We start from the raw sequence: 288358 nt of genomic DNA, 5'->3' as shown, positions 1-288358 counted from the left end.
ATTCTAAACAAACAGAGAGTTTCTAGAGCTTTTTACTTAGGTATGGTAAAACATTCTACAGAATAAATATAGAATTCTAGCTTGTACTATTGCAGCTAATCTATTGGCAATAAAATGCCTCTATAGCTTTCCTTCTCCTTTAAATAAATGTAAAAGCAAGTTACCTGATTGGAATATTCCAGAAGAAGACTATGTGATGACGAATGTTGCTCTATTAGAGTTTTAATCTTCCGTCATTGTTTCAGTGTAATGGAAAAGGGATAATGCTCTATCATTCAGTCTCTGTGCTATTGCTTCCCAAAGAACTTTAACATTAATTGAATGTAGTTGCTGGAATTAACATAGAATAAGCTTCTTTGCCTGGCTAAGCTGTTGCAATCCATTGGTAATCTTGAATCTTATCTGAAGGCTCATCCTTTCAGCTGTGCTTTTAATGCCGCTTCCTAAACTCTGTAACTTTCAGTTAATTTTGCCCTGCGATGTATGAATACCATTTGCATAACTTAGCCACTTCTCTGCAGAAGACCTGAGCACTGGGTTTCTCAAGATATGGTGATAAAGGAACCAGAAATGGTGGTGTTTTCTACTCTGACTGCTTCATACTACTCTTTGTAGCATTTTCATTATATAATAAAGACTAATACCTTTTACTTATACAAATAGGGATACCAGTTTGTAGTCTGAAAAACTATCATGTACAATATTAAGGCCAAAATGTAACTAAAGTGCATAGTTTAAGCCTGTATTAAAAGCTAAATACATTTAAATAAAGGGAACCTAATCCCTCCTGAAAATTAAAGTGCTTTGCTGATTACTTTTGCAAATCACTTACCTTATTTTGCTTTTATAAGTCATTTAGAAAGTATATATGTATATATTGTGGTTATGCACATCAGCTATTCCTAAATGCTGCTTTGCTGGAAGTGCAGTAGTTTAAAGGGATGTAAATCTGTCATAAAACCATCCCACTGCATCTTTCAGAGAGGACCAGAAATCAAGGGGCTACATTTTCAGGATTTGTACCAGGGAGGACTGTTCTGTGGGGTTTCTTTGCTGCAGCTGGGGAGAGGGAAGGAGGTCCACTACATGGGATCTCTAGTTAAACTTTGAATTTTGTTCTATTTTTTACCCCTCCTAAACTACACCACTGTGGGGTTGGTGGGCGCATTTAAGAAGGTTTGCTTTAATTCTTTCTAATATGTGTTTGCTGGGAGTTGAATTCCAGCAACAGCTGGGTTAACCATGGGTAAAAGGGCTTATATAATTTTTATGCATGTTATTTTCGCTAGCGAATTGTCCTCTATGCCTGTTAGTAATTGGAGATGTCCCTGCGGATTGTCTTTTTGCTAGCAACGGCCACTTTGCCCTTAAGTTAATTTGCCTTATGGACTCAGGACTCTCGCTTACATTCGGAAACAGCTGTTTTCCCAGTAGTGTTCAGTAAATATTACATCATGAGTAGGACCCAACTTTTGTTGCAGCCATAGAGATGGATCCTTAAAACATCACTGCGCAATTTTTACATTTTTAATTACTTAGGATCCAGTGGCCCAACTGATGCAACAGGATCCTCTAATAAGAATCCTGTCTGTCTAAATGTAATTCTCCATCTTCTTGGTGTCATACAGTCTTCTCAAAGACATTAAACAATTTTTTTAGCTCTGAACCCCTAATTATTGGTATATCTGCCATTCTGAAGTTTGATTATATTGCAGTTTTGGCAGGAAACACAATAACTTAAAGGAATTGTTTAGTGTAAAAATAAACTGGGTAAATAGATAGGCTGTGCAAAATAAAAAATGTTTCTAATATAGTTAGTTAGGCAAAAATGTAATGTATAAAGGCTGGAGTGACTGGATGTGTAACGTAATAGCCAGAACACTACTTCCTGCTTTTCAGCTCTCTTGGTTTCTTGGTTACCCTGGTTACCAGGCAGTAACCAATCATAGACTTGAGGAGGGGCCACATGGGTCATATCTGTTGCTTTTGAATCTGAGCTGCATGCTGAGGATCAATTGCAAACTCACTGAACAGATATGTACCATGTGGCCCCCTTCAAGTCACTGACTAGCTCAGAGTTATAGAGCTAAAAAGCAGGAAGTAGTGTTCTGGCTATTATGTTACACATCCAGTCACTCCAGCCTTTATACATTACATTTTTGACTAACTAACTATGTTAGAAACATTTTTTTAATTTGCAAAGCCTATCTATTTACACAGTTTTTTTTCACACTGAACTGTTCCTTTAAGTATGTTAGAGAACAAGTATATGGCTATGTAATTCTCTGGAGATTTATCCAGCATGTGGCTAATTTGGAATGCCCAAATTGGTGATTAATTAATTAATTAAATCAGGCACAAAAAGTTAAACTTTAGGGAAGGTTTAAGCCCTTTTTATAGGGGCAGTATACCCCCTTGTTTAACATGAACTGAACAAGGAAAACTATAAAACTGAACTATAAAACTGAAGGCGCTTTTCATTTTGATCATTTTGGTTCTGATCCACAGATAAACTCCATGTATAATGAACTCCTCATCTGTAAACTTGTAGAAACAGACTATATCTGGGGGAATGGAGGGATTAGTTTATACAGAGCTCATTATCCTAAACATTACTGTATATACTGTATTTCCTGTCTCAATGTTTACGGTATATACCTTTTTCAAAACCAGCCTCTTATTCCCAGTGTGACTCCTACACTGATCCATAATGTGACTGAAACACTAATTGAGGAACTAATATTTGAGATGCACTTTAAATAACATTCAATTAAACAATAATATCCTATTGTTCAGAGACTGTAAGTTTTTATAGCAATTTCATCATATCAATAAGTATCCCATTAAGCCCATGTCATCCACCCACGCACACCAAAGTTTGCTGTGTAATTTAAATGACACATTGTTATAATTCTTTTCTTTATTAATACAGTAGCAGGAATGGTGCCTTGTTCTCTGCTTAAGCTCTTCAAGGTAAATTAGAAAAGTTATCTTATCAGGAAGGAAAAATCTAGTTTGAGTAATCTCTAGGTTTTGGACATAGTAATCTGTGCTTGGTCTATTTCAAGTATTGCTGTGATCCATCAAAGTCACTTGATAAAAGCCCTCAGGGGGTATCAGAGAGCAGTCAGGCATACCAATGCTGGAATGGCACCTGCTGTTCTCATATCATTATATGTATAAGGTGCCGTGGCTTTACTGCATGTTGTAGAAACTGAAAATAATTTGCCAGTACACCCATGTGTTGTAAAACCCACTTGTCTAAAATTGTTACTGTGTTTTGGGATGTGCACGCAGTTCATATTAAGAGTTCTTCATGACGACATTGAGTAAAAAACGGAACAAATAATAAACATTCTTGTATCATGATTGTTTGATGATAATGATGCTTAAAGGCACCAAAAAAAAATAAAGGAAACAGGTGGATTCAATTAGATGAGGAGAAAATGAAACAGACTCACGATTGTCTTAATGCATGACCACCTAAACATAGATAGACTATGCTTAGTAATACTGTACTTGATTGTGGATCCTGAATTTTAAAATTAGAAACATGAAGACAAATACTTGGGGTGATCAAACATTAAAACAGACAAAGACAAGAGGTCCTCTGTACTCAACCCATTAGCAACATATATAGAACATTAAGACATTTTGTACATTAAGCTACTAGAAAATGGTCTCCTCGAAACAGGGATTGTTTGTCCATGTAATGCAATATTCAAGCTGCCCAACTACAGTATGTCAAAGTCATCCCTGGCCAATTCTATACACACTTTCATCTGATTCATTAAGAATTCTACTGCTTCATTTTACATCTTACACAAGGATTACATTTTACCTGCAACTTGCTTGCTTTCAAGGTTACAACTCCCAAATTATTACCCTTTTTATTGACCACCACTGGGATCAATTGACTATAACTGGAAAGGGTGGGAGCTACAACACAGAGTTGGCCACTGCTTCTGTATAAACAATAGCAAAGAAGGGAAAGTTGTGCAAATCTTACAGGCAGGGAATGTGTTATGTTTTGGGTAGCCAAGGATGAGTCGAGTATAACAGTGCTTTATTAGCAGGCTTTCATGCAGCCATTACACAACAGTAACTTTCACTTTTAAGCTGTATGAAGTATGCACAGTATAAGTCTGGGCACAGCGGCTTGTTGACGTTTCACAATGTCAGCAGTAGATAATTTTGAAGGCACAGTATTTTGTGAAAGTTTGAAGTCTGCAACATGTAACTTAGTGCGCATCTGTCTGCCATGTAATAATTCAGCTGGAGATGATTGGGTTGTTGCATGGCGCGTTGCTCTGTAGTTATGTATGAACTCTGTTGTAAATACTTTCCAAGATTTCCCAGTAACATTTGCTGTCTGTAGTGCTTCTTTCAGACTTCTGTTGAATCGCTCAATTTCTCCATTTGCTTGTGGGTAATACACTGAAGATTTCCTATGCACAATATTCCTCTCTCTAAGGAAGAATTCAAATTCAGATGAGACAAACTGTGGTCCGTTGTCTGATATTAACTCCTTTGGATTACCTTCTCTGCTGAAGACTGTAGACAGAAATGTTATTACTGTTGCTGATGTTATATGAGAAAAAAATGCAATTTCAGGCCATTTACTTTAATAGTCTATCAAGGTTATAGCAAATCTGCAGTCTATAGGACTATCTGTAAAAGGACCGACAATATCAATAGCAAGTTTTCCCATGCTGAATCAGGAAATGGTACTGGTTTTACATCTGGTCTCAACTTAACTTTGTGTACAAAATTCTTTGCACAGCCCAGTGTTGCTTTGTGGTGAAATTTTAGACACTGGCTGTGTGGCAGGCACTGGTGCTGTAGTAATGAGACCATCAACTAATTGTAGGTTTAATGCAGCAAAGAGATCCCTACCAAGTATAGCAGTACCCTTATTCACAATGTAAAAGTCACATTCTGCAGTATTTGATTCAAATTGTACAGTCACTGGCAAGCAACCAAGCACAGGAATTGGATCCTTTAAGTAACTGACCAGTTTCAGGGCAGGTGCAACAAGCAGATCTTTTGCAAAATATTTCAAGAAAATATCCTTTGGTAGTATAGAAACAGCTGAACCTGTATCAAGCATCAGGTTAATGGAGTGTCCCTTGTCAGCAGAAGCAGTATTGACATTGACAGTGCATATAATTTGTCTGGAATAAATGTACCAGCTTTATTCACACTTAATACTATGACATTTGTAGTAGTGACTTCATGAACATCTTTAGCAGAACTACGGCAGATCTTAGCAAAATGTCCTACTTTTGTGCAGTTACGGCGCCGTACAGCTTTTGCAGGTCATGTAACATGATTTGCAGTGTGTTGTGTTGAACCATAGTGAAAGCAGTATTTTCTATTTGTATTTGCTGCATGGTTTTGCAGTGTAGGCGAATCCCTTTCCTTAGCAATGTATTTTGCCTGTGACTGTGCCAGGTAACAACCAGCTCTCTCAAAGCTGCTACAAATTGTTCTGTTGATTCGCCATTACGTTGTCCACATTGGTGAAATTTATATCTTTCAGCAACTACATTTATGGCACAAAAAAGTTCTTTATAGCAGTAAGAGCAGTTTCATAAGTATCATCAGGTAATGGTAATTCAAACATACGGATCCAAGCATTAAAAGGTATGGTAGGCTCACCAGGGTTTGGAAGAAAAGGTGCAGGCTGCTGCAGAGGTAGAAGAGCCATCTTGTCGTCAATTTGTTGTGTTTTGGGTAGCCGAGGATGAGTAGTGTATAACAGTGCTTTATTAGCAGGCTCTCATGCAGCCATTACACAACAGTAACTTTCACTTTTAAGCTGTATGAAGTATGCACAGTATAAGTCTGGTCACAGTTACATCTACAGGCCTTTTGTATAAACACCACAGGATGCAATGAGGCTGTGACTACAAAATTCATACAGACTAAGACAAGATATTAGGGACAAATAATCCCTGCTTTGTTTAAGGGGGAGGGGATTTTTCAGTACCCCTGCACCCCTAAGCAAATGTAGTGTTGAACACAACTTTCCCTTTTTTGATGTATTATAAGGTGCTCCAATCACTATATATGGTGATAAAACTTTTTAGGACATATTACTGTACCTGGAAATATATTGGAATTTAACATGGGTTCAAATCTGAAGACCAATTTCTTTTTTTTTCTTTTTGGATCTCACCTCCTTGATTATTTATAGCAATTATGAGAGTAAGAAAAAACATTTAATCTGATCTCTTTCATAATAACCCCCTCTGTAAAGGTCTGTCCCTTATCTGTAAACTAAAATCAAAAGCAGCCATTTGTGAAAGCAATGGCCTTGTTTATATAGAGCTCATATACATGAATATATACATATCCTATCTATCTTTAAACTAACACTGGTTATTCCAGGGGTAGAAAGGAAGAACGGTATTATAACAAAATATAACCATAAGCAATATCCCTTAATAACAAACTAAATAAGGAGGCTATGAATATTTCAAATTAAAAGGAAAGGCAGAAAATATTTCAATTTAAACCCTGTTTTTATGGCTCATAATACACAAATGTGCTCTAGAGGAAATTTTTCTTTTTTCGGGAGCTGGAAAAACAAAAAGCCCAGTCTTTTACGAACCATAAAGCCCCACCACGGTCATCCGGTGAGAGGAAGAATATTTTTAAAGAAGTGCATTTATCTGATGTTAGGAATGAATGTAATAGCATTGGCCATACAGCCCCGTGCACATAGAGAAAATAAAATAAGAGAAGCACAAAGATTACATGGTGTTTCACTTCTTCATTGTAAAGCATCTGATTTTTCAAATAGAAACACAGTAGGCTTTATTATTCTCAAGGTAGGGATGTGGCACTGCTGGAATTCTGGATGTAACTGGCCTACAGCAGGCAGTAAGCAGATATTTCGAGCTGTACACATGAAGGGAACTTTATCTAGACATTCCACTCAGATGGTTTGCCGTCAGTCATTTTAAATAGGACATTATCCAAATGTAACAATGTTTTCAGTAACAAGTTTTATTACATACATTGCGCACTATTGCAAGCTATAAGATATGCAATTGCTATTCTAGTGTTGCGTGAGGGGCAAAGGGTTCAAATTGTTTGCAATGGGAATATTTATTCACATTGCAAACAATTTGTCTGTTAGCGACCTATAGTACATTTCCCCATTTATATCTAATGGCACATAGAAATGTCAGGATATCAGGTTGACCCTAGAATGCCTGACATTTATAGCAGCAAAATCCAGTGGCAGAGCCGATGAGGGTCACACTCTCCTACTGGAACGGGCATTTGTAAAGGTTAAGCTTTATGGACTTTTTGGACCTTCAGGCTTTTGCCTCTTTTCGGGGCAGCATCCATCCCCTCCACAGACTGGAGTCCAGATTGTAAGAACTATGGTATTGTTTTCCTTTTATACACTAAAGAATACCCATTAGGCCTATGGGTTAATTGGAAAGCATTACTCCAACAAATCATAGCTTGCACCAATGCTAATTAAATGTAGATTAACACACCTTTACACATACCAAACTTCCCTTTTATAATCCAATGGTGCACCCAGTCCACACAGCTCCCAGAATCACTGTATAAGTATTTTGATGTCAAAAATGAAAAAAAAAATAGGAACTTAGGGTCACACAGGTGAAAAGTTTTCCACCTGAAGAAGGGTTTTCATCCCAATCATTGTGCACTTTCCTCTTCTTCAAATTAAAATGGATATAAACCTTGCACCTTCCTCACCTGTTTGGCCCCAATTCCCTATTTTTGTTTTTTATTTTTGACTATCATAGCTTATGCCAAGCCACACAGTGACTATTGGTGCCATTCTGCTCCATGCGGTCTTAACAAAAAGTTTTGTTCCATCTGTAGTTCTACAATAGATAATGGCATGGAGGTTGAGAGCCACTGATACATTATTCATAATTGTTAAAGTCGACAGTGATGTTGATGGAATACAGCTATAGAACTGAACATACCTGGCCCCTTTAGTCTCAATTACAAGGAAGCCTTCTCCAGCCTACAAGCACCAGTGACAGTTTCATGGCAGGACAGACCCTTGGCTACCAAAGTAAAAACCCACCACAAGAAATGTCAATAGTTGACATATAATATTACTTATATTTATTTTTTATTACTGGTCTTCATGCTGGGAATGTCTAAATGTCTAGCTGTGGTCCTCTTGCTAGAACTAACCTACAACTGCCAGCATGCCTTCGACACCTAAAGGCTTTGTGTTAATCCACATCTGAAAGATCACCTATTGGGGCCCCAAACTTCCTACTTTGCCATGGGCCCCCATCTCTATATCTTTGGCCCTGTTCATTAAATTCATACAGTACATTGCTCAGTTTTGTTCTTTTTTATGCCTACAGTGTTTAGCAAGTGTGAGATTATAGTAGTGTAAATCTCCGACCATCTGGCCTTCCAAATGAATATATTGTCCAGGATTATTGCCAGATGTATTGCAGCTGTAAATTTTATTTCTGGACATAAAAATGCCCTTAGGATTGATGTCTGTTATTTAGAAGAACTAAGTTCCAGTCCAACTACTAATTCAGATGATAAAAAGGACAAGGGCATTTTGTTGATGTGCAAGGTCAATCAAACCTTCAAAACAACGTTATGGGCCGAAAACACTGGAAGTGGTAAAATTATAGCAAATAATAAATTCATATTTTTGTTACAGTGTGGAGTCATTTAATTTCTTTCATTTTTAATTCTTCAACACATATTTCATGTCATTAGAATTGTTATTTAAATGGAGCAACCAAGCGTTTAATTAATTTGAGGAACTAAAAATTATCAAATGGTTTTAATTTGAAAGGCGTATTTCAGTCCATTTCACATCGCGTTTGGAGAAACTAGCAAAGTGTCACTCAATGTAGTCATAAATGGACTGCTGGGAAGGTGAGATTGGCATTGGAGATTTGGATGAGCGTGGTTTAGAGAAAAAAATTATTATTTAATCATAATATGGATTTTCTTAATCATACATGCCATTTCCTATTGGAAAAACTGAATACTGAATTGGATATAATTAATTTCATTTTGGGGAACAGGATATCTAATGGGAACCTGTGGTCCTCCAACAAAGGTTGACCTATAAGTCAAATCTTCACATGCTCCAACTTATGTCTGTGGTGCTGGAACTTGTATTTTAACCACAGCTGAAGCATCACAGGTTGCATATTACAGATGCACACTTACATCGGTCAGCAGCATAAAGGTATTAGGGGAGCCAGGTACAAAAAACAGTGCTAGTCCTAATTTATAGCTGTACTGTAGACCACATAACAGGATTCACTTGTATCTAAAGGTGTGAATTTGCAATCCGCTTCTTCTGTGGTCATTTTGCCATTGTGCTAGAACATCTCTCTGACACCACCAACAGGGTAGGAAATTGAATTTTCCATGGGAGAGCTTATAACTATATTCCACTGCATCGGACATTACCGATGATAAAGTACCAGTGTGCTGGTTGCCAGCTTTCCAGTTTTGAAACTAGGGAGGCACCAAATCCAGGATTCAGCATCCAATTCTGGAGCTCCAGGGTTTAATTCTGGATCACCAGAGTCCAATTCTGGAGCGCCGGCATCCAATTTGGGCGTGCAAGATTACTGAAAACCATGTATCAGGATACTGGTCCCACTACGTAGTAGCACTATGGGCTATATTAAAGGGCACACTTTTGCCTACTTGCCTTGTGATATGACATCTCTTTGACCCCCACCACCAGGAGCCTAGGTTAAAATATGTGTTGTTTGAGGCAACCAATAAATGTCTCTCAGTTAAATAGTTTATAACTATAAATGGCAGTTGGTCTTATTTTGGTCTTAAGTTTTCCTAAATTTTCATTATTCTCTATCCAATACCCATCCCACAGACACAACTGGAGTTCTAGAGCCTGCTTAATATCTTCCAATGGAGGAACTATAGTTAGAGAAACTAGAAGTTATCATTGGAATAACGGCTTAAAGGACACAAATGGAAGAGGGGACCAGAGATTAAACATATTCATTAACTTGATGGCTTAACAGGTCAAATGTACGCCCAGCAGTAGGTCAGTCTCCAAAGAGGAACAATGTGACCCAAAGACATGGGAAACTAATCAACACAATACCAAGAGAGAGGGGTTTAAGTACTAATAGCTTTCTTGATATTCATTCATTAGAGCAAAAGAACACCGACTTCTGTCAGTTCAGACACTTTGTGCACTAGTGCCTTTGTATTCAGTGGCCATAGCAACTAATGAACATGGAAAGATAATGCTATTCACTCGAGTGCATTAACACTTCAACCTTTGCTTATTCTGAAGCAATGGCAGCCCCAGAGATACGCTCACTTACAATGCAATACTCTCTTGAGCCCTTCACATTTCCTAGGTTCCACTGCTTTGTTTTAAATCCCTTGAAACAAGGCGAGATTCTATGAGCTCCAAAACATCTGACTGGCTAATGGGTTCATGCATGTATGCTGTTTGGTAGGTAGTTATTATTACTATTATTATGTCTATAAAGAACCAACCCTCCATTCCAGCATACAATCATTGCAAATGTTCCATAATTTTAAAGCTTTTAGGAGTCAGTTACAACTGCAATGAGCAAAGTGCAATGAACAAAGTCCAATTTCGGATGCAGATCCCAACAATTTTTACCCACAATCCTGCGTATTTCACCCTGTGCCTTTCCAATGGACTCACTGGCAACCATATGGAAGTGCTAGAACTTGTTTGGATGCAGATAGTTTAATTGTATCAACATGTGCTCCCTATTTGGTGCTTTTTAGAGCACTTGCCCCTGTGGGTACACACCCAAATATCACCACTATAATGTAATAGTATGTAAAGTAGTGTATAAATGTAATTGCAAGCAGTTTTTGTTCTTTGTTATTCTCTACACTGCTGGCTTTGAAATGTTGGAGAAACCAGCTGATTCACAGATCGATGAAGAAGAAAGCTAGGTATTGTGTGTAACTGAATTTTGGCTGGAAGGTGCTAACTTCTGCTACATTGTTTCAAGAGTCAGAACCAGGAGTGAAGCAATCATTTTTACATCATTAAAATTACTGAAAATGTTTAGAATTAGAAACTTGCTTAACATTTGTTTCTTTAATTAGTTTCATGTTCAGTTACTGCCTGATATGATCAGAGATATGATTTGTGTTCCCTACGCCAGTCTGACTATTCTCTGTGAGGATCCCGGCAGAGATCGAAGGTACCGTGTGTCAGTGCTGCCCCCTAATGATTCCTAAAGCATGATCTAGATTTAATGATCATGGCAGCTCGTTCAAGGTTGTCTAGACAAGTAGAAATATCCATTGATGTAAAATATCGGGCCGGTTTCTGATCCAGTAATTTCAAAACCTATTACTGCACTTTGCTGCCAAGATTCCTGAATCAAATATATATCACCGGACAGAAGTAAAATCTTTGGCTTTATTTCAAGGGGCTTGAATTGCCTGAAGGCCATAAAAAAATAATATGTGCTATTTTATCCATTATTTTATGTGTGCTTGCTGATGTATGCATGGATTCTCACTTGAGAATTTATCTTGGTTTTGCATAATGAATAGGGCTGCACAAGGCTGAGTAACTTGCCCACCTTTCATAAGATCCTTATTCTTCCCAAATCCCCTATCTACTCCAGAAATCTCAGTCACACATATTCAGTCATACACTACAGTCTTGTCAATAGATTTTTGTGTGCAGTTGTTTCCTGCTTGTGGGACATATACCTCCCATAATAATACTGCTTCACCCAAATCTATGGAGATCCCAGGGCCGGGCCAAGCCAACCGGTTGCCTTAGGCAACCCAACCGACCAGCCCGCTCCCCCAATCGCATGTGCGCGAATGAAACCCAGTTCGCGCCTGCGCACTTGCACATTTGCAGCCGAACGTGAGAGGCAGAGAATGGGAAGGGAAGGGAGGGGAGACTGAAAGAGTGGAGGGGAGAGGAAGGGGAGACTAAAAGAGAGGAGGGAGGGGAGGGGAGAGCGCCACAGGATAGAATACAGGAACTAGTGGTAGTCAAAAGACTCTTTTACAGATACCTGCCAAGTTTCCCCCCCTGTTGTTGGGCCCTAGGCAGGTGCCTCTTCTGCCTACCCTTAGTTCCTGCCCTGGGAGATTCAAATTATAGAAAAAATCTGTATGCAGAAAACGCCAGATCCAAAGCATTCTGTATAATAGGTCCCATACTTGTATTTATATTTATTTATATTAATTTTATTTACATATATATATATATATATATATATATATATATATATATATATATATATATATATATTATTACAGATGCAATCTTCTCTCTGACAACTTTGAGTGAAACTGGAGCCAATTCATAAAAGCACTCACACCCAATAGCAGTTGGGCTCTACCGAAGTGGGCAAAATTTTTTGCATGATTGTTATTGTGGTGGAATCGTAGGAAAAAACTGTACTTTGTGCACTGTGGCTGTACTCTTAAATGACCCCTATAGCTTCCAGTGCTCCAGGTAGATGTGCCTGCCCCTGAAATTCTCTTGAAATTTAACTGGTAAGCTGCTCCGGTAGCCGATAAGAAAAAAGAAAACATTGTGCCAATCAATGATGTTACTATTACCAAGAGCCATTTACCATTGGCCACAGACAAAAACAGCCGCCTTTTGTTGATACTTTGCACCCTGCCCCGCCAACAGCACCTCCATTCTGTTGGGCAAGGATCTGTGCTTCACCCATGAATATAGCACTGCCTGCCGAAGCACCTGCCATTCCCTTCCTGCCCTACCCATTTTAATGGCATAATTGGGATTGTAACTGTTAGCACAATGTCATGAACAAATATCTAAGTTATTGTTCAAATGCCCTGAAAGTTGATGGGTTAAAAGAAAAATTGTGGGTTTTCCGTGAAGCCTTGGATCCTGTTACTCTGTGTTATGTAAATTGTGCCCATATCTATAAAGCATAAGCGTCAAATTCATTTGTTGTCCTTCATATGACTGGAAAATGAAAAAACAAAAAAAATATTTGTTGCCTCTTAATATCTGTGTTGTGTTCAAACATAAATGCGTTTATCGGCGGTTAAAGTGTTCCTTTAGATCTTTAAACTGTATGTTCAATTGTTTGGATGGAACACAGCTGTTTTCCGCTGCCATTATGCCTTCAAAGCTGTTTTCCTATTGCCTGCATATGCAAATGTGATTAGCATTGACTGTGTGAAATTATTCACTGGGGTTTAGAAACTTGTCAGCCAATCAGGACTTTGGCTTCTCCCCCAGATATAAAACATGTCAGAATCCACTATGATATGGAAATGGAACATACAGCTATACGGAATTTTTGCCTCAAATTTGTAATCTGCTGTCAAGCCATTATGCCACGACCATTAGAATGTTTCGCAGCAAATTAAACATACAATATCAATCCTCTTTACAACATTACAAACCATTTCCCCATACTGCTCAATCTGGTTACGAAGCGGCTTAGGCCAAGGAGTATATTTTTGCCGTCTTTGCAACCCCTTGATTATTTCAAAGGAAAATGTAATCTGGAATGAAAGAATATGCTGGGATTGGACTGCGTGTGATGTAAACCAAACAGATAAAGTATGATTACATATTATTAGAATAGCAAAAGTCCTAGAGACCAAAATCTTTTTTTACAGAACATTAAACTGAACTCATTTCATATGCTCAGTTTAACAACAGCCCACAAGGAGCGCATCATTTCAGGGAAGTCAGCAAAACAGATATGTTGATAATCCTGGGTAGGGTTTGTAATCTAGGGGGAAAAATGCAATTTAAGTGAAAAAATGATTCCCTACAGCAGTCACATCTTAATTTTCCAAACAAACATCATGAGTTGCAGAATCACCGAATAAAGAGGGGGAGATGCCTGAATTCTTCATACGACATGGGGGTCATTTACATTGTGCAAGTCAGGGTTAGGGATGTAGCGAACTGCCGATTTGGTGTTCGCGAACGCCGTTCGCGAACACCGGCAAAAAATGCGAACGTTCGCGGACAGTTCGCGAACTTCGAACACCCGCTAAAATCGTTCGATTCGAACGATCAAAGGATTTTAATCATTCGATCGAAGGATTTTCATTCGAATCGAACGATCGACGCCATTCGATCTAATGCTTTTCATTCGATCGAATGCTTACAATCGTTCGAACGAATGGAAATCGTTCGATTTTTAGCGGTCGAAGGAATTCGAATGGTCGAATGGTCGAACGACTTGTATTCGAATCGAAAGCGAACTCAAAATGCGAACGTTCACGAACGTTCGCGAACATTCGGCGGACGCGAACGGTCGAAGTTCGCGCGAACTAGTTCGCAGCAGAACAGTTCGCTACATCCCTAGTCAGGGTGTAAAAGAGCCGCACACCCTGTGGAAAGCAATAAGGACAGGGCTAGTTTGTACCTGCCAATGCTGCAAGTTGGATTTTTTGTATCCAGTGTGAAGTGCAAAACTCCATCAGACTCCAGACAGAAGTGCTCTCTGCATGACCACTAAGGGGACATCTTTGTGTTCCTAAATGCTCTTTCACTTCTGTCAGATTTATTTATAAATGAGCTCTTTGCTGCTGCATTGGCATACACTATTTATGCAATTCATGTTATACCTATTACTGGGTAACCGGATCAATATTATATTAAAGGACAAGGAAAGGCATACTCTTCAAGTGCCTCAGCATCATTTCTACCACCCTAGGCAAAAGCATGTGTGGTACCAGAAATTGTCTGCTGATTTATGTACAAGTTCAGAGGATGCTGGGGCATCACAAGAGTTTGGTGGCATGAGATTAGGGCATTCATGAAAAAAGCCTCAAGGTCAAGTAAGCAATTTGAATCAAACAGAATCAACAACTTGGCAACCCCTCCCACTCATTGTTCCATTCCTTGTCCTTTCAAGTGAAACAATCTAGTTACAAAGCCTCTTAATGTCTAAATGTTATCCATGCTTTACTTTGATGTAAGTCAATGGGCAAAAAGAGATGTCAATCATATTAACAAAGCTAACATTCCCTTTAACTGTTTCATATGAGCAGAGATATACCCCCAAAGGAGAAACAAAGGTTACGAAGGTTATAAAGGTACCAGGTTGTGTCCATACCCAGGTCATTGGGTCACCACAATGTAGTTTCAACCTTTTCTGAATTCTGTTGTAATATTTGAATTGAATCTTAATTTCCATGTGTATAAGTGTATGGTGGGCCACGCATGGCCTGTTGTACAACATATTGATTATTATTGTGTTTTTATTATCTGTAACATTGTCTCATATAAAAAGTGGCATTAATCATTTGTAACCATTTATTTGAGTTTCCCTAAGGGTATTTTCAACTCGCAACACAAATTTATAATTTTACAATTTGATTTTAATTTTAAAGCTATAGATTCCAAGTCATTTACATGGATTAATATGTATCCCTGTGAATTAATGAATTCAAATTCTGGGTATATTTACTGTATATACCAAGCTTTTAATAAATTGCTTGCCTGAGGCTTGTGCATGTTAGTGATGGATGAGGGTGGTCCGCATGTTGGGCAGGCCCCAAGCCTGGTGTAAGGAATAAGTGTGTAAGCCATGGAGGCGCATCTACTGTGCAGATTCCTTTCTTCTTGTAAAAGTTTAGGCAAAAACGGTTTAGCCAAAGTGCATTTATACCATTCCTATGAGCTCTTTTTTGCTTTTGCCCTTCTTGGCTATGGCCATGTATCTGTTCATAGGTGGCATTTCCAGGCCACCTCTGATCACAGACAGTCTACAATGTAAAACACTGAAAGAACAGTAGCCTAAAAGCCTGAGGTGCACCTGCCTCTAAGTAATGACTTGTGCTACTTAAAGACCACAATTGGGATGCTGTCCAACAGTCATTTTATGACAATTTATTGCATTTCACTACATTTTCCCCTTTGCTCCTGCATTCTGGCTGGGCAGGACAATTTTTATAATATGGTGAAGACTGGGGACGTACTTGCGGCACTATTTTTAAAGGCAGCTTGCCCATAAGTGCTCTGCTCCAAAGATCTACTGGGGGGACGAATAGATATTTAGTTTATACCCCTGCTCTGTTGTAACCATTTGGCCAAACCCAGGGAGACATAGCCTGAAGACCCCTTCCCCTACAGGTCTTCTAGACCGGGAGTTGGGGACTACTGAATAATTATCAATCCAATAATATGAATATATGATATTGGTGTATGACTACAAGATATAAAACCCATCTTTCAAAACCAATTTAAAAAGCTCTGATTGGATGCAAAATAAACACCAATTATGACACAATCACAGCAAAATGTAAAAAGATTTTTCTGTCTATGTATATAGCATTTGGTATCAGCATGAGCTCCTGGATACCTGCTCTAAGAGTAACGTATTGCAGAGAAGCTGGGTACATGAGTGGCCGCGACAGGAGATATTTGCATATTTATGAAAAGATTTTCCCTCCTGTTCTGGTAATATCGCTAATGTCACTCTGAACAGCAGTAGGCCCAATTCATTTAAAAAATGAACTCACGTCCATGAATATTTTCTCACAAATGACTTCATCTGCATATTTAAAGTAAGAGCAAATATACTCGTAGAACTCATCATTTTAATTAACCGATGTTAATCGGGTTTTCTACACAAGGAGCATTTTCTGTCATCCTGCCTTCGTTTGCTTTTAAAAGGGAAACTCTACCCAGATAGCATTAAATGTTGCCTAAGGAAAGAAAATATAATTATAAGCAATTTTACAATATGTACTATATATATTTATTAAACATGTCCAATGTTGCCATTAGCTCACTTGGCAAACATCAATAGCACCTACTGGTGGAACCATGAAATGACGATATGTCCATGTATAAATATTTTGGGTTACTACCCTTGATTTCTGCATCAATATTGCATAAAAAATTCTATGCAAGCTTGGACTTAGCATTTTTTTCCTACATGTTCTATGGGAAATATACTCTTTCTTGGTTTTATAGGGCCCATTGGTCTCTTGAAGCAGAGCTAGACTGAGAGGAACTAAGTAGTTGGCCAAAGTTGTTGATCTCAAATGCAATTCTGTATCTGAAATTTCTGCATTTAATTTTTGAGTAATTTTGCTGCAGACCATAAGTGCACTTCACAATACAAATACCAAAGAGAGTTTGAGCGATATAATGACACCACTCATGCCGTTGTCTGGGCGAGTAAGTGAAGAGACCTAATAACATTGTTGAACTGTACACATTACGGAGCAAAGCAAAGTGTAGTGATTGTCTCTTCAGTTCTCCATTTCAAATAATTAGTTGGTTATAATTTGTCTTTCTGTCTTCTGTTTAACCTGTTGTGTAACACATAGTAACATAGTAAGTTAGGTAACACAGTCCCATTCAGGGTATTAGTGTCTTGCATATTTTTATGGCTGCCTACACACCAATACTGCAGCTATACACTTGGTTCGGGAATACATTTTATATGGTAAAGTGCATTATTTGTAATGTAAAAAGTGTAATTTAGAAATATTCTTTTTTTTACCAGTGAGTCACATTCAAATGTAAAAAGAATTGGGGAACAACACAACCATGAAAAAAGTTCCTGGTGGTGCCAAATAAGTACAGTAATTGGTGGTCCCTATGTGAACTGGAGGCTCTGTTTGTCAGTACACCTGGTTTATTAGTCAACAAAACTTGCATCCAAGCCAAAAATGTATTGCTCACAATCCACTGGTTGGGGGCCACTGCTTTAAGGTATGGTGATCTTATGAAATTATGGAAAGATCTGTTATCTGGAAAACCCCAGGTGCCAAGTATTCCAGAAAATAGATTTATATACTAGTATAAGGTGCTTAATATGTAGCTAAAGAAACAAGGAGACAGTGCTGTTACCAGAAGTGTTTTACTTCCTCTAAAGAAAGAGGTATTGGTAGAATTACTGTATATAGGCACCTAATATACAGGAACAGAGTTAAGGTGGCAAAACACAGACCAGCCAGGTACACTCTCTCACCAATTGACCCACAGACCAAATATACGGAGAACATGCAAAGGGCCTTACACAGCCGCCTCTCTATTATGCAAATAACTGCTATTGAAGCAGTGAAGTTAAGAGGAGTTGTGGTTCCTCTTAATTTCCTCATCAGCCAATGCATCATTCACTGGCTCACATGGGGTAATGGCAGAAACGTTTAGACTTGCCCAATTCGCTTAATCCCTAATACATGGATATCAGGATCAGTGGGCCCTCATACTTGCACAGATAAACATACAATCTTATATTATTGGTAGGTGTATTATCACCCTAAGAGGGGACATATTAGCAGTGTTAAGGCCCCATACACGGGCAGATATAAACTGCTGACAGATTAAGTTGGCAGCTTATTTGGCAGTATATGGGGCTCTTCGACGGGCTTCCCCGAACGATATCTGGCCAAAAGTTGTAGATCGGGCGGGTTTAAAAAAACCTGTCAGATCGAAGACCACATCGGTTCGTTGATGTGGCCCTTGATCCGACCTCCTGTATTGTTCATGTTGTGATCCGATTGTTGGGCCCTAAGGTTCAAGATCGGACCAGCCCGATATCGCCAACCTCAAGGTGGGTATATCAAGGAGAGATCTGCTTGTTTGGCTGCGTCGCCAATATATATATATATATATATATATCCGAGTATAAGCCGAGTTTTTGTCGAGTAGCTGAGATTGCAGTCACTTTTAATCATTCCTATACCAACAGTACATTTGGGGAGAGACTGCAATATCCCACAATGCCCTCTGTTGGTTATATGAAAGAATAACAGTGCGCCCTCTGTTGGTTATATGAAAGAATAACAGTGACTGCAATATCACACAGCGCCCTCAGTTGGTTATATGAAAGAATAACAGTGACTGCAATATCACACAGCGCCCTCTGTTGGCTATACGAAAGATTAACAGTGATGGCAATATCAAACAGCACCCTCTGCACATGGTAGTGGGACAGTGGGACAATGCACACAGTAATCCGTTTGGCAATTCTCTGTCACCATCAACTTTGCAAAGACGTCCGGGTCGCTTTGGCATGATGTGCGCTGCTAGGAATCAGGGCTGTAGTTGTGTCTAGGCTTATACTAGAGTCAATAAGTTTTCCCAGTCTTCGTAGGTAAAATTAGGTACCTCGGCTTATACTCGGGTCGGCTTATAATCGAGTATATACGGTATATATATATATACATTCTCCAAAATGCTTGTGCTGAAAAGACCAGGATGAATCGTATTGTAGTGGCAACAACCAGGCAACAGAGATTTCTTTAAAAAAACACATTTACCTTTTCTTAGTTTAATTTTCCTTTTAATTGTGAGAACTCTCCCTGGTGGTCTAGTGGGGGTGTGACGAGCACACAGTCGCACCCATGGCAGGGACGCCTGCAGTGTCCGTCTTTGTCTGCTCCTGATACTGAAAGCCTGACCGTGCTCGCTTCCGGGTGAGCCGCGTGGGTGACGCCATCAAATATTTAAATGCGCAGGTGCCTTTCTTGCATTGCCCATCGTCGGTCTATTTTAATAGTTCCTGGGTGCTATTTCTAGTTTGTTAATCTGTGTTTGACCTTGCCTGACCCTGATTCTTGTCCTGATAACAGCCTGCACTGACTCACCTGTAATTTTACTATTTTTTGTCCTCGCTGTCTTTGTATTATGACTTGACCTGTGACCTTCATTACGCTACTGGCTCTTGATTGTGTACTGCACTGCCCAGCTTTGTATTGATTTGTCCTCTGTTCCAGTTGTACATACCTGTATGGTTCCCTTATTTGCCCAGAGTTCTCTACTTGGTCCTCTCACATTAAGACATGGGGGCATCCAAGTAGCGGAGACCAAACATCACATTAATGTAATATAAATAAAATTGATATTGTTTTGAAAGATTTACCTATTTCTATCTAATTTCAGAATGGTTGTCATTTAAAATTATATTAATCGTTACTGTTCTCCATTTATTCCCTAAAGGAGTAAATTTAGAAGCTCTAAGAATCACCCTATGTGGCATCATATAGAAGTTAAGAAGTTAATAGGAAAGAAGAGAAAGTCTGTGGGGACAGAAGCTGTATTTAATGAAAAATAAACACTATAATAAATGTTGTTAAACAGTAATCCAGCAGGCAAAGAAAGGAAATGAAGGGTGCATAGTAGAGACTTATCCCAAAACATTTTTTAAGTATATTAATAGTAAAAAAAATGCGGGTTGCGAGTGTTGCTTCTTTCAATAATGGCACCAGTATGGTTGTAACAGATACAGAAAAGGCAAATGTGCTTTATCAGTTCTTTTCTTCAGTGGATACAATAGAGGAGTCTGAGTTCACAGGCTCACTTCATAGCTGCACTGATGGCTCAGCTAAATCTAGTTAGTGGCTGACTCAGGATATGATTCATAAAGCCTTAATAGAAATTAATGTAAACAAGGCTTCAGGGCCTGATGGCATACACAGACAGAGCCCTATGGATTGGAGAAAAGCTGATGTCATTCCAATATTTGAAAAGAGTTTACAATCTCAGCCTAGCAATTATAGGCCAGTAAGTTTGACTACTTGGATTTTGCCAAAGCGTTTGTTACCGTGCCCCACAAACGACTGCTTTCCAAACTAAGATCTGTTGGGCTTAATGAAGTCGTTTTTACATTAATAGGAAACTGGTAACAGGATAGGGTACAGAGGTTGGTTGTTAATGGTACATTCTCTGCTTGGAGTAAGGTCGTTAGTGGGGTCCCTAAGGATTCGGTATTGGGTCCACTTTTATTTAACTTGTTCATTAATGACTTAGGGGAGGGTATTGTAAGTAATTTATCAGTGTTTGCAGATGACACAAAACTATCCAGCCCAATAAATTCCATCCAGGATGTGGCATCCTTGCAACATGATCTTGACAAACTGCCAATCTGGGCAGCTAAGTGGCAAATGAGATTCAATGTTGATAAATGTAAAGTCATGCACCGGGGATGTAAAAATATCCAAGCCACTTATACCCTTAATGGGACTGCACTAGGCAAATCCATTATAGAAAAGGACCTTGGAGTCCTTGTAGATAATAAACTTGGCTGTAGCAAGCAATGCAAATAAGGTATTGAGCTGTATTAAAAGGAGCATAGAGTCACGGGGGGGAGATGGACATTCTTCCACTGTATAGAGCACTGGCAAGGCCCCATCTAGAATAGGTCATGCAGTTTTGGTCTCCAGCGCTCAAACAGGACATTATTGAATTACAGAGAAGTACATAGAAGGTCAACTAAGCTGGTAAAAGGTATGGAAAATCTTAGCTATCATGAAAGACTGGCCAAGTTGGGATTCATGTTGGAGAAGAAGAGGCGCTTAAAGTGGACCTGTCACCCAGACACAAAAATCTGTATAATAAAAGTCCTTTTCAAATTAAACATGAAATCCAATTTCTATTTTTTATTAAAGCATTCATAGTTGTTGTAAGCTCATTTAAAAATCTCAGCTGTCAATAAAATATTGTCTGCCACTCCTCTATGCCCTGGGCATAGAGGCGGAGCAGACAATTACTTTCACTTCCGATTCAGCACTTCCTAGATGTCACTACTCTCCACACATTCCCCCGTTCTCTTAACCATTCAATTGTGTAGCCAGGGCATGGGGATGGACATCAGGTCCCCCATTCTGGTGGGCACAAACAAGATTCTGAGATGATACAAGGCTTGAATTAATAACAGTGTGCAGAAAATGGCTGCTGCTGCCTGCTTGCTATAATTTTGAAATCCAAGACTGAAGGAAGCAAGATTCAAATCATTTATATAGTGTTAGTAAAGTTCATTTTGCTTGACTAATGTGATAAAATGGGATTTTGAATCATTTTTTTGGGTGACGGGTCCCCTTTAAGGGGTGATATGATAACTATGTATAAATATATAAGGGGATCATATAATAATCTCTCTAATGCTTTACTTACCAGTAGGTCTTTCCAGGTGTCACACGGTCACCTATTCCGATTAGAAGAAAAAAGATTCCGCTTAAATATTCGAAAGGGGTTTTTTTACAGTGAGAGCTGTGAAGATGTGGAATTCTCTCCCTGAATCAGTTGTACAGGCTGATACATTTAATTAGCTTTAAAAAGGGGTAGGATGGCTTTTTAGCAAATGTGGGAATACAGGGTTATGGAAGATAGCTCATAATACAAGTTGAACCAAGGACTAGTCCGATTTTGGAGTCAGGAAGGATTTTTCCCCCTCTGAGGCAAATTGGAGAGGCTTCAGATGTTTTTTTTCCCCTTTCTCTGGATCAACTAGCAGTTAGGCAGGTTAAAATAAAGTTCAAAGGTTGAACTTGATGGATATGTGTCTTTTTTTCAACCTAACTTACGTAATGTTATTTCAATATGATTTACATACTCTGCCTTGTCTATAGCAATACAGTACATTAACTGCTTCTTAGTCTCAACAAGCCACCTTACTCCTCCTAATGCCCTCCTACAAATCTAAAAATATTATGCATAATAAAATGGATTAGAGGTACTTGTTACTTGTGGTAACCAAATTAACCAATTAAATCAAAGGGTCAAATATTCTGCTCAAAATAGTAAAAATTAACAAAACCCAGGTAGTCTATAGGGAGAGATTTTGAAATATACTTTGTAGAATGTTCCCCCTTTGGTCTCTGAAAAATCTGCTCATTAGAGTTTCTTGGTCACTCTCTGTGGTGGCCCCATAGCAAAATAAACACCTGATATTCCTGGTCTTTTCTCATAAAATGTATTTCTATAGTTTCTGACGTTTTATTGACCTGCCTCCATCTAAAGTCAGAGCTTAGGGTTTTGCAGTGATGGATGTGTCTGCGAACAAGAATGAAAAGAACCAAGCCCTGGAGGTATTCTCAGCAGGTTCATCCGGCAGAGCTTCAATCTGTATCAAGAATGAAAACATTTGTTCCACCAATAACTTTAAAGATATATGTCACACTGTGATGTAGTTAACCCACATCAACCCGGAGAATTGAAATTTCTGCTACACTGGAATCTAATTCCTGATGTTTCCTTTTGCCTTGTCATTGTCCTATAGGTTTGTAAATGTCTCTATATGTTGATGTCTTCTAAGTCCTCCTCAGTCTGGCCCACAAACTCAATTCTGTCATTTCTGGGAATTTTTTAATGGGCTAAAAAGGGTGCTCCAGTGTAGACTAGTTTCCTAATTTGGAGGAGGGATGCTACATGACAAAAACAGGCAGGTTGTCTTTAAGGAGAAGCAAAAAGAAATGCTACACCTTCCTCTACATACAACAGTGCAATTGTCCAGCAGTGCTGTATTCAAATGGGCCTGGTGAGGGGAGGCATGAATAAAGTCCTCTATTTTATATGTAATTCAGACACACAGGCTATGGGGCAGGGCCAGGCCGGCTGGGCACCCAAGGCAACCCAGCCGGCCACCCCTCCCCCCGACGAAGGAGAGAGTGATGGGGGGGAGGAGCACACGACCTAGGGAAGGAGAACACAACATAGGGGAGGAGAATGTGACGTAGGGGAGGGGAGGAGAACACAACGTAGGGGAGGAGAATGCAAGGTTGGGGGGAGAGAATGTGACTGGGGGGAGCGAGGTGACAGGAGGGAGGGGAGAGCGATGAAGGGGTGGGTGACAGAGGGAAGGAATGAGAGTAAGGGGTGCAAACCCGGCTAGGGGTAGGCAGAAGACAATTTTAGAGGTAGCTGCCCAGCGCCCCCCTATCATTGTGCCCTAGGCAGCTGCCTCTCCTGTCGACCCCTAGTTCTGACCCTGCTATTGGGTGGCAGAGGTCACAGACACAGGAAAGCCCAACACTTATTGCTCTACTATACACCATGTGCAATTAGAATTTAAGTGCACTTGCACTTCCCCATATAACATGCATTATATACAGTACCCTGACTGGGTACCCTGCTGTACCTTTATGAGGTACTGTACCACACTACACTAGATAAATCAGCTATAAAGAAGGGGAAATGTTCTGCTTGTATGTATGGTAAATAACCATGCGGTTTGCTCTGCCCAGTGTAACTTGTATGTGGCCTACCATCAAGATAATGCAAGATTCATTTACAAGCCATCTTACCCAGAGCTTGTATCATTGTGCCTCACTGCTAAAATGGAACATACTCAATAAAGTATGGGAACTGCATACAACAATGGGATGGAAGAGCTTCTTTAGAAAATTGACTATGTTTACATAAATTACTCAAGTATGAAAAATGAGCTGTCTTCTCCGAGACAGTCAAAGCTTATTTGTATCATAATCATGCCTTTCATGTGTATGCTGCACCCTCCAACTGCAGATAGCAGGCGTTTTAGCCTTATCTACACGGCACAGCCTCAGGAGTCGTCTTTTTTTCTTTTCCCGGGGAAGGTACAGTAGTCGCTTGTGCATAGAGTTCAGCTTCTGTAAAACAGTGTGGGGGCTTTTTGCTTGCTCCTTAGATTGTAGTTTAGTTGGCTAGTGATTGGACTAATTTGATCGTTTATAGATTCTTCAGAATCTTTGATCCTTAGACCATGAATATTAATATTGGGGGATGACAGAATTCCTAGCAGCAGTACATTGTGCGGCATTGATCTTCTTGGAAAGACTTTTTCATGTTGTGATAGGAAATAAATGGAGCAACAGTACCTGCTGACCTTGCTCAGATTTGCTTAAGTGAGAACAGTGTTAAAACATTAGAATACATCAAAGAGAGGAGGATGTGAGGACACGGATCTGATTTCTAAGTGCCAATATTATTCTGGAAAGATCTCTACGAACCTGAAAATTCACTTAAATGGTCCCCGCTATCTAGCCATGCATGTACTGCATAATTTGGGCTTGAAAGTAGGTCAAATTCAAATGATGGGGAAAGTTAATATTGAAATAATGTTCCCTGGACATTCAATTACTATCCCTTATTTAATAAGCATAGCACCAACCTATTCCACAGTGCTTTACAGATATTATGGGGCATATTTACTTAGGGTCGAATATCGAGGTTTAATTAACCCTCGATATTCGACTGTCGAAGTTAAATCCTTCGACTATATCGAAGTCAAAGGATTTAGCGCTATTTTTTCGATCGAACGATCGAAGGAATAATCGTTCGAGCAAATGATTAAATCCATCGAATCGAACGATTCAAAGAATTTTAATCCATCGATCACAAATTGGCTAGAAAGCCTATGGGGACCTTCCCCATAGGCTAACATTGAGGTTCGTAAGGTTTTAGGTGGCGAAGTAGGGGGTCGAAGTTTTTTTTAAAGAGACAGTACTTCGACTATCGAATGGTCGAATAGTCAAACGATTTTTAGTTGGAATCGTTCGATTCAAAGTCGAAGTCGTAGTCGAAGGTCGAAGTAGCCAATTCGATGGTCGAAGTATCCAAAAAAAAATACTTCAAAATTCGAAGTATTTTTTATTCTATTCCTTCACTTGAGCTAAGTAAATGTGCCCCTATATATCATTTACATCAGTCTTTGCCGTAGTAGCGCCAGTCTAAGTTCCCTATCACGTTCACATACAAGTGGTCAATTTTATTAGGAACCAATTAACCTGAGTGTTTGTCTTTTGGAGTGATGGAAAAAATTAGAGTACCCCTAGGTACCCTCTGCAGACATGGGGAGAACATACAAACTCCTTGAAGATAGTGTCTTGCCTGTAATAAAAACTAGGACCCCAGTGCTGCAGGGGTTTCTAGTCAACCTTCCCTAGCAGTGTAGCTTGTGGGTTTCCCAGTTGTTGGTAAACTCTGTCATATTATAAAAGGTTGATGCATGCTGGGAGCTGTTGCCCATAAACATCATAGATGAGACCAGGATTAGCAATCATTTACTAACCAGACCTTTACATTTATCATTGTAAAAATAGTGATACGTGGCATACCCATAAACAAGTTATACAGATACAGTATAGGATCCCTTATCCGGAAACCCGATATCCAGAAAGCTCCGAATTACAGAATGGCTGACTCCATTTTATCCAAATAATCCAAATTTTTAAAATTTATTCCCTTTTTCTCTGTAATAATAAAACAGTAATTTGTACTTGATCCCAACTAAGATATAATAAATCCTCATTGGAAGCAAAACCAGCCAATTGGGTTTATTTAATGTTTACATGAATTTCTAGTAAACTTAAGGCATGAAGACCCAAATTACGGAAAGATACGTTATCCGGAAAACCCCAGGTCCTGAACATTCTGGATAACAGGTCCCAAACCTGTACATATATTTATGACCCATAGGAGAACTAGTGTCAAGACCGCCGGGAGCGCGAGGAGTCGCGTCCGCTCCCGGCGGCGAAGAATCCAAAATGGCGGCACCCAGGCAACCCACGTTGGTTCCGACGCCGGCGTTGTGACGCCAGCATGGCGCGACGGTCGCAGGCGCGCTGACGCTGGCGCAAGGGCGCCAAATTCAAAGATAAAAGGACGCCTGAGGCGCCAAGATGGCGCCCGAAAATAGGATCCTGTTCCCTAAGAGATTCCTGGGTTCCCTTGCTGTTTTCCCTGCTATTTCTGCCTGATTCCTTGGAGTGACCCCTTGCCTGGACCTGGACTTCGCTGTTACTCTGCCTGCCATTGACCCCTTGCCTTGCCCTGGACTTTGTTTGTATTCCGCCTGCCTTCTGACCTGTGCTTGGACTTTGATTATTCTCTTGCCTAACCCCTGGATACCACGACCCTGATCCCTCCTGAGGGGCTTCCTCCTAGATCCGGACTACTCCCCAGAGGGGGCTCCCGGCTCCCTGACATTATTTTCGGGCCATGGATCCTTCAGAGGAAGCCACACCTGATGTCCGACGAGCACTCCGCGGACTGGCATCCCGCATGGAGGACTACGAAAACCAGCAGGTTCGCATTGGGCAGGCACTCGATATCCTGCTTGCTTGAGTGCCTTCTGCGCCCTCCGCTGCTCCACCTACTGGAGATCCCCCCATGGCGGCAGCCTCTATGAACGCAAGCTACCCGACAGGTGAGCCTCGCATTCCACCTCCCCTTCGCTTTAGTGGGGATCCACAAGCCTGCAGGGGATTTGCCACACAGTGCCAAATTCAATTTGAGTTCCAACCCACACAGTTTCCAAGTGAGCGTTCCAAGGTGGGGTATGTGATGTCTCGATTGGAAGGCAAGCCACTGGAGTGGGCAACGTCTCTTTGGGAGAAGAATTACCCGGTGACTTATGATGTTAAAGACTTTCTCCAAGCTTTTCGCATAGTCTTTGATGCTCCAGGTCGGGTTACGAACGCCCCTGCCCGTCTCTTGCAGCTCCGGCAGGGAAGCCGCAGTGTCAATGAGTACGCTATAGACTTCCGAACACTGATGGCGGAGACTTCCTGGTGTGATGACGCTTACAAGGCCGTATACTACCAAGGCCTATCCATCCGCATCAAAGATTATCTCGTCTCCAGAGAGACTCCTGACACCCTGGAAGGACTGATCGCTCTATCTATTAAGGTGGACACCCGCCTCAGAGAACACCAGGTGGAGAGAGAGCGCAGCAGACGATTTTCTCCCATTTTGGCCCCTCGCTTTCAAAGGCCGATTCTGCAAGCACCCGCTGTCCCTGTGACTCATGTGTCCACGTCTCCCCTGGAGGAACCTATGCAAGTAGGAAAAGCTCGCCTCTCCGAGCAGGAAAGACTCCGAAGACGTATGGCAGGGCTCTGTTTGTACTGTGGTGGACATTCACATTTTGCCAACGCCTGTCCTGCCAAAGCCAAGAGTTTTGTACCCCGAGGTATGTCTCAGGTTTCTCATGTAGGGGGCATTGCTCGAGGGCCTCAGGAGAAGTATCAAGAAAATTCACGCAGACTTCTCCTTCCTTTGCAGATTCACCTGGCAAGTAAATCTATCTTCGAAAGGGCCTTCCTCGACTCCGGAGCGGATGGCAATTTCATGGACGCCTTCTTTGCCGAACGCATGAAGATTCCTCTGCTTCCATTGTCTTCACCCCTGCGAATTACCGCCATAGATGACAAACCCCTGGAGTTTGAATTCGTCACTATGTTCACGGCGGAACTATCTGTATAAGTTGGGGCGCTGCATCAAGAAAAACTTTCATTCTTCATCATCCCCTGTCCTTCTACTCCAGTAATATTGGGTCTTCCATGGTTACGTCTGCATAACCCACCATAGACTGGTCCACTGGGCAGATCTCTCGTTGGAGTTTATTTTGCCTGCAACATTGCCTTCCGCCAAAACCCCTCGAGAAGGTGAATGTCTCCACTGCGGAACTAAAGACTTTGCCCTCCACTTACAAGGGATTTTCCGATGTGTTTTGTAAAAAGTCTGCAGAGTTCCTTCCCCCACATCGCTCCTATGACTGTCCGGTTGAACTCCTGCCAGGAGCCATGCCCCCCAGAGGGCGCATTTACCCTCTCTCTCCTGCAGAGACTACCGCTATGAAGGAGTACATCCAAGAAAATCTCCAGCGGGGGTTTATCCGCCCTTCTATTCTACCTCTCCTGCAGGGGCTGGGTTCTTCTTCGTGGAGAAGAAGGACGGAGGCCTTCGGCCTTGTATAGACTATCGGGGCCTGAATAAGATCACCGTGAAAAACAGGTACCCCCTGCCCCTGATTGCCGAGCTCTTTGACCAGCTGAAAGGGGCAAAGATTTTCTCCAAGTTGGATCTCCGGGGGGCCTACAACCTCATTCGCATCCGGGAGGGTGACGAATGGAAGACGGCATTCAACACTCGGGATGGGCACTATGAATATCTTGTTATGCCCTTCGGCCTATGCAATGCTCCTGCCGTCTTCCAGGAGTTTGTTAATGATGTGTTCCGAGATCTCCTAGGAAGGTTCGTAGTCGTATACTTGGACGACATCCTGATCTTCTCCAAGGACCTTGAAAGTCATCGCTCCCAGGTGAAGGAGGTACTCTCTCGTCTGAGGAAGAACTCTCTCTTAGCCAAGTTGGAGAAGTGTGTTTTCGAGGTATCCAAGATCCCCTTCCTAGGGTACATTATCTCTCCAGAGGGATTTGAGATGGACCCCGTGAAAGTGTCGGCCATCCAGGAGTGGCCTCTCCCACTGAGTACCAAGGCAATCCAGAGATTCATCGGATTTGCTAATTATTATCGACAGTTCATCCGGGGGTTCTCTTCCCGCATTGCACCTATCCTGGCCCTCATCCGGAAAGGGGGTAAACCCAGCCTGTGGCCTCCATCTGCCATAGAAGCCTTTCAGTCTTTGAAAGAGGCCTTCACGTCCGCTCCTGTTCTCCGACATCCCAATCCTGCACTACCCTTCTGCATCGAGGTTGATGCTTCAGAAGTCGGAGCCGGAGCTATCCTTTCTCAGAGACACTCCACTGATGGAAAATTGCACCCCTGTGCGTATTTCTCCAAGAAGTTCTCATCCGCAGAGCAGAACTATGATGTCGGAAATCGAGAACTTTTGGCAGTCAAGCTTGCCCTTGAAGAATGGCGTCACCTCCTGGAGGGCTCTGAAATTCCTGTCCAGATTTACACAGATCACAAGAATCTGGAGTTTATACAGTCCCTCAAGAGGCTAAATCCCAGACAAGCCAGGTGGGGCCCTTTTCTTTTCTCGATTTAATTTTGTTTTGACTTATCGCCCAGGTTCCAAGAATCTGAAGGCCGACGCCTTGTCTCGTAGCTTCACTCCGGTGGACCGTGACCCTGAGAGGCAGGAACCAATCATTCCACCAGTCAAGATCATTGCCTCTCTGTATCCCCAATTTGCCGACCAGATCCTGGCTGGGCAGTCCTCGGCTCCTCAAGATACTCCGATTGGCATGGCCTTCGTCCCTCCAGAACTTCGCCTGGCCATCCTGCAACAAACCCACTGCTCCAGGCAAGCTGGACATCCTGGTCCGGCCAAGACCCTTGAACTCTTGAGGCGCCTAGTCTGGTGGCCTGATATCCGCAAGGATGTAAAGGACTTTGTGGCTGCTTGTAATGTCTGTGCCACTTCTAAGCCTAGCCATTCCCGCCCCAGCGGGTTGTTACAGCCTTTGCCGGTTCCCTCTCGTCCGTGGACGCACCTCTCTATGGACTTTATTGTCGAACTTCCTCCCTCCGGTGGGAATACTGTGATCTGGGTTGTCATTGACCGCTTCAGCAAAATGGCCCATTTCATCCCTTTGAAGAAGTTACCCTCTGCCGTGGAATTATCCCAACTCTTTATTAAGTACATCTTCCGCCTGCATGGTTTCCCGGTGGAGATCGTCTCCGACAGAGGCACCCAGTTTACCGCCAAGTTCTGGCGTTCCCTATGTAAAGACTTGGGAATAACACTTCAATTTTCGTCTGCCTACCACCCGCAGACGAATGGGGCAGCTGAACGTGTGAACCAAGCCTTAGAACAGTTCCTGAGGAACCACGTGTCTCTTTGCCAGGACGATTGGTCTGACCTCCTCCCGTGGGCGGAGTTTGCTCATAATAATGCATGTCATTCCTCCACAGGAAGGTCTCCATTTATGGTGGTGTATGGACAGCACCCTCAAGCCTTTCCTCAGGACTTCGTGTTGTCGGACGTCCCGGCTGCAGATGATCTGGCAGCTCATATGCTTTTTGGGCCGCAACCAAGTCTAATCTGGAGAAGAGTGCTCTAGTCCACAAGACTTTCGCGGATCGCCGTAGAAGGCCCTCTCCTCCCTACAAGGTGGGTGATAGTGTCTGGCTCTCTTCCAGGAATATTCGCTTGAAGGTGCCATCTCCCAAGTTGGGTCCGAAGTTCCTGGGTCCGTTCCCCATCTTGGAGATTATTAACCCTGTAGCCATCAGACTTCAACTCCCACCAGAGATGAGAATCCCCAACGTGTTCCACGTCTCCCTGTTGAAGCCCACCGTCTCCAACCGTTTCTCTGGTGTCCAATCTCCTCCTCCTGCCGTCTCTGTGGAGGGTCAACAAGAATTCGAGGTGGAGAGAATTCTTGATTCCAGAATCTCCAGAGGGTCCCTTCAATACCTCATCCATTGGAAGGGCTTTGGCCCCGAAGAATGCTCTTGGGAGGGACACCGTGATGTGCATGCTCCTCGTTTGGTAAGAGACTTCCACTCCAAGTTTCCCCAGAAACCAAGTCCCGGTGGTCCTGAGGCCCCCCGTGAGGGGGGGGTACTGTCAAGACCGCCGGGAGCGCGAGGAGTCGCGTCCGCTCCCGGCGGCGAAGAATCCAAAATGGCGGCGCCCAGGCAACCCACGTGGGTTCCGACGCTGGCGTTGTGACGCCAGCATGGCGCGACGGACGCAGGCGTGCTGACGCTGGCGCAAGGGCGCCAAATTCAAAGATAAAAGGACGCCTGAGGCGCCAAGATGGCGCCCGAAAATAGGATCCTGTTCCCTAAGAGATTCCTGGGTTCCCTTGCTGTTTTCCCTGCTATTTCTGCCTGATTCCTTGGAGTGACCCCTTGCCTGGACCTGGACTTCGCTGTTACTCTGCCTGCCATTGACCCCTTGCCTTGCCCTGGACTTTGTTTGTATTCCGCCTGCCTTCTGACCTGTGCTTGGACTTTGATTATTCTCTTGCCTAACCCCTGGATACCACGACCCTGATCCCTCCTGAGGAGCTTCCTCCTAGATCCGGACTACTCCCCAGAGGGGGCTCCCGGCTCCCTGACAACTAGTCAGATACCAGGCAATGTTTGCAAACATCTGGCAGCCATCTTTGCTGTAATTATCTTATCAGACAGCTGTAGGTTACTATAAGATAATTAAAAGTTGGTATTTCTGGATTCCTCAAGTTAACATCTAGGTTACGTCTATGGGTTGATACATAACCCCCCTGTTTGATAATGCATACTACTGAATTGAATAAAAATATTAGCCTGGTGTCATAACTAGAGGCTACTGAGCCTCACGTATTAATGGGTGCCATCAATAAGGTGCTCTATTATAGATGAAGACCGGCGATCCGGAACCTGACACCCACAAGCACCGCTGCACTTACTCTTAGGTAGGGTTTTCTTAATTGGGGGTGAGTTCTCCTTTAAGGCAGTTTATTTACACACAGGGGTGACATTTCAGGATACAAAACATGTTACAGGGCATAAATAAAAAATAACAAAGTGGTATAAAGGTGATACCTTTATTGACTAACTAAGATAATCATAGCAAGTTTTCAGAACATTTTAGTTCCTTTTTCAAGCGGCACTACACTAGGCACTACCTTCACATTTTTCACGTTTCCTCACTAAACTGAGTCCCTTGTGGACTACCAGTAAGTAAATGCTTGTATTGGGGTTGCCCCTGTACACACAATACTTCATATTGGGGGCTTGCTTAGCCTCCGGGCTTTCTCAGTTTCTCACTCAGACAGACTCAGTCACTTGGTCACTGGCTCCCTCTGTTCCTTGCATTGGCAGGCAGCACACTCAGCCCCTCTGGTTCCTCACACAGGCAGGTATCCTTCCTACAGCTCCGAGAAACTGTCCTAATAGTCTCAATAGAATTAATACTTTTCCACAGGACAGCCTTCCTATGGAAAGTGAGCTCTGATACGTGAGCTGAACTAATGAATCAGAGTACCTGGCTTGCCTATTCCTTCCAGCTTCCTGTCTACCAAAGTCTTTAAACAGAGAAACCCTTCTCTGTTTATTAACATCCTTCCTGGCACTTACCTCTCCTACTGGGGAGAAAGTAAAGGATAAACATACCTTTTTAATAATTTCTTTGATCACTTTACCACACATAGTATATACTGGAATTGCTTATTAGTCAGGACTCCAGCTGAGCCCCCACAGCAGTTACTAGATCTCTTTTGCTACACCTCTATTTATGCAGTAATGAGTAGCCAGCATAGACTGAAACAACAAAAATAAGGTCAGAAAGTGATACAGAAATAAATATATATATTGGTTTTTTTTTGTGACAATAAATTTTATAGTACAATTATTTTAGTTCCCATAGCTGAGAAGTGAGATCCAAGACACAAGAGAAAGTTTAGTATTTGGTGTAATTACACCGTGGAATTGTATCAGCAGATGGTGCTGGAATCATTATAGTTAATGGGGAAACCACTGAAATTCATCCTGGAGAAAGTTTGGCTGCCTTTGGGTCTTGTACAATTGTGCACAGAGCCTGCTGAGAAACAGCACAAATGGCTAAAAAAAAAAGACAACTAAAGGAAAGATCTGTTGGGAAATATTTTTATTGAGCCACAGGCCATAGTCCATTTGATTCAGTCGTGGGGTTGGATGGGGTTAGTTGAGAAAGTTTTATTATTCTCCATTCCAGCAACTTTAGAACTTTAAGCTGTCATCAATACTCATGCAAGACTGGACTCTTTCTCTACCCAATCCCAAATTGGACAGTGTAGAGATATTGCTGATATTTGCCCACAGGCCTGCCAATGGTCCCATTATATCAGCAATATCTATACACTACACAGGACTCCTATCAGGGGCCTGGCCCAAGCGGTGGACCCAGATCAGGTCTGGACTGAGAATCAAAATAAGCCCTGACATTTCATGTACCCAAACAGCACCCACCAGCCCAATAAATAGTGACACTTCTATGGCAATATACAGCAGCCCCTCTGTTATTTGCCAGAACCCACAGATAGCCAGTCTGGGCCTGACCGAGATGCAAATAGATGCATATCTTTCAATGCACAACCAGAAAAGGACCGGCCATAGTACAGAATTAGTAGGCGTTTGGAGAGGATGGGGGGAATGGTTAAACTTGACCTATTAGCTCTTCTGACTGCCCAAGATGCAAAGCCCCCACTGCCAATTTTTTTGCATACTATGCGAATGCCTTGATGTACACAGATTATGGAAAATTGTTATGAACTTCATTGCCACAAAACTGGCACTCCCACAAGTACTCAACCTAGCTACATGTCTATTGAGCCAACTTGACTCCCTGGTGCCAGAGTACATACCAGACACCTAATGACACTATTCCTGTTCTATGCTAAAAAGATGGTGACCCTGCACTGGATGGGCCCATTGCCACCATCTCAACAGATGTATTGCTCTAATCAACTGTACAAGCTCACCTACTTGGCCAGAGGACGCCCAAACAAGTTTGACAACATATGGAGTCCATGGCTCAAATTACCAGCCACCTGCAGCTTCCCCCTACTTTCCCCTCTTCCTCTCCTTCTCTTCCTTTCTCACTTATTTTTACTAATTGTAAAAGTCCAATTTAAATCAAACTATGAAGAAGAAAGTGGGACCCCATTCTTAATATTGTGGGGGATTGCTGTCTCCTGTGATAGATAGTTGGCCCACAAGTACAAAGCAAAAAAAAAATCACTTTGCACAGTAGTAAAACAATAGTTCATACCAGACAGTTGCATTTTACACATGGTAAACATGGAATTAGATGTTTGCTTAACAAGGAAGCAAAGCGTGCAGGCGGCAATGGTCTCTGTCCTTACTACCTGCCCTATGGTAGGCTGCATTGCCAAGCAAGTTGATACTGATGCCCAAGGCATAGATGTCTGATTGTCTACCCAATTCTCCAACAATACAGCAACAGCAGCCATTTCCTTGGGCTGAAGTGCTCCATAGAAGAGAGCAAAAGGGGTGGTTCACCTTCAAGTTAACTTTTCATATATTATATAATGGCCAGTTCTAAGCAACTGGTCTAATTATTTTCCTTCTTCTGACTCTTTCCATCTTTCAAATGGGGGTCACTGACTCCATTTAAAAACAAGTGCTCTGTAAGGCTACAAATGTATTGTTATTGCTACTTTTTATGACTCCTCTTCTATTCAGTCCCCCTCGTATTCATATTCTAGTCTCACTTTCAAATCAATGCATGGTTGCTAGGGTAATGTGGACCCTCGCAACCAGATTGCTGAAATTGCAACCTGTAGAGCTGCTGAATAAAAAGCTAAATAACTCAAAAACCACAAATAATAAAAATGAGAGCCAATTGCAAATTGTCTCAGAATACCCCCCTCTAAATCATACTAAAAGTTAATTTAAAGGTGAACAATCCCTTTAATTCTCTTGCACTTCCATCCAAGGAGATACGTAAAATTACCCAAAATGTGTTTGTGTGTAGTTTGAGGTTCCTTAACTTTCAGGGTTCAACAACCCACACAGAGCAAACATTTATTGCGCAGATAATATTCTTCATTCTATATATAGTTTGTCTTGACGAAACATGGCAGATACAAGTTCAAGTGAATAGGTTCCTAATCAGGCATCAGAGAGAAAAGTGCTGCTATAATAAACCAAAGGTCCAATAGGGCTGGCAGCAAATTGATACTTCTGCCGTCTCTCTGAATGGATAATCTAAATATTCAGCACTTAGACAGTGTCCGGTAGGTACAGCAATCAAATTAATTGTCTAAATGAATAGGTTCATTAAGACTCCTTCCCTCTTATTAATTATCCTATTCAAATTCAATTTTACAGATACAGTAGATGTTCTTTTAGAGAGATTAAAATGTTCAAAAACAAATAAACTTCCAGGGATACTGGTATACTATGAATGAAGGATGATGATGATGATTTCCCTCCAACGGAATATTTAGCAGCAGAACATTTCAGGCCAGCGAGCAGGTACCTCCACATTCTATTTCAATGGTTCATGTTCCGATAAAAGACTCTGTGGTCTTAAATCTATGTGAACCTGCAGTGTTCTTATAAAATCACTGGCTGTGGATGTGCAGTATTGTGAGCTCAGAGTGCCATTCCCAAATTGTAACATATAATTAAAGGAGGGAATCCTTCTCCATGTGCAGAAATGTCATTTCAAGTGTTAGAATCTTGAGAATTAAAAAAGAGAAAGAAAAAAACCTTCTTATTATCTATCTGACATTCTGTTCTCATTTCTTTTGCCCCTTAGGAACTAATGAACTTTCCGTGGCTTTTGCAGTTTAGTTGTTGGTATCTTCATGATTTAAATGGTTGTGCAGCCTAGCAGATCTTTGGCTGAACCTCCTTCATATTAAAGAATACTTCTGACCAATTCCCTGTTACCCAGGGTTTAGAATTCATTTGGGTATCTACAAAATATTCCATGAACTTAATAGCTTTTTATGTAAAGTTAAAGGTAATACAATAAACACTCACAATAAAGGCCTCATATGTCTTCTGGTACTCCAAACGTCATGTTGTTCCAGCACTCACAGGAAATCAATGTGACTTCCAGTTCCCCTAATAATGGTTGATCCTTAAATCAAGTTAAAGTACAGTATGGAGGTCTCTGCTGGTGTAGTACAGAATGCACTACCAGCATGCTCTAAAAGGTTGTCTCTGTTGGGCCCTCCAACCATTCGCAACCAGTGTCCTTGAGTCTATTGCTTTCTCTTTCCACCTCCTGGCCTGTTCTGGTGGGATTTCAAGCTCAAGTCTCTGTCTGTTGGCTCCGAGGCTGCCTTGCATCTTCCTGCAGCCCTAGGATTGGCGTTAACCAACAGCAACCATTCTGTCATCATTTGGGTTTATTGGCTTGGCATAATGATCCCAATCATAAAGTGAAGATCACAAGAAACTAAATGAAATCTTTTGGCACATAAAACGGGCATGGGAGAAATTGAAAGGGTGGTAAGGAAGGGGAATAATGGAAAAGAGAGCAAGAGTAACAAGGGTTGACAAGGGGGTGAATAAAAAAGATTTAGAAGTAGGGGTAGTAAATGAAGGGACATTGAAGAAAAATAAGGCACTCACTTGTGCTCCCTGAAATGCTTTTAAATGACATGTAAATTAGGCAATATGCAAGCGATAGTTCAACTATATTTCACCCCACTTCCGTCAAGCACAGGCAACATAGTGTTTATTGGGGGGCAGCTGATCTCTGGGCTCTGATTTTGCACCAAAGAGACCCGAGAGAGTACTTCTATGTGCAAAGCTGAGCACAAAGAGCAAAACACATGGTGGATTGGGCCTGTGTTTTCTACTTACAATGAATCAATTCAGTGATTTTGGCTCAACTAAAGTCACGGAAATGGCAATGTTTAGTAACAACACAACAACACTGGGAAGTGCATCAAATGTACAGATTGTTGTGAGATAAATCTCTGCCCATTACCTTTGTTTTGCATGGCCTTTTTAAGCTGAATGATTGGATTTCTTCTTGGTTCCGAAAGTTCCACTGTTAACAAGGACTCCTGGGCATTCAGCCTGCTTTTTGACAGCATCTGTAAATCAAATTCACCTTCAAGACACATATTTTTCTCCCAGACCTTTATCTAAGGAAAAATCCAAGTATGCCGTTAACTCATTTTGATTTAGTATCAAAGACAAAAGGAAAAACATTGCTTCTTCTCTTTTCTCACAGACTGTGGATTAATTCTCTAGTCCCACTTTCTGCTGACCTCTGATTGGGCAGGATAACAAGACCTGTATGAGCTCGAGCAGGTTCCAATCAGATTTCACTGAGTCATACTGTACCTGCTACATTTATAAAACCCAATGTACGTGGTAGGACATTGGAAGCAAATGTTCTCAATGTAAAATGTATTTATTCATGTTCCCTTTGCAATACGTGGTCTCAGAGCAATGTATCTAATGTACAGACCTATGCACTTACCACAAGGCACTACTTAAGGCACAACTAAGGTTGTCTCTCTTCGGTACCTCTCACTTCCCTGATTATCTCTTATATTCCATCCACCAGCCTTTACATGTACTGTTCTACAGTAAGAGACTGCTATACTATATGCACATGCAAGGATTAGCACAACTCATGCAACCATAAAACGTACATTGAACTTTTTGAGCAAATGAATGTTTCCAAATTACACATATTTCAGATATTAGTACAAATTTTAGAGCAGTATGAGGGGAGAAGGAGCAAGCACTGTTGTGCCAAGTCCAGTGCATGGTTTTTTTTTAAATTCTTTATTTATACAATTTCATAAGAAAAAGGAAGGGAGGGGGATACAGAAAGAATGAAGGGTAGCATCAAAATAAAGACATTTACATAGCATTTTTAGCTTCCTGTAATTTCTAACTATGTCTTTAGCTCAAATGCTTAATTAGATGAGAGAGCTCTTTATATGGTTCCTACCCACTTTAAAGATTCTTATGCTGTTGTCAGGTATTGCTGGGAGTCGAGCCGGGGACCTTTGGGTTTCTGGCTCGATACCCTAACCATTTGGCCAGGTGAGCAGCCTGTAGGGTTACTCACTGTGTGTAACCTGGCCTCTGCAGTCCCAGCCCAGCTGCCGCCTGATTGGCCTCTCCAGCCCCAGCTCAGCTGCTGCCTATCTTAATCAACCAATCAGGGCTGCCTCTTCCCTATTTAAGGGCAGCTCTCTGACCACTCCTTGCCAGAGCATTGCATGGTTTTCTAGTACTGTGGCATCGCCCCTAACTAGGTTTCTAGCTCATGCCCCTTCTCCCTTGTTAGTCTGCCTTGTCTTGTCCTGCTTACCTTTCCTATCTTGTACCTTTCTAGCCTCGACCTTGTTCCAACCCTACCTTGTACTCCTCTCTTGCTATCCAGCTTCCAGCTCTCTAGCTATCCTGCTTCCAGTCCCTTCTTGCTATCCTGCTCCAGTCTCCCTCTCTTGCTATCCTGCTCCAGTCTCCCTCTCTTGCTATCCTCCAGTCTCCCTCTCTTGCTATCCTGCTCCAGTCCCTCTCTTGCTATCCTGCTCCAGTCTCCCTCTCTTGCTATCCTGCTCCAGTCTCCCTCTCTTGCTATCCTGCTCCAGTCTCCCTCTCTTGCTATCCTGCTCCAGTCTCCCTCTCTTGCTATCTTGCTCCAGCCCTCTCTTGCTCCAGTCTCCCTCTCTTGCTATCTTGCTCCAGCCCTCTCTTGCTCCAGTCCTCTCTTGCTATCTTGCTCCAGTCCTGTCTTGCTATCCGCTCCTGTCTCCCTCTGCACTCTATCCCCCAGTTTGATCTACGCCCGCACCGTCCTGTCCCATCCAAGCCGTTCCACTCCTGCCACGTCCAGACCTTTCCTGTTGAGTCGTCGCCCTCTTCCTGTCTTGTCCAGTCCTGATCATCGTCCTATCCGTCCTGTTCCAGTCTGACTCTTCGCCCTCATCTACCTGTTCCTGCTTCCCTTCAAGTTTCCCCTTGGCACATACAGCCCCTGCCTCAAGGACTCGCCCTTTCCCTTCTGACTCTACAGCGCCCCCTACCTAATCCTTGACAGAATGCTCTGGCCAAAAGAGTCTGCAAGGGCTGTTCCTGTGCCTTCTGACCGGATTCCCAAAAGACTGAATATTCTATTTTGAACCGCAGATACTGTGATGGCTCCCCAAGTAAAATTCCTATCTTTCTAGAGGAAGTCCTGCTCCTTTCAGAGAAAAAACACTTTCTAAGTGCTCCTCCAGTCGAGCAAGTTTCGGAAATCATTTTCTTCCTGCTAGAAGGTGAAGCTCGTTACTGGGCCGAGAACTTACTGTGCAGTAAATCCCCTATAATCTACGATACTGCTCAGTTTCTGTTGGCATTCCTAGATAAATTTGCCTCAGTTCCAGGGCCGGCTATCCCTCCGCAGTCTGCTCCAGTTCCAGGGCCGGCTATCCCTCCGCAGTCTGCTCCAGTTCCAGGGCCGGCTATCCCTCCGCAGTCTGCTCCAGTTCCGGGGCCGGCTATCCCTCCGCAGTCTGCTCCAGTTCCAGGGCCGGCTATCCCTCCGCAGTCTGCTCCAGTTCCAGGGCCGGCTATCCCTCTGCAGTCTGCTTCGGTTCCGGCTGCCACCCCTCAGCAACTGCTTCCCTGCAGCCTCGCTGCCCACAGCTCCAGAGGGGCCTACCCAGCAGCATCGGCTGCCCACAGCTCCAAGAGGGGCCTCCCAGCAGCAATCGGCTGCCCCAGCTCCAGAGGGCCTACCCAGCAGCATCGGCTGCCCACAGCTCCAGAGGGGCCTACCCAGCAGCATCGGCTGCCCAAGCTCCAGAGGGGCCTACCCAGCAGCATCGGCTGCCCACAGCTCCAGAGGGGCCTACCCAGCAGCATCGGCTGCCACAGCTCCAGAGGGGCCTACCCAGCAGCATCGGCTGGCCACAGCTCCAGAGGGGCCTACCCAGCAGCATCGGCTGGCCACAGCTCCAGAGGGGCCTACCCAGCAGGCATCGGCTGGCCACAGCTCCAGAGGGGCCTACCCAGCAGCATCGGCTGGCCACAGGCTCCAGAGGGGCCTACCCAGCAGCATCGGCTGGCCACAGCTCCAGAGGGGCCTACCCAGCAGCATCGGCTGGCCACAGCTCCAGAGGGGCCTACCAGCAGCATCGGCTGGCCACAGCTCCAGAGGGGCCTACCCAGCAGCATCGGCTGGCCCCAGCCCCAGCTCCAGAGGGGCCTACCCAGCAGCATCGGCTGGCCACAGCTCCAGAGGGGCCTACCCAGCAGCAATCGGCTGGCCACAGCTCCAGAGGGGCCTACCCAGCAAGCATCGGCTGGCCACAGCTCCAAAGGGTCTACCCAGCAGCATCGGCTACCTACAGTTCCAGTGGGGCCTTCCCTGCAACCGCCATTGCCTTCAGCTCCAGAGCCGGTTCCCCAGCAGCCTCCGCTGCCCATGGCTTCAGCTAGGCTTCCCCGGCGACTGGCTCCCCACTGGCTGCCTCCTGCACTTGTGCCGGCTCAACAGCAGCTGCCTCCTGTACCCATGCCTTGTCCTGTGCCCCCAGAAGTGGGGCTTCTGCCTGATCCTGTGCCCCCAGAAGTGGGGCTTCTGCCTGATCCTGTGCCCCCAGAAGTGGGGCTTCTGCCTGATCCTGTGCCCCAGAAGTGGGGCTTCTGCCTGATCCTGTGCCCCCAGAAGTGGGGCTTCTGCCTGATCCTGTGCTCCCAGAAGTGGGGCTTCTGCCTGATCCTGTGCTCCCAGAAGTGGGGCTTCTGCCTGATCCTGTGCTCCCAGAAGTGGGGCTTCTGCCTGATCCTGTGCTCCCAGAAGTGGGGCTTCTGCCTGATCCTGTGCTCCCAGAAGTGGGGCATCTGCCTGATCCTGTGCTCCCAGAAGTGGGGCTTCTGCCTGATCCTGTGCTCCCAGAAGTGGGGCTTCTGTCTGATCCTGTGCTCCCAGAAGTGGGGCTTCTGTCTGATCCTGTGCTCCCAGAAGTGGGGCTTCTGCCTTATCCTGTGCTCCCAGAAGTGGGGCTTCTGCCTGATCCTGTGCCCCGAGATGGGGGGCTTCTGCCTTGTCCTGTGCCCTCAGAGGTGGGGCTTCTGCAGTGTCTTAACACAGTGACTGTACCAACCCTTAAAATAACATTCAAAACCCAGGCACTCATGTGGAGGGCACCCGCGAGGGTGGAGTTGCCTATACTGTTGCCAAGTCCCAGGGCACCCGCATGGGTGGCTCTGCCAAACACCTGGGCACCCGCCAGGGTGGCTCTTCTGAGTCCCAGAGCACCCGCCAGGGTGGCTCTTCTGAGTCCCAGAGCACCCGCCAGGGTGGCTCTTCTGAGTATCAGAGCACCCGCCAGGGTGGCTCAACTGAGTATCAGAGCACCCGCCAGGGTGGCTCTACCGAGTCCCAGAGCACCCGCCAGGGTGGCTCTTCCGAGTCCCAGAGCACCCACCAGGGTGGCTCTACCAAGTATCAGAGCACCCGTGAGGGTGGCTCCTCCAGGTCCCAGAGCACCCGCCAGGGTGGCTCTACCTAGTATCAGAGCACCCGTGAGGTTGGTTCTACCAAGTATCAGAGCACCCGTGAGGGTGGCTCTTCCAGGTCCCAGAGCACCCGCCAGGGTGGCTCTTCCGAGTCCCAGAGCACCCGCCAGGGTGGCTCTTCCGAGTCCCAGAGCACCCGCCAGGGTGGCTCTTCCGAGTCCCAGGGCACCCGCCAGGGTGGCTCTTCCGAGTCCCAGGGCACCCGCCAGGGTGGCTCTGCCGAGCATCAGGGCACCCGCCAGGGTGGCTCTGCCAAGTTCCAGGGTGGCTAATACAATAGCATTACCTTCTAGTTGGGCACCCATGTGGTTAGTTCTGCCCATAGCATTGCCAGTTCCCCAGGTGCACGAAAATGTTGGTCACTGTGGCGCCTGGGAGTCGCCTTGTGAGGGGGGGGATACTGTCAGGTATTGCTGGGAGTCGAGCCGGGGACCTTTGGGTTTCTGGCTCGATACCCTAACCATTTGGCCAGGTGAGCAGCCTGTAGGGTTACTCACTGTGTGTAACCTGGCCTCTGCAGTCCCAGCCCAGCTGCCGCCTGATTGGCCTCTCCAGCCCCAGCTCAGCTGCTGCCTATCTTAATCAACCAATCAGGGCTGCCTCTTCCCTATTTAAGGGCAGCTTTCTGACCACTCCTTGCCAGAGCATTGCATGGTTTTCTAGTACTGCGGCATCGCCCCTAACTAGGTTTCTAGCTCTTGCCCCTTCTCCCTTGTTAGTCTGCCTTGTCTTGTCCTGCTTACCTTTCCTATCTTGTACCTTTCTAGCCTCGACCTTGTTCCAACCCTACCTTGTACTCCTCTCTTGCTATCCAGCTTCCAGCTCTCTAGCTATCCTGCTTCCAGTCCCTTCTTGCTATCCTGCTCCAGTCTCCCTCTCTTTCTATCCTGCTCCAGTCTCCCTCTCTTTCTATCCTGCTCCAGTCTCCCTCTCTTGCTATCCTGCTCCAGTCTCCCTCTCTTGCTATCCTGCTCCAGTCTCCCTCTCTTGCTATCCTGCTCCAGTCTCCCTCTCTTGCTATCCTGCTCCAGTCTCCCTCTCTTGCTATCCTGCTCCAGTCTTCTCTTGCTATCCTGCTCCAGTCTTCTCTTGCTATCCTGCTCCAGTCTTCTCTTGCTATCCGCTCCTGTCTTCTCTTGCTATCCGCTCCTGTCTTCTCTTGCTATCCGCTCCTGTCTCCCTCTGCACTCTATCCCCCAGTTTGATCTACGCCCGCACCGTCCTGTCCCATCCAAGCCGTTCCACTCCTGCCACGACCAGACCTTTCCTGTTGAGTCGTCGCCCTCTTCTTCCTGTCTTGTCCAGTCCTGATCATCGTCCTATCCGTCCTGTTCCAGTCTGACTCTTCGCCCTCATCTACCTGTTCCTGCTTCCCTTCAAGTTTCCCCTTGGCACATACAGCCCCTGCCTCAAGGACTCGCCCTTTCCCTTCTGACTCTACAGCGCCCCCTACCTAATCCTTGACAGCTGTCAATCAATTTTTACAAGGGGTTTGAAGGTTTCCTTCTAGAGCTAAGGTTTGTGCCCGTTGATTCACTTTATATCTTGAACCATTTTAGATATTTTAGTTATCCAGGGTGACCATGTTCGCCAATATTTTTCACTTGTATTATGTATAATTGCTGTAATCTCTTCCATTTTCCTAATTTCTTCTAGATGACAGATCCATTCCAGGCATTTTGGTGGTGAGGTATCTTTCCATTTTTTTAGCGATCATGTCTTTTGCTGTTTGTATCATGTGTAAAAGTAAACTATTTTTATATTTTTTTTTTTTTAGAATGTTGGTCGTAGCGGAGTATGAACTTTGATAAGAAATTTACAGCTTATTTTTTCTCTCGTCATTTTTTCCATAATCAATATTATTTCTTCCCAAAATATTTTCAGCTCACTGCAAATGTGACAATATGTACCTTCTTGTGTACTACATCTCCAGCACATATTTTGAGCATTAGGAAACATTTGCTTCAGTCTAGATGGAGTATAATACCATCTTAATATTAATTTATACACAAATTCCTGTAACTTGGATGCAGTAAATGATTTATGTGTTGAAGTATATATTTATTTCATTTGGTCCTGATGAAGCTATATGTTCAATTCCTTTTCCCAATGAAATCGGTTTGAGTTTGCGGTTGTATTTAACAAGTTTTTGATATACAGTAGGGAGAGCTTTTACCAATTTAGTGTGTGTAGCAATAACATATTCCCACCATGTGTATTTCCTTTTTATTTTATCAATTTGAGCTGTAGTTATGAAATTATGAATTTGAGTTCCATGTATCACGTGGGTGGAAGCCCCATCTTGTTTGTATCCTTGAAAGAGGTATTACTTTAGTTTGTTTTACAAAATCCTTTATAAGTGTTGTTCTGTTATGGTATAAACCCCCACCTTTCAAACATTTTTCTTCTTGACTTGGCGGAAAATCCATATTAAACATTAGAGGTTGCAAGGGGAACGGTGAGCTTGCTAAGTTATAGTTCTTGAAGTTTTTATGCCAAACACTAAGGGTTGCTGCAATTGTAGGATGTTGCAATATACTGTTTGGAATATTCATTTTATTTGCCTAAATCAGGTTTCACTTGCTTCTTGCCCTGGTGCAGAGTAAAAATGCAATGTTGACTTGTGGCTGCTCAACTCTACAAGTTGTGCAACATGCGGAGCACAGCACTCTGCAGAGCAAGGGACCCTGTATTTAAACCCCTCATTCAGAAAATATAGAGCTCCTGATGACTCTTAGGTGATACTTCTGGCACAAGTAAAATACCACTCGAGTAAACGGCATGTAGGGTGATGTCAATGGGTTGCTCATGGGTCAGCAGCTGAACTTTCACTCCATTTATACAGGGGAACAAGGTGTGTTGCAATAAGGACATCACTCTCACCTTCTGCACACCCCAACCACATAACATTACCCCTAACCATGCCCCTTATTCTTCCCCTGCAAGGGATATAGATTCAGAGGACATGTCATGATGTATAGCTGCCGTATTTACATGCAATCTGAGCAGCACCTACAGAATATCCTGAATATAAATGGAAATCTTTACTATCAGCCTAACACTGCCATCTGCTGGACACCTTAGTTTGTTTTTTTTCACGTTTGTAATCAAATAATGACACAATATATACTGTATAAGGTGAATCAACTAAATCAATTTACAAAGAATGAAGGGGAAAATACAACCACACCCACACTAACAAAAGGACACTAGAGGTCTCATTATCAAACTTGACCAGCCTGGAGCACAGTTTTTAAAGCATCCCAATACTTTGTGCTAACTCCTTACAGCAGCTCACTTGAATAAAAAATCATTATAGTCAGTGGTGGATTACCATAAGCAACATCATCCTCCAGGCCAGCTTCTTAAAGAGTGTTCTTTATCTCTTCTTACATTCCAGAACAGCTACACATATCTCTTTCAAAGCATACAACATTGTATATTTTGAGAGGGATACTCAGCAGTTTTAAAACATCAGTTGTTGGAGCTGTATATATAAGATCTTTACTCAAAATTTAGTAGGTATCAGGGCAACATAGCAGTCACTCTGACAAGGACTGGTCTCTATGGGTGGCTACTAGGACCATTAGGGCAGAGACACACGTGCAGATTTGGGGAAGTCGTCTGTCGATAAATCTCCTCTTCTTTGGGTCGACTAATCTCCCTGAACCGCCTTACTTGCTTTCCCGCTAGCTAGAATGAGAATTGCCGGCGGGATGGCACTCAGAGCGATTAGTTTTCTGAAGTCACCCGAAGTTTCCTTGTGAGGCAACTTTGGAAAATGAAGTGAGCGGGAAGGCAGTTCGGGGAGATTAATTGTCCTGAAGAAGAGGAGATTTGTCACCGGGCGGCTAATCTCCCCGAATCTAGACTTTTGGACCAGGATATATATGACAGCCGCCCAGCTTGGTCCCATCTTTCCACAGCTCGGGGCTCCTCTGCCCACCTAGATACTATGTTGTGGCTGTTGAGACCGTCCTCCTTCCTGGTTTCTATGACGGGGATTACCCATTTACTCCCTCTAGGACTTCTTCCCACTAAGACTTGCACATAGCCATTTAAGCTGGCAGGCCACAGGGACTGGGCATGCAAATGGTGCCTATTCTGCTGGCTGCCACTGTACTGCTGTGTGTTCATCTCTCTCCTTGTTCTATTGGGCCCCTGCATTTCATGGCACAGTCTGTCCCCAAGCATTTCATAATACATTGTGGTCTCATGCATTTCATAACACTGTGCCCCCCCATGCAATTTATGTGACAGCCACCAAGCCCCACATAGACTTTATCATCAGTGTTCTTCAGGTCTCTCTTCTCCAGGTGGCTGCAAGTGTTATTTATTTAATATGGTGACATCACAGTCTCATCTTCTGGCTCTCGGAGTCCTTGACTAGTGACTGCATTGTTGCTTGAAGTGGTCTTTGCCTGAATTATCTGTGGAATAGGAATGACTAATTTTTCCTGTTCTCTGTAGTAGTTGTGCAATAGCTAATGATTAACTGGACCAGAAATCAAAGTGAGCATCTACCCTATAAATATAAGGGGCAGTATTCATAAAGTACCTTTCTCATTAACTATAGACATTTTCTGTGCATCTGTGTCGGCAACCATAAAGCAATTTGTCCCGCAAAGCAAAATAGTTGTGCTTCACTGATGTGTTGCATCTACTAAACTGCTTCTATACAGGAATTAGCCAACACAATCCACTTTTGCGCTTCATTAAATTGCCTAATTCCTGCAAAAAGATGAATATTCCAATAAGCAGAAAATGTCCTAAATGAGGCAGCAAATAGAACAACTAGCATTAAAGAAAGAAACTAATAAAAAACCCATACATACCATCTCTATGGAGATCATATATGTTGCCTATTGTAATGATATTCTGTGTATTTACACATGGACATTCATACCCATGGGGAACATGCAGAACATGTTTGTTCCTAATATGGTTTGGTGTCATTAATATGCTGGTTTGGTCTAACTTGTATGGGAGAACATAGGCAGTCATATATATGTATATATATTATTAAAGCCATTGGTTACAGGGGTCAATCCTTAGTGTAAAGGGTCTACTGGTGATCTTCTCAAGAACTTCCAAGCCCTAGAGTAGATTAGCAAAGGAAATGTATCTGGAATGGTGATTACAGTTTTAATGTCAATCACACATGGAATAAGTGATCACACAGTATATCTCAATATCTCAACAGTATGGATGCCGGCTCTTTATCTAATTTAATTCCACTGGTTGCAATAAGGAGCAAGTTAGTGTAGACAATGAGGTATATCTGAAGACATTTATGGCAAAAGATATAATTGCCAATGCATGTGACACTGAATTACACCCCTTTTACCTTGTATATTTTCCCACACGTGGATCCAATTCAATCATGAGATCATCATGCCTATTTTGTGATGCCACCATTCCATGATGACAAAGAATACAACCATGCCCTCTAATGTACATGATCTTTCCCCACTGTAAACAATGTGCGTATCATGCCTAAATATATGATTTGATTATTAGCCAGGCCTAACATAATAGGTGAATCCAGTGTTTGTTTAATATGAAGGTAATCAGCTCAATAAGAATCATTGGCTTGTGGGTTTGGTAAGTAATTATGGATGTGAGATAATGCATTATATGTAGGTGTATTATATGTAATATTTAGACAGATTCAGGGGGTTACATTACACTGTTCACAAAACCCACAGCAACCAATCAGGAATGGGCTTTTAAAGTCTAAGTCAGGTATGAACAACCTTCAGCTGCCATAGAGTTCTTCTTCTTCTGACTCTTTCCAGCTTTTAGACATCTGAAAACAAATGCTCTGTAAGGTTACAAATGTATGGTTATTGCTACTTTTTATTACTCATCTTTCTGTTTGGGCCCTCTCCTATTTATATTCCAGTCTCTTATGCAAATCAGTGCATGGGTAATTTAGACTAAATTGCTAAAATTGCAAACTGGAGAGCAGTTGAATAAAGAGCTAAATAATTCAAATACCACAAGTAATAAAAAATAAAAACCAATTGTGAAGTTTTTCAGAATATCACGCTCTACATCATACTAAAAGTTAACTCAAAGATGAACAACCCCAGCCTGGTGTGCAAAGGGGCTTGTATTCCCTAGACTAACTAATCTGCCTCCACCACAATCACACTAAGGTTGTTGTTAAAAATAACCTTCCCATCTTTTGTTGTACTACAGCCAGGGCTTTTTAGGTCACAGATAATCTGATCCCTGAGATCAGCAGGGGCATTTCTCTTAAAGTCACACGTCTCAGTCAGAAAGTCCAACAGAAGTTCCCCATCTCTGTCCCCCTCGATGAAACATTCCGTGATGTCCATATCCGACTGCAGTTCGTGGCTCTGAAACCGGGCGCCCATTGAACTTAGCATCTCTGCGATATCTCCTGCCGTAATGTACAGGCAGAGGTCGTTCAGAGGCAGCCGTTGGCCATATTTCTTCCATAGAGTGGCCCACCCACTGTTACCTACAGGGAAATATATATAACAGTCATTAGAAAAGATTAAGGGTATGTTATCATATTCCTTATTTCTAACGTACAGACAAAAGTGATATTAAAGTCCTTGTACCAGTGGCATAAGTGACCCCACAGCAACATCATTTTAGGGCCATATACCTTTGGAATAAGACATTTGTCATATACATATATTTGAAGTGCATATCAGTCAGTGCACCAATGGGTCCCTATACCTTTTAGGCAATTGCAGGGCCTTCTTTTTATGCCCCTGCCTTGAGTTAAGTGGTGCAATGGTGGGGGGTAAAAATGCTATGATGAAAGCATTCGTGCCAAGCTGCTGTACTGTTTACAACCAGTTTGTTGTGCATGGGTACCAATGTTTTAGTGTCTGCTACTAGTGACTGTAGGAAAAGAAGACTGTACATAATACCTGCCTTTAACCTCCCAGTAGGTCAAGATTCACTTTGCACTATGACACCAATTGCTAATTTTTCTCTTTAAATAGTGTGCACATTGAAGATACATTAAAGAACATCCTGCGTGGCACCATATTGACAGAGGGACAATTTGAACACAATATACAAACAAAAAGATCTGTTTGTATCATTGCTCTCACCTCAGCGTTTTTGCACTTGGTCTTTTGACCAGTGTAAGTAAATGAAGCCCCATGCCTGTTATTTTACTGTTACACAAAGGTAGAAGTTTTTAATAAGGAGAGATTTAGGTATAACAGTGCCACCGTCTGCTTGATATCAGCATTATCATCTTGCCTTTATCTGTCCGTTGTCAAGTACGGTTCAGAATCTTTAGGGTTCAAAATTGGTGTGATATTCATACAACTTCTAATAATTGTGGATTCGGTACATCCCTAAAAATATAGATAATCATTTTAATAATGCTCTGTAGCTGTTTTTCTTACCCGATACAAGAATGATCAGTAGCTTCCCACTGGGTGCCAAGCAGCTTTTAAAGAATTTTAATGTTCCCAAGACATCCTTTACATAATATAACATCTGGAATGATACAGAGAATCCATTCATCCCTGTGACATCTTGATAAATAATCCATACAAACCTGTCTAGAGTCAAAGCTGTGTAACACGGAGTATCACTCATATATTGTAAGGGATAATGTACCCCCCTATTGTAAATTATAAGGATATTAGAAGTCACTGAGGGGTTTATGTGACCATATAAAGGCACAAGGCTGCACACTGAGTTATATAGGAAACTCTGAATATCACTCATGTATTATAAGGGATAATGTACCACCTACTATAAATTATAAGGATATTAGAAGTCACTGAGGATCTCTTTGACCATTGAAAAGCACAAGGCTGCAGGCTGAGTTATACAGGGAACTCTGAGTATCACTCATGTATTATAAGGGATAATGTACCCCCTACTGTAAATTATAAGGATATTAGAAGTCACTGAGGAGTTCTGTGACCATATAAAAGCACAAGGCGGCAGGCTGAGTTATACAGGGACTCTGAATATCACTCATATATTATAAGGGATAATGTACCTCCTGCTGTAAATTATAAGGATATTTGAAGATACTGAGGAGTTCTGAGACCATATAAAAGTAAGAGGTAGGAGGCCGAGTGATTTTATATGTCATGGAACTCCAAGGTGATATTTAATATTTCAAATTGCTTATAATATGGCATAGGGCTGATGCTGCACTTCTCACAGCCAACTGTGCTATGCCTCTTACCATACAATCTCACATTTAACCCACACCATGCTCACCCCCCATCTCTTGGCCTGGGCTGAGAACACAATACTATGGCCTGGGCTGAGAACACAATACTATGGGCTTCAGGGTACTTTCTGTACAAAAGCAAAGTTTGCCAGGGAAATCTGAAAGTAAGGTAGGATGAAATATGGGGCCTATAATTTCAGATCTATAGTGCTAATGACTGTAGAACATGATACAGCAGCCCTCTTTCATAATATGTTGAGCAAATGAGAGCCCCTTTCCTTCTATATCAGCATATATATTACCTGTATCATGTGAATGAAATCAAACTTTCTCATCTGCTTATCTTCATTGACTTGGCTCTCAAATTCACTGGAGGTCTGGCGATGCCAGGAGAAGGTGACATTTTCCAGATTTGGGGCTTTTGCCACACGCTCTAAAGAAAATTGCACATTAATGAATGACACCGGCATTGCTTCACATTAAGATTGTTCCAAGTAAAGTCCACTGATAAGAGAAACATTTACAGAGCAATAAAACCCTTGGTGCTGTCCCTGCTGGAATGATTATCTGGTGGTGTAAATAGGAGGTTGGTTAGAGCCTATTCTTGCAACATAGGAACATTCTTTTCTGTTTGCCTGACTTGAACTGATCATATAAAGTGCCCTTTGTGCATGGGGTTGGGCAGTCATCCAGCTGGAGGTAGAGTCCTCTGGAATCCAATGCTGATATACCAGTATTGGGTCAGTATCTCTAGGATAGTCTATGAATTGTGATGGGAACAATTAGAATACTAAAGGGGTTCTTCACCTTTGAGAAAACTTTTAAGGGCACATTTACTAAAGTGTGAAGTTTCTCTTCATCTAACTTCTCCTTACTTCACCAGGTGTATTTTCACAACACATCTTAAGTTCACTTTTTCAAGAGAAATGTGGTGAAAGTAGTAGTAGAAAGAGTAGTAGTAGTAGCATGGAAAGGGCAATATAGATTGTGCTTTAAAAGTGGTTGCTCTATCTTTATAATGGGAGTTTGCCAGCCTGAACCCGGTGAACTACACTTTGGCGGAAAGGGTACAGTTCACAATTTGATAAATTAACAGATTTTTGGTGTGAAACTTCTCTAGCGCTGAGCTTTTTCGCTAGCAAATTGTCCTCCTTGCCTTTTAGTGAACTAGTGATGTCCCTGCAAATTATCATTCTGGCGAGTTTTCGCTAAAAAAAGCCACTTCGCCCTCTAGTAAATGTTCCCCTTAGTATTATGTAGAGAGTGATATTCTGAGACAATTTGCATTTTCACTTTTTATTATTTCTGATTTTTGAGTTATTTTGCTTTTTATTTCGCAGAAAATTAGAAAAATGAATAAGGTTAAACAATAAAAGGCACTACTTGCCCAGGTGCAGTAACCTATAGCAACCAGTCAGCAGGTAGCATTAACTGGTCACCTGTTCACATATTGGTTGCTATGGGTTACTGTACCTGGGCAAACTTTGTGCCTTTTCTTACAATTGGGGGTGTGTAAGGTGTGACATATGCAGTGCTTTGGAGAAAAACATTGCATGCAACTTACAGCAGCTGAATAAAATGTAAAATGCCCCAGCCAGTACAGGTATGGGATCACTTTATCCAGAAAGCTCAAAATTATGGGATGGCCATCTCCCAAATATTCCAGATTTCCTTTTTCTCTGTAATAATAAAACAGTACCTTGTGCTTGATCCCAACTAAGATATAATTGATACTTATTGGAAGCAAAACCAGCCTACTGGATTTAATGTTTGCATATTTCTCTAATAGATTCAAGGTATGAAGATCCAAACTACAGAAAGATCTGTTATCCGGAAAACCCCAGTCCCCTGACATTTTGTTTAACAGGTCCCATACCTGTACCACATTCTGCGTTTTGGAGCTAAAGATGGTGCTTGGTACCTACCCTTGTAGCCAAAGATTTGCTCAGCGCTTGGTTCCACAATCTGGTTGTTAATGGGGACCCCTGGCCATCGAGCCTGTATCTTGGCAATCATCTGCAGGTCAATCTCACCTGACAGGAACATATTTACATAAATGATCGGTTCTGATTTACTAAAGTAGGTGCTAAACTGTGCCTTTCCAGTTACCCACAGCAACCAGAATTCGTTTTTACTTTCATGCTTCTGTGTTGCAGTAAGCAATTGCACTGGTACAGTATAGTACATTATTAACAGTGTGTCTTGAAAGGGAAACTATACATGAACTACTCATATAGTTGGGCTTGCAGAAAAGGTGCATAAACACTAGCTGAACTTCCAAAAATATATGTTATTTCACACTGACATACCTCATTCTACAGGAAACCATGATAGTCTGTGCCTGTGCTGCTGGGACCACTTTCCCACCCCCTTAGGCTCACAGTGTAATACAACCCCTCTCTTTCCTTGTTCCATTGTGAAGTAATGGACTCAGGGACTTAAAGACCCTCTTCTTTTCATTGTGGGTGATGCACAGATTCTGTGAAAAGCAGAGCGATTACAAGTTCCAGAATCCAATCTCTCAGTTAAAGAACCACTGACTTAAAGTATGTATGCAATATATCTGCGCTCTGTGGCTCAGGTTTTTGTGCCCCCTAATCACAAGGACGTACAGCTTCCCCAAATGTAGAGAACTAACCTGATCCACTTCCAACGCCTAGGACATCAATCACCGGCTTGTCATTCCCTATACTGTAACACAGGGATAAAATACAGAGAAACCAATTTTATTATAAACAATCTTTTTACTAAGAAAAAGTTGTGTTTTCTGAGCCAAAGGCTTGGGGTTTCTGTGGCATCAAGTTGCACCACTTCCACTAAAGCTCACTCTTTTGCACCCCCTTGCTCTCCAAAAAAGGCACTTCAACTTTAATTATAGATGCGAGAGAACTCTCCAATCAGAATCCTTTCTACTAGTGCTGTGCATGCCATTGTTATCTAGCATAGGTTGCAGGTTTCAATCAAAAGAGAAAATGGCAGCAGGCACTCACAGATCCCACAAACAGGCTTGTAAAAGAACTGAGAACTTACAGCCTGTTAATAAGTGCCTACTGGCACGAAACGTGTATGTTATCTACTTTGTGGCCTAAATAAAGGTCTCAGTTATTTTACAAGCCTGTTTGCGGGATCTGTGGGTGCCTGCTGTTTTCTCTTTTGGTTGGATACCTCCACCTTGAGCTGTAGATCTGGGGAATGAGCACCCAGGCCCCACATATTACTGGTGTGATACTAACCTTTCTAGGTTTTTACATTGGGATCTTCTCTATAAGTATAGGTTTTACGTTTACTGTGTAATGTGTTTGCTTTGTGTTTGCAGTGTTTTTATAATCTTAATCTATTGTTGCAGTTGCCATTATGCACTGATAATAAAATGGAGACATAGTCAAGATGCTGGAGCCACAGTCCAAAAATATGTGGTGGTGCATACATTATGCATCCACTAATTGGTTGTGCAAGATATGGACCCCCTCTCTCCCCCCTGCACCAACTCTAAATGTAAGGGCAGAGACACACGGGCAGATTCGGGGCGATTAATCCCCGAACTGCCTTCCCGCTGGCTAGAATGAAAATCGCCAGCAGGATGGCACTCGGAGTGCTTTGTTTTCTGAAGTCACCCAAAGATTCCTCGTGAGGCAACTTCAGAAAATTAAGTGCTCTGAGTGCCATCCCCCCGGCGAACTGACCGTGTGTCCCTAAAAAGGTGGTCTATTAAGGGCCAGAGCTGAGATTGCAAGGACACAGGGGAGACAGAATGGGGATTTTGGCCCACAAGTGTAAGGGTCTTAGTAGGCCCCCCTCTGGCTGTGGGCCCCTCTCCGGCCACAGTGTCTGTTCCCCACTGGTTATGTCACTGCTTCCGTGTAGTAAACCACAGTAGCCAATAAGAATGCTGCTTTTATTACTCCTATTACTTCCAGGTTCAGAGGCAAATTCTAATTGGCTACTTTGGGTTACATACATATTTTTTCGTTCTAACTAAAATACTGCAACTTTAATTTAAAATGTATTTCCTTTAAAATGTTACACAGCCATGTTATGTTCAGCTCATTTTCACCCCTTTCAACATCTTACATGATTTCCAAACACACAGCATGGCAGCATAGAATTTAGTGCAGTCTACAATCAACATCTGAATTATCTGCAAACTAACCATGCAAGGTATGGATTTACAATGCGAAGCAGCCCCAGCCGAAGGGGATTTGTTTCCCTCTTACCTTGAGATGATGTTGGGCAGCTTGGACTCAATAAAGTGCTGCATGCACTGGTGCTCTGTCGAGTTTTGCAGGAACAGCCGGAACGATTCCACATATCTGCTGTGGTCAGAAAGCAAAGATCTCAGCTTGGAATCCATTTCTTTTCTTCTCATTCAAATGCTGCAAAGCTGCTTTTTTCGTGCTCAGCAGGTTTTCTACCCAGAGAGGATCTTCACTGCTCAGTTGGATTCTTTCATTGCTGCAATAAAGGGAGAAGGAAAGACAAGCTTATCTGCAATCTCTGCCTCTATATTTTCTGTGTATTGTCTGTATCAGCAATAATACACCCACCATCTTGGGCAGGAAATTAAGAAAAATGCTGAAGACGTCTCCCTGCAAAACATTTGATATTCTGTTTTCATCCCACATGCAGACATACACACACATAGAGACAAACACAGGCACCCAGACTAATAGACAGACAGACACATTCACAGATAGCACAGACAGACAGACAGACAGACAGACACAGAGTGATAAACACTGAGCGAACCGCATGTGCTGCACTAGAACACATACAAGGCCCTGATTGGAGGATCTCTATGCATGTTAAATAGACACATCTGTTGCAAAGTGTTCTGAACCAGTGCAAGAGGGACCGAGGGAGCAGTTAGGGGGGGACAGACATTTAAAATAAATATATTGGGAAATGCTTTTATATATAGTCCCTTAGGCAGTAAAGAAGGAGGCTATAACTCCCACTACATTTATACAAATAAGAGGAAGCCGCTGTGTTACCCTTTAAATAAGGTGAGTAACAAGTGAGTTATGCTGCTTAGAACTCGCGGTTGCTCTGTGCAACTCCCCATGTCCTTTCCTTTTTGCAGTTGTTTTCATGTTCTCGCTTCTCCTTTTTTTGTAACCAAAGGCCCCTGTTGCTTATTTCCCCATTGCTGGGCTGCTGCCCACTCCCCCTTGCCTTTAGATTCGTGACATTATCAGCCACAGGACATTTTTAAGAAAAAGCAAAGTTCAGAGTCTGTTTGTGGGAGGGAGGCAGCTGGGAGGGGTGGCTGCTCGAGTGTTCTAGTGGAACTATAGCTATAGAAGAGGCAACAGGGATCTCTGTCCCTGTATAGGTAGGTTCTATAGGAATTGACATGGAGACTGGATGTACTCACTGTGGGAGGATCAGCTGTTGAAGCAAAGCTATATTCAGACAGATCTGTTCAATGTGCAGCCTCAGTCACCCCCTCCCTGCCTTTGTACTCACAGTGTATCCAGGAGCTGTGGCATTCCTCTAGCTGCATTGCCTCCCCCCTGGCACAGCCTCAGTATGTGCCACTCCTTTCAATTTGCTCTTCCTGTTTGCCTCTAACTCTTGCAATTTTGGAAATAATTTGCCATTTGTTTACCCGGAGTGTAGTGTTTTCCACATGACTTGGCTCAGTTGCATTATGGATAATTAAATGATACACTCCCTACTCCAAAAATTGTCAGCACAGTTGTGTCTGATGCATTAAAAGAAGTGTGCATGTGCAAGACATGGGACGCAATGACACTGAAAATGAGTGCAGATTGCATAGTTATACAAGATTTTGTGTGCTGAATTTGGTCCCTTTACATATATTAAACGGAGATAAACACCGCTAATATTATGCACTAAAACACCTTTATATTTAAGCCTGTGCTAAATGATGCAGATTTCTGTAGCAGGCTCTTTCAAAAATGCACTATTAAACCGCTCACCCAAAATGGATGGTTGCATAGTTACCAACAGTCTCCATTAAAATGGCACCTGCACGTGGCACAACCTGGAGGTAGGAACCCTGGGAATACTGACTGTGGTCATAAATAAGCCTTTTTTCTACTGGGATAAGATGGCATACTGCCAAAACTATTACACAAAAAGTGCCAATTTACTAAAGATTGCACAAGGGTAAATAAGTGAAAAGCAATGTTTTAAATGCAATTCTCAATTTTAATCATTTTGCCAATTTCAATTCAAATTTCTGCATATGGAAACAGAGCTGCTGTGTCGCTTGTCATTGCCAGCAGCTTTTTGCAGCTTCACTTACCTTTTCTTTGCCAAAGACCACGGCTACTGGGATCCTATTATTACACCCAGACTACACTGAATTTCACCCTGACTATACACATTGCCCCATCCCTTCTGGGGTATAAATACTGGTGACTTCTAAAAAAATCAAGATCTAAGGGTAGTAAGTGTCTCACTTACTGCAACAGTAAGGGCTTTTATACTTTATCAGTTACAGAATCCCTTCCATTATCCAGATGCTACGGAATGTCTTTCAACTGTCAGGGAATGCTGGGAATTGTAGTCTGATGACACAGAGAACAGGATAATAAAAATGTTATGACAGTAGGCTTGTGAAATTGTGCTTGTAGGCTTTATAAACAAATAAATATTGTATATAGGCTGACGGGGTGCTTCTCAAGATAAATGAGTTTGGATAAACAATGGATGTACCTGCTCTCGTCTGTCTATGAATATTGTGTTCGCATGCGCAGCACGTTCACTTCAGAGGAAACCAAACAATGAATTTCTTGTGAGACTGTTAGAGACAATTAGTTATAGTGAAAATGTTCACAGCAAACACAAAACATTGCAGCCTTGCGGTTATTAATTGCACAAACCTAATTACAGTGGGAGAGGGATTCATTTGCAAATACCTATTATTCTGTGCATACGATTGTGTTCGACATTGTGCTGCACTCATCATGCTGCAGCAGGGAAACAGTATGGCAGCTTCCATCCATATGCATTTTCATTTAGAACCGTATCACATTTTTTTTAAAGTTCCCCTTGTTTTTTTTTTAGTTGTTTTATTTTTCACTTTCATGTTTACCCTCCAGAGTGGCCTGTAGAGGGTTTGCAAATAGAATCTCTGGGCCCTGCACACAATGGGGTCCACAAAGGAGTGGGGAAATTAGTTATATTAGTGCAAGGTAAAGACAATAGAACAAGATGGAGAAAACAAGGCAAGATGTTGGCAGACAGTAAAGCAAGATGAAGACAGTAGCACAAGACAGGAACAGTAGGACATAATCGACACAAAAGGAAAAGATGGCGGGCGTTTATAAAAATGTAGACTGTAGGACAGAAGACATGGAGACCACAGGACTAGATTGAGATAGTAAGAAGAGTTGGTGTTGGTAGAGTAAAACAAAAAAAAACAATATAACATGATGAAGAATAAAGGACACAGTAGGATATGATGTAGACAGTAAGATGGTGGTAATAGAGCAATATGGAGAATGTAGGACATGATGGGGGACAGTAGGACAAGATAAAGAGAGTAGTACAAGATGGCACAAGTAGCACAAGATGGAGACAGTAGGGCATGATGGAGGAAGTAGGGCATGATGGAGACAGTAGGACATGACAGAGATAGTAGATGTAGATATAAAGAGTAGGAAAGGATGGTGGTGGTAAAGCAAGATGGAGACAGTAGGAAATGGGACGTTAGCACATGATGATAGTAGGAAAAGATGGCATTGTTAGAACACCTCCCCAGGCGAGCATCACACTGGCATCATGTCATCATGTCTCTACCAGTGTGATGTTGACGGCGTGCGTGATAATGTTGATGGCGTATGTAGTGTCATTCTGCACACTCCATGTTTATAACGTGCCAAAGGTTTCAGTTGTCGATAGAGATGGAAGGATAACAGGCTGGCACTAAAGATAATTAAGACGGACAACATGGTGCTAGTAGAGAAAGATGGAGGCAGAAGGACATGATAGAGACAGGAGGACATGAGGGAGACCGTAGTTTAATAATGTTTCAGTAAAAGAAGATGAAGACAGTAGAATACAATGGAAATAGTTTTGCCAACCTGCAGCCCTCCAGCTATGTACAGTAAAACTCCCAGCAAGCACTGACAGCCAAAGGCCTTTCTGTTTATCACTCATTCCAATCAGGATATGGCTAGATGGAATAAATACTTCCCTCTGGGCACCATGTTTGAATGATCACATGTCTCTGGCAGCAGTACAGCTTGTGCTCTCCGATATATATTCTATTATATAACAATAACAATACTGGACAAGGACTAAGGCATTACCTGTGGAGCAGAAGATGCCTCCCAGCAGTATATTTGTGGATTTGTCCCCGTCCAGCACAGAACTTTGCGGGAGAGAAATATCCCAAAAATAAACACGCCACATTAAGCCTTTATTGTGCTTCAGTACATTGTTAGGTGCTGCCATCTGCTGTTGCTTAACATTAACCCAAATCACACCAATGCTCAGTGTTAGTTAGGGTATGCCTTCTAGTATTTACTGTATATACTGTACATAGACAGAGGGACCCAGCTTCTCCCTGTCAGCTTTTCCATATGCAACAACATTTGAATAAAACCATCCCTTTAATTAAATCAACTGCTCGAGGCTGTGCAACATGGGACAGACTGCAGAGTGGCTTTCCCAGCACTGAATTTTTGCCTGGGGAGAAACTGCCACATGTGACATTATGGAGAACCACATGCGATTCAGTGTATTTTATTTAAACACAACATGTTTCGGACAGACATGTCCTTCATCAGGTGTTAGTTACATTGTGAGTTCACCCAAACTTTTTATTAACCCTATACACCAACAAGTTCGTCAGCTCATCCAATTTAGCCAGACGAACATAATTACATAAAAGCATTGCCCAGCAGAATACTGCCACCTTGTGGCCTACCCCAAATCTCTTAGACGAATGCGTGACGATGTACTAAAAATTGATAGAGCTTCCCTTTTACAAGGAAATATAAAACCACATGATACTACTAAAAATGAGCGTATACCCTTTGTTTCCACTTTTGGTCCCAATAGTAAAGAATTTCAGAAAATTGTACACAGATATTGGCCAATGTTGTAGACAGATCCAATTTTAAACAGATATTGCAAAGAAAGGCCTATTTTTTCTTACAAGCGAGGACGTAATTTGGCTGATGAATTGGTTAAATCTGATATAACATACATCCAGAATAATACTAGATTTATTGGTCCACCTAAGATGGGAACCTTTCCTTGCTTATTCCTCTATAATTAAGGGAGCATATGTGATACATCCTTTAAAAGGAAACAGGTTACCGATTAAGCATTATTGTACATGTAATTCTGAACATGTGGTATATGGCCTGAAATGCCCATGTGGGAAGATGTACGTTGGTCAAACGAAAAAAAAGTACACATAAGGATAGGTGAACACAAGCGATCAATTTCAAATTATGACCCTTTGAATATTAAAACTCATACCCCCGTAGGTAAACATTTTTTTGAACACAAACACAATAGTGCGAGTTTAAGATGGCTAGTGTTGGAAGAAATTAAATTGCCTTTACGGGGTGGAGATAGAAAGAGGATGCTTCTTCAGTGTGAGGCTAAATGGATTGATATTTTGAACACATTAGAACCATGGGGGATAAATGATGCATTTAGTTTTAAATGTTTTCTATAATCTTTTATACTTTGTTCTTTTTTAGATTGAAATCTTTACTTACAGAAAAACTATTGACATGAAATTGGATCGAATATAACTTAAGGGTAGGACTTTGAAACTATTTTACTTTTATTAATTTATGACTATACTACTTGAGACGTTGCTTTTTTCATATGTATGATCAGTGATACTCTTTTCATATGATACTTTTTGTACTATTTATTGTATCTGTTTCATATAATAAAGTTTGTACTATTTATTGTAACTATTTATGTGAATTTTGTTCTCACTGATACATTGTATATTATTGGTGCAATTTCCTTATGCCCTATTGGGGTAGGCCACAAGGTGGCAGTATTCTGCTGGGCAATGCTTTTATGTAATTATGTTCGTCTGGCTAAATTGGATGAGCTGACGAACTTGTTGGTGTATAGGGTTAATAAATAGTTTGGGTGAACTCACAATGTAACTAGCACCTGATGAAGGACATGTCTGTCGGAAACATGTTGTGTTTAAATAAAATACACTGAATCGCATGTGGTTCTCCAGAGTGAACTTTACTTTTACCTTGGATATATTGTGGCTCGGACGGTGCCACTGACTCTGTTGTATAGAACCCTGATACATTTGGAGTGAGGGACCACCCGACAATCAAGACGATCACATGTGACATTAGCTTTAGGACATGTGTATAAGAAGCTACATATCATACCTTTTACCACCTGCCAACAAACTAATCAGATAGGTGGTGTAAATCTAAAACCAGGTTCAGCAGCCCCGAAAGAAACCATGAGGAATCAAATACAAGTATGGGATCTGTTTTCTGAAAACCTGTTATCCAGAAAGATCTGTTACAGGAAGGCCATCTGCCATAGACTCTGTTTTAAGCAAATAATTAAAATTTAAAAAGATTATTTCCTTTTTCTCTGTAATAATAAAACAGTAGCTTGTACTTGATCCCAACTAACATATAATTAATCTTTACTGGAGGCACAACCAACCTATTGGATTTGAATAATGTTTCAATGTTTTTTTAGTAGACTTAAGGTATGGAGATCCCTTATCCAGAAAACCCTAGGTCCCGAGCATTCTGGATAACAGGTCCCATTCCTGTATCTAACCTAGAGGTTAAAATTTAGCAACAGCTGGAGAGCCCACATTTCATAGTGTTTCATGTAAGAGCATGTAAACACGTGTCCTTATTCTGCCCCATAAACCTATCTTCATCCTCATCAGGGCATCACATCTAAAGGATCATTTGTGTTGTCTCTAGGCTATATCTAACATAGTAAGGTTAAAAAAGACACTGGTCCATCAAGTTCAACCTTTTAAGTCTATATAAAACCTGCCTAACTGCCAGTTGATCCAGAGGAAGGCAAAAACCACATTTGAAGCCTCTCCAAATTGCACCAGGCCAGGGTTCAAATTTCCAGAGGCAAGCGCATGCGCAGTTGAATGAAATAGCCAACTTTTTAGTTAAAGTTCGGCTTTTTGGTCTACTGCACATGCACAGCCGCGTGAAGGAAAGAGGAAGACGGAAATGGATTGCTCCGTGGTGCTCACTGGTATAACTCCGGGCCGGTGCAGTTTTCTGCTGATAGGAGCACCGGCCCCGGGATTCAGGTAAGTCAATACAATCACTTGGGGTGCCTAACATTTGGCACCCCAAGTGCACAAAGCCTTTCCTTCTCCTTTAAGCGTCTCCAACATGAATCCCAACTTGGCCAGTCTTTCATCATAGCTAAGATTTTCCATACCTTTTACCAGCTTAGTTGCTCTTCTCTGGACCCTCTCTAAGAATAGTTTTACACAGTTTAATACTACTAGGCAGACTTCATCTCAGCAGCTTTTTGAAGGCACAGAACCTTCAGCAACTGATTGCACTATGTATGTGCTCTTCCTGAATACAGTAATTCCTTAAGTTGCTAACGTTCAGCTGAGCCAAAAGCCTGCTATTAGCAATATAAAAATGCAAGTATCTCAGAAACCACCCAGTGGCAGAACTACTGGGGGAGCAGGGGTTGCAAATGTACCAGGGTCCGCACCCCCTGCAAGCCCGCAGGCAGTTTGCATGAGCGACAACAAGCCAGAAAAAATGCTTCCGGGGGGCAGTGGGCTGGCCTGCAACCGGGCCTGCCTTCCCATAAGTTACGTGAAACCACCAAAAATAGCCAGTTTTTTCAACAAGCGGAAACTGGGCTGGTTGCAACCCTTTTAGAGAAGCACCATGAGTGAGTTTGTATTGTGTATGTATTTTTGAGGTTTAGATCCCATTTAAGATTATGAGACCAAAACAATGTGCTTGAAATTTGAAACACTGTATTCACTGTATTCGGCTGCATTCATCAAAGAGCCAGATAATAAAATTACTAATACATAGAGCCCAACATTTTGGAAGTAAAAAGAGGGACAATTTTTTTTTTTCAAACGTAGCGCAGCGATATTTTTTGACTAAGCCCCTTTCTGTGGCCACACCCTCTAATTACCTTGTTCATTTTACAAAATTTGGCAGGTTATGAAAGCTTGAAAATATTTCTCCTTATCTAAACAGTTTTTTGTGTCTCAAAATTGTTACAAAGTATCTTATTTGTACCTGCTAGTTGTTCTGTGCTCTCTGCTAAAAGCCAATTAAGTTAGAAACGTTGTTTCTTTTTTCTGGCTGTTCAGTGCAGAGAAAATAGGGACGTTCCAGTACAAATGAGGGACTGCAGCTTGAGTTGTCAAAAGAGGGACTGTCCCTCCAAAAAAGGGACAGTTGGGAGGTATGCTAATATATATATAGCTCCTCCCTCTGTTATGTGAGGTTTGACCACTGAGTCACCCTGACCCTAATCTAATAAAAAAACATTGTAAGCTCTTCCCATATAAACTTCATGATTTAATGCTGTGTGCTGACTTCTGTTTTGGGGAGGCCTCATCTGCTTAAAACGTCATTCAAATCTGCTATTGTAGTACAGAGGCCATACAGTATACCCCCAGCTAAGCTTGCCTATTAATATTGGCATCAACAATAATTTTTACTGGCCAGGCCAGAAAAATGCTGGGCTGGTGGCAACCCTTATAAATCCTAGCAATACTTGTACTACAGTGTAAAGGAGAATCCCTATATTTCCCAGAGGTGTAATAGTTTCCAGACCAGCACTCCCTTTAGTGAAAAAAATATAATTTTTATTGTTGCATAGTATCAATATCCAATGTTTCGGTCCCCATGTGCTTCACAACAAGCCAATCCGTGCTCAGGTGTCCAATCCTCCATTGATTGATTAATTGGTTCTAAAAACCTCAGGTTAAATAACATTATTATTCATGTGAATTTTTTTTTTTTAAAAAGGCATATCAATATCATGTGACATACATATCCAAAATATTGTACTTTATTAATGTATAAATATCCAATAAAATTTTTCTGTTTAAATGTCTCTGTGTTTGTGCCCGAATGAATAATCACATAAAAGTATAAAAATGTAAAACCTTAATATCTCCACAAGGTGTCACCAGTGCGTTCTAAAAAAGTTCATGTTACAGTGTCCATAATATCCATTTGTTATAAATCCTAAAAGGAAACAGAGAAACAATTTTGTAACTGTTAAAAACATTACTGTAACAACCACATAAGTACTATAGGAATCATTCTTATATCCGCTTAAAGTTGTCATTTTTTAGTGTTCAGACTGACTGAAGAGATTTTTATTGTTTTTCATTATTATGTCAAAAAACAGCTCAAGTTGACTTGTCCATTCATGCCATTAGGGATCATACAATTTAACTCATAAATCCAAAATGCTTCTCTCTTCAATAGCATCTTTTCCGTATCACCACCCCTGGGATGCGCTCTAATGCATTCTATTGGCAAACATCTGAAGGAGGAGGCATCATGCCTAGCCTCGGCCCAATGTTTCACAACAGGCTGCTGGACAATGTCTTGCTTTCCCTCACTTACTGTCCTTTCAGGGTCTAATGCTGCCCTGATACTTGACCGCTGCGTGCCAATTCTCTCCTTCAGTTGCCTTACTGTCTTACCACAACAGAGCAATCCACAGGGGCACTTTATAATGTAAACTACCATTGTAGTTTCACAATTCATCCGCTGTCTGACATTATATTTCTTACCGTGAATGGGTGCGTGAAGTGGGTACCCAAAATCAGTGTCCCACACATCACACATCCTTTACATCTATACACACCCGGATGTATTGAGATCACTGATCCACTACTTTTTTTGTCATATTTGTCCCTCAGATCAGAGGGACTCAGCTCTTCCTTCAAATTCATAGCACGTGAATAGCTAAAACTTGGGCTTTTTGCTCACCTTTCCTTTCAGTTGCTCATCGGTATGTACAACATCCCAATACTTGAGTATTATATTCTTCACCTCCCTACTCTTTACACCAAATTGACTAACACAGTAAATCTCATCATCTTGTTGGCTCTACAATTTTATCCATCTCCTTTAGCAGCTGCCCTCGGTTCAAACTCTCTGCCCATTCTAATGTTGCATCAACCAATTGTCTCGGGTAGCCCCGTAAAATAAATTTTTTTTTGGAGATCTCACTATCAATTCTGGCTACCCGCAACATTTGTGATTTGGGCATTGAGTTTAGGAGATGCCTAGGATGGTGACTGTTATAATGTAATATGGTGTTCCTATCTGTAGATTTGGTATATATACAGGTTTGTAGCCTTTTTCCCCATTTTTGTACACTGTCACATCCAAGAAATTTTCTTCACTGTAATTCATCTTAAGTTTTATCGGACTATCTAATTGGTTCAAATAATCAATGAACTCCACCAGCACCCCAATGGGCCCCAACCATATAAAGAAAATATCATCAATATAGCACCTATATTCGTAAAAATATGCTTTGTTTTTCACTAAAGGGAGTGCTGGTCTGGAAACTACTGGTGTATACAAGATTACCGTGTACCCCTCCTTCTATTTGAATCGGTCTTGGAGTGCAGATACTCATTGGAAAGTTATATATATATATATATATATATATATATATATATATATATATATATATATATATATATATATATATATATATATATATATATATATATATATATATATATATATATCTGCAAATAGCATGCATGTTCTCCCTATGGGACAATGCCAATGCTCTGTATGTATGTATGTATAGATTCAAGCTCCACCAATACAGGGAATAGGGAAAATATGTCAGCGCTATAGAAATAAAGCATAATAATAACACTAGAAGAAGATATTATTGGGAACATTTTGTAGTTTGTAGTCATGGCCACTGGGTGGCACTATAAGCATAAATATAAAGCACTTGAGCATCCATTTGATATGACATAATATACAAATTATTTTCTATATATTCTAATGCACAGCTTATTTTATTTTTAAAGGCGTTGAAGATGGATGGATGCTGTCTTGCTTTTTTTAGTGCAAATAATACCAAATATATTTGTTGTTCTACAAAATAAATCACGCACTTGCTGTATTTTTTGTACTCTTCCATATTCCATTCTAAATCCTACCCAGCAAGTGTGAGATTCAAGATATCTAAGCAGCAGTCCTGCCCTGCTTTATGGCTGAGATTCTAACTATCTGTATCAAGCTTCATCACAGGTTAAATCATGCCCAGTTATTTCAGGAATGGATTTTCAAAGTAACCCTACATGATAACACATTTCTCAAGCTCTCCATAGCCAGTGGTTGACTTAATGCACAACATTTGTTTAATGAGATTCTTTTCTCCTCCGCTTCTAGTCTTTGTTCATGAGATCAGGGCAGGGGGTATTCATTTAGCACTGAACCCTTGAAGGGGTGGTTCACTTTCACATTAACTTCCGGTATGTTACAGAGACGCTGATTCTAAGCAACTTTTGAATTGGCCTTCATTTTTTCTTTTTTTTAATATAATTTCTGAATTATTTGGCTTCTTCTGACTATTTCCAGCTTTCAGATGGGGGTCACTGACCCCATCTAAAAAACAAATGCTCCATACCTCCCAACTGTCCCTTTTACGGAGGGACAGTCCCTCTTTTGACAGCTCAACCTGCAGTCCCTCATTTATACTGGAAAGTCCCTATTTTCTCTGCACCGAACAGCCAGAAAAAGAAACAAAGTTTCTCACTTAATTGGCAGTTAATTGGAGTGCACAGAACTGCTGCAAATAACAGAACAGGTGCAAATAAGATACTTTGTAACAATTTTGAGACACAAAAAAAACAGTTTATATAAGGAGAAATATTTTCATAACCTGCCAAATTTAGTAAAATGAAAATGGAAATTAGGGGGTGTGGCCACCAAAAGGGGCGTGGTCAAAAATGTCGCTGCACTACGTGCTTAAAAAAATGTTGGCCCTTTTTTTACTTCCAAAATGTTGGGAGGTATAAATGCTCTGTAAGGCTACAAATGTATTGCTATTGGTACATTTAACTACTCATCTTTCTATTCAGGCATTTCCTATTCATATTCTAGTCTTTTATTCAAGTCAATGCATGGTTGCCAGGGTCATTTTTACCTGAGCAACCAGATTGCTGAAACTGCAAACTAGAGAGCAGCTGAATAAAAACCTAAATAACTGAAAAACCACAAATCATAAAAAATAAAAACCAATTAAAAATTGCCTTAGAATATCACTCTCTGCATCATACTAAAAGTTAATTTAAAAGTGAACAACCCCTTTCAATGTCATTTGGTGAGATTTAATTGCACTACCTATTACAGTAACCAGTGAGCAGCCTGTTGGGACAGGTGACAGCTGCTGCTTGCTCTTAGGTGAACTGGTATTGCAGGGAGACACGACATGATATATCTCAGTTCATGCGATTGTCATTGGAAGCATTACACACACTATTTTTAATACTGAACCCTTACACAGCACTGTTTCCACCCTCCTGATGTGTGATTGCAGGGAAATATCAGAGAACCCAAACTGCTCAGTAAATCCGCTTATGTTACATAACAGCTTCAATATTTCCCGCTGCTTTCCTAGCTCAGTCTTGCTTGAAGGAAACAAAAACCACCTGTACCACACTTCGTTCAACAGCAGCACAATAAAAATGATCTGTGCAAAAATATTCTAAGCAAAAATAGATAGTAGTTTTGTTTTTATGTTAAAGGAACAGTAGCCTAAAAAAAATTTGTGTTTTAAAGTAATAAAAATGTCTTCAGAAACACTACTATAGTTTATATAAATAGGCTGCTGTGTAGCCATGGGGGCAGCCATTCAAAGGAGAAAAGGCTTAGGTTACACAGCAGATAGCAGATAAGCTATAATGGTGTTATCTGTTATCCACTATTTAACCTGTGCCATAGCCTTTTTCAATTTCCACCATTGCTACACAGCAGCTTGTTTAGATGAACTATAGTAATGTTTTTGAAGCAAATACACCAGTTTTACCAGCTCAGGGTAACATAAAATTATATTTCCATTACTTCAAAACACTTTAATTTGTTGGTGTTCCTTTAACAACCTCCCATTCCCCCTGTAATCAGAATAATTTGTTCCAACTGCTCTTTATAAACAAAGCCTTTCCTTCTCCCTATGTCAGTCTTTCATATAAGTAGGAGTTCAATATACAAAGGGCTTAAGTTGATGGAAAGTTGATGAATTACCTTTTCTTTCTCCCAGAGTTACTCAGAACCACATGGTGGAACTACTGTACTTCCATTTACAGCTATTGTTTAGTGCAGAGAATGTACCATTGAAAAAGCACCATCTGTACAAGATTCTTTAGGGTCAGGGCACACAGGCAGATTAGTTTCTTATCCATGTACAGATACCAGAACTACGACCAACTTTCCTTACTGTAGAAAACAGAAGTGTATGCAAAACTGTATCAAAAGCTTTGGAAAAATGTCAGTAGATTCCACATCCCGCAAACCCACTGTCCAGATTCCTAGTTATTTCATCATAAAAAGCAATTTAATTTGATCTGTTCTTCATAAGGACATACTCATAATGCCATTCTCCAGAACATAATCTTGATTGTGATCCCTTAACAAACTTTCAAATAACTTGTATACCAAAGATGATGAGATCATAATCCCTTTTTAAATCCTGGAATTACAATATCTTTCCTCCAATCCATAGGCACCACATAAGTGATGAAAGTGAGTCTGAAAATATCACAAAATATTGGCCTGGCTAAAACTGAACTAAGCTAAAGAAACTGATGTTCTTTTTTTCTTGTTTAGAGTTCTGTATAACCATGTTAGTATATTATATTTAAACAGAGTTATACTATTAAGCTGCATCTTTTTAGTAATGATTTATTTAAAGGAGAACAAAAGCCTAAATAAAGAAGTAAGCTAGAAATGTTGTACATTATGTTTTGGGCTTCTGTACCAACCACAGAGAATATCTGTGCCTCCTAATATGCCCCAATAGTTCCACGTCTTCTTTTCAGCTGTCAGTAACCTGAGTTTAGGGACAAATCACAATATACTGTTAATTGAGAATATAAATGTCACAATTTAAGGCTGATTAGAATTTACTACAGATAATTACTGCAGGGACCAGAATTGAATTATCAGCCTTGCATCACAAGCTTATATTACAGGGTTTAGTTCTCCTTTAAGAGCCTTTTGGGATTAGTTTTGGCTTGTGAAGCAGTCAGTTACTAACTTTCTAATGTTTCATTGCTGCACGTGTACTTATAGGGTGGGCCGGCCTTATATTTCCGTATAAATATATTGAGAACAGTAATGAGTCAATATTATTTTGTAACTACAAACCTTATGTCACAATCTATACACTCAAGAACTAATATTTGGGCGCTAACCTTCCTGAATTTGAGAGTCTTTGTTGCCCCAGTGGGTATTTGCATTTAAACATTCATTTAGTTATTATAAAGATCACTATTACTCAGGTATTCTAGCACTTGTATATTTGTACAAGCGGCTTCAGAGCTGGGTCAAGTTGTTGCTATGGGTGACTTCAATTATCCAGACATTGACTGGGGTAATGGGGTTGCTAAGACAGAAAAAGCTAGTAGGTTTGTAAATATGCTGAATGACCACTTTTTATTCCAGCTCGTTCAAGAACCTACTAGGAATAACTCTCTTTTGGACCATGTAGTAACTAATAATACTGAACTCATCTCTAACATTTGTGTGGGTGAGCATTTAGGGAATAGTGATCATAACATGGTCTCCTTTGAGATTCTGTTGCAGAAGCAATTCTATAAGGGAGTAACTAAAACACTTTCAGACTGTGACAGTATGAGGGCATCTCTGCAACATATTAAGTGGGAAATGCTTTTCACAGGGTTAAACACAGAACAAAAATGGGAAGTCTTTTAAAATGCTGCTTAATAAATATACTTGTCAGTATATTCCACTTGTAAGCAAGGAACGTCATTGCAAAGCAAAACCTTTTTGGTTCAATAGAAGTGTTGGTGTTGAGGTGGGTAAGAAAAGATGTGCTTTTAAGGCTTTCAAGTTAGCTGGTACAGCCGAAACATTTATAAGGTACAAGGAGGCCAATAAATCATGCAAAGAGGCTATAATGCAAGCTAAAATTGATATAGAAATGGATATTGCAGCAAGCAAAAAATCCAAAATTATTTTTTAAATATGTTAATAGTAAAAAACTGAAGCAGGAAGAGGGGGGTCAGCTGGTTGATGAAAACAAAATAAAAGCGCAGATTCTGAACTCATATTTTTCATCTGTCTACACAAATGAGGAACCAGTTAATGGTTTCCTTCGTAATAGTCCCAATTCTAGTAATACAACTAATGATGCATGGTTCACACATGAGGAAATTCAAAAGAGACTAGAACATGTTAAGATTAACAAAGGTCCGGGGGCCAGATGGTATTCATCCCAGGGTAATTAGCGAGTTTAGCTCTGTGATTGGCAAACCTCTTTACTTAATTTTTCAGGATTCATTGAGATCTGACATAGTGCAGAGAGACTGGTGAATTGCTAATCTGGTGCCTCTATTCAAAAAAGAATCCCGTTCTCAGCCTCAAAACTATAGGGGAGTTAGTCTGATGTCAGTGGTAGGAAAGCTTTTCGAAGGGTTAATAAAGGATAAGATACTGGACTTCATAGCAAATCATAATACTATGAGTTTGTGCCAGCATGGTTTTATGCGTAAAAGACTAACTTATTTTCATTTTATGAGAAGGTAAGTAGAGACCTCGATTCTGGGATGGCAGTGGATGTGATTTACTTAGACTTTGCTAAAGCATTTGTTACAGTGCCACACAAAAGGTTACTGGTTAAGGAATGTTGGCCTGGAACATAGTATTTGTACCTGGATAGAGAACTGGCTAAAAGATAGACTACAAAGAGTGGTGCTAAATGAAACATTTTCTAATTGGACCAGTGTTGTTAGTGGAGTACCGCAGGGCTCTGTACTAGGTCCCTTGCTTTTCAACTTGTTTATTAATGACCTGGAGATGGGCATTGAAAGTACTGTTTCTATTTTTGCAGATGATACTAAATTGTGCAGAACTATAGGTTCCATGCAGGATGCTGCCACTTTGTAGAGTGATTTGTCTAAACTGGAAAACTGGGCAGAAAACTGGAAAATGAGGTTCAATGTTGATAAATGCAAGGTTATGCACTTTGGCAAAAATAATATCAATGCAAGTTATACACTAAATGGCAGTGTGTTGGGAGTTTCCTTAAATGAGAAGGATCTAGGGGTTTTTGTAGATAACAAGTTGTCTAAATCTGGGCAGTGTCATTTTGTGGCTACTAAAGCTACTTGCATAAAAAAGGGCATTAACTCAAGGGATGAAAACATAATTATGCTTCTTTATAGGTCCCTGGTAAGGCCTCATCTGGAGTATGTAGTGCAGTTTTGGACTCCAGTCCTTAAGAGGGATATAAATGAGCTGGAGAGAGTGCAGAGAAGTGCAACTAAATTGGTTAGAGGGACGGAAGACTTAAATTATGTGGGTAGACTGTCAAGGTTGGGGTTGTTTTCTCTGGAAAAAAGGCGCTTGCGAGGTGACATGATTACACTTTACAAGTACATTAGAGGACATTATAGACAAATAGCAGGGGACCTTTTTACCCATAAAGTGGATCACCGTACCAGAGGGCACCCCTTCAGACTAGAAGAAAAGAACTTTCATTTGAAGCAATGTAGGGGGTTCTTCACAGTCAGGACAGTGAGGTTGTGGAATGCACTGCCGGGTGATGTTGTGATGGCTGATTCAGTTAATGCCTTTAAGAATGGCTTGGATGATTTTTTGGACAGACATAATATCAAAGGCTATTGTGATACTAAGCTCTATAGTTAGTATAGGTATGGGTATATAGAATTTAATTAAAAGTAGGGAGGGGTTTGTGTATGGATGCTGGGTTTTCATTTGGAGGGGTTGAACTTGATGGACGTTGTCTTTTTCCAACCCAATTTAACTATGTAACTATGTAACTATGCTATACGTTGTGGATCACCAGATCCAGTATGGGATGATGTCTGGTCTGATCTGTGACCAATAATTTCCATTAACGGTCCTTTCAGTACTGTTGCTCCAATCAATATCCAGAAACAAAAACCCCCAATCATTAAGACACACCCCAAATGAGCTGCCTTTTCCATTTGCAAAAGGAGCTGAGCATTTTACTTTTTCATTTACATGAAGGGCTCTATAATATATTCCCAGATATTTTTCCGGTCACTTTACAATCTGTGATAATTGATTTCTCCCTTTGTACTTAGTTTTGAATCTCGCTTAACATAATGGCATAACGCTCCTTTTTTTCAATTTTTTTTTTGTCCCTCTGAAACAGGGTAAAGCATTCTATATTTACTGCCCAGTCGTGTGACTTATTCAGCCATGTTTCAGCAGTTCTAATGGCATCATATTTCTCTTCCACTGCCATTAACTCCAGCTCAGCCAAGTACCAGCTAGACTTCTTGTAGTCATTAACATACAATACTGGTACCAGCTTTATACCCCTTTTGAATATCTCCTAAGAATAAAAGAAAAATACCATTACAGAGTACAGTGTTGGAAGCAGTTCATTGGATTTACAAGGCAAAGACTAGAGGCTAACAACCCCCCCCATTACACAGGTTTGTAAAGAAATTTGTTTGTTTATAAATTAAATGGTACATAGAAGCACTGCACACAATATCAGCACTGAGGAATTTAATAAAGATGAAGGAGAACACAACTCTTTTCTTTAAAAAAACACATTTTATGGTTGAAAGTATATGGTTCAGGCAAAAACAAGTTTCTTAGATATCTTGCATCCTCTGGACTTCTTAAAGGCTAATCTTCAGTCTGTGGCTCTCCAGCTGCTCCAGAATTAAAGATCCCTAGATCTCCTCATAACAAGGGCAGTTTAAGAAATGAAACTTTGAACATCTTGTCCTGGAGGGCCCCCTACAGATGAGATTTAAAGAAACAATCTTCCTCCAAAACAAATACATGCAAACTGCATTTTTCTCTAGGTCCCATATAAAACATGAACTACATTCCACTTTTTTAAATGCATCATCAGCTACTTTATGGACTCTAAGGTTGCTTTGTGGCATACATAATTGTGGCACTGTATATTTGCCCCAGGAGGCACAAATCTACTGTAAGCCCTACATGGCAAGGCTCACTGTGCTTTCAAAATCTGTGCAACATTGAGATCTGGAATCTCACACATCCTAAAGCAATAATTAAAGGCAGATGGACACAACATCAGAAGATAGTAAATGGTGGCACTCAAAGATTCTTGATATTAAGATTTGGGTGTCTGTGGTGTTTTTTCTAGTGAAACCACATGCTGAGGATTCTTTAATTTAAGAACAAAGCTTGTGGAGGTGATAAGACTTGGAGTTGGAGATATTTCAGGTGAATTTGCCTGGGGCAATCAAACCAATTGGAGATGGTGACCTCTGGTGGAATGAGTGTAGAAGATCCAACATCACTGTTTCTATAAATCTTGTGTGACATTGTTATATGGAATCACAAACCTGGTCTCAACGTGAGAAGACAATAGCTGACATTAACAGTTGGGTGGTAAGGTTGTTTCTTGAAGTGTAGCCAGATGCTGAAGTTTCTTTAGGTCACTTTTAATGGAAAAATTGAGGAAAATGCTCAGGTGAATGTGCCTGGAGCAAGGGCTGCCATCGGGGGGGGGGGGGGGAATGTGGGTTGTGGGTGCTGTACTTATTTGACCTGGCAGAGCTGCACACTTTGGCAAGAAGGGTGTAAGCTCAGGTGCCTGCTTCTATTTTTTCTCTAAGATTTAAACTTCAGTGACAAATGAAAGCACAGAAAGCTCTTAGAGGAAAAAGAAGCAAACACCTTAGCTGCCACCCTCCCTGCAGAAGTATGCGGCTCACTAGGCAGGTGTTAGGTTATTGTGCAATTCTTGACAAACGATTACAGTGTGCAATGTTCCCTTTGCAGCACAGTGTATATACCTTTTTTCATTAATTGATGCAAAATCTGCACAAGTTGTTTTTTTAATATTTAGGAACATTGTTTATATTGGAGTCATAAAGCAGTAAAGGCCTTTTTTTATAACTTTTAATTTAAATAATGATATACATGTAAAAGATAGGCTCAACTTCCAAAAATATTATGTAAAACATTACATGATGGCTAATTCAATGAGAAAAAGCCACTTCTCTTATATCATACATTCTAATCAATGACTGCAGTATTTCCATTAGGGTTGCCACCTGCCACGATTTGACCCAGACAATCTAGTTTTTGGGAGGGCTGTCTACCTGCCTGGCTTTCCAAATTAGGAAAACTGGACAGGACTCTATTAGATTGATGTGGCGATCAGCCAATCACTGATAGCCACAACATAACCCCGCCACCCTATAATTGGATACGCCCCCAATGTTTCATATTAAAGATTCGGCTTTATCGTGCACACCATGTAGACATTGGCAGTAGGTTGGAGGTGAAACTAACGCGTTTCGTGCCCTAACTCTCCCGGCACTTCCTCAGAGGTGAAACTAACGCGTTTCGTGCCCTAACTCTGAGAAAGTGCCGGGAGAGTTAGGGCACGAAATGCGTTAGTTTCACCTCCAACCCACTGCCAGTGTCTACATGGTGTGCACGATAAAGCCGCATCTTTAATACGAAGCAAACGTCTCCTGTCAGTATTACGGTCAGCGCCAAACAGTGGGTAATTTCATTGTGCCAGTGTAACTCCGGACTGAAGTGGCCTTATTCCCGTAAGAGCATCGACTGGAAGGGAAGGCGCTACACTGCAGTGAGGGTGAGCTCTGTTATATCTGCATACCTTTTATCTGTGTTCCTATGCCCCCATTGTTACCCGCTCCATCCTTGTGACATCACAACACACCCGGGTTTCCTACAGTCACAAGGTAGTAATCCTAATCCCCATAGAGTGGCCTGAAAAAATACATATTTGTGGGGCATTTCTACCTGACAGCAAGGGGACTTGGCTAATTCAAGTTAGTGCAGCACAGCTGGTCCTCCCCTTAAGACCCAAAAACCCAACAGTGTACAGAAAGCTGTGTAAAAATATGCATGCACCTCATGCCCTCCCTTCAAGTCAGGTGGGCCCAGATAATCCAAATAAATTAGGGACACTGTTTTGATTTTCAACCACTGGTTGGGAGGCAGATAATATGAGGGGGGGGGGCTGTGATTTCTGATGGCAGCCTTGCCTGGGGCAATTATACCCCAGGGAAAATGTTGCATCTGGTGGAAACAGTGTAAAAGATCCAAGATCACCTTGCTTTGAAGTTCTGTGCAACACTGATAATCTCTCATTTCCTAAAGTGTTCTCTTGAAGGAGATGGGATTAATATGAGAATAGTGTAGCTGGTAAAAATGAAGGTGTGTTCACTTTAGCAGTTGTTGGTGTTTCTTGAAGTCAAGCCAGATAATGAACATACTTTAGGTTACTTTTAAGGGAAGCAGTGGAGAAAAAGGTTCAAGGGAATGTGACTAGTGTGATCAAACCACTGGGAGAAGGTGAACTCTAGTGGAAAGAGTGTAGAAGATCCAACTTTGTTTAAAAAATACATTCAGTATTCATGCGGGTATAATTTGTCCCATGATTGAGAAGACAACTGTCCTGCACAAATCTTGAATCTGCAGAATATTTGGGAACTGAATAAAAAAAGGGCTAGGTTTATAAATATAACAAGTAAATTTCATATACAAAAAACATTATCTGAAGCAAAGAAAATGCAGTAACACCTGAAAATCTATTTACAAGGAGTCGCTTGGAGCAGATTATTTCCCAACATTCATATCAAACTAAATTGAAAATCCAGACGCATTTTTCAAATCTTTGTCTCATGGTAACAAAAGTAACAGCGTGATCCATTGATAAGAATCCAGACACATGCCAGGTAAACACCGTAAGGCTCCGACCTATGAAATGTGTGCTGAAAAAGTACAAAAATAATGCATTTATGACCGATTGCATAATGTCTTTATGTAGCATGGAATACTCTGGGAAATGTCTCAGAGGATGTCCTTACATTTCATTATAAGCCAGTCACCTATGTCATAGGCAAAAATTAAAAAAAGAAAGAAAAAACAGAAAAACATAAGGAAAATACAAAAAAAAAGTAAGTCCAGTGACTTCCTTGAAGACATAATCTAGATAATGTATTTTTAGCTCTTTTTCCCATGTTCTTATATCCGATGGAAAATAACATTGGTTTTGCTCTGTCATTGTTACAAATGAGAAGCAGTTAAGGCAGTCGATATCTGCATTTTATTTCTCCCCTTCGAAGAGTTACATGTCATAATCTCTGTCATACGTGAAGGATAAGGGCTTCTGCTGAGGGAAGAGACTTATCTGTTCCTTTGGCTTTTTACTGAAAGACATAAATAATCAAAAGAAAAACCTATTGTTTTCAGCTCTGCAAATCCAACAATCAGCCGGCATGAACATTATTCTGTGTATGACCCCAGCACATCAACATTCAGTTATAACTGGGTTCTTTCTGAGCAGTGGTGAATAAGTCTATGAAGACAATTAAAGGTCCACCAAAAGAACCTCCGATCTTCTTCACATGAAACTTGGGTTGGGTCTACAGGGGAATATAACATTTTGATGAAAATTGTTTCTTACAAATACAGTGATTCTAGATCTACTGTTGGATCCATGGATCAGAATGAAAATTTTATTTTTTGGATGCTTCTCTAAACTTCTGATGTTTCATTTAATTTGTTCTGCGGAGGTTTTCCACCACTAAATCGTTAATTATACTCTAAAATTGAATTATTTAAAAGTGGATTGTTTTGGAATTAACGTGAACTGCGCAAGTGTGCTGTTACAAAAAAATCACTCTTTTGTGTATAATAAAGGACAATTAAAGGGATTGTTCATCCTTTAAATGTACTCTAAGGGGCAAATTTACTAAAGGGCGAAGTGACTAACGCTTGCAAAAATTTGCCAGTGTGACGTCATTTTTGGGACTTCGCCGATTTACTAACGGGCACTGGCGTAACTTCGCTAGTGAAGGAGATAGACTCTAGCGCTACTTCGCACACTAACACTAGGCCAATTTTCGCTCTGGCGAATGGACATAACTACGCAAATTCACGCAGATTTTACTAAACGTTGCCTCTTGCGCCAGACTTGCCTTCGCCACCTCGGACCAGGCGAAGTGCAATAAAGTAGATAGGAGTTCCTCAAAAAAAATGTGAAAATTTTTCTAAGTCCCTAAAAACGCTGGTGACTTTTCCGTTTTTCAGGGTGATAGGCTGCAAAAGTTCGTAATTTTTTTTTTAGGGTACCCGGCTTCCTCCCTACATTTCCTTACATGTGGCACATAAACTATACACTGGGCACATGTGTAGGGCATTATAACTTTTATTAAGATTCCCTGGGCTTGTGTAGTATAATGTATTTGCTGCAACATATACGTCCATTCAACTTTAACTTCCCGCCTTATGAAAAGCCAACGCTAGTGCAACTTCGCTTTGCTTGCTGAATTAATGCTAGCAAAATTTCGCCATCTTTCAGCGCCCTGGACGCAACTTTGCGGTTTGGCGAATTTTCGCCTGGCGAAGTGTGGTTCATAATTGTTAAATTTTCTGTAATTTTGACAAATATTTACAGTAGGAGACTATAGGGGATCATTGCAGGAGCCTTAAGGGGCACAAAGTCACTTCCCTTAGTTCTCATTTTCAAGGCACTTTAAGCAGAAGCATATCTGGCCATAGACATGAGCTCCTTTTTAATTTAACTGCACTGACCATATATTTGATCCTTTTTGCCAAGTAATGGAATAGGAATTTCTCCCCCTCTTCGTCCCTCAGATAAAAGCCTGCTGCCTATTCTCAAGCCATGATATGGGAAATGACAGATAATGTTCCTTCCAGCAGTGAAAGTGGAAACATTACTTTTATATTGAATGTTCTGCTCTTTAAGGTGCACATCCATTCTGGGCTTTATCTGCCATGTAATTACCAGTCTGGGCTGGAATCCCTGTGCCTCGGGCTGGGTGCATGAACTGACCGAACCTCGTGGACTGAGCGCCATTTACGGATGGAAATGGAAGCAAATAGAATATCCTCTATACTTACCAAATTAAATAGGAAATAAGTATGATTAATACGATGATTAGGAAGCTGGCAGCTGATACACCGTATACCCAGAGCCTCACTCTCCCATCTAAAAGGAAAAAGGGTATATATTACACCAACTACAGGGGTATCAAAGTATGAACAGTGAGCGACATCCTTGATATATATTACCCACAACCACCCCAGGCCCCAGAGCACTTGCCTGGATCAAAGGGCTCGATAGACCAGCCACTAAACATCTCCTGGATGGAATTCAGAGGTTTGTTTTTTGCCACAAACGACTTGACGTCGGCTTTTTTGCCCTCCATGCCCGGCACTCTCAGGCAGTAGTCAAGGAGGCCATTAGATCTCATTATCTCTGTGTATCCTTGCTCGCAGCCACAGAGGCCATTCTGAAAGGAAAAGCAGAACCATCAGAAGCTACTGGGGGTCGTTTATAAAGTACGTGTAGCACATATTTATTCACAAGTGGTTGTATTGCCAGTGTTTTTTCCTGAACTGAGATATTGCACTGCTGTGTCTGTGTTTCTGTTTTTTGTGAATTCGCACTGCTCAAATAAATTCACAAATGCCTTGCAAATGAGATGGGTGTTTGCGACTGTGCAAGGTCGTTGTGAGTGAAAATAATGTTGACTAAATTCGCAATTGGCTGAAACTATTTAGCGAATATTTTCTCAGCCACCAAAATTGTGGCAAAACTCAAACGCAGAATGTGTACATAAATGTTCACAATTTGCGATTATACCTTATTTCAACATTCACAGTGTGAAAAATGTGCAATCGCAATTCTGTTTGCCCATTAAAAACACCATTCTTATCCAGCCTTATCAAAATAACCATGCTCTGGGCAAATATTTTCACTATGCGAATCCTTATGTGCTGTGCTTAGTTTATAAACGAGTCCCACTGTTTTTGGGCTGACTGCCAGTACAACACACCGTCATTTGCAGGTGTTGTGATGCCCAGTACTGGCTCATTTAATCACTTGACCTTGCCTTGTAATTAATTATTGCATCAAAACACTATTAGCAATTGAGAGGCTGCAGCAGCGCTGTATTTCAGTACATGTACAGCATCTCTACGTATTATCTTTCACCAGGCCTTTTCAACAAGCTGCTAATGCCTTCACACTCGGGAGTACATACTATACTACATTCTTGGTCCGAGGGACTTTGCAAAAGAGTAACAGGGGCAGTTGCCCTAGAACCCATTTAAAGTCTATAATAATGCACCCTCTTAAATGCAGCCAGGGGTGCAGGACTGGCAGAGGCACCTTGGTAAGTTGGGTGTTCTGCAACTTTTGTACATGGGAAATTGTACAGCAGCCCAACATATTCCATAGCATCCTAATGACTAGTATTTATTAATAGTATAGATTTATAGCAGTGCTGTATGGAAGGGACTGGCTCAAAAAAAGGACCTTATCAAATGGAGAGAAGGACCCCCTGCTATAGTTCCAAGATGATATTTGCCCCCCAGACTACTGGTTTGCAGCTTTCTTCTATCTTTTTTCAGCCTTAACTACTATTTAAATGTACCTCCTGGACTTTGCTTTCTCTTGGAAATGGCTAGTGATGGGTGTAGGGTACTGTCTTGAAGACCCACCAATCACATCTGTTAACCCCTATCAGTGCTAGAGAAATGGCGTGGGAATCCCTGCACCATTCAGATATGGGGTAAAAAAGAGCTGACCTCTAATGCACCTATGAAGACCTTTTGTCAACGGCGCATCACTGTGATTTATGGTATTAGGCAAGGACAGTGGACCTTGCGGCTCGTTCCCAACAGCAGGGCTGACAATGAAATGCAAAGAGATCGGGAGTCAGACGGGCCCCGGAGATGAGTAATTGTATTGTCAGACAGACATTCAGGCTTCATTGGGAGTGAAAGACAAGTATAACAGCAGATCGATCTTGGACTCACTTGGGCTGTCAGCGGCCATGTTCCAGCACTTCTGCCTTACGTTCAGTCGATCACAGAAGGAAGCGCTGTCTGTTCAGATAAAACCCGTATAATAGCAACCATTCCCCCCTGAAGCAAAGATTAACCATTTCTGTTGCTGAAAGCAGTATCTGTCTGGCTGTTTATATTCTCTGCACTGCTGGCTCTGACTCATGAATATGGTGTAACAGAAGCCAGCTGACTGAACCATGCCTGCAGGAGAATTGACTTCTGCTACAAGGGTGAGAACTAAAGGACATGGGTAGACAGCTTTCAGTTCCAATCCTTTAATTAGATGAAGGCGCATGCTTTGTCTGTGATGCAACATACACTGAGCAATGGAAGAATCGACCAATCCACATTTATCTTTACCTGCTTACATACGGAAAATGGTTTTCTACAAGGTGGGTCGCAGTGCCGGACTGCTGCAGGCTGTGACACTATAGAACAACCCCCTAAAACAGCAAACACAAGAACATTTACAAAACTTAGCACTTATAATAACAGTCATAGTTTTCTCTTATACTTTATTATAATATATTAATTCAATAAAACATTGGTAAGGAAATAGCCTATGTGTAATCGAAGCAGACAGGATGTCTCTTGTCTGCCACAGACTCCTTCAGGTCAGATTTAGACCTGCTATCTGCATTCAGGTGCACATAGGTTCCCTCCATCCTTCCCTCTAACAATTCCCAAACTCATACACCTTTCAGATGTGCATGTTAGAGAGCATCATCAGGCCAATAAAGAAAAGCAACATAGATGCAGAACACAACCGGACCCTGGATGCAGGTGTGGCCTTTAGTGCTTTGCAAGTTATGCCTGTGGTTATAGTAAATTGCATCTTGAAGTTTATGCAGTATATCACAGAATATATATGCAATATGCCTCTATGTGTAACTGTCAGTTTAAGGGAAGTGAATGGAAGATTAAACCTATTGATAAAGGCTCCTGTTTCAATGTAAGCAATGGAGTCATACAGATTCCAAAAGGCTGTGCAAGAGCAGCATATTTGGTAATTAGAATGTTAAAAATCATGTTATCAGCAGGGATCCCAGTGCAACCATTATGTCCCTATAATGTTACAAAAACATATTTAACACCTGCTGGTCCCCTACCTGTGACGTTGAGACCATCCGACCGCTGACACCAAACACGTCTCCTGTTGTCCCTCCAGGTGCTGGTTTTCCAAGTGTAAGTGTAGCATTTCCCACCTGCATCCAACAAAATGACTACTTCAGACAATACTGACCAACTGAGTGCATAAGTATAGGTAGGGGAGGGGTACAGGGGTTGCATAAGTACCCAAACCTCAGAATAACGCAAGATCAAATGGATACAAAGCTGCCTTCAGTTGTGTCAGGGCTTGGCACAAAACAAACTTTACATACCCTCATTATTCATATAAATTAGAACTGCCCAAACTTTGTCCTATCAGATGGTGAAACTCTTTGAACCCCAATGACTTTGAGCTGTTAGGAAATGGTAATTAAGCTATATAAAAAAGGCTTCAATGCAAGGGCACTATGGCTGGGGTACTGCAGGGGCTTTTAAGATTTTCAATGAGATTTGTGTCACTGCAGGGGATGCAGGCCACAATGGGGCTGTGCCAATATCTTTGCTCATTGTACTGCAGGGACACTGGAGAACTTAGATATAGTAGTTGGAGGAAGTAACCCACCTATGCACGGGCGTGTCTCTATGACCTGTTCTGGGCAGCTTTCTTGATTTTCCAAAGACTGAATTATGAAAGTCCTAGATCTTGACTGACGGCCAACCGATTCAAAGCCCCTCCCATCGATGCAGGTGAGCTCGCAGGCACTCCATTGTGACCACTCTGTCAGGTGACAGTCTCCTAGGGACCAGTAGAATAACAGAATCAGGCATCATTCATTTGTAACATATTTCCAATAAGTTTCTATTCATAAATCTCACTGTATAAACTAAGCAGGAATCTGTGCAATAATCCATGATTCAAGTATGATGTCACAACTCATTATGGTCACGGGACATTGCTACTCTGCATTCTGGAGCTGCCATATTGTTCCCCTTAGACAGTATAGTAAGGGTATATCTCATTGTGTGCCCAAAACATTTATACATACAGACAAGGGCTGCCATATTGCTTCCCTCAGCAGCATATGAATTTACAGTATAACTTACGGTATGTTGTGTAAATCCAAATGAGTAATTTATAACCAGCAAATTTACCTGGACATGGCACATAACAGGGGGTTTCCATTTGATTCTCTCCTGAAGGCAGGGCACCACAGAGCTTAGCATTCACTCGCTTACTGATACCATACTCTGATGCATCATGGACCATGCAGGTGACATTACGGAACTTCAGTCCTTCCCCGCACTGACCACTCTAAACCAGTGATAATAATTAAAATAAGGAAATATAAACGGGTGAGTTAGTGCAGTATTGTAGCATTCAGGGACAGTCCTAGACAATTTATGTAGCCACCCCCTTGGCCACCCGTTCCTTAATTAACAACATCAAATATAACTGGCGAGGAATCTTTGTTTTAAATTCAATTCATTTTTTTAAAGGGCCAATGTGCATTCATTTGTATTGTGCCTTTGTGCGTGTATTTGTCTACCGAATATATATATATATATATATATATATATATATTTATATATATATATATAAAACAGGTGTATTATTTCAGTTTATTTCTGTTAGTCCTGTTTAGACACTGTCCTAGGCTGGGTCACCATAGCCTTATCCCCTCTCATAGGCCTCTTACTGTATCGAAATCCTACTACAAGGTAACAGAAGAAAAGCAAGCATAGAGGCCTGGTGATATGGTCTAGTATCCCCAGGGGGCATGGACATAGCATGCCTGGTTTATTTCATGAACAACCTCCCCATACCCCTGGGATATCAGGCAATATTCACCGGGTCTCAAGGCTGTGCTCAGAAACAGTCATGATATACTTTAAATACCCAGATGACAGCAACTTCCAAAGTCCAGTTCAAGTTTTGGCAACCCCTTCCCCACAAATGGTCAACCTGTTGCTCTCCTGTTGCTGAAATACAAATCCCAATAACCTGATAGCTTAAAGGGGTTCAAAATTATCAGATGGCCCATATTATTTATGATAGTGCAAGAAGCAGCTAAATCCAAATATTGGAGTTAGCCATGGCTAATAAGGACCCATGACTTGGGTAGGTGACAGTATGATGCCATGTTGGTTGGCTGGTGCAGCCTTTCTTGGCTTTTGGTAGAAATTACATGCTCTGGTGGGTCTTGATTGGCTGCAGCCTGTAGCGGCTAATGTAGGATCATGTTATATTGTTATTGTTACATTCAGCTGCACTGTTATCATACTCTGGATGTGCTCAAGAAGGGCTGGTCATGGGGGCATGATACTTGGGAACTACCTACACCCGTCATAGTACAGGCTGGTTATATCTCCTGTATTGTCATTGGTATTATCATGTCTTTGCTTGATAATAAAATAAACCTGCCTATTATACTATAGTATGAACTCCTATACTATTTATATTTAATGTAAACCGTTGCCCAGACTTTTCCTTCTGAGAAATGTCAATAAGAATCGAACCGTTTGGAAAGTGCCTTAATTCTAAATATATTGAGCTGTAAGTACCTGTTCTCATACACCATATGGATTGGAGACCCCAGAGAACAGGGAGTGCACAAGTAAAATAATTTTGGGGGGTAACTTAAAGCAAAAATCCACTTTGGACAACTTCCACAGCAATAATTATCCACCCTCTATTCCCTGCTGTTACATCCTACTGTATATAAAGAGTATTTTGCTTGTTTGTTTAAAGGGAAGGTAAACAACACTGTATAACCACAGGCTACTGGACTATATCTCCCACCAAGGACAAAGCATAACAACATGGACTGGCATAGATAGGACTTAACAGGACATAGCAAACAAATTAGTTATTTGCTGTCCCTATAACTCTCTATAACTTGTGCTGCCCCTATTTTTCAGTGATTTTATTTTAACCCAAGATGTCTTTTAAAACTGTATGTTAAAGGGGAAGCTTATCCTGCTGAACTAAGAACAATTCAATGGGAACAGCCCCTAAGCAGGCTCATAGCTTGTACAGACAGATACCATAAATATCCACCTGTACTAAGCACAATTCAGAAGGAACAGCACCTTACATTTGCTCCTAGCCTGTACAGGGAGATTCCATAATACTATACCAGCATAGACATCCTACTGTACTAAACACATTTAAGCAGGAACAGTCCCCTACTTTTTCTTATAGCCTGTACAGAGAGATGCCATAGCATTAGAGCAACACAGGTATTCCCCACAGTGGAACTTTTAAGGTTATACTATAATTAATTGCTAATTATAAGGTGCGGCACCTTTGCAGGAAGCGTAGGTGAAATGCCTTGTCGCTCAATGTATCAGTGCACAGAGTGGCATGTTTGTTTTTCTCCCATGTAATTACACTTCTGATTACATTTGGAATTAAGTCAGACTCCCAGTGGGTACTTTGTGCTACTGTAGAAGAAAAGCAGAGCTAATTCAATGATTATGTTTAGAAATCCCTGAAGCTATTAGCACGGTGTGTACAAACATCACCATTATTGCTGGAATCAGCTAAATCAAATCAGGTATGAATACAGGCTGTTAATGTATAATGAATGGAAACATCAAGCCGCAGGGAACAGACTGAAACTATGCAGGGTTATTTAGATGCCAACTTAAAGCATGGCACTTAGGCACAATCTCATCTGTGTTAGTGACTCACAAATCAGCTGTTAAAAAGTACCCTGAACAATCCACTATATAAAGGGGACTAATGACTTTAATAAACTTTCACCAAAACAAATCTTAATTGTATTACTTATTTACTTATTTTCTCTTCTTAAAAAGCACTGTACAGTTATATTTTCCTGCAGAATGGTGCAGAGTAAATACCTATGCTGGCACAACTTTTTTACTAGGAGCAAAGCAGGTTGTTCCTGCTGAATTGCATACAGTAATACATAATACGGAAGCATACCTAACTGACATCATTTTACATACATAGGGGGCTGTTCCTGCTGGGGATTTCTATGTTGTCATAGTTTTATGATATTTCACTCTTCTCAAAGGCTATAAGCAAAAATTCTATATTTAGCTATTTCTGTATTATGACTCAAAAACATGGGTGGAGGGCTGTAGAAAATCATAACGAAGGCTGAGACTATACAGCTTGAGACAATGGCGGTTTAGGAAAGACTGAAACTGCCCAATTCTGCCATGAAGAAGTTATTGGTGCAGGTAGTAGTCCAATAGCTATTTAAGAAGCTCCTTTAGACATACCTCTATCTTGCATTTGGACCACTCATCAAACCTCCACATGTAACAGGGGTGAATGAGGCAGTATTTGTACTGGTTGAGCTGCTTTGGACATGGCCTTCCTTCCCCTTGTGCCTGTAATAGGATGCGTTGGGAGCGAACCATTTTTCCTACAACCATCAGAAAAAATGTGAACCAAAACCAAAAGTCAAGTATCACCCTGCATTATGCCCATAGTTAGGTTCCCTAAACACTAGAGTAGCAAGTTGAAACAGTACTTAGTAATGGGTCATTGTGACTCCTTGCTTTCCCCTATAATGCAAGATTGTGACCCCAATCCTGTCTTCCTTTCAACTGACAGGCATTATGAAGTTACTGGCATCACAAGATGCTCATATTATTCTTGGAACTAAACCCAGATGATTTACAGAACCTCTTCAAGTCATAGGCTTTGAGCACTGTGCATGTCAACTGGTATGAGGGTGAGGATGCCATATGCCATAGCATAGTGCCCCAATACTGAAGAGCTTGTGGCCATTATATGATAGGAAGGTCCTACTGTCTTCAGCTGGCAGTGGGATGCTTATGGTATATGGTTTGGATGAAGCCACATTTCTAGTTTGACTGTCAACTTTTTAAAAATAAACTATAGCAATGTTGTTTCCACTTAGGAACTATTATTGGGGAGGGGTGTGGGTAGTGTAATTATAGTTGCAAAGCTTGCACCCAGTCTTGTAAGCTACAGCAACCAATCAGATGCTTGCTTTTTAATTAACGCCAGTAATTGCTACCTGGTTCCAATGGGTTACTAGACCCAGTGAAAACTCCATGAGCTGGGAAGCAACTGGTTGACAGCAACTGCTCAAAAGCAATGAACAACATAGGTTTGAGATGCCTACAACACAGCAGTCAATGCTCAGCATTGGTTCCTTGCAACCATATAGAATCAGGTTTGATTCCAACCCAGCAAAATTAAATAATTGTGCACTTCTATTACATATATATATACAAACATGCTGGATATTTGTATATGAATTGTCTTATGGTTCAGTCTATGGAGATTTAGATATTTTCAGAAAGCTTGCCTAATTTATAGCTCATGTTACAAAATAAAACCAAGAGATAGCTTACCGCCAATGCCGCATGTATGTGAGCAGTGGGACCAGTCTGACCATTCGGAGAGCTGGCAGTCAATGGCACATTCCACCAGGCAGCGGATACTCATGGGGAAAGGCTTCTCCAAATTAAACTAGATGATAACAAATGAACATTTAAAGGGTTAGTGTTTGGACAATACCAGCTGCAAAGCTGATGGCAGCATTTTGGTACTTCTGGCCCCAGCTCCTATATCTAAATTCAGTATCAAGTGGGCATGCTACTTTACATTACCCACTATAGTTCTGAGACCCATTGACTCCTCTGGACAAGACTAAAGGCTATTTCTGAGGATATCTGCCAAAAAAGCAACACCAGACTATTCTATTTGATAAATAGTTTGTGAAATTGACTTATCAAGAATTAAGCACAAGTAAAAGGCTATACATCACTTATTTACATGTGCATCTACATTATACCTCCTATATCATTTTCATGCAAGGAATGGCTTATATACTTCTTTTCATCCAATGGCACTATAACAGTTCATAGCTGCTAATTCCATCTCAGGGTATGAAGATAAGTATTCTGAGCAGGAATGCGCCAATTAGTGCTGCGTTCCGTCTAATAATGTTAATATCAGACTCAACAGACATTGTGTTCATTAATGAGAATCACAACATGGTCAATGGCAAGTGGAAAAAGACCTTTAAACATCAAGGGTTCATCTTTCCCAGAGAAAACTCTCCATAGTGTGCAGTAGGTGGGCAGAGGCTGCATTTTGCATTTATTCAAGGGTTCTATGAAAGGTCAGCGCCACCTCACTGCTGCTAAGTAACAAAGTAAGCTGGGGATAATTATGCTTGAGGAGAGTGCAGAAGACTAATTAAATCAAAATATATGGAGAAATTATGATAAATACAGAAAAATCAAGATGTGCCATCCTAATGCCTTTGAGCTCTGTGTTATCATTGGTAAGTATAGCAATGCCATTGTCCATGGTTACTGTACCCTGGCACATGATCAGAATAATAAATAATTACATTTCTAAAGGGGTACAAACTACCTTCCAAAGGTACAGTATCTGCTAATTTGGGCCTAAAAGTTACACTCGAGTTATAATGAACACATTTATACATTCATAAAAGGGCACTAAACAATAAACTGCGCTTAGTACAAGGGAATACATATGCTTCCATAGTTTTATAGTATCTCTCTGTACAGACTATAGGCATATATAGGGAATAAATGAACTGTCATACGTCTATCATATCCTTCATACAAACTATAAGCAAAATTAGGGTCAGTTCCTGCTATATTGTGCTTGGTACAGGGCAATGTCTATGTTGGCAGAGTTTATTATATGTCTATGTACAGGCTATGACCAAACTTGGGGGTTGTTCCTGCTGAATTGTGCTTATCACAGGGGGATATCTGTGCTGCCATAGTTTCATGGTGTCTCTCTATAAAGGGTATGAGCAAATATAGGGAATAAATGAAATGTCATTGGTCTATAATATCTTTCATACATGCTATGAGCAATATTAGGGTCAGTTCCTGCTGGAATGTACTACGTAAATGGGAATACCTATGCTGGCAGAGTTGTATGTTATGCTTGTACTGGTTATGAGCAAACTTAGGGACTAAATTGTGCTTAGTACAGGGGAATACCTACGAGGAATAGTTTGCAGGGTTGAGCCAAGCCAACCGGATGCCCTAGGCAACTTGGCCAGCAAACCTTGCTCCCCTCACCATGTGCCGTGACGTTGTGTGGGCAGGGCAGTGGTGGGGATAGTGGCGGACTGGGAGGGGTAAGGAGGGGAGAGCGGCAAAGGGGCGCTAACGTGAACTAGGGGTAGGCAGAAGACCATTTAACAGGTACCTACCCAGTGCCCCCATCATTGCACCCTAGGTAGGTGCCTCTTCTGCCCACCACTATTTCTGGCCCTGTCTCTCTGTAAAGCTTTGACAAATATAGCAAATAAGTAAACTGGCATTAGCAAAATATAAAGAGAAAAATGAAAGTTTAGTGGCCCTTTAATATAGAAGCTTTTGATACAAAGACACATTAGGCAACCCGTTTATTTTTTTCCCTGCATTTGTACCAAGCAGGGAACTAGCGATTGTGACGTCATCCCTCCTCTGCTATTATTGGGACTCTATGAGGCCTGCATTGGGCACTAATCATAGTAATTTGGTTCTGATTCTGCCTTTGGTTATTTCATGTATGTTGTGCCATTTCGGGGGAGAAGACATTCATTTGATGATTTTATACCACTCATTTCCCGGTCCCATTAGAATTTATTGCCTTTACACTTTGCTACTGAAAAGCACTGGCTGGAACAAGCCTGAAAGAACCCATTTTGCCATTACCTGCTCACAAAGGGATGTTTGTACTGATTTCCCATCGCTGCGGATACAATCTAACAGGCGAGTTTTCAGACCTTCGCCGCACGCCGCGTCTCCACTTAGCTGACACGTGCTCCACTCTGCAATGAACCGGTGAACACACTGAGTGAAAGCAGCATGAATATAGAATGAAAGGTTACTAACGGCAACATCCTTAACTACTTCATTGCCCTGGCCCCCAATTAAAATGACATATTCTTTACCAAACCATTCCATTCTGTGGACACAGGCTGCAAAGGTTAGCGGGCAGCAGGGGGGAACCTAATTGTACCCCACAGCCCTAATGAATACAGCACTGCCAAACACAGACAGAGCTGTATTAATGAGATATCTGTGCTCCAAAATGAAGTGCAGAAATCTGCAGCAATGGATTTTGGACAACTTTTTTTCACTTTGAGCCTTGCCTTCCTGTTCGAAAATGAGCCCTATAGTCTGGGAAGATTCTTAAAGCAATACTTTTCAATAAAATATTTCCCCAACTCACCAGGATCAATGGTCCACAAACTTCCTTTGCATTTGATTAGCCAGCATAAACATATAGATGTCAGACAATTCACCAGTAGGAATAATCCCCTCTAGTGCTACATCAGGCTTCTCATTGTTATCTAACACAGTGCTGTCCAACTTCTGTGGTACCGAGGGACGGAATTTTTCTGCAGCCAGTGTTGACCACTCCTTGTTTTTAAGCCACACCTACTGTAAACCACACCAGGACGGGCTGCCAGTTGGACAGCACTGATCTAACATACTAAGATTACTGTACCTGATCCTCCTCAAACTGTGACTCACCAGAAGCAGGAAGCTGGAGATTTAAAGTGGTTCCATTCCTTGGTTAGTGCAAGAAATAACAAAATCTAGATATTTGAAAGGCACAGGCAGATAATGGTCCCACACAGCAGGTAGGTTGGTGCCTGGTACATACCTGTTATATTATAGTGATAATGGAAACAGTTGCTATTGAGGCTACAAGGCTCTTTTTGTGTCCCTTCTGGGCACTTATGGTCATTAACAGGGATCCTTAGTGGGAATCGACTCCTTGCCCTCATAGTGCCGATGTCACACTGCAGAAAACACACAGCCATTTGGTCAGTACAGTTATAAGAATGTATGTCATGAAGGGGGGCCACATGGTACATTTCTGTTCAGTGAGTTTGTAATTGATCCTCAGCATTCAGCTCAGATTCAAAAGCAACAGATATGACCCATATGGCCCCCCCCTCAAGTCTCTGATTGGTTACTGCCTGGTAGCCAGGGTAACCAGTCAGTGTAAACCAAGAGAGCTGAAAAGCAGGAAGTAGAGTTCTGACTGACATGTTATACATCAAATCACTCCAGCCTTTATATATGACATTTTTGGCTAACTAACTATATCAGAAACATTTTTTATTTTGCACAGTCTATCTATTTACCAGTTTTTATTTTTACACTGAACAATTCCTTTAAAGTAAGGGTTGTTCATTTCTGTTCAGCTAATGAGACAACCATGTGGATATGAAGGGATTCAGATAGTGTCAATTACATCTGTGTCCACTTAATTTTTAGTAATTGCCCGGTATAAATGATTACAGGCCTGACGTTTATTATCATTAAGATTACATTGCATTAATAATTCACTATCCTCTGTTGCAATTTTCCTGAAAGACTATTGCGCGCGTTAAGATGAAACTCATTAAAGAGACATCATACCTTGGTAATAATGCTTAGGGTTGGCAGGGAGCACTCATCACCAGTAAATACACAGCAACATGTCACTTATAAATAGTAATAAATAACACCTTGAGGGATGAGGGGACAGAGCCTTTATGAAGGCACCATCATTTTCATACAAATTATAGCTATAAATAATAACATAATAACCATATAATCTGTTGCCATTTAAAATATATAATCCACTAAACCAGTCTTGGCCATAAACCAGCAGGAAGCCATTAAAAAGATAAGGGATCATCCAGGCTATTAATATTTGGGGGGGTGACTGTTTCTGGTATATACTTCATTCCAAACATCATATAATGCACATAAATCATAGGCTGTGGTGTTGTTATATTGCAGTCTGCAGAAGAAATCTGCCACCAGGCAAAGCTGGTTAGAAGCGATACTACAAGTGACAAAGTTATCAATACTGGTGTGCCACTGAAATAACGTAAGTAATGTACTGTACATCTCTCAGATATGGATGTCCCCTCAATTGGAACATTTCTATCACATATTATAGAATTATAGGGTTTTGGTAGTTTACAGGGCCACTATTGGGAAGGTACAAGAGTCATGTCAGGGACCCCAATGCCAGTGGGGTCATAACAGAGGTGATAATCTCATTGTAGAACTGCAAAAGGTTGAATGGGTGGGGTTTGAGTTTAGGCATATTTGTTGGTATGCTTGAGGCAGATCACGGTTGTGGTCAGGTGTGTTCTATTATAGGCTAATAACCCTGGCCCCAAGAGGGGAAGGCCCTGCTAACAAACTATATTGGGCCTTATGATTTCTGATGGCAACTCTGGGAAGGTGCAACAGGATGACCACATGCAACTGAATCATCATGTAGTGAACCATTTATGAAAACCAGACGTTCTTATTGGTGAACACACTCAATAGTGAGCACAAAACGAGAAGTGATGCGGTCTATGTGTGCAAGAAGCATTAATCTGGGATTAACTACTGTCTAGATAGGCAGCAGGACTGCTTAGATAGATATTACCATCATTGACAGGGGTGTACATGCCACTTTATTATAATTTGTTATTATTTGTATGTATTTCCTAGTATGTGCGGATGTATTTGCCAGTGTATGTATTTTCCACTACTGGAAGCACCAAGACAATATTCTAGGTAGTCACCCCAGAATCCCCAAAGAGGGTCTTAGGTTTGACCTAGCTCTAAATGCATAGATAGTATCAGTATTTGCCTTTGTTCTACCCCTGTCATTCTCTCCTAGTTGTTACAGTATGTCACAGAAAATCAATGAAACAATCTAAAAGACCAGTTCTTTTTCTTTATCCGTGGGTAAAACTTTCCTCCTTGTTTTGTCTGCGCATCACAATACCGTAATATCACAACAGTAGCAGGAGACAGACAGCTTCTTCTGTAGTGAGACTTCTGATAACACTCAAGGGGATTGCTGTTAGGGGTTCTGACAGAACATTATAGATACTCTCACACTCACTCACGCTCACAGACACAACAATAATAAGAGCAGCAGTACTAACAGATGTTATGCAGAGAAATGTGACAAGCTGGCTTGGGGAAATAGTTAAAGACACGTCCCGACCGAATGACAGAAATAATGATAAATGCAACATGATAATTCCTATAGCTGTGTTTTATTAACATCTCTTGACTTCTCTTAACATCTCCAGGCAACGCAATTGCTTGGGGGACCCATGTAAAGGCAAAGAAAACAAAGCCAGTCTCATGCAGTGTAATTTAGCTACCGATCCAATTATGGAGTTTGCACTCTAGCCTGAAGCTGTTGTTGGGCTGGCACAGTCTGAAGGCCAATAAGATTGACATTTAAGCACTTGCTGCTTTCTATTCAGTACTATAGTAGGGTAAATTAGCATATGCTATATGGGCAAATGTATGTGGCACTCATTGTAATTGTTTAAGTCACAGCAATTATTGGCATCACAGGATCCACTACATTATTTAATGAAAAGATAATGGATAAGTATGTGCTTCCTACTCTGTACAGAGTCCTCAACCCAACTGATTGATCATGAGCCAGGCCTGATCCCCAACATTAGTGCCCAACCTCATGAATGCTCTTGTGGCAAATCCGAGCAATAATGTGGGTGAAACTTTCCCATATATGTTGAGGGTAAAGGTTGTTTTAGCAGCATAGAGAGAACCTTCATTTATCATTTGGGAATGAGATGTTGCACTTTTGGCCAGATGGAGTAGACTCCTTAAAGGACGCAGTCATCTTACATCAGTTTGTTCCAAACTTGGAGGCTGCCCCGTTTGGGGGTCTTGATACAACAGCAAGAGGGCTCAAAATATTGATGTTTTTCAATATTTGTAACCCTATTATTAGTTAAGAAGTACTTTAAGGGGTGGTTCACATTAACTTTTAGTATGTTACATTCTTCATTTTTCTTTTTTTTTGTAGTTTTGAAATATTTGCCTTCTTCTTCTGACTCTTTCCAGCTTTCAGATGGGGGTCACTGACCCCATCTAAAATTAAATGCTCTGTAAGGCTACACATTTATTGTTATTAGTACATTTTACTATTCGTCATTCTATTCAGGCCCTCTCTTATTCATATTCCTGTCAATGCATGGTTGCTAAAATTTGGACCTGAGCAACCAAATTGCTGAAATTGCAAACTGGAGAGCTGCTAAATAAAAAGCTAAATAACTGAAAAACCACAAATAATAAAACATGAAAACCAATTGCAAATTGTCTCATGATATCACTCTCTACTACATCATACTAAGAGTAAATTCAAAAGTGAACAACTGAAAAGCTGAAATAATTAGTAACCACATGTATTCAAAATCAAATCGACCTGTGCTGTTTTATTGTATTTTGGGGGCAGCAAAGACACTTTTATGAATATACTGGCTGCTGATCGATTTTATAAATACATTGAATTAGATTCTGATATCTACAGTTTTCACTGACAAAGCTTGTGCCCCCCCATTCCCACTAGCAAACATATTGTCTTACAATTTGGTATTTCTTATAAAAACTAAAATTGTATTGGTTCATTACATTTAAGCCCCTCTCTGACACATTTATTCTAAGGTTATTTTATACCTGCTCAGCCTGACATTATTTCACCAAAGGCTTTTTCGCGTCATACAAACCATGAGAGAGTCCTTAGATTCCAATAACGTGCTGACATTAAAAATGGGTCCCAGAAGTTGCAGTGATTTACCTTTAACTGCAGACTGTGACGGGAATTGAATGAAATGGCTTTAGCTCTTAATGCCCATCATCTTTTCATTTAATGAATTATAAATGTAGTCTCTAAATATCACAGCCCAGTTTCCCGAACCTGTTTCTCCTCCTTTTGTAGTTTCACAGGTTGCTTGAGGGTAAAGGGAGGAACAGGCTTGTATTATTGAGCAATTTGCTACAAGTAGATAATGAAAGTTATTACTCTACTGACTCCTTCCCCATGACCTCCATATGGTCAATTTCTTTAGAAGCCGTGTCTATCATGATTCTTGTACCATCTATAATATACTGTATTTCTCTGTGTTACATGTCCAGTAGTAGTTGTCATAGGGGTAGTCAAAACTTGTTTCCAGGAATGATTCATAGATTACAAGCAATTTGATCTGACACTCTGCTTCTGTCCATGTGCTCATACACAATAAAAACTGTATCCATACATATGGCTTAGATGGCGCACTATCACATCATGTCATGCATTTTTCTAACGAAATTCATTTTGTGATGTGCTGTGGTGAGGTGTTCCATGGTACACACTGAGAGCTCTATAGTGTCAATGCAAAGTTAGCCCTTTATAAACTCTTTGACTATAGTAACCTAGGGGAATATCTAGAAAATACCCAAAGGCACACAGGACTAATGCAAGCAAGGAACACCTTGCATGTTTAATGCGGAAGTACAGTGCAACGTTTTGAGGTTGCCGGACCTATACCATTGTGCACAGACATCACTGAACTAATTTAGCCAAGTTCATATTGAACCCAGGGGAATCTGGACCTGTACCCTTTTACAAAACTAAACAAGGAGCAAACTCTGTCTGGGAAACCTGGTAACCATTTTTCTCTCTGTCTTTCTTATCATCCTCTTCTAACATTCCCAAAAAAGTGCCTAAAGTGCCAAAAATTGGCTGTTACCCTTTTTTTCTCACAATGCAATGTTTTCCAACGTGAATGTACTAAATGCAAGTCTGAGCAGAAATCTGCCAACAATTCAGCCCAAAAACTTTTCTCAATCTCACCCCTATGTATACCTTCAGTAAAGGGATTAGGGATACTTAAAATAACATATATTGATAACACATATTGGGGTATATTTATCAAAGAGTGAAGTTAATAGTGAAGTTCCGCCACTAGAGTGAAATTCCGCCACTCTCCAATCATTTCTATGGGATTTTTATAGGCGTATTTATCAAAGGGTGAACTTTCACTTTCACCCATTGATAAATACGCCTTTCAAAATCCCATAGAAATGAATTGAGAGCTGCGGAATTTCACTCTAGTGGCGGAACTTCACTCTTTGTTAAATTTACCCCATAGAGTTATCCCTGTGTTTCATATTAATGCAGAAATATTACCTTTGTGCATTCACTCCAGTGTCCCCAATTAGACATCACACACTCCCCAGGGCAGGGCAGATAACATTCTTGGATTGTTGGAGCTGTGTACGAACCTTGACAGTAGGTATTATTCACAGGAGCTCCTTCTCCATCACTACTCATATTAACACACCTGTAAGACAACAAGAGCAGGAAGTGAGAGTATCCATTTCTGTTATGATGTCTTGCACTGATAAGAATGGACAACATTTTGCTTGTTTCTCTGCAGTTGTACTTAATTCCTCATGCTCTGCTTTTATCCCTGTGAATAAATAGGGAATGATAGAACTAGATATGTGCCTAATATATAGGGACAAAGAGTTGGAAAGCTTATTGGTTGCCATGCAATTTGCTGATAAATACATTCCTACCCTTCTCCCCTTCTCCCCTTGAGGAATAATCTGAATTTGTAATTAATGAATATGTGCTTTTCTAGAGGGTTTTTTCTTTCCCATGTTGAGCCCCCAGAACCCTTAAAGAGTATCGCAGTTCCCTGATTCTGTACTAACAATGAGGAAGAAAACACCAAATTATGGCCAGATGGCTCATTGTCTCCAGCCTTCGTGTTGCCGATATCATTTGCAGAAGATTGCTTTGTCAGAGTCATTAAATTAGATCAAATGTAACACTCACCTCACTTTCTGGATTTGTATTCCATGCCCACAGGCAGCAGATCTCTCCTCAGTGCTGAGCTTGCAGGCAGACCATGGCTCTGCCACCCAAGAATACTGACTGCACTCATTATAGCATGGCACTGCCTCATACACCTGTTAGGAGAGGGAATGGTGGGGGCAGCCATTTAGCAATTTAGATGAGGGCGGTGAACGACACGTGAATAAGTTTTGCATTTGTAAGTAAGAAATCTTTAAGAACAGCTGGACTACAATAGGGATATGAAGTGAGTGTCACACAATCCACCCTACAGTGCAATTTATCAGCCCACTGAGAATGCTGGAAGTTGTAGTTTGATATATATATATATATATATATAACCAACTCTATACTGGTGCACTCCAAAATCTCCACAATGCCTGGGTGCTGGTTATAAATAGATACATATCAAAAGCATTTAAAAAAACGCACTTGCAGGGCTTTTATAGTGCAAACAAATTATCAATTTATTTCAACGTTTCCTGAGGACGGCTTAAGTTGTGAGCCGAAACATTTAAATAAATTGATAATTTGTTTGCATTATAAAAGCCGTGTGAGTGTGTTTTTATGCTTTTGATATGTATCTATATCTATATATATATCTATATATATATATATCTATATATATATATATATATATATATATATATATATATATATATATATATGTGGGTCAGAAGTCTACCAAAGTGGACATGCTCAGGTCTCTACTATATGGTTTATCTCTAAACATTCCTAACATTGCCCAGGTGCAGTAACTCATAGAAACCAATAAGACCAATAAAGGTGGTATCACTTGGAATGCATGCGAATACTGTTGTTCTGCTATTGATCCCAAGACGTTAAACTGCATTACATGACCTGAAATAGCCTGCTCTTTGGGAGATCAGAGTGATACTCTGTTAGAATACAAGATAACTATGTCTAAAGAAATCCATTAGAGCTAGAAGTGCACTTAAAAAATATTACCCATAGAGACAAGAATATAATGAGGTGGCTCTGAAAAATGGATGAATGGGAAGAAGGAAGAATAAAAGGTCACACAGAGGATGGGATAGAAAGCAGAAACCAAACCCCAACTTGTAATTGGTGCTGAATATTGTAATTAGTGTTGTGTATATACCCTTTGCCATGCCTTTGATTGAGTGAGCTATGTATAATGGCTGTTAATTTAAACAGAGAAAGTGTTCTCCTGTTGGCTTTTAATTAAATGTCTCTGTTGATTCATCTTTAAATTCTCACTCTATTCCAACACACCAATGGCTGCTTTCATTTGCAGTGACACCGCAACGGCTGTCAAGGTTAAACCTTAAATTATCAGTTAGCAGGGAGGTCAGGCTACACATTAGGGCAGGAGTGCCCATGCTTTACTAATGCAAGGTCTACTTTTAGTGATGTTGTCCCATGATGATACATCCAAAAAAGCATTGTTAACATTCTGTTTTGTGGAAAATATTATTTAATTATCTATTTACGAGAAAATGTATATTGCTATATTTAACAAGCATCTATTTATTATGTAACCTTACCATAATACATATCTGAATGAAAAGAATGAAATAGGAGGGTGATATAGACAAGCTCTTTGTTGACAGTGTCTTGAGATCTACAGATCACCAGCTAAAGGTCTACTGGTAGATCCTGATGTACCTTTTAGGCTCCCCTGTTTCAGGGGATGCTGTTTAGTATATTTGGAGCATAATTCTTGTTTCCTGTCTTTTTTTATCTTTTGTCATTCTGTGGACTTGTAGGGATTATTTAAATCACAGATGAACCAGTGGAACTTCGGACAGTACAAGCACATGTGCAGAATTCATCAGCATAAGGGCACATTGGGTCTCCCACAAGTACATGAATGGCATTGACCTGATTTATTGCAACCACACTGCATGCCAAGTTTCAACTGACCACCCTACCATCCTGTTGCAGTGCAGATGATTGTACCTGAAAAGTTCTGATTGTGCCCAAACAAATGGATCAATAGAAGATGGCTATATATATATAAAAACTAGTGGTGAGCACAACTTTCCCTTGTTTGTTATAGTTCTACAAGAGCAGTGACCAGCTCCATGTTGTAGCTCCCACCCCCTCCAACTATAGTCAGGTGATCCCACTGGTGTCTAATAAAAGGGCAGCCAAGTTTGGGAGTTTTACTTTGAAAGCAGCTAGTAAGTTGCAGGTAAAACGCATTCGTCCCTTTTATAAAATGTATAATGAAACCATAGAATTCTTAATGAATCAAATGAAAATTGAGCATAGGACTGGCCAGATATGGGATGACTTTGACGTAGTTGGCCAGCTTAAATATATTGCAATATATGGACAAACAATCCCTGTTTTGTTTAAAGGGTAAGGCATTTTTCAGTAGCTGTATGCACAAAATGTCTCTGTTTTAAATATATTGATAATGGGTTGAGTGCAGAGGAATCTTGTATTTGTCTATATGTATTTTGTGGTCACACCCTCATTGCACCCCCGCCTAATGATTTTAAAAACTAGTGGTGAGCACAACTTTCCCTTGTTTGTTATAGTTCTACAAGAGCAGTGACCAGCTCCATGTTGTAGCTCCCACCCCCTCCAACTATAGTCAGGTGATCCCACTGGTGTCTAATAAAAGGGCAGCCAAGTTTGGGAGTTTTACTTTGAAAGCAGCTAGTAAGTTGCAGGTAAAACGCATTCGTCCCTTTTATAAAATGTATAATGAAACCATAGAATTCTTAATGAATCAAATGAAAATTGAGCATAGGACTGGCCAGATATGGGATGACTTTGACGTAGTTGGCCAGCTTAAATATATTGCAATATATGGACAAACAATCCCTGTTTTGTTTAAAGGGTAAGGCATTTTTCAGTAGCTGTATGCACAAAATGTCTCTGTCTTAAATATATTGATAATGGGTTGAGTGCAGAGGAATCTTGTATTTGTCTATATATATATATATATATATATATATATATATATATATATATATATATATATATATATATAGAAAGAAGATCAGCACTCACTGTAGTTTTGGTGAATTCGTGTTGATTTATTTGTCAAAAATCACATCTTATCACATTAGATGTGATTTTTGACAAATAAATCAACACAAATTCACCAAAACTACAGTGAGTGCTGATCTTCTTTCCATATATATGAACCACATTTGGATCGAGCACCACTGGCTTTACCTTTTGGTTTGTGTGCGGGCACTGTGGGACTTTATATATATATATATATATATATATATATATATATATATATATATATATATATATATATATATATATATATATATATATATACAGTATTGTGACTCATATGGTATTCCTGTGCTGCTAGTGGATGACAAAAAAAGGGAATCTGTCAATGCACAATCCACAAGTGCATTATCCATCAGAGCTGTAAAAGCCTCCTTACTGCATAATATCCAGTCTTAAACTGCTATTAACATCCTAGCGCTGTTAAAGCTTCTCATCGGGAACCTAAAGAGACTCTTCATCTCTCCCATGGATAATGAAAAGACAAACACACTCTATATCACTTTCAAAGCCTCCATAACTGAATTGTTTCAAGATCCCCAAAATACAACCGCCAGAGATGGCAGAAAGTATTCATGAGAGAGTTAGGGATAGAGTGCAGATCCTTTGTTCTCTTTGAGTTCCATCATTCCACTTACAGGTAAATAAACCACACGGAACAATTTCATGTTTGTTTGCGAAATTCTCCTCCCAGATTAGATTTCTTATGCTTTGGAGTGGGGTTTTTTTCATGTAAAGCCAAAATGTTTGCAAATGTCTTTCATTTAGTCATGTGGTAGAACGCTGCCACTCCCTATTTCTGGATATTCTATGAGCAAATTGAATATATATAATCCACAAGGGAGGTGCACTCCAGTAAATCATTACTTCATCCAAGGGTGCTGCCTTGTGTGTCATAGATAGGAATCCTAGTAACAGACATACTACTGGACTTCACAATATGGTGAAAAAAACGTTTCAACATTTCGGTTCTGATATATAAAGTTTTGTAGGTAAAATTAATACACTCTAAATAATTTAAAAAACATATTTATTCACATACCATTTGTGTCCAACATTTGGGTTCTCATTAGGACTTTTATCAAGGATACCAAACAGTGATCAATGTGTGACTTAAATACACTTTAACAGGTGAACAAACATGTGTGCTGGGCAAACATGGTAGGACTAGTAGTTTGGAGGTGGCCAAACAAACTGATCTTTGCCTGATTTTGTACAACCGTGCATTGAGCTGATCCTACCTATCACACTGCTCCCTAAGTGGACCTGTCAGTAGAGGGCCACATCAATGTGCCAATATGAAGACATACATACTGACATACATCTCAGTCACAGAGGCAATTTAGAATGTCTTATACATAAGCTGCCAACTGGAGTCTGTAGGAGCCTTGTCAGCTGCCTTTTTCACCCCCCCCCCAAATATAGCCACACGTAAGGTGGCCATACACAGACTGATAAAAGCTGCCAACAAACCAAGTCGTTTGGCCAGTGTATAGGACTCTCCAGGCTTCCACTGCCAATAACTAGCTAAAAATTGGCCAGACAGTGATTAAGCAGGTTAAAAAATCCCATTGGATAGAAGACCGCATTGGTTTATTGATGCTTTCCTCGCACCAACTGCCTGCATTCCCCTCATTGAGATCCAATCATTGGGTCCTAGGGCCACAATCAGATTAGCTTGATATCGCCCACTGAAGGTGGCACATCAGGACAATAACTGCTCATTTGGCGACTTCTCAAACAAGCATACACGTATGGCTACCTTTAGTTTGCCTCTTTTCCAGTCAACCAACACACAGGATATATTGACTAACTAAATTAAATGATTGTTTAAATCAAAAGTCAAATTGGGTATATGTCAGTGCTCTTCTGTAAGATTCATGGATCAATTAAACACTCTAGTTGGACAAATCAACTTTGATCTGGTAGGCTGATCTGTTCAAGCTGCCCCCCAAGGCAGGCCGGGACTGGCAATCTGTGGGCTCTGGCAAATGCCAGAGGGGCTGCCATAAGATGCCATAGAAAGTCACTATTTAGTGGGCTGGTGGGGAGCTGATTGGGCCTCTTTATACTTGGAATGCCAGGGCCTATTTTGAATCCCAGTCCAGACCTGCCTAAGGTGACCAAGGTTGTAAACAGTCAACTTGTCAAACCTAATCTGCTAGTTGCTGGACACCTTTAGTATGTCATGTAATGTCTGGTATTTCAGGGAAATCTGTTCTAACAAATAATTTCTCATAAGACTTCTAGTCTCAATCATTTTCCTTACTTGCCTGACTGATCCTAATCAGAAATGTACAGGAAGAATACTGAAACGAAAGACAAGCTATGATTTCTTATATTAATCAGAAATCCATTTCTAAGCTCTTAGATCATCCACGTGAGTAAGAAAGATACATGAAAGAGTTTCAGTGAGAAGTCTGAGGCTGTCACTTATAAGTGCAAGGATCAATAAGAATTACATGAATGGAGCAAGTCATTTTCCTATAGATGGAGGAACCAAAGGCAACCAGTGTTTCGCCCTTTGGATTTGTTATTTGAGGAAGGGTGTCAGTCAGCATATTATCCTCTGTGTTACTATCTCTCCATTTCACCATTTCTACCTTCTTTACCTACTGTCCCACAGCCACAATCCCTTCCCAGAGGTTATTATGCCACTGCTACTATAGGCACCATCTCTCCCTACTATACCTACTGTCCCACAGCCACAGTCCCTTCCCAGGGGCTATTATCCCACTGGTACTTTAGGCACAATGTCTCCCTACTATACCTGCTATCACACAGCCACAGTCCCTTCCCAGAGACTATTATCCCACTGTTACTATAGGCATCATCTCTCCCTATTATACCTGGTATCCCACAGCCACAGTCCCTTCCCAGAGGCTATTATCCCACTGATCCTTTAGGCAGCATCTCTCCCTACCATACCTGCTATGCCACAGCCACAGTCCCTTCCCAGAGACTATTATCCCCACTGCTACTATAGGCACCATCTCTCCCTACTATACCTGCTATCCCACAGCCACAGTCCCTTCCCAGAGACTATTATCCCCACTGCTACTACAGGCACCATCTCTCCCTACTATACCTGCTATCCCACAGCCACAGTCCCTTCTATCCCCACTGCTATTACAAACTCCATCTCTCCCTACTATACCTGCTATCCCACACTCCCTTCCGAGAGGCTATTATCAGCACTGCTACTATAAACTATCTCTCCCTAATGTACCTGCTATCCCTCAGCCACAGTCCCTTCCCAGAGACTATTATTCCACTGCTACTATAGGCACCATCTCTCCCTATATCTGCTATATCCCAATCCAATTCTGTGCCTAAATGAGCACTGTCTGAAGGACAGAGAGTACAATGCTTCCAGCAGGTCTATAACCTACCTACAGATACCCTGTGGGGTGCTAGTATGTGTAGGGCCCAGGGAAATCAACCTGTCTTGGGTCCTTCTATAGAGAGTTGTTTTTAAACTCCCCTGTTTAACTAAATTTCTACAAATTATATTTCATTAATTATAAGTTTGTATCACATCTATATTCCCTCAAAGGGAAATGAGAATGGAAAGTAATGGTAGTGTTTATTTTTTAAGTATTTATTTTATATTCCCAATCAATTCAGTATTTCTGTTATCTCCACCAATGCATGACTTTCCCATACCCTACAGGTATTCTTAAATCCATTTACTACATCTTTGTGTTGCCTCTCGGGACTCAGGGAAATTAATTGGGGTTGTGGTCCATGTAATTCTGTTCAGCTTCAGTACAGTGATTAGCCCCTATCCATAATAAATGGAATTCCTTTGTCCCTTTCTTCATTTGTTTTTAGATTTCTCTCTTTGCTATTATAGTTAGTGGTGCAAGCCAACAATTACGTGGAGTAATCAGTCATGAGCACATTTAGAGAATACATGAAGGGAAAGTCCATTAGGATCCAACTCCAATTTCTTTAGATGTGACCCTTATTTCTTTCCAGGCGAAAGTGGCAATCTGAGCTTAGTACAAACCCTACTGTATGTAAAACAATGCAAAGTATGGGCAACATGAGTCAGCACCAAAATGACCAAACTGCTTTCCAGCGAGCACAATAGTAAGTAAGGGGTTATTTATGGACACAAGTGCAGTGCAATTTCGGACACACATAGCCATGGCCATGTCTTTTACCTACAATGCAGCATTTCTCCATAATTCCTGAGTAATTAGGAGTTGCATCTGACATGATTGTGCCCAATTCATTAAAATGACTGCATTTTATGCAAATTGGGTGCAAGTTGCATTTAGGATATTCAGAGTTTGGGATGCAACAGTTCTGGAGCATGTTGGTTTGATTCTGATTCACTGGGCAAAAGTCTGTAATTTAATATGGTAACCCTGGAGCTACTGCCAGGTCCAGAGTGGCTGAACTTTCAGAGTTCCACAGTGTCGGTAGGCACCATTCAACCATGTAGAAGGGAAGCAGTGTGTATCTTAATTACCGTATATACTCGAGTATAAGCCGACCCGAGTATAAGCCGAGGTACCTAATTTTACCTACGAAAACTGGGAAAACTTATTGACGCTAGTATAAGCCTAGACACAACTACAGCCCTGTCTCCCAGCAGCGCACATTCTGCCAAAGCGACCCCCCAAGCGATCAACCGGACTTCTTTGCAAAGTTGATGGTGATAGAGAATTGCCAAACGGATTACTGTGTGCATTGTCCCACTGTCCCACTACCATGTGCAGAGGGTGCTGTTTGATATTGTCATCACTGTTATTCTTTCATATAACCAACAGAGGGTGCTGTGTGATATTGCAGTCACTGTTATTCTTTAATATAACCAACAGAGGGCGCACTGTTATTCTTTCATACAACCAACAGATGGCGCTGTGTGATATTGCAGTCACTGTTAATCTTTCATATAACCAACAGAGGGCGCACTGTTATTCTTTCATACAACCAACAGATGGCGCTGTGTGATATTGCAGTCACTGTTATTCTTTCATATAACCAACAGAGGGCGCACTGTTATTTTTTCATACAACAAACAGATGGCGCTGTGTGATATTGCAGTCACTGTTATTCTTTCATATAACCAACAGAGGGCGCACTGTTATTCTTTCATATAACCAACAGAGGGCATTGTGGGATTTTGCAGTCTCTCCCCAAGTGTACTGTTGGTATAGGAATGATTAAAAGTGACTGCAATCTCAGCTACCGCTGACCCGAGTATAAGCCAAGGTAGACTTTTTCAGCACATTTTGGATGCTGAAAAACTCGGCTTATACTCGGGTAAATATGTGCTCGCCATTATTTGCATTAAGGTACTTCTTCCAAACATACTCCTGCACCTCCACATGGAGTAAAATGCAGGAACATTCATAAATGACCCCTATTAGTAACTATGTGGAAGTGCAGGAGTGTGTTTGGATGCAGTACCTGCAGCATGAGCTCTCCATTCCATCCAAAGTGCAGGTGCATTTGTAAATGATCATTGACACACCTGATTATTTACTGTGTTGGCGCTCTAAGATGGACACAATGGAAAGCTTGTATTAACACATTTCAGTGCACCTGTCACCTTAAAGTAGTTTTCCCCACCACAGGAGCAGGCTAACAGAACCTGCACTTTGGTGGCAATACAATTTTTTTTAAATTTACCTTCTAGCGCTAGGCCATGTTGAGTTTCTGATGTAGCCACCTCACAATCGGACGTCACGTACATGCACATAATGGGTAAGTTGCGACACTCGCTCATTATGCTATGAGTGTGTCCAAACATGGCCTCCTACACGTTGAACTCCCTTCTAGCACGTGCAGCTTATTGCTGGTGGGGCGATTTAAAAAAAAAACCAAAATCTATTATTACCACAACCAGGGAGTTGGCTCTATTAGCCCACACCTCTGGTGGGAGAAGCTTTTTAAGATGAAATGGATAGGCTGTGCAAAATAAAAAACGTTTCTAATATAGTTAGTTAGGCAAAAATGTAATGTATAAAGGCTGGAGTGACTGGATGTGTAACATAATAGCCAGAACACTACTTCCTGCTTTTCAGCTCTCTTGGTTTCCACAGACTGGTTACCCTGGTGACCAAGCAGTAACCAATCAGTGTCTTGAGGGGGAGCCACATGGGTCATACCTGTTGCTTTTAAATCTGAGCTGAATGCTGAGGATGCAAACTCATTGAACAGTTAGGTCCCATGTGGCCCCTTTCAAGTCGCTGACTAACTCAGAGTTAGAGAGCTGAAAAGCAGGAAGTTGGATAATTAGAAAACCAGAGAAAATGTCTAATAAATGTATATTGCAAAGGTGATTATAATTATGTATTTATTCATTAGGTAAAGAAATGTGTTTTTTTTGGTTGAGATTCTCTTTAATAGATTTCGAGAAGTTGCATCTATTAACATGAACTAGAAAATTCTTTAAAAATTTGGCACATTTCTTAAGTGTTTGGCCTTTTAACTGAGAACTGATTAAGCAGCAATGCATCCAAAGGTGTGAGTAGTAGTTTCCTAGCTTGTATGTTGTTTAGACATGGAGGTTAGGGGGAGCCAGGAGCCTGAAAGCATGGGAAACCCATATTGCCTGCTTTGCACCAGATTGTTACTCCAGCACAAGGTGCTGAAAATATGTTGATCTACTGAAGGGAGAATGGGACAGGCTGCCTTTGGAAGCTCTTAGGGTACCTCCTTAGGCAATACTCTGTATCGTCTAAGAGCTTCCAAAGGCAGCCTGTCCCATTCTCCCTTCAGTAGACCAACATATTTAACCCTGTAAGAGGTGGGTGCAGTAACCCCTTTATTGATCTCTCCTACAGATGTTTTACACTTCTGATAAATCTGATAAAGTTTCTGTGATTTTCTATCATTTTGCAACAAACCAATCATATCTTAGAAATGAATGAATATGTTTTGCCACATATAAGGGCAGAGTGATGAATTATCATGCAATTCTTAAAATAAAATAAATAGTCGCAATTAAACAATATTGAGTTGTTATATTTTCCCCACTCAAGTCTCTTAACATTTAAGAAGAATCATGAATGGCCTAGCATCATACATGCTGTATTCTGTAATTTTGCTTGTGGAGAATGCGGACACTGGTCTATCTAGTGCTTTTTGCCCAATCTGATAGGAATGTCATCCACCTGGACCAACACCCATGAGCAAAAAAAATAAAATACCAGTTGGTGGGCTCCGGGATAATGAAATTTTTAACATTTTATTAAAACAGTCCTGATTTAATGTATGTCTCTAAATGTAAGGCTACTTCTATTGAACCAGTTGTTCTGCATGTACTGGGTACATAGTTTGCCACAGGAAGAAGTTATTTGCACAAATCTGTCTTCCAGCGAGGGTTTAAATTGAGAATTAAATATCCCATTATTGGTTTTAAAGCAGTGCTATGTGTGCAGCCAATGGCAACAATAAAGGCTTGGGTGGGTGAACGTTTTGCAAGTCATTAACTCAAGCATTTGTTCAGAGAAAACCCTCTAATGACACAGAGCTTTTATCAGAGAGTTTACTGGAATCCAATGGTCTGAGATAGAACACTCAGTTCTAAAATGGGGGAAATAAGGTTCTTTAATATTATGCATCAGGCATAGCTGCTTAATTCCTCCTCTCCTCCTCCTGATGACCGTCTATGCTACATATCCAAAACCAATGCCATTTTTTTATACATATAGATATACTATGGCCGCGGCTTCAACAGAGTCATTGTCAGAAGAACAAATCAGTACATTGAATGAATTACCAACCTGAGCCTTTGTAGAGGTCCGTACAAGCAGTGTGCATGACAAACAAAAAGAAAAGAAAATTATAAATTGCCATTAGTTTACCTTCGAAACAACAAGAGGCACTAACACCTTAGTAGCCATTGATGTCTTAAATCGCATTCTGGAAGATTCACTCAGAAATGATAATGGCACAAACGCTTGTGAGGTGGTTATTATGCTGTGTCTTCCAGAAAAGTGATGAGGAATCAGGTGACTTATACCCTTGGTCTGCACAGACTTATTGATATTTCAGCTATGGAGTTAAAAAAGAATAATTAAAACCTATTTGTTTCCCGGGCTGCATACTCACTTATATCCAAATTGAAGAATACATTTACCATTGAGCAGACTAATTACAATTTTATCTTTCCCAACTGCAGTGCGGCATCATCTCATGTCTTAGAAATGTGCGGTGCTTGTTGTTTCTCAATAAAGTACAATAAATAAATAGAGACATCTAATTAAAAGTTGGCAAAAAAGGCACAATTCCATTAAAGAACTGCACAGGCAAGTTACACAGGTTTGTCCAGCTCAGATCCCTTGGAAGATGGTCAGTGGCCGTATTATCCAAAAGGGAGGTATAACTCTTTAATAGAAGGGTAATGCTATTGCAAGGAGGTGCACCATTCAAGCATTGTTCTATTTCTGTAGCAAAAGTCAGAACTGGTAGCCTAGTGCGAACGTTGCTTATATGGAAATACACTGAATGCTTGCCAAGCCTGAAAACTATTTTCAATTGTGATTGTCTGTAACCCTTTTAGCGTTGGTACTCTTTGATATTGTCGCTCCAAACAGCACTTACTACAAACACTTCAATCTATATTATTTCTGCTATTATACAGGTAATAGGTAGGGTGATTTCATAGTGGGGTAAGGAATAAATAACCTAAGTAACATAAGAAATTGGCTCTGGAAAGGGACTGTGGCTGTGGGATAGCATTTATAGTAGAGAGAGATGTTGCATATAGTAGCGGTGGGGATAATAGTCTTTGGAAAGGGACTGTGATTGTGGGATAGCAGGTATAGTAGGGAGAGATGGTGCCTATAGTAGCAGTGGGATAATAGTCTCTGGGAAGGGACTGTGGCCGTGGGATAGCAGGTATAGTAGGGAGAGATGGTGCCTATAGTAACAGTGGGGATAATAGTCTCTGGGAAGGGACTGTGGAATAACATGTATTGTAGGGACAGATGACGCCTATAGTAGCAGTGAAATAATGGTCTCTGATAAGAGACTGTGGCTGTGGGATAGCAGGTATAGTAGGGAGATATGATGCCTATAGTAGCAGTGGGATCATAGACCCTGAGAAGATACTTTGGCTGTGGGATAACAGGTATAGTAGGGAGATATGGTGCCTATAGTAGTAGTGGGATAATAGCCTCTAGAAGGTGTCAGGGCACGCCTGTGCGCGAGTATATAAAAAGAGGTGTGGCTGGCGGGAGTGGGGCACTAGGAGGTCGCAAATGTTGTCCCAAACTGTGTGCGAAAGTCAACCTGAACCCGCCTACGTGGCCCCACTGGCTTTGGGTCGGCCAGCACTTCACTACTGTAAACCACCTGATGTTGTCGAAGTGATCCAAAGTTAACAGTTAAAATACCATTGTGAACTTTAAAGAGATCTTGAGACATTGCAAAGTCCATCTGACCTTGTCCCATCTTATACTAAAAATAGTAAATTGTCTTCATACACTCTATCATAGGAGTAAAAAAAATCATACATTAATCATACCTCCTGAAATAAAGGTACATTGTTCTTTACTTTAAACTTTAAAAGACTGAAGCAGAGCACTTTAGGTTAATAGGCATGTCATCTTGACACACAGAAAATATGCTGTAATCTTGGTAAACCTTCCACTCTCTGCCTTCTAATTAAACCCTCCTTGCCTCCTGCTCCATTGCTGATGTATGTATATTTAAGCATTATTTAAGGAAATAGGGACAATATTTGCTGGTCGTTGCATATTACATAGAATCTAAAGAAAGCACAAGTAGAAGTCCATTGGAGGTATTACACTCAGCAGTTATTTCCCACATCTGCATTATAAATTCACTGTACATTCCACAAGTTCATAAGAGATAATTTATTGCTTGTAGGAACAGAATATAAAGTAGCTCTTTCAAGATGCATCACAATTACTGTACCAAGTGTTGAAATAAAGAAATTAGAGGTTCCTCGATCCCTTATAATTAGATATAAATGACTACAGAAGTAAATGTCTGATAAGGATTAGAAGAGTATTCATTCGAAAAAAAGATTAAGAAATTAATGTGGTTGAGACCGTTCTTATCATCTTGATGCAGTCATTGAGGATTCTAAAATGCACTAGGGAACAGTAGAAAAAAAAAAGGTACACCTCAGTGCCAATTTCTTTTGTTCATAATAAAAAATGTTATGAAATAATCTTGGATAATCAAGAGTGCAAGTATATATATATACATACAGTAGAACTCCCATGGGGGTGTAAAATGGGGGTTCTAATATATATATATATATATATATATATATATATATATATATATATATTTTATATATATATATATATATATATATATATATATATATATATATATATATATATATATATATATATATATATATATATATATATATATATATAGCAGGATACCGGCACTCTCGAAAAATAAAGTCAAGGGAAAGTTGTGCTCACCACTAATTTTTAAAACCATTAGGTAAGGGTGCAATGCGGCTGTGACCACAAAATACATATAGACAAATATGTCTTAAATATATTGATAATGGGTTGAGTGCAGAGGACTTCTTGTATTTGTCTATTACCGGATTGCTGGTCTAATCTGAACTTTATATGATAACCTTCTGACCTAGCACCCATCACGGAATCTAGATTGAGTTCGGATCCTGTTCGGAATAATATATATATATATATATATATATATATATATATATATATATATATATATATATATATATATATATATATATATTCCCATCATACTGCTATATTTCCAAACATTTTTGAAAAGGTAATATATGTTTATCATAACTCCAGTTAGACTTCCTAGAGTATTAAGGTAAGTAAGCATTTTCTCCTAATCATCCCCAATTTGCCTTCAGGCTAAACTCCTCAGTCTACTATATCTGCCTTTCCCAACCTCCACCAAAGGGACTAGACCCAAAATATACAGTAGGTATTGCTGCCTACCATTTTCCTAAAATGCAACAAATGTTCAATTTAAATGACAAGTAGTAGTAAAACATAAGTTATATGTTCTTAACAGACTTTTTCTACTCCAGGTCTGAAACATCATTAATAAACTGATACATCTGGATGGCCTCATTTACTTAAAAAAAGTGTGTTGTACTCATATTGGTTCTGTTGGATGGCTAGGGCTCATTTGTATTTATTCATGGGCGCCATTTTGTATTTTTTTTTTTGATGTGCTAATCAGGTCTGTCACCATTCACCAGCATTTAGCTAAATCTATTCTCCAACTTCTCCTTACTTAAAGGTGTGTGCTGTCATGCATTACTCCTCTTTAGTTGTCCATATATGGCAGGATTTGGTCAAGTAGTTTGATCAGTTTTTAACCACACTGCCTGAATGATCCTGTTGAAATGGAGATTATTTGTCTAGTTTGAACATTCCATCTGCTGATGCGCCATGTCAGAGGCTACAAGGTGCATCAATAAGTGAAGAGAAAATGCAGTCATGAAAATTTTTTTACAAACATGTAGATTTCTAAATACCTATTTGGCCAATGCTTGAAAGTCTGAATGCTTTGAATGGCATGGCCATACCTCAACGACATAAGACCATGGTTGACTGGTGACTATAACGCAATAGGAGGGGTATTGGTTTCTCCCAATAGTTCCAACAAGCAAAACTGTGATCTTACATGCCATTGTACAGAATATCATCTATCTTTATTGCCCTGGACAAATTGGTTTAACTGAAAGTCAATCTGCACTGATATAAATCTGAATATCTCTACACATTTCTTAGCTGCATTAGGCTAAGGTGAGGATTCCAATGTGCTTTTCATTCTGCTTCTGATTTCTGATAAACGTGGTTAAATGTGTTCTCTAGTTGCATTTATACAGCGACTTGCCATCAATCAGTTATAGAGCAGTGATCATGCGGCACATTGTAGTCTTATTTGTAGAATAATCATGATAAATGGGAGCGCTGCCGATGAAAAATTAGAATTACAAGGGACAGGTTTAATTAAGATGTTCCGTGCTTTAGTAGCTAATTGATCAATATTCCCATAACACAAAATTAATCTGTTGTCGGAGTGACAAAACAAAGCCTGTTTTTGGGATCCAGCTGGGAAATTAATGAGCTCAGTAATATACTACTGTTGTTTGTGGTTCTAGATTTATCCAGGTAAACAGATGCCTCCCCATAAATGCTCTTCCAGGGTGCATCCCTGTTCTTCCTGTTTAAGTCAGAGGAAAGTGATCCATAGTGGGTAGCAAGTATTTTCACTACTACTACAAGTCATCAAATACCCCATATTGCATTCCACAATGAAATGCTGAACACATGCAGCATTTAATCTGTATATGACATGTCAGTGGCATACCATGGGTACAGCACCCTTTAAAAAATTGGGTCTCATGTGGAGTAGAAAGCACAAAAAAACCTCCACACAGGATCACAGTTGTTAACACAAATGTGTAAGGGCCTGACTCCTTTTACAGAAAATGCTTATTGTATTTACCGTTTATCCTGGGGAAAATGCTTTTATGGTCCAAAAGATAGAAGCTTCAATTATTAATCCCACAAGTGCAAGGGCTGGAGTCCTAAGGGGAGTTTTACTGTATCCCTTACGACCCATACACCAAGCACTTGCACCTGTACAGCTTGTCTTTTGCACCTTGAAGTAAATCAGGCTCAAGCACAGTGCAATGCCATAAAGAAGCCCTCTCCTTAACATACAGGGTCCCACTGTGTATTTTGGCGCTCCTTAGATTGTGTGTCTAATTGACTGAAGCTAAAGGGCACCCAAGGGAATGCCCATCCAACTGTGGGCTTTTGCTCCATTCTGGCACAGTTTGTATCCATTTTTTACACTTTGCACCCTACCATGTACTCCATAAACAAGGCTTAGGTGTACAGACCTAAAACTCCAGCACCCACTTACTTAGGCAGTGTGCAGGTCAAGTTACTAATGACATTCTCCTGTACAACCAAACGTTCATGTTATTTTCCACTGAAAATCCTTTTTTGCTCTCCAAATTAAGTTTGGGGAGCTGTTCCCCAGACATCCATTGTTTTTAATAAAAAAAAGTGTCATTGGCAGGATATCTGTTCCTGGGGGGAAGGGTGGGGGGACACCTCTGCCTTTCTGTATAAGGCTGTGTATATGTCTTTAAGCGGTTACAAAATGTTTATTAAAGTCAGATGGAGAAAGGACGAAAGGAAGCAGAGTGTTTCTGTAATGTTATTTGTCCAGATTAAGCAGGGAACCCACAGGGCTTAATCTTGATATGGCCCTAGTCTTGCCTCTAACTCAATCTGTGCCACTTGGCTGTTAATATCATTTGTAAGCAAGAGTCTAATTGTATTTACATCTTAGCACATCTGGTAAATATTAACAAAGTTTCCTCTAATTTGACTGCCGTTGCCTGAAAAAACTTTACATAAGAGTTTACTTGGGCCTCACTTGCGTCACAGTGGGGAAAGTGTATTAATGTAATATTTAGGTAATGCTCCATTATAAACTCATTAGAGTGATGAGACATTTGTCTTAAGCACAAATTAACACGGTATGACTACCAGCCATGAGCCATAACCTCATTTAAAGTTATATGCAGAAGGTTCATACAGAGTTACAGATCCTTACATGAAATTAAAATACATTGCAAAGAGAACAGAATTAGTTAATCCTGCCTTAAAGGGGCAATATTTTGTTTAACATAAACCCATTAAATATGGTATATATTGGTCATATATTCTGCCTTTTTGTTTAATTATAAAATTGTATCTAGCTTTAGTTACTTGTTGTATTAAACATTGATGAGTGAAATTAAAGCCCCCTTATTGGCTCTTCAGAGTAATTATGGGAGGAGAAAAAGCAGTTGATCTAATTACCAGTGTAACTCCTCAGGAATTAGGAGAAGGGAGGGGCTTATCTTTATTACCTGATTCAATGCTAGAAATAAATGGCTCTGTAGGACATGACCATGTAAGAACATCTTTGTAAAAGCTAAGGAAAGACCTGCAACAGAAATATCAATATATATTCTTCCCATAATATTTTCTTTACAAAATTATAAGTGGGTATGGAATTAGTGTCCCATTTTATGGATAAATATAAGAATGTACCAAAACCTGTAATACAAAATTTTTATTATTATTATTCTCATTACAATTTCCCATGCTACGAAGGCTCATTTGGGATTGCTCCTAGGAAAGAGCTATATAACCTGCATGTGGGAATACAAACATGTAATTGAAGTTCTTAAGAAGCATCCCATATCCCTCAGTTTCCACCAGCGTTCATATCCTACTCCTACAAACTTGACTCCACTAGCAGCCATATTCCATTCAAAAGTCAGCATTCCTGTAACATTCTTATACAATAGTGTACTACATAGAGCAGCCATTTAGCAGCTACTAATAGGAATGGTCATTCTAATTACCAAGGTTGAGGGGACTATCATAAGAACAATTCCTCCATCTTGCCAATAATCCAGGTGCAGAAAGTGACACCATCCTGCCGAAAAATCACAATACAAAAAACTTCCTTTTCAAATTCAAGTATTGAGCATGCCCAGAATTTCAAGCTTCTGTATACATTAATCCATTTACAAATGTTTATAGCATTGCAACCTTTTCCCTTTGATCACTTTGGTCTAGCAGCTGAAATATCTAATAGCAGAAGGCTTGAAGGCAATACTCTATGTGTTAAGGAGTTTGCTTACAGGGTTATTTTTATAAAATCTGCTCTGGGCAATTTGTTCCCTTTTTAACAGCTAAATTATTTTGGCAAATAAAGGACGAGTTTTAACTTTTTAAAAAAATTGTGTTTTAGGGAATTGCTGAGAGTAGACACAATCGGGGGAATGTAATAAAGGTCGGTAACGGAAAACTATTCGCAATGTGAAAAGTTATGCCTTTACGCAAACAATTTTTGCTTTGCGCAAATTTAATATAGCTTTTGCGAACATGGAAACTGTTTAGCGACCACTTCCGACAGTGGAAGACTTTGCGGATTTTATAGTTTGCGCCAATGCGCAGTAAATGTGCTAAAACTTGTTATGTTTGCTCCAAAAAACGGCATCTTCAAGCACTTCTTAAGAATGCACAATTAAAATTCGCAATGCAATAACAGTTTAAGGAACAATATTACATTGCGAGATGTGGATTTTTATTCTTATTAGTGCGAATTGTTTTGCTCTTTGACTTTAATTACATTCCCCAAATAGGTGGTCGAAGCCAGTGATTATCAACCAATTAGCATCACCAACCTCTTGGATGTTGCTCTCAGTGGGGACCCCTGACCTAAGCAACAGGACTCACAGCAAGACATTAACAGTCTACTCCCAATGTATGATCATTCTTGAGGTGTTGTCCTATTAAATTGCATGGATATACAATCAAGTGCATTTGTATTCCATAGTCAAGAGGCTTTTATAAAGATGAGCCTTCATTATAAAGGTGCATTAAAAGTGTTGGAAATAGCTTGATATATTTATTAATACTGAATGAAAGACAAAATCCAAATCAGAGATGGCTTAAAGAAAAATATCAATAATATCTATAAGAATAAGCCTGTAGGATGAGAGGAGACAGGTAAATAAATACCTGAATACAACATAAAGGATAAAGAAGAGCAACACTATTATTTATTGCAACATAGCTGAGAAATGGAATGGTGGCACAGTGGTTAGTACTGCGTCCTTGCTGTGCTGGGGTTTTAGTTTCAATTCCAAGGGTGCAAATGTGTCTGCTTACATGACATGGGCATTGTCAATTTCAGGACCCTCCCTCCATTTACCCACAACCCCTCAATAAACACACTTACACATTTCCTTTGTGGATTGAAAAGGCCGCAGCCATTTTATTAACATATAAGTTAACTTGAAATCTCCTAACATTCCTAACCAAATAACCTTCAACAATTAATCAGTGGAATCTCCACGACCCCATTAGCCGCTGAAGGCTGCTCTTGTGGAGATCCACTTGCCAAGCACCTGTCCAAATCCTGAGGCCATTCCTTGTCCTTTCCCTCTCCTTTTACAGTGTCCAGTCACCATCCCCCTAGCCTCAGACCTACCCAACTTCCGCCATACGTGACTCAAACCCTTTTTCCCATTAGCTGCGACTGTAAAAGACCCCGGCCTGTCTTATCCACATCTAGGGCGGGTGGGCGGGGGTTGATTCCTAAAATGGCGCCGACTCTTCTCTGCGCTCCCTGCTTCACGCCTCGTGCTCCTCCCCCTGAACTACATTTCCCACAAACCCTTGCTCCTACCATCCGGGTCCTACTTCCTTGCCCTGTCATGTCCCTGTCCTTCCATTACATTCAGTCCCCACGGGCCTGCTCCCCTGCTTATGGGAAATGAGCCATACAGAGTTGTAAGAGACCACAGGTGGATGCATTTGCAACAGAAGTGCAAGCAGGAAGAACACTGAATCTGTCTCTTTCAATTGTTACATCAGAGGAATAAATCAACAACTACCGAAATGCAAAAATGATGGCAGGGGACAAGTAAGCAGCTTGCTGAAACTGATTCCACTTACACATGAGGAGCGCTGCTTCTGTAAACTCAAATGCCCCAAAGTCTCTTCCCCAGATCCCTTATTTCATTTAATGTCACATTGTTATTCTCCTATGTACGATACACACACATTATTCTCCCTATAGCAATATGCCACGTTAAAATTTACTCCCAAGGGCACCCAGCTCTGAATTCAGACAGCTTCGATTTAGTTTGAAAGTCTTAAAGAGTAATTTACATTCCCAGAAAGGAAACTATTGAAAAAGCAAAAATGAATGCTTCTCTAAACTTAGTGGCTCATGTAGTTATGTGTCTTAAGGCAAGGAGTAAATCAAGGGCAGCAATTAAATTTAAAGAGAAATGTCACTGTAGAAGACATATTTATTGCCTTACAATACAACCATTCGGGCAGCAAACTCTGTAATCATCCGTACGTGTGTAGGTATCAGTCCAATGTTGTTCCCAATCATAAAGTCATTAGCTGCTTGTCATTGTTGAATTTTTGGGAAGATAAAGGTATACCTAGTGCACTGTGTTTAATGTTGCTTTATCCACTGTGCTTGTGAGGTAAGGGTCTCACTCAAAACATTGCCCTGACTGAACAAAGTCTGACAATGTATGTGCAAAACATTTGAATTCCCAAAGATAAATGATATCCAAAATATCTGCCCCTCAGTTATCATCTGAAGGGAAGACATCTACTCTGTAATAGGCAGTAAATATCATCCGCACCAGATGTAAAGAATACAAATTCAATATAGCTACCTAGTTACATTAAGTTGGGTTGAAAACAGACCAAAGTCCATCAAGTTCAGCCCCTTCAAATAATTCCAGCGCACATACAAACACACACTCACTGAAACTATATATAAAAATATCTATATTCATTGTAGATTTTAGTATCACTATAGCCCTGGATATTATGCTTGTCCAATAAATCATCCATTCCTCTCTGAAAGGTGGTAACAGAATCAGCCATCACAACATCATCCGGCAGTGCATTCCACAACCTCACTGTCCTCACTGTGAAGAACCACGCTGCTTCAAATTACAGTGCTTTTCCTCTAGTCTAAAGGGAATTTTATGGAAAAATAGATTTTCCGCTAGTGGTCTATAATGCTATCTAATGTACTTATAAAGAGTTATCATGTCCCCAACCATAAAAATCTACCCTCATAGTTTAAATCTTCCATTAACCAGTTTTTTGCACGTCTCTGCACTCTCTCCAGCTCATTTATATCCTTTTTAAGGACAGGAGCCCAAAACTGCACTGCATACTCCAAATGAGGCCTTACCAGGGACCTATAAAGTGGCATAATTATGTTTTCATCCCTTGAATTAATGCCCTTTTTTATTCAAGACAGAACTTTATTTGTTTTAGTAGCCACAGAATGAGACTGCCTGGAATTGTTTACAACTTGTTATCTATAAAAACCCCTAGATCCTTCTCAGTTAAGGAAACCCCAACATACTGCTATTCAGGGTATAACTTGCATTTATATTATTTCTATCAAAGTGCATAACCTTGCATTTATTAACATTGAACCTCCAGTTTTTCAGTTTGCTGCCCAGTTTTCTAATCTAGTGAAATCCCTCCGCAAAGTGGCAACATCCTGCATTGAACGTATAATTCTGCACAATTTAGTACGATCAGCAAAAATAGAAATTGTACTTTCAATGCCACTTCCAGGTCATTAATAAACAAGATGAAAAGCAAAGGACCAAGTACAGACACTTGCAGTACTCCACTGACAACACTGGTACAATCAGACAATGTTCCATTTATCAGCAACTTCTTTGTTATCTATCCTCCAGCCAGTTCTCTATCCAATTACAAATATTATGATTCAGGCCAATTTAATTTAGCCATTAACTTTCTGTGTGGTACTGTATCAAATGCTTTAGCAAAGTCCAAGTAGATTACATCCACTGCCATTGCAGAGTCAAGGTTCCTGCTCACCTCCTCATAAAAGGCAATTACGTTTGTTTGGCAATTATTACACATAAAACCATGCTGGCTCAAACTCATAGTATTAAAGTCAATATTATAGTAAATATTTAGTCATAGTCAATTATTTTATCCCTTAATACCCGTTCAAAAATCTTTCCTACTACTGATGTCAGACTAACCGGCCTTTAGTTTTTTGGCCTTCAAGTATTGCCTCACTCACCAACTCATAATGAACCCCCTCAATGTGCTACACAATATGGAGCTCAAAGACTATTACCTAATCGTGTGTGTAACCTATTTATCTTGAAGTACAGAATTTGATTATTGAGCACCATCTTACTCATAAACTGTGTAACACACAAAAGAGTGCTTACACCAAAACTAAATCTTAATAAAGAAATAGGCTAGAACTGCAAGCCATAAACTTTTGTAAATTTGTGATTCTAACATAGCTTAATGTTAATTTAACAAAAATAAATTGCAAATACATACATATTATTTTTACCTAAGCTAAGGTGGGCAAAATGATTCTCAAATTTTGGAACATTACTGAATTATTAATGAACTGTTTTGGGAACATGTTAAAAAAGTTCAGCAAACCTAGAACTGAAAAAGAAAAGAAAATGGGTGGTGATATTATTCACACTTTCCCTTACCATCATTAACACTCCAAACGTTTATAAAATGATTACCTCCCTGAATGCATGGTAACAAAGACATACTTCTAGATAGCCCATCTACATAATATTAACAATGTTTCAGATTTAAAAAAAAAAATGCAAATACGTAAAGTGGCTGGTAATTGCAGGTTTCCTTAGCAACTTTCAGTCAATGTAAAATATCTTTAAAAAACATTAGGGGAGAAATACAGAAGGTAATATTATCATACTTTCATATCTTAAAGATGTGGTTGAATAGTTTATATGGAACGAAATGTATATAAAGTGATGTTAAGAACTGAAGAAATTAGATATTATGGCTCCTTTGATCTAGAGTTTATAGAGCCAAAATACTTTATCGGCTTTGAATCCATAGGGATCAATGTCTCCTATCTTCTCTCCAGAATAATACTGGAGCCTTCATCTGTGGTCAAAGCCAACATACAAACTGGACTTCTGTTTTACATTTTTAAGACCCTTCGTTATTGCTTTTCACCTTTTGCTCCCTATTCTCTCAACTGTAGATTTTTTTCAACATTTTAAAGACTAGATACTGAGAGATGGGTTTTTTTTTTCTTTGCATTGCCTACCATTGATGATATTCAAGTAGACATCTCCTATCCAGTTATGTTTTTCTCCCCTATATTGGTGAAAGTATATTGGAATTGAGGCACAGCTGGAGCAGTTGGGTTTACTTTCAACTGACTCAGTTAACTCTGGCACCTGTGCCTAGGGAGAAGCCTGTAAGTACAGGTATCACAAAAGGCATGTACAATAGATGTCTGTGGACCAAGTGGCCATCCACAGGAGATTTTCTGTTCCACCAAAGTTCAAAGACTGATACTACTTATGCTACTATTCTCTGGGGCAGAACTGGATCTAGCTCTCAACTGCTAGTAAACCAACTACTAGACAGAATTTTATGAGAATATCATCTAACCCAGACATCCCATTCCTAGGTAGGATAATGGCGACTTGGCTGATTTTAAAACAAATGAAGTGCTACATTGGGATAGCTAAGACCTACTACCTAGGATGCAATGTAGGTAGGCGGAGGGCAGTTAAAACCAGAACCTGCTTAGTTACAACAAAACACTACCTGAAAAGTATTTTCCTAGTTCAGCACTATATGGATAGGAAGTGTCCTATTTTGAAAGCATTCAAAATGTAATTTAATTCACCATGCACAAAATCTCCAAGTTCTTTAAAAAGACGTTTTTTATTTTGCATGTATAGGAGAGACTTACCCCTTCCTCAGGGCTGGGTCCCCCCTGAAACATCACAAGGAATACCTCACCTGATTCTTAATATCCAGTTTGGGGCAAGGGCGCCCCCCATTGTACGGTTTTTCTTTCAGCCATTTAGACCTTATCTTCACTCCTGTTCCACATGAGGAGCTACAAGGAGACCAGACTGACCAGTCACTTAGCTTGCAATCAAATGGACATGGAATAACACAGGTCTCCTCTATGTAACCTGCAATAGAGTTGAGAAGATACAATTTATAAATGTATCTTTAATTTATTTAGTACCAACATATTATGTAGCATTTTTTAGTATGTTGAAAAGTTCCAAATGGGACTCACCATTTGATTTTCCCTATCGCATTGGTGCAGGCATGCATGAGTCAATTTAATCATGAGCCAATTAACCTGCCTGCAAGACATGCAGACATTGCCAGACCATATACTGTAAACTCAACTCGATCCTGCAAGGGGACCATATAATCATTCTCAAATTACCTTAAAGTGGTGGTTTACATTTAAGTTAACTTTTAGCATGTTATAGTATGGCCATTTCTAAACAATTGGTCTTCATTTTCTCTTTTTTATAGTTTTTGAATTATTTGCCTTCTTCTTCTGGTTCTTTCCAGCTTTCGAATGGGGGGTCACTGATCCCATCTAAAATAAAAATGCTCTGTAAGGCTACAAATGTATTGCTATTGCTACTTTTTAGGACTCATCTTTCTATTTAAGCCCTCTCCTGTTCATATTCTAGTCTCTTATTCAAATCAATGCATGGTTGCTAGGGTAATTTGGACCCTAGCAACCAGATTGCAGAAATTGCAAACTGGAGAGCTGTTGAATGAAAAGTTCAAAACTCAAAAACCAAAAATAATAAAAAAAAATCAAATCAATTGCCAATGTCTTACAATATCACTCTCTACATCATACTAAAAACTTATTTAAAGGTGAACCGCCCCTTTAATGCCTTCTTGATTCTGAAAGAAATTGTATAGAAGTATTGTCTGAACCAGTTACTACACTACAATTTTAACAGGAGTCTAATGCTTTAACCACCATTTGAAACTCAGCCAGCCAAGGGCCAGCTCTACAGTGTGTGGAACACTCAATCATATCTAGGCTGGACAGCTCATTTCCTCCTTGCTCATTCAGGAGGCAGGACTTGACCAGCAGTCTCTAATTTATAATTCATTTACAGTAAACAACACAACCAGGAAAATAAAAACATATACTCAATGATATAGGAAGTCTTGTGAGTTGTAGAACAATAAGATTGCACTTTACTTGCATTGATAGATTTGCCTTCAATACTGGTCTCAATTACGGGGACGCTATCTACAGAAAGACAGTAATAAGATATAAACTGTCCAAACAAAGTCAACTGATATAAAGGGAAGAGGGAAGCATTTCAGAAAATAGAGAATGAGAAGACCTAACAGACATGAAGCTGGTGGGAGGAAATGTAAAAAATACTCTGTTTTAGAAAAGATGATGGATATACATCTATAGAACAGCTTTCCAATGCAGGTGTCAAGGATATATGTAGTGAAGGAAATAATTTATGAACAGTTTTAAAAAATCAGTGTACACATTACTAAATACACATTATTCTCAGATTTCCTGTTTTACATTGTATTGAACACCTGTTATCCAAAACTGCAGGAAAGCCATCTCCCATAGAGTCCAACTTACCATAGCCAAACATGGATATTTTTATATTCAGTTAGATAAAAACAACTCTAACATTCCTATGTGCAATGCCAAGTGTTGGTAAAGATCACTGTCTTTGGAAATGAAAACACAGACATAAATATAATGTTGCCATGTGATGAAACTGTATTTGGCAGATACCAGAAGAACACTAACTTCCTAAATGTATAATCCTGACGGTAAAGTTTGGTAGAGGAGAAATAACGGTCTAGGGTGTTTTCCATTGTTTGGGCTAGGGCCCCTAGTTCCACTGAAAGCACCTTAAGCTCATAGCCTACAATGACCTTCTTGACAAATCCATGCTTCCTACTCTTGGGCAACAGTTGGGAAAGGTTTCCCCATGATTTCTCCATGTTTCAGAGTTGGGAGTGGAAGAACTCAACTGGCTCGCACAAAGTCCTGACCTCAAACAAACAGCATACCTGTGAGATGAAGTGCAACCCTGACTGTGAGCCAGGCCTGATCCCTAGCATCAGTTCCTAAACCTTACTAATGCCAAAATGGCAACAACAATGCTTCACCATCTAGTGAAAACCTTTCCAGAAAGGTAGAAGCTGTTATAGCAACAATGAGAGGCCCGGCTTCATCTTAATCCCCTTACTTTGTGAGTGAGATGTTGGACAGGCAGGGGTTTGGATACCTTGGGCCACATAGTGTTTACAATATTAAAAACAGTAAAAAATCTAGCTCCAGGGATGCTTTCTGGTTGCCAGGGGTGATTGCCAATTATCTCTGTGTACACTGTACTAAATATTAATTTTAATGTCAAATATCTTAAACATACATTTTGTTTAGTGATACTACTTTGCATAAATACTATCACTTTCAATATCGACTGAAATGAAGACTATGTAAATTCAGTAAGCCACTATACACCACTGCGTACACTGGCTTACATTCAAATGTATTTAGGTTTCTTGTTAGCTAACAGAGAATATCCATCTGACATTTCCAGCACATTTGGTTTTAACGGCACAGAGCCCCCTAATAAGCAGTGAAACCTGACCTGGCTGCCTGGATTTTGACATCTTTTCCTACTCCACGTTGGCAGCAGAAATGCTCTACAGGGAAGCCCGGGCGCCTGACTATACATCATTCTGCTCAATAAGCTTCATCAAACACATTTTTAATGTATTCGGGTTTAATAAAATATATTTGAACATGCACATAATTATATATCAGGATTCCATGAATGTATACAGTGCGTCCTCTTCTTATGTGTAATTTGGAATACTGATGAGCTACTTGTATTGGGTAAATGTTCTCGATAAAATAATTATATGACTCTTTAGCCACCCATAACATTTTATATAATTATATATATATATATATATATATATATATATATATATATATATATATATATATATATATATATATATATATATATATATATATATATATATATATATATATATATATATACACACACACACACACACACACACATTTTGCAGGGGATACCTATGATCCAATACTTTTATTGTAGCTTTCTGTAGCAGCTATGAGTAGACATTGCAACTCAACTATCCCTCAAGCTGGGCCCCACTTTTCACTGCATTGGGCCCCACAGTTTGGGAACTACTGCAACGAACAAATACAAAGGGAAATTTAAAAAAAAAAAGCCATTGTTGACAAGTCATAAGAGCAAACTTCACTTGGGCATAAAACCTTCTTAGCTGCAATTAGGGAAGGCCTCATAGAAGTGAACTGAATTTTATTTTTCGCACACAATCTTAGGCAACAGAAAAAGATCTCATTGACATTTCCATCACATTTAATTTTAACAGCACAGACCCCTCTAACAAGCAGCTTCTTGGTAAAATATAACCCACTTGCCTGGATTCTGACATCCTTTTTATACGCTATGTTGGCAGCAGAAATGCACTAACAAGGAATGCAAGTCCTCTGATTATACAGAATTAGCTAAATAAAATACTTAATTGAACACATTTTCAGTGGATGTATGCTTAATTATGAAAAATACATTAAATAAAATATGCACACAATAATAAATTTTTTTTGTTAGGAATCCTGTTAGGCTGGGTTGCCTCTATTAAAGCATTATAGCTAATGCTAATGTTGTTATTGTGATTACAATGGTATACCTAACTGGACATTGTTTTATATTTCTGTACAGGTATGGCAAACTGGGGGACTGTTACTGCTGGAAAATAATGAGTTTCTCTCTGGAGTTACTGCAGTTTGTGCAACGTACAAGTCCAAGGCACTTTTCAGCAAAAGGCCACCTGGCACCCTTCTCAGAGAAGGCAAGGCAAGAAGTGAAGGTGATTATGGCATGGCACTCTGCTAGTAAGTATCCCTGGTGAAGAATAATGTCAAAATAGGGTAGAAGTTAATTGATTATTAGTTACTGTGGTGGACCAAACAAACAGCCACATCACAGATATTTGAATTCTTTAATTATACTTTTTTGAGTGCTACTAGTAACTTATGAGTGCTACTAGAAACTATATGACTTAAGAGTCATATAGTTTCATTTAAAGTTACCCCTTATGGAAAAAGGGATGATGTGTCTCCGGGAACTAAGGTTACAAGAATTCAGCAAAGCATAAGTCAGGCCTGGAGACCCAGTAAATGGCTATTTTCTAGGACTGGATACTATACTGGGCAATGCCATGATGTAATTACAGTACAACAGACCTCATGATCATGGGGAGGCCTAGGGTACGAGGGTATAGTTATACCCTCCCCAAGTGCATTAAACTTAACCTGTTGCTTGCTAGCTGCAGGTGGTGTGTGACATGAATCACGGCCACAGTAAACAAGCAACAGATGCCCCTCCAAAGATTTTTTACAGATGGGCTCGGCAAATTGATTGTATACTACTGATGCCAAGATACTCCTTGGCAATGCTGCTTAATGAGCATTAGATTGGATTCTATCAATGTATTTGCAGACTCCTTTTGAGTTAATTGCACTACCCTGGCAGACCACCACAAATCTCCAAAATACTGTAAGTAAGGGCTATTCTTTGAGTATAAGGGATGTGAAATGTAGCCCACGTTCTCTTGAAGAAAGAGTGACCAAAGCAACATTAGTCTTGCTTCAAATAACAAAAACAATATATATTAGTAGCAGAATTCATCAGACTCTCTCCAAACCAGCACTGTAAAAAGGCTCAACTCTTTAAGAAGGTCTATTTGATTTACCATAGATGTTTTCAGAGTTTTTTGTTCCCCTTTTGAAGTCCTGCATTTGACCAGGACCCAAGGTTATGGGCAACATTGTTCAGCCACTCAGTTCCAAAGACTAAGAAGCAAATAAGTGTTTCCCCTCCCCCCCCACACACACATATACCTGACCTTAAAGCTGTGCTTCCAGGAGTATGAGGGATCAAAATTAAGCATTTTAGCCTAATCTCACCTGAACTGGTCTTCTGTCTGAACACCTCCCAGCCAAGGCTCTGAGCCTAACCAATTAAGAACCACTGCCCTACTATACTGCATAAATTGGTAATTGGTGTCCTCTAGCTACCATTATACTATCTACCATTAACTACCAGCATCCCACCCAAAGCTGAAGGCTAACTTCTAGCAATATTTTATATAGACATAGCTGAGTCTTGTTCCACTCCTTTCGTCTGGCCACAGATCAAGGGCTCAACCTAAAAGGAACTTGGAGTGGTATAGTTAAAATGAAGCAAATGGAGAATGGGCTTGGTTTCCCATTACACTGTTGGGATGTAGCAGGTTTCGATACTATAGATAATATTATTTTTCATTATACTGTGTTTTTCCTTGATGTCACCAAACTCTGCAGGGAATGTGATACTGTCTCTTTAAAACTGATCACCATCTGTTTATTGTGCGTGTTCCATAAAATACAGAGACACATTTTATCTCTCATCAGCCATGCATCATCCTGCTTATACCTACATGATAATATTATCTTTAATAAGCTGAATCTGCTCGCATTTTATAATGGGAAAGGACTCAACCAAGCCCAGAGTTTAAATGTGCTTATCTAAAGTATTATAGAACTGCAGTTACTGTGCAAAGAAACAAGATAGTTAATAATAAGCAGCAGAGCATCGCTGAATAATCTGATCAGCACCAAACACAGAGAAGCAACTGTCAAATAAACAGAAAATTGCTTGCTTGTTTAGATGAAGATACGACTTACTACAGAAAATAGTAGGGACTGCACAACAGCATGGATCCAGAGTAAAAAAAGAACAATATGATATAAAATCTGTATGTACAAATAAAGGGTCTGATCATTTCATGGTAAACACTTATAATAAAAACATTTAAATAGTTTTTTAAGCATTGAATTACAATGTGTAAGTGCTATGTCCTGTTACAGGCCTAATCGCTGGGTACAGCAGCATGGTAGTACAGCAAGTAGAATTGCTGCCTTGGGGCCTTTATTATGTTACCAGGCATCTGCAAGGCAACAGCTTTGTAAATTCTCCCTGTTGATATAGTCCTCTCCCATTAATTCTGCATAGGCAAACAAATGAATCAACCCAACTGGGCTTAACCGATTGGCACCCAGTGTGTATTATATTGTCCATAAAAGACACAGGCAGGGACTGGGGAGTCTCTGTCACCAATTAGAGTTGAGAGAGTGGAACCCAATGTGTACCAAACTGTCCAAGCAAGATACTGAGGGTTCTTCGTGACTAATTGGTTATGAGACACTGTCTATACCAGTGATCCCCCAACCAGTCACCAACCACCTTGGATGTTTCTCTCAGTGGCCTCAAAGGAGGTGCTTATTTTTGAATTCAGGCTTGGAGTCACATAAAAACTAATATACTGCCAAGTAGCACTTCCTGTTGGCTGCCAGTGCATATAGGGGAAACAAAATAGCCAATCACAGCCCATATTTGGCATTCCCAGGAACATTATTCATGCTTGTGATGCTCCCCAAATCTTTTTATGTTTGAAAGTGGCTCACGGGTAAAAAAGGTTGGGGATGGAACCCTGGTCTATACGCTATAGGAAGACATTTTGTATAATATATACCTAACCAGGGCCAGAGATATGTAAAAGGAGATTTCCAAAGGTAAGACATCTTGAAGCTTAAAATTATGCTCACAGCTTACCGGAACTACCACAGAGAGATGGGTCCACTATTCTGCCACCTAAATCATAACAGGCATTGGCTCTGAAGTGCATTCCTTCTCCACACTGCCAGACAGCTCCTGCCTTATTCGTTCCTAATGGCTGCTGTCTCTCCGCTTTTGGTATGATGCAGTCTGACCAGTTCCCATATGGATGAGATTGGAACGTTTCACAGGGACACATCTCTGATTCAAACAGTGGATAAACCTCAGAGTTTTGACATTTTTCCCTCTTCTTGCTCCTTCCTGTTACAAAAAAAAGCACAATTTATAATAGTATAGGTTAGGGGGAAATGCAACCTTTTAAGATATGTTCCTGTTTAAATGGGAACTAAATGCCAATTTGCTTATTTAAAATTCCAAATGCCTGTTGATGCTGCATTAAACTTGCTTGACAGAAATACCCATGTTGGCATAGTTTTATAGAATCATTACAAACAGTGTTAGGGGGATATTCTTGCTCAACAATGCCTGAATCCATCGTTTTAAGGTACCCCTCTCTACAGTCTAAGAGAAAACCAAATGAGTTGTCTTTGTTATGGTGAGTTCCATTATGGACCTGTTTGACTAGCAACACTCACAATAACATCATGCCATGCCTCCTAGGCTCCTTAGGGTAGGCGTCTGTCTGGTTTTGACCTGGACAGTCTGTTTTTCCGGGTGCTTTGCAGTCAAAAAACTGCCTGTCCAGGTTTCAAATTCAAACCCAAACAGCATTACAATCTCAGTCCCTAAATATCACCATCTCACCCTCAACATCATCGCAAAACATACCTGTGACTGATCGCTTCCTTGTTCGTGATAATGTACAATCAGTGGAACAAGGAGTAAATTTAGACCATGGGGTGAAGGTGCAGTCATCTTTGCAAGGTATGTAGCACTCTTGTACCAAATGAGGCATTGGCCCTGCCCATTTCAAGCATGAAGTCACATCCACAGGGCGGCCATTGTCAGAAATGCACGTTACCTCTGGAAAGCAAAATTTTAAATAAGATAATTTAGTTGAAGATGTGATGGATGTCCTTTGGCCTGTATACTCATATTCTCTAGGTCTAGTGTAAAAACCAATACAATACCTAATAATGCCCCTAATTGGGGTTGTGCTGCTGTTCATCTTTCAGTCCAATACAGTTTGTGACCCTTACTATAACTTTAGTAGTTTTAAGGCTGTGCCTTAGAAATCATGGGCTGAATGGTTTAATTTAAGGTAAGGATACTTTTTGTTACATATAAGGAAAAACAAGGTTTTAATAGTAATTTTTCCATAATATCACCCTCATGTTGTGCCCCCCCCTTCCCCTGGTTTGGGCCTCCCATGGTGGGGCACCATTGCCCTAAGGTAATGGTACTTTTCAGTAGGAATAGGTTCCTCGTGACCTAGTTCTGTATAACAGAGTGTATACCTGTACTATCATAACAAATACTGGCAATCTTATTAAAATTCAAGGTCACTTTTCCTCCAGTCAGTTTTCCAAATTCAGAATTTGATTGAAAAGATTTGACAGCTAAAAAAATAAGGAATGTTGCGATTTTTGTTGCAATTGAGTTGTTTTCTGCAAATGAATTTGAGTAATAAATCTGCCCTCCTGCTTCTGCTATATGTAACCATAGAACTCTTAGAGGATAAAGCTGTTTGGCTTTTGCTGCAAAGATATATTAATCTCAAAAGTTAAAAGAAAAGTGAAATTTCTTCTCCAGAATTAGATTTAAAAAAATAAAAACCTTCTCTGAGGCATGGCTATGGGATCCAGATCCAGTGCGCTGAGTAGAGGTCATGGACTGAATGGTTTACTTTATCAATAAAATGAGCCTTTCTATACAACTTTAGAAAATAACAGTTAACTGCTACTGACAAAATAAATTCTAAGATGCCTATTAGTTTAAGACCTTTGCCAGTTTTACTCTCTGATTGATTGGTCTGCTTATTAAAACATGACAGAGGCACAGTCTTGCCTAGTTTTAATGCAGAAGAAAAGCAAACTAACTTCATGAAATAATAGGGAAAAGAGGAAAAAAATCTAAAGGCAATTTATTTATGGTACTTGATTTATCTTCTGCTTAGCACCTTGCAGAAAATCCTTTGATGAATCTTGGTCTTTCTTTTTTCATTTGTACAGAGTTTTGATAAATCGTACCTAATAATTGGTAAGTGGGTGAGCAACTGCATTATTATTGTGAACATTGAGTTCTCTGGATGCCGCTGTGAAAGTGAGATCTGTTTATCAAGATGATCCAGTTAACAAAACACAGTATAGGAATGCAATCCAACCCAGGTGAACCAAGGACAGTCATGATTGGTAAAAGTCAAATAGTTTTTTTATTGATATATAAGTATGTATAAGTATGAATGCCACATGATTCAAAATAGATACAACCACAAAGTTCACCAGAAGAGCTTTAAATTTCCAGTATTGTGTATTTGTTAGAGTATTTGTCATCACCCCAGAGCCAATGCAATGAGATGAGCTTTGCCTTTAGTGAAACAACTGCTTTCTTTTTGTATTAGAAGATGATAAACTCAGAGTTCAATATCAACCTGCCTCACTTGAGGTCAATCTCAACTAAGCAGACATCTACTTCATTTAAGCAAGTTATTGCAGGTGTTTCCGGAAAGGGTATTATGGAGAATGTAGTCTGTCGTCCAGAAGGGTCAAATATACCAGCTTCAGTAAAGTATTTTTGTAGAAATTGTAATACTGCAAATTGTCAAAATACAACTTCGAAAAACTAGGAAACAATATGTAAATTTCCCCCCTTTGTTTCTGCATAAATTCATTTTTGCACCTTAATAAATAGTGACCCCTAAATACTTCAACATGTTTCAGTTTGTTTGTTTTTTCATCCTGTGTTTCCATTCCATCTGATTCTGCACCTGCACAAGTATAACTTGGCAAGACAACAGAGTGTGAGTTGAGGCAAATCTACGTTGGGGCAGCATTAGAGCACCCTTTTGACAAGTATAAATAATGTCAACTAACCTGCCAATCGTGAAACAACAGGTAATTTAGGGAATTAGCATGATATTTTGAGTAAGAGAATTATTTTGTGAATGTAGAATAAAAATTACTCAATGTTTGAAATAGGTGGCGTGCAAGGGTTCGAGGGGGACATCATGGAAAGTGATTGCACGTCAACTTGACATTACGTAGCTTCAATCACACTGGCTTTGTCTCCAGGTACAGTGCTTGGGACAGCTACAATTTCCAAGTATTGCTCAGGAGACCTGAGCATATAAATTAAAAGGTTAAAAATTACCATTAATTGACAATTGAGTCTTAGGTTAGAAGGACATGCCCAGGAGCAAAGCTAAAACTGAATATCAAAATGTCCATCGAGTGAGACTGGCTTTGATCAGGGTGACTCTTGCCATCAGTCAAAAGTCAATATGAATATCTTTCATTTGCTGCCTGTAACATTTAACTGAATGTTTAAACTGAATTAATGAGCTTTATAGGTTGCTTTCCATACAACATTTCAGGAGATAAAAGAGTCCTGACCCATACAGTATACTAAACCAGTCTGGTTGACAGGTGCTAAAAGACTGTTATAAAATAAGGCTGCCTAAACAGCTACAAGCTTATCTTCATGGAGGGGGTTATCATTACAGAACACAAGCTGAAAACCTTGATAATTGAATAACCTGTAGGCCAACACTATCTCAATATTAATTTAACTATGGTCTCTGCAAGCACATTGCTGTTTTATATGTATATCACATATTTCTCTTTTTATTGCACGTCATAAGCTTTTGATATCTGTGGCACATCTGAGAGGATACACTCTTGCAAATAAAACAGCAAATGTATTTAGTATCTAGCTCTGCATTCTCAATGCAAATCCTCAGGACCTGTTCCCCAGCAACAGAACATGTTTTCTTGAAAATGCAGCATGGTTGGGTGAGTAGGTGGGTAGGTAACCGTGTAGAGGGATTACAGAAGGTGCTTAAAAACAGCACAATTAAATAAAAAAAATTGTTGGGAGAGATATATTACAAGAAATTTACTAAAAGATGGGCAATGTTGAGAGAGGCTGAAGACTGGTTTTGGGAATCCCTGGTGTGTTAATAAATAAAAAATAAATTTTGCATTACGGACTCCTCATACATAATTTATAGACAGCATATTCTATAAGTGCCGATAGCTGTGGCTACAGACAAACTGCAGTAGCAGATGAGGATGCAGAGATGCATTTTCCAATGTCTACAAACTGGTTCTCAGCTATTCTTTTTCACAAGACCTCCTGTGGTTATCATCATTGTGAATGCTTAGTCTTTCTTTGCTGTTTTAATTAAGATTAAGGCTATAGACTCATGCAAACATGACTTGTATATACAAGTTTATATTGCCTTTACAGAAAAAGTAATGACAGGTTGCATTGGACAGTACTGTATTCATGAGTGGCAGGCACATAGATATCCCTACTCCTGGCCTCTAACTTATGTGTCACTCACATGTCAGCTGTGAATGTCAGGGAGAACTGACAGTTTCATAAATGAAGGTCTTAACATTAGCACTTGCCCTGTGGCAATCTATAAGGATAGCACTCAGCAGTCATGCTGAATGGAGTTGAATGGAGAGTTCTTTGAAAGATAAGATAATTAATACAAACAAGTTGACAACTTTATAGCATCAGAAAGTGGGGCAAGAGGGGGGCACATCACTAGTGCAGACTGAAGAGCCAAAACTACAATTTAAAAATAGCAAATCTGAATTTTGGCTTTTGAAGTTATCAGGAGTGGCTTTTTATCGCCTTTATTAACTTGCTGGCTGCTGCTGCTGCCGCCTGAGATGAGTTTCTCAACTCACCTCATGGCAGCAGCACCCCTGAACACTGTATATTTTATAGCTGTCAGGGAGCCTATCGGCTCCCAGCGTGAGAAGTCCGGATCAAGGAGGAAGCCTCGGGCAAAAGTCAAAAAGGGATCAAGAGTAAACGTAGTCAATATCCAGGCAAATGTTAAATAGGCAGGCAGAATAGAATCAAAGTCACAGATTCAGGCAAGGTCAAAAGTCCAGGAAATAGGTTAATATAAATTTAGGAACACCCAGGAAAATTCTCAGTAAATCCTATATTCGGCATTAAAACCGATAATTTCTGTGCCAGATGTGTGATGTCATCACCGGCACCGAGACACCGATACCCACTAAGCCACTGTCAGGGGCACCCAATGGGAGCATTTGTCTCCCCTCACCGTCCGCCTCCCCTTCTGCTTCCTCATCAGCTTCTGCTTCCCCCTCCGTGTCTCTCTCCCCTCCGCCTCCCCTTCTGCTTCCCCCTCCGCGTCTCTCTCCCTTCGCCTCCCATACTGCTTCCCCCTTCGCATCTCCCTTCCCCCTCAGCGTCTCTCTCGCCTCCCCGTCCAGCTTCTCTTCTGCTTCCCCCTCCGCATCTTTCGCTTCCGCCTCCCCTTCTGCTTCCCCGTATATGCATATCTTGAATGTATGAAGTTGTGCGTGCGCAACTGACTTTAATGCGTCTGGGCGGCATGCCACCCTTGAATTTCTGCAGCCCTAGGCCCACGCCTTTGTGGTCTTGCCACAAATCCGGGCCTTTATTTAACACTATTTTGCTGATATTAGGGATGCAATTAAGAGGAAGGCCACTCCCAACAGACCCACAAATTGATGACTTCTAGATTCACCACATATCTACAATGTACAAGAGGGAAGGCTATACATTTCATAACTTTTAAAAGTGCATTAATTAATAGGAGAATCCAACACCTGGTTTGGACTGGAATTTTGTCAAGACTAGGCTGATATTTCACAATGTGACATTTTTCCTGCACTGTACTGCATTTCCCGATGACTGTTTTGCAGCATTGTAATAGGCTTTAAACTCTTCTTGAAGAAAACAGTTTTGTACACATTTCAGGAAATACAATAATTGCCCAGTCTTCTATGTCTACAGTCTGGCCCCATGCTGGTTCCTTTCATCGTGAATCAGGATAATCCAGACTGATACAGAGTGTTCCAGCCTGGAAACCTGCACAGTTCTCATGGGATCACAGAGATATGTCTGAATTGCTTCTATTATTGACTCTCTCTAGAGGGAAACCATAGTGTCAGCACACATTAACTTTTCTTTGGATGGGTAGTCAAGCTCTTATGTGGATGGCAAAGTTCAAGGCTTTGAGCATTCATCCATGTCTTCTGCAAAAATGACAGAAATTATTTTTTAATGACATTTATTAAAAGCTTTTCACAAGTTCCTTACCTCCCATTAGAAGTTAAGTAGCTGAATTACTTCTTCATTTTTTTGAGACATGACACATTTGTTACCTACTATAGGGATGTAAGATGTCCTTCCAGCTCTAGAAAGCTGCTATTCCCATCATTTATACTTAGGGATTTGAATTCCCAGTGAATGGGAGTCACATCCCTGTTTATTAACTGAAGGGGTTGCGTCCAAACACAATTGAAAGTGCACTTCCAGGCACAATTCACCATGTTTTCACCCATTATGCATCATTTCTCCCTATAATTATAGCATAATCGAGGCTCTGGGTTGCGTACATCGCAATTGTGTCTGATTGCTTGCCTTTCAAAGCAAATTGTCTTCAAGATGTGCTTATTGATGAAGCCCTCTACAGGATGGACGCCACATGGAAACCGTATTGAAATGCAGGAGCATGTTTTGACCCAAGTACCTTAATGAACTGTTTCAATATGCACTCTACATTGTGTCCATTTTAGAGCACCAACATTTGCAGGTGGTTTAGTAAATCACCACTTAAGTAATTAATCGTATGGTGCCTTGCTTGCCTTGGCCATCTCATTTTACTTACTGATTGTCTCGCTAGATTTATTCGCCATAGACAACCAAAAAATGTGCTACATAAATTAATGGAACATGACAACAATAAACTGTCCCTTTAGGGTTATCTCCCAAACTGGACCAATGCTAAGATTTTCCAAAACCGAGAATAGGTATAACAGTGTTGGAGGCAGCCAGGAGCTTCTGCAATTGGGTTGCAAAGGGCGTTGATGAACATAGTAGATAAACAGGCTTCTGTAGGTTGTGCAAGTAAACAAGTGACACACACACTGGTATGACTGCAGCTGGCATGGGATAAAGGCATAAAGGGAACATGATCTAGTGATGGAGAACTTGAACTCCAGGGGAGGCATTGGTACAGAGAAGTACTGTAACTGAGTCAACCTTAAAACTAGTCCGAATAAAAACCACAAAGAGTCTGAAGTTTTATACATTTCACTTTACACTGTAGAGAACAAAGCCCTTGATTTTAAAAAGCAATTTTCTTCAGCCAGGGAGAAAAAAAGAAGAATAGATCTCACGAACAAAGAATCACTTCAATGAAAAGTCAAAACTTCTAAAAGAAATTTCACATTTTAAATAATACACTCTGGAAGTGACTTTGCGACACGTTTTCAGCTGGCAAAAAAAGTTAAACAGGATTATACATTATCTAAGGGCTAAGTATATAGCCTCAGAAATGGAATGCTGTGCAAGAGAAGTGTCTGTAACCTATAATGACGGAACCCCCTCCGCAATCTGCCCACCGCTTATAACTGCACTTGTTAGAGTCTTCACAGACTATTTCATTATTAGAGTGACAGAATCTCAACTGTAATTACACAGAAAAATAATCTGAATTGTATCAGTTTTTGGCAACACTGCATAGAAAATTTGGATAAACTAATTATATGCATTGTATTTTCAAGAGATTTGTATTCAACTATTCATCACTTATATCGCCTCTCTCTTCTAATTGGCATAATTACATGTGATAATTGATAAGAATTTGTCCATTTATTGACATAAGTCCAATGCTTCACATGTGCCAGTACACTCACTCTGTAATAATATCATTCTAAGGCATTCTGCAATGAGGGTAATGTTGGAATATGCAAACCATGTGTTAGACCAGAGATCAGAAGTCACCAAAACTAACCAATAATTCCTAAACCAGACATAATACTGTAAGGTAACACTCTTTGTGCAACACATTCATACACAACAAATCACAAATGCTCAAGAGGAGAACTACTGGTTGGCCACCTGCACCACTTTTAAGGGGATATCGCTGACTTGTACAGTACATCAGTGAGCCCTATAGGTTGTGAGTCCGACAAGTTCTTTTTACCCCATGCTTGGAACAGAGGCCTCCTAAGTAAATCCCAAATAACTGTATTATTCTTTGAGATGTGACAGCCTTCTCCACTAGTCACTGTTTAACATGGAACCATTTTTTGTCAAGATGGAGTTATTTTAACCCCTATGGACCTTATAAACGGGAATGTCATTCACCATTACCTCCATACTAGGCATTAATTATTAGCTCATTAATTAGAAGCTCATGTAATATTATGCAATACCTGGCTGAACATGGCAGCGAGCCATTTACCATTACTGAGGACAAGGCAGAAGTCCCTAGTAGATTTACTGGTTAGCCCTTTCAGTGAAATGGTTATAGTTACAAAGTTGAAGTCCAGTGCATGTATGTGTGTATGTATATATATATATATATATATAACCCTCCAATGAAGAAGCCACACTCACAGGTCTTATCCAAAAGTATAAACTATTTATTTAAGAAATGAATGTTTCGGTTGCATCTCAGCCTTTGTCAAATATATAAATATATATATATATATATATATATATATATATATATATATATATATATATATATATATATATATACACACACCCTCATACCAACCTACCTGTAAACTCCTATATATAAACTATATATATATCAATATCTATTTTTCTTGTTTTTTTTTTAGTATCACAATTAGTAGTTGGCAAATAAATTTGGCAGGCGCGAAATCGCAGCGAATTTCCACGTTTCCGCCACCGGCGAATAAATTCACGAAACTGCAGGGAAAATTTCCCATTGATAAATCCGCAGAGTCAAAAAATTTTGGGCGCGTGTATAAAAATTGTCGCGCGTCAAAATTATTCAGACGCCCATTGATTTCAATGCGTTTCGCAACATCACGCAATGCGTTTCGCCCATCACAATAGCTTTTGATATTATGCTTGTTCAAGAAATCATCAAAGCCACTATTAAAGGCATCAATAGAATCTGCCATCACTATATCATCTGGCAGTGCATTCCATAACTTCATTGCCCTCACCATGAAGAACCATTTACACTGCTTCAAATTAAAGTTCTATTCCTCCAGGCTTTAGGACTTGGTGCATTGATCCTTTTTATGGGAAAAAAGATTTCACGCACTGGGGCAAATTCACTACAGGACGAATTTTCACCAGCGACTGCTTCGCAACACTTAGCAATAGTGATGGGCGAATTTGCGCCGTTTCGCCGACAAATTTGCGAAATTCGCAAAATGGCGAAAAATTTGCGAAACAGCGCCGGCGTCTCGTTTTTGACGCCGGCGCCCGTTTTTGACGCCGGCGCCCGTTTTTTGGCGGGCGTTTCGCGAATTTATTCGCTGGCGGCGAAACGCGCAAATTAAATTCGCCCATCACTACTTAGCAACACTTTGCCAGGCACAAATTAATTACCACTATGCTAATTCACTAAAATGCAAAGTTGCGTCTCAGCAGCTGGACACCAGTGTTCATTTCCGCCTATCGAAACTTCGCTAGCACCTCATCCTCTAATGCCCTAGGCATGAGCCCACCCTTAAACAAATGTGGAATGCCCCTCAAATTAGTTGAATAGTGATATTGTGCCAAAGTTTTAGTTCAGCATGAAGATTGAAAACCCTTCTTCCATGACTTGTCCAAGGGCCCAGCTGAAGTATGTAGTCACATGCAGCAGTGATCCCTTAAGAGAAGATGGATCACATCATGAAATAGCACTGAGTTCATGGTGAGACATGTTATCACATACGGAGCAAAGGCAAGAGAGTATCCAGCCAGAATCCACACATTTATTTCTACACCTTCTATTTTTCGCTGATTTCACATTTTACATCCCTACATCCTGCTCTTGTCAGCCCCCCAGATTGATTGGCACTGGGGGAAAACTTGTGACTTGCTGGAGCTCGAGCAGAAGATTCTCAGCAGTAAATTTTGTGTCTTGAAATCCCAGTTCCTGAAGTAATCACCCGAGACTTTTCTTCCAAGGTGAATGTTGTTACTTTTGAAACATGGTATTAAAACATTGTTCCGAGGATTGTGCCAGCTCATAGATATATTAAAACTGCAAGAGCCATTTCATTTATTTATGAAGCGTTGTGCCTCGGTCACTGGCAGTGACTTTTTGAGGTTGCTGGGAGTTGATGTTAGAGAGTTTTTTTTAAATAATGCTTCCAGTTCTACGTTTCACTAAGGAATTTATAAATTATTATAAAGTTGTGTGTGTTGTGGGGAGTGTACCCAAGGCTTAACCAGTTTTGGGGTTTTATATTGTGTGAGGTAATGCAGCAATACAGAAAAGTTGGTGTTGTGTAGAGAAAGTTGCCAGGGTAATTGTTAGAAGAAGAAAGGTAGAACTAATGCCAACAAGATTACTAAAACTCGTTGGTTGTGGATCATTGAGTTTGGTTAACACAGAGTTTAATAAGGTTGCAGAATCTCAGGTGCGCAACAAGATTTATGTTAGACTTATATCCAATTGGGGACCAGTAACTGCCAATTGTAGCAGGTTATACATAGAGGTTATTTATTTCCTAGTGAATAGCAACTGAAATTATAATTGTTCGTAAGCCATTTCAGGAACTGACAATATTAAACTGCAGACTGTGCACACAAGACCCCTGAAGGGTGCCCATGCTCCTTTGAACAAAAACAAAAATGACTGTTTTTTCACCCACAATGAGATACCATCACGTCTCCTGTGGGACCTAAGGGGAAGCAGACCCAGGTGACATCACAACCCCATAGTAACCCCACTGGATGGGGCAACAGCCTGGGAGACACGGCTTATTATACAGACTTCTTTAAACCAAAGGTGTTTTCAATGTATGTGTTTCAGTTTAGATGTGAATAACTTATAGGGGAGGCTTTGCAGAGAAAGGATTTACAGAATGAGGACAGATAGAGAAGGCATGATTGTTATTCTGACAAAATGTGCACTAGGAGGGAGGATGGGAGGCCTTTGTTGAAACACAATGCTGGTGCACAGAAGCTCCCTTTTAAATGTCATTTTCATGCTAAAGGTGTGATTATCGTGCCTGGAAGCCATTGTCACAGTCTAACACATTCTGTACACCTCGTGCTCCATCAGTATCCATAAATACTGACAGATTTAAAGACCAACTTCCATAAACCACAGCAAAACACACTGTCATCACCGTCATTTGCAATAAAAGGGGTTTATTTAAGCGTGATAACAGGGAGTAATATATGATAAGTGAGGCCTTTTCTGGTAAAAGTGTTTGACATACACATTATAATTAAAGAGCAGATTTCATATAACTGGAACTGGGGTACCCTGACAGATTCAAGAACAATATTCATTACATAACTGGTTTTTACATTTAATTTCCAGTTGAAAAAGCAAACCAATTCAGCAATAACATCTTTAGAAACTCACATACTAGTGTAAATTATAGAGAAATTCTGAACATTTTTGTGGTTGGCATACATTAGCCCTACAATATGCACAGCAGCTATTAAATAGGTTTAATTAAAATTATATCGACTGTTTTCTATAGAGTATTATACTATATGGCCAAAAATATGTGGACATCTCCCTGTAAAATATTTCATTCCAAAACCAAAGGCAGTGATAGAGAGATGACCCTCTATGAAGAGCCAGCGCTGACACATCACTGCCAGACACCCATTTCGCAATACAGGTATGAGACTTGTTATACAGAATGCTCTGGATCTGAGGTTTTCCAGATAACGGATCTTTCCATAATTTGGATCTTCATACCTTAAGTCTACTAGAAAATCAATAAAACATAAATAAACCCAATAGGCTGGGTTTGCTTCCAATGAGGATTGAGTAAATCTTAGTTTGGATCAAGTACAAGGAACAGTTTCATTATTACAGAGAAAAAGGAAATAATTTTTTAAAATATGGATTATTTGGATTAAATGGAGTCTACGGGAGACAGCCATGCCATAATTTGGAGCTTTTTGGATAACGGATTTCTAGATAGCTGATCCAATACTGGTAATGTTCATGCACTGAGTGGGAAATAATTTAAAGAATAGGATACCTTCCATCTTCCCCTTAGCTACCCCACCAGACAGGCTGGGGACATGAGGGCTGCCGGGCTAAAGCTGCCTCCATAGGCAAGGGTCCTTGGGTATGTTAAATACAGACCTGCCTCTATTTGTTGTTAAAACAGCTTTTACACGCTATACTCCTGGAAAGGTTCCCAACAGATACTTAAAAGTTTGTGGGATTTCCTCCTATTAATAAATAAGAGGCTGGGCACTGATGTTGGGTGATCAGACCAGGTTCACACTGTGGTTCCAATTCAGGGCCAGTCCTATCAATTATCGCTATCATCAATTTGGACAATTTTGGTTAGGCGCACTTGACAGGTTGTTGCTGCCTGGCAAATGGTACCATAATTCTGTCTGTCCATCTGTCTCTCTTGTTCCATTGGGGCCCAGCATTTAATGGAATAGTCTAGCCCCCACACATTTCATGACATGCTGTGGCCTTCAAGCACTTTCATGTAGAGTATATGGCCGTGCTTGACAAAGGGGTTAATACCCCGAAACGTAATAAACACAGGGCCTGCTTGGAACTGCATTTGTGTGCCAGTGAATTTCTTTGTTCTTTCCCAAGCATTTCATGACAGATATAGTGACATCCCCCAGCCTCAAGTCTTGCACAGACTTTATCATTAGTGGTCCCCCAAGCCTCTCATCTCCATGCAGGTGCAATTTATATAATGTGGGGAGTGAAATAACAGTGATGAGCACTATGGAAGAGGCAGACAGCTTTAGGACATATTCCACTGTGTGGGGTCCCCATGAGTGCAGGCCCCCATAGGTTCAATTAGCCTAAGTCCTGTTCAGTTTATTCCACAGGCTCCCATCCGAACAACACTTTGTAAATGGGGCATTATTGAAAACTGAAACAGTAGAGAGCCTTCCCCAAACTGTTGCCACAAAGTAAGAAGCATGGACTTGGGAAATATGCCGTTGTATGAAGTAGTGCCACCTGTGATGCCATTGACAACTGTGGCTTAAATAGCCAGTTCTAATAATTAGAAGGTTGTGTCCACATAAAAGATTTTTTTAATTTCATATGGAAAAGGCTTAGTTATTGTGACAATTAATGGAAGAGAAACAATGTGCTTTCACATTGTGAAGCAAACTATAATTTCATATTTCCACATATACTAATAGAAACAAAAGTAAAATAGAATATTTCGGTGCCAGCTCTGTCATACATTTAAGTGGTATTGAAAGACTAAGGGGTGAATTATTTTGCAGTGGTGCCACAAAGGGAAAAAATGTACAGAAAAGAGGGAAAGTACCACTTGTGTGAAGTCAAATTACTACAAATTCAAGTGATACAGAGCTATAATTATGCTGAGCTGTAATATTACATTAAGAACAATGACAAAAAATAGATTTTTATTTTAGTTGCCCATTCGGCAGTTCTGACTACACAGAAGCACGGTATCATTGTTCCTGCTGGGTATTTATAGACACAGCGCTTTTACACACTTATCTCCTTTGCAGCCATAAAATATATATATTACAAGGCAACATAATGGTGCCATCGCTCTTTGCTGTACTTGCCAGTTTCCAGTGATTTGTACTGCTGTGTAAACCCATTATTTTTTAGGGTGGAATTTTTCCTTTGTTAAATGCTTGTGCTGGAGCTATAACTGCAAATTGCACATGGAATTCAATGTGATGATAAACCACAATGAGCATTTGCAGCATCATTCATTATTGTGGGGGAAGGTGCAAAAGGCAGGCATGAAGCCATTTTTGCCTCTATAACTCCCAAGATGCACTTACAAATTGGGGCACTGTGGTGGTTTTCTATATGTTATGTCACCAGCAGTTGCTGACACTGCTTAATATATAAATATCCGGTGCACTCTCAACCGAATGGCATGAGCCTGGGTTTTGGTCAAAAACATGTAATAGATACAAAAAAACGCACTCCTAGGACTTATTTAGTCACTCAAAGTGCATGTCACTCAAAAATGCAAGCTAACTTCAGTAATTTACAAGGGAATTGTTATAAGCAGGTTAAGCCAATAAAGTGTTTGGGCCAAGAGTCCTTATGCGAGTTTGAGAGGGTAGAAGGTCAAACTTCAAGAATGGCTCCTTGTCTTTGGTGATGGTATAGTGCTGGCCTCTGCCTTATGATGCTTGATTCTGTCCATATACGATTAATCAGATGCAGGTCAGGTCAAAGTAATAAAGTCAAATAGAAATTCAGCTGGTTTAGGTGCTTATTGAGAAGCAGCAAGGGTTGGGTTCTGACCCATTCATCACAACTAGGGAACTCTATCAGTACAAAATTGTGTTGTGCAACTATAGAGCCAAAGATGGACATTGTTCATCAATGTAATTTACATTTCCCTAGGGCTATTTCTCCAAAACCCTCTAACTCCAGCCTTCATGCTCTGTAGATCCACAAAAAAACATGAAAAGGAAAAAGACTAGATCACTACTTGTAATCATATTTATTTCATTATCCTTTTACATTCAAGTTTTACCTAATCTCTTTTATATCTTCAGTAGTTATGTTCCTATCTTACTTAAAGGGATACTGTCATGGGAAAAAAATTTTTTTTTCAAAATGAATCAGTTAATAGTGCTGCTCCAGCAGAATTCTACACTGAAATCCATTTCTCAAAAGAGCAAACAGGTTTTTTTATATTCAATTTTTAAATCTGACATGGGGCTAGATATATTGTCAATTTCGCAGCTGCCCCAAGTCATGTGACTTGTGCTCTGATAAACTTCAATCACTCTTTACTGCTGTACTGCAAATTGGAGTGATATCGTCCCCCTTCCTTTCCCCCCCAGCAGCCAAACAAAAGAACAATGGGAAGGTAACCAGATAGCAGCTCCCTAACACAAGATAACAGCTGCCTGGTAGATCTAAGAACAACACTCAATAGTAAAAACCCATGTCCCACTGAGACACATCGAGTTACATTGAGCAGGAAAAACAGCAGCCTGCCAGAAAGCATTTCTCATGATTTCGCATAAGTCACATGACCAGGGGCAGCTGGGAAATTGACAAAATGTCTAGCCCCATATCAGATTTCAAAATTGAATATAAAAAAATCTGTTAGCTCTTTTGAGAAATGGTTTTCAGTGCAGAAGTCTGCTGGAGGAGCACTATTAACTGATGCGTTTTGAAAAAAACATGTTTTCTGATGACAGGATCCCTTTTAAGAAAGCCATCCATCAGTCCCATAATCTGTGATGTTTGATTATTTTACCTCTCTTTTTTGCTATTATTTCTTCTATTCCTCTTATTTCTTCTATATCGTTAACCCACATCACCTCATTAATTGGCTTTTTTATATTCCAAGTATATGGTATCATATTTCTTGCCGCAGCTATCATCAATTTAATTACCAGGTCTGTAATAATTCTTTTATTTATTGAATCTATCCTTTTTCCTTTCTTCCCCTTTTTTTCTTTTTTTCTTTCCTTTATCCTTTTTTCCCTCCTTTTTTCATATGATTAATTCAATTTTGCAGTGTTGATTATGACTGTGGAATAACAAAATATTGGATTGATTGTTTAAAATTGTTTTCTTTTTTTCTTTTTTGTATATATGGAAAAATTATTAAAAAATAAAATATAAAAAAAAAGTAAAAGAACTGAACGTACAGATATTAGAACTGTCCATTACATTTGGGCCTTTTATTAATGAATTATTTCCTTCTTCAATAAGCCTGAATCCCACAATAGCTACTGTAGCATGATTGGGAAAATCATGGATGGAAAGTATATCCCTCCCAGAATTCTCTATGAAGCAGTGCAGAGGGATGTGAAAATGAGGCTCTGAGTAGCAGGGAGGTGATTAGCCTCACCTGGAGTAAAAAGGTGGGGTCTCAATTAAGGCTGTTCTCTGCCCTGGAGAGAGAGAGAGAGAAAGGAGAGCTACTGGAGGGCTGTGTTAAAAGTTTGCTTAGTAACTGCATGTTACCTGTGTTTAAAGCATAAGGACTTTTATTGCTGGGCACAAGTTTCAAGAAAGAGACAAGTTATCTGGTAGCAAGGACTGGCTACCAGCTTCTGCCTTAAGTGTTTGGGGAGCGGCTGCTTCCAGGAGAAAAGCACAAGGAATCTCCAAAGGACTGTGAGTTAACAGTTAATTTTGTTTGCTGGACTTATATTGCCCCAGTGGGAGACTGTGGGACCTTTGGGAAAAGGACATTTTCATTTATCAGTACAGCTGGACTATTTTTGTTTACTGCCTTCCCAAAGGGTATGAACTGTTATGTTGGTGTTTAAGCTGCTGTGTTAAATGCCCACGTGAGATCAGATGGAAACCTGTGTACTGTCTACTGTCTGTGTGAAAGGAGTTGCTGCTGCTGCTGCTGCTACTACCTAAAGAGCCATTTCCCCACACAACATATCAAATCACAAGAGAAGACTTGGTGATGTCAATATCCTCCGATCGACAAAATCATATAAATTATTGCCACTAGTTTATCTATAAAGAACAACTTTTAAAAGCTGCAGAGTCAATTACATCCAAAAACTAAAACGAGCACATCTTCTGCTTTGTAAAGGAAGATAAAATTCCTGTTTTCAATTATCTACCTTTAGTTTTTTCTCATTCGTTTTTCAGCCTTACCATTGATTTTAGAATGCGAAAAATTGCATATTCTTGTTTCTGATAAGTGGCAGACAGTGAGGGTGTATAGATGTACATATAGTGTAAGGGAAGAGTGGAATAATGACAATGTACTTTTGCTTCACAGAAATAAGTTTCATTAGTCATGCCGATCTCTCCTTTAATTAAGTCGTATTTTATATAACAGTGTTAAAAGCGTGAAATGACTCGAGTGCTTGTTAAATGTAATCACTACAACGATTAGATTATTATAATGAAATGAAAAGTGCATTTTTACCAGGAAAGTCGCATTCCCATTACAAAGTCAGTATATTTTTAAACTAAACATACATTTAATACATTGGATACATGGTTGCATTATATTCTTGTACTCCTCCCTAATCTGCAGCATAAAGATTTTCTTCCTTGTAATTATCGTAAGTTCAGAATCAATGACATTCAGTCAGATCATTTAGGTCATGGAGCACTAAGGGCTGATGCCTTAGTGGTTATTCAAAGAGTACTTCTGCCAGGGGCCTAGATGCACTATTCTATTTATAATATCTAATATATTGCATTTCAGCTGGCTAAAAATTAATTTTTGTAAGAAAAGTCTAATGATGTTGCTTTTCTCCGAATATAAAATTACTGGTCTGTGCCAAGCAGAGCAACATCACAAAACGTTCCTTTTCTGACAAAATAAAATTTCAGCTGAATGTAGCCAGTAGCGCTGTTGTTTCAATTTCATTAAATTAGCAACAAATTGCTAATACTTTGAAAACTAAATAAATACATCATTTTAATTGCAAAACTGCATAGAAAACTGATCATTTGAAAAATGTCTGCAACTAACTAGGCAGTAACTACTGGTTAAAAAATAGTTAATAAATCAGTCCCTTGATTTTCAGTTTGTTGCTGGCAAAATATTTACTTGGCTAAATCCAAAAATGATGAATTCAGAGCATGTTACTGGTCTATTTTCTCCCAAACTCTCAAGACATGAGTGATGGCATAACGGTTTAGGCTGACTGTGCAGCTATGCACCTTTGTATCAAGATAAATAGGAAAATCATAAAGCCCAGAGGGAGTGAGACACAGAAGGGCATTGGTGCAGTGCATGTGTATATATTTTAGAACAAAAAGAACTCTGCTGTTCTTCTCTGCAACTTATGGTACATGAATGAATAAAAGTGGCTACTTGTTCCAAGTCAAAAGTCCAAGTTAGTGGGTAAGTCACAGTCTCTCATTAAATAATAAAAATAATGATCACTGATCTGAAAGAAGGAAAGTACAGGTATGGGACCTGGTATCCGGAATGCTCCGGATAACGGATCTTTCCATAATTTACAAACAAGGGTTAATAAAAAGTATTAATCCCTCCAAGCCACTCAAGGGAATGCATCATTTTTGCTGCACAGACACTTGTTGAAATAAATGGTTCCTTAATGATTCATGGGGCGAAGTAATTGTTTTGATTGCTGCGCGGCAGCTGCCTAATTAATTTTTTTGCTTGGAATGATAAATATTTAGATTTTAGAGCCAACCCTGATTAAAGTGGTGTCAGCCAAAAGGGAAGCACACATGCTTTTGTTATGCCGAAGAACTAAGACTTGTCAGGCAGTAAAGGCAACAAAACGGTGACCTAATATGAATGTGATAGAAAGTGCATAAACAGTAGATGAGATTTGTTCAAATACTTATGCTCCAACATGCTCCTGCAATGATGGCTGACTTACCTCTACAACCACTATTGTGGTTGCTTAAAAATGAACGCAATTGGTGCATGTAGTGACAACATTTGTTAAGGTAATTGTATCTACTTGTACTTTGCAATAGTTGCACCCAGCACTGGTGCATCAGTCCCACCTTCTGCTCGGCTTGCACACAAATGTCTATTGATGCTACTGACCCCTTCACACTGGCGTTAATTCCAGGTTTCCCACTGTGATCCTCATCAATATACATGAAGGACTTGCGTCTTGAATCACTCTCAGGCATCATTTTGATACCGTACTGAACTGAAAATTATGACATCCTGACAAAATGCACAAATGTGTTCCATTTTACGGCCACAATTAAAGCTTGAGCTTGAAAAACATGGAGAATTGTAATCTTATGGGCAGGTTCATCCTGCCTCTTTTGATGAATGTTGCACAGTGGTACCTACTGATGCTAGGGAACCCTATAGATGTTGCCTTTGAAGACCTGGTAGTACCTTCATGGTTCCTGCAGCAGTGAGTCCTCTGAATTAGATGCAAACACCATTTTATAAGTGTACCGTGGAAGTGACCCACTCCCCATTCTGAAAATACTAGATGAAAAATACACTTGATTTGCATCAAAATGTGTGTTAATTTCAATACATCCAAGCGATGAGCTGTCAACATGGGAGATATTCACTGAAACCCAATTCTGGCCGACAGGACCCCATCACAATGGATTTGCTAAATTAATTTTCTGAATATAGAAGTGCTGTTTCATATGCATGGAACAGCTTACACATCTCACACCTAGGAGTAAGTGACAGATGGAAACACACATGCGTAAGGTGCATCTTTTATTCACCAACCAGATTTGAGATTTGCTAGCACCCAATGTAATTCTTGTAATCCCAGACAAAACAGGTGAAGGCATGCAGATGTGGTATGTGCCCAGCACCCCCCCTATAGTTGCACACAAGGTACATTGCTCTTCTGCTTGCCCCCAATTCCAGCCCTGTCAGATTATAGAGTTATATTTTTATGAAGCTAAATTCCACTTTAGAATGACTACAGATAGAAGGAATCATTTACAAACAACTGTAGTGTGCAAAGTGCAATTTTGCACACAAAATACCTTTTTCATAATTTCAAAGTAAAACTCTCCAAGTTGTGTCAGCCACTACCAAGTGCTTCAAAACGTGTGCATGTTTAAGCATTTTCAGTGTTCAAATAGATTTTTCATCCAAGTTACTGGCCACGAGTGTTGTGCATATTGATAAAACCTGCTGTGGAAAAACAGCTGTAGTTACTGCCAAGTTCAGCAAAGAGTTTTTATGTCGTCCCAAGTGTGTGTGGGTTTCCTTCAGTTTTATCCCACATTCCAAATCTAGTGAGGCAAGCTAATTAGCTCCGGAAAAAAATGACCATTGATTCTTGGGCCTCTGTATGTCAGTGCTATATAAACAAAGCATAATAACAAAATAGGTGTAAAACTAAAAAGTATACTAAACTTTATAAAGTGTGTGTGTATATGTGTGTATATATATATATATATATATATATATATATATATATATAGATAGATAGATTATAATTTATTTTTAAATTTTAAGTTATGAAAGCAGGTGAATAATAAAAAAAGTTCTACAGATGTGTTAACTACAAAGTGCATAAAAGGAGTTACAACTTCTCTGTTCTTATCGCAGTAGATTCCATATTTTTTGCCTTATTGTAACATTAAGTGAACAAGCTCTATAACCATAGGAGTGTGATTTCTCACATTTAAAGTTGACAGACAACCTGTGTTTTTCCCCCATTAAGTCAACATGACCAGTTATATGGTTAGAGCTTTCTGTTCCATCAGACTGATGCCTGGGTGTTAAGTGCTAATGCACAGAGCATATCACAGATCCTGGCATCCCTGGGGTGAAGCAGTTAAGTGAAAGCCAATTGAGCCATGCTTGACCGGACTACAGTTACAGCTCCAGTAGCTGTTTATTCTTCATTAAGCTCCAGTTACTATTCATATACCGCAGCCACTCAGTTTCAGTTGGCATTTTATAAGAACAAAACTATGCAAAAATCTGCTGCAAAATGTTTGTTTATATAAAATATCAGTATTGATTATTGTATTTAATGCCATCTGATCTAAGCACTCTGCATTACATCCAGTCCTCACCAGGTCAGGGGTCACCACCTCCAGCAAATTGTATTAGGAAATCGAATGGGGAAATAGCCAGGAGCTTCAGAAGACCTAGAATGCCCCAGACACCTCTGTACTGGTAAATCACACCCAAGTAAACTGTAAGTACTCACTATAGCACTGAAATTTTAGATTAACAAAGATAGAGATACAAGTGCATTGGCCTTTGCATTTTCTGAAATTATCTGAAAGGCCCACATACGTGGCTGTGGAGGACAGTGTCTAATTTAGCTGTGAGAGTAGAATAGATAAGGTTTGACTTGGGTGAAACAAACCACTTAAGCTTTTAAATACATAACAGACACACTGCTATAGTCCCAGGGGTACCCAGGGCACAAATAAGCACTCACCCCAAATCTCACACTAACTGGCCTTTAGGCTGGGCCCTCTCAGCTCATAACAAGGTTACAGATATAGATAATATATATATATATATATATATATATAGGTACGGGATCAGTTATCTGGAAACCCTTTATCTAGAAAGCTCAGAATCAAGGGAAGTTTATTAGGGGGCAGATTTATCAAAGGTCGAGGTGAAGTTTCGAATTGAAAAACTTCGAATTTCGAGCTATTTTTTGTTTACTTCGACTAGGGAATAGTCCAACTTCGATTCGAATTTGAAAAAACTTTGAAATTCTTTTTTGAAGTACTGTCTCTTTAAAACTTCGACTTCGACCATTCGCCACCTAAAAGCTGCCGAAGTGCTGTTTTAGCCTGGAGGCAATTGGGGGAGTTTGGGAGATCGAAGGTCAAAGTTAAAAAAACTTCGAATCGAAGTAGGCCAAATTCGGCCCACTTCGACCCAAAAAAACTTTGACCACCATTTGATTGTTTTTTTTGATTTCGAAGTTCGAAGTTTTTTTAACTTCAACCTTTGATAAATATGTCCCTTAAAGGGGTGGTTCACTTGTATTATGTTATAGAACGGGCAATTCTAAGCAACTCTTCAATTGGTTTTCATTATTTATTTTTTATAGTTTAATAGTTACTTTCTTTTTCTTCTGATTCTTTTGAGCTTTCAAACGGGCGTCGCTGTCCCCTTCTAAAAGAACAATTTCTCTGTAAGGCTATAAATGTATTGTTATTGTTACTTTTTATTACTGATCCTTCTATTCAGAGCTTTGCTATTCATATTCCAGTCTCTTATTCAAATCAGTGCATGGTTGCTAGGGGAATTTGGGCCCTAGTTACCAGATTGCTTAAAATGCAGAGCTGCTGAATAAAAATCTAAATAACTCAAAAACCTTCTATAATAAAAAATGAAAACAAATTGCAAATTATCTCAGACTATCCCTCTCTAAATCAAACTAAGGGGCCGATTCACCAAGGGTCGAATATCGAGGGTTAATTAACCCTCGATATTCGACTGGGAATTAAAATCCTTCGACTTCGAATATCGAAGTCGAAGAAGGATTTTAGCGCAAATAGTGCGATCGAAGGATTATTCCTTCGATCGAATGATAAAATCCTTCGAATCGAACTATCGAAGGAATATCCTTCGATCAAAAAAAGTTAGCCAAGCCTATGGGGACCTTCCCCATAGGCTAACATTGAGTTTGGTAGCTTTTAGATGGCGAACTAGGGGGTCGAAGTTTTTTCTTAAAGAGACAGTACTTCGACTATCTAATGGTCGAACGATTTTTAGTTCGAATAGTTCGATTCGAAATCGTATTTGAAGGTCGTAGTAGCCCATTCGATGGTCGAAGTAGCCCAAAAAACACTTCGAAATTCGAAGTTTTTTTACTTTAAATTCTTCACTCGAAGTTAGTGAATCAGCCCCTAAAAGTTATTTTAAAGGTGAACAACCCCTTTAATGTTTAAATGATTTTCTAAAAGTCTTATGGTATGAAGATCTAAATTACAGAAAGATCCATTGGAAAACCCCAGGTCATGAGCATTCTGGATAATAGGTTCCATACACGTATAGAGAAACATTGGTATATCAGTAGTAGTTTCAAAAATATATAGTAAAGCAAAATAAGTGCTCATCCCCAAATCCTACTAATCCTATTTGATCTTCAAGCTAAGCTTCCAGGATCTAGAATGCAAATAGGAATTCAGGGTTCAAAAAAAAACTTGATGCTAAGATATTTCATGATATATAGTTAGTAAACGAGTGCATGAAATATGTTTAGAGCATAAAATGAATCCCATAATTGCATTGAAAATCATCTGACTCTCTGGTAGGGACATGTTATAGGTCTAATGGGTGCATATTCAGGAAACAGAATACTAAAATAATACAGAGAGTCTAATCACATGCGGTTAGAAGAACTAAAATGATGTTTCGGATTTCCCCTACTTTCGATGACAGGGAAGCTGATACCGAAGTAGAGCAGGTCACTTTACACCTATCCTCAGTCTGAGGGATCAAAGAACAGGCACAAAAGGCAGCTGGGAAAAGACGCATCTTCCCTTGAAACTGGCAAGAAAATTAGTCTTAGAAGCTGACAAGAATCCTGGATGAAAGGGCTGTAAGGTTCTCTGCTTGGTAGCAGAAATTGTACTTGAGTCTCCATCAAGAAAAATAATAAGTACCTGCGCTTGGATAAGCTGTCAAAAGTTCAGCCTTCTTAACGAACGATACAGACATGTTGTACTGCACACTGAGAAAATTCTAATGCACCACTTTATGGAGTGACACAAATAACCTCTTATTTTAACCTCACTTATACCACCAAAGTCTCTGCACAGTCATAAAGTCTCTTTGGGAATTCATCACTTTTATTTATAACCATGAATCATTGGCTGCTATCCTTAGAGCAATGACATCCCAACTCTACCATTACATCCATTTCTCGGAAGAGTAGGCCATCAGGATGAAAATTAAAATCCCTGAAAGGCTCATTTTACTCCTCATAAATATTATTTCCTCTTTTTATTGGCTGAGCAAGTTGTAACTTTTTTGCATCAATAATTTCATTGGTTTCCAGCCCAGATGAGAGTACTGAAGTTACATTGGAGAACAATTCAAACAGGACCTTTGGAAAGCAACCATATTTTTAACCTAATGACACTTCAGTGCTGGATTTGGAATCTCTGATATTTAAAAAAAAATATTGAAAACCAATTTATTTTGCATGACATAGATTCAAATAAACTGCTCAAGCAAACCAAGGGTGAGTTTTCAGTGTGAACAAGCACAAGCTTTGCTGTAAGTCTTGTTACCCATATAGGCAAAGCATGGGCACTGCTTTCAAAAGCAAAGTTATGTCTCATACTAGGGATGCACCAAATCCAGGATTCGGTTCGGGATTCGGCCTTTTTCAGCAGGATTCAGATTCGGCCGAATGCTTCTGCCAAGCCGAACTGAATCCTAATTTGCATATGCAAATTAGGGACGGAGGGAAATCGCGTGACTTTTTGTCACAAATCAAGGAAGTAAAAAAGGTTTTATCCCTTCCCACCCCTAATTTGCATATGCAAATTAGGATTTGGATTCGGTTCGGTATTCGGCCAAATCTTTCATGAAGGATTTGAGGGTTCGGCCAATCCAAAATAGTGGATTCGGTGCATCCCTATTTCGTACCTTGTAATATACAGTATATATATATATATATATATACAGTATATATAATGGCATACCTTTATTAGAAACATGTATAATAAGGCTTACCTGTAGACTGTAGACCTGTGCCACATGCCTCGCTGCCTCCCATAATTCCCTGTCGCACAGAGTCCGGAACAAGCACGCATGGACTCCATTGGTTTGTTTTCCAGCTGTCGATGGTAAATTTAAAAAAATCAGGACTAGAAAAAATAAAATGCCCTGTTGTAAACTATAAGGATCATTCCTCAAGATATCCCACCATGGAACTCCAAGGTGACTTCTAATATCCTCATTATTTTTTTACAAGTTAGGTGGCAAGTGATTTCACTAAGAATCAATTCTAACTGATTACTGGGAACCATTTATAAGGATACATTTTACATGATATACATAGTGTTTCTCAGACAATGAAACCTGATAAGGAATGTGAAGTTGTGTAACAAAGATATCATAACAATTTCCTTTCAATGATGATTTAAATATAGTGGGGCTTAATTATAAACTTCTCGCAGGGCAGATTGGTTCCCACAGTGAATAGATTTGCCCTGCGCATGGTTATATTTATAAAGCTGGATAAGAGGGTGCGAATTGAGATCTTTTTTTCTCACTGTGATTGTCCATAAGAGCTTTTTAAATATGGCAAAAATTTTAAATTGCGAATATATATGCAAACGTTCTGCATTTATGCCGTGACTTTGATGGAGGAGATAATATTCGCAAAAACGTTTGAGAGTTTCAAATTTAATTGCTGTGAACACTATTTCCGCATACAATGACCTCGCACAGTGCCTGCACTCAAACACCAATCTCATTTGTGAGCCATTTGCAATTATTTTTTCTCAATGCAAATTCACAAAAAACTGAAAGACAGTGTGATATTTTAACGCTCAGGAAAAAACATGGGCACAACAACCCTTTGCGAAAAAATATGCCCAAGTGCGAATGAATTTGACATTTGCTTTCCTTGATTATAGTAGATATTTTGGAATGTCACATAACTAAATTCGTCAATATAATTATTATTTTGTTAATGTACAAGACATTATTGTTTGAGTCATTAAGAGGGAGACGTGGAATTACTATGATGTCATCGATGCTGTTTGATGATGTAACATGCACATCATCTTGTCAAAAAGCTGTCCAAGCAGAACATAAACATGAAACAATCTTTATCCACATATTGGTCTCAGCTCACCGTGTCCCACCATGTTCCTTCACTGAAATAGGTCATCATATTTTTTCTATTGAAATATTTGCTTGGATAAGCTGTGCTGTGCCTTGTAAATCATGAGATGCTGAGGTTTTCTCTATGCATTTGAGTGGAGAATGAAGTCTAGTTTAAATCTAATCCTTGTCCCTACTCAGCACCAAGTAGACAGAAGACAGCACAAGAGAGACAACTTAAAGATTTCTTTTTGTGCTTGGTAACCTCATGCCCTAGGAGAACTTTCTTGAACAAAACTGTTATGAAAAGTCCACACCCCTTCAAACAACTGGCAGTTCATTCCACCAGAAGAGCCTTGGCAATGGGCATTTAATCAAAGTTCTTCTCTTTATGATTAATTGTTCTGTCTTATATTGCTTCCAGAAAACCAAGTTGTTAAGATAGTTATCCATTCCCTGCACGTACCTTGAACTATCAGCTTCAGAAGTATGGTTCTGGGTGCTTTTAAGTGATCTCTTTGAAATGTTTCCATTACCTTTTAGTCTCAGAGGGAATGTGGAGAGGGAGTTTAAGAAAAAGAGAGAAAAAAGAACATTTCCTCAGGTAGCTTTTTTTATTTATTAATGTATTTTCTTCCATATCATCATTGCAGTAGTTTAACAAGCTTACTTTTGCTCCTCCGGTTCTTTAGGTGTATATATAAATGAGTGCATAATTAGCTACATCATATGATTGTGTCTTCTGTAGGTTCTGTGAAGGTGCTACCCCCTCATCTTGCTGCATGTTCACAGAATAAAAAAGCCATGCATGAACTTGCCCTCATGAAAGGCAACACTGAAACTATCATCTTTTTCAACTGAAAATCTCAAATAAATTAGGCTTTAGAATAAAGCCCTTTGGGATTCAGTTAAATCCCAGCATTGTTTGTAGAGATATGTGAGAATCCTCAGTAATCAGCTGAACCAAATCTGAACTGTTCGGGGTTATTTATCAAAGTTGGAATTTTAGAGATATGTGAGCTTTTTTTAGACCTCGAATGAAATCACAACTTAAATGGTTTCTAATTTAAGAAAAACTAGAATGGAAGAAACTAGAATCAGTGAAGTGGGGGTTAAGAACCCGAAAACTCAAATTGATCTAGTTTTGTGGGAAAAAAAATTGAATTGCTCAAATTGATCGAGTTTTTGAACAAAACCCTCCGAAAAAAACTGGAACATCATGAAGGCTATTAACATCTTCAAATGGTTCAAGGGACCTCTGCCATTGACTTCTACATGACAGACAGATTTTAGATGGTGTATTTTCAATTTGAAGCTATTTACAGGGTTAGGGTATAATAAATCTTGAAAATTCAATTTTTTTTTTAACCTGAAAACTCTAATTTTTAATTACATTTTTAATAAATCTGCCCCTTAATGTCATGCTTTTTTAAAGTAATGGACAGTAAAAAACAGGAATTATCCTTAACAGAGGATGCATTTTTATATTATGCATCCTCACATTTGAATATGCAAATAAGAGTTTGGGTTTGGTTTGAATTCTTTTGCAGAGGATTTGTTATTCAACCTAATCCAGAATAAAGTAAAAAATTACAAAAGAATACAGAGAAAAATCTTCTGAAGAATGGGCTCAGTGGTCTATGTTTTGCTGATCCCTGAATTCCCTTTTTAAATGTTCAGCAGCTCTGTATACAGGTATGGGATCCGTTATCTGGAAACCGATTATCCAGAAAGTTCCGAATTACGGAAAGGCCGTCTCCCATAGACTCCATTATAATCAAATAATCCAAATTTTAAAAAAGGATTTCCTTTTTCTCTGTAATAATAAAACAGTACCTTGTACTTGATCCAAACTCAGATATAATTAATCCTTATTGGAAGCAGAACCAGCCTAGTTTATATGATTTTCTAGTAGACTTAAGGTGGGAAGATTCAAATTACGGAAAGACCCGTTATCCTGAAAGCCCCAGATCCTGAGCATTCTGGATAATAGGTCCCATACCGTACATGAGGGGTGGTGACAAGTAGGAAGTGCAGTCAGCAGACAGACCCTAGACACAAGCATTCTTTCAAGGGGCACTTTGTCGCCCTTAGTGGCCCTAGTACTCTTGCACTTGTGTCTGGGGTCTCTGTAAATGACCCAGACTAAATCCTGCAATAAAAGTAAGTTAGAACCTTTTAAAATTTAGAGAATACATTTGGGAATATGGTCAGTTTCACAAATATATACTGTATTTCCCTTCAAAGAAGTGCAAAAAGCTAACTTAAAGTTAATGTCAGTAAAAAAAAACACCATACCTGTAGTTTAGGCATGTGGGGATATCTTCACATTCTCTCTCCTCATACAGGGTATCTGGGCATTCCTGCCCTCCATACTCAGCATCTTGGATCACTGTTCTGTACCGGGACTGCTTTACAGAGGTGGCATTGCCTAAAATATTATTCACATAAAGGCAATGTGAGCATAAGAATATATAGTCATTAATAGTCAATTCCAAATATTTTTCCCATGACCTATATTTGGGTATGGGTCTCCAGACATCTTTATCCCTGTGCTGTTTCTGCTCCATGTATTCACAAACAAGCGGGGCCTCACAAAGCAGCACTTGTATGTAGAACCCATTAGGTTGTACAACTCATGTACAACTGAAGCCAGCCATGCTTAGTCTCTTCCTAAAACCTGCTTTACTCTACTTGACCAAGGGTCATTTCTAAAAGCATAAGATCCGGTATCCAAAAACCCACTATCCAGAAACCTCAGAATTACAGGAAGGCCATCTCCCATAGACTCAATTTTAATTAAATATTTTAAAATTGTTTACATTATTTCCCTTTTCTCTGTAATAATTAAACAGTGCCTTCTACTTGATCCCAGTTAAGATATCAATCCTTATTGGAAGCAAAACAATCATATTGGGTTTATTTAATGTTTAATTGATTTTTTTAGTCAATATATGTTATGGAGATCCAGGTCCCAAGTATTGGAGATAATTGGTCCCATACCGGTACAATAAAACCAAGAAAGCTAGTAGCAGTTCCACTAACCCATACCATCCAATCACTAGATCATGTTGACATTAAGACTTAATGTGGCAATGCCCCACTAAAGAAAGTCTAAGATTTCTTTCTCAAATGGCATTTAAGTTTATTCTGCTCATGTTTACAGCCCTGAAAAATAAATACAATTCCACTCAACAATGGGGATTCAAAATACTAATTGTTCTCATTTGGAGTAGCAGGTGTTGGAATAAAATATGCCTGACTTATGGGTTTTATTTCATAAATGTAAACGAACAGATCATTATGAGCTGAATTAGTGTTAATTTATTCCAGCACTGATGTTCCAATAAAAATTGCAGATGGTTAAAAAAAATTCAGAAATCGCTTTCCAAATGTAAAAATCAGACAGTCCCTGGTAAGGTATCTCTCTTAACAAATATAGCCATCTGTGCTAGAATAACAGCATTCATTGTCCTTTATTTATATAGTGCTGATATATTATAAATCACTTTACAGAGATTGTTCGTCATTTATATCGGTCCCTGCCCCAGTGGAGCTTACAGTCTATGTTCCCTATCTAGTACACTAGGGCCAATTAACATACTAATGGGCTTTGGTACAGTGGGGATGCACTAACCCATTATTATTATCATTACTGTTGTGTTATTGTCATAATTTTATAGCACTTGCAGTTTAGCATAAACTCAACAGAAGAAATGTTTCAATCTCCCATAATAAAGCTTGGGTTTCACCAGTTTTGCAATGGAGAAATAAAGGCAGCATAGAACTGTATATAATAGTCTGTTTATAAATATTCTACTTTTGGACCACGACTATATGGAAGTGCATGAATAACAGCCCATGAAACATTTGTAGGAGCTGTAATTAATCACAGCTACAGTACCTACATAGACATTGTCCATTGCTAATGTATTTTGAGTGGGATTTAAATACTTAAAATACTATCTTATTGCATTGCCTGCATGCTGAGATATGATTTCTGCATAATGACAAACTTCAGTGAAGCTTTCAATGACAATGGCTCAGACTGCCTCCTAATTTTCTTCTAACTGCTATTCTCTCTTGTCTTAGGAGCTAATTATTCTTCAAGTTATGTTGTGAACTTCTTGCTCCTTTTCATCTTATTATAATGTCCAGTTCTGTGTCTAGAGGTGAGACAAACTATTGTGTGGCACAGCATTTCCATAGCAGCTGCAAAGGAACAAAGGTGCCGTCTACAATGTATATTGTAAGATGAATTTAACTCTTTGATCCTAGTTACTGCAGTAATGATCACCCCAAATGTCTCTAAATGCTGGAACTATAATGGTCTGAATGTTTAGCTACAGAAAAGTATTAAATCAGGAGCTCAATTTCCCATTTAATAAGGACTTACCAGGTAGGCATGATGTTGGGCAATGGGTCCATTCACTAAAAAGGGTGACAATACAGTCTTTTTTGCATGGGAGGAGACAGGGACAGATTGTTTCAGGTTTTGTAGCCTCATGACATCTGTAAATAAAGGAATGAATAAGTCAACTAGACTCACTCATACTGTGAGAGTTCAATTAGAAATGGGAATACAAATGCAAAACATAAAATTGCAGACATTTGCAAACTGTTTACAGAAAAAAAGAAAACATCTTTTTCCCAATATTTATGCCTAATCCTAATGCCTAAATTCGTCTAAATGTCTAAATTAGGTGCCAGGTGCAAAGAACAGAATACACAGATGCAAGGTTTTGCAGATGAACACAGCCCACACTCCAGATGGAGGAAAGTCAGAACAATAATATTTTTTCAAGAAACCTCCCTAGTGAGCACTATGCCCATTGCATTTGGAGGGAACTTCTGGTACAGGTGGCATGCTAATAATGCGAGTGCCCCAGATTTCTCATTAAAAGTTTGGTTCACCTTTAAAGGGATTCTGTCATATGTTTTTTTTGTATTGGTTATTAGTGCTGCTCCAGCAGAATTCTGCACTGAAATCTGTTTTCAAAAAGAGCAAACTGATTTTTTTTATATTTAATTTTGAATTTTGACATGGGGCTAGACATATTACCAGTTTCCCAGGTGCCCCCGTTCATGTGACTTGTGCTCTGATAAACTTCAATCACTTTTTGCTGCTGCACTGCAAGTTGGAGTGATATCACCCACAGTAGCCCATCCACAGAATAATGAGAATGCAACAAGAAAATACCTCTCTGACACAAGAGGTACATATGAGTATAGGACTCAATAGTAAAAATCCAATATTACAGCTAACAATATACTATTTGGTTGAATTTTTTTTAATCAACTTCCGCCACCTTCTTTTTTAAGTCTGCTCTAGTGCACTGCTTTTTCCATTTGATAAGAAAGCAACACAAGGTGGGGAAGCAAGGAGACTTCAGCATTACATTATTACTCTTAGTCACAAAAATGACAGAAATCTATTATCGTGAAAGCGAGTATGGGTACAGGCATGCGGAGAGGAATGAATGATGGAACAGACAAGTTGACACCAGGAGGTGGGAGAACTGAATGGGAGGCAGAGGTGAAGAGGGAAGCATAGGGACAAATACAGTGAGTCAGAGAGAATAGAAATGTAGTGACAGGGATGGTTATAAGTCAAACAGAGATACTTTATTAGATGTACAAGAAAGAAAAAGTCAGGCAGAGTATCATTTAGGTTAGTGCTACACAGGGGCTGAAATTGGGCTGCTGAAATACGCAGGCTGAAGCTCTCTCTTACGTTCTTTCACCAAAATCAGCCACGTGTGCCCACACCTGAGCCGACACAACAGTTGCTGGTGCAGGCAGGAGAGGAGGCTAATGCCCACGTAGGGGCTGATTTTTGCCCTGCCCATTTCAGTAGCCCAATTTCAGCCCATTAGAGCAAGGAAAGGCAACTAGGGTTGCCACCTGATGGTTGATTCCAATTTTAGTAATAGGGAAAAAAGATAAATCTAAAGGAAGGCTGGTATTTTTTCAAGAAAAGGTGGAAACCCTAAAGGCAACAGGGTATATGTATGTTACTTTCAGCTATGGCATTAAAGGGGTTGTATAGAGTGATATTCTGAGATAATTTGCAATTGGTTTTCATTTTTTATTATTTGTGGGGTTTGAGTTATTTAGCTTGTTTTTATTCAGCAGTTCACCAGTTTGCAATTTTTAGCAATCTGGTTGCTAGGGTCCAAATTGCACTAACAACCATGCATTGATTTAAATATGTGAGTGGAATATCAATAGGAGAGGGCATACATAGATGATTAATAAATAAAAGATGAGTAATAAAAACTATCAATAACAATTAATTTGTAGCTGTACAGAATATTTGTTTTTTAGATGGGGTCAGTGACCACCATCAGAAAGCTGGAAAGAGTAGATGAAGGAAGAAGGCAAACCAGTCAAAAACTATAAAAGAAAACATGAAGACCAATTGAAAGTTGCTTAGAATAAGCCATTCTATAACATTCTAAAAGTAAGGCGAACCACCCCCTTTAAAACAGCATTACCATGTGATTCTTTGAGCACAAGTCTGTTGCACCTACTGACACAGCCCATTGTGGGAACACTAGAATTACTGCCACATACAGGTAAAAGTAGCTTGAGGGTCCTCTTGTGTCTATCAGCACACTGGCTTCATAACAGGCACTCAGTGCAACAATGTGGAAGTGAAAGGAGCATGTTTGGCAATAACTACACAATAGCATCAATACTCACAACATCACACTTGCATTCGTAAATGAGCCCAAATGAGAGGAGTTACAGAATTCACCATATTTAAGATTATGAATATTTTTTGTGAATATGGAAGCAGAAATAGCAATGTCAGGCAAAAACAAAACAGAGTATTCTTATTAGAGAATTCTGCTGTATCTATAATTAAACATGAGTCACCTGCCTTATAAAGAAAGGGCTACAGTAAGATAATTTTAAGATGTTTATAAAGGTCCACTTTAAATACTGAGTCACCCCATTACCCTTAGATCCCCCACCTTATCTTCTTATACTTTCTATCATCCCCTGTAATCTTACCCCTGTTTTTCTTTGAATCTTTTTATTATTATTTTTATACCAGTAGCCTTGAAAGCCTTGCATTCAGGCTGCCATGAAAGGTGCTCGGCAGTAGCTCAAACCAAGATAACTGAGCATTATAATTGTCTTTTATTTATGAACCTACTTTAGCTCTCAGGGGTTGGAATAGACTTACAGACCAACAAATAAAACACATTAGAAAAGTACATATAGATAAAAGACTCAACAGAGATCTTAAAGGACCACTGTACCTTCATATTAGATTTTTCTCATTGATTTGTCTTGTTTTATTCTACCTGTAGGAAACTAATCAAAGCTAACTGCTGATTGGTTGCTATGGGTTTTTGCACTAGGCAGAATTGCCTTTATGGCCCCCACATTGCAATGTTATATATTACCTTTAAAATTATTTCCATTATATTCCTGCATGCCAGACTCTGTATACAAAGAAATATCAATGCAAGACCCACAGCTAGAGTCGCCTTCCAGGCCCTAGATGGCATCTGGAAAATTTTTATTATGAATTTTTGTTTTCACCTTAAGCCTCTGCAACACCTTACTGAATTTCAATGGAACCATTGTGATTGGATGTCTGTGACTTTACTACCCTTCAAGGGTTCAAATGCTGGGGAATTCCCTACCATTCCCTACCATCGGATGAGAGGTGAAACGTTTAAGAAAATTCCAAATGTCCAGTTGCCTTTGACGTAATTCTGCTAGATACTGTACATTAGCTAGACCTTGCTTCATGCTTGTGAAAGCAGGTCTGGATATCAGTCACCCTTATGGACCTAGCCTTGCCCTGTACTAAGCACAGTTCTGCAAGTACAACCCCATCATTTTACTATTACACTTTACATAGAGGGATGCCATGAGTTATGCCAGTATAGGCATTCTCATATACAGGTATAGGACCCAGAATGCTTGGGACCTGGTTTTCCAAATAAGGGGTATTTCTGTAATTTGGATCTCCATACACATTAAACACAATAGGATTGTTCTGCTTGAAAAGGACATTTAATTAAGACCAAGTACAAGGTACTGTTTTATTATTACAGAATAAAGGGAAATCATTTTTAAAAATTTTAATTATTTGATTACAATGGGATCTAGGGGAGATGGCCTTCCCATAATTCTGAGCTTTCTAGATAACAGGTTTCCAGTGTATTGGATCCCATACCTGTACTAAGCACAATTCAGCAGGAATAAAATGGTCCTTTACAATCTAGATTTAATTTGTGCTGGGAGTTTAAATTGAACAATAGCAGGGGGCTGCATGTTGGACATCCTTAATCTGGAAATAGAGAAATATGCTCTATCATTACATTAAATTTATAAAATTGGGTTCCTGTATGGTGGCATAATTGCTGAATTGCCACTGCTTTCCATGCCCGAGCACTTAAAGCTATGTGTTTTATACCGCAGCCTTGACTCACTAAATGCATTGCAGAAAAGCCTGTCACCTTCTTTATTACTGTAATTCTCTATCTAGCAATAAGGAATCATTTAAGGGATAGTAACTTTTCCTTTCCACAGACACAGCAATTACCTTAATGGTTGTACATACAGTGCAGTTTTCCTCAACAAAAATAAGGATAGAAACATTGAAAATTAATCCACACACGTCATTTGTAATCTATTAAATTATAAAACTGCGACTGTAAAAACGACATACAAGTACAGGCTGGGATCTATTAAAAGCTTACCCAAGGGCTGCTGACTGCAACGCTATTAATCACTTTAGGGCTCGTGTATGAAGTACAGAGTTCTAGTGATGAGAAAATTTTTTCGACAGGGACAGATTTGTGGTCACATGCAAGTTGTGACTAAGATTTTCAGAGTGGTGATTGTGTCACTTGCATTGTGCACTAATAATGGCATTATTGTGTAATTCTCTATTGATACAGCGCTTAGTGCAACTTCAGGAAAGTGTTATTGGGCGCAAAAGCCTTTAATAAATGGACTCAATGCACAACGAGTGCATCCTTTTTTCTAAACACTTTTGCTTCTTGATATAAGATAGGGATAATGCATCTTGGGTCGCTGGAGAGACTTTGCCTGTTTATAATTGTGTTTACTCCTGAGTTACTCATATATATCTACTATTATTTTACACTAATATAGAACTAATTCCATTGTTACAAATAAAATTAGCAAATATAAAGTTGTGCACTTCTGACCCTTTATAAGGTTGGACTGGCCTGTCATGAAATCAAGAAGTCTCCTAGTGGGCCCAGGCCCTGGCAGATCCCCTAAAACTTTGCTAGTTGAGGGACTGAAACTTTTCCAACCCGTAAGTGACATCACTCGCATTGCTCTGCTAACATCATTGAAATGTTCTGCGCATGCACACATCGGATTGCGGACTGCAAAGCATCCAAAATTTCTGAAAATCATCAGAAATCGGAGATATGCTTTGAGTTAAGTTTCAATATGTTATAGAATGTTATGGTCTAAGCAACTTTTCAATTGGCCTTTATTTTTTATTTTTTATAGTTCTTGAATTATTTCGCATCTTCATCTGCCTTCTTCTGCCTCTCTTACTCAGTTGTAAATTTAGGCCCTCTGGTATTCATATTGTATTCTCTTATTCAAATGAATGTATGATTGCTAAGGTCATTTGGACCCTAGCAAACTGAAATTGCAAACTGGAGAGCTGCTGAATAAAAAGCTAAATAACTCAGAAAACACATATATAAAAAAAAAATAACCAACTGCAAATTGTCTCAGAATATTATGCTCTACATCATAGTAAAAGTTAATTTAAAGGTAAACAACTCCTTTAAGAGTGACAGGAGACCTAGGGACGAAGTCCAAAATCTGGGGGGGAAGGGTTTGACAGCTCTGCAAATGCCATCAACTCTCTTATGTCTACCACTGTGCTACAGCTACCATATAGTACATTTTATATCTAATGATGCATAGACTGGCCCTACATATCAGGTTCTATCAGGTCCCCTGGTGGGCCTTAGGAGAACCAATTCACACACACACAAATGTTCTACCTGCTGTCCACAATAACTGAATCCACTGCTGGCTGCCAGATGTTTTAGCGCATTCTTTATGTTTTCAAGAGCAAAATAGTCTGCAATACAGTCCATCTGACTTTGCTTTCTTCTTCTGCCAAGCAAATTGCTGTAATCTAAAGTCATTACATCTAGAAGGCAGCCGTGGTCCGTGATGGAGCATTTAGAGTTCAGCGGCTTCCTTATAAAAGCAGCGAGCTTGTTCCTACCATGATCATTTTATCTGCATGAGCAATTTAATCATTTTGTGGAAGGCTCATTTACAAACAACCAAACAAGCATGATATTAAACATTAAAGAGCAAAATAGACTCTTGGAATAAGTTATATTTATCATCCTTTTATGTGTCCTTAAGTAGACAGTAAAGTATGTGAGCCAAGCTATTGTGTGCATAGAGTACCCATTCACTGCCTGTCAGCATTCACACAGTAGTAAGCACCAAAACAAGGGAGGTACAGTATACTGAATGCAAATTATTCTACATAGGCAAGTGCTTGAGTTAAATGGCCAATTAGTAGCTTTCAGCAGGTACAGTGCATTCCAGTAACCTACAGCAGCCAATCAGCAACAGCATCCTACTGGTCCCAACAAGACTGGATTCCTCTATTAAGCCACTGAGAATTTCATGCATGTATGTATAGATATTCGGGGGGGGGGTTGCTATGTGCATATGAAGAGATGTAATAAAGCAGTGTTTCTTAAACCTTTTTTCAAAGGAATCCACATTAATTTGGACAATTTAATTGTCAACCCAAAAACTGGTTCATAACCAGTTATGTTCCACCTTTTAATCATTATTTTCTAGGGAAGGAGAAAAAATAGGTAATTTACCCCAAAGTGCAATTGCTAGAGCACTAAGATATGCAAAAGCAAACCCTAGTGCCTACTTAGCAAGCATTTGCGCCCATAGGTTAGCTGCACTCTAAAATCCGGCAAAAGGTCAGTGGCAGAAGATACTAAAGCATGCAGTAGAGGGCTCTGTGTTTGGCTACACCTCTTGATGATCCATAACTTGTTTGCCCGCATGATGTGCAAGTTAAAAGGTTCCTGCCCTCACCAATACAGATCTGACTAATGCAATCAACACTGTATTCTAGGGACGAGCAATAGGTCTCCACTACCAAACAAATGCATCTTTTTTTGGAATTTAAACACTGGGTTCTACATTGTTAATGTGTTTTAATAACACTTTATTGAAGGTGACCAGTCTGAATAGTAAAGGGGACCCAACCCATAGGTTTTGAAACCCTGATATAAAAGCTCATTTACAAATGCAAGTGTACTGCTGGGCGGCACACAAGGGATACTGAAATTATCAAAAGTCTGGAAGTATCATTAATTCCAGGGTGCCCTTACTAGCATCCAACAGCAGATTTACCTAAAGGTAATATAGGCAGTCAGCCAAAGTTCTTTATTCCTAGGTTACTCTCTGCTGGGGAAAAGGGGTGAGCCCAAACTGGGGAGGATTGGAGTTGTGTGTATCAGAGGCAGAGCCAGCCAGGATACAGTCAAGAGACAAAAGAAATAATTAATTCCCCACTGCTTAGTAGCATTTGGCTTGTTCTATGTGTATTGGACACTAATAGCATAATTGATACCACTTGCTGAAAGTGACACCATTTGAGAAAAGCATGCACCTCAACTTTCTTGATTTGCCAAAATGCATGCAATTTTTTTTAAAGTAAAGTGGCGCCCAAAGCACCTCATATGCCTTTAACCTTAAAAAGTATATATTAGAGGTTAAGAGGATATTCAGTGAGATTGGAAGAAAAGCAGAGTTGGAATGGGATGCTTCTGTCGCAGGGCCCCCTCCAGGTCCCCTGCTGCTGGCTTCCTCCGCCAAGTCGCCCCCCCCCACCACACATGCGCATGTGTGCATGGGTGCACCTTGTATTTGCCGTGACCTACGGCAAGAAGATTAGTGCGGGGAACAGGACTGGCCCAGCAGGGCCCACAAGAGCCCACCAGGTTTTTTCCCGGTGCCCCGCTGGCCCAGTTTCGACCCTGAAGAAAGGATTTCTGACATGGAAGGTTTATTATACTTTAAGGTAGTTATCCCCAACCAGTGGAAACATGTTGCTATCCAACCACTTGGATGGTGCTCCCAGTGGTTGAGTTTCTGGCTTGGAGATAAGTTTTGGTTTCAAAAATACTTGTGCACTGCCAAATAGAGTCTCCTGTAGGCTGACAGTCCACATAGAGGCTACCAAATAGCCAATCACTGCACTTACTTTTGCACCCAGAAAGACTTTTTATGTTTGCTTTACTCCAACTCATCATGAGGGTTAAATCATATGTATAAATGTTTGTTTATACGTATATACATGTGTTTATTTATACAGGTACATATGCTGTATATATGTATATTTGATATTTAAATAAATAACATTAATTGAGCCAGGGAATAATCCACTTACTATGTAGGTCCAGGAAGGAATAATTCCAGTTTATGTTCTAGATGTTATCTGAGTGCACATTACCTTTTGCTGGTGACATAGCCAACATTGCTCTTGACACAGAAGACTTTCCGGGACTGTATCCCCACTCCACATGTGCTGTCCCCTTTCCAGCTGACTGCTGAGGTATTTAATGTTGTTATTAATGGGTCTGCAGAACAGGCACCCCAGCGGGTGCTCTCCCAGTAAAATGTTGAACAGGGATGGTCATTACACAAGCGATATTCATATAATGCCTGGCTAGGCGGACATGGCTTTCCACCTGCAACATAAAGATGTTTTGGTAATATTAATGGATTTAACATCAATATAACATCAAATACTGGCTACATATTAGATTGGTTTGGCCAGTGTATGCAGTTAGCAGTCTATCTGATTGCCTGAAGCACCCTAGTACAGCTTGTAAAAGCAAATCAGAGGCCAAATCTGTTCAGTTTGGCCTACCACGTGCGTAGCCAAGGTGACTACCTCAATCAGTTTGAATATAGAATGAATAGTTTGGTGTCAACTTAACTGCAGAAGCTGGAATCTATGTTCCTCATACAGGTATGGGTTCCCGTTATCCAGAAAGCTCCAAATTACGGAAATCTCCAAATTTTTAAAAATTCACTTTTCTTCGTAATAATAAAACAGAATCTTGTACTTGATCCAAACTAAGATATAATTAAAATATAAAATGATTTCCTTTTTCTCTGTAATAATGAAACTGTACCTTGTACTTGATCCAAACTAAGATGTCCTCAATCCTCATTGGAAGCAAAACCATAGTATTGGGTTTATTTAATGTTTACATGATTTTCTAGTAGACTTAAGAAAACCCCAGGTCCAGAGCATTCTGGATAACAGGTCCCATACCTGTACTTGCATGTCAATAAAAATTCACCCTTTTCAGGATAGAAACAGACAAGAGAAAAGAAGGAGGCAGATGCTAGAAGAGCATATTTACTCCAGGAATGTCAGTGTTGACATCCCAACAGACACAATTTAAAGGGCAGCTTTCAAATAATTGAGACTAAGAACATATACTTCTGTGCCAAGCTGACTAAAGGGCTTATAGTCTGAAGGTCACCAAGAAAAGCTCCACTTGGGTACATTAGCATAAGACAAAGATCTCTGCCGCTTCCTATTTGATGAGGTTTGTCAGTTGCTACAGCACCCTACTGTACTCAGCATTACCTAGGCTCTTCAGATGGAAAGAAAGCATTTTCATCCCAATTACAGTGACCATGTACGTCAGTAGGACAAACCAATTACTTGTTGAAACTTTGCTGTTTTACTAATTACCCCCATTTAGCCTGAAGTCTCTTTTTTTTCTCTCCATCCAAGGACCATGCTGCTTCTGTGCTATTGACTTGCCTCTATTTTTATATTTCAGACACAAATGGCAATCAATCTATTGATTCCAAGTTAATAGGGTAATGCATGGTCAGTATCACTATGTTGTGCATGTTTAAATAGAACAACAATTGGACACATATCAGGAGAAATACAGCATGCTTTGCTACCCGTAAAACCCATTTAAAGCAATCTGAAAGAAGAATTTAGATCATTTGATTACGGTATCAATTTATAAATCATTTGAAGAAGAATAACATCCTTGTACAGTACATTTAAAGTAGAAGATAGGAAACGCCTATGTATACTTTTCAAGAGTTGCTCTCAAAATCCAAGAGAAATAAAAAAGTTGTAGATGCAGTAAAAGGAAGTTTAAAGCAGTGACATTTTACTGGAATGCCACTATTTCCGTAGTATTTCCAAGAACTCAGCTAAATTATCTATGGGTTGTAAAACAAATCTAATTTTGCCAGAAAATCAGAATCCAAGCAAGAGTTCAAAAGGCAGGTAGAATAGCAAGCAAAGTCCAGGCAAGGGGTCAGGCAACGATCAGAAGCAAGGTTATATCTTAATTAGTTCACAGGAAACATGTAGGAAATCGATCCTATACTTGGGCGCCATTCTGGCTTCTTGGTAGGGTTTTTATATTTGAATTTGGCGCCATAGTGACGTCATCAGCGTCCTTGTGCCGACGTCATCGCACCAGCGCCGCTACCCATGTGGCGGCCATGGGCGCCGCCATTTTGGGAGCGACGCCGGCAGGGGAGGACACGCCGCCCGGAGCTCCTGGAACTGCTCCGGGCGGCGATCGTGACAGTTTTAGAATAGATGACATTGCTAAATCACAGTGCAGGACTGTGCAGCCTCCAAGTAATTTTGTAGTTCAACAATGCATGCAGAGGTAGTGCATCCCGGAATTAAAATGCTCCTAAAAACTCAATGGTCCAATGGTCACTATAGCTCCTGTAAGGAAGCTTGTTAAGTCATATTTTTCTCATGTTGTCCTTCCATTATAGATTTGTATAAATAATTAAAATCCAGTTTTCTACTGTGTGACCAGTACATAAATACTTATTTGGCTGCCAGACCTTCAGGGATATCAATTAAGGTTCACTGGAATACCAGCCATCGCTGTGTATTTTCTGCGTCACAAGGTAGATTACAGGATATGTGAAGTCTGATCCATACCATCTGTCTTCTCAATAACATTGCAGGGGCCCCATAGGTATATTGATATCCTGGAAGGTCTGGCAGCCAAACAAAGCCGGATAAGTATAAATTTATGTACTGGTCACACAGTGAAAAACTGGATTTTATTTATTTATACAATTCTTTAATGGAAGTACAATTCACTATTGGACATAAGTGAATGAGTTTTTACTAACTAGAGTAAATTAAAGACACTGCATTATGCACAATATTTCTGTCAACCATGTTAACACAGATCACCTTTGCAAAGAATCAGTTTGGTCTAAACATAACATCGATAAAAAAAGCCCTGGCACTGAAGGATTTTCAGATTAACATGCAATTAGCTAAACTCCTCAGCTCCATGCTTGCCAGGGTTGGCTGAGAGAAGAAGGCAAATGCCAGATGGGCTGAGTATCTGATTTCTCTCTAGGAGCCACAGGGACATGCTTCGTTTAACAGTTTCATCATTAGCAGAAGTTAGAATGACTCACCTTCCCCAGGATTTGCGAGAATGGACCGGGTCCTGCTTTGCTTTCCTTCCATGTTCTTAGCAGAGCAAGAATGAGAACACGGTGACCAGTTCGACCACTCACTAATTACACAATCTTGGCTGCAAGGCGCTTTACAGACCAGTTGGACAGGAGGGTTGTCCACACAGAGCTCATCCGAGATGATTTGTCCTGTTTTAGAAAGAGAGAAGTGATGTACCAGGCTTTATCGGATAGTTATCTCTGCTGCTATTTGCAATGCAAAATTAGAGAGAGATGAGTCAGTGCTTATGAATTTATTCAAGGATAACAATGGGTGCACATTAAACTTACTGGAAGGGTACCAAGGCAATGTAGAAAAGCTGGGGGAGGCCCAATTTATGAAACAAATCTATAACAAATGTAAACTGACGAAGTCCAGCCTGTTACCTCACAGCTGCATAGACACACATTTTTTAATGAACCTATAGATGCTGCAAGTGAATAAGCTATACTTGAACAACTTGGACTGTATGGAGATATTCAGTAATAGGGTTAATTCCTCTAAAGGCAAAGTTCATGATAGATATACATTTTAATATGATGTAGGTATAGATACTCAGGCTTTTTTTTTACTATATATTACTATATTAAGGGGCATATTTATCAAGGGTCGAATTTCAAATTGAAAATACTTCGACATTCGAATCCAAAAAGACCAACCAAAGGGATGTCGAAGGTTTTTTTGGGTCAAAGAGGTCAGTATTCTGCTGTATTCGAATCGAACGATCAAAGGAATAGCGCATTCAATCGAATTCGATTCGAAGTTTTTCCCCAAAAAAACTTTGATTTCTCAAAGTCCACCAATCGACTCTAAATAGGTTTTAGGAGGTCCCCCATAGGCTAAAACAGCATTTCGGCAGGTTTAAGATGGCAAATGGTCGAAGTCGAAGTTTTAAAGAGACATTGGAATCGAAGTTGGACTATTCCCTAGTCGAAGTACCCAAAAATGACTTACAAAGTTATTTGTTCATTTTAGGAGCTAGAAAGTATATTAATCCCAAGTAAAGACTTTACTGTTGTTATTATTTTATATCTTCTCTATTCATGCTGGATCCTATTTAGCTTCCAAAATATTATTCAACAGTTGGCTGCCTTCAATAAACTTCTCCTGTTCTCTTCACAAAGTACAATATATCCTAACAACTGGCAGGGAAATAATAAAGAGAGATGATGTTTTGCTAAGACCCTTCTTTAAGGAATCAGTTGGGAGGCATCAGAATGTTCTCAATGGTGATTTGGGCACATTTTGTAGGAAGACTTAAGAATGACTTTATGGAGATATATCAGCCTACAGTGAGTAAACTAAGAAACAGCTAAACAATGACTATGATTATTCTTGTGTATATTGTTTCAAGAGCAAACAAAGCCATTTAAATGGAACTCATTGTTATGTTCCATCAGGGAGACTATTCTGTGAGATGATAGGAATCACATAATTCTGGCAAGATGTGCCAATATACATTCCATAAAGAAAGAAGACATAAAGAACTGAATAATGGAGTTCAAACTAGACATACCGGATTCTCTTTATTGTAAAAGATACACAAATTACCTCTATAAATTCGACTGACAATCAACAGTGGAACAAATGGCTTCATTATTAAAACACTGAGGACCTGAATTAAAGCACCTGCAGCTGTAGCTGATTATCCAAACCTTACAGATCATTTATCAGTTAATTTAGGCCCCTTAAAATGTATTTTCTAGAAGATATTCTTTCAAGGAAATTCTTACATCGATCATCACAATTCTGTTCTGTTCTACAGAGGGAACACAGTAATCAACATTGTGATTTAATGCAATGTATTTATTGTATCTGTCCATTTATCTCAAGCCATCTCATGTAAAAAAAAAAAAAATGAAACCTTTAGTCGTAGACAGAAAAGCAAAAATAACGAGCAGCAAACTAATTAGACACCCATTTTCATAATTACTATAATGAGGACGGACATTTTCCTGCTAATGCTTGTGCCGTTTTTAAAAGTGTATAAAAAAACAGCATATGAAATAATGATGGATTTGTAAATGCATGTTTTATCCGCATATTGTCAGCTGTATATCAAATACAATTGGAAGGATAGTCGAGTGTGAAAGAAATAGATATTTTCATTTTGTGAGCATTTGCCTCAAGACTTGTTTGTTGGCCACGTTTGCTTGATGACAGTTACATCTTTTTCATATGTCGCCAAAAACTCTGTAATTAACAAACCTCTACCTATGCTGGAATTCCTCCCTTATAATATTACAATGTTTCTCAAGGATATTGTTACATAAATTAAATATTTTGGAAACTGCAATCTATAGGACATTATTGAGTAACCTGCCACTTGTTACTTCGTCAAAATTCCGTGAGAGAATCCATGAGAGCAGCACCTTTCCTACAGAATCCATTTTCATAAAATATCATAGATCTTCCTAAAATTTCACACAACTGCACTTTCTTTTAGAATGTGGAGGACGCTTATATGCAAAATATACAAGGAAAAAAAATCTAAATGATTTTTCATAAATTTGGGGAAAAAGCGCAAATAGAGGCACGTAGAACCAGCCTACTCCAGTGGAAAACAGTGCAGACAATAAATAAAAAAATTTATTTAAGGGTATATTTATTAAAATTCAAGATTTAATGAAATCACACCAAAAATAACAAATAACAAACATCTCAAAAATTATGCAGCCTAGCTTATAGATATCAGAATGTCCTTCAACATTCAAACAATTTTCTTTTTTGCGTTAACATATTATTATGCTAGCAATCAAGAAAAAACTTTAATCAGCCTTCCTGTCAAGAAAAAAAGGTGTCCATAGTCCCAAGAGGAGTTCATCTTGGATAATTCCCAAGGCACTGTTTATGGCATGGGGGCAGAAAAAAAATCCCTCCAAGACAAAATCCCACATTCGATAGATGTGTCGATGAGGATACAACTAGCCAAGGATAGATATTGGTTGGATCTGTTACCTAAAGATATGTATTTGCAATTATTTCAGTTCATTCGTGTTTAAATGTACCTAGATATTTCATGCCACTAAACACCAAGAAAAATACAATGTCCATCCAATGTTCTATGGAACATCTATTCATAATATTCATTTATATTCTAAATGTAAACAATGTAAATATTCATAAAGAGCTTTAGACATAAATGCTTTACATCCTAAAATATTTGCTTAAAAAACTGTCAATGAAATAGAAATAGTTTCTCAGTAAGTTATTAAACCTCTGCTCCACTTTCTCTATGAATATTCAGAAAGAGACTTTACAGCAGTTCCATGGCAAACTTTTCTAATCTGTTATTCCACAGCAAGATAATGGTGCCAAATTTGGAAATTGATATTATGGCTCTAGATGTCCTTCAATGGAAAGGGAGCCAAAAAAGATGCATTACAGATGGGGCTTGTTTCTTTCTTTTGCTGATAGCAAGTATTATTTTGGCATGCAAACTTGACACTTTGGATTTGCTCTTTGGCTTTATATATTTATGGGAAAGTGTTTACTTTATTTGTGTTTGTATCAGTACCAAAGACACCTACAAAATCTCTGTTATATAAAACTTACAGAAACTTTCTAAAACATTCTACCGACTAATACTGACTTTTCAGGTATTGTAAGATAATCTCACATAGAGAGCAGATTTATTAAAATTCCAATTTAATTAATTTGAATTACATTTTTTCTAGTTTCTAGTGTATTGACAAAAAAAAACATCAAATATGAAAAACTCTAATCGCACTAAAATCTTATTCTTCTATTCATTTTCAGTCTGCAATATCTCAATATCTTGAATTTTGAAGATTGAATGTCCACTGACTTCTGCAGAAGCTCTCCAAGTTTTCTTTCAGAAGAATTAAAGGAAGTTGCCATAAAATAAAATCAGAATAGCCTTCATGCTGTCTTGGAATGCTCTAAAAGGAATGTTGGGCTGAATTTACTGGGGATCATGTTCATAAGGACTGGACCATAAATGGAACTTTCAACAGAAGATGCTCTTTTAGCCTTAGTAAAATGAAACCCTTAAAGCCTGCTCACAGAGAAATTAAACTATATCAGCATAGACAGAATTCAGTAGGAACAACACCCCAGGCTTGCTTATAGCCTCGCACAGATAGTATATAACTAAGTAACCAAAAAAATTCTATGCATACATACATATATATACGTAAAGAGTATAGTGACAATATAATCCAGCATGGCATACGATAATACAGTAGTTGCCTGCAACAGTAGTAGCCTACTTCACAAACTATAAGATGTATCCGATGGAACAGGATGACCTCACCCTCCCACCCTATCAATCTACGCTAGACTAAAATATGTTTTTACATTTCCAAATGCCTTGAAAAACTCTTATTCAACAAGCCTTGGTTGTCCAAGCTTGTACTCTAATAACTTCAGCTTTTTATACACACATTCTTTAAATGCGACGCTTGCCATATCCAGAGATTCCTGAGCTGTAGCTTTACAACACAGAACTAGCCAGGGTGAACATAGAGCGAGGGAAGTATTGGAATTTGTGTTCTCTGAGTCACTCTAATATTCATTGGAATCATTTATGCACTAGTGCATTCTATGGCACAGCCTGCTCATTTAAGTAGAATTGTAATAAATAAACAGTTCAAAGGTGAAACACGTATCAATGTGCTTGAGAAGAGGAAAGTAAATTAAAAACCCCAGCACAATAATATTCCCATATATAATTTATGAATTTGCCGTGCTGCGCTTTCACTGCTTGTTGAATTGCAATTAGGCTTGGAAACTTAGATTAACTATAGGTCTTTCTGAAATAGCACTCAATTTGAATATTTTCTTACCGTGATCCAGCCAGTGGAAAATATTTTCAGCTGTAAAGTCAATGCCTGTGAAAGGTGGCTATCAAACAGCATTGTACTGCAGTAAAAGATGTATTGCTTTTTAAAGTGAGGTCTCAGCTTTATGAACTATGCTTTATTACCTATTTTGTAATGTAAGCCATTTGCTGCTGCAAAATGATGCTGATTATACATCTGAGCCAAGTGCATTTCACGCGGGAAATGAGAATCAGGAATCAACATTAATTTTCTGAAACTCGTCCTTCCAAAATCATTAACTCCCCCCTTCCCAATTTGAATGAAAGAAGTAAATTCAATTGCTTGAAATGCTCGGGTGGATCTATTCAAACCAATGTTTCCTAATCTGTGCAGCTTCTTCAGTGGGGCCCAGAGAAATGGCAGGGGGAGTCTAGCCTGATGACCAGTTAGTATCTAGATCAAAATCTAGGTAGACTGTCTACATACCTATGAAAGTCCATCTTAAATGCCATATGGGTTTAGATTTGGGGAGAAAATCTGCTGCACTATATGTTCTTGGAACTAGAGATGACTTACACTATAGGACAAAAACAAATATGTTTGTCTAGGAAGGAGCAACTACAATGATTCATTCTTTACAAAGAACAATCACAGTTGAGTTTGCGTAAATCAAAGCCATTCATTAAAGAGAGTTTTTAAAGCTGCTCCTTGAACTTGCATGTTTTTGTCATGAAGTACCAATGCTCCACCAGTTTGGAAGATTTGTGGACAGTGCTCTTATTGATGCCGGGGAACCCTAAAGCTACCACCACCTTAAACAAGGAAAAAGAAATTGGAAGCACCACCATCTTGGCTGTGTCACATATGGAACTAGGGGTAGGCAGAAGTGGCAGCTGGCTAGGGCACAATCAGGCTGAAACGTGGAGGGGGCTAATTTCATCTTTCTGTGTCCTTTAATTATTTAATGTGTAGCAAATATAATTATTAATATATATTTAAATGTACTTAAAGGAGAACTAAACCCCCCACTGGTCATAAATCCCCACTGGCCCCCCTCCCTTTGAGATTATAATATCCACATACTCATCACTTACACAGAATAAAATGGTTGGCTTTATTCTCTCTTTTACTGTAATTTTTTGATGAAATGTGTAACAGTATACTTAAGGTCGCATGTTGACTGTGGCCAAGAATTGTTGATTATGTACACTAACAGTGTTGTTTTTAGAAACATTCCCACACTAACCGTTTATATGTCTTTTAAACAAACATCAAACTTACAACAACTTTGGGATAATTTTTTAAATGCATAAACCCTTTCCCACAGGGCAAAGTACTTTAAAGGGTTAATCCATTAAATGGTTCCATTCCTAAGATCATGCCCTTGTTCTCATTTCTTGCTTTAGAGCATTCTCATTCCACAACCAACAGGTCCTCTTGCAGTCTACTTTGCCATTCTAAGTAATGACTAGAGCTACAATGATCCAAGTGATGATCTCCTGAACAAAGAACATGGAGCCAGGTATCTACAGTGGCATGTTATGGTCCTAAATAGTGTTGCTATAAAAATCCATCCACTGTGTTTTTGGATTTCATGTCATCAACACTGTTGCTCGCATGTTGTTGCAGTTGTGTGCAAAGTTGTGGCCAAGCCTTGAAAAAGATTGAAATAGACTGAGATAAACATATGTTAGAAGGCGTGCTAATGACACATACCAGCAGGTAATGGCATACTTCCTGATATTACCACTTTTACTTCAAGGGTTGTGGCACACAAGGAGATTAGTAGACAAGTGACAAAGCTTCGCTAGTGCAGGCAATAAGTAATTCCTAGAAGAGTTAATCCAGCCTAGGACTGGGCATGTTTAGAGTTGGGAGGGGGAAGATGGTAAGGGATTTTCCCAGTAGCTCCAAATTGGCCCTGGGTCTCAGTTGTCTCTAGTCCTTAAAAACGAGAATTACAAAGTGTTTCGTTTCTCTATATCTCTCTCTAGAAGTGAAATTCAGGCTAAGGGTAGTTAGTTGAGCTGCCAGAGGCTCCATCAAGGAAAACAGAAAAAGTTAGCACACTGGGATAGAGAAATGATCTGATGAGCACCACTGTGATGGCTTGTACTCTGGGGACTGCACACTAATGAGTACAACCACTTAGTTGTTACAAAAGCTGGCCATAGACGCAAAGATAAAGCTGCACAAACCTCAGTTTTGTATAATTTTCGGACTGTATGTGGATCGTCCCGACATTTTTTGTGCCGTGGTGATTCATTGTTTAGTCGATCGTACAGGTTAGAAGTCAGCAAACAATAATATCTCTGCATGTATTATTTATACATTATTATATTATGTATGTGTATATATATATATATATATATATATATATATATATATATATTATTATAAATTGGTGACTGTCACTACTATTTGTCGGACATAACTTTCCTACAATTGTTGTCTGTGAATTCATGACCAGAACAAAGTTGTTCCTTTTACTACTTTATTTAATCTGAATGGTTAGTGGTAGGTCAGGAAATAGTAACGCACGATCGTTCGTCCTATACAAGGATATATCTTCACATCTATGACCAGCATAAAGCCCTGCCTGTGCCTAATACCATCAAGGGATGTAACTGTCCCTTGTGATTTACTGCAGCATTTTGAACACCTGAGAAACTAAGATCCAGCAAATAAATAGTTAACATTTGTATTTAAAGAACAAGTGGAGCCCAAGTAATGGAAAGGGTGGTTGACCATTCCTCCATCCTACAGAGAGGGCCCACCTAAGAGATTCCCATGTAACCATGTGCTACTGGGACTTACAGGGAGTAAGAAAGGAACCTATCTCCTGTATCAAAGCTCTCAGCACCCATACTGCTCCAAAATAGCTTTACATTTATCCTTGCCAACACTGTTAATAATTCTTTTATATAATGATGAACATCTTACCTAAGACATATCATTTTCATAGTTACATATTTTGAAACTTTGATCATATTTCGCCAATTTCCACTTCATTGTTATTTGTTAGCACTGGTGTTTTGAGTAAATGTGCACCATATTTCTGCCTGAAATACTATTGGTTTCTTTGACAAAAATCCAGCATTATCTTAAATTGTAGCTTTCTTTTAATGCTGCAATGCAAGAGGAATCCAGCAAAGAGGAGTTGTTGTCTAGAGACGTGCAATTTGCTTTGTGCAGTAATTATTTGCTACATTTTCAGAACAAGACACAAGAAAGCGAAAAAAGACAGCCAATCATAAAAATGAAATATAAACTCGCAGGAAAGTGCCGTGAAGCCTGATGACTAGTAAACAGCTGCAAGAATATTTATTACGCTATCTCTTAACGTACTTGCTGCTCTCAGAACTTGTGCAAATTTTATATGTTTTAATAAAGGGTGCATTTTAAATCTACCGAATGAGATAAGGTGGAATGAAAGTGTAACATGTAACAATATTTTACTGCCAAAATAAATGATGAGGCCTTGGAAGATGATTATGCAATATGGAAAGGCAAACTTAGCCAGATATTCTTAAAAAAAGAGACTGACAGTAGCATTCTGCTCCCAGAAAAAGACTGCAATGAAGTGAGATGCACAATGACAGATATGACGTTCATAAATAAGGATTTATATTTTTATTAAAGCAAAAGCCAAAGTATTAGCTCATTCGTATTGTCCAGAGAGAGAGAGAGAGAGAGAGAGAGAGAGAGAGAGAGAAAATGATGAAGACAAAGCGGGAGGAGAAAATAGAGATACTCAGGTCCACAGTTTAGGCGATTCATTTATTGAATAAAATCACTTTAAAATCCCTCCAGTTTGCTGTTGAGTACATTTAGTATAATATAGCGGCTGAGCTGAGGGGGAGGGGGTCATGGACTAAATGGCTATAGGAATGGGAAGGGCTGGTGCCTAGAACATCCTTGGATATACTACCAAATAAATGTTCGCTATGTAAATAAATGGCGTTCACACAATCATGCAGGGGCTGACAGAAGTCAATGAATATGTTCCCAAACTGGCCATACTCAAAGGAAAATTATGATTTTCCTAGATCTAGCCATGACTAGGGTATGGTGTGAGCTAAAAGGTTGGCGGCTATGGACCCCCAGTGCAGAATTGATGATGATAGCCCTCCTTCTCACCCCTAAAAATACATAAAAGTGTACGTTTCTTAATACAACCCTCTCTACCCACCCATATTCCCAACCCCTTGCATGTTGTATATTAAAAGGTTTTACTTTTTTAATTTGTGCCCACCAGGATACCCCCAATCCTAGAATCCTGCACCCATGGAAGTCCATTTATCTTTATCCTTTGACAAGTTATACAAATGGAAGAATAAGGAAATATTCTTTATTGGCAAGGAGGAGTGATTTCTTTCTAATACCAAGGGTATTCCAGCCTCTAGTGAACACTATAACATTTTCAAACAATAGCACCTAAATAATTTAAATGTCAAAAACTGATTTTTATAAATTTGCTATCATAAGGTATGTTAATGTACTGCAACCCAATCTCATGTATTTAAAGGGATCCAGTCATCGGAAAACATGTTTTTTTTCAAAATGTATCAGTTAATAGGGCTACTCCAGCAGAATTCTGCACTGAAATCCATTTCTCAAAAGAGCAAACAATTTTGTCAATTTCCCAGCTGCCCCTGGTCATGTGACTTGTGCCTGCACTTTAGGAGAGAAATGCTTTCTGGCAGGCTGCTGTTTTTCCTTCTCAATGTAACTGAATGTGTCTCAGTGAGACATGGGTTTTTACTATTGAGTGTTGTTCTTACATCTACCAGGCAGCTTTTAACTTGTGTTAGGGAGCTGTTATCTGGTTACCTTCCCATTGTTCTTTTGTTTGACTGCTGGGGGGGTAAAAGGGAGGGGATGATATCACTCCAACTTGCAGTACAGCAGTAAAGAGTGATTGAAGTTTATCAGAGCACAAGTCACATGACTTGGGGCAGCTGGGAAATTGACAATATGTCTAGCCCCATGTCAGATTTCAAAATTTAATATAAAAAAATCTGTTTGCTCTTTTGAGAAATGCATTTCAGTGCAGAATTCTGTTGGAGCAGCACAATTAACTGATTCATATTGAAAAAATGTTTTTTTTTCACATGACAGTATCCCTTTAATATTAGACAACACATTCAAGAAATGGTCTTTTCCAACAGCCATCTCATGACCTTTGTGGTTATAGATAAATCAGTGATTGTCAATGTCTGTTTTTATAAAGGATGATTTCAATGGATTTTATCATGACAAAAGCTGAGCTAAAATGTTGACCTAAGAGTGATTATCCTAAATGAACAGCAAGTCGTTTTTGCTTTTAGGAACGTACATAAGGATATACCGCTGTTAAGCTATTGGACTCTTTTTGGCCAGAAGTCCATTTAGAGGCACATTTTAGGAAGTTTTATCAGTATGTTCTTTATCTATGTAATTACAGTTGATCTCTTTGGACAGAATGTCTGATTTTCTAGCACCTTATTCTAAATTCCTGGGTGACCCAAGTTCTTAAAGTGGACCTGTCACCCAGACATAAAAAGATGTATAATAAAAGTCCTTTTCAAAATAAACATGAAATCAAAATTCTATTTTTTTATTAAAGCATTCATAGCTGTTGTAAACTGATTTAGAAATCTCAGCTGTCAATCAAATATTGCCTGCCCCTTTCTCTAGGCCTTAGGCATAGAGGCGGGGCAGGCAGTTACTTTCACTTCTATTCAGCAATTACTAGATGTCACTTCGGGTCCTCCATTCTGGTGCACAAACAAGATTCTGAGATGATACAAAGCTTGTCTTAATAACAGTGTGTGCAAAATGGCTCCTGCCTGCTTGCTACTATTATGCATTCCCAGACTGAAGGGAACAAGATTCAAATAATTTCTAGTGTAACTAAAGTTAATTTTGCTTGACTAACGTGATAAAATTGGATTTGGAATAATTTTTTTGGGTGACGGGTCCCCTTTAAGCAGTATAAATTGGCCAATCCTAATCCTAAAAATTGACTGATTGTCACATGGCACCTCTATAATCCCATTATTGCATAAATTGTACTCTTTATTTTATGCTTTTCCTGGTAAGCAGGCATGTATTAAAGGTAAAGGCATAGGTGACATTGTCACCACATTCACAAAACAATGAGCTTTCGTCCTTATAGTTACCCTGAACTAAAGCAGAGGATAATTTTTTTCCTAACAATTACACATACTCAAGGATTTCTAAATGAAAGCGGGTGCTAAAGAAACAGAATAATAGACTGACAGAGTTTATCTTGGTATTTAAGAATCAATACATTTGAATCTTATCTCAGGGACACTATAGGAACAAAGATAAAGCTCTAACAAACATGCTGTTATAAACACAAACCCCTTGTAAAAAAAACAGAACTCTGTATACTGAAAAAGATATATCAGAGAATTACAAAAAAGGCTCAATATTGATCAAACTGCTACATTTTCAAACTCATTACTATCAGCATACAGTGGCAAACTGCTAATGACCCCAATCTACTGTGAAAGTCAGCGGTGTTATTAATATCAAATAGACACTTTGTTCTAAGAACAAGGCACAATAGCACCACTATGGTCCAGATAAAATGATGTATCTATGACTTTCTTATCATCTTAAACTGCTCCCTTCATCTACAGAAATCTGTAGCAATTCCAAAAGGATATTTACTTTGGGAACAAGAGGATAACATGTGTACAAGGCTTTGATATCTTAAAATAAATCTATTATGGGCTGAAAAAAAAGCAACATACATGCTTTCATTGATTATTATCCACATTACAGGGTCATGCCTCGCATTTGACACAGAGAAGTGTAGATGGAGTAGGTCTCAAAGTAAACTCAGTCAAAGGGAAAAAAATTGATTCTCTTATAGATTTATACTTACCTGCAACTGTGGTTTGTTGTTCTGATTTACTAGATCCTACTAGATAATATTAATAAAGGTCAGCCAGTCCCTTCTGTATAATGTCACTTTAAAAAAACAGTTCTTTATAAAATTATTTGGTTCTGTTATAATCCACTCCAAGTTCTATAAATTAACTCAATGGTACCAGTATCAGAAATAGTGAACATGTCATTTATCCTCTTCTAAGTCTTCGAAAATGGCATTTGTACCATATAGGGTAGGACTACATGGACGTTTTTGTTGCAATCCAATACACTGCGTCAAAACGCCTGACAAGTTACATGCGACAGAAATAGTGTAAGAGATAGAAATGTTGGATGAAGTCGCAGCATTGATCCAACGCGACTCTCGGATGCAGATGCTGCACGCAGGCATTTTGTCGCAGCGCGTCGGATCACACTGAAAACGTCTATGTAGTCCTACCCATACATAGAGTCCTTAGAACAGAACAATGCTGCAAAGCAACTCTTAGGAGAATATTTATGAAGTTGTACATTTTCAGCATTTTCAGTCATCTGTGATATTTGCAGCTATATACCATTGTTTAACTGTGTTTCGCAATTTACTATGGATTTCTATGAATTTCCCATGAATGCTTACTGCTAGATCTCCTAATATATATATATATATATATATCTATATATATATATATATATATATATCTATATCTATCTATATATATATCTATATATATATATATATATATATATATATATCTATATATATATCTATATATATATATCTATATATATATATCTATATATATATATATCTATCTATATATATATATCTATATATATATATCTATATATATATATATCTATATATATATATCTATATATATATATCTATATCTATATCTATCTATCTATCTATCTATCTATCTATATATAAATAATATATATATACTAACCAACCATCAAGGCTCCAGCAGGTGAAGTAAAGATATCAAAAACTATAACAGTGAGTTAGGTAATAAGGTTTGAAGATCTCAGAGTTGAAATGCTTACCATGCGGATTCTCACATGAGGTGTTGAGCTGGTATTTTCCATGACCACATTCTCTGTTTTCTGGCACACAATGCAGTTCTCCAGAAATTACCCAGTTGTAGCACATGGGATCATCACATGGGATTGACTCTACCAAATGGGAACAGTTTCCCTCAGGTCCCATTGGTTCAACTATTATGTTCCTTATTCTTGATTTGAATCCTGAAAAATATGAAGCAGTTTCTATTATACTTCTCTAGCACACTGTTTTTTGCAGGTTTCAGATTATCATTCCTTTTATATTTTTCTCTAGTATCTGTGCCCCGAAGCCCTCTGTCAATAATCTTCTGAAGATTTACCAGCCTGAGAGTGTAGCCAAACAACCGAGATCATTAGGGTTCATTTAGAAGCGAAATGTGCAAAACAATCAGGGTAATTACAATACAAACACCTACAGGTGAAGGCAAGAGTACAAGGCTCCCTTATGCCAGAGAATGATGTTCTTTATCCCTTGCAGCCCATGTCCCTAAGTAGACACAGCTATGAAACTGGCACAGATAACAATTATAGATTAGCTCAAGTAGGTGCAAGCATATTGTGCATGGCATTTTACTGGGCACAGCTGAGTGACAATATCTGCACTAAGCACTAGTGTAAATAAGCTTTATAACCTGACAACATTTGTGAGCACAAATGATGTGCGAGCAGGACTGAAAGGAACAGATATGGTAAAGTGCAAATAATAGATAATAGGTACAACCCCTAAGTTTACTTATAGAATATGAAAAGAGAACATCAAACAGTATTCTCTATGTACACACATAATTAAGCAGACAACATCTGAGCTTAGGCTAAGGCCAACAAGTGGATCATCTCCTCCTGCAGAGAAACACATGCCGAGAATCCGCTCTTTGACTGCTGCTCTTCTACCTACTGCGCCTCCACCTTACCGTCACTTGGGTGTAGGCAGAAGGTAATGATTCTGGGTGTAGGCACAGTGGGCAGAATTGCAGCAGCGGAGAAGTGGATAAGTCTGCAGGTCAAGATATGGCTCGTCTGGCCCTATCCTTTGTGTATGTTTATGGATTACACTTTCTTTTCTCATGGGTCTTATGTACATGGAACATTACAAGGTAGCACATAGGCAAATTTTTAACCCAAAGCAACCAAGCAGTATAGTATTTAATGGATTAATGCAGAAGATTGAAAGCAAATAGCTGATCTAAAGGGAAAGTTCATCACAGAATTATATTATAACATTCCCAAACAATCTGCAATTATTATTGCCCTCTTCTATTCAGTTATTTATAAAAAAAACATGTCTAGTTTCTAGGGTAAGAGGGGTGGATGAATAGCATTAATGTAATTTCTAATATAACCCTTGTCACCTACAGTTTGTTGCTTAAAATAGCCACATTAAACATACCTTTTCTTCCCTGAGGATTGAGACAGCTTTCATGGGTACAGGGCCCCCACGCAGACCATGGAGTGAGCAGGCAGTCAGTGGAACATGGAATATTGCACAACTGAGACACAGGGGGCATAGGTCCCACACAAAACCTGTCATCCACGGGTCTGTAGACTAAACAGAAAGTCATGATTAATGGATTCGAAACTGCAGAACAGATGATAGACCTCCAAGCTCTCAGACCCACAGAATGGTTTATATAACACAATGCAGAGGGTTAATGTTCTGTATTTTTACATTTTACCTTCTAAACATACTGGTTACCCAAAAATAAAATGTTCCCTTCAGTTTAGAAATGTAACAATGGCAGTAATTAATTTACATTCTTATTCATGTAGTGTACTTAACTTTCCATCTATTTGAATCAAAGGAAACCCTTGTCCTTTTGTGTACACTTGTAACTATACAGTCACGATTACCATGTTGCACCTTCTTCTATTGTGAGGGTATAAAAGGGTGTGATGGCAGAGGTTGGCATAAACTCTGAGACATTGCGATTCTGATTTTATTTCTTATTACCCTTTTGAAAAAAACATACCCAGAACATATTTCAAATGTCTCAAACCTAATCCGGAAGATATTGGATTCAAACCCCAGAACAAGAGAAAGAATGGAGTGGGATCATTCTACGTCCAGTAGAAAGTTACAGTAGGGACTCATGTTATGTGCAGTGTAAGATGCATTGCTAAAGTATAAATAAGGGATCATAATTGAATAAACCCTTTACTATGCATAAGATAACAGGATCTTAAAATGTATTGCACACAATTCAATCACACAACACTGCTTCGTACAGCAAGACAACATGAATATCCATAAATTCCACTGAAATAACATTCTGGCTAAACAATTTATGGTGGAAAAAGAACTGCATAACTTACCATGCAATAACTATAACTTACATCTCATGACAGTATACTTGTATTATTCACCAAACAAATCCACAAGTTACATTTCATATACATTACTTAGATTGTAAGATTTTCCTGTATGGACCTCCTAACTCTCTTCATCTTTCCATTTATTAACCTGTGATACTGTGTCATTGTGAGTATATTTGTTTTGTATTTATTGCACTGACTGTTGTGCTATTTATGTGTTGTCAAAATGCACCATGCTGCATATACAAGTTCCTGAAGGTTCACATATGGAAATAACACCAATGTGCACTCTGCATTGATGAACCCTTTAGAGCAGTGGTTGTTGGACTTTTTTTTAGTTTAAGTCCAATTAAGATGTAAGCTTTGGCCAGGCCCCCTCTTGGTTAATGATACAGGATTTTATGGCTTAATTAATTAAGCCAGCAAACTCCTTCTCAGAATAATTCCCTCCCTAAGTGGATCTCAGGTGTATCTAGGAGAACAAGTAGGCCTTCTAGGTTGAGCCATCTAGGCACCACTCCACTTGCCAGCCTCACAATTTGCATGAGATAAAGACTTAAAGAGAGGTCCAGCAGTCCAATTTCAGTCCAATTTTCCCTGTCACACCATATATCTGGATAACACACCACATGCATATTGCAGTATAATTTCTGTGGTGTCCAAGTCTTCTACTTGATCAGAATTGACCAACCCCACAAGTTGGGACCTTTCTGCTTTAGAGTCAAAGTCTTTTATTCTGTATTATTCTATGAAACCTCCCACCTGCCATTTTTTAGATATTTGAATCAAGAATCTCTCTACTGCACTGGATGTTATAACCAGGTACAGAAATAAGTTGATGTGCTTCTTGGTTATAGAATAAACAGCTCAGTCTCATCATGTCATTGATTGCAAACACTCACAAAATGCTTTCAGTTTGCTGACTGATGATATCTTGAGAAAACGAGTGATGGGCAGTCACTTACTACTGACAAGTCAATAACAATTTGCTAAATAATAACAAGGGCAAAGGTTTGCTGCCAAGTGAACAGTTGGGAACTTGCTGATGTAAGCGTTGCAAAGAAAACATATTTATGTTACTTTTTTATGTACACAACAAAATACATCATGGCTGTCCTTCTGGAAGCTTGAGGTAGACTATTAGAAGGATTTTATGCCCAGTACTCCACTTTTTCTTTGTCTTGTTTTCACGAGTCTCATAAATTAAATAACAACTTACATACAATTCACTAACTAAACAAAATAATATCAAGCGTTACTTACTAGGTATAAATGTGTGCAGGGGCTTAACTACAGAGGAAGCAGACCCTGCGGCTGCAGGGGGGCCCAAGAGGTATAGGGGGCCCCACAAGATGTTACTAATGAGCTTTTTCAATATATATTGGTAAGACAAGACAACCTCTGCATATTCTGGAGGCCCTAAAATAACAAACAAGTAAAGGTTGTGCTTTTTCCTGCCAGTATTAGTGAAACTCCAACAGGTATGGGATCCATTATCCATAAACCCATTACCCAGAAAGCTCTGAATTACTGTAAGACCATATCTCATATGGACTCCATTTTATCCAAATAATCCAAATTTTTTTAAAAAAACTATTTCCTTTTTCTCTGTACCTGGTACGTGATACAAACTATAATTAATCATTATTGGAGGCAAATCCAGCCTATTGGTTTCAGGCTGAGAACAGGATCCCTTTTTAAATAGCAGCACCACATTAGCAATTCGCCAATATCTCGTGGCACCATGACATAGTCTGAAAAATTAAGTAAAGAGGTTTGGCAATCACAGCGTTAAGGTTGATTAGTACCCTGAGATGAATACCATCTGGTCCTGGACCTTTGCTTATCTTTACATGTTCTAGTCTATTTAGAAATTCCTCATAAGTCATTCATGCATCAATAGTTCTTATTGGTTAGTATTATTAGTTATTATTATTAGAAGAAAAAAAAAGGAAGGAAGCCTTTGTTAGCTGGTTCCTTACTTGTGTATACAGATTAAAAATAACAGTTCAGAATTTCTGCTCTCATCAACCAAATTATTCTTTATGATACTAAGTTAGTATTATCAGTTAATATTATTAGAAGGAAAAAAAGGTAGGAAGCCTTTGTTAGCTGGTTCCTCACTTGTGTATAAAGATTAAAAATAACAGTTTTCCCTGCTCTATTCTATCCCTATTCTTTTTAGATACTAAAGGCCCCACCCCTTCTTGCTTAATTATTTTATTATTAACATATATAAAGAATAATATTGGATTTATTTTACACTTCCCTTTTCTATCACTATTTAAGCTTGTCTGAAATATTTTTTGCATGCTTTATTGGCCTCTTTGTACCTGATAAAAGTTGTAGCTATCCCAGCTAACCTGAAAAGCCTTTCACAGTTAATATATTGCAGAGATGTCCCTATACTGTCAAAATTTGCACATCTAAAATCTAGTGTTTCAGTTACTCCCTTATAGAGAGTCTCAAAGGAGACCATTAGTGATGAGCGATATTTTTCAGCAGGTTTTGCTGCGGAAAAAAAAATGCTTATAGACTCCAATGTATTGTGTAAAAAAATATGTGCTGTCACCACGAAAGAGCACCCATTGATTTTAATTCAGTTGGCGAATTTTCGCCGTTTTGCAAAACTTTGGCAAAGTAAAATGGGACAGGTTCGCTCATCATTAAAGATCAGTGTTATGATCACTATTTCCTTTTGCTCACCTATGCAGAAGCAACAGCTGAATTCAGTATTATTCATTATTACCAGATCCATAAGAGAATTTTTCCTAGAAGGTTCCTGAAATACGTAAAAAAAAAAAAAGTTGTCATTTAGTATATTGACAAACCTGTTAGCTTTTTCTGGCTTGGCAACCACATTACTCCAGTCAATGACAGGATAATTGACCCAGTTGTGAATCCTTGTGGGCTTCATTCTCTTTACTTATACGGCACATTTTGTAGCATAAAGCAATGATAATTTTCTTTGTTTACTTTGGCCCAGACAAAATCTCTACCCAAAAGGGATTCCGCACCCTCCCCAGTGCTATCCCTGGTAATTCCTTTAAAGCAGTGATCCCCTGACCTTTCTTACCTGCGAGCCACATTCAAATTAAATAAAAGAGCAACACAGCATGCAAACTAATTTTCTCCCAGATATTTACATCATGCAATGGAGAGTTAGGTCTAAGTTTACTGTTAGACACTAGACCGTTTTCTTTATAACAGTGGGATCTCCTTAGCTGCTAAACTATGTACAGATATAATTTTATTCAAACTATAATGTGTTTGGAAATATATTGTAAATTTGCTTTGAATCGCATTTCCCTGCATTATGCAAGGAACAGCTTTGGAAGGACATAACCTTAGGAGTGCAATTGTCCTGAACTTCACAGGTTTTTGCATTTGAATTGTTGAACCTGATGGATGAAAAAATGTTTTTCTACCCAGAATAACAAAAGCCATGAAAAGAACAGCCAAGTTTTTTGACAGGTGTAATGTAAGTTGACAGGTGTCATGGGGAACCTCAATTACTAACAGCAGGCATTGTGTAGAGTGTATACATTGGCACAACTGTCCAGGATTCTTACCCACAATGCATTGGGGAAGAAACACTATTCCAATGACATGCCTTCTGTTGTAATTGGTGCAAAATGATTTGTCAATGGGTTCACAGCAATAATGGAACCCTGGACTCAGCAGGTACAAACATTGGCAGAGCTGTCATGTTTTATTATCCCCAATACATAGCTTTTTTCCCAGCATTCCAGCCCCTATGTATTTTTGTGTAGGGAGTATATTTGTGTAACAGCCTTTATAGCTTCATGTGTGTCCTCTGCTTCTCTCATGGTTATTTAAAGCACTCATTAACACTTAAGCAAAGGGGTGTTTTCAACTGAAATGTATAATTCAACAAGATGTTCGGTTATCTTCATTCTGCAGCAAATAAAGTAGAGTTTGCATGTGGGAACCCACCAGCTGCCACCCATCAGGTGTTTAACCACACAGACACCTCCTTGAGATCAAAGTATTTATTCTTCGCTCATGTAGAAGATGCGAAACTGAGAACATCTGGTCTGTTCATGTAATCCACTAACAGCATTGAAAGAATGGCTCCACTTGATAGTTGCAGAATAATAAAACTAGCCTTTAGCCCCAAAAGACCAAGTATGGAAGCCAAATCTGCTTCTAATTAATGTACTTTGGCACAAAGCTGCCTCATTGCAGTGAATATTATTCACAATATGCTCCAATTCACCACCAGCTCAGTCTGTAAATAACAATGGGAGGGTAGAGTCAAGCAAACGCATCAAAATGCATCGGAGGGTCAAAGCCTGCAGCGAATTTCTGAGTGATAGATGCACTCCAGCAAAATTCCCCTGAGAATAATTACTAAATGCATAAAGAAATAGGCCTTAATTTACTACAGGAAACATGAAGAAGAGGTACTTACCTAGGGTATCTAATAATCTTTCCCTTCCTGCATCACATGAAAAAAAGTAGGACAATATATTGCAAATACATAATATGAAATGTTTTTATAATGTTTCAGACATCCGGAAGGCCTCAATAAAAATACTCTTTGTGTCTTTACATTATTCAATTTAGGCAATACCTTCACAGAATTGTGTTTAGCTCTTAATATTTCCATTAGCCAAATACAAAGATAAACTATATCATGAAGGTATAGTAGTTTTATAAAGCAAAGGTCTTATCTCCCCTTCAGGTGCAGCCACCTTTGAACCAATTAAAGAGTAAAATCTAATACAACAAGAAGCATCTTATTCAGTTCAGAATCTATTTAAAAAGTCTATGCACAGCAGAGACATGTCCCCATCATAAACCACTTGAATGCTGATAGGGTGCTTTAAAAATGTATAGTAATAAATGTGATTTTTAAATTGAATGGGAACCATTCTTTACAATCAAAGCCAAGCTAAATCGTTCTTGTAAGCCATTGCTTCTGCAGAGGACGTTAGCAAGATATATTGAAAGGGCCAGTTTAACTGAAATGACTCTCCAGCACCTCTAAATATCAGCACTGTGACAGGCCTTTGAATTCTGCCATTTGTAATCATTTCCATTTCATTCCACCAGCAGGGGATAATGAATGAGGTTATAAAGTTTTATAGCCATTTTCCAAAGGGATATTCTCAAGGAAGGGCAACTATTCACATAAACTCATCGCTGGCAGACAGCATTCTCCAAAGTTAATTACTTTCACAGTTTACAAGAAGAAAAACACACAACCATTCAATGCTGTGAAAAGTGCCTTGAAGGTAATAGATTACAAATTACATACTGCTAACTGGTATTAAATTCAAGCTGGATGCTTGGCTGCTCATTTTGAAGTTAAAAACCCAATCTCCTAACACACTAGGGTGATTTATGAAGGTGTTTTAAATGATGCATATTTGGGAGATGCTCAATGCATTTTTACCCTGATTCTTAGAGATGAAGTGAATGTTGTGCAGGCATCACAGAGCTCACACTGCACTCTGAGGCAAACCAGGGTAGAACATGTTGCAGAGTATTTCAATGGAAATAAAGGAGTAGATTACTTGTTTAAGGTGGCGCACTTGAAGGTGTATGTAAACATCGGCTTGTCCACCATTTCATCCAAATCCAAGTGTATTAGGATTTTCACAAGATGAATCGTAATACTCACAATGGGAGACTTGGGGAAGTGGCAGTGTGATAATTATTATTATGAGTTATTATGATAATTGGGGACAATAGCCATTTACTCTCATAGATATACTTAGAACTATTGCTGAATGACAAACATTGAACTGAAGAAGCAGCTCGTCTCAAGAAAACTCAGAAAGTCTAGTTGCTTTAGACTTAACTCTACTAGATATATCATTGATATGTAGATCATGCCGTGAGTGAATGAGAATATCCATAAGCATACTGATAGCTACCTACATCTGTACCTATTTCATGAGCTATTGGGGTCCTGATCAAAGGCTGGAACTTTAAGGTGAGGTTTGTCCACATGTTAGGCCTTAAAAGGGATGCTTGCACTGAAAAAGTCTGACAACCACTGCACTAGATGTTTAATTGGTGGGGTTGCTTTTATATGTAAGCAACCAGGCATGGATACTGGCTGATCAGGCCTGGCTAGCATTGACGTTTACCTTCATTCCACAGGCATTCAATAAGGCTGTGATCAGGGCTCTGTGCAGGCCAGTTGGGTTCTTCCATATCTGCAAAGCCATTCTGTATGGACCTTACTTTGTGCATGGCGCATTACTGTGCTAAAGCAGAAAATGTCAATAATGTCACTGTATGCTGTAGAGGCACATCTGTCAGCAATGAGCGACGTTTAAGAGTGGAAGTCCAATATTTTTTAAACGTTATTTTTATTTTGTATTTACTTTTGTACAGTAGCAGCATTAAGCATGTATCATATAATATATTTATGATAAACCATTGGAACCAAATTCCTAGATACTATTTGCTGCGTCTGTATGCATTTGTGCAAACTTGGCCCGAATTTAGGCTGTTTACCATTGCTAAATGTTATATAGCCTTAAAGGGGTTGTTCCCCTTTGAGTTAACTTTAAGTATGATGTGGAGGGTGATATTCTGAGACAATTTGCTATTGGTTTTCATTTTTTTTATTAATTCTGTTTTTTGAGTTATTTATCTTATAATTCAGCAGTTCTCCAGTTTGCACTGTTAGCAATATGGTTGCTAGGGTCCAAATTACCCCAGCAACTATGCACTGATTGGAAGAAAAAGACTAGAATATGTATATGAGAGGGCCTGAAAAAAAAGATGAGTAATAAAAGTTGCAATAACAGTAAATGTGTAGCCTTAGAGAGCATTTCTTTTTAGATGGGGTCAGTGACCCTTATCTGGAGGCTGGAAAGAATCAGATGAAAAGAGCAAATAATTAGAAAACTATGAAAAATAAATAATAAAGACCAATAAAAAAGTTGCTTAGTATAGGTCATTCTATAATATACTAAAAGTTAACTTAACAGTGAACCACCTCTTTAATGCTATATGAACCAGTTGTGGAATTAATTATTATGGGATCAAATCATATACACAGCACTGCAGAAGTCTGGGTTATCAGGTAAAGCATCTAAAAGCCAGTTGAAGGTGGATATAGCAGATAGACAGAAAGTGTAGCTCAAAATAAACACATAGCAGAGCAGTTCCTTTGCTGTAGGCACATGATCACTACAAGAGGGCAATGGAAGTTTCTATCAGAAATTCTGCAGCTGTGAAAGCTAAGCAAATGTAGATTTCTGATAAACATAAAAAAAGCTAGTCTTTCATTCACTGCATTTAAAGACCATTGAAGGGATATATTGAAATATCAATGCATTATAGGAATGCAATTCTGTTACATAAGTAATATGATGGAGTTCAGGAGGCATGTTTTGCTTCAAAGAGCGCTGGTGCCCACTGAGATAATAAATTCTGCATACACTTCTCCAAGAAAAAAAATCCTTTTATGTTGAAAAGACATTGTACAAGGAACAGAGTAGGTCACAGGCAGAACAGAACCACATCCCTGCCATTCAAATTTAGATGGTAGTTTTCACTTCCCACTGGGGGTCATTTGACAAGAAGGCAGGAAGCTTCTTTTTCTTCTTCTTCTAAAGACTATAAAGAATAATAAAGACAAGAGTCTGGTCCCTGAATAAAGACAACAGATCCTCCAACATCTGCTAGACCTGCTGTATTGGAGGGTAGGAAAAGGGAATATTAGGTATGACAAAGAGTGGGAGAGACAACCTCTTTGCTCTGGCCATTTACTTAATAGTGGGCAATGGAAAGCACATGGCATCCTATCTGTATGAAAGAGTTGTAGCAAAAAAGGTCCTTATTCCATCTATACAGTGTAGATCCTTTTTGCTATAAGGGGTGAGTATTTGAAGTCAACAAGAAAAAAAATAAACTAAAAGTATAATAAGGCATCAAACTTGCAGCTCTCCAGTTATCATGAACAGCTGTTCAAAGCCTTAGGGATACTAGTCACCTTTATTTGTTGCACCATATGATATTGAGAAAAGACTAGAACTAGGGCTTCCAGTAGTTTAGAGGTAGGAGACCAAATAAGATTTGACTGTGATGTGTTAATTGTAGTTTTAGCACTGGATGGGATGGTTTTCTCACCTGGAGCTCCTACTTTCCAATAAAGAGGAATGAGAAACCCATATTCCACCCACATTTACTTCTCCTGGGTGCAGTTCTGTGCTCTAATGTCTGTTAGCAACGGGAGCAACTCACAGGGGAGAGGGCTTGTGCAATGTGGGCCTAAACCACGTGACTTTTATGTACGTTATGTCTTGCCACATTAGCCATTATAAGTTATCATCCTATTGCCAACATAGACATAAACAGTAGATAAATTGCTGGGTAGATTGATAGATAAAGGCTAAGTAGGTAGGCCCCAATACTACTTCACCTGGCTCTGCCGTTTAGCTAAGGAGGATGGGTACATGTGGGTATGCGGTCCCTGTGCAAATTTTTGTTTTATAGTTACAGTATGTTAATGGCTGGGAAAATATCTGCTTCTGGGTGCCCCATCCCTTCTGTACTCCTCTAAATCTGTGCCTGCTCTTTGCAATACATCTCTTTATACATGCAAATAGACTCCCGTGTAAAGAAGACAGGCATACGGCTTTTATAATACAGGATTTACAGTCTTGATACCTACAGCCTACAGTTTATATGCAGTGCCTGAAATGAACAAAGTATTATCCTTCTGGGTGAGTTATTTTAAGAAATGTGAATGACAGCAATCTGCGAAATGCGAATTGCTATTTTACACTTCCCAGTAAGAAGGTCAGCGCATGCCACCGCTCACTTATTTGTTCATGCAAATGGGATCCGATCTGCCAGTTATGGAGATAGATCTTTAGCAAACATTTGAACTGTTAGATGATCCCAACTGGAGAAAAGAAAAATACATCCATTGTTTCACATTGCAATCATTTGTTATACAAGAAAACCGCAAAATGCACAGCAGGGTAAGCAAAGGGGAAAAGGGCAATATTTAACAATAACCCTGTTAATAAATGATAAGGTGAATTCAACTGCAGTTTAGAAAATTAAATATGAATTGGTTTACTTTGTACTGTACCTAATAGTACAGAAATCTCTATTTATCCCAAATGCCAATGCTCCCAAGTTCCTCTAGATTTTTTGATCACCAATCCCATATTATGGTAACTATTATGAAAGTGGAGCAAAGTGCAACGTTATTGACATAATCATTAAGAGATTATCACTTAATGGGCAGTATATACACAGACTATATACCATTGTCTCCCATGTTTTATTTGTAATCAAGATAGTTTGTTTAAAGAGATAATGGGCTCTTTATAACTTAACCCCCTGCCTACAGTCGATGTCAAGCTTTTAGATAAGGCAGAGTCTTTTATGCAGGGTTTCACTGAGGACTGAAAATTGGGTGAACCACCTTCTCTTCCTCCTACAGTTGCTCGCAAGAACCAGAAAATTGAAAAATTAAAGAGCTCTCCATTTCATAGTTCCATTTAATTCAGGAAGTATTAAAAAAAATATATTAATGAAATAGGCTGTTGACTGAACTTATTTTAAACAAGGTGCTATACTGTACTTTTAGAGCTACAAAGATCTACCATTGAACTGAGCATTTACCATTCAAGGAAATGAGAAATGGTTTAATAGGACCCACACATCCCCATGGAAAAGAAGATTTTAATGCCCTCATGAATAATAATTTTAGCTGTATCATATCAACTGTACTGACCTTCTTTAAGTGTTTGAGTTCCAGATTCTGTAAAATATTGGGCACAGAACACCTTGCGGGTTTGGGTCCCACCTCCACAAGCAGCCTTTTTGGAGCTCATCTGAGACTCTTGATGGTCAGAGGAAAGTTGACATGTCATCCATTCTGAGGTCTTCCAAGCAATCCTTTCAGAGAAAAGGCAAAAGTGAGGTATGGATAAGAAATCCTGGTAAAATCTGAAAGCACACAGGCCACAGTTCACAGTAAAATAGACTAGAGCTTTATGGAAAAATAGCAATTTTTATAATTTCTTGTAGATTTTAATTTCCTGTTAATACTGTTACTGCAATTAAACATTCTCAAATTATAAAATTAGCTTCATAATTCTATGATTCGGTAAGAGCAGACTAGTGAAGCATCTGGCACACATATCATCACCCTATTGCCAATGAAATGAATGGCGAGCTGTATGATTGATCTATGTTAGATTGCAGATTTGTAATGACACTTCCTTGGCACAATGCCGTGGCACATAGCTCTGCATAAGGAAAGATCTATTAATATTATAAAGGACCTCTGGGGGATTTCTTAATAAAGTAGATTGAAATACTATTGTGCTGTTTAGATCAACTACTATAGGCTGGGTTGGGTGAGATTTATTCACTTCCAAATTATGATTTATTCAGATAAACAGCACCCAATATATTTTGTCAATCCCACCATCCCCTTAATTAAAACCCTGCATTATCCTGCTATAGGGGCCCATAGGTGTGGATGGAAGATACAAGATGAGGGCCAGAAGGCTGATATTTGATGATGCTTACTTGGAACTTATTGGAACTACAGTAGAGACTGTTCTATCCATAATACCCTATCAATATCTTGCTATAAACTAAGGAGGGAACTTTTGTGTGTATGGTTAATCCACGCTGGATGACAACGATGTTAAATGAATAACACTGTATCTAAATTCCACCCTAAATTTTATTTGAGTGAGTGCTGTTAACAAAATGAAAGAAGAAACAATCCATTATTTTATACCTTTGAGACTGCTCCAATGTGAAGCCAGGGCTGATTTTTGGTTGTTATGGTGAAGATAACTGTACTTCCATTAGTCTTTCTATTTATCAATGCTCCTTTCACATACATATTGATCAGCACTTACCAGACATGTTGTGCACTTTAGGGAAAAGTTCCCAGGATAGTCGCTTACTAAATGTACTGCCTTAATCATACTCTTTATTGGTCAAAGTTCTCTTTCTATCATAACCATCATAGTATATAGAGACTACCCAATGTTTTCAATGACCAAACAAAATTATTCTTTATTAGCCCTCTCCATGTTTGTAGGATAAAAGAAGGTTAAGTGATGTCAGCCGACTACTTTCCAAATCCTTAAAAGGAAAAATAGTTCAATATAAATTCAGTAGAGCATTTTAGCCAAGGGCAGGTTCATCTAACTGATTCGTAGATCCATCAATAAAATATATATTTGAGTTCCTATAATGAAAGCCTCCAGACAGAAATTGGTCTAAACAAAATGGGTATCAAATGTTCCATAAAGGATCTTTGCAACAGACAGTATAATTGGTTGTTGCACAAGGCCCAGCCCTTCTTTTGAGCAGATAACCTTGGTTGTGAAACAATGGCCAGCCCTTCTTTGGAGCAGATCCCCTTTAAATCTAACTACAAACCATGATACCCTGCTAAGGAACCAATAAATCAAAGTGCAGATGCTTTGATGCTTTCAAATATCCAGTCTCTTTCCAACGGCAACAATTCATGGACTCTAGTGCAAGGTATGAACAAAGCTGGAGGCCAATAAAGAACATTACCTTTCTCTCTCTCTTGTATTTCATTTTCCTTTTATTGGTTGCAGTGCCACCAGAGTTTTAATATTTCATGCCTAGAAAACACAGTGAGACCCAGAGGACCAGCTACAAGTGAAATTAATGAATAAATGCAGAGCAAAATAAAGATGCAGGGGGATTTTATTCCTCTAATATTCTGCCTCCTCTTTCAGATGCTGACACTTGGTACAATAGCTGTCACTGTAATTGGACCTCTCTGCACAGCAGTGTCTGCTGCCTAGGACTTTTCCATTTTTTATGAAACAATAACAAGGGCAAAGCAGCTCAGAGTAGTTTATAAAACAAAATATTAAATTTTTTCCTTTATTTTTTTAAATATAGAAGTGATAACTGAGCCACGTAAGTAGACAGTCTAGTAGGGATTATTAAATGCAGGACGATTTTATCCACTATGTGTCAAATGACCCCCCATGGAGACCATAAGACGACAATTGTGCCGCCCAGATGCTTATGAACACCACTGGCTTCGTAAGCATGAGATTGTAATATAAATCCATCCAGATAGTTATCTTATATTATTAAATCTCATTGCTAAGGGAAGGAATTTAATCCCAACTGTTTGGAGTAAGGAGAACTAGGAATCCTGGGAAGGAAACCAAATTTTACTCCAAGGCGGGAGAGCATCAGCCGATCATGGAAAATTTAAAGGCTAAACTTGTTTTTTTCTGGGATCGCTTTTGTTTTGCATGCAAAACTTGCCTCCAAGCCTGAAATTCAAAATAAGCTCCTGTTTGAGGCCAATGGGAGCAACATCCAAAGGGGTTGAGAGCAACATGTTGCTCACGAGCTACTAGTTGGGGATCACTGCCCTATAGCATAACAGCCATGTGATAAAATAATATTTACATAGCCAAAATATGGAAGTGAAGTTTCAACCAGTTTCACAGTCTTTCCATGTCTCTTACACTTTCAGGTTTTCCATTATCCTTTCATATACAAAGGGAAACGGGAAAAGTATAAGATGGTATACTCATCTCCAGTACAGAAATCTCCAGTATGCAGAACCTAGTATTTCACCTGTACTAGGTCCAACCAAGCTGAGAAAATGTTTTAGATAAGCTTTAACATGTTCCTGTTAAGTACATGTAATTAAGTTAATCCACAGCTTCTGATTCTGAATGCTTCAGAGTTTGTTAAGGGCAAATGGCCATCTTTGTTGTTGATTAGATCATAAAAGCAGGAAAATGAATTTATTAATGACCCAAAACCATAATGATGTTTTGACTTTATTATGTTTAGCAAAGGAGGCTGCTGCTATTCTCTGTGGTTGGTAAATAAGTAGGGATTGGTAATATCACTGAAGCGGCATGATAAATTGACTGCACACAGGGAGCTGTTTGCATATTATCCACTAGACAATCTATCAAACATCAAGGCAACTGAGAAATCACTTTCATTAAAAATATAGAACTTTCCAAGTCTTGGGAAGATATTGGCAGCCTTTGACAATATGATGAAACGTTGCGTAATTTTTCTTTTAATGTATTTTTTATGCTTTCATCAGACAAAACGCCCATCATAATATATGTGTTTTCTGGAATTTTGACAGGTACAGAATTGGATTTGTAAACAAATACCTGAAATAACAGTGAAGTAAAACATATCCACAATTTCATTTTGTAAAGTTAACCTGAAAAGATTTATTCGCCTCTTTGAGGTATTAAGATATTAAATGTCACACATATCATTTCCTAAAGGAAAGCCGCCTTGTAGAAAGAAAATTGTCAGGTTAAAACTGAACAGGAGAAATGCTCTATTTGTCAGGTTTATCTTTCATTTCTGAGCTCAGATACGAAGTCTTATCTCACTGTATGCAGTTCATACTATGCTTTATATGTTTATTTGCAAAGTAGTTTCTTGGTAGTTTCTTGGTGCTATTGATCAGGTTCTACACAATTAATTCATACTTTGCTCCTTGTTGACGCAGAAGAAGTAGAAATAACTCTCAAACTATAACCTTTCGTCTGCAGGAGCAGAAATACTCCTCCCTGTTGCCATAATAACAATCTCTGAATTAGTAATAGGAACACTACAACACTGACCACACATAAAAAATGTACAATCAGACCAACCATCCCAGTGGGAGAAGACCACATCAATGGCCCATTGTGCACAGGGTTGCTTATGATTATTTAAGGTAATCATGGGATATGGCAAGAGACTGACTGGATCCCAAAAATTTACAAAGTTTGGAAAATTATGTCATATCGAGAAACTAAAGACTGAGAGGAGGGAGCTTCAATAGTTTTGCACCTATCTAAGCTTAGTTCTTGCTAACTCTTAGATTATAAAGAGCGATGTTATAAAAATTAAATACATAACTTCAGTTCCACCCACTTTTTAAAGGGGATGTATACCTTCCAAATACTTTTTTCAGTTCAGTTGGTTTCAGATTATTCACCAGAAATTATGACTTTCTTTAGTTGCGTTCCATATTTTATTTTCGACCATTTTTCCAAAATTGAAGTTTAAAGAGATACAGACAACAGAAATGAAACCTCGTTTGGCATCTATCATAGCATTTTCTTTGCATGCAATTTCTAATTTTGTCATTAAAGTATTTTCATAATGCTGATCCCCCATGTTCCTCTATGCAGGGGCTGCCATATTTGTGCAGCAGTAGTCCGTTTGCATTAGAAACTCTAACTGACAGATTGAGAAGGGACAGTCAGGTTGGCAAAACAGTCAGATTTAGGAACATCAAGTAACAATTACTTACAAAAGTGGACATATCAGCGAAAAATTAGCAATATGACCTATAGGTAAATTTTAGGGGGTTATTTACTAAGCTCCGAATGCCCGAAATTCCCCGAAATCCAAAAAATTTGTGATTTTTTTGTGTTATAATAGGCTTAAAAAAAATCACGAATTTTTCGGAATTTATTAAACCCAGAGGTTTATAAAACACAGCATCTCAAACCTGTCGAGGTTGCATAAAAGTCAATGGGAACAATCCCATTGATTTTTGGTTGTGTCGGGGTTTCGGGCAATTTTGCGATGTTTTTGGACTTTTCGAAGTCAATGTAAGTGAAAATGTAATAATAAATAAGCGTTAAAAACCCGAGCGGGTCAGATCGGAGTTTGTAGCAGCCGATATTGAGATAAATTGGGACCTTGATAAATAACCCCCTTAATTTACATTAATATTTTAAGGAGTAGTGGCAGCAGCTCAGTAATCCAGGTGCAATATTCTGAACTGTTAAAATTTGCTACATGAGTTGATAGATTTCGCTGCAGTATCTGTGGGAATATTACCAACTATTGTATCAATTCTAACAGTTTCCTTTAATGAAACTCATGGATTCTGCTCAGCAGGGACAAAGATAAGAAATGTGTCAACTAATGTATTATTTAGAACATTATTGTTTAGAGCCGGTAACCCCACGGCAATTTTTGCCTTCGATCCCCTGCATTGCGCTTTCTGGAGTAGACGGAGTCAATTATTTTGAAAGGGGCTGTACTCACACAGACACATGTAAGCGCCAAACGCAGGTTGGGATGCAGCATGTTGCATTTAACCTGCGTTTGTCGCATACATGCATCTGTGTGTGTACAGCCCCTTTCAAAATAATTGACTGCATGTACTCCTGCGCTCCCCTGCAGCTGAACGTAAGAAAGCGCAAAAACGGCCGTGTGTAAGGGCCCTTAGACACAAATCATCATTTTTATCACCTATAATGCATGCACTCTCAGTCTGCAGAAATTGCAATTGGGAGCAGACATTCGATGTCTGAGTGCAAGTTTGCAGCTACTACTAATGCAGCCCTGTGGGAGCCCTGGAGCTACCACCAGGCCCAGGGTGGCAGTAGCTTCAGGGTTCCCCAGTAGTGATAGGGCGAATTTGTCCTGCGAAATTCGCGAAATTTGCAAAACGTATTGAAGTCAATTGGCGTCAAAATTATTTTGACGAGCATCAATTTCAACGACAATTTTATTTGCACGACTATTTTGTCCAAATGCATTAAAGTCAATGGGCATCCAAATAATTTTTATGCGCGACAATTTTTATGCACACAACTATTTGGACACACTCCAACATTTTTTTGACGCGCCCGATTTTTCGCCGGCAAATTTTCACAGTAGTTTTGCGAATTTATTTGCCTGCGCCAAACTTAAATTTGCCACAAATTCTTGCCTGTCTAATTTATTCGCCCATCACTATTCCCCAGCATCAATAGGCGCAATTAGCAAACCTTAGCATGGTTTTTGCAGAGCTCTCCCAAGCTCCCTTCCCCCTGTGATCGCTGCTCTCTACCGGCATTAGTTTGTACCCCGACTGCTGTAACATTAATATATGTGCTTGAATAAAGCCTATTTTGATATTAAAATGCCTCCTCTATCTGGACCATCACTCAGAAGCGAGGAAACTGCTCAATAGGCACAATTGCCCACCATTCATCAGAAGAGGCTGAATGGATGTAATGGCAATCATGTGGAAGTTCAAGAAAGTATTTGGATGCAAGTACCTCAATTATGTCACATTGCACTCTCAATTGTGTCCATTTTAGAGCATCTGTTCTTGTTTCTCTATAGTAAATTAACCCTTATATGGAGAATTGGATTCCTTTGAATTCAAAATCATCAGTTAGAGGACCTAGGTCCTACATCCTTCTTGTTTAAAAAAAAAATCAAGAGGATGATTTACAGTACTAAGATAAGAGGTGAACTGCATCAGTCCAGTTACCCATGTCAACCACTCAGACCTTGGCTTTTATTTTGAGTGCTTCTGATTAGTTTCTCTGGACAATTTAGTACTTATTAAAAGAGTCCTCAAGAGTCTTTGTAGTTTCCTTGTCTTCTGCAATGGAGTTCCATTTGATCTGTAACTGCAAGAATTTTATTTTATTGTTCTTATTCCCTGTCTGCAGGAGAACTCAAAGTGACACTATTTGCTTTGCAAACTATGCCACTTAATGGAGCGAATAAAATGCCTTATTGGGCACTTAAAGTACATTAGCCTGCACAGCAGAAAAAATCTATTTAGATTACATGGGGGGGCGGGGGAGATAACCCCGAACTACAAATTATGCTTGATGGCTGTTTTGCTAAAGGTTTGACAGCTAAAAAGGTTTTTTTTTATTCTTGTGTAATGGCAAACTGAACTAATAATAAAAAATCTGCAGGAACTTATATTTTTGGAATAACAGTTAAAAGTAGGCAAATGTCCTCAAATTAGCAAGTGAGTTAGCACCAATTTAAAGTACAGTGTTCACAAATATTCCACTTGAATCTAATATGAATCTTAAAACGGTGTGCCTTCATTCAGGGTGCAATGGGTGTCTAATCTCTATTATTTTCATTTTAATAAACATCTAAAACAGTGATCCCCAACCAGTAACTCATGATGCAACATGTTGCTCACAAAACCCTTGGATGTTGCTCCCAATGACCTCAAAGCAGGTGCTTATTTTTAATTCCTGGCTTGGAGGCAAGTTTTGGCTGTATAAAACCCGGATGTACTGCCAAACAGAGCCTCCTGTAGGCTGCCAGTTCACATAGGAGCCGTCAATCACTGCACTTATTTGGCATCCCAGGGGACTTTTTTCATGCTTGTATTGCTTCCCAACTCTTTACTCAACTCATGTCAAGGAAGAAAAGACTGTTTGAGCTGAAGGCTTCAAAAATATAACTGAACCACCAAGTAATGTTATGTCTTTGTTACGAATATGCCATAATAGGAATTGCTATTACTGTCACACTAGGTGACTTTAGTAGTGAAGTATGACATTGGAGCAAACTTATTTTGACACAACACATCTCACAGGACATGTCATGACTCACCAACCTGCTGCCAGCATTCATTCCTGATAGACCATCTCAGTCAAATGACTCAGCCTATGAAATGTTTGTAACACGAAACACGTACGGCTGTATATTTATTGCCATAATAAATGCTTTTTAATTGATTCTAATTGCCTGGTGGAAGACTGCCTTACAAACTCCTGGTTTGATCATCTCTGTCAAATGTCTAGACAAAGTTTGGTCCATCTACAGATGTTAACTGGTCAGATTTTGGTCAGTTTACGTATTTTCTAGATTGAAAAACAAGACTGCCGAAGCCCCAACAGAACCCAATTCTATTCTAATAAAAGAGCTGAATGATTTTGGTGGAATTTGAATGAAGTTAAGCTGACCATATTATTCAGACTGTTCAAATTGACCTTATCTTCTCTAGTCCAATTAAGTAAATTTAAAATTATGGTTTCTAAAATTTGGTTACTTGTGTTTATTTGGGGATTGATTCAATTTTCACTAAAAACAATAAAGTGAATTTGTTCCAACCAATTTCACTTTTGAAGATCCACATACCCAGGGCACAGGGGAAGGTGCTCTCCTCCCACGATGCATGCTTCTTTTTCTTCAAGTTCAGGACATGGTCTTCCTCCCCCGATGGCTATATGCTTCACCTTCCTGCTCCGACTCCTGAATCCAGGTACCAAATCTCCAGATCGGCAAGTTTTTGAGCACAGACTCCATGTAGACCATTCTGTCACCTCACAGTCCTTGGGAATAATGCATGACTGGAAATGTAAAGGCATGCTGTCCTGTGTGCAGATACTGGAAAAAGAGAGAGAAAACATGAGCTATTTGTGGCATGATTATTTAGTTTGTGCTATGTATCACTATATTCCTATAACTCTTATTTCAGTTCTGCATTTGATCTTTTGTCAAGGTCAGCAATGAAAATGGACTAATCTAAAGAACAGGATGACTGAGAATCTTCTTACACTTTGGAACCAATTAAAGGCACCACCTAGTCTTGTAACCCATAGCATAAAAAGCATTACTGTGCATGTCACTTTGATGGGAAAATGTACACTAGTTTTATCTTTCAGTACTTTTTCTAAAATAGGTGGCAATTATATAGAAAGGGCCACTTTATGTAATTGGTGGACTCAGAGCAAAGATACAGTACCATTTGTAGGCTGCCTTCCCAAATAAATTTTTGGCAGTGCAAACCTCTACCGACTAGTGATGGTGCGAATCTGTTCCGTTAAGCTTTGCTGAATAATTTGTGAAATGACGAATATTCGAGTAACGCATTGAATCATTGCCCGGCAAAATAATTTTGGTGCACGACAATTTTTGATGTAATTGTCAATTTTTATATGCGTGACTTCTGTCCAAATGCATTAAAGTCAATGGGCGTCTGAATAATCTTGATGCACACCGATTTTTATGCGGGCACCAAATTTTGAGGCGGAATTTTCACCGGCGAATTTTCTGTTTTGCGAAAACATTCGCGGACGTCAAAACGTGGAAATTCGCCACTAATCCGTGCTACTACTACCAACCTAATATGCTAAATAACACCTTTTTTCTTTTTAAACATAAGGATTTGTGGCTGCACATTCAGGTCTGACTCGCTTAGGAAACTTAGGAAGATGAGTTGCTGTCCACTTGAACTGCAGAACATAGGCAAAAACTTGACTTCATAGCAAAGCCAGGCCAAATAATATTGCTGCCCAAGGCAATACTACTCTGCTCGGGGTGCCCCACCAGCCAGTCCCATGCCTTGCTTCATACGATTTGAGCATAAGTGGCTCTATTATCATAAATTCAAGTTGAGTTTGACTCACGTGTATCAGAGAGCAAGATCAGCTTTAAACACTTCCACTTTTGTTTTGTTAAAAAAACAAGGAAGCAGAACCTCATAACCCACAACTCCCTGGAATACCAACAGAAAAGAATGCTGGGCCTCATTTATTAACGCCATGCACACAAGTGCACAAAAATTGCACCCACCTTAGGTTTCTTCATAAAGCACTTTGATTCAGGGCATACCTGTGCTCTGCACCGCATGCTTGATTAAAAATGCAAGGACCAGCACCCAGAAGCACTGACAGTGATGCAGGGTGCAAAATGTGGGGAAAATGGCAGATTGTCTATAAATGAGCCCAGTTATTCTGGTTGTTGGGACAAGGCAGCTTGATGCAGGTGAATCCGAGAATTATCATTCTCCCATCCATCTTCCTGTCTGCCATCTAACCACTGTCTGGTTGCTGAGGTAAATGAGACTATGACAACTTAAGTCACAAAGAATACAAAATAAAGAGAAATTGAAATTCTTTTGGCAGGGCCCCTTTGGGGCCTGCGGCTGCTGCCTCTCACTTTCTTGTGCATCTGAATAATGCACATTTTCCAGGCTTGGTATGGGATACCTATGTGCCTCTTTCTTTCCATTCCTCATGAATACAATGCTCCTGATCATAGGCAGTGTTGTATTCATGGGGGTGGCTGCACTCTGAAACACAGAGACCTGCAGCAATATTTTTAGCATGCAAAAACATGGTGGATTGCACCTGTTTTATTCTCTTTTCACACTGCCTTGCACACTGTGAATGACCCTCTGTGAAGAATACCTTGCAGTTATATGGTATTTCTGCCATTTCCCATTATCCCTTGAGGCAACTTCTATATTACATGTCCTCCTCCTATTCAGACATGACATTAACATGCTCCATGACTGGTTAGAGGGTAGAGCGAGCCATCACCACATGAAACTACTGGAACCTTATTAGTAAAAAAAAAAAACAAATAAACGCTGCCAAATAATGGACAACTATTATTTTTAAAAACTAACAATGCTCCAAATTTCCTACTCTGAAAGAGAAAAATGCTGATATTCACACACCCAAGTGTAATGAAGTGCAGAATCAGATAGCAAAGAACAGGACCCAGCAGGGAGTATCAGAAATGCTTCATTAGAGATAACTGCTAGTAGAGCATTTTTTCCTTTAAATTGTGGGTTTTATGAAGAAAGAACTGCAGATAATGCAGTAAGTGCACTGAAACGATAATCCCAACACGCTGATTTTCCGATTGACAAAAATATCTAAAAATGATATTGTCTTTTTATATTTAAATTGTGGAAGCTAATTTAAGTGGAATGCTATTCATGGTAGAAGAAATGTTTCAGTTTGATTATTAGTGCATAATATGTGTTTCTATGGGTTTTTTTTAAACTTTATTCTGGCTAATTGGCACTTAAGGAGCATTGATTAAATATCTGCAATTTAAGAAAACTGGGGAGCTGTCACTCACCAATGAGATTTCAGGATAGGAGGTTTCTTTACCAATCGTCAGCTGAAGCATAGATGAGCTCCAAGGATTTGTATATTCACAGTTAAGCACCAATTAGATCAAGGATTCAAAAGCAAGGTCTCTCACGCTTGTCATAGTCAGCACCCAGACCAGCACCCAGTGTCACTAGTAAAACCACTTGGTGAGGAGCCGTGTGCATTAGAAGAAGAGATGGGCACTTACATTTTATATAAAACAGTATGCAAATCAAATACTGTAGGTGCCACCAGAATTGCAATAGTTTCACAGTTGCTGATTACAAACACTAAATGGGTCATTTATAACCCCGGGAGGCACAAGAGCAAGAACAACAATGGGTGCTCATTTAACAGCACTTGCTCCACATGGGATTGTTGCTCTCTGTCTCTACACAGAGCGCCGGATTAAAAATGAAGAACTCCGTGCAGAGAACAGCATCTGGAGACACAGCCGAGTCCTGTCCAGACCGCTTACCTATGGGTCCCTGATGCAAGCTGCCCCTCTTATAGCTCCCTAACTGGCACATGCAAATTACATGCAAGTTAGGGGTGGCAGGAGAGCATGCCTACATGCATATTTAGAATTGAGCGTTGCCTTACTGAAGCCACACCCAATTCTACATGCAGTCCACAGGTCTCTCCACAAAATGGCACCTACAGCATGCAGCAAATTTTTGCAATGCCCAAAGAAGTGTTCAAATGGCAGACAATGCCCCCTTGCTCCAAATAAGTTCATATAGTATTGGTTTGCAGAGATGGAAGTGGAAGAACTTGGCCTGCGCAGAGCCCTGACTTCAACCCAACTGAACAGCTGTAGGCAGGACCGCCATCAGAAATCGCAGGGCCCCATATGACAAAATTTCCTGGGCCTCCTGGGCTGGGCCCACCGCAAACCCCACCTACAGGTCCGCCCTCCCCACCACACAGTAAAAAAACAAAAAAAATATTGGTGGCTCGGGTTCCCACATGTTAATAAAAAATAAAAAGATATTGGTGGTCAGAGCCCCCCATAAAAAAACATTTGTGGCCAGGGCCCCCCAATAAAAAATATTGGTGGCTAGAACCCAACATGAGAAAAAAAATTGGTGGCCAAAATTGGTGGCCAGGGCCCCCCCACATTATAAGAAAATTGGTGGCCAGGGTCCCTTAAACATCCATGCCTTCCCCAAGTCAGCACCTCTCAGAAAGATGGGGGGCCCGGCTAATCAAGTAAGTGTGGCATGGCCGGGCCCCCTTACCCTCTGGGCCCCCTACAACTCTCCCCCCCTGTCCCCCCCTGATGGCTGCCCTGGCTGTAGGATAAAGTGTTATATAAACTGCAAGCCAGACCTGATGCCCAACATCAGTGTCCAACCTCACTAATGCTCTTGTGGCTGAATAGAAGCAAATTCCATCATCTAGTGGAAACCTTACCAGAAGAGTAGGGTCCATTAAAGCATCAAATGGAGAAGCAACTTCATATTCATCCCCTTGGTTTGGGAATTAGATGTTTGACAGGCAGGTGTCATCTACAAGTGGCCATGTAGTGTACCTCGGATCCAGCCAAGTTTTTGAACATTACTAATTAGGAATTCAATATTGTAAAAAGATTTTGTAAAAACACTCGAAATGCTAATTTGGTGAATGCCTATAACTAAACATGGGTAAAGGAGATAATCAATTGTGTAACACTTTCCTTTCCCTTTAGTTTGGTATACCTTGTTCCCAAGCAGGTCAAAATTGAACAAAGTGCTCCATCTATTCTCATCTGGGGTGCTACTCCACAGTATTTTATTCCATGGGACTTTTATAAATAAATGTTATATTTTACTGGTCACACTCATTTGTGCAGAATCACTATTAGTGGAATTCATTTGACCATGTGCTCTCCTCCCAATAGTTCTTTTTTCTCTCTTTGTATAGGTTACAAATAAGTAACACCTTTATATTCATGCTGGGAACAGAATACATATAAGTTTTGTTTTTTCCATAAAATTTGGTTTTCCGTCTGAATTTACTCTGACGGAGAGGGTATTAGTAGTACAGGCTGACAAAGATGAAAAGACATCATGCGGCCAAATGTTTTGCATCAAAGGATTTCCTTTAGCCAGGCAATGCTAACAAGCATGAGTCATATCTATAATTCTGGCTAACGGGTGCTTGATTATATTTCACTTTTATATTGCCAGCTCAAGACTTTCATCTCTATTTACACAGATAAGTTTGTCTTTAGGTTGAAAGCATTTTTTTGAGATGATAAAGCAATACAACTAATAACAAAAACCACTTAAAATGTAACTAAACAACTCCAAATATACTAATGACATGATCAGAGTGATAAAACTGGGAAGAGAAGCATCAGAAGGTACTTTCTGCATCGGTAACTTCGCCTTCTGGTGCCAGCAAGCACTCTTTTGTACTCTGCTACCTATAAACTTACTAACCATTCTTAAGGTACACCTAAATGGATAAAGCAGGGATATCAACAAATATTGTGGGGTTACGGGTTTTGGCACATGGGGGGATTAGTCACCCAGCGACAAATCTTTTCTACTGTGGGCGATTAATTTCCCCAAATGCCTTTCCAGCGGCAAGAATTCGAACCACCAGAGGGATGGCATATGGATTGCTTTGTGTATTGAAGTTGCCCGAAGTTTTCTCATTAGGAAACTATTCTCTTTTTTAGTATACTCACCTTAAAAGTGCATTCTTTCCATCGCTCCGTGTACATCTGACATGCCTTGTCTGGTAGCCAATATCAATATCCCATGCACTGTTATGTTGTCGAACTGTGTACACTTCCTTTTTATACCTGTTTATTTCCACTAAGTCAGAGCTGAAATCCAGCATAGTCCTCCCGCTCACATTCATCTCTTTGAGATGGGGCAACCGACATTCACTCCAAGGGCCAACTTTCAGGCTGTATGTGTACTCCTCATTTCCAAAAGAGCAAAAACTTTGTAATTCACAAGTTCTTGATTCGGTAAGATTTGGGCATTCACATCCACCATACAATGGAGGAGAAATAACAGCTCGTGTTCTGTGTTGGAGACGCTTCACACAGCTATTGACGCACGTTGACCAGTGAGAAAAGTCAGACACCACACAGTCCTGAGGGCAAGGTATAAGACAGGCTTGTTCCATTGATGGCCTTGGAGTAAAATGTTCACAAATTTCACCAGGCACAATAGACCTGTTTATCTTTTGGACACAATCTACCCTTCTGTGCTGTAGCCCGTGCTGGGCTGTTACGCATTCCAAAGGTCTTGCATTCTCCTGGTGGGGATAGGGCACAAGAACACAGATTTGCCATTCTGTTACTTCCCAATGAAAGAGATCGCTGTGCCAGTCACATATTTTAAAGCAGCTCCTCTGGCTTTCAGGTTTATCTCTTGCTTTACAGTTTATATTGTGAGTGATCCAGCCTTCTTCATGCACACACCATACCGATCTACTCTCAAGGCCGCTTGGCCCGCAGTCTCCTAAACACTGACCCCAAGGTCCTAAACAAGATAGGAAATAAAAAATAAATGTTACAGTAGTAAACAATTTCAGATATTCCGATATTATAAATTAAATGCATCATTCAATCATGCTTAAGGGTCATTACTTTCGTTTTGAAACATCAGATACAATCGCAGCCAGCCCAGCTTGGAGTGAAGTCACAAATGACCTGGAAGTCTAGGGAAACAATGCATTATGGGTAAAAAAATCTTGCTAATTTGAATTAGGAAATTTAACTTTGCAACACTGTACTGCATGTGTAAATTACCTTTCTTATCTACTATAGCCCTCCTATTATGTTATAATTCACTATAAGAAGTAGGGATGAACCAAATCCATGATTTGGTTCAGGATTCGGCAAGGATTCAGCCTTTTTCAGCAGGATTCAGATTCGGCCGAATCCTTCTGCCCGGCTGAACCGAATCCTAATTTACATACGCAAATTAGGGTCAGGGAGGGTATTCGGCCGAATCTTTCGCAAAAGGTTTCGGGGGGTTCGGCTGAATCCAAAATAATGGATTCAGTGCATCCCTAATAAGAAGCTTGTATGGCTTAGCAGTTCAGCAGGTTTGGTTTGATATCATCATAGGGATTCTGAAAGGGGCTATAAATGTGACTATTTATAGCCTGTTTTGAGTATTCACAAAGCCATAATAGTAAATATCCCCAGGGGCATAACTACAGATCAAGCAGGCTCTAAGGCTGCAGGGGTCCCAGGAGGTACAGGGGCCCCATGAGGCCCTAATTCATATACAATTTCAATAAATATTGGTAAAACAGATCACCTCTAGACATTTTTGGGGCCTGAAAAATAATTTGCTGTGAGGTCCTGTAATATCTAGTTATACACCACTGATATCCACCTTAGGATGGACGAGGGTTTGATGCTTCTGAAACAGCTGCTAAACCTCAGCTATCAGCACTAGTACACTTGCACTGCAACCCCCCTTACAGGAGATGGGTAAATTGCTTGGTGCCAGTATCCATTTAAATGACCTATCTAAAATCATAGCATTCATCAAACCTAAAGCTCTGTGATCCCAGGGGAGACTGCCCTAAGTCATTTTTATGATGATAATCCCATGGTTATAGAGACAGATTAATGCAGTGTGATGTATCGTAGCTATGGAACTTCCATGGAACTTCCAATCTCTGTATTCGATCTTTCACTTTATTTTTGTTAGTCCATAAAGGCATTACTTTGTATTAACTGCAGAGAAAATATTACAGTATAAAAGTTCAAGGATTGCAGAAGAAAGATAAAATCCTTATTTAACAGACATAAGAATTGCATTAACAGTGGAACCGCATAGGGTTTAGTTACCCTAAAGTTTGAGTGTGGTCCTAATTTACATTTAGGACGAGAAGCAACTTCCCTATCCTGGGTTACAAAAGTAAGAAAAGACTGTAGAAGGATTAGTAATCCTGGGTGTGCCTCCCGCAGAGTAGGGATTCAAATCCATTTGGACACCCAGCCACCCAGTAGGAAATCTTTACACAAGACTGCTCATATAGTATCTAAACATTAGAACCTTCACCATTTAAAATTTACAACAATGGTTGAACTAAAACTTTCATGAGCCCCCCTCCCATCACAGTGCCAGCCAGCTGGAGTACAATCGTACAATCCCATGATGCATTGTCTTCCCACAGGATCAGGCAGTTTACCTAATTATGAACTTTTTTATTTCTCAACCTTTATTTCATTTTAACCAGGAAAGTGGAGGTAATAAGCAAAAATAGAAAATGTAATAAAAAAATATTTAACTTCAAAGAAATAACAATTCACTGTTCCCCGCAGATTTAAAATGTACCTTAGTTTGTCGTCTCAGATTTTTGTATTAAAGCCAATAGGGAAAATAATAACACAATTACTGGACCATCTGCTTTTAGGCTGTTAAAACTTCCCTGCCATCTGTTTCAAAGCATTATTTAGGTAAAACTAAAATGTTGTGTAATTAATGTTACTTTAAGTTCCACTCTCGCATTGTAATCTAAGGCTCGCAGACCAAACTTATACTGAGAAATATAGAATTGGTGTGTATTTATAATGATTTAAAGCATGAGGCCTAACAATGTAAGGCTAAAAATGAAGGTCACTCATAACCATCATCAAAGCATATTACACTACAATTGTGATTTATCAATATTCGGATTTTGATTTTGCAGTTTTTAAACTTAAAAAAATCTCTCTCCGGTGTTTTCATATTCAAGCTTTCCAATCAGTTTTCAAAAATGTAGAAGCAAAAAAAAAAAGGAGAGCTTGTTTGGGGTTCAGGTGTCAAAGTTCAAACTACTGTATTTTAATTTCGGGTTTTCAAAAAAAAAAAAGTTAGTGAAGAATAGAGTGCAATTTTAGTGCAATCTAGTTTTTTTCACAATTAAACACAATCGATGGGATATATTATGATAAAACAACTGCACATCATATAATGATAATTAGCAAGTTCACATTAGTGAATCATCAATTGTCGGGTCTCTATTTTTAGATGATTAATGTTGTTTTACTGCTGACCTGTTTTGCAAGGTGCGTTTAGCATGATATCAGTGATCAGAGGTGTTATAATGTTTGATGTTATCAGTAACTTTAAAAATGATCTAATTCATCATTTTATGAAACCAGATCCTCAGGGGTGAGGCCAGCAATGGTAGGAAATAACTTTAATGAGTCAATTTCCTGTGTGTAGGAGACTGTGTTAAAGAGGTAGGTTGTGCTAAAATTAAATTATAAAGGATGACTTTTGAATTTTAATTACATTTTTTAATTTTAATCACAAAAACAAATACAAATTAAATATCAATTTTGTATACATTTTTTCTTGCCTACTAGCATATTTACAAAAACTTAAATCATGAAATTGTAAAATTGTACTGTTCACTATTACAAATTAATAAAAAAAACTTGTTGAAAATGCAATTGGCTCCCACTGGCTTTTATAGAAGTTTTCCAGGTTTTAGTTGATGATTTTTTTTATCCAGATTTTCAAGATTTTCTCCATTAATAAATCTCGAAAATGCAAGTTCAGAAGACTCTTATTTGAAAATATTTAATTCCCATTTCTTTGCAAGGATTTGTTCTTCAATGCCAGCACAAACTAGCCAGGTGCCCTAGGCAACCAAGCCATCCACTATGCTGAGCAATAGCGAATGAACAAGCATGCAAATGCCCAAATATGTGCACATGTACACACGTGCTACTGCAGTGGAAGGTAAAAGAAGAGCACCTGGTGGAGGGACAAGGGTCCGACTAGGGGTAGGAGACAGAAGAGGTCCCCCAATCATTGCACCCTAGGTACACGCCTCTTCTGCCAACCTCTAATTAGCAGGATACAGGCAGTGGTATTCTAAGAAAATTTGCAATGAATCCTTATTTCTAATAGTTTTTGATATTTTGTTAATAATAAAAAAATATTATTTTTAAAATGTTATATTTTATAATATTTATTTCACTTGATTTTCTGTAGCTCTCCAGTTTCTACAGCTATTTGAGAGATGCGGGGTATTTCTAGTCTGTGGGTATCCCCGCTTAAACATGGATGGAAATAAAAACAGCAATTTTTCTCCGTTTACCATATAATGGTCCCTGCTTTCTTCCTTCAATGAAATGAAAGTCAATGCCGGTTATATTTATCACGGTTGGGAATCTAAGTATGAAATGGGCTGACTCACAACACTTATGTCCACTTCTACCTACAAAGCTTGTGGTAATCTCCTTTCTCTTCTGTAGTTTATATTTAAGAAGAAAACTGGAGATGGGATAGGAAAGAAAACTGCAATGCATTATTGAAGCTTCTTTGATCAAAAATTAAACAGGAATATAAAACATGAATTAATAATATAATGGCAATATGCCTGTAAACAACCTGATTTTGTCTGGAACTTTTGGATAGAGATTATTAAAATGTTCTTCATTTGCAAAAATACTATTCTAAAAAGAGCAATTTACAGCAAAATATGTTGATTTTCAGTTCTTAAAAGCATAGATGGAGCGTCACATTCCATAATTCCTGCTTTATGTGTCATTCTGTTCCCTACACACATAATTGGAATAGCTGGAACTGACTATCAAGCAAGTAACAGGGGGCAAATTACCTTGATGTTCAAAGAGAAGTTATATGAGCAATAAATGTGTAAAATTATATCCAAAGGACTCATTTCATGAGAAATGCAAAACGACCTCTTATTACAGAATAAAACGTTGACTTGATGATATTGAAAGGAAATAGTCTGATAAAATAGAGAGCGGGTAGGTTTATTCTGTATGTAAATATGATTTAGGATTCACCACTGCTTGTGAGCACCAAACATTCCCTCTATACATCAGGCATCTAGAACCATGGCACAATCTAAATATTAGTTTAATTATGGCACTTCCCTCTGATCTGCTCAAGGCAGAGAATGAATGGTGTGGATACAAAAGCAGACACTAGTGGGGAACATTTGCAATAAGCATTGTCTAAAAGGCAGATTTGGACTGGCCCACAATAACAGCAGGAAAAACTGTAGGTGTCTATGTGTCCTCATACTCACAATTCATGTGGCTTTGTATATATGCCTGTTCATATGCCTATATGTATTTCTGTAAGATAGACATTAGTAGAAATTAGACACTGATGAGCAGCAACAGACAAATTGATTTATTATAATTTCTGAAGGACTTAAAATGACCATAAGATCCACTTGTTTGGGTTTATCATCTTTTCCTGCTTTGACTATCCAGACGAAGAGCCAAATTGGGCTAATCCAATTGCTTTCCCCCGTCAAACAGGTGGATCACATGGGGCTAATGTGGTATTTGCCTCATGGGAATTTGCCATTAGTCCGATTGATATCTGTCTAATCTCACCCAGATTGAGAGAACCATCTTTATATATTTACCTTGTATTGGGGTAAAGGAGCACTGGCCAAATGTTTCCCTTCTTTTGGTTTCCATGTGTTTGCGACCTTAAAAGAATTGTTCAGTATAAAAATAAAAACTGGGTAAATAGACAGGCTGTGCAAAATGAAAAATGTTTCTAATAAAGTTAGTTAGGCAAAACTGTAATGTACGTATAAAGGCTGGAGTGACTGGGTGTATAACATAATAGCCAGAATACTTCTTCCTGCTTTTCAGCTCTATTGTTTTCCACTGATTGGTTACCAGACAGTAACCAATCGGTGACTTAAGGGGGCGCCACATGGGTCACAACTGCTGCTTTTGAATGTGAGCTGAATGCTGAGGATCAATTGCAAACTCATTGAACAGTTATGTCCCTTGTGGCCTCCCTTCAAGTCGCTGACTAACTCAGAGTTAGAGAGCTGCAAAGTAGGAAGTTGTGTTCTGGCTATTATGTTAGATATCCAGTCACTCCAGCCTTGTATTTATTACATTTTTGGCTAACTAACTATATTAGAAAGATTTTTTATTTTGCACAGCCTGTCTATTTACCCAGATTTTATTTTTATACTGAACTGTTCCTTTAAAACTGCAACCAGGGCCGGAACTAGGGGTTGGCAGAGTAGGCATGTGCCTAGGGCGCAAACTGGGGGGGCAACCCCATTGTCTCTTCCCAACTGCCGCGATATTATTTCGTATTTGCGCTTCTGCACTCAGCCGGCACTGTGGCCGGCCAGGTTGCCTGGCTTTGATTCCTTGGCAATTTATAGCTGCAGAAACATGCCCCATGGGACCTTAAAGGGGTGGTTTCCCTTTATGTTAACTTTTAGTTTTATAGAATGGCCAATTCTAAGCAACTTTTCAACTAGCCATAATTTTTTTCTTTTTATAGTTATTTTCTTCTTTTTCCAGCTTTCAAATGGGGATCACTGACCCCATCTAAAGAACAAATACTCTGTAAGGCTACAAATGTATTATTATTGCTTCTTTTTATTACTCGATCTTTCGATTCAGTCCCTCTCCTATTCATATTCCATTTGCTTATTTAAATCAGTGCATGGTGGCTAGGATCATTTGAACCCTAGCAACTAGACTGATGAAATTGTAAACAGAAGAGCTGCTGAATAAAAAATCTAAATAACTCAAAAACTACAAAAAACAACAACCTTTTGCAAATAGTCTCGAAATATCACTTTCTACATCATACGAAAAGCCCCTTTAACGGATTGTCACTTGTATACAAAGGTGTTGCTACGCAATAAAAGTGCCTTGCACAAGTTATGGTTATCCAAAAGACTGGGGAAATTTACCAATGCAATGTTGCAAACAGAGTTACATTTTAGATATTATGGCTCCTAACTATTCAATATGATGGAATTCTAACTTTCTTGTGTTTTCTTGGGGAACACTTGAGCCCTTGTTTACCAGTAAATATGTCTAGAATGATGAATAAGCTTTTGAAAATCATAACTTGATTTTATCATTATTCTGACTAAACATTGTCTTCTCGTTAAATCCAATTAAGCATGTGTTTTTGGGAATTCTAATTAGGTACTGATTACAGTTTGTAATTAATGTGTATTCCTCCTGCTGGAGCCGTAATCTTCAAATAGCACACCAGAGACTTTCTGATGTTTGTTTAATATATAGAATAATGTCTCCCAACTGTAACATATAAGGATATTAGAAGTCACTGAGGAGTTCTGTGACCATATAAAAGCACAAGGATACAGGCTGATGTTATTCAGGGAACTCTGAGTATCACTCATGTATTATAAGTAAAAGTAATAATGTACCCCCTACTGTAAATTATAAGGATATTAGAAGTCACTGAGGAGTTCCGTGACCATATAAAGGCACAAGGCTGCAGGCTGAGTTATACAGGGAACTCTGAGTAACACTCATGTATTATAAGGTATAATGTACCCCCTACTGTAAATTATAAGGATATTAGAAGTCACTGAGGGATTCTATGACCATATAAAGGCACAAGGCTACAGGCTGAGTTATACAGGGAACTCTAAGGGACAGATTTATCAAAGGTCGAGGTGAATTTTCAAATGACTAAAATTCAAATTGCGAGCTATTTTTTGTGTACTTCGACTAGGGAATAGTCCAATTTCGATTCAATTTGAAAAAAATGCAAAAATTAGAATATCGAAATTTATCATGTATGGTCTTTTTAAAAATTCGACTTTAACCATTCGCCTTCTAAAACCTGCCGAATTGCTGTTTTAGCCTATGGGGGACCTCCTAGAACCTAAATGAAGTCAATTGGTGGACTTTGAAAAATGTAAAAAATTTGGTGGGGGAAAGTTTGAATCGAATTCGATCGATTGTGATATTCCTTTGATTCGTACGATTTGGCCAAATACGGACCTATTCAAACGAAAATGGACCCATTCGACCAAAAAACAATTATTCTTAATTTAAGTTGGTCTTTTTGAATTCGAATTTCGAAGTTTTTTTCAATTTGAAATTCAATCCTTGATAAATATGCCCCTAAGTATCACTCATGTATTATCAGGGATAATATACCCCCTACTGTAAATTATAAGGACATTAGAAGTCACGGATCTGCTTCAATAAAGGTGTCAGTTTATTTAACGGTTTCCTGACTGCCAGGAAAGTGTTAATAACAGTAAAATAATTTTTGTAAATCGGCCCCGGGAACAGGAATACTATTTACTATTACCATAAGATCACTATTTTGTTATATCCAGTTGTGTTCTCACATTCAAGATCTGTTTTTCTAATTAGCCAGATATGGTAGAAAAAGAAGAAAAATGAATATAGAAATAAACAAGAATCCCTTTAGAGACGAGTCATTAGCAGAGGAAGGTCTGACATAGAGGTATTTAGCTCCAGGTGTTCATCCTTGTCTGCACAAAGACATTTTCAGTTTATTTTCTGTTTCTGTTGCATGAAACCTTTGATGTAGTTCTGCACAGCCAGCACCGAAGGATTATAAGAAAGTCTGCCTTTGTTCTGTCATTCATTCATGTTTTACAAAACTGGAGGTAAAAACTCTTTATTGAAATAAAAAAAAACTGGGTGCCCCTACACTGTTTGTATGTCAGATCCCTGGCTTTGTGCTGCCATGGCAGGAAACTCTAATTATAGACGGGAAAATGTTGTGCTGTTCGTGCAAAGAAGTTATTTTCGTTATTCTATCATTCAATGGGTACAAGGGAAAGACCCACCAATGAACAATTAATATCAGAGAAATATAGATATTTTTTAACATTTATTCTATGTGACACAGTGTTAGAACTTGGGAAGAGAATGTAAAAGCAACATAATACTCCAGGCTGATTCAACTGTATGTGTATTAATAGGATGTGAATACATCATGGAAAGGAAGAGAGAAAAATACTACTAGATAAATGAAGGCTAGATAGACAGACAGACAGACAGATGATAGATAGATGGATGGATGGATGGATAGATAGATGATAGATAGATAGATGATAGATTGTTGTGCTGGCGTTCCTGCGGCAAGCAAAGCGAAGTTGCGCTAGCGTTGGTTAATTTGTATACGGCGGGAAGTTAAAGTTGAATGGACGTATATGTTGCAGTAAATACATTACATTACACAAGCCCGGGGAAGCTTAATAAAATAGAGTTGTTATATTGCCCTACACATGTGCCCAGTGTATAGTTTATGTGCCATATGTAAGAAAATGTAGGGGGGAAGCCGGGTACCCCCCAAAAAATTACGATCTTTTGCAGCCTATGACCCTGTAAAAAGTAAAAGATGCCAGCGTTTTTGGGGACTTAGAAAAAATGTCAACTATTTTTTGACCAAGTCCTATCCACTCTATTGCACTTCACGCAGTCTGAGGTGGCGAAGGCAAGTCTGGCGCAAGAGGTAACGTTCTGTCAAATCTCATTCTTAGTGAATTAGCGTAGTTACGTTTGTTCGCCAGAGCGCAACTTTGCCTGGCGTTAGGGTGTGAAGTGCCGCTAGAGTCTATCTCCTTCACTAGCGAAGTTACGTCAATGCCCGTTAGTAAATCGGCGAAGTTCTGAAATGAATTTGCCCCTAGAGTGTACTAAAACAGGAGCTCACCTACCATACCTCATTCATGGGGTCCCTGTTCACCCAACTTCAGTAAGGGCTCACCTCCCTTAGGACCTTCCTTTACTGGGGCCTTGTTGTCCAAGGCTCTCTAGCAGCCATCTGCCTTTGTTCAACAATGATATTTTTTTTTATTAATTCAAAGTCTCTGTGGAAAATGAAACAACAGTTTCTGCAAAAGACCCATGTGTGCCATGTTTTTTCTTATGTTATTCAGGAATGGGATTCATTATCCACCTGTTATGCAGAAAGCTCTAAATTATGGGAAGGCCTCCTACCATAGATTCCATTTTAATATTTTTATCTATAATAATAAAACCATACCTTTAACTCAACAAAGATCCAAATTACATATCCATATCCCAAGAACCCTTTATTGGATGCCAATTGACTAGGGCGCATAAAAATTGTCGCTTGCGTCGAAATTGTCATGCATCAAAATTATTTTGATGCCCATTGACTTCAATGCATTTCACAAATTTTTTGCAGTTTCACAGATTTTTTGGCAAAGCGAAATGCCCATATTTCTAAACAACATATGGAAGAGAAATACATTGAATTAGCGTAAGATATCAATCGTACCCAACAATCCTTTGCTTATACAGCTCAATGCGGGGAAGCAGATGGTAAGGAAGTACTCTATAAATAAATAATTACTGTAGTGTCTGGAGTGCAGCATAATGCAAGACGTTTAACACCAATTACAGCAAGTGATCCATGTTAGACAGTGGTTAATCTGTAACTCATGAGGTGAAGACGAACAGGAGTAGTCAGCAGTGCAGAGTGTATTTGTTCTAAGCATGCATGTTGCAAATTCTACAGCATTGGCTGGTTTCCTGCACAGGTATTGACATCATTATGTATGTGCCTGGAGGCTAGGAGGACCAAGCTAGACAGGCTGTATGAGTTGGCTCTGACTCCTTGCACCATGCCTTAATGCAGCATAAATGATTAACCCCTTAAGTGGAAGTAAATCTGAAGGGGAGATTGATAAAGCGATGACTGCTAGCATTCAGCACTTACAAGGTCTAGTCAATAATTCTGCTGAAGAGGCAGCTATCAGTCAGAGACATTTCACACAGGTTGTCAGATATTAAACACTTGAGAAATCATTTACGTTTCCAGGGTGGTGGCTGGGCTGTATACCTTGTACTGGATAAAATATTCCATGTGAAGTGCACAGCATCAAGGGGTGCAGGCAAGCCTGTTGGGGTCTTGTTGCAGTGCACAACAGTACTGCTAAACACAGACAGCACTCAACTTTAGGGGGTAGACACAGATCTGCACTCTGGAGCGGCAGGCACATTTTAGGTGCAGCCCTGATGCCGCCCCCACACTTCTAACTTGCAGCGCCGAAGTGGATCGAGGATGAGCCTCATCGCTAGTGCAGTAAGAGATATTGCGCTTGCTGCACTAGAAGAGCTGAATTTCCATTTTAAAAAGTGGAAATTCAGCTCTTAAAGTTACCAGAGGTGGCTTTTTGCTGCCCCTGGTTACTGGCCTCTCCGAGCAGCTCTGTGGAGTGGAGCAATACAGCAATAGAGAAAGACAGTGTGATAAGTACAATATAAAGTACACAAACTTTGCAAACTTCCTTTCTCACTGTCCATTACTCTTTAGAAGTCCTCAGTGTACTCAGGACACAGTCAGATCCAATCTATTTCAAAATCTTATATTAAAGGACATGTAACCCCCCCCCACAAAAATGTAATCAGTGAACAAGCTCTTCAAAATCTTTAGATAACTGCCACTTTGGTTGTTAAAAGGTTAACGGTAAGGCTGAAGCATCCCCTTATTCACTTAGAATTCCTTCTCCTACTCTAACCCACTCTGCCCCCTCCCTCAGGAATTTATTATGGCTGTTGGCTATTGAGCATGCTCAGTTCTTCTCAGCTCAGATCACTAAACACACCCTCCAGTCTAACAGCCAATGAAGAGATAGCATTGCTGGTTCCCATAGAAACTGTCTGATACATTTTTTTTCCCCTAACCACCTCTGCTGAGCTCAGCTTAACCATTACAGTGCTCAATCCCAGCAGATCTTTTTATGAAAGTATGTTGTGCCTGTGTAAACCTGCATTCTGTATTGCACGAACTTTGACATCTGCAAACCAGACATGTATGCTGGCATGTTATTGATGATCTATCAGAGATAAAACGGCTGCCAAGTGAAAGCTACTATTTGTTTTAGCAAAATGCAATGGCGCTGGCAAATGGAGGGGGTATATGCAGTACACATGATGTGGCTGGGGTAGGGAAGATATGTCCAACATATACACTGTAGATGGTAGGAAAATGTAAGCTTTACATGTCCTTTAATTGGCCTAACCTTTTCCTCATCAATCCCAATATATTTGCGTAGTGATTTAATTTCTGTCACGTTACTCATTTAACTTGTTTATTATATTAAATAAATAAAGTACCTCCCATTGGAACTCTGAGGTGACTTCTCATATTCTCATATTAGTCGGTGACTAATAATATCCTTATATTGTACAATAGGGGGTACTTTACTCACTATAAATTTTAAGGATATTAGAAATCACTTGGGGGTTCTGTAACCAAATAATGTCAAAAGGCTGTAGACTGTTATACTGAATATCCCTCATGTAGTATAAGGGATAATGTACCCCTACTGTAAATTATAAGGACATTAGAAGTCACTGAGGGGTTCTGTGACCATATAAAGGCACAAGGCTGCAGGCTGAGTTATACAGGGAACTCTGAGTATCACTCATGTATTATAAGACAGAAAGCATCAGTGAATCTCAATTAATTAGTAATCAGCCTTGTACCGTGAATTGTATATTGTTTATATATATCGTGCAGCAATCCTCATTCTTTGATTCGCTTTAGTTCTTCTTTAAGTTATTAGGCTAATAAAGGAGGCCAAGTACAAGTCAAACAGCAGTAAAGGGGAGCCTTGCCATTTCAGCGTAAAGGCTCTTAATTCATGATTTCTATATTTGTAAGGAAATCTAAAAACAAATGATTATTTCTGTATTCTGTACCACTGGTGCCATCATTTCCAGAGATACAAAGAAAGAGAAGGCTGATATAAATAAGCAGACGGGAAGCTAACAAGTAGGTTACACTGGGAGGCAGTCATTCCATATTAAGGAGCAATTACTGTATATTCTTTTTATACAGTTAGAAAGCTTATAGTTTAATGTATCTATTCTTATAAATTCGGAAGATCTTATTATAAAATCAAGCTTTTTGCACATATTGAGATTTTTACATATTTATACATTTTTCTTGGGGCTCTTCACTGGCATTTTTTAGGGAGCTCAAAGATGCCAAGACCCTTCAATAACTCCACTTTAGGAAAATTCAAGAGACAAATGATAAATAACGGAGAATGAAAACGATTCTGTAACACAGTTTCAGGAGTAAGAAGAGTGAGTGCCAGTATTTGCTCAGAGCTGTATATCTCTTTTGTTTTCTTCTTATTTTACAGACGGTCTTGAAGGCAACAACAATGAGATCACACCTTGTAACATTCTCAGCCCTGAATGCAATGACCTACTTTGCAGAAGACATTATTTTGCACGCACTGCTGGGAGAAATATAGTTCAGATGTGGCACCGGAGAAGGACCGTGGACAGTTTAATCATTAAATACAATCATCCTTGGTTAGCAGATTATGCGCATCTGGTGGTATTGGTAACAAAAGGGAGTAATAGAATATAGCTGGAGTTACCGGGTGGATTGTGTTTACAATTCCAAGAGGTAAAATCAATTCCTTTGGTATTAGGCAGGAGATAATTGTGAGTCTAAACTTTCTTCCCTCCTTAATGAAAGTAGAATTGATTTTTTTTTCATTCTCCTGAATGACTGCCTTGGAGCAATTTCTTTTGGCAACAGATTCTCACATTTAATTTGGATGTTTGCTGAAGGATGAGCAGTCAACAAACAGACTCTACAGCAGCACACTGGGGGTGAAGTGTGGATCATTAATAATTGTAAAGTACACAGACTCCCAGTGAATCTACAGAGTAAAACAAAGGCAACCATCTGCTTCCTCATCACTGTAGCAGGACCAGTTGATTCACCTGGGACACACATACAGCCACACCCAATTCCCTGGGTTTCAATTTGGAATGAATGGGGCACACCAGATGCATCAATTACTTCTCCTTACAGTTGCTCATACTGAATCTGTTTTTGCAAAAACTACCCCAAAAACTTCTTTCTTTGAGCATCTTTAGTTCAGCCATCAGACATGCAGGAATAACAAAAATCTGCTTTGCCCCGCTGGCATTTTCATTTTCTTAGTCCGTTGCTGTATGTGCTCTACAGTAGTTAAAGAGGAATTTAATAAAAGTCGGTAACAGAAAAAATATTCTCAATGCGAAACGTTATGCCTCTTTGCGAACAAATATTCCTTTGTGCAAATTTAATACAGTATAGCTTTTTGCGAACCCAGACATTTTTAGCAACCACTTCCGACAGTGGAAGAAGATTTGCGAATTGTATAGTTTGCGCCAGAGCGCAGTGAATGTAATAAAACTTTTTACTGAAAAAGTTGTTATATTTGCTCCAACAGATTACAACACCTTCAAGCACTTCTTAAAAGTGGGCAATGAGCAATGAAAATTCACAATGCACATTGAAAATTCGCAATGTAATAACAGTTTAAAGAAGAGTATTACATTGTGAAATGCGGATTTTAATTCTTATGTGTCCAAATTGTTTTGCTCTATAGTGAGGCACAGAGGCTTCACACATATACATCTCAAGGCTGAGATTTCTGTCTGCTTTCTAAATCATAGCATGGCAATCTCAGGGCAGTGGGTATGATGCCGTACAACTCCTCACTGAATATAAAACAATCCCAACACAAGAACTGTTCTCCACAATATGCATGCCATAGACAAGAGAACTTGGGCAAGCTGTGCAGCTGTGCAACTACTGGGCCGTGGGGTTGTGTATGCAATAGAATGTTATACAATGAACTGCAGAGGTACATGTGAGTGCAAAGGAACATTGGAAACTAGGCAGTGTCCTAAGTTATGTATTGTGGCTACATCTGATATACAATAACCAGGGTTGCAATGTGTTGCATGGGTATCAAGCAGATTTGCAATGCTCTGCAGGGGTACTCAAAATGTGATGCTATGTACTGGGGTCTATGAAATGCAATGGTGGCACATTACACATATAATGTGATGGTGATGCAACATGTACTGGAGGGTAATGGAGTCTCTTAAAGGGGGTCTATCCCAAAAATGAAAATGTAATATACAGTAAGCTTCATCTTGCTGAAATAAGAAACTTTCTTTCTAAATATAATCAAATAAAAAATCTGCACCGTTTATGAAATAATAAAGTTTATCTTCACCGTTAGGTCTAATACATCTTTGGGGGGGGTTGCACACAACTTAGATGGTCATTCTTTAAAAATAACTGGCTCTGATGGAAATCTGTTGTTTGTTGTTTTGTTATCTTTTGTTTGTCCTGGAGCTGGTTATATGAGTTATTCTTTTAAAAAAGGGAGCCCCTCTAAAAGACGTATTATACCTACCTGTCAATCAAAATCCAGACCTCAGCATGAAGAGAGCATGAAGAGTAAGATACCGAAGAGTAGCTAGAGTATTTCTTAAATGGTACAGAATTTTTAATTGACTCACTGTAAACATAAATCTGGTTAAATAGATAGATTGTGAAAGATAAAAAATGTTTTCAATAAAGTTAGTTAGCCAAAACTGTTATCTATAATGGTTGAAGTAAATGGATGTCTAATTTACTATCCAGAACACAACTTCCACTCACTGGTAACACTGTTACCAGTGAGTAACCAATCAGTGACTTGAGGGGGGGCATATGGGTCATAACTGTTTGCTGCTTGAATCCGAACATTTATGTCTCACATGGTCCCCATTTATGTCACAGAATAACTCAGATTTAGAGAGTTGCCAAGCAGGAATTTGGGTTCTGGCTATTATGGTAGACATTTGTTCACTCCAGCCTTTATAGATTACATTTTTGGCTAACTAATTATATTAGAAACATTTTTTTATTTTTACACTGAACTATTCCTTTAAGGATCAAAATTTGCACCAGTGACAGTTTTGCAATGGGTCTGTGGGTCTCCAGCTACTTTCATACTGGTGCAATGAAGTCATTTATATGTGTGTCCAAAGTGCATACTAAACTGTCAGATCATTAGTAGCACCTTGCAGCACTGATGCGAATCTTGTATAATCTCTGTAAACATATCCAGGTATGAATCCTAAAAACAACTAAATTCGTATTTAAATACAGCTCTAAATATGAAGTTGGCAGTACATCAAGATAACAATATGCATTGTTGAGTTGTTGTTTCTGCTATGTATCCTACTATGAGTAATAGTAATAGGCTCCTAAACTATTTGGACTTATGCACACCCCTAGTCTAGCATGTGATTATTTGTCTTTTGACTTTATACCATAACTGTTAATATTCTGTGCTAAACTGCTGCATTAATATGTTGTTTCCCTGCAATGAAAAAAAGGCAAGACGCATCATTCTTGTTTGTTGGACACTAAGTCCTGGAAGTCCCTACTGGAAAATGTCAGATTCTCCTTCTTGTGTTCCAATTGGATTCTCTTTGAACATATGCCCTTTCAAGTGAAATTAATCAATCTCTTTATCACTCCCAGAGCATCTGGAGGCGTATTCATTACCCAACTGCTGAGAGGGAAATGAAACTGCTAATCATTCAGGGAGAAAGGCTTACTTTCAGCTATGGAAAGTTTTCATTATTTTAGTAAAAAGTATTCCTTATTTTTATATATATATAAAATTATAATCCCAAAGATGAGAGAATCAATAGAGCTGTGTTGTACTTGGATTTGCACATAATGGGTGCACACAAATGTAGTTGTAGAAAGGAAGAATGTGGGAAAGTTTTATATTACACCTCTGGGAAGGGAAGAACGGGCTGTGTGACTGTGGGATAGCAGGTATAGTAGGGACATATGGTGTCTATAGTAGCAGTGGGATAATAGTCTCTGGGAAGGGACTGTGGCTGTGTGATAGCAGGTATAGTAGGGAGAGATGGTGCCTGTAGTAGCATTGGTATACATGTATTTGGGAAGGGACAGTGGCTGTGGGATAGCAGGTATAGTGGGACACATGATGCCTAAATTAGCAATTAGGATAATAGCCACTATAACCAATGACAGCCCTGGATTTCCCCATTTTCTCTGCAACCCAATTGTAATCACTTAAAGTTCTAAGGAAAAAGAATACCTTGCATGTTGACCCTTCTAGAGTACAAATTTATAACCAACACTGGAAAAAGGTTATTCCCAGCCAAAGACTGCTCTGACATTTACTCTACAAAAATATGACTTCATCTGAATCCTTTTAAAATTAAATGATAAGCCTGTAATTCAGGCAGATGGGATATGGATTCAGGCATGGCAAATATGCTCATATATACATATTTCTAAGTACAAAAAGCAAAAAATAATTTTATATTTTTAATGTGCTCATAATAAATCGTGTAAAGCCATTGTGATGTTGAGCATATGTTCTCCATATGTAAGCCTAGTTTAAATATGTACTCATAAGCTGCCAGAGTTTTATATAGAGCAGAACTGCTGAGGTGCCATATTGGGTACTTTTTTCATATGTGATGGGGGTCCATAGCTGTCTTGTTCATTTTAAGAGCAGGAGATATTAAAAGCCTAGTAGTATTCAGGGGTAGTTAGTTGTATGTACTGCATTTATATGTGTATATGAATGTTTGTGTGTAACTATGTTTGGGTATGTTTATGTAAGTGTGTGCATGTGTTATGCATGTGTTATTCCTTATGTGGGTCAGAGCACACTGCTGGTATGGTATGGTCCTTATCTGTGACCAGACACTGGTGCGCATTGAAACCACTTTGCAAAGCTGCAATATGGGCTCATTTCCAATAAGCAAGGGTGCAACTGCTGGAGTGCTGAGGGGCACATAGCTGTCCTTTCAAAGTCCATATGTTATAGTACCACTTGCACCCTTGCTTGTGGTCTATTCTGCGCTGCACCTGTTTTTTGTACCACAACCTCCTACTTGCAATGTTTATGAGCCAACCTTGGGAACCACAGATACTTTTAGAATAAATTATGCACTCTTATCTCTTTTAGAAGAGGATACTTTGTATGAACAAGGATTATGGGGAGTCACCCTAAATCCCAATCTTAGGCCAAAACTCACAGGTTAAGGATCCCTAAGGTAGATTCTACCTATTTGAAAAAGTCCTTATGGGTGGTGAAGGTCTGATATCAACTATGTAGTGAGATATCCTTTTCGTGAGGTGTGTACCCTACAATGGTCGAGAGAGTCTTATTCTCAAAGAGAGCACAATAGGTGTCTAAACATGCCCGCACCAAACAGAAAGCCTAGCATCAATCCATTGACTATATCTAATCAATGTTAATTAGGTACTAGGCATAAGAACACCCTGTAACTTTATACCTAAACCATTGAGTTGGTATAAATTATAGAGTTTTCGTTGTGGATTATGCCTGCTTGGGAATCATGCACAGCTGAAGAGTGTTGCCAACATCTCACTACTCTTGCACAAATATGGTGGTTGAAAAAATCTGCATGGATAAAGAAAAATTAGCAAGGTACAGCAACAAAATAATTATAATATAAATAACCACACAAAAAGAAGAGTTGCAAAGCTTTGCAGGTAATGTTACAACTGTCTATGTGTAAGAATTTGAAACATTTATTATTTCCACCAGCTCAGTTTATGGTCCTAACAATGGTAATTGAATGCTGCAGACTGCACTGACCAATTCAAGTTGCCCAGTAATGACTTAGCCATTATTGTTGTATATGACAACCCTAAGGAGTGAAAGTGGCAGAATCCCATTTTCTCTTAACTAATAATGTCATTGTATTACCTCTTAGTAAAGATATAGTGCATCTTTCCCTTTCAGCTAATGATAGGGGGCTGGTGCTCTATACACATCTTGGCAATAAAGGCAGTTAAATTACACCTCAAACCTTTTCCCAAAGGAGATGGATGAGTGGGGGAGTGGATTGGTTGCTAGCACTACAGTAGAACTTTCATTTTCTCAGTGTTATTTCTGTTGCTAATGAGCAGTTAGCTCTTCTTTTCACTAGAGGAGAGGAATTTATATTGCTTTCTTCATTGACACCAGTGTTGACATGGCAGCCATTACTCTTTCACAATACTGTACTTCAACCTAATGGGGTGGAACAGCTGCATTTATTTCAAGTGAATTTAACTTTGGCTTCTGCACCTGGTATACACTTAGATAAGTGGACCACAAAGTGGACAATGCTGCCGATCAATATCCTGGTATTACAGAAGTGTCATTTTACGGTTTGCCAAAAACAAACATTTTCATTATAACTTCAAAGCGACTTCAACTTTTGCTGCCTAAAAACCTAGATAAATGCATGACAGGTCCTTGGGACAAAGTATTTATTTGCCAATTATGAAATCTGTGTTATGATCTAATTGGAAATGTACAAACACACTCAAGACTACAGATTATTATAAATAATTAATTATTTTCCAGGTTTTTGGGTTTCACGCTGTCCATACTGTATTTGGTACATTATGGAGTAATGTAATAAAAGATGCAATGTTTGATTTAGGTCTACTAACCAATAAGGGCTAATTTGAGATGCAATTTGCCATGTTTTTTTACCCACAATGCAGCATTTTCCCTGCAATATTTCTGCATAAATGTGGCCATGAATGGGAGTCTGAACTTGATGCCTCTGCACCAGTTGCATCAAAATGCATACCTTCCGCCTAGCGTTGTTGCTTTCATTTTGCCTCTTCTGCTGAATCATGCCCAACTGAACCTATTGACACCTGGTGCTACTGTCGTTCACTTGTAGAAAATGGGGTCAATGCACACAATGATTGTGTGCATTGTGTGACTGCAACTGCGGTTGTAAATCTGCCCTGTAGAAACCAATCGACAGGTACCTTCCTGAAAATAAACATCTCATCGGTTGCAATGGGTTGCTGTCACTTGCTAGACACAGTGCAAATTTTGTGACTTCTGTTATATTACCTTTTTAAATTAAAAGGGTACTGTGAAAGAAAATATTACAGTACATATGTTATAGTCAACCTATTCTGCTTAAATCTAATTATAACTGTGTAGCCTTTTTTTACATATAGCACTAATTACCAATAAAGCTGCTCACCACCTTATGTGTATTTACATATATTACATTCCACCATATGGCAATGTAGGTATTAAGTGGTCTGATTCACCTGAAAGGTCTGTCTGCACCCAAAGGGAAAGAGATGAATGCTGAAATAGCATACAGTGTTCATCTCAATATACAGACGATGAATGGTAACATTAAATACATGCATTTGTTGCAGTAAAATGCACTAGCAATCACAGTATCAGCACAACTGAATTTGGGGGTTATGCTTTGTAATGAGAATATTCCTGATGCACAGTCAATATTTCCCTTAATTTTGATTGGAAGTATCCATTATTTCTAGAGAAGCAATTTCATACATTGTGCAATAAGATCGGCAGATTTTATCAGCCAGTACCTTGTAAATCAACAGGACTGAACAATGCCAAATTGTTCTTGTATTGCTATAAGTAACTTAGGTAGAACCATGTAATTAGCTAGCAAACTTCATATTAATGGTTGGTTGTTTTTGGAATATGATGTTGAACTGGTCCCCCCCTATACTGTTGGCAATATATTATTTTTGTCAAGGTGTCATTGAATATAATAAATTCATTAAGCAAAGAGAAAGTGGACTAATTTAATAATCACTTTAATATTGTTTTTTTAGCTTGACCCTAGCTAGTTCTTCTTTACTCAAGCTTCAGTGCCTGGCTAGAAAAAACACTAAAAATGTATGTAGAACAAATCATCTTAGAAAAACATTGTTACAGTAATTACACAGTATAGCACAACAGTATTTCAGTTTCCTTAATCCAAACTGCTTCAGTGTGTGATTGCCCGGCATAAACGCATGAATGTACGCTAATTTCATTAGTGAAGTTGGATATGCTGCAGTATTATGAATCCTTTGCTGACTAACATAACAGAGTTCATGCGAGGATATCCTTAAAATCTGCCCTGTTGTGGGGTTTGCCTGCCAAGATAGCTAGAACAGTTGTTGTTCTTTGTAAAAATGGATTGGAAAATGTTATATTATAATGAATAGGGTTCTTGGGCTGCTGAAATAGAAGGTATTGCATACAGAAATAAAAATGAGGGGGTGGTATTGTTGACACTTCTTAACTGAAACTATTTCTGGCATAACATGATGGCTTAGATGAGTATTTATTATAAAATAAATTTATCGATTTTACCTGCAACTGCCTTCTCTGTGTTTTCACAGAGTTTGCGCAAGTGAAAACTTGCAACACACAGTGTTGCACAAGTGTGCTATAATAATACTTAATCACTTAAAATGCAGCCGGAGCAGACTTTTGATTTTGCCTACAGTACTATGGACTTAGTTGGGCATCTTTTTTATCTTTCCTTTGGGTTATATTATTTTTATAGGAGGACATAGACAAGCAATTGTTGTATTGAGATTTGTACATATCTAGTTAAAATAAAGCTTTCTGCATTACTAGTGATATCCTTCTTTTCTGTAGAAATTAGCAATGAGGTTGTTATTTGCAGTAACTGTGGGCTAATTGGGAAACAGTATCTCAGGACTAAATGGCTACCATTGCTTCGGCATACTCTGATAGAGTCATTTAGCCAACTACAGAAAGTCGTCAAGCTTGATAAATTACTCCGAGCATCAAAGATTCCAAACTACACAGTGGTCAAAAACCCTACAGAGAGTTGAAACTATTGTGCAGCATTAACCAATGCCTTGCTCATTCTTCAGGCACAGTACTCAGAGTGATAAAGCACCAGACTAGATGCAATATCACAGAGAAGGCACATTGAGCCCACAAGGCTAATAAGCTCCAGCTGTTGATGAACTATAGCATCCCTCACTATGTAAGTAGTATAGAGTGTTGTGTAAGAGGTGAATGAAATAAAGTTTGTCACCCTGGCTTTTACCCAGTGTATTGATTATATTTTCATCTGTTTATTTTCATCTCCAGTAGGCAAAAATACGCATTATGCAACATGGATGGCTCAAAGGCATTAGTATGTTCCCCATTATGATCACATCCCACTAAAGGCACACACAAGTCACATCAGAACCTCTATACTCAACTTCTGTCTAAGTCAATCATTAAATGCAAAGCTCACACATATATTATTCAACAGGGATGACCAATAGGCATCAGCATGTTCCCCATTACAAGCAAGTCCCTCCAAAGGCACACGCATGAGTGCATGTGGATACAAAGCACATCTGAACCTTTGTGCTGTTCATCTACCTAAGACAGCTATTAAGAACAGCACACACACATGCATTATGCAACAGGGATGTTCCATGGGCATCAACATGTTCAGAAGCACTGTACTAAACTCCTGAGACAAACCATAAAGTACAAGGCACACAGATGCTTTATGCAACAGGGATGGATGTGCATCTACATATTTCCCATTACAAACATGTCCCTCTAAAGGCACAAGCATTAGCACAAGTGAGCACAAAGCAGAACAAAACCTAGATACTGAACTTCTTAGACAGGCACACAAATGCATTATGCAACCGGGATAGCCCATGGACATCAACATGTTACTTATTATGAGTATGTCCATCTAAAGGCACAAGCATAAGTGTATGCAGACACAAAACAGATCAGAACCTCTATACTGAATTTCTACTTTAGACAGCAATTAAGTACAGGGCACACGTGTGCATTATGCAACAGAAATGGCTTATGGGCATCAACATGTTACCCATTATGAGCATGAGCAGAATATAATAGACTATTCACCACATACAGGATATTGCTCACATTTTAATCTAACCAGTTCATTAATAATCCATTTAAAATAAATGACTGAAACTTCAGTATGAACCTATGAATCTGGCTACATAAAAATAATGAAATCCCCACAAGTGCATTTAAAATAGAAACGTTGACATGTGACATTTCCCTTAAGGGTTCTATATAAAATCTAGTTATAAATACATTTCACAGGAGGGTGTCTTTTTATATTGAAAGGCTGTCATTGTAGAGAAGGCGAATATACACAAGGCAGTCGATAACAAACATAGCGAATGGCTAATAACTTGTGTGATTGGTTTGAAAGTTTATTAGGAATAAATAGATTGCTCATTTCCTTGTGATTACAATGATGTGACAGTAATTGGTACAGCCTTCACTGGTGCATTCAGTGTTTCATATGGCACCCGGCTGAAGTGAACTGCAATGTAATTGATGGTTATTGCTCAATGACATTATTTATTAAAAGAGACTTTCATAAGGTTCTAAGGACACAACAGATGGTACAGTAATGGGATTAGCAATAATAATAGTCATTTTAATCTTGTTATATTATTCACTCCAAGAAATAATATCTGTAGATTGTAAGGAGTCATTTACCAATGCATCACAGTGCACAAAGGGCAATTTTCAGATTCAAACTGCATGGTTTTTATTCAAGTGCAGCATTTGTTTCCAGCATAATTGTTGCTGCAGTTGCATATTATGTGTTACTTTTGGTGTACAGGTTTAAAACTGCATTAGAACACAATCCACTGCAGGAACAGTGGAAATGAGGATTATTCTGGGTTTCAAAAGTGAGTTGCTTCAATAGGCACAGCAGACTTGCTGCAAAAGAATCAGGTGCAAACATCAATTTAACAAGTGGCACAATCCCAATTCTAAGATGTTAGCTACTAGCATCTGATTAGCTACCACACATCCGCAACTGCATTCAAACTCACGCTCCCAGAATTACGGTGGAATTTTGGTGGAAAAACACTATATAAGGAATCAAAATAAATGGTTCTTCAAATTAATACGAAAACGTCCATTGCCATTTTCTTCCAGCCAGAGCTTGCCTGCTTTCAACTAAAGGATAAAGGGGACATACACCTTCCCTAAAACTGATTATGCTCTTATGCACCCCAAGTTTAATTCCAGATGCAAAAGAATTCTCCAATAAGAATCATCCATTTTAGCTCTACGTCAGTCACCACCCGAGCGCAAAGCATCATCGAAAAACTTTGACTTTATTGCCTGCAATAGGGTTAAGTGTCTGAACTACTGTACTGAACTAAAACTATTTCAAGACTGGATCTAAACCCTATGCATGTCCAATATACCAGTATCAAAAAGGCATAATGGATTTTGTACTTTTATTTTTTAAATTTAAGTTTAAATTAGATTTAAAATCATATTTGCCATATTTTCTATTTCATCATATCTGCCATATTTCCAGATTTCAATTAAATCTGTACAAGAGACATTCATCTTATTATCAGTTTGACCTTTGGATAGAAACATTTCATTGCAATTCCGCCCATAGTAATAGGATTTGTGCAAATCAACAAGTGACCTGTACATTTAACTTGTAGCCCTCCTTAAGCTGCTGGTAATAATTACTTATCATGGCTACCAAACCTCTGCTAAAACACATGTAGAGATAGTTTTCAGTAAATTATTAGCATTGTCTATTTTTGTAGCCATGAGGAGTAGCTTCTACTAGTAACTCCGTACGTCTTCACCCTAAAGGACAACTATTTGGCAATGTATAGTTTCTGTCTGGCAATGTATAGTTGCTGTGTTGTCCCTAGCTTCTGTGAAATGGGACTTGGTCAGACGGTGGTTTCAGTCACCCTCAGCCTGGCTACTCCCATAGCCCTAAGTGTGAATATTATCTTGTTACAGTTGAGAGAACCCTCATATCTTTCCAGAGGTCCATTGTCCATTGGTCTTGATAAAGACCAAGGCACTATGGGCTATTTCTTTCCTTCATATGGCACATAAAGTTAAGCTTTCCTTGTCTTTTAAGTCATCTAGAAAATCATGTAAACATTATATAAACCCTATAGGCTGGTTTTGCGTCCAATAAGGATTAATAACATCTTAGTTTGGATCAAGTACAAGATAGAAAAAGGAAATCATTTTTAAAAATCCGGACTATTTGTATATAATGGAGTCTATGGGAGACGGCCTTTCCATAATTCTGAGCTTTATGAATAAAGGCTTTCTAGATAATGGATCCCATACCTGTATTAGAATAAGTTAAGTGCAAGGAATATAGCCTCATACCGAAGTAAGAGACTTGCTAAATACAATCAATTAAAATGTCTGCATTGTTTCTGAAATAATCAAGTTTATATTCACTATCCCTCTCTCATCATCTGTTTCTCTTCATTCTGTCTTCATGCAGGAGTTGGGTGTCAGATGAATGATCCAATATGTCTTGAATATGTCTTTAACAATAGTTCCCCCTTAACTTTCCATCACAATTTGTGCATGGAGATACTATCAAACAATGCCAGATTTGTTATTCCCTTCTAATAACTTATCTAATAATTTATAGGTATAATAGTCCTTTATTATGTGTACAGATGCTGTTAACATACAGTATTAATAATTAAAGGGCAGATGCATCCCACAAAAATGCATAATTGGGAAGGGGAGATAGACAGAGAATTGCCTAATAATGAATGGGAAGGTGCATGGGACAATGCTCTTTGATGAGCAGTATGCACTGGAACTGCTGAAAAAATTAATGATAGTTGATGAATCAGCCCCATTATTCCTTATACAATCCCATTATTTCTGAGGTCAAGAGGAGAGTTAAACAACAATGTATTTGAGGTAGGAATAGCGTGTCTCCAAAATAAAGCAAAACCATTTGTGGATATTTGTCATCCCGTGAGCTCCCAGGAAACATAATGTAGAGCCTCATAACTCTTAATGTGACTTTATCTCACTGTACCAGCACCTCACTTTATTTCTTACTGAGACAACTTAACCTTGTCTTCCCTTTGTTGTTATGCAATGTGTAACAGACTGATCATAGACAAGTGCCCTGGACTTACAGCGTTTACTATTTTTTCCTGTGTTTAATGCTTTGCTTTTGTTTTATTTCCTTCCTTGTTAGGTTATTTGTTGTATATATTATTCAGTAACTACTATACACTCCTGGGCTTAAAATTCTGTTCTAAAATGTGTTCTATTATATTTAGATGTATAAATGATATACATGTATTATAGATAAAAACTACAAAATGATCCAGGAAAGCATAGCACCATTCCCTACTCATACATATAAAATTCTAGCTTCTTGCTATTCAGTGATCATGCTGAGCTCTGTAAAACTCCAAACACCCTCCAATGGTATATTGTTGTATTTCATCCCTAGCCCAATCATAAACCCAATAAAGGATTTATTTTTAGCTTTGTAAGAGCAAGAAAAGGAGCATGAAAAGATTGTGTTCTAGATGCAAAGGTGTCTCTGGAGGACTTTAATATTATTCCAAGGCAAACTCCCCAGAGTTGTGTGTCTGTGAGGTGTCGGAACATTGAATTCTATCTGGATATAAACTGCCCTGATCCTGAATGCTGCCAAAGCTTTGTTTTCTACTCAACCTCTTGCCTTAATTGCTATAGATGTTTATTGGAAGATTAATTTACATGGCATTTTATATACAAATTTAGCAACAGTTTAGATGTATTGACCCAGTTTTGCAAATCCTCCACTATACTGGTTACTGCCTTGGCCACTCATACACAATTAATTTCAGTTTTATAATAAATTGCTTCTGGATACGAGAAAATGATCTCTCTGACTCTCTAACTGGAGATAAGGGATTACTTTAGAAAAATCTGAAATTATGACTAATCTGTCCATTTTGGAACTTCTTAATCTTTTTGCTTATGCTGAGATTAAAAATGTTTAACCCCCTACAATCAGCGACCAAATTGCCAGACAATGGGGATTATGATCTCATATTTTTAAACCTTCAGGATACTCATTGGACTTTTTAGGATATTTTTTTCATACCCTAGCCTGTTCTGGGTATGACTGTATGTTTCTGTTGCACATCTGCAGTCAGTGTTTTGTTGCTATGATTGGCCATAGGCTCTTCTCGTAATCTTAAAACATAAACTCATTTGAATCTGCCTTAAGAAAGGCACTCAATCCAGTTCAAAGTCTTCTTCTACTTTATGACCTGCACCAGTTCCAACTACCCTTATACCCTTATGGTATAAACCACCATAGGTGAAGGGTCGTTGCTATCCAAAGTTGTTGGGCTCTCTCTGAAGTATGAACTGCCACCAGTCTTAACCCATGCCTAGGACTCACATATTGGTCAACCCACTCATCACTAGGGTGCTTTGTCACAGAAAAGGGACCAAGGTTGCCTGAATTTGCCTGGAGGTGGTAAATGGTGCAATTTTAACTTAACATACAATATGCAACAGCAAACAGAAAATGCATCCTGGGGCTGGAAAAAGCAATTTGAAAATATTGTGGCCTATGGTGGGAGGACACCTCTGAGATAGAGAGAGAGAGAGAGAGTGAGAGAGAGAGTGAGAGAGAGAGAGAGAGAGAGAGAGAGAGAGAGAGAGAGAGAGAGAGAGAGAGACTTTAGAGGTTCCACGTAGTAAAGTAATGTAAAAAATGCCATAATACAGGACTTATCAAGCACAATTCCCTGACCGACCAGCCCATAAGAAGGAAACAGAAATAGGTCCACGGTCAGTGCCACTAGACTAGGGTTTCAGCAAGAGTACTAATCATCCAGTCTAATTCAGCCTTATGTCAGACCCTGCTGATGTAAAGCATCTCCACAACAGGAAGTTACCACCACCAATTGTAGATATGGTTCAACAGCTCTTTATATAGAAATTTAGAATATTCAGTTGAAACAGCGAGGAATATAAACAGCAGATTTAGTTGTAGCAGAAACAATGCCCAATTGCCAATAATTATACAACAGCTTAGCGAGACCTAAATAGGCTATATAATAAATTACTGTTAATTGTGTGAAAATATTTTGCAAGTTAATATTTATTTCTTAATAAACTCAAAACCATAATTATTTACAAGTGGGCTTTATGAAACAACAGGGGCGTTCAGAAATCACTAATTGGATATCACAGTGTAGATCAGATAAATCACCAAGTGCACAAATACAATTATATGTGTCCAGATTGTATCAATTAGTCTGCATTGTTAGCTATTAATTTCCTCGACAGAACCTTCCATCTATCTACATTATACATGGACATTAGCGGTTCCGTTTCATGATTTGGAGGTAAGAGATTTATAGACTCTCAAATTTTGTTTTACAGAGAGGTGCTTCCACCCTTTAGTTCAGCCATGATTAAATGCTATACACATGGTCAAAATCGCCCAACTGCCCCCCAAAAACAATACACTTGGTCCTACAGCCATTAAACATGGATAACCAAAGGCATCAGTCATATGCACTAAAACCAGCACATGATATGAACAACTGCAAGTATACTTTCTTAATTTAAATCTAGCTTGCAGGCTGCCTCTTCCACTAGAAAAAAATAATATGCTGCTAGTAAAAGTTTTTGAGAAAATGAGGATTCAGCAAAACCTTCATAATTTATGTTGAGAAACAATAACTACTGGGCATGACTAATGGCCTTCAGATGCATCAAGTTTTAATGGCAAATTCACAGTCATCTACTCCCAACATCCCAAATTAGTACTTACATAAAATGAAAAATATGCCCCATTTGCATGCATAGTTGACTTTCCATAAAACTGTGCCACTGCACTTCATAGCTCTCATATACAACTCAAACTTAATTACAGAGGCAAGTGGATTCTACTTTGCTGAGCAGGGGGAGACGCTGACAATACTAGGGTCACTTCCTGATGCTTTCTGACCCCTTTATATTCTAAATGTTTTTAATTACTGCTTTTTGTATGCAAAATATAACAATTCCTTAAAACAGTTTACATATGATTATAGATTCATTCATTTTACTGAATAGTAGTAAAAAGAAAATAAAGTGACCTCTTACCTGATTTCCAGAAAAATTGCCTGTCTTTCTTCCTATCTGAGTCAGCCGTTGCATGAAAGAAAAGAACTGCAATAAAAATTGTATATTTGGGTACATTCCGCCATTGCCTGGAAGAGCAAACCCACTCATATCTCCGGCACATGCTGAAGACAGACTTTTGTCACATCTGATCCTAGAACAAAAGATTGTTGTTTATACAAAGATCATTAGTCATTAAGATTAAGATAAATATATAAATACATATATAGTAACATATTTTCTCCATTTTAACTATGTATCATTCATGGGTTGACATAGGTGATAGTGGGTATGATGCAATGGATGTGAATTCAGGGGAAATGAAAGTGGCCCAGGAGGAAACTCTTCCAACAATTCGACCCTTGTCGATATCCCTATGTATTAGGCATCTTTCTAGTGCTCCCAATCCGTTTTTATGTAGGAGAAATGAATGAATAGGCAGTAACCCTTCTAGAACTTGCTCTTGGTTCTACCCCAGCATGGTCGATAAGATAAAAACTACCTGTTATAGGGGCCACCGATGGACCTCCATAATTTCCAACCAATGGCCGTTACAATTATTGCCTTTTTCGGTAGTTATCCTTTTGTGTACCATTATATTAGTTCTTTAAATGATGATTGGGATCAGGAAGACAAGCAAAATACAAAGTAAATCTGTTTCAGCCATTTGCTTCTGATATGTGATGCAGATCAAGTAGCATTGCTTTCATTAGAGAAAACAGTCCCAATGTTTAATTACTCTAAGCAGTAAATAAATTATGCATTTAATCATCCTGTCTGTCCCATCTGTATATTTCTTAATGAAAATTACAGGAATAACATTTGTGGGTGTTTTTAATCAGTTGCTGCTTCTAATCATTGTTATATCATAGTATGTAATATTTCCTTTTTTATCTTTGTCCATGCCAAGCCAAAGTACTAAATTCCCACGCAACTAATTTAAAGATACCAACAGAAGCAATGCTTTTCATCAACAGAATTAATTAATAGAGCTCATTGTATATGTCAAACAACAGGTTAGGGTTGTATTACATCTGCTGATGGAGATATCTGAATTCTTTATAATGACATGGCTGCCATCATTATTCAGAAAACTTGTAGTGCCATGATGGAACTTTCAGACAGGGTGATTCATGAGCTATGGTTTTTCAGGAACTACAGACAGGAATAGGGTTGCTTGAGTAGATCCTAGACAGAGATTGGAGAGAGTTGAGTCTAATGGGTCAGGGGAAGCAAGCCATCAAGGAAGCAAGGATCAGGTCAGCTAACTGAGTAGGTTGTGAAAGCAATGGGAGGGCTGGGTGGAATCTGGGGTTATTACAAACATATTGGTCAAGAACATTCCATACATACCAGCTTAAGCTGGTGTTTTGACATATTACTGCAGGGTTGCAGAGCATTAAAATGGGTGGACTTACCTGAAGTATTGTATTTGTCAGAGAGTCATTGCTAGAGTTGCCTTCAGAAGGAATCCTCCTCCCCTGTCTGCAGCTGATTGGGTGACTGGATGCCTACTACTGATGCACATGTATCACTGGCATCTTTAGGGTAGAGGTACACTAAAATTGGGGTCCAGAACATACTTCCGACTTACTGAAGTATTCATGGGGTTTGCTTATGGTATAAATGCTATACCTCACCTACAAAAAAAAAAAAATATATCTTAATATATATAAATGCAGAAAAATATCCCCCACTGCATGCAATTGTATTTTAATATATATTGTAGACACAGCTGTGTTCCCATCCTCTGCATTCTGCCAAGTCAACAGACAATCAATATTATCCACTTTCCAGTTTCTTAACTAGATGGTAGTGGATTTTATGTGAGACTGTGGGTTTAAGGGCAAGGTGCCATGTCAACCAGAATGATTGGTAAATTATATTGATCCAGACCTTAGAAAGAACTAAAAACAAAATCATCAGTCCCTCTGCATTTCTATAGAAACAACATATTCACTTTGTTTCAAATTCTCTGCAAATCCGGGTTCTTTCTTGATTCTTAATTACAAACATAGATAAGTGGGTTTTAATTAAATTCATCCCCCTGAATGTAAGATCAGAATCTAAATTACATTTAAAATTAAATTAACTCGAGAGACACCGGAATCCCGTAATTTAATTAATCCAACCTGAAACCAATATCCCTTTACATATATTCTCTACCTCTTATTGAGAATTGTTTGACACTATAGGATAGCATTTATAGGAAAATGGAGTCACCATATTGATTGCTTGTGATCAGGAATTTTTTATTTACATTGCCCCTACACAAGGAACAACATGGTGGCTATCATTCGTATAGCCAACAGCAAAGGCACTCAGACTGTACTATCCAAGGGAAACAATATGGAGGTATCCACTCATAATTATAAATACAATTTATTGGAGGTGTATCTTTCCCTATACATTGTAGGGGATGGTGGGAGAAACTTACGCTTATCCCTGTATTGCTACAGTGGTGGTAAGCAAGTCTCCATCAATAGGTTGTATGAAATTCACATTGGGAACTGTCATTTGTTTCTTGGTGGTTTGCAAGGCAAATAGACAATGACCGATCTAGGAAATCGATGTTGACGGCAGCAAGCTGAAGAGCACACACTGGTGGACAGCCTGTAGGTACCAGACAGGCATAGAAGGGATCAGCAACAGTAGTCTTGTGAATCAGGCAGATGAGGGAGTCCGCCAGGATTGGAACATCCCATCTTGGAGGAAAGGAAAGGGGTTGTTGGAAGGCACAAGTACTTCTACTACAATGCATAATGATCTTATGAGAGACCCAATGTCATGTAAGAACCGTAAGGTCACAGTATCTGTGAGTATTTAAAGATACTTAGAGCTTCACAAGGAACTCTGGAGTTAGTATGATGGGCAGAAGCTTGCTGTATTCATGGCCAATTAACAATTACTACTGTGTCTTTGTTGCATCTTTGTTGGCACTACCATCTGAAATTCACAGCCTTAAATGATTTATAAAGCCTTCTGCTGGTGAGATCATTACACTATTATTTATGTAGTGAATTAAAGATATGAAGCCAAAATACTATATTTTTAAATAAATAACTTCAGTTTCTCAAACAGAATAAAGAAATATTTCCAAGTAAAGATATTTTTCTCCTGCCTGCAATTTCTCCTCTGAAAATACACAAAGAGCTTCAGAATCATTGACTCTGGAGATTCTGCAGACTGCAGTGACAACACAAAGCAGAAGCATGAGACCTGCAAAGTCAGCAGTGCAAATGGGACCTAATTGAGATGTTATGAAAACTTGGACGAGAGGCTATGAAATAATGTTTGCTTAAATAGCAATTACAGTGCCAAAAGTGTCAGGCTTTGTCACTGAATAAGGATCTTTGCTGTGTTAAAATAAAAAGCTCACCTCTCCGTGCCATTTAGAATGGATTGCTCTATGCATTTCATGTTGCACTAAAATAACCTCAGCAGAATATTAAACAAAAAGATGAATTTATGAAATCAGTCTTTTTCTTTAGTCTACAAAAGCTTGAAGTGTTTCATGGATTCTGACACTGAAAAGGTCCCATTGCCTCCATGAGTTTATTTCAAGACCTCAACAAGGCTAAGAGGAGGGGGTCAGGAGAGAGCTACTCAAGATGGCGGAGGACCAGAAGGCCAGTGTTCTTCTAATAAGACCAGAAAACCTTTGGACAACCCTTGTAAAACAATAAATGGTTATATACAAACTCTAGAGTGAATGCAAAGGAGAGCACCTATTGATGCCATTCCTTACGTTACTTGTGTCTAGACATGTGCTTGCACTTCCAATGGGATCCAGCCCCTTCTAATGAATGGTGGGTGACTGTACCTACTAATGCTGGAGAACACTGGAGTTGCTGCCACTATGGCATTTAGGTTTCTCAACAGACATGTAAATTGGCTGCAAATGCCTTTTTGAATGTGTGCTCTTCAGTGACTTGTACTTGGAAAATGCAACAGGCACCCAATTTGTATCAACAGCAGTTGCATCTGTTTTTCCAGTCTATATTTTCACCTAAACCTTTTCTGGGTTGCCTGTTGTCCCATTACTTTTTAGTGCTTTCTTTATTGATTTCAACCAGTTGTTATTGTCTCAATGATTCAGCCTGACATTATTGCTATTATGTTTATTTTAATTTTAAAAGCATTCAAATGATATAAACATTAAAACAGGGTGCTCTAAGGGAAGATCACCAAATATATTTTTTTCATAAATGGATCCAGTAATACCTGTAATTGGACTAAAAGTCCACCTTTTGTGTACCTTTTAATTAATGTCTTCATATACTGCTGCCTCCAAAGAATGGTATTTCTGTGTATCCAATCACTCACTAAGTCTAACCCCTTCCAATTATTTTCCACCATCGCTGCTTGTTGTACTTGCCCACCTGCTACCAGTCATTGCTGTCCTTAACGACTTTTCATTACCTTTTTTCCCACTCACCTGTTCCTAATGTCCTTTGAAACTTTTCATTAACCTTCCCTTAATATATAGCATATAGTGGGGATAAGTCTAAAACAACGGAACTGAGTTATATTCTTAAAAATATCCACCACTCATCTGACGGCTTCTTCTCCTTTTTTCATTGGTCCCTGTCATTGTTATTTCATACTGATTATTTCTTTCATTTATAAACATTAGCAGTAACTTCTCTAACGATACCCTGGGACACGGGAGCATAGCACATCCTGATTAAATCAGATTATCAGATCATATGAGAAATGGAAGACACTTCGAGAACATCTACTACCTTAGGATAAATAGTCAAATCCTCATTTGTCAGTGTGCTAAATAAATCTCTATGTGGGCATTTCACACTGACAATTCTTCAGGACTGAATGGATAGGAATGGAAGCGAGAAAGCACAGAGTGAGGCGGGACATAGGCAAAGCAACCACCAGGCTAAAAGTCACCTTGAAACAGTCACCTCATCGAAAGAGTGAAAAGAGAGGGCATGTTCATGAATCAACAGTATCCCTAATTATTCTTAATTATCAAAAATTAACAAAGTTAAATTAAAAATGAAAGAAAAAAAAATCATAATTCCTTCAGGCATGAAGCTATTGAATTTTGCGATCTGCATAATAAAGGCTTGTTTCTCTGTTACCCTGGGACTTGTACATTGTAATACACATGCAGAATCAGTCAGCAGCACCGAATACCACTCAATGTCATGGTGGACTTTATCATAATCTGTCCTCCACAATGACTTGTTTGCTAAATCAGCACAGCTCCTGCATGGCACATGGATACAGATAGGGATGATTATTCTAATGTCCATATACTTTAACCTGCACTTTTTAAGTGCCACCATTTTTTTTTTTAAAAAAAAGTCATTAATTGGTAACATCCCCCTAATCTTGCTCGAACTTTGTGCAAAGAGATGCCATAAAACTATACCGGCACAGTAGAGCCCACATTTTTCATCCCCTGATTTTAAGTTTTCCCTTATTTTACATTGTCGTTTTGTGGTCCCACCTATATATTATGCATAATACATTTCCCTGATTTAAAATTTTCCTGGATCTTACACAGTTTTGTTCTGGTCCCCTGAAAAAATGTAAAATGGAGGTTCTACTGTATTTGTATTTTCTGTACTAGCTACAATTCAGCAGAAACAGGCCCTAACTTTCCTTATAGCCTGTACAGAGAGATACCAAAAAATGTGACATAGCCAATACAGAGATAACCTATGCCAACCTATGCATGCCCCTAAGTTTGCTCATAGCCTGTACATAGAAATACCATAAAAATTTGAGGGCTCATTCATTTACCCTGACACAATGACCAGTGCAGTTTTGGATGCAATCGCCATGCTTTCTTCCACACAGGGCACAGGGTTTTCCCAGAATTAATGTGTCAATGTGCTTACAGAGTGTCCCGCTCTTAAGGAGCAACAGCACTGGGGTGATTGAGGCAGGGTGCTGAGGGAGCCCTGACACTACCTCCTTAGGAGGTGAAAGTAACTCCAGGGTTCACATAGTATCATGCATCAATAAGCTCAGTAGTGCTTAATTTGTAAAATGAAATTAAAATGGTAAAGTGCAGGGACAAAGTGTAAGTTGTCCACTGTGTCTCTGTACTTAATTGAGCACTACTGTTTGTATAGGTATTCTCTCTTAGCTAAGCACAATTTAGCAGAAACAGACCACAAAGTCCTATTGTACCCTATTGTACAGGAAGACACAATCAAACTATGCCAATATAGGTAGTCCCCTACTCCAATCACAATTTAGTATGATTTGCCCCCCTGTGTAGTAAGCACTATGCTGTAGAAAGGTCTGATGGTAATGTTTACCTTTAAAGGGGTACGGTGGCATGTGTATGTGTATGATCAAGACCAACTAGTTTTGCAGTGACTATAACCAACAATTCCTTTTTGATCAATTTTCCCTTTAAAGATGACTGTTGGTAGAGTGGAATGCTCAGTAATGCAGAATGGGGAACAATATCCTCAGATCTGATACAGAGCAGGAATATGATTTGCTAACACCATCCGGCTAAGTCCTATGTACTGCACAGAATATTTCCATGGATATACAACTTTCTTACCATCACTTGTCATACAACGCTGCCTTAACCTGCTGTCATGCACATTAATGTTCAATTAGCTCCTGCAGTCCTTCTGCTGCAGAGTAATCATCTGGGCAGCCACCTGGCAGTAATTCAATGAGAGAACTACAGGAAAAATATAATAAAAAGGCATTTGTTGGTCTTTCCTCTCCTGGTGAAGAGCCAAGCTCGGCAAATGAGCACTTTTACTGGACTAAGTCAATTTGCTTAGCAGGATTGCTGGACTTTTTAACCTTCTGTTTGACACGGCAATGCCATTCATTATGACGTATAGAGAAACAGAGGGAAAGTTTTAAACAACATCAATGCAAGTAAAAATGCAGTAGTATATAGAGATGTTTTATTCGATAAGGCCTAAAGAGTAAGGATTAACTAAAACAAATGTGTTTGTTTGCATTATCCAGCATTTCTCCCTCTCAGTGCTTACTCAGGTACAGAGTTCTGTCCCAATATACCTTTTGCTCTGGGTCTTTCATGGTCAGGAGGGAGGACATAACTTGGACCCCTTAGTATTGATCTAAGAAGACCAGAGAAAGCAATAAGAAGTAGTGTTATAGCAAAAGCTGTCTCTAGCTAGTACATCTAAGCCCCATCCCTGAGAGGCTTTTCAGTTGTAAACATTTTTTTCAAGGGTGCAGGGAGCTTCAGTAAATAAACAACTGTATTTTTTAATCTAAGAATTTTTCTATGAGCCCCATCCTAGAAGTTTTGCCCTGTGCCAGAAGGTATGCAAAATCTAATATATGTACATGTTGTAGAGCAATTAGAAACAAATATATATGTGTGTTATGGATGTAAACGTATTTTAATACAAGATTTAATTTTATATTTTACTCATAGGGGTCCATCTACTGATTTATAAACCTTTAAATGCATCACAGGGTAGATATGTGACAGATCACAGGGTTAAAATAAAATCTGTCTTAAATTCCTCCCTTTCCTTTTAGAATTCTTTTGGTGTCTGTGTAACTTGTTTTCCCCATTGCCTGTATTCTCATTACTTTGCTTCTGTTGTCAGCACTTGCTGCTTATTTTTATATGAAACATTTGTCATATCAATATGTTACAATATCTTTCAAAAGAATCACTGTATTTTTCCCTATAGAAATTCACCTAGTAGATCTTTGTAGACTGCAGTGTGTAGCAGCACATTATTCCCTCACACACCAAGTCTTCTAAACAATACACCAGATTTTAAACAATGTTAAACCCTGATATATATATATATATATATATATATATATATATATATATATATATATAGATATATATATATATAGTATATCCTGGACAGCACCAATTCCAATATAGCTACCTCGTAGCTGCCCATGTGCAAGTTAATTATGTATAATGAAAAGTATAAAAGAAAAAACCGCACCAAGGGTCTTAACAAAAATCTTGTATTATGATAAAGTATGCACAACCGGCGTTTCCAGAAAGCTCCCAATCGGGACCGAAACGTCGGTTGTGAATACTTTATCATAATACAAGATTTTTGTTAAGACCCTTGGTGCTGGTTTTTCTTTTAATATTTTGGCATATATAGCCAGGGTGCACAGTTAAAATATATATAACCACGTATTCAAGGAACCAGCACTCCCATATAAAACTTCAATTGTTTATTGTGTTGTACCAATGTCCAACGTTTCGGTCCTTGTTAGGACCTTCCTTAAGGATGATACAAAACCGTTTTGATCAATCTTAAATAACATTACATGTTCAAATTCTCCAATCAGTGCCCAGCATTCAAATCCATCAATTAAGTGATTTACCAATTAAGTGATTTATATCTTGTGACCATCTTTTCGCTAGTAGTTCTGCTTTTGTAAGTAATTGCCACTTGAAGTTCCTAAACCTGACTGTTTAGCCAACTGTCAGTCAGAGTTTCTAATGCTAACAGACTACTGCTGCACAAATATGGCAGCCCCCTCATAGAGGAACAGGGTAGTAATGTAAAAGCATCAGGCAAATACTTTTATGGCAAAATTATAAATAGCATTCAAAGACAATGTTATGATAGATAATAAAAAAGGTTATTTTTTGATGCCATTATCTCTTTAATCCTCATTTGTATATTGTCGAAAGACAACAGCCAGATTCAGAAAGGCTTACATTGAGTCGATTTGCTGCTTATAAGAAATCTTTACTTTGACTGAGCTCACTCAATGGATTTGTCAATTAATTTGGGAGGGATCATTGTACAGTTCTACCTTCAGGCAGAGAAGAGACCAAAGAATAACCCTCACCTTGTTTCATTATGGAAACGAGGAGAAACGCAAGAACAAAATCAATAGATGCTGAGGGGCTGTCTGAGTCATTCTTGGCTCAAATACTGAAAACATTCCAAAATTCTAAACATAGCTTTATATCAGAGGAAATAATATAATATAGTTCTTTAGTTTGTGTATATATATATGTGTGTGTGTCTGCTCTTCAGCACCTTGGAAAGCAGATGTGCAGCTCCTGGATTTCAGACAATTAGCACCTTGGACAGCACCGCTGAGCCTTTCAGTAGCATAAGCTAAATTCAAGTCCATTGTCCAACAGAGGAGATATTCAGAACCCTGGACAGCAGCCATTCATCACTTTGCGTTGCAGACATTCATCACCTTCCACAAAACAACAATCTGTATTGAATAACATACTGTATGTGTTCAGAGCACCTTCTTGAGACTTTTTGCAATATTCATAACTTATAAACATATATAGGGTTTATGAAACTATTGGCTATTTTTACTAATTAGTTATTGCAATCAGTGAAACAATGCTGAGGGTTTATGTTTTAATTAATTATTCTAGCATGGAAAAAAACTACCACACAGAAGGTTACTGGTTACATTAAGGAATGTTGGCCTGGAACATAGTATTTGTACCTGGATAGAGAACTGGCTAAAAGATAGACTACAAAGAGTGGTGGTAAATGGAACATTTTCTAATTGGACCAGTGTTGTTAGTGGAGTTCCGCAGGGATCTGTACTTGGTCCTTTGCTTTTCACCTTGTTTATTAATGACCTGGAGGTGGGCATTGAAAGTACTGTTTCTATTTTTGCAGATTATACTAAATTGTGCAGAACTATAGGTTCCATGCAGGATGCTGCCACTTTACAGAGTGATTTGTCTAAGTTGGGAAACTGGGCAGCAAACTGGAAAATGAGGTTCAATGTTGATAAATGCAAGGTTATGCACTTTGGCAAAAATAATATAAATGCAAGTTATACACTAAATGGCAGTGTGTTGGGAGCTTCCTTAAATGAGAAGGATCTAGGGTTTTTTGTAGATAACAAGTTTTCTAATACTGGGCAGTGTCATTCTGTGGCTACTAAAGCAAATAAAGTTCTGTCTTGCATAAAAAAGGGCATTAACTCAAGGGATGAAAACATAATTATGCCTCTTTATAGGTCCCTGGTAAGGCCTCATCTGGAGTATGCAGTGCAGTTTTGGACTCCAGTCCTTCAGAGGGATATAAATGAGCTGGAGAGAGTGCAGAGACGTGCAACTAAACTGGTTAGAGTGATGAAAAACAAATTATGATGGGAGACTGTCCCATCATAAAAAAGGCACTTGCGAGGGGACATGATTACACTTACATTAGAGGACATTATAGAAAAATAGCATGGGAACTTTTTACCCATAAAGAGGATCACCGTACCAAAGGCCACCCCTTTAGACTAGAAGAAAAGAACTTTCATTTGAAGCAACGTAGGGGGTTCTTCACAGTCAGGACAGTGAGGTTGTGGAATGCACTGCCGGGTGATGTTGTGATGGCTGAATCTGTTAATGCCTTTAAGAGTGGCTTGGATGATTTCTTGGATAGACATAATATCAAAGGCTATTGTGATACTAAATTATATAGTTAGTATAGATATGGGTATATATAATTTATGTGAAAGTAGGGAGCAGTGTGTGTATGGATGCTGGGTTTTCATTTGGAGGGGCTGAACTTGATGGATTTTATCTTCTTTCAACCTGATTTAACTATGTAACTATGAACTATATGATCCAGACTGCTGCTCAACAATGCTGGGCACTACATCACTGCATAGAAGAGAATGGTTAAATGCAGGTGAATGCATTCCAATGAATTGCCACTGATTAGAAAGATTAGATGTGTCATTTGGTTAAAATCTTTCCTAAAGGTCATGAAAATGTTTCTCACATTTAGAAAATTTTTGATAAGGGGTAAAAATATAAAAATGTATATCTGATAATTCAGTTCCATAGTTACATACTTGATATTTTGACTTTGTTGTAATCATTCAATCAAATAGGTATTATAGTTATGCCCAAACTACAAGGATGTTTCTTTGTGTTTATACACTTGATGGTCCTTCCGAGACATTAAATCTGAAAGCAACATTTTAAGTAACTATGGCATTTGCAAATAAAATGATAAACCATTTTTTCTCCTTTACAAATGCTTTATAAAGTATTCTAACTTCATTATTTTGTGGCCTTGAGTATAGAGTCTTTAATGTATTCAAGTGCTACGAGTGCATACAAATGCAGGACAGGGTTTAATAAGTCTGTTGTTTACCCATATTGCTAATCCATATCTCACAACATTGGCAGCTAAGGCTATTATAGCATCTGGAGCTACAAGATGATCATACCCAATATTGCACACAGAATGGACATATGTGGCTTTTTATTAAGTCAAATATTTATGCATTTAAGCATATAATTCAAGAATGTTCTCTGCTTATGAAATCAGTTGGAGGGGTGGGTTTGCAGGTCTTCACCTCAGCAGCTCTTGACTAGGCAGCTTATTAGTCCATATATGAGGCCAAATCCATGGTATACTTAATTACATCCGACCAGGCTTTCCTGGAAAATCCCATTTGGAAGAGACAAAAAGTCAATAAATGTGGCACTCTCTCAGAAAATCTGCAAGGGCTCCTATGGTATATTGATCAGATCAGCCTAATTTAGCCCAGTAAGACAAAAGATCTAGTTTGTACCCAAGCGAGCATTACATTTCCCCATGTAAAGCTAGCTGAAGAAAATTATGTTTTCAGTGTAAAACTGGCCATAGATGTTGAGATTTTTAAAAGATCAGATCCTCATCGTGAGACCACGATTCGTACGATCGTACGAATTTACCGTCAACTAAAAAGACCAATTTGCCAGGAAAACAAAGAGTAGCTGCCTGCTTGGCCCTGCAAACATAGATACATTGCACTGGGGCCGACAAAGATTTTTTGACCTGGCCGATCAATTTCCTGACAGATGTCGGCCGAAAAATCGTAAGATGTACGATCGTTTGAATCCCACTAACCGCACGATAATTTCGAAGAATTAGTCGGACTTCCCTAAAATCGGTCGTTCGGCAAGAAGAATCGTCGCGTCTATGGGGAGCTTAAGCGCTGATAGTCCAATCTGACTCATTCATCTAGTAACAGACGTCATTAATAAAGTTAGGGGTAGGGTACAATTTCAGCCAAAAGGAGTAGCTCTTTACACTCCTAGAATTTAGTTTGCAAAGCTATGGGGGCATCCACTGGAACACCCCTAACTTGAGGTAGACTAAGGAGTACAGGAGGTACAGTTCTTTGCACATTGCTCCCTGGCAAAACATATTTGGTGTTCCCCTTCACAATGGACCCACAGTTTCATGTGACCTTAGAAGAGTGCAACCTAAACCCTCCCACATTACCTTAATGTGCTCCCAGGATGCCCCACATGGTCATGGGGTCTGCTTACCCTATAGTTTCTGCACTGAATTCAGAGTAAGGTACACAGGGCGGGGCCGCGCTGCATAGGCGCCCAAGGCAAGCCGTCGAACGTTGCGCCGGCTTAGCCCGAGTGCGCATGCACACGAAAGACGGTGGTTTTTACTTGTATTGGGCTCCTGCGCATGCGCAAATTGGTGCGAAGATGCTTTCGCGTGCTTGCGCAGGAGCTCAAGAAGACATAAAAAATGAAAAGAATCGGGCACCAGACTGGTACGTGCCTGGCTCCCCCCCCAGCTTTGTGCCCTAGACACGTGCCTACTCTGCCTACCCCTTGGTCCGGCCCTGAAGGTACAGGTTGCATCAAATCCCTGGGACTTAGGGGCACAATGTTGTGCTTCTGTGTGATTCAGGAGGCATGTCATATGTAGGTGTGTTTGTTGAATAAACATGTATTGTTCACAGGACCACATTAAGCTTGTGAATAAAAACAACATAGAAAAGAAAGGGCTCTGTCAAGACATGTTTTTATGTTGTGGAACACATTTAAAAAACCACATCTCAGGAACAAATTTGAGCCCTAATTCTGATATAATAAAAAGCAGGTTCAGAATGTTATGCTCAAATTGTGTTAAAAGTAAAGATTCCAAAAGGGCTTTTCACTTTCTAAACAATAACAAAGAACTGCAATTCAGACATAAAATGGTTATATTGGTGGTTCCAGCCTACTACTGTTTAAGTTGCAATTGGATGTACTGCGATTTAATTGGCCCAAGTGCTTATGGAGAAGATAATCAAGCGAGGGAAGTTTAATGCTAGAATTCTAAAGGTAATTGAAATTTGTATTGTGGCCGATAAATATTTTTTGCATTGTGCCTGAGGATTATACGCTCTACGCAAAGTATAATGATGATACACTAATTCATGGGGTGCCAGACGGTATCTCCATAGCTTGGCTTTCTCTGTTACAATATATCCAAGATTATGGATCCACACTTAATTAGTTTCCCTTATCTAATGGTCCACAACAATGATCCCTGCATTCTCTCCTATAAAATCTTTCCTACATGCAAACCATCAATGCATAGGATAATGAACAAGCTTTGCTACTGTTTTTACTTCTAAATTAATTTTAGAAACTGTGGCATTCTTTGGAAGTCATTAATGTGGGCACCCCAATTCAAAGTGCAGTGTGCAAAGTGCAGTTATGGATACAGTACACCATGGTTTTTAGACAAAAAGCAGCTTTTGACTATTGTTTCAGATTCAAATTCCCCTGGGTAAAAAATACAGTGATTTGCTTAAGTTTCTGCTCAGACAGAATGGTGCTAACATTTGCACCAAAAAATAAATCTGCTGCATGTATTGATACAGGCCATTCTGGGAATCTTGGAAGTATCCCCCAGCTTAAAGGTGGTAGTAGCTCCAGGGTTGCCCTGCTTCAACATATGCCCTTGCACACAATCCAGGAAAGGAGGCAGGACAGACACACTGGTGCTGAGTGCAACTATACGGTAGTGGAAGTACTGTATCTGTGTAAATTTTTTTGAGCAGCTGCAACTGTAATAAATTAGCCACATGGGTGACAATAGGGGCCATTCATGACCTCAGGTAGAGAGTATAAGTGAAGGGAGCCACAGGTCTCTGCGTTCCAAAATTAAGCATAGAGGCCTGTGAATGCTGTGTTTGGGTGCCCAAAGTGCAAAAGAAAAAAGGCCAACTGCAAGCTTTTTTGCACTTTGCAAGCTGTGTTGGGTGCATGAGCCTCAATGTGTCCACCCTGCCTGTTTTGATGAATGGTGTCCAATTATGCCTACTGAGACTGTGGAGGCCAGAAGCTGCCACCACCTTGACAAGGCTGTCCTACATGTACATCTTATGCATCAGTCGGTGCACCAGACTTGCAACAAGTGAATTGGATGCAAACACTGTTTTCAATGTGCACTTAGACACAGCCCGATGCCACCACCCCCCCCCCCGCTCTGCACTTTAAACTTTTAGCTTCGGAGCGAGTTCAGGGGGGCCCACATCGCTAGTGCAGCAAGCACTATTGTGCTCACTGCACTAGCAGAGCTGAACTTCCGTGTGAAAAAAATGAAATTCGTTTATAAAAGTTACCAGAGGCAGTTTTTTGCCCCCCCTGGTAACTGCCCGCTCCATAGCAGATTAGTAGTCAGCACAACTGCAACTCACTTCTTTGGCTGGGTGCACGTCCTCCAGTGGCCACCTTCCACTGGCAATATTAGCGAAGAAAGTTAGTCCAGCACCCACTGTTTCATGAATAAAACGGCCTTTATTGGACCAAGGGCAACTGCCCGCTCCATGCCACCTGAGGCAATGTTCTCTCTCACCTTGCCTCATGGCAGGAGTGGCCCTGGCTAGACGCAATTTGCATTCTAACAATTAAGTCTGTTGTGTTTGTGTGCTATTGCATTATCTGCAACGTGGAGCACAATTAAGATGGAAATATTGATAAAATTGCACTCAAATTGAACTTTCTGTACTGAAAGTTCTGTACAGTACTGTACTTATTGTTCTACCAGGGAAAGCGTTTTTTTGACAATTCTGTCAGGTCCTAGGTCTGGCGAAATAAATGGAATAGAAACCCTCCTCACCAATAAAAGTATTTTAACAGGCTGCATATGGAAAAGGATATAAGAAAAAGCTTTTTTACTGCTAAGTGGTTTATACATTTGTCTCCCTTTACTGGATTTAGAGTTTAGTTTAACGGTAAAAGATATTTATGGGTCACTGGGTAGCCTTGTATATTCCCTTTTACCAATATATAAGGGCATTAAGACAATAAAACATAGTCGATGACGGTACTGGGGCGAGATTTCTCTTGACTTCGAATTTTAAAGTCTGAGAACTCATTTTTCTGTGCCAGGTGTATCCACCATATTAAATGCAGTGTTTGCTTTAGAACAGAAAATATCCAAATATGTATAAATATATTTAACAAATTGCTTTGTGCAAAAAAGTGACTTGAACATTTTCATGTTTGTAAATAAATTACTGTACAAATGTCTTTAGCTACAAATAATTCCATAGTATATCCCTTTATGAATGTCAAGAAAAGCCCAGAGCTATATTGGCTATTATAACACATTTTATTGCTTAATTGGTGCCCTGGTGACAAGAGCCTTAATTAATTCCAGCATGGAGAATGGATCAGAGGAACATTGCCTCTTATGAAGAAACTCAGGAAGAATAATGGCAGACTATTCCCTTTGAAGTTGAAGTTTGACACATGATTAACGAGTATGCAAAGGTGAGTGATTACAATCTGTTTTGTCTCTGTTCTGCAGCCTCACCCAATCCCTTGTATCAACAATAAAGTAGGCAATTTCATATTTAAATATAAAAAAAAAACAAATTTGTGGATCAAAAAATGAAGGGTCATTTACAAACACATCTGCTGGTGCCCAAAATGGACTCAATGGAAGTATATATTGCTGCAATTCATTAAGGTACTTGCATCCAAACATGCTCTTAAACTTCAACATGGTTACCAACACGGGTCATTTATGAAGGCAACTTCAGTGTGCAAAGTGCAATTTCAGACTTAAATCGCTATTTTTTCACACAATGCAGTTTTTTTTGTGGCAGTGATCACAATTGCACTAGATGCATCAAAGCAGACAAAATTGCACTTTTGTTATGATGCAAACAGGCTGCAGGTTACATGGAGTTTGCATCTGATTCACTGAGCGCAAGTCTGGTGCATGCATCTCACAGTGAAACCCTGGAGCTATGGCTAGGTTCAGGATGGCTGTTGCTCCAAGGTTTCCCAGCTTAAATATGCAGAGCTGTGCACCATTCATCAAAAGATGTGTCCTTACACCACCCTGAACCTGGCATTAGCTCCAAGTTTTGCCACACCTGACTTGTGCCCAGTTGGAAGCAAACTTTGTTTTAAGTGCATACTCTGGAATTGATGAGTCATTAAAATACTAAATATTTCAGTATTACTTCAGTATTACTTGGACTTCACAGCAGCTGAAGGGTTTACTGAGAATCCCTCTGTGATGTTCACAAAGAAGAACCAGTTATAATGAACAAGAGCCCAAGCCTGGACCCTCTGTTGATGAAGACTGCAGCTTTTAATTTGTTTGGGCTTCAGCATCAGTATCCCTGCTCCGAGCACAAGAAATGCACCCAAGGTCACACAGGAATAATTATTTTTAAAAGTACAAATGATGCCAAGTCCCCAAATTCTAGCTGGCTAGTACCGCAGGTCATACAACAAAGGGCTGATCCTCCACTGAAACCTCTAATGAGGGTGCCAGTTCTTAGGAAAGCCCTTGGCAGCTTGATGAAGTAGATTGACTTCTAGATGAACTTGTGTTCCGTAGCTGAGGAGGAGCAAATCAGAGACTGTAGTCAGTCACACGCCACAATGGAGCGATAATTAGAAATAGTTTGCATACTGTCAGTCTGTTTTGTTGCTTGTTTTTTCCTTTTCATTTATATTTTTGATTTTCCACTGAAACTCATGTTCCAGGATTCTTAGCCATTGAGTGGACACCTGAGGCTGTTGCAGTCTGGATGAATGGAAGCTGTCACATAGTATAAGATCTGAGATTGTATTTATTCCACAAAGCAAGAAATGTTTGATTGAAAAAACATAAATCTACATTTTCTTAATTGAAATTTGGAAATTAAGATGGCATCTTTTCATCTCAATTTTCTTTTATTGCAGGAAAAAAATCCAATTCCAGTTTTTCGACTCAAATTTATTGTATTTATCAATTGAGACAAAAAATAAAGCTCAAAACGTCAAATGAAAAAATTCAGCTGCTAAAACTTGGCGAGCCTCTAGAGAGGTCAATAATTTGCAAGTACAATATGCAAAATGTAACTGTTTTTTACCCATAATGCAGTTTTTTTTGTATAATTGTGGCTGTGCTAAATTTCACCACCAATAAACTCAAAATGTGTCAAAACAGATGCAAATGCAAGTTTTAGCTAATATTTTCAGAGTGGGGGTTTTTGCAAAAAAAGTTTAAAATGTTGTGATTGATTTTTTTCTGAAAAATAAAATAGTTGACTTTTTCCAATTCCAGTAAATATACTAGCAAGAAGAAAAGTCGATCATGTCTAACCAAGGTTTTTTTTGTTCGTGATCCATACTTTAGTGATCCCATCAGTAGAAGCTTTGAACCTGGTTGTGCAATTCTGCATTTCAGGCAAGTATTGGGGGCCATTTCTTATGGAGCAGTTGAGGAAAATGGCCTGTGCAGGGATCCGCTATATATTAAACAGCATTTTCTTTTCCTTTTAGTTGAAAGCCAATAAATGATACAACTGGACTTGCTCCATTCTGCTCCCTCATACTTCTGCTATTCTTTAATATTAAGCCTAACAGCTAAAACAGTTCAGAAATTCACCAGAAGTCTCTCAAAGGATTTTGCCCACATGAATCCACAAACTAAAATAAATGTACTTTTTTTTTCACTTCAAATCTCCCTCTCCTGGCGATTTCTCTAAGTCTTTCTGGTTGCAGAGTTTTTTCCTCCTGGGAATACTTCTGCAGTTGGAAAATCTGTCTATAGCAGATTCTCCTGGTTTAGCTGCCTCTGCTCTCCCCCTGCACACTCCTCCATCTCCTCTGAATTGTTAATTAGCCCCTATGTTTGCAGTTAAAAGATGGGAAATTCTGCAGATAATTCATCTCCATAAAAATATATTTTTGTATAAGGGGATGAACAGTCTGTGTTAAAAGAAAGCAAGTCAAGATATAAACTAGAGTTCACAGAAGTGCATTTTCTAAAAAGGGGAAGCACAATTTCCTGTAGGCAACAAAGGGCCCCTGTGTCATTGTCCTAAAAACACATTCTTTTCATCACCCTAGTTTTACAAGGTAGACACTTAAAGGGGCAGTAAACCCCCTTGCATTTAATATAAATGTTATTTGTAGGATTTATGCTGAACATACTTTTTGTCAATTGTTTTAATTACAAAACCAGAAAAATAGAGCTGGCACTACTCCGATACCCCCCAAAAAAATATGATCAAGTTCAGTAGAATCCAGGAGTCTCAAAATATTTATAAAGTAGTACAAAAAAGTTTCATTGCATCTTGTATAAAAAATAAAAGCCTGACGCGTTTCGTGTCCACACAGGACAGTTAATCATAGGCTACGATTAAGTGTCCTGTGTGGACACGAAACGTGTTAGGCTTTTATTTTTTATACAAGATGAAATAAAACTTTTTTGTGCTGTTTTGTAAATATTTCAAGATTCCTAGATTCTACTTAACTTGATCATATTTTTTGGGGGGTATCGGAGTAGTGCCAGCTCTATTTTTCTGGTTTTGTGTGTATTTTCTCCCCCTGCTGAGGGCTTGGAGCTTGAGCACCCGGACCCCATATGGAAAGCGGTAAGCTTCCTTATATACCTTTTCAATGTCTATGCTTTTTATGACTTTGTTCTATAATTGTTTTGATTACACAGGGTTGTTTCAGCCCCTCTACCACTGCTGAGGTGCCAAAGGTCATAGAGCTGAGATTCCAATTTCAGCTCTTAAATAATACAAATGTTTGCTGCCCCAGGTAATCTGTGGGTGCTGCCACCTGAGGCAAGTTTCCTCATGGCTGGAGCAACCTTGCATTTATGACCTCAATCACAGTTGCAGTCGTGTAAAAATGAATGCACTTCCTCAGTTGCCACATACTGTAGCTGGGCCTGATTAATTTATTGGCCTTGTACGTCAATTCCATGATAAGCCTTTTGCATGTTGCTCTGGGACTTGTCAACACTTAAAAAATACCCATGAATATTAATAGAGAGAAATGTATTACTGGAATATGATTCAATTATTGTGAATTATTTATGCCCATTAGGGTCAGCGGTCTGTGTGTTCCCTATGACCATCATTTTAGTGTTTAAGGGTACAGCTTAATGTATGTTCGTTCATAAAGCACTTGTAGCCAGGGTCTATCTGCGCTCTGCACCATTCAGTGCAAGGTGCCTAGCGCAGCAAAGGCAGGTGTAAGGCAAATATGAATTGCAAAAGTCTCCAGAAGAGGTCTCTGAGCGACTGTACATTCATTTGTTTTAAGGGTTTAACTTTTTTTATATATCAAACAAACTTTCATTTGCATCTGACTTGCTTCCTATGTAGCAACTGGACTCATGAACGATGTCTTTGGGTACAGCATTTTAACTGTATAAAAGTATTTCCCCTAATCCTCTTAAAAATCATCTAAGACCAGTTTCATCATCATCATTATTATTATTATTATTATAATTTGTGGTCAATATGTGACACGGAGTGTGGTGCAGCCTCTTTCTCGCACATTCTGTTAAGCAATATGACTGTACTGTTGATAGATAGGAGACATGATGCCCCACAGCATTAAAGAATTAAGGCTTAATATCAGATCTAATAACAGTGTTCAGCAGAACAGTTAATTTATCTTTCAATCATATTCCGAATGAATGTGCTGAATTTAAAAAAAAAACCTATTAAAGGGGAAGCAAACCTTCCCTAAAACTTTTTCTTTTGGATAGGCATTCCAAGCTTAATAGCAGATGCAGCATGCATTATAAAAAAGGGCATTAACTCAAGGGATGAAAACATAATTATGCCTCTTTATAGGTCCCTGGTAAGGCCTCATCTGGAGTATGCAGTGCAGTTTTGGACTCCAGTCCTTAAGAGGGATATAAATGAGCTGGAGAGAGTGCAGAGATGTGCAACTAAAATGATTAGCAGAATGGAAGACTTAAATTATGAGGGTAGACTGTCAAGGTTGGGGTTGCTTTAACTGGAAAAAAGGCTCTTGCGAGGGGACATGATTACACATTACAAGTACATTAGAGGACATTATAGACAAATAGCAGGGGACCTTTTTACCCATAACGTGGATCACCGTACCAGAGGTCACTCCTTTAGACTAGAAGAAAAGAACTTTCATTTGAAGCAACGTAGGGGGTTCTTCACAGTCAGGACAGTGAGGTTGTGGAATGCACTGCCGGGTGATGTTGTGATGGCTGATTCAGTTAATGCCTTTAAGAATGGCTTGGATGATTTTTTGGACAGACAGAGTAGAAAGGCTATTGTGATACTAAACTCTATAGGTAGTATAGGTATGGGTATATAGAATTTATGTGAAAGTAGGGAGGGGTATGTGTATAGATGCTGGGTTTTCATTTGGAGGGGTTGAACATGACGGACTTTGTATTTTTTCAACCCGATTTAGCTATGTAACTATGTAACTATTAGATTATCCCTACTGGTGCTACCATAGTCATCTGGGATAACACGTGCAGTTTTGCTTTAAAGAAATAGGGAACACTAAGCATTAACATGTCTCCATATCTTGCATTAATGCCACATTTCTACTGTTCTTCCCCACAGCCATGTTATGGAATTGCTTACCAATGACACCTGCCACTGCTATTTCTGGAGTTGAAATCAGGTTGGGTGACTGGGGTAAAGTCCCAATAGGGCAAATATAAATAGTGCAGTAGAGAAGTAATTATTGATGTCCATATACACTGTATATCTGGCACCTACTTTACTCTGTCACTGACTCATTATGTAATTAGTTCCTATGTAACTGATGGACACCTAACAAATTCACTTCACACCAAGGGCTCTTGTATTGCTGCTGTGAGGTTAAATTAAAAGGCAAGACACCGATTTAATGAGTCTTAGCAGGGACGGATCTGAGACTGTCAATATACACGGCATAATGAAAAGGGAGTCACCTTAAGGCACAAATCAGTAATCTCCTCTAATGCAACTATAAATAACTCCACTTACTGTGTACATGACACCTTCCTCCGCCTGTCTGTCCCCGAGTCATTTACTGTGTATAGGAGACCTTCCTCCACCTGTCTGTCCCTGAGTCACAATGTACTAACTTGCCTGCTTAGAAAAGAAGATTCACAGTTGCCCTTAACAGCTATATAATTTCTCCTGAATAGTGATAGGCGAATAAATTTGCCAGGCATTGATTCACTGCTAATTTCTGCGTTTTGCTGGCCATGAATAAATCCACTGCGACAAAAAAAATTGGCATGCGTCAAAATTATTCGGACACCCATTGACTTTAATGCATTTGGACAGAATAGTCACGGGTATAAAAATTGTTGCTCGCGTCAAAATTGTCACGCATCAAAATAATTTTGACAGCCATTGACTTTAATGCGTTTTGCAAAATGTATTAATGGCATGAAGGCAAAGGTTTCATCTACTATTTATGCCTTATTTCTATAGTGTTTGCATATTCTTTAAAGATATTATACAATTCCCATTAGTCCCTGCCCCAGTGGAGCTTACAATCTAATGTCCCTATTACACAGTAGGGTCGGTTTCACCAGGAGCTGCACAGTGCATCCCTTATCAGCCTGCCAGCCTGCTGCCCAGAAATTGTGTTACCTACAGGGATGTTACATTTGCTTTCATGCACTGAGACAGCATTTTAGCTTTTTCTTTAATTTAGTGCTGGGAGGCCTCACGGGCCATCAGCCGCATACTTTCCAGGGCATCTTTTATAAATCACTGTGAACTAGTCCTGCGTGTGATATTATTAATGGTAGTATGAAATACAGCCCCGGGTATGGTATTCATGTATTCCGCAATCAATACTCTTCCTTAGAGATGGATAGGCTCTGATCTTAACTAGTCTATATGGTAATCTGTTTCACACATGTAAGATTTATTTACTAAAGTTGCCCAACTACAAACACATTAGAATCATCCCGGCAACTGGTCATGAAATATCCATTTCCATTTCTGCACCTCTCACACCACTGTCCCACCGCCCATCATATGCTCATTCACAAATGTCTTCCTGTGGTTGCTCACTTGGAATTGTACCCTCTGGCCAAGCGCACCCCATGCTCATACCTATTGTGCCTACCCCTAGTTTAAGCTCTGCAGAAGCTATTCATCAAAGGTCTAAGGTCCCTGCCATGCATACCTCCCAACTGTCCAGTTTTTCGTGGGAAAGTCCTGATTTTTACAGCTCACCCCGCAGTCCCAGATTGTTACTGAAATGTCCTCACTTTCTCTTTGATCCCCAGAACTGAACAGCCAGAAAAAGATACAAAGGTTTTTAACTTAATTGGCTTTTGGCAGAGAGCCCAGATAATGTTGCAGTGCACTTAGATACATCTGTAACAATTTAAGATAAGCAAAGAAACAATTGTAACAATGTCAGATAAGCAGGTCTCTTGGGGAAACTGTGACTTGCAGCTTAAAGGGCAATTCACCTTCATTAGCAAAATTGTAATAACACATAAAAAACAAAAGAAATGTGTTCAAACTTTCATAACCTGCCAAATTGTATAAAATGAACATGATAGTTCGGGGATGTGGCCACAAAAATGTTGGAAGGTATGGCCACACATGCAAAGATCAATTTGATCAGGAGCCGTTTACCTTGCCTGTATGTTTTGGTGTGTGGAGGGAAACCACACAGACAAAGGAAGAACATACAAACTTCTAGTAGATACTGCCCTTGCTAAACCTAGGTAGCAATGGTAGCCACTGAGCTACTGTGCTGCTTTACTAGCTTTTCCTGTGCATTTGAACTATGTACACAGATAAGCAGGCTATCTCAACAAAATATAAGCTCTAAGGTAGATGTGATACTTGGTGTCCCAAAAAAAATGCACCGCATAAAACATGGTGCTGAAAATGTCAGGCCACTCCTTCTTTGCCACTTCCTTTTACCATAATTACCAATATAGTATATGCCAGTATAATCACTACAGAAAATTTGACAATGAGCACTCCATTAACCCCAAGCATGCCAGTATGTTCATAATAGAGATTGACTGTTTCTCTATGGATGCTATATTGTTTTGCCCAGGAAGGTGAAGTAGCTGCATCCTCACAAATATCACAAACATGAAGATAAACAGGTCTATCATTGATATCAATATGTTCTACAGAACATTAATAGAGACATAATGGGAGAGCAAAATGTATTTCTCCTCTGCAAGCAGCCGGTTCATGAATCTAATATGAAGTGACCATATAAATAAATATACTGATGGATTAATGAACAATGAACTGCTATAAAAGCTGACTGATATTAAGGACAATGTTTTACTTTAATTACCAAGGCACAGTGTGTGTCTGGAGCCGACCGGCCCTCTTCAGCTGCTAGAACTCCCTGCACTTCAGTGATTAGAAAATCAAATCCTCCCAGAGAACAAGATGTTACGGCTGCAATATGAGAAGGTGGCAATCGCATTCATCATTCATGCGAACTCTCGGGTGTGCCGAGAACGACAGCACATTCAGATTGCTGGGGTGAACACAAACTAGTAAATAAATAGAGGTATGGTCATCTGTTATCCAGAATCCTTGGGACTTATTAGCTAAGCTAATGACTCCTTCTGCAAGGTGGAGCTTTTACTTATATAAAATGCAAATCAATGAAAAATAAAGAATTGCTTCTTTGAAAGACAAAGAAAGACAACTGTAAAAGATCCATAAAGGCCATAAAGGCCCTCAAACGAAAGCACACCATCTTCAATCCCCAGTACTGCCCTGTTTGCCCATACCGGAGTATCACATCATGTCAGGCTACTTGATGTTCTTTCCCTGGCAGCAATTACTAACCAGAAGAAGAAACATGCTCCCGGACAATGGGGAAATAACATCAAGTAGACTTCTTTTAAAGGAAAAGAAAGGTAAAAATAACCAACTAGAATAACTTAGGGGGGGGTGCTAATAACCAGGCACTATCCAGTGATGTTACCTTTTTTTCTCTTTTAACTAGTACAGACAAAGACAAGGCCGTATTGGAAATTGCAGATGGTGCCATTCAGACGTTGGCATATCTAATATAAACCCATGTGAGTTCCCAAGTGAGTAACCCGCCATTGGGATTGGTACAGATATTGTGTTATTGTTAAACTCATAATTCTGCATGTTAAAATGTATTTAGCATTTAAATTGATACTAATACCTAAAGAGATTTTCACCACTGAAGTCCTTGAAGATAATTCCAACTAATTGTCATAGAATTTTAATGTCTACATCCTGCTAAGAATATAATTTTAAGGTGAACTTCCCTGAAATACCTGTCATTGTTTCTTATCAAGCATTCTGCATTTCAAACAATAATTTAGTTATCTGTAAAAAAAAAAAAAAAGAAAAAAAGAAGTTGCTCAGTATAGCTGTAGCAATGCTTGTTAACTGCATTTCTAATAGAGGATGATCAATTAGGTAATTAATAAGACACTGAATGTTGTGTTTCATTTGGTTGTGGGTCACGAGAGGCTAAATGAGGCTGGAATAACGTAATGGCAGGTAATGCCTAGAATCCTTTAGCAAAAGATTTGTTCCAAAAATTTGGCATGCATGTAATACATGACTATAACAGTCAAAAGCTTATGGCATGCAAAGACGAGCATCATGGGACAAAGAAAAAATTCATGGATCACTGCAGGCAAAGCAAAATTTATAAGCAGTGTAACAACTTTACAAATTCAATATGAAGCTCGCCAATGGGAATAATATACATTATTCTATGCATGCAGTTGGAGAGTGAATATGAATATAAAGCGTTATATTCCTGTTCCACAAGTCTCCTTGTTCCTTATCCATAATTTTAACAGCTTTGATCACAATTTGTACATTGAATTTGGGCATTTATCATGTGGTATAAAAACTGTTTGCATCCTGTATAGTTAGAGAGTGTTTTTTTTAAGTTAGTACTAAACTGTTGGGTTGGCCCCATGTAAGAGTTTGGAGAAGTGGCTGAGGGCTCAGCCTCACTACTAGTCAGGGAAAGATTTGGGGACCATGCCTATGTGCTTTCCTAGATATACCTAAAAGCATAGTTTGGAACTCAAGTAAGATAAAGGAGAGGGGGTGACCAAAGATTGGGCACCCAAGAAGGGCTTGAACTTGAGAATTCCAAAAAAAGAGAGCCAATAAAATGAAATGCAGTCCTCACTTTCTTGACCACGAGAAAACAAGTTTAATAACTTAAAACCATACCTAAATGACCCTGACATAAGCAAATAAGAATTAAAAATGCAGTGAATTGTATTTTGCTTTTCATTTAAAAAAAAAAGGACAACCACAAAAATGTCTGCCTAAAGGACCAGGAAAAAGGTTGACATTAGCGATGAAATATTATCTGGAACTATAGCTGATACTTAAACCAAAGTTGTCCTATATCTGTAACCTATTAATTAAATAAGGGGTACCCTGAACAAAGGCTGGTTTGCTAAGAGGGGCTTGAACTAAAAAAAGCCAGTCAACAACCTCAGTCCCCCTTCACAGGTCTCATTCTTGGATGGCACCAAAGGGGCTAGTGAAGGTGCCAGGGACTGGGAGGGGGGCTGGCCGGATGGGGAATGGATTTCTGGGGCTGGTAGTTCTGAGTGGAATTGGTGGGCAACAAAAGTGGGAGGGCTGTTATAAAAAGTAGTGCAGTGCCTCACCTTCTCCCTCTTCCCTCCGGATCCTGGAGCACTGGTGGAGCTGCCCCACCCACCCTCCAGTTCTGGTGGTCAATTGGCAATATGTTCTGTATGTATGTCAATTTACGCTGTTTTATATATATTAAAAAAAAAAGGTTTCCATTGTCATGTTTAAGCATTGGGTACAGTTGTTTTGTCACAGCTTGTGGGGTAAAAAGTGTGTCCTTGCCATTTGTTATATGCTGTACTGGCTTAACCAACATGCCCACTGTGGCGGCAGTGGCTGGCATTTGGAAATTGATGTTTGATGTAATGGCAAGTTTGGTTTACTGGAATAAAAAACATGTTCAATAAAGCTATGGCCAACCCTCACCTTTCAAAAGGAAGCTTTTGGTCTCCTTGTGATTTCTTTATCCATATGGTTTAGTAATGGTTAGCGAGTATGTTCATGCAGTCTCTCTCCTGATGCAGACCAGTGAGGGACAGAACTACATCGATCAATTCTAAAATATGCACTGCTTTGGGTCTTATTTTGTGCACGATTGCCGCAGGAGCAATTGAAGCCAGTACATGCATATTTTCAGCAATTACACGGAAGAAGTAGCACAAAATGGTACCCGACAACCTCACTGCAATACTGCATTTAGCTAGGTACATAAATAGCTAAATTTCTGATTTCTTGATTGGGTTCCTCTACCCAATATCAAGGGTTTTTAACAGTAACAGCTGTGAAGATGTGGAATTCTCTCCCTGAATCAGTTATACTGGCTGATACATTAGAGAGCTTTAAGAAGGGGTTGGATGGCTTTTTAGCAAGTGAGGGAATACAGGGTTATGGGAGATAGCTCATAGTACAAGTTGATAAAGGAAATAGTCAGGAATTTTTTTTCCCCTCTGAAGAAAGTTGGAGAGGCTTCAGATGGGTTTTTTGCCTTCCTCTGGATCAACTGGCAGTTAGGCAGGTTAAAAAAAGTTAAAAGGTTGAACTTGATGGACCTGTGTCTTTTTTCAACCTAACTTACTATGTTACTATGTAATATTAGTTCAGTTGAATATTGAAGAAATAAACGCACAATTAAACATAAGTAACATAATAAGTCAAATCCTCCATGCAGGAGGTATCTGGTGAGATAATGACTTCCTTTATCTGGTCTAAAATCTGCTATTTTACAAAGCTGCTTAAACTCGAAAATGAAATTGTTATCCTGAACAATGACCTGATTTACTTTGCAGAGCAGAACCTGTATTCAAGTGCTTACAGAGTCATTTGCAACGTGCCTACCGTCTGTAACTGTATTCCTAATCTTTTCTTTTATTTCTAATAAGATTTCATGGCTTCAAACAGATACAGAGTCCTCCTGTGGTCACATAGCCCAAGATGTTGTAGGAAGATAAATAATCTCTGATTTGTATGAGTTTATTACCATCCCTCTCCTGCTGGCACACACATCTCGCAGTGTAGCCCCCGTGGCACTGCCCTGTTTCTACAAGGACTTTTTATCAAATAAAACAACATCTTGGCAGTTGGCAAAAAAACAAACTCCTGTTGCCTGCACGTTGTGTGGAAACCTTATCATTACAATGATTTGCTCTTGTCCATATGGTAAAGAATGAATTACATAATCACATTAATCCAGAATGATATGTCGGTAATATTATTAGTACCCAAAATGCACCATTCTACTATTCTTTTCCAGCTAGCCATCATAATTGCATCACCTGCTTTTTGCCAAGTTCTCAAAGCAGTAGCATGCATTATGTCTAATTTATTTAAAGAGATAAAGTATCAACATGGGGCACAGAATTGCACCCACCATTGTGCCATGTACTTTAGCACTTGAACCCTGGTATAAGTACTGATGGTTTTGCCTAAGTTAGCACATAGGTGGAAGGTACATTTGTGCAAGTGAACCCTTGATTTTACACCTGCAATTGATCAAGTTGTTCCAACTAAATGGCACACTTGTATGCAGTGGCGTAACTAGATATTACTGGGCCCCACAGCAAATAATTTTTCAGCCCCCAAAATGTCTAGAGATTGACCTGTTTTACCAATATTTATTGAGTTAGGGCCTCATGGGACCCTTATACCTTCTGGGCCCCTGCAGCCGCAGGGTCTGCTTCCTTTGTTGTTGCTAGTATGGTGCACCACATTCACAACAATTTGCACCACTGGAATTAAGTGTAAACATCAACACTGGGTAGAGACAGGTGCAATTACAATGCAATTTCTGGGGTGTTGTGAATGGTGTATTGTGAGCATAATAAATGACAACTGCCAACTTCTTTATGCTCTACACCAGTGATCCCCAACCAGTAGATCGTGAGCAACATGTTGCTCTCTAACCCCTTGGATGTTGCTCCCAGTGGCCTCAAAGTAGGTGCTTACTTTTGAATTCCAGGCTTGGAGGCAAGTTTTGGTTGTATAAAAACCAGATGCACTGCCAAACAGAGCCTCAATGTAGGTTGACAATCCACATAGGGGCTACCAAATGGCCAATCACATCACTTATATGGCACCCCAAGAACATTTTTCATTTTTGTGTTGCTCCCCAACTCCTTTTACTTTTGAATGTTGCTCACGGGTTCAAAAGGATGGGGATCCCTGCTCTACACTTTGCACCACTTCAATAAGAGTGTTAGGTGATCACCATTTAAGTAAGACATGGTTAACATCTCCATTGTAGAGCAGACAGCATCAACATTATATATTTACCAAGAACAAGATTGTTTTATTAGCATTTGTTTGCGGTTTCCTTGTCTGTATCCAGTAAGCACGGCAGTACAAAGAGGAGACTCTGATTATGACAAGAATGGAATTCTATTTAAAGCCCATCTGTCATATTGAAGCACTCGGTTTGCATCTTGTACACCAGCTAAGAATAATGTAACACCGTTCAATGTCGGTAAATCTCTATTCATGTCTAGCTTGCTTCACAGAACAACCAGAGGTGAGTTACAGATAGAGTACAATGTTTTTATCTGAGAGGCAATAAGGAATATTAAAGCCCTTTGTCTCTAAAAAGTCAAGAGGGAATAAAATCTGTAATAATCCTTGTATTCCTGTTCTGTTTTATCCTTATTTATTTATTTCCACATTTAGTTTGACTCGCCCTTGTGCCAAATTATCTCCACTTCTATAATTCTAATATCCTATCCATTTGTCTCACAATTTCTTCTCCCTTTTATGAACTGGCCAACTCTAAATCATCATGTGTTGAACATGAGTCAATTAAAACAATACAGCAGAGCAAAGGCACAGATATTCCTTAATTTTCCTTCACTGTGGTTTCTAGCTTTAAAGGAAACACGTTGTGTGAAAAACAAGAATGTGTCAGTGCATTATACTCTTAAATATAGAAGGAATGTTTTATTGAAAATTTTTGTTCCACTTTCTGCTGCCTCTTTTTTTAATTACAAGTTCCATGACAAATCATTTACAATAGTTACATCCATTGTAATACCATAAATCATATCAAAGCAGAACAAAACATCAAGCAGTAGATATATTATCCCTTGCATATGGCTAACTGCAGTTATGCACCAGCTGCAGACAAACCAATATCTTTTAAATAATATCTACTACTTCTATTGCTTGCCAAAGGACTTGCCATTTAACCCCCTTAATTCCCTGACCAATTGGTCACCAATCAACCAGTCTTTCCATATTGCAGTAAAATCCTCTGGGGGCAATCGCTCCCCTCATAAGCCTTCTTATACAGAGGATGTGCCCTCTCTACCAACTGTAGCCATTGCATTGTATCCAGAGGTGATGCCCGCATCTAATGCAATATCATGTTCTTTTAGCCCAAAACCAGCACCATGCATTATCGATTATTGAATATAAGTTGGGGGGAATTTCAGTTATAGTATACTATATGTCTCCTTAAAATGTATACCTTGGAGGAGGGGTAGAGGCAGATATTAATCAAACAAGCCTAAATAATGTAGTACAGTTGGAAACTTCCTGGGCAAGATCTCTGGATCTTGTAGTCATTGACTGGTGATATTCCTAGCTCAGCCATGATAATAATTTTGTTTTTACCACGTTATTGTACATTCGCATGTGGCTTTTGTTTATAAGCCACCAACTTGCCATTTGTAGTGGTATATCTATATCATTAAGGGGAGCTATTGTGAAAATGAAAATTTAACATAAACTTCCTCATACTGAAATAAGAAACTTTTTAAATACAATCAATTAGAAATTCTGCATTGTTTCTAAAATATTTAAGTTTACAGTCACTATTCCTCTCTCAGCATCTGTTTCTCTTCATTCTGTCTTCATGCAGCAGTTGGGTGTCAGATGAATGATCCAATATATCTTATAGTGGGGCTCCCTTTTTTAGCAGATGTATTAGAGCTCACTCAAATAACTGATTCCAGTACACTCAAAATCTAACAAAATAACTGCCTTTTGCACAAATTCTGCATGTAGAGAGACAGGATTTCTGGTGATTGTAATAGAGCGAGCTCTAATAAGTCTTTTAGACAAAAGGAGGCCCCCCCCCCTATAAGATATATTGAATTATTCATCTGACACCCAACTCCTGGATGAAGACAGAATGAAGAGAAACAGATGCTGAAAGAGGAGTAGTGAAGATAACCTTGATTATTTCAGAAACAATTCAGAATATTTTATTGATTGTATTTAGAAAGTTTCTTATTTCAGTATGTTGAAGCAAACATTACATTTTCATGTTCGCTATAGTTCCCCTTTAAGCATCATGCTGTATTCCACAGATACTGGGATGATGGATTCCTCTGTTGCTGCCTTGCCCTAAAAAATCTGTTCCTACATTATACTGTAGATTAACTAGATCTTTTTTCTGCCTGCTTAATTGGACTCTGTATTTTATCTGACCTGACTACTGACCTGTTATTGGATTCCTCCATTGTCTGCCATGCACTCTCTCCTCTTCCTCATTATGAATCACCAACAAAAACCCCCATCTCATTATCAGAGTAAGTAAGGAAGGTTTAAACTACAATATAAGCATAGTCATCTGCCATATTTCAAACAGCCCCAAAGCTGTGTAGCCTGTCTGCACAGTAAACCCTTTTTCAGGTGGAGACCCAAAGTAAACTGTGAAATCTGCCCCAAAATTGGTCTATACTAGTTATACACACGGGCCAATAAAAGCTGTTGACAGACCATAAATCAGCAGCTTATTGGACAATGTATGGGGCCCTCCGACGGGCTTCCCCGCTCGATATCTGGACAAAAGTCAACAGCTCATACTCCTAAATGATCCAAATGTTGGGCCCTAGGGCCCACAATCGGATCAGTCTGATATTGCCCACCTCAGGGTGGGTATATCGGGGAGAGATCCGCTCATTTGGCAACATCGCCAAACAAGCAGATCTTCTGTTGCAGGTATAGGACACCATGCAGACTCACCCAAGCATCAAGGGGGACCCTTGATGAACCCTTTTGGTTCCTGATCCATAGGTTGAGTCCCTGTGGTATAGGTTGTAATCATAATGGCCCAGTCGGTACAGAATGGGAGGCTTAGTACTGCAAGGAGTATCAATGGAGAAGCAGGTAGGTGGTCTTATAAAATTTAATAAAGACCATATTACTTTGTAAAAGCTTGACCTTCTACTAAGTGAGAGAGGACATGCAGCTCATTAATATTCTGAGTCAACAGCTGAACTACTGGTAAGCAGCAATGACTGAATAATTAGTGATAAACGTAACAATGCACAAAACAATCAAGGCTCCACACTGCAGTGTTGCTTGGGAATATTCTATTATAATGGCTTTTGGCTGAATGTGCTTTTTGTTACACAAGTTGAAAAAGTTTATTTAACTCTATGGGTCTTAGTTGTCCAGTAAAGAAGGAAAGTTGCTGGTGACAGGAAACCCAATTGATCCACAGGGACCTGGCATCCCCGGCTGAGCATGTAAATACTAAAATGATCCAACAATTGTTACACAGTACTTGTCCCATCATGTCCTTTAACTCAAGGAGCAAATGTTCTCTCTGTGCCACCTTCTTAGAAGGAAGCTCTCTGTAACAGAATTAGCATGCTTTAGGCATCAAACAGCCAGCCAAGTGCTTCTCTAAAATAATGTGCAGTGAGCTATCCAAGGGAATAGGAAAGCATTATCTGTTGCTCTGACATGAGGACACTCATTTTATAGTTAAAGGACAAACCACAGACTAAATTAGTTTTTTCTCATGTCTGCAGATATCCCTAGCCCAGATTTAATGTTATCTTTATTCTTATTCCTATTAAATATATGCATCGCTGCAAAGAATATTTTTCATCAGTAAGGGTATGAACCCGTGTCATGAAATATGATCCTACGCATTCCATCACACTCCAACGCATGTGTTGATTGATCTCATTAGTTTTACTCTTCCTCGTGGGTCTGTTCTAACAAGAACTTTAACCAATTATCTATTTTTATACGTTGTTTTCCAATCCTATGGGTACAGACCCTCAGAAAAGAATGCAGTTAGTTAACACAAGAGTTGCCATACAATGTAACCCATAGGAGTACTGTATGTGGGGAATGCTTCAACAAGGTTTACAGACACAGAACTTGATTAGGATTCAACACTTCGTTTGTATAGGCCTAACCACTTACACTTACCACTTGTTAACTATTATTTCCCTTTTCTCTGTAATAATAAAACTGTACCTTAGACTTGATCCTAACTAAGATATAATTCATCCTTATTGAAGACAAAATAATCCTACTCAGTTTATTTAATGTATAAATTATTTTTCAGTAGACTTAAAATATGGAGATAGAAAAATGGGGGTAGTTGCCTGGGACCAATGTGAACACTACCATAATAAATAGGATATTGATGATATGTATAAACAAGTTGAAATATGGGAAGGAGGGTATACTCACAGTTCACCCCAGTCCATGGGTGCATATCCAATAAGAAAATCAATAGGTGTGAGTCCCTCCAAAAAATTATTAAAAAGTTTATAAAAATACAAAAATGTTTATTAGGATATAGTAAAATGAGACCTAACGCACTTCGTGCCTATAGGGGCACTTCCTCATAGGCTCTATGAGTAAGTGCCCCTATAAGCATGAAATGCATTGGGCCTCCTTTTACTATATCCTAATAAACATTTTTATATTTTTATAAACTTTTGAATGATTTTTTTGAGGGACCCACACATATTGGTTCACTTAAAATACAGAGATCCAAATTACAAAAAGGCCCCTTATCTGAGAAACCCCAGGTCCTAAGAATTCTGGATAACTGGTTCCATACCTGTATTTTAAATGGCTGCTGATTAGTCCGTTATGGAAAACCAGCCTACAGCAGTCTCTGGTTGTAACACTTGTGTACTTGTGTATTTTGTTGGATGAATATTTATTGTGCCTGGGAAATTAAGGAAAAATGTGAATCAGCTTATAGGTAGTGAGGGACATTTTAAAAAGCCCCCCATTAATAAATGAGTAGATAAGTGAGTTCACAGATTAATCATATGAGATTGTATTAGTGCTAAATAATGGAGAAACTGTAGTAGAGAATTAAAACTTGTTAGAAGTGCCTACTCCCACAATAAACTCCTGGAGATCAGCATTAGCTGATGGAATCAGCCCATTAGACAATAGAATGATCTGCCCCAAATATTCAGACCTTTTTTCATGAGAAATCTTGAAATAAGGTTTCCCCCTTAGTGAAGTCCCCAGTTGACTTTGGCACAATAGGACAGTGCACTTTTCCAGGTGATAATAGCAAGTGGAGTTGGTGGAGTTTTACTCACCTCCCATGAATTGGACATGGCACATAGAATAAAATACATGGTGAATCCCAATTTTTGTTTCATGCCCACCACCACACCCATGGTGCATTCATCAAGGGGTGGTTTGGAAATTTTAACAATAACTAGCAAAGATACACAACTGTATTACTGTATGGTAATTCTGCATGAGCATAAGCTTAGAAAATGTGTAAACATTTTCACCCCCTTATGTGTTGCTGCTGAAATAAAAAGTACCTGTAGAGTCATTCAGAAGATTAGTTAGGATAATGGGGTGTTTTGGCTAGCCAATTGTGGATCTCAAGTGGGAACCCACAAGTCTGAATGCTGTTGATATGACTTCAGATGTTTGCTGACCACTGCTGGTGAGTATGAATGGAAAAGCAACAGAAGAGCCCCCTTGTGTGGGTAATTAAAAGGAAGGAACTAATGATTCTGTCATCATAATTAATTATCAAACACAGAGCATATATTTTCTGCACTGCTCTTCACAAACCTATGTGCATTGTTACTGTTGTGACTATGGCTACTATCATTGTTGGTTGTGCCTGAATACTTTATACATATTGCACCAGAGCCTTCCAAAGCTCAAATGATTGCCCTCTATATATAAAAAGTAGGGAGACATTTATGAGGCCACTCTACCACTATGGAATAATATTTTGGCACTTGTAAAAATAATCCACACAGCTGCTCACTTCATTTAATTAGAATTCACCCATTTGATGGCAGTATCCCAGAAAACTCTGATATAAAACTCCTGATCCTTGACAAATTTATGGCTTGAGATAAGAGTTACACAAAGCATGTTTTTAAGCATAAAAAAAAAATATTTTCATGAGCAGTACAAGCATTTGTTATATTTTTATTGAGGAGTCAAACAAGTATAGTAAAGCTCTAATGCTGACTGCCATACACACAGGTTAGAAAATGAACTAGAATGAGTCTGAGTTATTATACAGGACCAGGATTGCACAGGACAGGGATTGTACATGACCAGTTATATAGAAGGTTTTTAAAGCCATGTGGGAAAAAATAGTAATCATTAGTTTAGCTTCTCAAAATATTGTGCAGAAGCTGTATTTACTAAGGTATATTGGGTTAAACCATCTTAGAATGTTATCCACAATACATTCACAAGAAGCAATGACCGTGCACCTGATCCGGGCATGTGTAGTTTTGCATATAAACAGAATGGTAATTTGTGTTCATGGTATGGTAAGTTATCATTTATACAACTGTTTGATGTGCTCGTTCCTTTGAGATGTGCATTAATATATATAAGGCAACGGCAAAAAATACTAGTCTTATAGCCAAAGCTAGTAAACGTTTTTGCGTGAGAAGCACACATACAGGGATATCCCTCTAGGCACTCTATATGTTAATATTATCCCTGCCTCTTGAATGATACAGCCACCAAGAAGTTATACTCTTTAGGTAAAATGATATCTGTTGCATGGACAAAACCATGCCTATCATGAAACAACTGCCTAAGGAATGCATAAGGTATATTATACATTAGCACTAAACAGTGTCTATACTAAAACTGACTATTGCCCTGTGTTTAGATAAAGAAAGGAGAAGTATTTTAGGTAATGTCTGGCATATAGTTAGCTTAAGGACCCTCGTCCTTTTTCCTTCTACTGTGTAGACAATAGTACGATATTATATAGCGTTGCTAAATATTATTAGAATATACATGACTAGAATTGTATTGTAGTTTAACATTCTGGACATCCCATATTTATGTAAGAGATGCTCAGGGGCAACCACCTTACTGCACTGCCCCCTCTGCTGTTACCCTGGCTGGAAGTGTAAGTTGGCTTCTTATGAGAAGTGAAGCCTATAATACAGTTATTCATTCTGCATGCCGGAATGCACAGCTACTCAACGGAAGCAATCAGTTACCTTTAATGAGACGATGCCAGTCTCTTAATTGATCTGGACAGAAGGTGCCAATTAGCAAACAATGGAAGGCAGCATCTTGCGAGCTCCTGGGACTCGTTGTGAGTGTGAATAGAAAGCAGAGCTCCGGAAATCTGCAGCCTCTACACAAGTAGGTATCTCATTCCTTGTGCTGGATCCATAAAAATTCAGCAAGTCGACAGATTGTTGCCTGCACTGTGGGGAGGAAACTATAAGTTTGCCAAGTAGAATCCACTCTGAGCCATGGACGGGGAGAGATGCAAAGGCTGGAGGCTTGGGGGAGAGAAGCTGGCAGCACAGGCTCAGTGTCAGAATGAAGCACTTCAGCATCTCAGCTCCCAGACCAACCCTCACTACTAACAGCTAGACACACCTCCGCTGCAATGATGCCATCTGTCTCCTGTACAGCATCCAGGGAGCCATGGGCTCCAACACTCTCACATGCACACACCTCACCTATCTCACATACATGCACACATGTACCACTCTCTTTCTGCACCTTCACACACACCACACAACTTTTAGTTGTACAGACATGCGCCACAATTTAAACTCACAAACATATACACACTTTAACATGGACGTTGACAGGAACATACAAATATTACGACACATGCATGACAGATTGTGCACATGCATGGTGATGATGCACAGGGGAAGCACATGTTGACAAGTGGCAGTGGAGGAATGAGAAGCCAAAATATGGGTGGGCAGACAGGCACCTGCCTCTTCTGTCTACCCCTAGTTATGACCCTGGTCAACTGTTAGGATCTGATCTTCGCCCAGGGGCCAAACAATGGGGTCAGCCTGATTGGGACAAGAATGTAGGTGCCATAACTGGCTAAAATTAATTTGTTGTATCTTAATGCGTATGGCCAGCTTAATTCTAGGGTTTCCACAGTGGGCTGCATCAATAGAAGCAATCTGATTCCCATAAATCTACCTGCTTAATTGCATTTGTGTTTACACACTGGCTGCAAATGTTGCAGGTGAAAATCAGTGTGCAGCTGCAAAAATGCAAATATTTTGCAAAAAAAAATGCTGCAGTACGAAAAAAAACCCAGTGATTTACACTTGAATTGCACTTTGCACACTTGCATTGTAAAAGGTCTCTAAGACATATGAACCACAAATGGATGCACAACACTTCTTATTCATATAAATGCATGAAGTCACACATCTGTCCCCAAGAAAGTGCTAAAATGCAATTTTTTCATTCAAAACACCACTTTTTTTATATCCACAATTTTAATTGCACAACTCCAATGTTAGATAGTCATTAAATGTCCACCGCAGGGAGAGCGGAGAGACCTCATACAGGTGTTAATGACTAACATCTGATTTACTTGGGGCAGTTTATGGCTGTTGATACACCACACTAGAGCATGATAATGATTTCATGTCACATCCAGGCTAGTGGTAGTTCCAGAATTCCCTTGCATTAATGTATTCAGGGTGAAACACAAATCCCTATTCTTTAATAATACAAATCTCTGATACAGTGAGAATGGAATAAATCTAAATTTTTCAAAACAAAGGGTGGAATACAGTTTCCTCAGAGCAGTGTAATTCACATTCACCAACACACACAGAGGCAGCTGCCATCAAAAACTGGGTCAGATACCTGCAGAGATGTGTTTCTTCAACCAAGGGTGAAATGCACACCCCCACATGGCACACTCTGCTATAGAGAGTCAGATACATATAAGAGCCTCATACACAGTATACACACCCCAAAATTCCCTTCAGTAGCAAGAAAAATACACGTATATCATCTGTTAGAGAATATATATATTTATAAATATATTTCACCCAATACAAATTAAACTTGCTGATATAGGGGCTAATTTAGTAACATGGGCGCTAAATTGCACTGCTGCAGTTACCCATAGTAACCAATCAGCAAACAATTTTAATGAATCTACAAAAGTAATATAAACGTGCAATTAAAGCATATATGTTGGTGCAATTTACCACCTGCATTAGTAAATTATCCCTATAAATCTGTAATCCTGACACATGAATATCTAACACAATTAAAGTAGGTTTAAAACACAATTTAATCACCTATTTTACCTACACTAGTCATTAGCCAGTAGCAGCCATAATTATCACGATTCCATATTACTTCCTGATGTGTGCATTGCCCCCCAAACAAGGAGGCTTCTAAGGGAACAGCAGGGACTAATTCACATGGATCTTATTCAAGACGCAGGGGGAAATCTGCAGACTTATTTAATTAGTCACTGAGTAATGGCATGTGCTGGCATGAAGTTGCATATCCTGCTGATTTCACATAAGGAGGGATTACTTTGTTATTATCTGCACCAAGTCACTGATATTAGAAAAACCCTATTACACCTTATTTTCCATGTGTTTCATCTTTAAAAGACAGTAACATATAAAGGTCAGGTTAACGGAGTGCTCAGAACATTATTCTGTATATTTATATTCAGACCTATAGATGGGGATGCCATATTGTTTGCCAGAGCAAGTACAGTACAAATATTCATTGCCTGCCTTTATAAAGTACCTTTCACTTTATATGGACACATAACTTCTGAGTATCTTCTAATTTCCTTATAATTTACAGTAGGGGTACATTATCACTTATAATACATGATTGATACTCATAGTTCCCTGTATAACTCATCCTGCAGCCTTATGCCTTTATATGGTCATATAACTCCTCAGTGACTTCTAATATCCTTATAATTTACAGTAAGGGGTACATTATCCCTTACAATACATGAGTGTTACTCAGAGTTCCCTATATAACTCAGCCTGCAGCCTTGTACCTTTATATGGTCACAGAACTCCTTAGTGACTTCTAATGTCCTTATAATTTACAGTAGGGGGGTATATTATCCCTTATAATAGACAAGTGATACTCAGAGTTCCCTGTATAACTCAGCCTGCAGCCTTGTGTTTTTGTATGGTCACAGAACCCCTCAGTGACTTCTAATATTCTTCTAATTTACAAAAGGGGGTACAATATACACGAGTGATACTCAGATTTCCCATGTTAAGCACAAGCTGCAGCCTTTTGTCTTTATATGGTCACAGAACTCCTCAGTAATTTATAATAGCCTTATAAATTATAGTATAGGGTACATTATTCATATATCATTTATAGGGCACCGTCCAGGTATTACATTGACAGTGAAAATCACTTGAATTATAGGTAACAACCAGTGTCAAAACCCTGTGATATATACTACTATAATGAAACCGCCTTTGGTAACTGCAGAATTTAGAGTCATCCTTTTCAGATTATTCATAATTTAGCTATTTTGTAAGAGACTCTCCTTTTAATCTAATTGATACCGGTCCATGCATTGCTGTTCCAAGCTGGATATCTAGGAGGTTCACTCATACATCAGAAAACTTTAGAAATGAAGTTTCTATTTGAAGAGCTACACCTGCAGCCTATGGATTAACATTCCAGCCTTCGGCAGAAGAATTCCAATGAATTATGGATTGGGTTTGCTTGTGATACTGGCACTTGGCTTTAGGGTGATATTTCCTTTGACACTGTGCCGTGCTTTTCTCAATCAAATACAAATTCTAAAAAGAAAAAATTTAACTCCTTAATGGATATTTTTTTTTCAAGAAACATATAAACAGATGGTTAGACCCCCAATGGTGAAATAGGATACTCATGGAAGGTGAAAGGTCATTCAGCACTTTCTGTAACCACTTCATCATCCCACTGAGAAACTCTTAATGACTTCGATATCCATTTAGTCATCTTAAATTATTAGTGAAGCTCCATGCTGAGCAGGTGGTGACACTTCCACTGCTCTATATCAAAAGGCTCTGAATTATTTAAGGCATAAATGCATTTTTTTTATAAAATGATTAATCTGATTCACAGTAATGGCTGACATACAAATCTGGGTAGCAGATAATATTCTAGTTAATTTATCATGAAACTTGAGCAATGTATTTATTTCGCTGTGGGGGGGGGGAGGCAGAACATAGAATCTTCCTTACAAGCTACAATAAACATTTGAATACGGCTGGAGGGATTTTTATTTTATGGATATGTAGTTTTTTAATGGTTTCATTGAGATCTGTTGCTTTCGGTCTACTCAATAGATTCATTCTCATTTGCAGAAAGTATTGTTTCCTATAACTGAATCATACCTAATCGTGTGGGTCTAGTTGAATAGGCAAGATTCAGTCCCCAAACATGTAGAATATTGGATTATGAGTGCATGACAAGGGCAATGTCAGGTAGGCAGAAACATGCAACAACCCACCATAGCAAAAAATACAACTCTCCAGCCCATAATGAACACTGCTGCGAGGCTCATAAACCTCAGCAACCGCTCCTCCTCTGCCATGCCACTCTGCCAATCACTACACTGGCTTCCGCTACCTTTCAGAATAAAATTCAAATTAATGACCCTGACATTCAAAGCACTTCATAACTCTGCCCCACCCTACATCTCTGATCTCATCTCTATATACTCACCCAACTGCTTGCTACGCTCCTCTACTGACCTGCTACTCAACTCTTCTCTCATTACCTCCTCACATGCTCACATTCAAGACTTTGCAAGGGCCACACCCCTCTCTCCAATGGTCTGTCCAACTTTCTCCCAACGTTTCTGCTTTCAAAAGATCTCTTAAAACGCACTTCTTTGGAGAAGCCTACCCTCACTCTGCTTAACTACCAAATGCAATACCACATTTAGTACTACATCTCTCACTCACTTAATTCTGATCCTGCGCACTCCCACACCTTGTGTCTTATACCCATCCCCTTAGATTTTAAGCTCCTTTGCACAGGGCCTTCCTCACCTTTTGTACCGGTATTGATTGTGATGTATGTAACTCCATATGTTCTATGTATGTAATTAATGTGATTTAGTTGTATAAACACATTTACTTTATTTACTGATGGGTTAGTTAAAATAGGCAACTGATTCACCAGTAAAAATAAGGTTCCAAGAGCACAAAAGCAACATTAAAAATTTTAAAGAGAATACACAAACCGACACTTCAGTTTCTAAACATTTCTTTATTCATAAACATAATTCTATGCAAATGCGTTGGTGCGTCCTTGAAGAAGATGCCCCTCATAGGAGAGGAGATGATAGATTAAATAGACTCCTGCAAATTGAAGGAAGATGGATTAAAAGATTAGGTATACTTTATCCTGATGGTTTAAATGACTCTTGGAGTCTGAAACCATACTTGTAACAGTTAACTAACTTACTTTATTTTACTTTGCAGATATTGAAAGTAGAAAATAAATTCTGCGCAGAAATAGGGTAAGAATTTATAGCTCTAAGTAAACCTAGAAAATGTCTTAAGTGGTTTTATTTGTTTTTAAGGGAATATCTTGATAGACTGAATAACCGATATTGTCAGGTCATGATTTTTTGTATCTCTTATCTTTTAACAGGTTGTCGTTGCAATTGTCTTAATGTATGGTTGTATAACCTTTAAAAATTGAATTCTTCGGTATTTTAGTTGTATCTTATGATTTTTGTACTAAAAACACTATGTATCTTTATAACACATATATCCAAAAAAGATTAACAATGAATCACTTTATATGAAGGACATTGCTACAAGGTTGCATGCACTATGTAGTACTAGCACTGAATCTGCATTCAAATGAAATTGGACTCGAACTGAAAATTGATCACGGAATACTGAATAATATTCAGTTTTTAAATTTTTGTATCTATTTAACTTTTTACCAACAGTGATTGGATGATGAAAAACACCTGGGTGGGAGGGGTGTGCTTAAAAAGTTTTCACTGTGTGTCTGTTTTTTACACTTGAGAAAGGGCAGTGATGGCCCGAAAACATGTCGTGTCTTGCAGTAAAGAAATAAAGAAGAATTAGCAGTAAATCTGCATCTGAAGTGCTCTCCTTTCGCTGATCGACTGTGCAGATAACCTTGGATGATTGGCACATCCACATGGAAGGATAGATGCATTTTATAAAATGAACAATATTGGGCTGAGCGCAAATCTCCACAGCTGTGTCGAACTGATTCACCTTGTGGGGCTTGTGCCCGCAGAGTGTATTTTGCATCCCAGTTGGATACATATTTGTAATAAACAGGGGCATAAGTCCCCAAACATTAATTATTCCCAGCCAGCTGTGATGATATGAATAAAACTACCCATGAAATTACTGTGTCTATGCAGATATTCGTGTGTGGGAGGGATGTTGCCCAAAGCAAGCCATTTAAATAGCTCCCAGCTCTCGTTACTTCCAGCCACCTGTGCACCCCAGAGACTCCTTCTCTTACCCTGACACCAGCACTGATCCTGCCCCATTTGAATTTGAATATTGAGGCAATAAGTCATCGGTTACTCTTTAAACCCAATTTTGCTCCTAATGTTGGAAATCTTTCAGTTTTTCTTCATACCTATAAATATAATATCACCAAGATGTCAGTGCGTGTGATATGAGCTGTATCACCATGCAAAACCTCGAGGGGATCTATTATGGGCAGATTGTTATAAATATGCTTTATCACATCAATGTTTATATAGGATTTTTATTTTAAGATTTTCTTTCATACATAACACCTGGAGGCACCAGAATAGATCCAAAGAAAAGCAGGTGATATGATTCAGCACCCTTGCATCAGTAGTATATCCCCTTTATCTATCTCCACTGCAGGCCTATTGACATGTATGGGCAATCCCAGGCACATCACAGATTCCATTTATGGAAAGAATAGTTAGATCCAGAACATCTGAACAATCAGTATTTTGAACAGATGAACCCATTCGGAGGTTTTTGGCCAGGCATCTCCATATTCCAAGATTCCATCAATGTCTGGGCAACAAATAAATAATAAGTTTAGTTAAAAACATCGCAAATAGTTCACTCAATCGATTTGGTGAGAATACAACTAGAATGCCATGTGTTGAGAGGCTCTCTCCTTTCAAACTTCATCAAGTAAGCCCCAAACACTTGCTATTCCATCACAAGCACGATCCTTTCTCCAGTCTTTCTTTGCAGATTACACATTATTCAATAGATTGGGATTAGCAATGACTTACATAAAGGACTGTCCTGCTGTCATTGTGGCTAAATATTGTAAAAAAAAAAAAAAAGTGAGGTTCTTCTCATGAATGTAATATTCTTGGATTTTAGGATTACTCTTTCCAAGAAAGTGAAGTCTTGTTGTTTTATTTGACCATTGTTTGGTCAATTCTTCAAGTACTTAAAAATCTAGGTGGTGTTTGATTCTTTAAGGAGACATCCCCCTTTGCTAGATGAATTTTCATCCTTGTACTTGTAATGATACAACAATGGTTTTCAACCTGGATCTCAATGACGCAAATGAATGTTGCATGAGATTAATTCCACACATCTTAATTCATTTCACTGGACACTGCCTTTCACTCATGACAGTGGCTCCCGGTCAAAGATCCCATCAGTATCAAGCTGTGAGTTTCTCAATCCCAGATACAGTCTGTGTTTAGTTAGACATCATTTTGTTTAAATCCATGGGTTCCCGGTTCTACTGATGCGCTGGCTTACAGCCTTATAGTATGAAATGTTTGATAGATAAGTGTCCAAGTTCTTAAAGTAATGCTGCCATAGAAACTCCAGAAGAGTATCAGCAACTTAATGACACCATCCTTGTGTCACTTTTACATCTATTCCTGTTCATAAATCTTGCCAAGTTTAGGGGACTCAACTACAAAATCTCCAGATTTGGCAATGGAAAATTATTGGTAGCCTCCTTAGTGTTGTTTCTCTGAGGAACACTAACAATTAAAACTTTGATTGTGGATATTTTTATTTTTTTATTAAATATTTTTATTGGTTTTCAAAGTAACAAAAGATCAGACATCACTTGATAACACAAACACAGATAATACTTCTGCATTACAGTAACAATTGCAGTATTTATGAGACCAATATCTAGTAGTAGGGTCATAGAAATAGAAAGTGGTGAAGCCCTTAGAGAATAAGGTGGAGGATTTTTTTCTCTCATCATTTACACAAAATATATTGTACATATAAATATATATGAAGCTATTTGATACTCCTAAGTAATGGCATGCGGAGATGAATTTAACCTGGTTGTGGAAGGAAAATAATAAAAGTAGTAATGACACCAAATAGATTGTTTGTGCAACCTATAACATTCCCAGGCTATGCATTAATGGCCTAATGTCCTCCCTCAAGGCTAAACCATACAATATAACATAATACACTACCTACTTTGCAGGAGACTCTCTACAATTCGTCTACCAACTGGGACTTGTCAAGCACAATTCCTTTCTTCTAGCTCTGTCCGCCTCAACTAATTTGAAGCAAACGTAAGTTTTGTAAATAAGTATTTGGCATACAGTATGGCTGACTTTTTAGCATTTAAAACCATTAGGGGAAATGGAAGAAATCTTTACTAAACTGGGTGATAACACATGTATTTTATCCAGAAACCTGTTCTCCAGAAAGCTCAAAATTATTAGTAAGCCATTGCCGATAAAGCCAATTTTAAGCACATCATTCCAATTATTAAAAATATTTTATGTTCCCCCTAAAAAACTCCAAGTCCCAAGGATTCCAGATAATAGATCATATGCCTGTACATATACACTCAAGTTTTCAAGAATGAGAACGAGTAATGCTGGTTTTAAAAATTTACACAGTAAAAACCCCAAGTCTATTTTTTTTAAATTCCGATCAAGCATTTTTGAGATATAGCAATCAAAAAAATTGCAAAGAAATCTAAATTTAAATGAGAAATAACTATAAAATTCAATGAGAGGTATATTTTCAAAATTCCCCTTTAAATAATGTCAGTTTTTTAACCTTTGTATAGCTTTTCATATATTTGAATTTGTAAAAATGAATAGTAAAATGTGATTTTGGTTCAAGTTTTCTCTGTGGTCAAGTTTCTCTGTAGAGTCTCTAGAACAGAGTCAATAATATCCTGTAAATATGTAGTGAATAAAGTACCCCTCTTGTAAAATATAAGGATATTATAAGTTACCGAGGAGTTTCATGACCATATAAAAACACGAGGCCGAAGGCCGAGTGTTTTTATACAGGTCATGCAACTCCGAGGTAACTTATAATATCCTCATATTTTACAACTGGGGGTACTTTATTAATTATAATACACAAATTTTAGTGAGTCATGTGACAGAAATTACATCACTACTCACCGTTTATAACTGATGACATCACTACTCACCGTTTATAAGGATATAATTTACAAGATATTCATTGCTTTTGTGTATTATATCCTTATAATACACAAAAGCCATGAATATCTTGTAAATTATATCCTTATAAACGGTGAGTAGTGATGTCATCAGTTATAAACGGTGAGTAGTGATGTAATTTCTGTCACATGACTCACTAAAATTTGTGTATTATAATAAATAAAGTATCCCCAGTTGTAAAATATGAGGATATTATAAGTTACCTCGGAGTTCCATGACCTGTATAAAAACACTCGGCCTTCGGCCTCGTGTTTTTATATGGTCATGAAACTCCTCGGTAACTTATAATATCCATATATTTTACAAGAGGGGGTACTTTATTCACTATATAAACACTGCTTAGTGATGTCATCAGTTATAACAAGTGCTTAAAGGGATACTGTCATGGGGAAAAAATTTTTTTTCAAAATGAATCAGTTAATAGTGCTGCTTCAGCAGAATTCTGCACTGAAATCCATTTCTCAAAAGAGCAAACAGATTTTTTTATATTCGATTTTGAAATCTGACATGGGGCTAGACATATTGTCAATTTCCCAGCTGCCCCAAATCATGTGACTTGTGCTCTGATAAACTTCAATCACTCTTTACTGCTGTACTGCAAGTTGAAGTGATATCACACCCCTCCCTTCCCCCCCCCCAGCAGCCAAACAAAAGAACAATGGGAAGGTAACCAGATAACAGCTCCCTAACACAAGATAACAGCTGCCAGATAGATCTAAGAACAACACTTAATAGTAACAACCCATGTCCCACTGAGACACATTCAGTTACATTGAGAAGGAAAAACAGCAGCCTGCCAGAAAGCATTTCTCTCGTAAAGTGAAGGCACAAGTCACATGACCAGGGGCAGCTGGGAAATTGACAAAATGTCTAGCCCCATGTCAGATTTCAAAATTGAATATAAAAAAATCTGTTTGCTCTTTTGAGAAATGGATTTCAGTGCAGAATTCTGCTGGAGCAGCACTATTAACTGATTAATTTTGAAAAAAAAATTTTTCCCATGACAGTATCCCTTTAATGATGTACCTTCTATCACATGACTGAAACTTGTGTATTATAATATATAATGTGCCCCTGTTGTAAAATATGAGGATATTAGAAATCACCTTAGAGTTCCATGACCATAAAAAAGTGCAAGGCCGAAAGGAGGTACATTATTCACAATATAAAAAAATCCAAGAGAAATCGATTTAATTTTTGAAATAAGAACAAAAAATGTATTTAAATAATGAGACACAAACAGCAAGTATTCCCTGAATTGTTTTTTTACATTCAACAAATCTGTCGAAACAGGATATTTTTGTCTTATCGTGCGCAGATCAATGACCTCCTTATTAGTCATGGAGACTAATGAGCATTTTCATGTATCAGATTTAATTAAATTTCCATGTCAATTGACAGCATTGTTGTTGTTTGTTTCCTTTACCAATCACAAATCCAAGGCTGGCTTTGATCTTTGGTTCTGTACTCATGCTCTGCTTGCAGTTTCAGGGCAAGAGGGATAGTTTCCAGTGGTAAAACTATCAATGACCGGGCCTTGATGCAGGATGTGCAGCCAGGACCCTCGATCACCAAGCCTACTTCTCTTCTAAAGGGTTTGTGATATCCTGCAGACTAGTGCAAAATCACCATTTTATCTGCAATGAGACGACATCTTGTCTTCGGCACAGGCCTGGACTGGCAGTCTGTGGGTTCTGGCAAATACCATTGGGGCCGCTGTAAGATGCCACAGAAAGTCACTATTTAGTTGGCTGTTTGGGCCTTTCTGTACTTGTAATGTCAGGACCTATTTTGACAGTCCAGACCTGCTCTGGCAGGCTCCAAAGAGGTGATTGGACCCCCCACACCCCCAGTAGTTACACCACTGCTGGTTAGGGTTGCCACCTGTACGGTATTTTACCGGCCTCGCCGGTAAAAACGATGACTGTTCCCAATGTTATGAATAGGGAAAAAAAGATAAATATATGGGAAGGCTGGTATTTTTTTCCTGAAAAGGTGGCAACCCTACTGCTAGTTGCCAGTTTTGCTGGCATGCCCATGGGTGTCTATCTCCACTACTGCAGACATGAACAAACACCACAAACAAAGGCTGATTTACCTAAAGGATCTTATGATTAGCATGGGATTTGTTGTACTCTGCAACTCAACAGTACAAGGTGCTGAGCACAATAGTCTTAGATGCCAACAAGCCCTATATTACAGATGTGAAGTACCTGGTCCCTATTGGCACTCTCTAGCTTGCACATATGAATGAAAAGATCATACAGTGGGTGCATCCAGCAGGCAGTCCCTCCTACATACGGCCTCACCAAATAATTAGGCACATGATCACCCACACATCCCACACCAGAATAATATGGGCAAAAGAGTTTTCTATACTATTTATAAATAGAGATTAAATGATTCAAGTAAATTAAGTTACATGTTGCTTTTAGGAAAACTTTGCAATTTTCGTTATCTATGCAAGTTTAAATCATTTGTATTTATTCAGGGGCAGTCCCTGTCACCAGTACAGCAGTGCCCAAGAGCAGACATTATAACCAGCATTTTTGTGCAGCACTGAGAGGCATAGAAACAAAGCAGCATGCCACCAGTACAGCTATTTAATAAGCCCACCTCATGTTGGCAATTCAACATGAGCCTTATGTTATGTTTTGGGTAGCCGAGGATGAGTAGAGTATAACAGTGCTTTATTAGCAGAGTCATGCAGGCATTACACAACAGTAACTTTCACTTTTAAGCTACCAGGAAGTATACACAGTATAAGTCTTGAGCACAGTGACATCTACAGGCCATTTGTATAAACACCACACCTTATGTACTTATTCATTTTGACCAATAAACACTCTCTCCCAGTGGAAATGAATAAAATTTTTGTACAAGCAATAAGCAATTCCGTCAAGCCCATTTTCTATGTAGGATATAGTTCCTATTTAAAGTAACATATGTTCATATATTTTTTTTCACTTAAACATCTGGCAAATTCAGTCAGTAATTAAAGTCTGCTGTAATGGAAAATAAGCAGCCTGCAGTGCCATGGAATTAAAATATGTAGCCATTTCTTACACCAAATCTGCATATTAATTAATGAATTTAATTAGTAAAACAAGCATGCATACTCTAGGTGCACAGAATGAAGGTGGCTGTGCCCAGTCCTGTCCTTTAAATAAGATAATTAAAGCCTTAAGTTATACCATTGATATAATGTTAAAGGAGAACTAAAGGTTAAGTAAAGAATTAGGGCAGACATAAGGCAACCACACCCATTTAGCAGTAAAGTTCTGTGCTTCCGAATAGACTCAGAAGCTCCCCATATTTATTTATTTTTTGCTGATTCACTGCACATGCTCTTTGCTGCTGTCAATTACTGAGCTTAGGGACGACACACAAGAAACATAAATATGTATAATATAAACGTTACAGTATAAGTCTGATTAGTAAGTAATTATTGGTACTTCACAACTTCTGTGGCATCAGCTTATATGACAGACAAACTTCATTTTCTGCTTGATGATTTGCAATGGCACCTAAGCTTAGCTTCTCAACAGCTGCTCAGAGCCCATTGAGCATGTGAGTGTCATTGACACTCCTAACAAAATCCATGATGGGAAACTCCTATGGCAATTTAAAGATTTTGTTCATAATTACTATAGAGATGCTGAGAACCCTTAGGCTGGTTTAATAAGTTCAGTATAAACTATAGTATTCCTAGCCATATTCATTTTTAGGGTTAAGTTCTACTTTAATGTAACAAAAACAAGGTTATTCGTTAACTGCAATGGATTGCAAGCCCTTGGGATCAGCAGCTGCATAATAACTTGTATTTATTTGTTCACTACTGTATATAAGGAAGTCCCAAGTGATTTTATAGAGACTAGATTATCCCTTAAAATGTACCATTGATGATTTTGGCACATTACATGGAATATTAAAAGGACACTATATAAAAGCCTTAATTTAGCATTACAGTCCATACACAAAATAAATGAAACCTATTCTGGTTACAAACCTGTATTTTAATTTACCTGAGAGGAAATGTACTTACCTATCATAGCCAAGCTGTCTGTAGTCATACAGATAGCTTGGTTATCTGTATTCTCCTACCGTAGACACCTTCAGGTCAGATTCAGACTTTAATCAGACTATGGAGGTAATCTACTCCGAGCTAGTTGATATCTTGAGCCTTTAAAGCCTTGTGCCTTTCTATAGTCACAGAACCCCTTAGTGACTTATCCATATATTTCACAGTAGGGGGTATTATCATCCCTTATCATACTAAATTCCCTGTATAATTCAACCTATTGCCTTGTGCCTTTATATGATCACAGAACTCCACTGTGGCTTCTAATAAACAAGTATATAGTTAAGTTGGGTTGAAAAAAGATTAAGGTGACCATAGACGCACAGAAAATATTGTACAAAATTTTTTTCGTATGATATTCAGTGTGTATGGTGAGAAAAGGGCCGACCAATATCGACAGAAGATTTACATATTGGTCGGCTCGTAGATCAGGCTGGATGGAAAAATTTGATGGGGTGTCTTTGAAAGTACCCAAACATCGCCCATTGTTAGTGCTGAATCGTCAGATACAGGTAGAATTCTATTGTTTCTACCTGTAAATCTGACGATTCAGCTCTACACGTGTGTATTGAAATGAACAATCTTTCTTGGAAAGATCTTTTCCAAGAAAGATCGTAATTGTTACATCTATGGCCACCTTAAAGTCCATCAAGTTCAACCCCTTCAAATGAAACCCAGCACACATACTTGTACACACCCACTGAAACTATATATACCAATATCTATATTAATTGTAGATTTTAGTATCGCTATAGCCTTAGATATTATGCTGGTCCAAGAAATCATCCAAGCCACTCTTAAAGGCAAACAGAACCAGCCATCACAACATCACCCGGCAGTGCATTCCACAACCTTACTGTCCTCACTGTAAAGAACCACTTAAGTTGCTTCAAATGAAAGTTCTTTTCCTCTAGTCTAAAGGGGTGGCCTCTGGTCTGATGGTCCAATTTATGGAAAAATAGATCTCCCTCAAACCACATCCTTGACAGTCTACCCTCATAATTGAAATCTTCCATTCCCTTAACAAGTTTAGTTGCACGTCTCTGCACTCTCTCCAGCTCATTTATATCGCTCTTAGGACTGGAGCCCAAAACTGCACTGCATACTCCAGGTGAGGCTTGACCAGGGACCTATAAAGAAGCAAAATTATGTTTTCATCCTTTACACCCCTTTTGTAGGCAAGAGAGTACTTTATTTGCTTTAGTAGCCACATTATAACACTGCTGGAAATTAGACAACTTATCTGCAAAAAACTCCCAGATCCTTCTGAAAACCCCCGACACATTTTCTTCCAAAGTGTATAACCTTACATTGATCAACATTGAACCTCGTGTTTCAGTTTGGTGCCCAGTTTTCTAATCTAGTCAAACCACTCTGCAAAGTGCAACATCATGCATGGAAATTATTATTTTGAACAATTATCATCAGCCAAATAGAAACAGTTGGGGTACATTATCCTTTCTAATACGTAAGTGATACTCAGAGTTCCCTGTATAACTCAGGGCTGCTATAAGAAAGTCAGTATTTAGTGGGCTGGTGGAGGCTGTTTGAGCCTCTGTGTGGGCTGATTGGGCCTCTGTGTACCTGAAATGCAAGGGCCTATTGTGAATCTCAGTTAGGATGTCTCAGCCTGCAGCTTTGCACCTTTATATGGACACAGAACTCCTCTGGAACTTCTAATATCTCAGTTATTTCCTTTATAGCTCTCTCTCTGTGAGGTCAGAGAAAAATAACAGAAATATTGATACTTTTCATAGTAAAATAATATCAGTTACTGTATATACATATCAGTTAGCAAAAGCTTTGCAGTCAGCAAATAAACCACATTTGCAAGTACATAATACACATGAACCAGTCATCACAATTCATTTCCATCATAGTCTCTTCAAGGCCCCCTATCATCTCACATACACAGAATATCAATAGCTGCAATTCCTGTTATTCTTTTCAATGGTTGAATGCACACACACACATATATATATATATATATATATATATATATATATATATATATATATATATAAACCACAGACACGTTCATAATCCTCAGAGCCTTATGAGATCAGATGTTTCTTCTTAATAGAACTGAGATCAAAGGTCAACATTCTTCATTCCAAATTGTGGCCACCACGGTAGACTTTGCCTCAGGGCACTAATTACCATCAATCTGAGTCATTCCTTTCAATAGCCCAGAGCTCCTCATTTTCTATATATTACAGCTATACAGCTATCTGCACAAAGGATGCACAGGCAATGGGGCTCAGAGGCATCAACCTGAATTAAAAAAGCATTTTTCTGATGCAGTTATGCCATTAGGAATTCATTCATTCAGTGTTCTATAGTTCATTTATATTATTATTCTTCTTCGTTACTGTATTGTTTTTATTACCTATTATTTTGTGATTAAATTCAATTCAGAATGACTAACAATAATGCAATACAGAGTTGCACAAACTACTCCTAATCTGCCACTAATGTATATAAGATAGGATATGTGTCACTGTGACAGAATGCTATGTTATACAGATAGCTAGACTCTCAGCCATAAAGCAGGGCAGTACTGTTGCTTACAATGAGTATCAGATAGGATCTGTGTCACTGTGACAGAATTTCTAATGCTATTCTTTTTCATTAACCATTAAAAAGGCACAAATGCATGTTTGAGTCCCTCTACATTTTGGTTCTTGTCACTTGATCTGTGCTTCATAAATGTTTACATGGCAATACATATGTATAAATATATAATAGTGTGCCCATGTGCCAGTTATTGGAGTATTGCTGGTAGAAGGAGACAAGTGTTTATGTGAGATAAAACACAATATAATGGTGACGTTGATCGCCCTGATGACAAAACACTTTAACCATGTAAAAGGATTGCCAGTGCAATGATGAAAGCAACTTCTTTATCAAGACGACACAGAAATATTGATCTGAGTTCTGGGCAGACACTGTCTGGGAACAAGGAATTCTGCTCCGAAGCAGTTATATAAAGATTTAACTTATATGAAAGGTCAGGAGAAAAGATACCTGTGAGTAAATAAATGCTAGGAAATATTGCCACCCCAATTAAATCATATTTAAATGTGGCAACATGAACATTGCCATTCACAACACAGTCATTTATATAAATTAAAGACTATAGCAATATTGTTGTTGTTGAACAACCTTCTGTAGCCTAATTATAAACAACAAAAATGCTGCAGTCACCTTCAATGCTACTATAGGCACCACCTCTCCCTACTATACCTGCTATCCCATAGTCACAGTCCCTTCCCAGAGGCTATTATCCCCACTGCTACTATAGGCACCATCTCTTCCTACTATACCTGCTATCCCACAGTCACAGTCCCTTCACAGAGACTATTATCCCACTGCTACTATAAGCACGGTCTCTCCCTACTATACATGCTATCCCACAGCCACAGTCCCTTGCCAGAGACTATTATCCCCACTGCTACTATAGGCACTATTTCTCCCTACTATACCTGCTATTCCACAGCCACAGTCCATTCCGAGAGACTATTATCCCACTGCTACTATAGGCACCATCTCTCCCTACTATACCTGCTATCCCACAGCCACAGTCCCTTCCCAGAGACTATTATCCCACTGCTACTATAGACACCATCTCTCCCTACTATACCTGCTATTGCACAGCCACAGTCCCTTCCCAGAGGCTACTATCCCACTGCTACTATAGGCACCATCTCTCCCTACTATAACTGCTATCCTAAAGCCACAATCCCTTCCCAGAGACTATGCTCCTCACTACTACTATAGTCATCATCTCTTCCTACTATACATGCTTTTCCACAGTCCACAGCCTTCAAATAGGCTTTTATCATCTGTGCTATCGGCACAAACTCTACTAATTCTACTTTACCTGCTCTATCACAGCCACAATTTTTTCCTTAAGACTATTATCTCCCTACATTACCTGGTCTCCCATGTATAAAAAGATCTAGGCCAATGTCCTAATCAAGGTGCTGGGCTGTTCAATGAAAATATTTTAAATCCTTTACCTGACAATCAGATATGGCTCAAAGTTGTGGCAACATAATATCTACATCTTCCTAGAATGTTTCTTCCAAGGCTTAACTGCATTCTTACTCTGAATGACTACTTAGAGCACTTGCCACATAGTTTGGATGTTATGCATTTTGTGTATCAAACTAATTACAAGAAGAGGAATAACGTGAAATGCTTTCAACAACTTTTTGTAGTTTGAAGTAGAAAAACATATTTGGTCCTTTTACATTTCTCAGCATATGAATATTATAAACATGTATTGTCTTCTGGGGTCAGCTTACCATTAGGGGCACTTCTTGCCTTGAAGTTAAAAAGTTTCTGGTGCTCTGGATTGAGGGTTTGGTTTAGTTCTGTTTGTGGTTTGTTTCTCCAAAAAAATTAGTATTGGCACACTCAGGGGATACAGGGGTTTTTCTAATCAGTTGGTGTATTAAAAAAATAAGATATGTTAGGACAAATATGTAATGGTCATCATTTATAGGTAAACTTAAATGTCTCTAACGTGAAAGAGCACAAAATTCCTCACAGTCCGTAAGAGCACTTATGAAAATGGGGCTGGCAGTGAAACTGTGAATGGCAGCACCTATGAAACAACAGATCATTTCTCTTGGGCCTCTGCTTGCCGAGAAGGCATGAACACCTCCTACTCCCCAGAGCTTCACAAGAACAACTAAATGACCTCTGGGGAGCTTTCAAGTTAATCCCCTTCAATGTTGCCCATTCACTTTTCGATCTGCCCAGAACGTGTGAATCTGACATCACGCTTTTATTATTAATGATGACAGTTATCACTTCAGCTTTTCCTCTTCATTCCCTTGCCATGCAAATTTTCTGACCTGCACTAATATAGGTTCCCACCTTGCTAAAAGCCTTTTAGGGCTGTGATCCCTGGAGCCTGCAAAGCCAAAATGTTGAGATGATGATAGACCAAGAAAATCACCAATTTTTCAGCCTCTGCGCAGTAAACTGAGAACCTCCGCCATGTAATAAGCTGCAATCCTGCTGGAGGTGCTAAAAATAAAAAGCTCCAAATCCACAGTTCAGCAAGCAAATGCCGAGGATCATTTACTTTTCTATTTCGATTTCCCTCATTCAGTCTTATCTGCTCTGCAAACAAACCATTGTCATTCCCACACTGAGAAAATATTTCAACATTTTTCTCTTCAATTCCATATCTATCTCCCCCTGGAAATGTGAGTCAGATGTAATTAGAGAAGAAGCATTTACTTTTGAAGTACTGTTCAACTGTAGCGGGAAGTGATTTTCAGAACATAGAAAGTTAGAACTGGTGCCACCTCCCTTATGTATATGTTATAGTAATACTGAATTTCCCTATTTAAAGGGGAACTATCACAAAAATGGATATAATATAAGCTCCATCATACTGAAAAAAAATTGTAAATATATTCAATTAAATATTCTGCATCGTTTCTGAAATAATCAGGTTTATGATCACTATCCCTCTCTCAGCATCTGTTTCTCTTCATACTATACACCCCTTTTCAAAAGGTGCTCAATGAATAGGACATGTGCTTAAAGGGATACTGTCATGGGAAAAAATCAGTTAATGAATCATTTAATAGTGCTACTCCAGCAGAATTCTGCACTGAAATCCATTTCTCAAAAGAGCAAACAGATTTTTTTATATTCAATTTTGAAATCTGACATGGGGCTAGACATATTGTCAATTTCCCAGCTGCCCCACGTCATGTGACTTGTGCTCTGATAAACTTCAATCACTCTTTACTGCTGTACTGCAAGTTAGAGTGATATCACCCCCTCCCTTTTTCCCCCCCCCCCAGCAGCCAAACAAAAGAACAATGGGAAGGTAACCAGATAACAGCTCCCTAACACAAGATAACAGCTGCCTTGTCGATCTAAGAACAGCACTCAATAGTAAAAACCCATGTCTTACTAAAACACATTCAGTTACATTGAGAAGGAAAAACAGCAGCCTGCCAAAAAGCATTTCTTTCCTAAAGTGCAGGTACAAGTCACATGACATGGGGCAGCTGGGAAATTGATAAAATGTCTAGCCTCATGTCAGATTTCAAAACTGAATATAAAAAAATCTCTTTTGAGAAATGGATTTCAGTGCAGAATTCTGCAGAATTCTGCTGGAGCAGTACTATTAACTGATTCATTTTGAAAACATTTTTTTTCCCATGACAGTATCCCTTTAACATACATTTTGCCTATTGTTTTAAATATATATATATATATATATATATATATATATATATATATATATATATATATATATATATATATATATATATATATATATATATATAGATAGGTTGTGCTATATTTACAAGAATATGAAGTTGGACTTTAGCACTTCTTGATCACTTCAAAGGAGCTGATAAATTAATTACCAATCCCCTGAGAAGCTGCTCAAATGCTGTTGCTTAGAGAAGGGAGGGGTTTGTTTGTTTGTTCAAAAGTAGAAGCTCTGATTTAAAGAGAGGTAAGCTCAGAGAAAATAGCCCAACTTTCAAACTAGTGCTTTATAATATAAAAAAGTAAACAACAAATATATATATATACATTGTAAGAAGCAACATCTGTATTGAGTTATAACAGAGGGGTTCGACTAAAAGCAACCGACCCTAACCAGACACTGGAGAACCCAACCCTAACCCGATCTCCTATTTATACACTGGTCCTGCCTAGCTGTGACATCACAGAAGGGGTAGGGCACACCAACATATAAAAGGGCCTGCATCTGGATGGAAGTGGGGCACTAGAAGGCCGCACAACGTTTGGGAGCCACCACCTGCAGATGGGTGCAGGCTTAATTTTAGCTGTGTCCATCCCTGGACCTGCAAACGTTGTGCGGAAGTCAGCGTGAACCCCACCTGAACCAGCTGGTCCCATAGGCTTCAGGTGGCCCGCACATCACTAAACAGAGGTGATGTTACATCGACAAGATGTTGCATAAGACTTTAAACCCTAGGAAAGGATTATGATGACAGCACATTTTTAGGATCAAATTGCTTTTTAGGCAAACCCCACAAAGTTGCCTCTGTTTAGCAAATTTAGAAATTGTTATGATTTATATATTGTTTGTGCTTGGCTGCTCTGCGTCATAATTTACATGTTTTTTCTAAAATCAATGCCTGTTTTGCTTGTCAATTAAATCTGCACAAAAGCAAAGTTTCTGTTGCTTGTATTGATCCTGCATTGCATTTAGATTCTAATAAATAATATTGATTGGGAATCTGATTTATTCTGACCCTAACCTTTGCAATGG

The 288358-nt window shown here is 39.1% G+C and overlaps 2 protein-coding genes and 1 long non-coding RNA gene across 5 annotated transcripts; 1 reads left to right on the top strand and 2 right to left on the bottom strand.

The window, feature by feature from the left end:
* The first annotated feature begins 42831 nt into the window (after positions 1-42831).
* Positions 42832-53847, top strand: LOC121398015. Its single transcript, XR_005964069.1, has 3 exons — positions 42832-42957; positions 43097-43125; positions 53719-53847. It is a non-coding gene; the product is annotated as an uncharacterized LOC121398015 (long non-coding RNA).
* On the bottom strand, positions 46572-55046 carry hnmt.L (histamine N-methyltransferase L homeolog). Its single transcript, NM_001095083.1, has 7 exons — positions 55003-55046; positions 53843-54080; positions 52267-52319; positions 51554-51661; positions 49931-50061; positions 48841-48934; positions 46572-47930 (listed from the first exon to the last, which is right to left on the bottom strand). The coding sequence occupies exons 2-7, from the start codon at positions 53977-53979 to the stop codon at positions 47572-47574; spliced, it is 882 nt and encodes a 293-aa protein (NP_001088552.1). The 5' UTR covers positions 53980-54080; positions 55003-55046; the 3' UTR covers positions 46572-47571.
* Positions 55047-71356: 16310 nt separating this feature from the next.
* thsd7b.L (thrombospondin type 1 domain containing 7B L homeolog) lies at positions 71357-268068 on the bottom strand. Of its 3 annotated transcripts, XM_041576036.1 has the most exons (30): positions 267751-268068; positions 233884-234105; positions 232448-232619; positions 203787-204594; positions 198360-198608; positions 190201-190364; positions 179539-179694; positions 178134-178334; positions 165381-165569; positions 162388-162625; positions 154258-154373; positions 152160-152292; positions 148764-148867; positions 125341-125535; positions 124549-124812; positions 117818-117996; positions 105185-105190; positions 94395-94528; positions 93741-93894; positions 88410-88548; positions 87452-87567; positions 85115-85232; positions 84008-84153; positions 80909-81068; positions 80379-80552; positions 79816-79911; positions 79067-79149; positions 76956-77145; positions 76754-76841; positions 71357-75036 (listed from the first exon to the last, which is right to left on the bottom strand). In XM_041576036.1, exons 3-30 carry the CDS (start codon positions 232587-232589, stop codon positions 74955-74957), a joined length of 4824 nt encoding a protein of 1607 aa, XP_041431970.1. In that variant the 5' UTR covers positions 232590-232619; positions 233884-234105; positions 267751-268068; the 3' UTR covers positions 71357-74954. The 3 variants fall into 3 exon arrangements, with proteins under 3 accessions (XP_041431970.1, XP_018091238.1, XP_041431971.1); XM_018235749.2 differs by lacking the exon at positions 105185-105190; XM_041576037.1 differs by lacking the exons at positions 84008-84153; positions 85115-85232.
* Between the last annotated feature and the right edge of the window lie 20290 nt (positions 268069-288358).

This window comes from Xenopus laevis, chromosome 9_10L, assembly GCF_017654675.1.
Source record: "Xenopus laevis strain J_2021 chromosome 9_10L, Xenopus_laevis_v10.1, whole genome shotgun sequence".
NCBI classification, from domain to species: Eukaryota; Metazoa; Chordata; class Amphibia; order Anura; family Pipidae; genus Xenopus; species Xenopus laevis.
This window is presented reverse-complemented; position numbering and strand designations above follow the sequence as displayed.

Bases quoted from the DNA above. Each gene is read 5' to 3' on its own strand.
- hnmt.L (NM_001095083.1), bottom strand. From the start codon at position 53,979: ATGGATTCCAAGCTGAGATCTTTGCTTTCTGACCACAGCAGATATGTG. The intron at 52,320-53,842 runs GTAAGAGGGAAA...CCTGTGTTACAG, and splicing joins CTGCCCAACATCATCTCAAG to TATAGGGAATGACAAGCCGG. The intron at 50,062-51,553 runs GTAGGTACCAAG...AATTTTCTTTAG, and splicing joins GCAAATCTTTGGCTACAAGG to AGCGTGTGGCAAAAGCCCCA.
- thsd7b.L (XM_041576036.1), bottom strand. From the start codon at position 232,589: ATGTGCCGGAGATATGAGTGGGTTTGCTCTTCCAGGCAATGGCGGAAT. The intron at 162,626-165,380 runs GTGAGTCATTCT...TTTATGTTGCAG, and splicing joins TCTCGCAAATCCTGGGGAAG to GTGGAAAGCCATGTCCGCCT. The intron at 148,868-152,159 runs GTATGGTGTTTT...TACCATCGACAG, and splicing joins CCCACATGCCTAAACTACAG to CTGGAAAACAAACCAATGGA.